Source organism: Urocitellus parryii, unplaced genomic scaffold, assembly GCF_045843805.1.
Source record: "Urocitellus parryii isolate mUroPar1 unplaced genomic scaffold, mUroPar1.hap1 Scaffold_92, whole genome shotgun sequence".
NCBI classification, from domain to species: Eukaryota; Metazoa; Chordata; class Mammalia; order Rodentia; family Sciuridae; genus Urocitellus; species Urocitellus parryii.
In genome coordinates this window covers 478,986-752,500 of record NW_027554230.1, presented here as the reverse complement: position 1 = coordinate 752,500, position 273,515 = coordinate 478,986, and the positions used below count along the sequence as shown (strand labels likewise).

At 35.1% G+C, this 273,515-nt stretch overlaps 1 protein-coding gene across 1 annotated transcript; it reads right to left on the bottom strand.

Annotated features, from left to right (window-relative positions):
* Positions 1 to 35,008: 35,008 nt before the first annotated feature.
* On the bottom strand, positions 35,009 to 196,372 carry LOC144253098 (roundabout homolog 1-like). The gene is given in 31 exon segments (XM_077795008.1): positions 35,009 to 35,023; positions 36,348 to 36,544; positions 42,196 to 42,504; positions 51,798 to 51,950; positions 54,886 to 55,292; positions 63,409 to 63,657; positions 67,279 to 67,423; positions 70,080 to 70,187; positions 72,045 to 72,380; positions 74,886 to 75,040; positions 82,005 to 82,047; positions 83,445 to 83,471; positions 87,432 to 87,629; positions 92,275 to 92,309; positions 92,311 to 92,441; positions 95,506 to 95,627; positions 96,701 to 96,932; positions 97,602 to 97,723; positions 102,150 to 102,316; positions 102,409 to 102,577; positions 102,756 to 102,837; positions 104,369 to 104,574; positions 110,387 to 110,558; positions 112,976 to 113,100; positions 117,779 to 117,787; positions 138,010 to 138,137; positions 140,464 to 140,602; positions 140,975 to 141,095; positions 145,020 to 145,071; positions 195,619 to 195,775; positions 195,988 to 196,372. Coding segments are annotated over 31 exon segments (4,896 nt in total).
* Positions 196,373 to 273,515: the final 77,143 nt, after the last annotated feature.

Below are 273,515 nucleotides of genomic sequence, written 5' to 3'. Positions count from 1 at the left end.
AGTGAAATACAATTATCACATTAACTCATGTAAAAACAAACTTAAAAGCTTTTGTAGAAGTAGCAATTTCTGATTTTTCACTTGCACCAATTACAGCTTAGAATTTTACATCTATGCATTTATGAAATAAATTAAAACAAACATAGGCTTTTGTTTTTAGCATATGTTATAATGTACCATTCTCAAATTCATTCCCATTGACTTTGTAAGCCCAAAACTTTCTCCTATTAAACGAACAAAGCAATCACTTCTCTAATTTCTTTGATGACCTAGGACAGGGTACTTTTGACATTAGCTTTTCTCCAGAGTGTCTACACGGAAGTTTGATATGATAATTCAACTCAAGGTTCTGTCCATCTAAAATAACAACTAGAGTTACATTAGCTATATACAAATACAAACTAGACTTTTCTTAGATCAACCCCAAAATGTGTAAATTGTATGAACGTTGGCTAACACAAATGATCTGTTTATAGTTATAGGTGGCTGAATGCACTGTGACAAGCCCTTGCTCCACTCTGCCCCCTTCAGGTGCTGCAAAGCTCCTGGAGGTCAAGCAGGAGAAATATCCTTCCTCTTTATTTTTTAGTCTCCAGGCTGAGAATGCTACCTCAAGTGCCAATTTGCGATTACTGTGATGGTGGTATTCTGAGATAAGACTAATGCCTTGGGAATTGGACAGACATCAAACAATTCACTTCTCCCTGGGTAGCAAGGTGACATTGGATGATGATAACTTTTAGCCACCACCAACAGGTTCTAAGTTATTCACCAATGCAATATTTCATGCCTGAAGTTTTATTTTGATAGTACTTCCTGGGATAGAATGGGACAGATTATCAATTTTGATTTACCACTCTAAATAGGTAAAATGTTTTAGAGAATTAATGCCTTTTTCATTCAGTATTAAGAGATTCTACAAATGTGCAAATATCGTTATATAAAGTTATCCACATTTAACCAGGATTAAGGGTACCTTAATTTGATAAGACAGAAATACGTCAGACTTTGTTGTAAATATAATATATGCATATTATAACAAATATAACATGTTATTATATATAACATGTATAAAAAGGGTAGAAGGCAAGAGCAGGAGGAAAAAAATGCTAAGTGTGAAAATATACAGTTTTATATAGCACTAAATGTATGTGATTTATTTTCTGATTCTGCTACTAACATTTTTATAACATTTATAACAACAAAAATTTGACTTGATATCATTTTTTAATCAAAGTTTCCATGTCAAAAATAATATTAAGTATAATGACACAGAATAAAATTGATTAGTAAGCAATAACTAATTTTCAAAAAAATCTCAAGTGATATATTATCCTTATTTAATTTGTTTGGAAATCAGCTCAGAAAGGTTAATTAATACATGAGAAGTCACACAGTTGCAAAGCAGAGAATGGGAGGATTTGAATTTAGTCATCTATCATCAATGTTCTTTCTTTATTTTCCACCAGTGGCCCTTAGTCTTTACTGTACATCAGAATTACCAAGAAGGACATGTAGAAACACATACTGCAGGATCCAAGCCCTGAGTGTCTGATTCAGGGGGTCATAGCCAGGGCTAAACAATGTGCAATACAGAGGATTTCCCAAGTTATACTAATGATGCTTAAATAAAAAGTTTAGATAAAACAGAGAGTGATTATATCTCAGAAATGCTTGTAAAATTGCTCATCGGCAGCACAAAGCCTTCAGACAAACAAAATAAGAAAAGATGAAGCAGGCTCACTTCATTCACTACCTCAGAGGCAGCAATTCTCGGAACCACACTCCCTTTAGTCCTGGCTTCACTGTTTACAAGATGTATGTCTGTCTTTTGGGCCCACTAGCCTCCTCTGCAAAATGGGTATAACCAGAGTTTCAGCCTTCTAAGATTATTTTGAAGATTTCAAGGGTCAATACGCCTAAGCTACTTAGATTTGGGCCTGGTATAGGGTAAACACTCAATAAGTATTAATCATGATTCTGTTAACAATTTGTTTCAGATAACTGAATGCTAAAATTAGAAGAGAGACATATTGTCTTATATAGTATTTTTTTCTGAGAAAATGAATAAACAAATAGAGATAAAAGTTTCTTAAATTAAGAAAAATCCATTGTGTAATTTTTTGTATCAAAGTGGCTAGAATTTTAAAGCTAAGTTTTGGAAAGACACACCATATTTCAATGAGGTGATATTTGTATTGATCTTTCATAAATCCTAATAGCAAAACATAGCAGTAAATCATAAATCAGTGAAGGGATTTCTGAAGTGAGTTGGCATAATAGGTCCTTGGCACTTTGCTTTAAGATGATTTATCTTCCATAAGGCTCAAACTTGAAAAGTTTAGATGACTAGAGCATGACTATGACTATTAGACTCTTTGTTTGAAACATTAGAAGTTGTCTGTCATACACACTTGGCGCTAAGAACAAAATCATGGTTGATTGATTTGTTACTGAATTTTCTTACAATAATGGTGTTGGCTACATTAGAAGTAGTATGAGAAATCAAGTATACTACTGTATTTAGCAAATTCAGGAACAAGACTCTTTCACAGAGAAAAAATAAGGTTAATTCACTGCAGTACAGGGTAGCTATAATCATATGTGTAGGTAGCATGGACCATTCAGTGTTCAAGGTAGAAAAATAAGAGAAAGAAAACAAGAGAGTTGAGGAAGGATTTTCCCTATAGAAAAGTAATATGGGACTTCCCATCTTAGGGGAAAGTCTAGACATAAGGAGGAAGAAAATATATCTGCAAGAGAAAATAACAATAAATTAATTTGGCAAAAATAGAGATTTAAGATGTTCTTCCTATGCTAATATTAAAACATCAATAAGATTTATTTTTATTTTTGTCAGTATTGACAAATGTAGCTTTCTCTTACTTTTACTTTGGCAGACTTCAGACAGGACCTTTCTCTCTAGTGACTAATCAAATTATCTGTTCCACTACTGATCAAAGCTAACTTATAATCACTATGTTGCTGAAATATATAATAGCTATTAAAATTATGAACTCTTTAATTTTTATAGCAATTCAAAACCATAATGCATTTTATCACTTGAATTAAAATTTTATGTTAACCTAATAAACCTTCCAAAACCTATAAATAAGAATTCAAAAGCCCAGGGATCTGTGTACATTCATGAGACACAATATAACTCCTATTATGGAATGTAACTCTCCAATTACTCTTCTGCCTTTGGTTTAGAGCACCACTAGCCCATTTTCAGGAAGGTAATGAATTATAAATTACTAACTTGGTCCTGGGGGGAAAACTTCGGTCACTTTTAAATTATAATACTTTAATATTTGTGCTGCCTCTTATAGACATCATATTCACAAGTATTTACAGTATCTGAAACTCCGAAATGTCCCAGGAGTAGGAGTGGAAGTTCTAAGGGCTTTTATATGCTTCCTGTTGCTAAGGTAACCACATCCTTGATATCCATGTGTTCAACATGTCACTCTCATTTTGTGTCTCGCTCTCAGAGAGCCAGCACGGGTGCATGGCATCAAAGAAACACAAGAAATAAAAAAAAATAAAAAAGACAAAAGACCAAGGGAACTGTTCCTTCTCAAAGATATTTGTCTGCAGTAAATTCTCTCAAGATAATGTTGAATGAAATCCTTCAATTTCTAAATTGAAGTCACAAAGATATTTAATGAGAAATGAAGAAGTACTATTTAGGGTTATTAAGATCATTAAGTACTACAGTAAATTGAAAGAAACAAGTTTTTTTATGAGTCAACTATAGAATAACATTCACACATGAAGCAAAAGCAAAGGGATACTGAATTAGAATACAGATTGCTAAATAAACTCAACAAACTTTTACAAAGGTTAACTATAAATATACCAAACATAATTGCCTAAATATAAAAGTCAGCTCAATCATGAAAACTTTGATCAACATTAAAAGCCCATTTAAGAGAAAGGAACTTAAATTTATATGATAAATATGAACAAATCCATTAATATTTTTATTACTATTTGAAACAAATCTTTCCTATATTCTGATTTCTTTGTAAAAATATATATTTAAGTTTAGGTCAATAGAAGCAGTAATTTAAAATTTAAATTTTAAGCTAATTTAAAATCATTATATATATAATATTCAGAGGAATTTAGAGATATTTTCATCAGTCCCAAATTAAAAACAAACAAATTATCTTTCTGTGTCTAATTCTAAATAAATCTGGTGGCATGAACACTGTAGGAGATGACTAAAGGCAGTCCACCCAAGAAATACCTGTTCTTCCCCCTTGAATTTTTGTCTATGTCTGTCTTTAACATTACTGACTACAGTTTCAGGTTTCAATATAACAGAATTCTAAGTTTTATCTCTATATCTATGTAGACATCAGAAATCCAGCAACTTCTTTTGATTTAGCATAATCTTCAGTTTACAGCAAGAGGAGCCCAGTTTCTTTTTCTCCCTTTTTAGTGCCTGTCTCTCCAACAATCCCTATAACTCTGAGACACTGCCTACCAAGATTGAGCCAAAGCTTAAACTGCTGAATACAAAGTATAGAAAGGGCTTCAGTGTCACCCAGCAATGTTAATATATGGACAAATGGTCGAAAAGTGAATTGCATTATAGAGGACACTTCTTAATACAATATAAATATTGTATCACCATTTTAGCATTTTGGACAGCTACTGCTATTCCTTTAAAAAAAAGTATTGACAACCCATGACATAGAAATTCTAATATAAACATTTTACTACTAGAGCAAACTTAGAGAAAATACATACCTAATTCTGATCTGGGTCTCTTAAACAGTACAGATAAAAGTGTACATTTTCTTACAGTACTCAAGTAAAAAATACTTACATGGTTTGGTTTTAAAGTGCACAGATTTTTTTTTTGTCACAGAGCATTAACAATTAATGTTAAGGACATAAGAAAAAATGGTGATCAGTTGGCGAGTCTCAATAAAAATTAAAGGTATATAGCACTGATATTAGTCATGGCTTTTCTTTTTTTCTTTTCTTTCTTTCTTTTTTTTTTTTTTTTTTTTTTTTTTTAACTAGGGATTGAACTCAGGGGCACTGGACTACTGATCTACATCCCCAGCACTATTTTGTATTTTATTTTGAGACATGGAGTTGCGTAGCACCTCACCATTGCTGAGGCTGGCTTTCAACTCACAATCCTTCTGTCTCTGTTTCTGAGCGGCTGAGATTAGAGGTGTGCACCACTACTCCCAGCTAGTCACAGCTTTTCAAACTGACCAATTGACCAGCCTGTTGACTCCAACTGATTCAGGACTTAAGACTTTTTAAAACCAAAAATAATACTTTTTAAATAAACTTTTTGAAACATAATTTTAATACTGATACAGGTAAATTGTAAAAAAAAAAAAACATGAAAATGATATGTTCATTAATTGTTTTCATGCAGGTGTTTTAACAGTAAAAGTCTGATACACACCCCCCTACATCCTGAGATAAGAAACAAGACAAGGATATCTTATGTGTAATTTTAGATTTCTACAAATTTGAAGTATATAATTCTCCGTGCCTTATATTAACATTTTTAATATGAAATATTCATCAAAGCAAAATTCTACCAGTAACATAGTATTCTATCAAATTGATATACATATATTTAAACATTTCCCATTATTGGAAAATGTGATTACTTTTAAGTTTTTTTTTTTTAATAAACAACATTTGGAAAGCATACTGAGTCAAATAATAGGGGAACTTACAAAGACTTTGATCTACTTGACAAAATCCTTATCCTGTAAGTTTTCACTAATTTGTACCCCTACCAGAACTGCCTATCTTACCCAATATTAAATAGCTTGAAGTAATATTTTGAAATTTCAAAATTTTTATATATCAAAGACAGAAAATGTTAATTTACATTAAGAAGCCTTAATTTTCTTAATTTATATTTTTATTTATATAAAAATATTTTTCATGTTTATTGGCATTCCTATTATTTTATGTTATCTGTTCATATTTTGAAATATTTTATTGGAATGTAAAATAATTTTATTTGCAATTGATATATAAAAGTATGAACTTGCACATAATCATGTGTCAAAAGTGTTTTATCATTCTTTAAGTCTAGTTTAATGAATCAAATTTTAATTTTTTAGAAAGAAAAAAATTATTAGTTCCTTTTTAATTTCCTTTTGAGATTTGTCAAATTGTTAGCAATATATTCAATATAGTTTCATTTATAACTCTATAATTCATGCAGTTTTGATAAGTTTATCCACTGTTAAAAAATATACATACATTGAAAACAAAGCAAAAGAAGGATGATATCAATATCATGCTGATACATTAAATAAAAGGCCCACACAAGGTGTATTTAATTCACAAAGAAAATATTATTTCCTTTGATATATTATTTACTCTTAATCAGGGTCCAAGTTCTCAAATTATATATTAATTTATTATTTTTTTTCTAGTGGCTACCCAATTTATTTTTGCCCAAAAGTAATCTCAAAGGTTCAGAGTTATTTTTCTATCTTCTAAAAAGTTTTTATATAATATTAGCAATTTTATTCCAACATTTCTTTTTCATGGACTGCACTGAATACTTAGTTCTTCAGATATTCTTGAAACCTGATGGATCATATAAATTGATTTCTTTATTAATTTTTTAAATTGGTTTATATATTTTTTGACACATGTTCCTTTAGACTTGTATAATGCTCATGTTTACATGACATTTATAACTTTATGAGAATTAACAGTACATATGGATCTACATACAAATTTAAGTTCCATATATTTTAATCAAAAACTTTATCTTCATTATATGCTATTTATTTAGCATCTTTTATATTTGTACTCTTGTTACTAAAAAAATATTCTTTGATACTTTTACTTGTTTCATTTATTTTGGTTTTTAATATGATTTGAATGATCATATATTATTTGGGTTTAATTCATGTTACTTTTATTTTATCAACATTTTAAACTTTAATCTTAAATATCAAAAAAGAAAGGTAAGCTTTGCATTTTATCATAGTTTTAAACCTTTTCTGCTACTCACTTTACTGGCAACCCAACTCTAGTGGCTTTCTTATAATGCAGTCTTGGGTTTCAGGTTGAGACTATTGAAAATACATTATTATTGATGTTGTTGTTAACCCTCTTTCTCCTCCTCCTTCTCCTGTTGAAACTCTTGACCCTTTGTATCCATAGGTTTTACAACTACAGATTAAACAATTTCAGATAAAAAATATTTGGAAAAAATTGCAGCTGTAATTAATATAACCAGACATTTTTTTCTTTATCATTATCCCCTAAACAGTATGACAACTATCTACAAACCATTTACATTGCTTTCGATGTTATAAATAATCTTTTAAAAATAATCTAAAGATAATACATACAGGAGGATGTGCTTAGGTTATATGCAAATGCTATATCTTTTATTGAAGGGACTTATGCTTTTGTGGATTTCAGTATCCTCAGAGTACTTGGAACTAATTTCCCATGTATAACAAGAAATAGTTATCTGTGCTTTCATTCAAAAATATCTCCACTAAATTTTATCACCACAACTAAAACAAGGTTAATTAATAATAATATGCCAGAACTGTGGAGAATATTTAAGATACCTTATTTGGCCACTAATGATCTTTTTAGTTTGCTTTTTATTATTACTCCCACCTAAGAAAACAATCTGAAGCTTTGCCCAAGGTCACAGATTTCTTCTGCTGCTGTTGTTGTTTTTAGATATACATGACAGTAGAGTGAATTTTGACATATTATACATACATGGAATACAACTCCTTTCAATTAGAATCCCATTTTTGTGGTTATACATAATGTGGATACAGTAGTTGTGTATTCATTTATAAGCAAAGGAAAGTTATGTCTAATTCATTATACTGTCCTTCATATTCCCATCCCCCTTCCTTTCCTTCATTCCCATTTTGTTTAATACAATGAACTTCCATTCTTCCCCTTCCTACCCTTCCTTGTGGTGGATTAGCATCCATATACTAGAGAGAATATTCAGCCTTTAGTTTTTGGAACTGGCTTATTTCACTTACCATGATATTTTACAGTTTCATCCATTTACCTGCAAAATCCATAATTCTACTCTTCTTCATGGCTGAGAAATATTCCATTGTGTATATGATAAGGCTGCATCACAGTAGTGTGCTGATTTTAAGTCCTTTGGGTATGGACCTAGGAGTGGAGTGAGATAATTGAGTTAAATGGTGGTTCCAGTCCAAGTTTTCTAAAGAATCTCTATACTGCTTTCCAGAGTGATTGCACCAATTTGCAGACCCACAGGAATGTCTGAGTGAACTTTTTCCCCCACATCTGAACCAACATTTATTATTTGTATTCTTGATGATTGCCATTTTGACTGGAGTGAGATGGAATTTCAGAGTAGTTTTAATTTGCATATCTCTAATTGCTATAGATGTTGAACTTTTTTTCACATACTTGTTGATCTTCTGTGAATTGCCTCTTCAGTTCCTCTGCCTATTTATTGATTAAGTTATTTGGGTCTTATGATGGCAAGTTTTTTGAGTTCTTTGTATATCCTGGAGATTATGGTCCATTTGAGTTGTAGGTGGGAAAGATTTTCTCCCATATTGTAGGCTTTCTGTTCACATTCTTAATTGCTTCCTTTGCTGTGAATAAGCTTTTTAGTTTAATACCATCCCATTTATTGATTCTTGATTTTACTTCTTGTGGTTTAAGAGTCTTATTGAGGATGTCTGTTCCGAGCTGGCATGATGGAGAGTTGGGCCTATTTTTTCTTCTAGCAGGTGCAGGGCCTCTGGTCTAATGCCTAGGTCCTTGATCCACTTTGAGTTGAGTTTTGTTTAGGGTGAAAGATAGGGGTTCAATTTCATTCTATCACATGAATTTTTAAGTGGCCCACTCAGGAATGAAATATACTTTGTCTTCCTAGAACCTGTGTTTTAAACCACTGTCGGATGTTACTTTTTAATTTATATTCAACTTCATGTTTGTCTGACATCAATGCTCATTATCAAACATTTTCTGTCATGTTCCTGTATTTAAAAATAATTGGGTTGCATCTTTTAGTTACCCATATTACACTGTCAAGATTATTTTCCTTAAAGATGAAACACTGAGAAATATTTTCTAAGACCTTAAATATGAAAGTCTATATTTTTATTGCTTTCACAATTTTATGACAACTCAATGGCAAATAAAGATTGCATATCATAATCTTTTGCATTTTAATTCAGTAGATTTTGCTCCAGTAGCACATTTAATGTCACATTGCAAACAGAAAAGAAGTTTCCATCCCAAGTTTTCAGTTTTATCTCTTAGTTTTCTATCCAAATGCTAATTCCTCAACTAAAAAAATAATAAGTGGTAATTACAACATTTTCAGGATATATCCAGATATTTATCTCTTTCCATCAGTTTTGTATGTAATATAGTGAACATTTTTGCTGTAAGTAATCAATTCTTTAGTTGTGAAAAGTTTTCAAGTATAATAATTGTTACACTTGTTTTTTCATGTCCCCTATAATTATTCTTTCTACTTTCAATTCATTCAAGAATATCTCACAATCTTTTCCTTATTGACTATTTTCATAGTGAGTACCAAAGAATTCTCTAATATATTTCACCTTTCACAGATAAATTACTTTTCTATTGGCTCTATGTTATTTGTTTCCTTTTTTTTTTTTTGTATCAACACTGGTAAATCTCAATTATTTCCGGAGTACATATTAACCTGGACTTCAGTTTCTAAAATGAGGGTTTTGTGAATTGCTTGTTGTCCTATTTGGGGAATAATGGGCAGCAAATCAATAATTTAGCAGAAATATACTTGTCTAAAAATGAATGAGCAAATAAAAGCAAATAAGAAATATGGTTTAATAGGCAAAAGGATATAAGTAATAAGATAGACATGTCATGATGTGGGCTTAATACAACTACACAATAGGACATAATGCAATATTTTAAAAATCAGAATAATAATGGGGAAAAGTACACAGATTGCATTTCAAGAGTGATAGAATCAACAAATTTTACTTTGTATTTCACCTACCATGCTTATTTTCAGATATGTGTGCCCAGTTATTTTTGATGATGATGAAAATGATAACAATAAAAGGAGGCAAAGAATATATGTACCATATACAATATTATTATGTTCAAAACCCTGAGATAGGTGTGTGATTTCTTTGCTTGTTTATTTTTGATATGAAGTACAATAACTGAAAAGTTGGAAATAGAAATGTGTATCATTTAATGGGTTTTATTGTTTTTTTTTAATACTTGAGTACTGAATACATTTTTATCCCATGGATAACCAATACTTTTCATTGTTTTAAGTTAGATATCTAGATAGCTAGTCCAATTTCTAGTAATGAAAGAGTTTTGCCAGAACTCTAAAATTTATATAAACCTTTAACATGCATACAAAGTTAAATATCTAATACTTAAACACAATATATGTTTTCATTCTATAAGTTACAACCTGGTTCATTGTGAAGACATTTAAATTAGAATAAATGCTTAAGCCAATAGGAAGACTTCCTAAACAAACCATTTTACTTTCTTTTATTTCTAACCAAAATCATACTGAAAAATAATTAAGAATTCTTACACTTCACTGCCAAGAAAGAGGACCTTTCCCACAGAACAAAAGAGCTTCTCAGTTAAAAAAAAATGTTCAGAAATGAAGACCTCAAGGTCTAAGTACTGTCATTTAATTTGAATTTTCAGCACAATATTAAGGGATTGTTTTTCATCAGTTGCCACCCACATGCCATTGATCAGCAACCTCCTTTATTTTTGAGCTCCAAATGTTCTAAAGTGTCGCTTTGACAGCTAAAAATTCTCTAAACAGCCCAAGGGACATTTAAATATCTAACTTCCATAAAAAGAGATTTTAATATAAATGATGCAGAATGTAATGAGACAATACTAATTATATATTGTACTTAAGGAAAATGTCTAAAAATAATGCATTTTTTAAAAGGACTAAGAACTATGGTAATGCAGTCAATAAAATGAGTTAAGTACAGGGTAGTGTAATTTGAATCACTTTACAATTGAAAAAAAATTTTTTTAGTTATACATAGAAACAACATCTTTATTCTTTATTTATTTTTTAATGTGGTGCTGAGGATTGAACCCAGTGCCTCACGTGTTCGAGGCATGTGCTTTGCCACTGAGCTGCAACCCCATCTTGGAAAAAGGTTTTAATAGTCCATTCACATTCTATGTTTTGTATAGATAAAGGAACAATTAAAAATAATTTCTGATATCTTTTTAGTCTTTCATATATTCTAGTTCCTGTTTTTCTCTTATATTTATCTTTCACTAGAAACCTGAAGTACTTACATTAAAAATATTGCTTACAGTCATGCAGATGACTTCAAATATTTCTTCATGGTGAATTGCTCATTTACCTGAGTGTTTAACAGTGTCAGTGTGCTCAACATTATCATATTTAATTGAATAGTTCAACAAGATAATATGCCAGGGCACATGTCATCCTGTGAAATCATCCAATGCATTAGACTCACAACAAATAAAATAACACTTAAATGCAATACAGGGGACTTAGAGGAAATTACAAAAACAGTAGAGACAAAAGAGAGATGAGCAAGAAAGAGGAAATTTGATGGAGAAAATAAACTTAACTGGATATAAGATATTTCTGAAGTTTGATGACATCAATTCTTACATTTTATTTTCTCAAATGGCACTAAGAGTAGACATAACTCAGATATTCCTCATCACCAACACATATTTGACTTGTCCTCAAGAATACCTTCTTATCAAGTGAAGCAGAGAAGTATTCAAATCCAAATGCAAGTTTCAAATAATATGGAGTAACAATGTGTCAGTCATTTAGAAAATTTTTGAAAGCTTTTGAAGTTGTGAAAATGATTAAAATTACTAAGGCAATTAAAATAGTATGGAATGACATCAGGATTATCTCTCAGGATTATTTATTCATCCTAGAGCTATTTATCAAATATTTTAAAGATCATCACATTTGGCTTACTTTTACTGAACTCCAAATTATAATAACAGTTACTATGTTTCTTACTTCTGAAACAAAGACAAATGCTTTGCCTGATTTTTCCCAAAACTTCTCAAGATTAACAAATGCTTAGGAAACTGATGGACTAGGACTCACATTCCAGCTTTATCACTGGCCAAAAATTTGACCTCTGATAAATTATTAAATATCTTTGTACTTCATTTTCCAGATATGTAAAATGATAATAGAAATCCTTTTATTTTTTCTCCTCCCCCCTATATTTTTGGTGCATTATAATTGTACATAAAGTTGTGATTCATTGGTACATATTCATACATATATTCATACATTCATTCATAAAACAATATAATATGGTCAATATCATTTCCCCAGAATTTCCCCTTGCCCTCCCTTGCTCCACCACTCTGGTCTGTTTCCTCTCAACTGTTCCTTCTTTAATTTTCATGAGAACCCCTCTCCACCTTTCTTTTATTTTTTTTCTCTAGCTTCTACAGATGACAGAAAACATAGAACCCTTGACTTTCTGAGTTTGGCTTATTTTGCTTACCATAATGTTCTCAAATTCCACTCATTTTCCAATAAGTGACAAAATTTCATTCTTCTATTAGGCTGAATAAAACTCCATTGTGTACACATACAGAAATACTTCTTATTAGAAGATAATTGGTGTAGAAGAAAACCAATAGCAATTAAACATTTTTCAATAAGTGCCAAATTTTTGTTGTGATTAATCAGGGTTGAAATGGCCTAATTGGGAATTTTTTTAAAAAATGTAATTAAAATTATGGATATGAATTTACCTTAAATAAGATAAATATAATCTTGTAAATACAAGTATGTATTTATTCTTAGAACATAATAAAGGATTGTATTAATGGAGAGGGAGGTATAACTGTTTTGGATAAAATACATGATAGCATGATGTGACTTACAGGAGGAATTTTCTTCAAATTTCAAATTTTAGGTCCCAAGTCAACATTTTTGCAAAAAAAAATCATATTATTTAAAACAAAACTCTTCAAAATAGATAAACTAAAAATAAAGTTAATCAAGAAAAGAACCACTTGCTACTTAAGTAATTATAGCATGTACCTCTATTTTAGATATTCCATATACTTCATTTTGATCTAAAACCAAATTGTCTTCATTGCATCAGTAAAATATTAGATAAGGTATGTGAATATTTTAAATTATTTTTAAAAATCTTTGTAAATGTTAGGAAGAAGTAGTTTGGAGTTTTATTGTTGTTTTTACAACCAAATTAGGTACAGATATTTTAAATGATTTTATTTCTGAATTGACTCACTCTGAAGATCATTACAAAGTATTGACAAAATATGTGAAATGATGTTCCTCTAATTATACTTAGAAACTCACATTTAGATATAATGATATGAACCATACTAACCTTGTGAATATAGTTCACAAGGAACTTAAATCTACAGCTTTCTTATAATAACGAATTTACTTTGAGTATTAAAAGCCATGGGCCTTTTCATTTTTAAGACCAAATAACAAGCATATAATATTCCTTAATGTATTTTTAAAAATGGCACAATTGTTGTAAAACTGTAAAATGATAGGATATTCATAGCAGTTGAAATTATGAAGCTAAAATGTGTGACATGAAACAACATAGTTACAGTTTTTCTTTAATACTTGGACTCATAAAGCATTTGGTTTGAAAACTTTAAGATCACATCATATGACAGTGGGATGAATCAGACAGAATTCCCCTATGTGCATATATGATTACATGACCATGTACAACCAGAAGAATGAAAAGCTACACTCCATTTATGTATGATATGTCAAATGCATTCTACTGTCATGTAAACCTAATTCGAACAAATTAAAAGAAGATCACAGCATATAACATACATCCGTTTTCTTTAGATATGGTTTTCTATTTTGTTTTTAGTTCATATCATCCAACATAAATTTTTACACATTTTAAGCAGACTAAGAGAGTACATGCTGTCACAATGAGTAGTTTGCTACAGAAACTTAAGAGTATTTATTTAGACATTAAATCAGTTCATCCATAAGAAATTGGAAATTGAATTATAATACAAGGAACAAGTTTGGCAGTTCTTTCTGTGATTATATCAAGCATATAAATGTATCTAAGTCATAATGGACAACCATTTTACTAAGCAAGTTGCTATATTAGGCAACTTAATGCCCACTTATTTAAGTTTAACTAGTATCATGTAAGCATTTCCATAAAATACATAAACAGAAAGAAACATCTAATTTAAAATTTAAATTAAATCATAAGAATTCAATGTTTTTAATATGTATGAACCACAAGATCATGAATCAAGTTGAACAGAATGTTACAAATATAAACATATAACTTAAAGGAAGTTTCCAAGATTACACAAAGATTCTTGCAGAGGATTCTTAAATAAAACCTGGTGTGGTGGCATATACCTGTAATCTCAGTGGCTTGGGCAGTGAAGGCAGAAGGATTGCAAGTTCAAAGCCAGCCTCAGTAACTTGGAGATACCCAAAGCAACTCAGTGAGACCCTAAATAAAACTTTAAAGGGCCTGGGGATGTGGCTTGGTGGTTGAGTGCCCCTTGGATAAATCTCTGGTACCAAAAATTTAAAAACCTATCCTATATTATGCTAATTGAGGTATTGTTGAATTTCAATAAAAACTGGTCTTTAAAGAGAAGGATTTCTCAGCTAATCATTATCATATTTGGAGTTGATAAAAACTCATATATACATACCATCAGGATCAGAATAAAGAAATGCCATTATCTTGATTATGTGGTATATTTCAAAATAATCTTTTTTGGGGGGAGGGGATACCAGGTATTAAACTCAGGGGCACTTCCCCACTGAGCCACATCCCCAGTCCTATTTTGTATTTTAATTTAGAGACAGGGTCTTACTGAGTTGCTTAGCACCTCACTTTTGCTAAGGCTTGCTTTGATAATGGCAAAAAAAAGAATGATGGAAAATGTTACACTATTTTTCATTTAGTTTTCTTTCTTTTTCAAGTCTATCATACTCTAGCAAAAAAAGCATATATGAGTGAACTTTTTCCCAAAAAAATGTGAAGTCAGGATGCCACAGTCTGGCTGGGCACAAATCACCGAGCCGCCACAGCCACAAAGCACTTGTATATCAAACAGGAAGCTTTATTGCCCAAACTCCACCAGCACTCCAGGCACACTCCCCCGCTTTCTCTTCCAGCTCTCCACCGGGCTCTGCCCCAACTCTCTGGGAACCCCACGACAACTCAACTCCAAAGTAATGGGTGCCTGAGGCAGCAAGAGCTGCCCTATTGCCGGACAGCAAAGGTCTAATATACAACTGAATACACAGCTTAACTAACCATTATCATCTCAATGGCTCACTGGCAGCACCTTTCAACCATTCCCTCTGGCAAAACGCCAGGTGTCATTCCGACTAGGCTGTGGCCCTCAACATCAGGATATTAAATGATGATATTGATTGTCCAAGATTTATTTTGATTTTAAAAATTAGAAATTATTTGCCATTGCAATAGACTAGAAATATGGAAACAAGTTTTGCATTGGGAACAGCTATCCAGATATGTATTGTGTGTGTGTTTGTGTGTGTGTGTGTGTGTGTGTGTGTGTGTGTGAGAGAGAGAGAGAGAGAGAGAGAGAGAGAGAGAGAGAGAGAGAGAGAGAGGTCCACCTGTCTGTTATCATGTTTCTTTCTTTTTCTTTTTAACCTTTAAATTGTGTTCTAAAAAATCAAAATGTTCTACAAGAAGATTTTTATTTCTGTCGTTTGTACTGTATGATTCTGAAGAAACGAAAGTCCACACTTAAGCAAATCAACAAAGAAAAATAAAAAACACAACAAAAAGTCTTACTACATTTCAATACCACATGCAAATAAACTGCATTTTTTCAGTTTTACATTGGGCTGTATTACTCACAACTTCATCAATGCACCAAAATATGGAAGGAAGTACTTACATTTAGATTGGATAAATAAAGTAGTGAATAAAAGCCTCCATAGTAACATTCAAATTGACCATGACTGTCAACTGTGACTTATTCAAAGGCTATAAATTACCCCTATTCACATGCATCCTCAGAAAGATCCAAAAGAAACTGGACAGTTAGGAATGCTCCAAAGGTGGTACAATATCTTTCCTGCTTAGCCTTCAATGTCAAGGTCATAATTTTTGACCAAATGTTGTACTGATCAAATATTCACTATGTATTGAATGCCTAGCTCCTATTTAAGTTAAGTAAATATTGGTGACACATCTGATATAATGAGTTAATATATATACGAGTTTTCTCTCTTTGGTTGAAATACACACAAGATTGTGATATGCACACATACATATATAGACACAAACAGGTCATTTGTATGCATACCTAACATACATAGATTGTGCTGTAATCACTCCTTGTAAATAAACCTTGGGATGGTCCAAGACTAGCAAGGAACATTGCAATTTTTATTGTCAGGGTTTTCTTTTAATTGGGAGAAATATTTTAATAGCAAATATGCTGGAAAAGAATATTTTAATACAGAAACATCATCACATATTTCACCTAAAGTCAAAGGGAAAATATGATTTAATTTTGAAATTTGCATTTTAAAGCAATATTTTTGGAACAAGTATCCATCATTTATTGGCAGTTAGTCTATGTTGTTATTACAGATAAATAATAGTTTTCCAGTACTATTCCTGGTTTAGTAACTGTTTTTTTGTGCATTTCTCATTAGAAGTGTTTGGGTTTTTTACATTTTTTTTTAGTTGTAGTTGGACACAATACCTTTATTTATTTATTTTTATGTGGTGCTGAGGATTGGACGCAGTGCCTCACACGTGCTGGGTGAGAACTCTACCACTGAGCCACAACCCCAGCCCCTAGAAGTATTTTAATATTGCTATTTTAGGTGAGATTATTTTTCTATTATTTTTAGCTGGCTATTGTTGGTATGAAGTAAAAGTATTCATGGGTATATTGAGCTTGAATCTATGTACTTTGATGAATTCTTCTATTAATTTGAATCCTTTGTTTATTGACTGTCTTTGAATTTTGAGGTTATCATATCACTTACAAATAATTAATATTTTCCCTCTCTTTCTTAATAGTTAACTCTCATGTTTTCTGCTGTATTATACATTATCTAAATTCACTCCAAATAGTTGAATGATAGCAGCAATGCATGCTTATATTGTTTGGGATACAATGGAATTTCCATTACATCTCACATGTATTTAAATTTGTTATATTCTCAATAACAGAGTTTATCATGATAAATATTTGTCTACATAAGAGATATTTTAGTAGATATTTACCAAATATGTACAATAAAGTAGTCCTTTGATTAGCCTACAATTTTTTAAAACAATTTTTTAGATGTTGATGAACCTTTATTTATTTATTTATATGTGGTACAATGCCCTACTACTGAGCCACAAATCCAGTCCCTGATTAGCCTATAATTTTAAAATTAATACTTGTAAAAATATTTTTATATCATAAAACAAGATTTCCAATAGGAAGTAAAAATGAGCGTTTTTGACTATCATGAAAATTGAAAAAAAATGGAACTTATATCTGTGGCTTGAAGTTTCAGGAAACTAGGAACTACAGAAATGATAATTTTTAATTAATGATTTGAATGAAAACAAATGAGTTTTAAATTAATATTTTTAAATACACACTTGCATTTGTTAAAATAACTCCAAAGTAAATGTATACTTAATTTTTATGAGTAGGACATATTTCAGGATGTTTTAAGCAGGAACAAAACCAATATTTATTTTTGGCACCAAAAAAGCCTAAAGAGTACAAACATGTATTATGAATATTGAATTGGGATCTTTGGGATTATGACATAAGAGATTCAAAAGACTGAAGTACAGAATTATTAAAATTGAAGTAGTACATGAGATATGAAGGCAAAGAACTGACTTTAACCCTGGTTCTGTTTTTAACTATCTATATGATTGTGGATTCATAATTTATTTTTCATGAACTATAATTAGTCTATGTGAAATAAGAAGTAAATGATATGTTTCTATTTTTTCATCAAGAATGTTTCTGTTTTATTTACTTTGTACATACCCCAGTGGCTATTATCAATATTCTATCATGAATTAAAGTATTAATAGAGGAAAAACAATAATTGTTCTCTGATATCCTTGACTACCTAATCTTTAATTTGTTTTCTGGAGTGTCTACATAAGCCTTTATAGAAATGATCAGTTGGTTTATTTAAATCAAATTGTGATGATTAACTGGACTATTGATTATGTGAAAATATTGGTTAAAATCTAAGCAAAAATAATGGAATAAATTTATAATACAGATCTACACATAATCAGATCAAAATGATGCTCTTACTTTAAAAATAATTTTTAAAAAATTTTAATATATGTCAAAAATATCTTCAATCTGGTGGAGTATTTGAAGTTATAAGAAGATTCACACAGAAATTTCTATACACAAATTTACATACTAAAATTTCTGTACATACATATGTTAGACCAGGACGCAAGAAAAGACCACTGACTCCAATTAAATTCAAATTAAAGCAAGCTTATTATTTCGACCGGCCGGGCTGCCTTTCCCTCCCAAAACAGCGGGAACAAGACAGCCCCGAGGCTTCTTTGTGGCCCAGTTTTATAGCCCAAAAAGTTACACAAGGGGGGGGGGTTACAGATAACAACACTCTGAGGAGCATAACACAAGTTTACATTTTTGCTGGCTCTGGCATCAGAATTTATGGAGATCTTAGAGACTCAGAGAGGGTCATTGTCCGGCCAGGGAAGGCCAGAATTTATGAGGCGTCACTAAGGTTTAGGAAAGGGTTGGTATCTGGTCAGGGAAAACCGGACCTGGGTGAGTTCAGGGCACGGGCAGGCATTCCAATCAGCTTTACAACATCAACTAATGGTCAGGCCATACAGACATCCTGATATTTTTACAGAAAACAGAAATGAATCCTTCATAACTTGTGACAAGCTGGCTTCTAATCTAATGAGATAACTAGGCTAGGTATATCACATATACCTACATGTATACACAATATTCATTCCCTGTCCATTACTTAAAAATATCTTAGACTAGGAAGATTATTTTTCAAGTTACTAGTTTTTTTTTGTTTGTTTTCTTTATTCGTAATAAATTTTAGTTTGGATACTTAAGCTAATTTTTCCCTTAATAAAATTTACATCCAATTACACACATGGACACTGGTGAAGTCTCCCACTGTACGGCTCAGAAAGAAAAAGAGGGGGCTCCCAAGGGCCGCCTGACCTTTTCGATGTCAGGGCAACTCCAGACTAGAGATGCGGTACCTTGTATTATAAAAGAACAGGTCAATGCCAAGAGGAATCCCAAAACAAACAACCAAACTGGATTTTAGCTCCGCGGCACAGACCTCAGCGCATTGCAGTTCCTATCCTGCTCCAGTATAGACCTCCGTCCTGTCTTCCTGTAATTCCTCTCTGTTCTATCTGAACATTTTAATCAAAATAAGAGTGATTTCAGTCACTTTTCTTATTAAAACTGCCAGGAAGACACACACAGTTACATCTTCTCATATCATGTGTGCACAGATGCACAAAAAACACCGACATGGATTTTACTCAATGATCAAGGTCAGAATGAGGGATATATTTATAATCAAGTTGAAAAATCCGAAGGTGTCCACTTAAACATCTTGGTATGTTATATCCAAATGTTCACTCTTTACCAAGGAAAAAGGAAATTTTATCCAGAAAACGTTAAGGTCTTAAGAAATAAATACTCACATTTTTCTTCCATGTATACAAGGTGGGTTTTTGGGTTTGCTTTGGTTTGTTTTGTTTTTGTGGTACTGGGGATGGGACTCAACAAGTTAATGTTAATCTTATACTTGACCCATTTTATTAACGTATTTAGATGTTGGCAACTCTGTGAAGTTGTGATGTTGAAGCAGGAAGAAGGGATAAGCCTACCAGAAAAGAAAGGAGAAGAGGAAACAAAATAAAGGGGAGGGGCCATTCTTAATGCCTTAAAATTACAGGAGATATTACTTCTTTGATCAGGAAGTTTTGAAAAGTATATTTTCTGCCAAAGAAAGAAAGAAACCCCCCCACACACACACACACATACCACACACACAGAGAGAGAGAGAGAGAGAGAGAGAGAGAGAGAGAGAGAGAGAGAGAGAGAGAGAAAATAAAGCAACTTGAAAGATAAGAGTGGTGAATACAAGAAAGGATTCTGCAAAGTTTCTCTAAATATTCTGGATAATATTATCCATCCAGATTTTCAAACCATATTCTAAAACATAACCTTTAATTGGTTACTGAAAAAAACAAGTGCTTTAAAACATTTATTAGAAGTTGCAGGAGCTGCAAAGGAAAGTCTGAATCTGTTTATTCTGAAGAGGGAGTCAGGTGGGATGCCTTCTGTTTGCAGAGAGGGCCATTTGCACAGTTTTTCCCCCCTTCCAGAAATCAACTAAGAATGATGTGTGCACATAAGTCAGCCATGGTGGACACAGGAACACAACAGAGATATTCAAACCTGGTGATGAACATAGACTAACAACTTCAGGGTGAATGATACTTTGATTCCTAAATTATTTCTGGATTTCAGAGGAAACTACCATCTTGGTCAAACTGCCTATGAGGGGACCCTGCTAACAGCCAAGAGGGACGGGGTAATGTCATTGGCCTGGGAAAGGCTGAGGTCCATGAGAATGGGTTGGATTCAGAGGACAGGTCTCTATGTAACTTCAGGTCTGTAACATGAACTCTTCACAAGCTTTGACACACTTTGGACTAGGTTTCTATAAAATTTCCACCTCTGAGTCCCCTTCTCGGGACCAAGGTGGCAGTGCACCCCCAAATTATGTCACAAATGCCTAGCCCTGAACTCTTGAGGCAGAGTGAGTAAGGGATTCTGGTGAGGTGAATCCTTTTAATCCATAAACAGATTCTCTACTTCCAGACCTGGCTGATCCTCAGGGTTACCTAGGACAGAGGTGGGAAAGGAAGGCAGCTTTTAAATGTGGGCTGTGAGGGGCCTATCTGATTTAGGAATCAGAAATTCCTATTTAACTCCCAAATTGGCATTCTGTAATATGAGAGGCAAGGCGAATCTGATCACCAGGCAGCCACGAACATGGGTGGGAGCAGGAGTAAGGGTCCACTGATCCAGAGGCATGGGTGCAACTCCTGCAGCTCAGTAAGGGGGCAGGGATCTGCAGCAGTTTAGCCAGACTACCACGCTGCAGGACTGAGGTCTTTGAATCTCCTGGCCCAGAGCCAAAAGTAGCTGTTGCCTGCAATTGCTCTTGTGCTGTTGCCCCAGGACACTGGGCCAGAGATCAAGTACCTTGATTCTAGGTAGCACATCCCTAGGTCCATCTTTATCTCTGGGCCAAGGATACCTGTTATCTGCCCTTGAAATGCTGTGTGCTTAGCATGGCGTATTTGAAACTTGAGCATGCACAGAAATCTCCTGTAGTGTTGGTTAAAATACAGATTTCTGGGTCCCATTACAGAGTTCAAGATCAGTAGAACTAGAGTGGGACCCAGTGATCAACTTTTCAGGTGCTGCTGCTGCACACTTAGAGAACCATTGCTTTAGTCTGCTTTTTCTCATCTACTTATCTTATTTTATTTGTTATTTGTTCTTTTTCGATATACATGCCAGTTGAGCGTATTTTGACATATTATATATACATGGAGTATAACTTATTCTAATTAGGATCCCATTCTTGTACATGATCTCAGTCTTTCTTTGATTAGGAGGGAAAAGATATTGTAGTATCTAGGGCATATGACATGGGATGATATGGCTGACAGGTTGAGGCCCAGGAGTGCTGTAAGAGAAACAAAAAGGCTATGGAAAGGTGAGGTTTAATGTGTTAGTCAGCTTTCTGTTGCTGTAACAAAAGAGCTGAAGAAAACAACCTAAAAAAAGAAAGATATTTTGGCTCATGATTTCAGAGCTTTCAGTCTGCTTAGTTACCTCCCTTGTTTGGGGGCCTGAGGCAGGGCAGTACATCATGGCAGAAAGGTGTGGTAGAGTAAAGCTGCTCACCTCATGGCAGCCAGGAAGCAGCAAGAGAACTGAAAAAAAGGGAGTGTAGGACAAATGTAATCCCCACAGGCATGCCCCAAAAGACTTACTCCCTTCAAGTACGTCCCGCTTCCAACAGTTTCCACCACCTTCTAATAGTCCATTTAGCTACAAATTCATAAAAGTATTAATTGATAAGGCCAAGGCTCTCATTACCACATCACTTTGTGAAAGCTTCTCCTCTGAACGTAGTTGCCTTGGGAATCAAGCTTTCAACACATGAGCCTTCGGACACATTCCAGCTACACACTGTAACAGTCGGCTTGAGTAGTTACTGCTAACTCCTTATTTGAAGAAGCAGAGGCTAGAGGATCTTTGTTCTTTCTTGCCCAAAGGGTACGTGGGCTATTTAAAAATTGTCCTTTCCTTTCCCAAATCTCACCAGAAGAATGACAGTTTTTCTTAAGTCCCTCAGAAACAAAAGACCTAATTATTCACTAATCCACACTGGCACCATTAAGACACTCCAGAGACCAGCCCAAGAATAAAGGTTTTTCTTCAGACAATTATTTGTTATTGCTGAATCAAAGTGCCATCTCTACTCAATCTATACTACACACACACACACACACACACACACACACACACACATTGAGCACCTGTTTTATACTTCATTTGGTTCCAGGAACTGTGCATAAAACATAATCATTCCTGCTGAAGAGCAGATGATTAAGAAAAAATTTAAAGGGAGGTAATTACTATGTAGAAAAACAAAATAGAAGGTGAAAGAAGGTATGGCAGTTGAGCTACAATTTTAAACAAAGTCGTTACACAAGATGTCATTAGAAAACAAAGACTTGAAACAAAAAATTTAAGCTTGGTATAGCTAGAGGAAGAGTGTATTAATTTCAGGGAAATCAAATGCAAATACTTAAAGGTAGGGTGTTTACCAGATGTATTCACTGAACAGAAGGAGGTCATGAGACTGGAAATTAGTGGTAGGTTGTTATAGTTTCAATTTGCAATGTCTTCCAAAACTTCTGTGGCGAAAGCTTGGTCCTCAATGTAGCAGTGTCCAGAGGTGGGGCTTTTGGCAAGTGACTGAATCATGAGGGCTCTCTCCTGGTCAATGTATTAATCTACTAATAGATGAATAAACTAGTAGGTGGAGGTGGAACTATAGGCAGTAGGGCATGGTGGGAGGAAGTAGCTCACTGGGGGTATGGCCTCGGGGATTGTTAGGTTCAGATATGAGATATCCCCCCAAAGCTTCTGTTAATGACGGACTATTTTGAGGTGAGATGATTGTAAGTCCTAAAAAGTCCTAACCTAATCTGTTCCATTCTAGTTTGAATAGGCTGACGGGGTGGTAATTTTTGGCAGGTGTTGTGTGATAACTGCAGGAAGTGGATGTCCTAGAAGAGTTGTTCTTCTTGTGATCCCTTCTTCTGTTTCTCTCTTATTCTCCCTCTGCCCCCATTTCCTTGCTGCAATGAAAGGAACAGCTTTCCTTTGCTAGACCCTTCCTCCATGCTGGGCAGCCTCACCCTGGGTCCGGAGCAGCGGAGTTAGCTCTCCATGGACTGAGACTGCTGAAACTGTAAGCCCCAAATAAACTTTTCTTCTCTAAGTTGTTCTTATTGGGTATTTTGGTCACTATTACAGAAATGCTAACTAAAACAGGGACTCTGTCTTGTGCTGGGATGCTTTTTCTCTCTCTTCCTGGCTACCATGAGCTGAGTAGCTTTCTTCCCACCATCTCCTTTTGCCCTGATGTTTTGCCTCGCCTTGAGCCCAAAGCAATGAAGTCAGTCAGTCATGAGCTGAAAAGTTGTGAGCCAACATAAATCTTTTCTCCTATAAGTTGTTTATGTTGGATATCTTGGTCACAATGACAAAAATCTGGCTAAAACACGGGTAAGGTCATAGAGATAAATGGAAAGAGAGTTCATAGCTCATTGTTTTTATTTATTTATTTATTTATTTATTTATTTATTTATTTATTTATTTATTTATTTATTTATTTATACTGTGAATGAGAACAAAGCTAGGGGAGCTTTGAAAGAGATTCAGAATGATGATCAAAAATACATTTTAGAAGTTTCACTCTGATTGCTATATGAAAAACATACTTGCTTTATGTTAAACCACTTTGTGGAATATTTTTGTAAACCAATATAGTTACACACACAAGTTCAATGACCAAAGGAAAAAAAAATCTCCTTGAAACTATAGATAATTTGTGCTGGAGATACTAGTTCAATCATCAATTACTCTTCAGAGTGAATTGTCTTTAAGTCAACAGGTTACCAGTTCTACAAGTCCCAGGGAATTGAGTTAAAGAAAAGAAATTTCCTTGATTCCAAATATGAGAATGTACCCTGTTTGGGTTCTCAGAGTGGTAGTAAATCACAACTAGTAGTTTATAAACAACCGTGCCAGTGCATTTATAATTCTGGTACCATAATGCCAAACAGGGATAGCCACTCGTTAGTCCTCTTTTCTGTGTATTGTGGAACATCATGCTTCTGTAAATCCCCAAATTCTTTCCAATGTTTCCAAATTCTTGAAAAATATTAGGTGGATAAAGACTAAAATTCAACACCTGCACGGACAAGGTCCTTGAGATATTAATGGGAGAAGATATTGAAATACAGGTGTTGTTTGAATTGATAGTACAGTAAATTCAGGTTATTATAGTCAATCTAGAACTTATAAACTAGATTTATGTCTATTTTTTAGTAACTTAGGTGTGTGAACTGGGGCAAATCACCTTCTGAAGCCTTATTGTCTCATCTGCAAATTAAAGTTATGATGATGATTCCATTTGAAATGCATTTAAAAATTCATTATTATCTGATAAATACCATAAACATTATAAAGAAGTAGGGAAATAGTCTATCAAATTTTAATTTTTTTTATTAAACCTTTGTTTCTAGGGGCTGGGGATGTGGCTCAAGCAGTAGCGCGCTCGCCTGGCATGCGTGTGGCCCGGGTTCGATCCTCAGCACCACATACCAACAAAGATGTTGTGTCCGCCGAGAACTAAAAAATAAATATTAAAACAATTCTCTCTCTCTCTCTCTCTCTCTCTCCTCTCTCACTCTCTCTTTAAAAAAAAAAAAAAAAAAAACTTTGTTTCTAGTAAAGGGAATAATATTAACTAATCTTTCTCTGTATTGATGTTTATTGCCTTGGTAAAATTAGAAATAAGAAATAATGAAAAAGAATAGAGGCAGGAGGAAAGATAAGAAAAATTGTGTGATTGCCATATCTGTGTGAATGATTTAGGTCCTGGTTACTAGCAGAAGAGCTGTTTCCTAAACTTCAAAATTTCTTTTAAGAACTCCTGCTGCATCTCTGGCACATAAAATCAGGGGAAGAAATATATATATCTGGTTTATAAAGTAAAACCTGAGAACTAGTGACTTGATGTGTGTGTTCTGGGCAGCAGATTTCTTTATAGCTGGACAATATACTACTTGGATCACTAAGAGTGATGCTAGACATACAGTACAAGGGTTTTGTTTATCATCATACTATTTCAACCCTTCATCCTCCACTCTCGAAACATATGATATTGCTTAAATGCCTGGCAACTTCCCTTTTTTTTCATATCTTTCTTCCTGTTTCTACGTTTATGGATTTTCTATTCACTAGAGACATTCAAACATTTCTGGTTATTGCTGTGTAAAAACCACCCCACACTTGGTGATTTAAAGTGTCATTAATTTATGCTCATGGATTCTGTGGGTCAGAATTCCAGGCACAGCTGGGACATCTTGTCTTGTGAAGTCTTCATGGCTGCTTCATGAAGTCCAGGGTACTAGTTGGGGCGATGTGAATGACTGGGGTGTCTCAAATGGCTGAAGGTTGGAATCCTCAGATTCCCGTGACAGGCAGTAAAGCTGGCCTCTTGAGATTGTTGACCTATACAAAAACCTTTTAGATGGCTTCATGTTTTTGGTAGCATAGCAACTATATTGAAAGAGTGAGATAGTGTAGCATAAATTTCCAAAGGACTAGAAGGAAGTTTCATTGATTTTTAATGACTTAATCACAGAAATCATGATCTTTCTCTGGTGGTTGAAGCAGTCAAACATGCATCTAGAGAATTCATGGTGATAAACCTTGCCTCCTAATGAGAAAAGTGTCAAAAACTTTATAATCATTTAAAATAGTTCCACATACACTAAGTATAAGTGTTCACGTAGCACACAGACTAACTGCTAAATATATTAGTGAGAATGTTTATTTTGTTCCTTGTCGGGTACTTTCCTATTATCCATTCTCTTCAACAAACAGTCCAAATGCTTCAGGCATTGTAGGTCAATATATTTCAGCAGAGGGAAATCTAGGTTTAAGTCAAATAGTGTATGGTATTATTCTGGACACAGGATTGGTCCTGGAAAGAGTATGTATAACAATTGATATCACTGGATGCACTGTCAGAGTCTTTTGAGAAGTTAAATTGTAATTCTTTTGAGATAGGCTCTCACTAAATTGTGATATTCCTGCCTTGCCTCTAAATTGTGATATTCCTGATTTGCCTCGAATGTCTGGGATTATAGGCCTGTGCCACTGCACCTGGACTATCTGCTATGATAACACTGTGAGAAAGCAGTATGGGGAACTAAGCAGAGCAAAGAAGTTCACAGACAGGTGGAGTTGGAGCCTTGGTTGAACCATGTCTCCTCTGAGTCCTCTTGTATGTCTCACTTCCATTGTACCATTACACCATAAATTTAATTCATTGCATTGACCTGGATTTCATGTGTTTTTTTTTGTTGTTGTTGTTTATAACTTCAGTTCAGAAGCATCAGTAATGATTTTCTGTCTATATAAAAGGGAGAAATTAAATATTTAAAAAAATTAATCCCAAATCCTCTTAATAAGTTTCATCAGTTAATCCTTTTATACATTATTGGTAAATTCTTTAAATTTGTGTGGTTCTAAAACTGTTTTAGCTGGAGAATGATGGAAACTGACCAATAAAAACAAACAATCTAAATCATTACTCAAACATGATTAATAATTGATCCTTTGGTTCATTTAAATCATTTTTAATTTTCAAATGTCTTCTATGTGCTTCTGTTGAGAATATAATTGAGATACACAAGATTCATATGCTATAAATGAGTTTATGACTTCCTTTTCAGCCTTCATGATCCAGATAAAACATGCCTTCAATTCCTTTTTAAAGCTCCCTGACACTGTGTGGATACTTCTACCACACAATCCACACTGCTGTGTGTATGTCTAGAGTTTTCTTTTCTTCCTATATATTGGAGATGCTCAGAAGATCACAGAATCAAGGAATGACTACCTAGATAGAAATCAGAGTAAAGAACATGAAAAATAGTTGATGAGTAACTTTATCAGACTCTTGAATACCTTATAGAGGGTGACTTTTTTAAGTTAATCTGGTAGTCATAATTTTGGTACCCTATTATATAGCAGAATTAAGAATTTTATCCATAATGATTGCTTAATTATGTACACTTGAAATATGTGAGGCTTAATTAATGATTGTTGATATTAAATCATCCAGATAAAATACATGAGCTTCCAAATATATGCTAATGCTATGCATAGGTACATTATTAGTATAAGCAATTTATTATTTTTCTTGACTTATTTTTCCAAAGCACCTCAAAATTCAAATGGCAAAAATATTATTATAAATGTATTAGCAAATTTAAGAAAAACAATGCAAAAAATGCTAAAACTTCTCCAAAACATTTCACTTTTCATGGAAATAGGGATGAGCTGGACCAATGGGATTGCTGGGTCAGGTAAAGCAATGAAAAATTCTGATCTGAGAAGCAATTTCTATGACCTTGAATAACTTCTTGAGTTCTTCTATTATAAATGATGCTGAGTAGCACTTGAAAAGTTAAGTTTTGTTAAATTAAATTGTTAAGTTCTTTTAATATTGAAAATGTTAATGTGGGATGATTGTATATATTATATGCAATTCTTAGAAATTTACATTCACAATTTCTTATTTTTAAAAGTGGTCTTTGCATGCCTAAATAATATTTTAAGATTTACATATATTTTACAGTCAATGGCACTTTTAAATATTTAGCAAGACCACTTTTAGCACCCCTACACCCACATACAGATACCATTCTTGTATTCTACTTAAGAATGGAATTTGGGTATTGTTTTAATGTTTATTCATGTTTATTAACTTGGTCTCGAGGATTGTTTTAAATTCTGAAAGGGCACTAGAGTTGAGTAAGATTCATATACAATACTCTATTTTTATCTCCCTATTGTGAATTTCAGCAAGTTTCCTAGTCTTGGTTTCCTTGTCAAAGGAAGTGAACTACACATTTCATACCAATTTTGGCCAAAATTCAGTTTGACTATATGTTGAAATCCTAGCAGGTACATAATAATGACTTAATTTTTGGGGTATCCACTTATTCACAATTTACTTCTTACGATATTCCCCACAGTAGCTATTCTAAATGGTTTCCACTTCCCAAGCCCTTACTGACATGTTGCATAATTTTTTCTTGTAAGTTCAAAAGCAAAATGTATGTAAAGAACCATTAACTTTATCATTGCCACCCAAATCACAGAGACACACATAAACATTCATTTCCATACACACAAGGAAGATTCATTTTAGAAATGATGTATGAGTGTCCTCTACAGAGGACAGGTAGATAATGTGCTGAATATATACTATCTAATCTTATTGTGGAAAACACTAAGTAGAGTATTAAATAGGCATTTAACATAAAACTCAGGTTTATATTAGATTTGGTTTAAAACCATGCTGCTTCCCTGTGTTCAGAGTTGTTCTAGCGGGCAGCCAGGGCAAATATTTCTACAGGGCTCCTATCTATAGTAACAATTTAAGTCATCCCAAATCAGATGACAGTGCTATTCTGGCAGCATAACCCCACTCAATTTTATGAAAAATAAGTAAGTCAGCCAGTGTGAGCAATCTGCCAACAAAGCTACTTTCCTGGAACCAGGGAGCCAGCTCCAGGGCCCCAGGAGGACTCCCTAGGCTCTAATTCTGAAACTACCAGATGTCAACTCCAAGGTACACATTGGTCCCTATGTAGGCTCTAAAACTCAGTTCTGATGACACTGCCTGCCCTGGCCAGTTGCATGCAACAGAGAAGGACTTAAGTTCCAAACAAGGCTCTCCAAAGTGTAGAAGACCCCTAAAGTGCAGGTCAGAGAAAATGTCCCACTTGTCCAGGTTACTTTTGTTAATTTCTGAACTAAGAAAGTTATAGAAATCACTTGACCTAGAAGCACTGAAAGTTCTGTTTTACTCAGAATCAAAACCCTCAGTTTCTCCCAAAAGAATTTTTAATAACTCAAAGATTAACTTGCACAGAGACCTGGTGATTACGCCAAAGACCTGTCTTACTATTTTCAACCTGTTGTTACAAATTACTATAGATAATGTGGCTTGATAAATAACAAATCTAACAGTTCTAGAGGCTAGAAGTTCAAGATCAAGGTGGAAGTCTACTAGGTCTTAGTGCACTGACTTCTCCTGTATCATGGCAGAAAAAAGAAAGAGCGTTCCAGGGTCCCCTTTTATAAGGACACCAGTCCCATTCATGAAGGCTCCACCCTCATGACCTCTTTAGTTCCCAAAGGCCCCAATTCATAATGCCATTACATTGGAGATTAGTAGTTAAACATTTGGGAAGACAAATATTAAGTTTGCTCGAGTACCCAATTCATGTAAATTTTATGAGCGCAATTTAAGGGAATAAGCTCATATAAATGTTACATTTCATTAAATTTAATACTCCATTAAATTAACAGGTTTGTTTTATGAGATTCTGTGAAAACGTTACCAACTTTTGTTACAATATAATGCCTCAATGATAGTCTTAGACAACAAATGAATTGGTTACGCCATCCTCAACATTGCTTGGTATTTCTTTCATTTTATTCCAAGGGATTTGGTAATTTAGCCTGCCTTCATCCACTCTGTGTGTGTGTGTGTGTGTCTGTGTGTGTGTTTCTGTGTGTGTGTGTGTGTGTGTGTGTGTGTGTGTGAGAGAGAGAGAGAGAGAGAGAGAGAGAGAGGGAGGGAGGGAGGAAGAGAGAGAGCACATGTGTTAGAAGTTACTTTATTGATTGTGAACACTTATTTTTCTTATGTATAGTAAAGCTTTTCTCTTTATCAGAAAATGGAAAATTGCAGCTATTTTTCTAAGGATCCTCTTTGTGTCTGTTTTCATATCCTTTATTTTGTTGTATTTTAATGCTGATACTGTAAAAAATTTTTAGAAGGTTAAATGGCAGTTAAAATTCAACACATATACTACCAATAATTGATAATTTGTCATAACTCCACCAATGTGAAAGTAATTTGAGTAATTGTGACTAATTTCATTTAGGGTATTAGGAAAGAATATTTACCTTAAATTTGGAAAATGGTAAGCTGGGGATTATTTGATTTTTGATACCAATTTGAAGCATTTTTCTGACAATCCTATTCATAGGAGCTGCCACTGAGGACTCACAGTGGCTGTCATTTCTCTTTGAGCTCAGACTCACCTCCTCTTGGCAACTTCCCAGCTCAATTGCCTGCCAGATGCTGCCTTCTTTCTGCTTCATCTTTTCTGCTCCCACTTGGTCGACTCACTATAGTGTTTGGAAGTTAGGTCCCTTACTCAATGAGCAACCTGCAACTAATAAAGAACAGGAACCAAATGATAATGACCCAGGTGCCTGTCCTTCTGTGCAAGGTTCTGGGAGGCATTTTGAATTCTTCTCAGAAGAACCAGTGAAGCCCTCCAGTGGAGGTATTTTCACATCCTTTCAAGGACTTACATAAACTTTTTCTTCTTTTATTCACCTCTCACTTCCACTTCCGGGATTGTATCCCAAATATATTCTTCACATCCAAGTCTTTGTCTCAGACTCTGTTTCTGGAGAAACATGGACTAGAGTAAGTCACCGACCTCTTCATCTTCATGGATGAGTGTAAATTCTCCAAGGATTTTTTTGATTAATATTTTGCAAATAATAAATGTGAGGAATTCATGTAGCCCTGAGGGTAGTGGTTATTTAGCCTAAAGAAAAAGAATGGTATTAGGGTTCTCTAGCCCAGTAGAGATAATAATATCATGTTTGCATTGTCCTAAAGAAAGTTAACTAAGCAATCATATGTAAGTTCCTTCTGCAGTTGCTTGCTCTTCAACTGCTCTTGTCTTCTTGCAGTTTTCCTTATTAATGAGGCAAATAAAAGTTTGACACATGTTCACTATCTGTTTTTATGAGACATAATTTTTTTAATGGCAAGCAGTGAAAACTACATCATGAATGTCACCTGGCTGAAGTGATTAAGATACTGCAGCTGTAGGATGCATTCCAGTTTCAGACATACAACAATGATTTGTTAGGATAATGGCTTCCAAACTATTTTTAATGTAAAGGGGTTTATCTTCAAAATGCAAATGATTTTACTTTAGTGTTTTCCAAACTGCAGTGGTAGCTCTCATCCTCTTCTCCAATCCACACACTGCCCAAACGTGGCGTGCAGTTGAGGAGGCATAGCAGTACCTTGAAAGGCTCTGAGGAAGTCCCAAGTCTCTAGAGCCCCAGATCTCTAAATCCTGGGTCTCTGGAGTCCCGACATGGCATGGAAGAGTGTAGAAACTTTCCTCCCAGCTTGCTACTCAACCTACCTCAAAGGACTCAGAAGTGTCTAGGGAGGGTCAATGGATAAGAAAATCAAGGCTGGAAACCAGAGGCTACACATCAAGGGTTCAACAAATGGAGATCACCAGAAATTTTGGCAATAGCAATACCCCAAGCCCCCTGTCTCCCACGTCCCTGTGCTTTCTACACATGGAGTCAGCCTCTGGAATGTAGATGCCACCTTGCAAAGGTGGAAATTAGACTATATCTGAAATGAAAGCAAGCCAGATATGACCTAAATCTCCTGGAATTAGGATTACATTTTCTGCCTCTAGGCAGAACAGCAGCCCAATATACCAAATCTATACATGGAGAGTTCAAGTGACATGTTTGCATCCCTGAGTTGTGCAAAGAGTGCTGGAAACATCATTATCACCACCCCTTGTATGGCCCTTGAATTCAGAAGCAAGCAGACAAACAATAACACCAAGAATTTATTCCACAATTAGGTATTTCACAGTGAATTTTACTTACCGGAAACTGACCACCCTCATCCTTATACCACACTTATTCTTTTACGTTCATGCAAATATTTAAGAACAAACTATGTATGAAAATGGGGTTGCATGTGTAATGAATTTCAGTCCATGAATATAAGATCTTGTATTGTTTGTGGAGTTTACAAAGTCCATACCATATACATTAACTCACTAAATCATGACAATAGCTCCATGAGGTAGGTATTACTGAATTTACAGGTGAGGTACCTGAGACTTAGAGGTTAAGTAACATGTCCAAGGAAACACAGTCAAGAAAAAACTGGGACTCAAATTCAGGGCCTTGATACACATAATTTGCATGTGTATTGCATACTATAAAAAAAGAAAGGCTTAACTAGTCTGCCCATCAAGGAAAAGAAAAAAATTAGGCCATTAAACATGACTCTTCATTGTTTTCCTTCAGAAAGCTTGGAAACTGACTTGACCTGTGGACCTATTCATCTATAAATGGATGCTGGCAATTTGAAATTTCACTGCTTTTTCAGTTTTTTACTGATTTTCAAATTCTGATACACATAAAATTTAGGTAGGAGAACAATATATATGTCATAGCAAAAGAACCTTCAACAGTTTCTTTTGCTTTTATCATTTCCAAGACATGATACCCATCTCATCCATCTAAAGTTGAATGCTTAAAAATGCTGACTTTATCGAATCATAATGTGCAACCTGGTATATGGTTTCTTAAAATGTCACATGAATTTGTAACAAGAAAAAAGATAGTTACTAATGAGCAATTTGGATTCTTTTGGTCAACAGAATGTAGGCAGTTTAAACTTTACAAATCAGGTTTATCATAGTTGAATTCTGATTATTTTAGAAATAGGGTTACTGAAATTCAGATGCACATACATAAACAAATACAGCAAACCCTTAAGAGTTACTCTTTTACCAAATAGTTAACTTCAAGCTCAGATTCATCTCACATTTTTCATATCAGAGGAATTAAATGGGAATTTTTCCTTATAAGTAAAACCTGGATGTCCATAAAACTAATTGAGAATTTTTACTCGTTTGATAATATAGTGGTGAAATGTTCAGACAAAACGACTTTGTGATTAAATGAAGTAAATTTGATCAGCACACAATGGAAAAAAATCAACACAAGAAAGAATGATGTATTTGAGAACATTTTTAATAAATAATGTGACAAAATTACTTTTCTGATTATTGGATTTTCAGTATGCAAAATTATGGCTAAAATAAGAGGCTTCTTACATGAACATAATGAAAACATTAATCACATGGGTTGTTCCCTTAGTACTGCACACGCTTTCTATGAAACTTTCTCAAATAATCTAAGTGAGCACTTTTCATTTTTGGTGAATACCAGCCATTGTTTGTGGTTCAGTTTTGTTTGGCTTTGTTTTTCCAGTGGGGTCAGGCCTGATACCTGTATATGAATAAATGTACATTTTTTTCTTCAAATAGCACCAATTATAAAGTCAATGAAATTCATATAATGACAAAAATATCATAAAAATCTACAGTCAGAGGGCATCGTTTGGCAATTCAAAGCAGTAATGCCCTATTTGAGCTTATAAGGAAAGCTTGTAGGATTCTACATTGGCCACAACAAACTTAAACCATTTTTTTTCTTTAAATCTAGGAAAAGTAAGAACCCTCTAGTTCATGGCCCACGATAAAGTATGCACGTGACTCCACCATCTCTTATCATTCAAATATTCCAAATACAAACATAGAGCATTAACAAAACAGGTTAAAAACGCTTCTCAACATTTTTTTTTCAATAAGACAAAAAAGGTTAATAGTTACAATGGTTTACAAATAAAGTTTAGTGATTGTGCTTTTAAAACCAAAAAAAAAAAAGATTAAAAACAGTGCATTACAAAAACAAAAATCAAATAAAATTCCTTAAGTGGCACTTCTGAAAGCTTAACTGACACTACCAGAAGAAATTTAGGCCAGTTAAGATAGGATGTCTTTACTCGATTGGTCATTAAAGGCATCCATTTGTTTCTAATGTGCATTTATAATTGCTTCTTGATTGAAAAATAGAACAAGGTTTTTGCTAGGCGTCCTTATGACAATGACTAGACAACCAGAGATCCAACTGGCTTAGCCCTCCTTATCAAAAAGTACATTTCCAATAAGAATATACTTCCATGGTTGAAATGAAGACAAAATAAAGTACCACCAGGGGTTGCAAAGAGTATATATTTACAATGTTTCTACCCCGTTCGAATTGTTTGTTGTTCTGCATTTGCTACATTTTTAGTTTCTCCCCACAAAGGGTGGTATGAAAGACTGATTTCAAAATCATGTTAAAATGAAATATGCTTTGATTTGCATTAGCAGTCGGTTATAGAAAGATTATACTTTGAGAGCCCTTGGCATGAGGTTGATAAATCAAGTTTGTATCTTCAATCAATATTTTGCTATAAGTTAGCTTGGTATATAAGCAGTGCAATGCCATATTTCAGGGGCAAAATGCAAAAGAACTGTTTGGATCTTTCTTGAGGCTGATGACTGAAGCAAGAAGTTGATACACTTCTCTTGCTGGAAGTCAAGAGAAATGGTTCCAACATCGAGGGGAAGAGAAAGGTTCTTCCTAGGGTTAGGGATCAAAGAGCAACAATAAAAACCCAATAACTTTTTTTTTTAAATGGTACCCCAATACGAGGAATAGAAACGACAATTTGTACATTCTGATTGCACTGAACATTTTATCTGGCGTCATGTGTCATCAGACAGGAGGCATCTTGACTGATAATTTTCACATTAGATCGCATAAGCCTCTCTGGTTGTCTTCAGCTTTCAGTTTCCTGTAAAAGAGGCAGTATTGTTAAACTTGAAGATAAATCACAAGAGTATTGACTCGTCTTGTTTTTTAGGCATTTATTCTTACAGTCTAATGTTTTTTTTTTTCACTCATTCACTGGCATAAGTTGAAAAGTACTCATGACAACTAATTCATCTATCAACTTTAGTTGTCTTGATAGCAAATCCAACAGTTCTCTAACAAGCACCAAACTGTTTTGCACTGTGCCTCAGTGTTGTGGGGGCAGAACACAGGGCTCTGCAGGAGAAGGAATATGCTGAGTTCTCCATCCCTCTCCATCTCAACTCAATCCTATAACTCTGCCTTTGTTGACTTTAAATATTAGAATTAACTATAATGATTTTTTATCCTCCAAGAGGGTTTTCCTATATAAAACAGGCAAATTTGACAAAAAAAAATCTCCCCAAAGCATTTGCAGCAGGAAAGACTTTTTCCAAACTTCAAAATCAAAATACATTTGGCTTTAGACGGCATTCAATCAGACATGATTGGTTCTAATATTTTCTTCATTTATTATGAAGTTATAGTTTAATCCTCACCATCTATTTGAGGCTAAATATATTTGTAATAGGAAAAATTTATTCTGTGCTGATTTTTTATTAAATGTAGAAAACAATAATTTTTAAAAGGGAGGGGATTATGACTTGCAATTCTATCGTGCATCATAATTTATAGATTCCAATAAGGGAGGAAATATTTGAATATTTAAAAGAATGAAGGTGGAAGATATTATCCAGGGCTGGGGCTGTGGCTCAGTGGTAGAGGACTTGCCTCAAATGGGTAAGGCACTGGGTTCGGTCCTCAGCACCACATAAAAATAAATAAATAAATAAATGAGGATATTGTTTCCCATCTACAACTAAAATATATACATAATATATATATAAAGTTGTGTGTCCAAATCAGCTAAATTGATCCTGGTGATTGCTAGACTGACAGGTAACATGTGCTACGCACTCTCACATTATAAAACTCCATCACCTCACTGAGTTTTCATATAACAATAGGAATTACAGTATATCTAGATCTATAATTCTTATTTCCCATCATTATCTTTGCCATGTATATTTCTTATCTGAAAATATCTTCAAAGAAACTACTACTGACATTTAAAATTATAAAATACATTTCAAGAAAATCCTTATATGCTCAGAAGTTTAGTTTTTGACATCACAAACATTAGGGTATAGAGAAGTGTGTAATAAAAATAGTAATGTTTCTGCACACTGATGGATATTCCTAATTTTGAGGTTGACATATTAACTACAGTCTAATGAGGAAAAAAATTGGGAACAAAATAGAGATACCTCTAATTCTTCATTATTATCTTCTCCTCTTTCATATCCTCCAAGTACTTGCGTTTCTGCAATATTTCTTCGACCTACATTTGCTTGTTCTCTTTGTCTGCTTCCTGATCCTCTTGATGACATTGAGCTTGAGGAACTGGGATCTCTGGGATTATTCGATGTTGGAAAAGTAGGTCTACAGTAAGGTAGAATATCCTCTGTGTAACAGAATATAATAAATGCATGTGAACACCACTGTGCACTTTCATTGTATAAAGCATCCCTCCTGTCTTGGTAATTCTGAATGGGGAATCATCAGTGACTCCAAAGAATAAATAAGGGTACTATAAAAGCATAATGCATAATGCACACTGGCTTTTGAAAATAAAAGTAGCAAGCCTTGTTTTCCTAGTAGTGGCTGGAGATTTGGATTGACTCCACTCCTAAGCTTATATCCACATCAGAATTCTCTTGGGACTGATAACACTTAAGGAAGTAAACCAAACCTGGAGTTGACTTGGTTTCCAATTGCATGTCATTCACCATGTGATCTCTGATCATTATTTAGGCTTTAGTTTCCATTTTTTTTCCAAAAAAAGTGATAATAGAATCTACTTAGAGAAGCTCCTGGTGTTGATATAAATACAGATAAGATAGTTAAATATACATGTAAGCTACAGAGTGTTCTTAAAAGGAATCAGCAGAAATGAAACCCAGTCTTCTAGAACTACTAAATCAGAGCCAAGCCTGGGTTTACTCCCCAGCCACAGAGGTAGTCAATGTGTATGCCTTATGGAACTCTGGACTTCAGAAGCCTGCCATTATTGCTGACTTTAAAACACAAGGCATGCTCGTCAATGTCTAGCTAGTATCTGAATTTCTATCTCCAGACTATTTTCAATTTACTGCCACTTTTATTGAAGATGCACCATTCAATTGGTCACATTTCTTTGTATCCTGTCCACTCTACCCTCTGAGCATGAAAGACATCAAAACCAATCTCTTCTACATGCTTCCCCCCACCCTGAAATGCTTCCTCTGCCATCCACATTGTCTGAAGAAACCCCACTTCTTCTGACATGCCCACTGGTACTCTTCCTAGAGGAAGGGTCAGGTTAGAAGACTTGCCGCTCACTCACAGCACCACTTCTAAATGATCACTCCTCCAATCTCGCACAAAATAACGTTGTCCTCCTCCAAGTCTGAGCCATCTATCATTCTACTTCATCCGCAGATGGGACTCATGGGGGTGTCCCAGACCATAAGGATGAACTCTCAGGCAACTTCTCTTCGGAGACTTGGTCACCTGAGGCCTTAGCCCTCTGTCCCTGTTTCAGAAACCTTTTTCTTTCTATTGATTCCAGTTTTACCTGATATATCTGTACCTATAATACATTAAAAATATTTTCTGCTAAAACTTTGCTTTACCCTCTTTTCTGTAGGAATCAATACCTTCTTTCTTCACTGCTCAGCTGAGCTTCTTGAAAAGCAATTTTGACTCAGTATTGGTAGTTAGAACTCCCAATCACTCCGTCTCCCCTGAAATCTATTCATGCCCACATTACTACTGTAAAACTCAAAAAAAATGGATAATGCTAACCAAGTTTCATTCCTTAATCTCTGGACTTCTCATTGCCCTTATCATTTAAATGTTTCTATTCTCTTAGTTCCAGTACTCCTTCCTTCCTGACCAATTTTCCGGAGAATGCTTTTGATTTTAAGAAGTGCCTCTTGCATGCCAGCACCCTATAGTTCTCTTCTGTCAGCCCAGTGCCTCTTATTCAGATAGTATGCTATCTCTCCCATTCATCCTGGGTGATTACTGTCACTCTTATAGATTGAACCTTTTCCAGAATATAATTGCCATGAGGACAGGTGTTTTTGTCAGCTTCACATATTGATATATTCCCCATTTGACATATAATAGGTCATTAATAAGTAGTTTCAAATGCATGAATGAGTGAGCACCTTTAACTGCTATTTTCATCATTAGGTAACATTCATTTATATTTTTGACTCCCAAATTATGTCCGAATCTTTGGGCCCCACAGCCAGCCTAACTGAACACCTCCTCAGATTCAGCATACAGACAATGATCTCATCCTGCCCATCTCCCTGAGATTTCATCCCCCTTTCTATTCTCTAGTACAACTACTGGTATCACTAATCACTAGGATATTCAAGGTAGAAAATTTGTATTGCCTGAGATTCTTTCAAAAACCTTCCTGTATGTCTTAAATGTACTTCCTCCATATATTTAAACATACAACAAGTAAGGATGATTTTGACTCTAAGAGTTTCTTGAATTTTCCTAATAACTCATCAATTCTCCGATATCCTGGTTTAAATTCTCTGTATCTCTTGTGTGGGAATTGTACACATCTTCTAACACATCTCTGCCTCTACAGCTGTTACCATATCAACCAGCTTCTCTCAACATCCTTCCTCTTTCTATGATCTATGGGCGCCTATGATTTAAGCCTTCTTCACCTCAAGAGCTTCATCTTTGCACTTTTATTGATTGAATTTCCTACAATCTCCCCAATGGACCATATAGCTTTAAACGCTGACTTTTCCACGTGAACAATCCACTTTCCTTGCCTGGCTAAATCCCACCCATGCTCAAACACTCAGTTTACATGTCAGTTGAATAGTTCTTTACTAACCTTCCATCTCCCACAACAGTGAGTTAATTGTCCCTGTTTCAGACTTTCAAGTAGCATAATACCATGAAAAGTATACTGAATATAAAATAAAAATATTCATTTGACTGAGACTTTAGGGCTGCCTAGAGGCTCAATGGTCAGCAATGATGGCCCTAGGGAGGCTGCAGAAATTTAAAAATTAAATAAAAATATCCGTGAATTTATAGATTATCTGTCTCTCTCTTTCTGACTTCAGTTCCTTAGGGTCAAGGTTCATGCTTACACAAATCTCAGGACTTAGTACAATAATTAATAGCATAGTGGGCATTTGATAGATGCAGAAATAAATTGAACTCACAGAGGTAAATGCCAGCAAAAAGATCAGATGTTCAAGTCTCAAAAACCACTCTTCTTAATTAAAAAGTACCATACATTACACATGTAAATCAGCATGCCTCTTTCATTATAAATAATGTAAGTTGAATTATGAAGGTGAAAATTACAGCAAGCATAGAAATGATAATCTAATGACACATACAGAGGGCCATGGTTCAAAAAAAAATCTGAAAAGCAGTATACTCAATACTTTTCATGAAACAGAAAGAATTTCTTGTTTCAAGATTAATGGTTCCAGAGCTGGGGTTATGGCTCATCGGTAGAAGGCTCTCCTAACACTTGTGAGGTGCTGGGTTTGATCCTCAGCACCACATAAAAATAAATCAATAAAATAAAGGTATTGTGTCCAACTACAACTAAAAATATACATATATATCTTAAAAAAAAAGGTTAATGGTTCCAGTCTTAGTTCACTCATTAAATTTCTGAAGATCAATGTTTAAATTTTCTTTCTTTGTCCCAATTTTGTGACACCAAGATCCTTACCAGGCTTGTAAAGTTTCCTCCTGAGGAATCCCACCTACTTTGGAGAGAAAGATTGCTCTGAGCAGGAAATCGGTCTACACTTTCTGGCAAGATATAAAATTCATAACTTACATCGTGACTTTTTATTGATGAATCAGTACTTGGAACACTGTCACCATGAGCCAAAAGCTCAGGTCCAGATCCACTCCAACTTAATTGATTTAAAAATAAGCAAGCACATTACTGAAATTTTGGGTTGTGGTGACGTCTCCAGGGGTTTGTGGTCCCAGAGTGGAGGTGACTGAAGAGCAAAACAGAACTCTCTACCTCACTGCTGAGTGCACACCTGCAGTAGGAGTCCAGGCTTCAGTCCCTGAAAAAAGCCAAACTGCCCTCCATGTTGAAGGGAAGTTCATGACTGCCCAGATGCCCACAGTGGACAGAGCAACAGACGGATGTCAGAGCTTACCACGACATAATCTCCATAGGGAAGTACCCTCAGCTTTCCTGTCTACTACCCTCTCTCTTTCCTGACTCCTCCTTCAAGCGAATTTTGTTCTTGAATCTCTTCCTCTTAAATGGTTTCTTCTCCTTATTTATAAAGTACATGTTCAAATCCCTCATCCTCAAAGATTTCCACCAATTTGACTTTCCTGCCAACCCTACTGCAGCCCTTCCTTCTCTTCAACTCAATTTTCTGGAAAGAGGTTTTGCTCAACACCTCCCTTTCCAAATTTCCATTCACTTTTCAATCCTCTGAATTCTGGCTCCTATTTTGCATACTGCGCTGAAGAGTTTTGTTTGTTTTAATACTACTAGTACTCATGGGTGATGTATTAAAAAATCCTTTCCTCCTCCATTATTTCCAGTTTATTTTTTTGGGGGGATGGGCAATGCTGAAGGTCAACTCAAAGCCGCTCATATGTGTTAGCAAGCTCTCTACCCCTGAGCCACACCCCAACATTAGCACACTATGTTCACAACCCTGGATAATTTTGATTATTATCTGTAGACAGGACAATCTCAGTTTCCTTTACAGAGCATGGATTCTCTGCCTACTTTCTAATTATAATCTTCTGTGGTTGGCGGTGACACTTTGGGACATCTCACTAGAAACTATTGTACTTGTCTCTTCCTATTACCACATTCACCAATCTCCTCTAAGTAGATTAAAAACAAAGTTAACAGAATGCTACAAATTAGTCTTGAGGTTTTTTCTCCCTGAGAACTGATGGCTAACCATTTACCAGCATATCACTGCTGATATTTAGCTTTTGTAAATCACAATTATCACCTCTGGGTCCTTGGTTCCAAAATCTACTCTACCCACAACCTTCCTCCTGATCTTTAAAAACAATCTTCTACATTCTTATTGATTTTCTTTATATCTATGCTCTTGTCAGCATCTTCATTTAAGACTAAATTTATTTTCCCCATGAAAATTATTATTTTTTTCTTTTTTCTATATTGGTTTATATAATTGTGCTCAATTATATTACAACTCAGACAGGGCCACCTAATCAACATTTGGATAATTGTCTTTAACTGGATTACTTCAATTTACATTCTGACATCTGATGAGTCATCAAGTCCTATTGGGCCCATCTCTGAAATGCAGATGTAGGCTGTTCTCTCCTTTTCATTCAATCCATTTTAATTCAGTGCTTTCACATTTTATGCCTGGATGATCACTGCACTATTCCACCTGGTTCCAGTCTCTTTCTGTGCCATACAGCCCAGGCAGTTATTTTGCTAAAGTCAAATCTGATTGCTATTTCTCACTCAGAATTCTTTATTGGCTCACTATATCCTATAACATAAATCCCAAACTCTTTTGAAGAGTACCTCTGGCCTTTCCAATCTAATTACCTTTTCTATTTTTACCATTTTTTCCATTTATCCCCTGGCCTTAAGCATCCTATTCTTCAACCAAACTGGAAACCACTGTTCATCAAACATTCATTTTCACAATTTCATGTTTTTGTTTGGCCTACATTCTCTATCTGATATCTTGTTTCACCTGTGGAACCTGTTGAAATTATTCTTTAGCTTTAGATTTCATGGAGGAAAATAATTTCCACCTTGAATTAGGATGCTGACAAGAACACAGATATGAAGAAAATCAATAAGAATGTAGACGATTGGTTTTAAAGATCAGGAGAAAAGTTGTGGGTGGAGTGAATTTCAGAACCAAGGACACAGAGGTGATAACTGTGTGATTTACAAAAGCCAGGGTACATGCCTGGCTCCATGATAAGGAGCGAACTTCTTGATCTTACCTCTCTTCATATAGCCCTAGGTAGCCTGTGTGCCTTGCACTGTGTTTTCTCATCTGTGTTTTCTATGCATAAGTAAATAAGTACCTTGGATGAGATGAGTCTTTGCTGGTGGAAGGTCTCGCTTTGCTGCCTTGTTTCCTCGTCCTTTCCCATCATTTTGCTGTTCCTGTGCTTCTCTGGGATCACCCGGGTTTGTTCGCAGGTCAGCAACCTGCCTTCCGTCCAATACTTCTCTCCCCTTGTAACTGCCTCCTTTTCGATCTGACGATCTGTCTGTTCTGGTTTCAGCAGAAGGGAGTTTTGGCACCATTACAGGTCGTACCTCCAGCTGTGCCTTGGATTGGACAGTAGGTGATTTTATAGCAGGTGGTGGCACTGGGGGAGGTGGAAGATATAAAAAGAAATATTTAAAATATTTTAAGAAGTTTGCCACTTAGAAAATAATCAAATATTACTGGAGTCACATTCAACCATGAAATATTGTATCTTAAAGGAACCAGATGAAGACAGCCAATGGATAAGACAACTGCCAAATTCAATGTTCTCTCATTGTCTAGCAAGGGACTACTGAATGACAGGGTGGGGACGTAGAGATTATCTTCTGGGACAGACAGTACTGAGCACAGGTACTGTAATTTCTCCTACTCCATTTAGGGCAAGACTTCCTAATTGATTTCAGCATAATATTGTTGAACCCAGATACAAGTGCTCTTACACCCTCAGATAACCACACCAGATTGAGTGAACATGGCACTTCAGTTGAGACTTACTGGCCATTGTCCAATCCAGCCTAAATCCCTTCTTGTTTTGTAGACAAGAAAGCTCCAGATAGTCTTAAAGCTAATTCCAATCTCAAAAGCAGGATACAACAGAATCAGGACTAATGTCTTTGTATTCTAAATTTCTGGTTTAATGTTCTTTATGCTTCTTCATTTAATCACATTTATAATCTCACATCCATTGATGGACTCTCTCCCTTCTGTATAGATCTGCGAGTTTTAAGCCACATAATTACTAATATAAATACAGATTGATTACTTCATACATATATGTTGTATATATGTATACTCATAGCTATATTTAAATAATATAAATAATAAACTAATTTAATTTCTTACATTGTAGACATATACAAGAATGAAAGCATAACATTTGATAACTAGAAAATATTTGTTTTATTTAAACAGTATACACTCTTTTATTTATTTTTTATTTTTTGGCACTGGGGATTGAACTCAGGGGCACTAAACCACTGAGCCACAACCCCAGCCCTATTTTATGTTTTATTTAGAGACAGGGTCTCACTGAGTTGATTAGCACCTTGCTTTTGCTGAGGTTGGCTTTGAATTCGTGATCCTCCTGCCTCAGCCTCCTGAGACACTGAGATTATGGGCATGTGCCACCATGACCGGCCAGTACACCCTTTAAAAATGAATCATAAACATTCCAGGGAGGAAAGGTAGATATGTCTTAATAATATTTGATAAATTAGTAGAAGATTATGAACAGGTTTTTACAGGTTAGATTGTTTGAGCTATGGTATGAAGGATGGATTAAAATTTTAAAAGTTTCACTTTGGGAGGCCATAATGTTATTACGATTGCTCATATAATGACAGAAAATGGAACAATGTTGGTGGTTGTTCAAAGGAAGAGTATCTTGAGACACTGAGGAAGGAAAAGCAATATCACCTAATGATCAATGGAATATAGCTTGGAGGGGGTGGTGAAGGGAATGTAAGATGACTTTTAGGACTTTAGCCATAGATGGCTAAGTTGATGAGAAAAACATCACCGAAAGTATGGAATGTAGGAATAGGAAGAGATGTTTATGAAGAAAGAGTGTGAGCTCAGTTTTAGAAAAGTGAATGGGAGGAGCTTTAGAGATAGCCAGATAGAGATGTAGGATAGGTAAATCCATATAAAATCTGAATTTCAAGAGTGTCAAAACCAGAGAAACAGAGATTTGGGAATTAACAACATAATTATGTTTTCAGTCATGTCATTAGAGATGTCTATAATAAACAGCCTAAAAAGTATTCATAAAACATTTATTAAATATTTAGTACTTTAAGATTTTAAACAAAAAATACATTTACATAGTAAAAAATTTTAAACATTTTTAAGGATTTAAATTTAAAATTACAACATTTAGTAGCTCCCATCTGCATTTCAAATCTTCAATGTTGATTTTACAGAGTAATCAATCTGAACTATTTTCTATAGACCATTCCCCAAAATATAGCACTTTTACATGTTCAAAACACTAGAAAAACTAGGGATAACAGGAACATATCTCAACATTGTAAAGGCTATCTATGCTAAGCCTCAGTCTAGCATCATTCTAAATGGAGAAAAATTAAAGGCATTCTCTCTAAAAACTGGAACAAGACAGGGATGCCCTCTTTCACCACTTCTATTTAACATAGTTCTTGAAACACTGGCAATTAGACAGACAAAAGAAATTAAAGGGATATCTATAGGAAAAGAAGAATTTAAATTAGCACTATTTGCTGATGATATGATTCTATACCTGGAAGGCCAAAAAAGCTCCACCAGAAAACTTCTAGATCTAGTAAATAAATTCAGCAAAGTAGCAGGATATAAAATCAAGTCCCATAAATCAAAGGCATTTCTGTATATCAGTGACAAATCCTCTGAGAAGGAAATGAGGAAAACTACCCCATTTAAAATAACCTCAAATAAAAATAAGATACTGGGGAGACAACTTAATGAAAGAGGTGAAAGATCTATACAATGAAAACCACAGAACCCTAAAGAAAGAAATAAAAGAAGACCTTAGAAGATGGAAAGATCTACCTTACTCTTGGATAGGCAGAATTAGTATTATCAAAATGACCATACTACCAAAAGCACTATACAGATTTGATGCAATTTTGATCAAAATCCCAATGGCATTCCTCATAGAAATAGAAAAAACAATCACAAAATTCATCTGAAAAAATAAGAGACCCACCAGAATAGCTAAAGCATCCTTAGCAGGAAGAGTGAAGCAGGTGGCATGACTATACCAGACCTTAAACTATACTATAGAGCAATAGTAACAAAAGCAGCATGGTACTGGCACCAAAACAGACTGGTAGACCAGTGGTACAGAATAGAGGACACAGAGACTAACCCACAAAATTACAATTATATTAGACAAAGGTGCCAAGAACATACATTGGAGAAAAGATATCATCTTCAACAAATGGTGCTGGGAAAACTGGAAATCCATATGCAACAAAATGAAATTAAACCCCTATCTCTCACCTTGCACAAAACTCAACTCAAAGTGGATCAAGGATCTAGGAATTAAACCAGAGACTCTGCATCTAATAGAAGAAAAAGTAGGCCCTAATCTTCATCATGTGGGATTAGGCCCCAACTTCCTTAATAAGACTCCTATAGCACAAGAATTAAAACCAATAATCAATAAATAGGATGGAATCAAACTAAAAAGTTTCATCTCAGTAAAATAAACAATCTGTGAGGTGAACAGAGAACCTACATCTTGGGAGCAAATTTTTACCCCTCACACATCAGATAGAGCACTAATCTCTAGGGTATATAAAGAACTCAAAAAGGTAAGCACCGAAAAACAAATAACCCAATCAAGAAATGGGCCAAGGACCTGAACAGACACTTCTAAGAAGAGGATACATAATCAGTCAACAAATATATGGAAAAATGTTCATCATATCTAGCAATTAAAGAAATGTAAATCAAAACTACTCTAAGATATCATCTTACTCCTGTCAGAATGGCAGCTATTATGAATACAAACAATAATAAGTGTTGGTGAGGATGTGGGGAAAAAGGTACACTCATACATTGCTGGTGGGACTGCATATTGGTGCAGCCAATATGCAAAGCAGGATGGAAATTCTTTAGAAAACTTAGAATGGATCCACCATTTGACCCAGCTATCCCTCTCCTCAATCTATACACAAAAGACTTAAAAACATCATACCACAGGGATACAGCCACATCGATGTTTCTAGCAGCACAGTTCACAATAGCTAAACTGTGGAATCAACATAGATGTCCTTCAGTAAATGAATGGATAAAATATGTGGCATATATACACAATGAAATATTACTCAGCAATAAAAGAGAATAAAATCATGGTATTTGCAGGTAAATAGATGGCATTGGAGAAGATAATGCTAAGTGAAGTTAGCCAATCCCAAAAAACAAATGTCAAATGTTTTCTCTGATATGAGGAGGCTGACTCATAGTGGGGTAGGGAGAGGGAGCATGGGAGGAATAGAGGAACTCTAGATAGGGCAGAGGGGTGGGAGGGAAAGGGAGGCGGCAGGGGATTAGCAAGGATGGTGGAATGTGATGGACATAATTATCCAAAGTACATGTATGAAGACAGGAATTGGTGTGAATATACTTTGTATACAACCAGATATATGAAAAATTGTGCTGTATATGTATAATAAGAATTGTAATGCATTCCACTGTGATTTATTTAAACAAACAACAACAAAAACAGGGTGGCCAAGTCATAAACTCAAAGAAGCAGCATTCATAGTCAAGGACCACCAAAAATGGTCACGCTTGGGATTAAATATAGTGCTTACCTGATAATCCACAGATGGCAAGCCTGAGAGATTGTGCCAGACACAAGTATATAGCCTTCTGTGTTTAATACATGAATTGGATTGTACTTTTTTTTCTTTTTACCATGTAATCATATATTTTTTATAAATACATACTTTTTTGAGAAGTTTTCATAACAATTTGTTCTATTAATATATAATTAATTTAGCCAATGTCTTCAGAGGAATATGTAGGCTATTTCCAATTATTTTATTATTACTAACAATGGTCTACCAACTATCATTTACATGTACCAATATGAGAAACTTAAACGTTAAAATTGTGACTTGAAGATTTTTACAATAGTATATTGAAGGACCTAGAAAGCATCAGCTTTAATCTAGGAGTCTATTCTTATATTTAAAAGATAATAAATGAACCCTTTATTTTTTCCTAAAAAAATTGTAAGATTTTCTTAACTAATTTTCTCTTGACATTATAGGCTAAAGCTTAAGGCATTAGGATTCATGGCATTGGTCTTTGAAAGAAGCAGCTTGAACTCACATTTTTTTTTTAGTACCAGCTGCTGTACTTGAGAACCCATTATAAAAAGTGATCAAAGTTTTAATTTCAATTTCTTGTTGTTGGCTTTCAGGGACTTAACATGTTCAAGTGTCATATCAATAGCCTCAACATAGTAGTTAATATGGTGGCCAAAGTAGAGCCAACAGTACTAATTTCTCTCTGATGTTAAAATTCTAAGTATTCTGTCTTGCAACATGGATTGCAACTGTTACTAGTACATGAATTACTTCCTTTGTCCATTATTTCAGTGGATTTTTCAAAAATATTACTTAAAAATAAGTACAAGATGTGTCTAGATAAGTCCTCCCTCTGCTACTTGTTGATCAAGTTAACAGAAAGAGTTAAAAACCAGACCATAATGAAGGGCCTAAAGGCAGGAAACCCAAGGCAGAGTGCTTTAAATTCAGATTGAACCTGGGACTAAAAACAAGAGGAAGGGAAAAATCCTCATTCAGAGCATACTCTGGCTGTAGATGCATTTCCCTACTCTCTATTTACTGTAAACATAAACCAGATTGTGAACTCAGGTTATCAGGAAACAGATGAGTAAAAGCCACTACCATCAAATCACAAATTATCTGTGTTTATCAACTATCAAATCTAACAATTACCACTAACACAAGATCATACAAAGTCTTGGGAACATATAACTCTTAAGACAAAACCTATTACCACATGTTCCATTAGGTGCTGTCTGTAACACAGGTCAAAAGTAGAACTCAGTGATGATTTAAAGATTCCAACTTCCTGTATATAATCTTCACTGTGTTTAATTGACAATTATAGAGGAATGCTAGCAGGTTTAATTTCTCATATAAACATGTTTGCCCAAGAAATTATTTAGGATTATAAAATGATTATGAACTCAAACCAGGCATAATCACGTGTAAACAATACACCTATGTGAAGTAGTTTTTTCACGTAATTCATGTCATAAAGTACTTCAAATTGGGTTTAAGAACTGGGATTATGGACCTGATTTACGTGTGTGTGTGTGTGTGTGTGTGTGTGTGTGTGTGTATTCTTTCTTTATATAAGAATACTAACTCACTTCTTACACAAGACTCTAAATAACAAATTATATAGCATGTACAGAAATATGTAAGAACATGTGTATGCAGACAATTCTGCCAGCACAGCATTAACTCACTATAGAGATTCTGCAGCCTATTTACTTAACTGCTTAAAGTCCCAAGACCTTGTAATTAATGATAAATCAAATCAAAATAACATCATTCCAAAGAGTGTGGCAAATTTATAATTTATGAAAAGTACAGCTAGAGAAATAACGTAGATTTGGTTTTTAAATCAAGTATGTAAATATATTGGAAAGGTTGAAAAGAGGGGGTGGGAAGAATCTATTAGAAGGTCCTAGAAATGCACTTGTGCTTGGCTATAACTCCATAAGATTTCAGCTGATAAATATTCATATATTTTAATCCTATCCTCCATCTGGGTTAAACTTGAACGTGGCAAATATGAAATAAATAAATAATCAGATGCTGCCTGTCAGTCTGATTGTGGTGTGAAGCACGATGCCTAGCATTCAGCAGTCCCACAATGCAAGCATTCTGGAGGGGCTGGTAGAATCTTAGGGACCAGAATATGTCCCCCTAAAATTCATATCAAAAAGTCCTAACTCCCCATACCTCAGAATGTGACTGTATTTGGAGTCTCTAGAGAAGTTATTAAGATGAATTCTCTGGTGTGAGTTTTCATCTAACCAAAGACATTCTAAGAAGTGGAGATAAGGACACAGATACAGGCAGTTGGAAGATTATGTAAGACACAGGGACAATACCATCATCTTGAAGCCAGAGAGGCTTCCCAAGACACCAACCCTGCTGTCACCTTCTTAGTGATCTTCTAACCTCTAGAGCTCAGGAAAGAAACCTCTGTTGTTTAAGTCACCCAATCTTTGGTAGATTATTTTGGCAGCCTTAGCAACTACTATGGGGACTGAGAAGACTCATTCCAGATCGCTCTCTCAGTTCAAAGTTACTCTTTATTCTTCTTCATGGAGTTTACAAAAATTCTACCAAGGGAATACAGAATTTGAACTAAATTTACAAAGTAAAAGAGCTACAAATGCAAAACTGATACATCATGTTCTAGACAGTGGACATAAATCTATAAACTATAATCAAGCTCATCCATCAGTCTATGCATTACATTCAGAAAAAAAGAAAAGCCAACAAACCTTCCATATCTTACTGATATGTGGAATTCACATTCTAACAATTGTAAGCTTTTAAAATTCTATCTCCTTCCCACTTCTCCTTTTAAATTATTATACAAATTTTGTCTGCTTTGAGCTTCATTGTAGAATGGTTTGTGAGTATATGTTTAAAAAATATAATGTAGTAAGTTGATAAAAGAGTTTGTGAGAAAATGACTTTTCTTCCTGTCATACCCATAGCCATTAAGACTATGTACATTTCAGAGGGGGTAGGTAGCTCAGTGGTAGACTCTTGCCCCACCTATCTGAGGCCCTGGGTTCAATCTCTAGCGCTATGGAGTATGGGGATACATGAATTTCTTTTATTTGAGGCATTAAGAAATATCTGCATTTTTGTGGTTTTAATTAATTGATGTGCATGCTGGGATATGTATAAAATATAGCTTTATTACTTTTTCTCCTACCCACCAGTAAACACACTGAATTAAATTCAAGAAATATTAGTATAATAAGCATAACTTAGCAAAATGTTGAAGGGAAGTTAAATATATAATTTAAAAACAGTTTTAGTTATTTCTCCATTTGATCTAATTTTGTTACCTAAAGAAAATAATTATTAGCTTCTATATTAAAGTATGTACTATGATAATTTTGCATAATCACTTTTGTGAAATAAGCAATTAGAAATCCAAATAATGTTTCAGATTAACTTTTTGGCTTTACACATGTTTCAATATAGTTCTTTGGTATTCCTGAAATTAAATTAAAAAAAAAAAAAACTTGTGTGCTTCATCATTCAATTTAAGTTATTATTCAGGGATTAGTTAGAATTTACATTTAATTATTAAACACACTGAAATAAGTACTGTGGAATGAGGACAATAAATACAGATAACAATTTTCCAGCACAGTGTAATTCAGAACTACAATGCTGTATTTTTCAACTTTGCATTACTTAAAACATTTTCAGGGGGCATTATTCAATGCCATGTTTCCCAAAGAAACACACATAAAGAAGAAGTGGAAAGATCTGCTTTAGGCAGATTTTCCCTTATGCATTCAATTTAGATGTGTTTACATCCAGACTCCATGTTGGCCAGTTTTCCAGTTAGGAGCACGCTCTTCTAGATAATAAAAATTGATAAAACAGCCATAAAACTTGTAAAATGGCATTACAGGGATCCCATAAACACGCACAAAGCCACTGTAATAACCCTTCAAAATCAGATAATATTCTGACAGCTCAGTTTCACTGACAAAAGAGTCCTGGGCAGAAGCCAGGAGGCCCAGGTGCGCTGTGTCACACCAGTATTTAATGTAGTCTAATATCAGATAGATTCTAGTGAGAGAAAGTACTCAGAATAAAGTACAGATAATAGCCCGGACAGCCACTCATTGCAAAATTACTTGTGCTCATCGTGCTGTGAGCTTTGTATTAAATTTTTCTGTCAAGTGGCAGGAATCACAGGGAGAAGTACCTCAGAAAACCCTCCTCGTAACCTTGGATAAGGATCTATAATATTAGGCTTTCATATGATAATGGCAAATGATGCCCTCTTTGAAAAATTGCTGACTTGTAATGAAAGTCCTAATCAGATTGTGGTTGCAGAGGACCAGGAGGTGGAGGAACTGTGCCTGTGACACCCTTCGTCCCCCACCCCTTTAGCAAATTTAGAAAACTTGACAAGGTGGGTGAGTCGGAGAGAATTTATCTTACATGCATTTCCGACGAAGCCCGTGGCGTTGTGTTATAAAATGAGAAGGTGGCGGTTTAATAAATGCTGGGCCACCTGAGGCACTTTCATTAAAGTCTTTCTCTAGACAACATCACAGTGGTTTGCATTCTCCTCCCATGCTTCCTTGAGAATACAAGCAGCCCCTCTTCAGTGAGAGTCAATATCATATGTGAAGGCACGAAGAAGATGATTTGATTTGCCTTTTGGTGCACAAAATAACTGGGTGGTGATACCACTGTGGGTAGAATTAATATTCACACAAATGTATTGTCTTCTGTTTGAATGTTATGTTGTAAAAAAAGCAAAATGAAAAAAAAAATTAGAGATACTTTGGAGGAATCTGACAAAAGTCAATCCTCTGCCATTATTTCAAATATAGTCACATCCAATTGTTTGAAAAATGAAAACTTCAAAATATTAAACGTGTACACTTGTTCTTAAATAATCAACTTATTAGAAAACAATAAGGGCTAGAGGTGCTTGACAAGCTATGGAAGTAGATCACTCCTGTACATAATGTGACAATTACTATCAATGAATTTTTAATGTAATTTCTAATGTTAGTGAACCCATTCACTGATCCCAGAGAGGCAGGGTAAACAGGCGGGATTCATAGGTGCTTTTCAGTGGACTTACCATCTCTGTAGGCTTCTCTGCGCAGATGTCCTGGCTGGTGTTTTTGTTTCTTGGCTGGTCTGGCTTTCTGCATGACCGCAGCACTCATGTTGCTGTCTGTAGACACAGGACTTGTGGGCCTCGGGCACTGAGATGCATGAAAATGTCGGCGACCTGGGAAAGAAGCAACAGAGCCAGACACATCAGTGAATATTAATTATCAACAGGAACAACAACAGCAAAACACTGAAGCTAGGAATCTAATTTTAAAAATCACTTGAATAAAATCTAAAAAATAGTAGGCTGTTTACCACTCTGTGCTAGTCACTAGAGAAAAAAGCCTAAAAGAATTTCCAGTCTTTATTTTTCTTTTATTATTTTAATCACTTCTTATATTCTGTAAGAGTTCATGATACTTATTTGGTAAAGAAAAACATTCTTTTTTTTTTTAATTTGTGGTGCTGGGTATTGAACCCAGGGCCTTGTGTATGTGAAGCAAGTACTCTACCAACTAAGCTATATCCCTAGCTCCACATTCCCATATTTTTGCAACTAGTATTAGTAAATGTTCTTGGACAAAAATGTTAATTAAAAATTTTCATAATATATTCAATGTTTGTTGTTTTCTCCAAAGAGTCAGAGTCCATAAAAAATTCATGTTCTAAGAATGAACTGTTCTAATCACATCCTTATTTTAGCTAAATATATATTTTTGACATTCTATGATGGCAGAATCCAATGTATTTCTTTTGAGGTGATCTAAAATTATCTATCTCACATATTTAGATGAACCAAAAATGACTTACATCCCTTTTCTGTCTCAAGATATTTGCTGATTCTAGATAATGTGACTCTTCTAAACACTGTGTTTTGATGGAGGTAGAGGTAGTTTTTGGTTATTTATTTTTGGAGAAACAATACTCCAGATACCAATGGGAACTGAATTTACCAATCAGACATGGTGCATTTCAGTGCTATCAAACTCTCTGGCTCTCCCACGTAGATGATCTATTACAACAGGTACAACATACTTAACCCAGAAGGGCAATGAAGAGCCATTGGCCTTCTGGTGACCTTCCCTATTTTGGTTTCTACAAAATCCAGTCACAAACCCAGAACTCCTTAGTACCATAAGAAATTTCAAACAGACCTGACAACATATATTTTGACTATAAACAGAAGAAGCCACATACAGAGAAATGAACACATTTAAAAATGCTAACCCAAGCATATTAAATAATAGACATTAATGCAGCCAAGTGAGAAGCAAGGTGATTGGATTATTCATTCATATTAACTTCAAGTCACATGGTGAGCACCACCATTTCCTGAAAAGAACACTGCAATAGGCAGACATGTATTTAGTTCATTATAATCATGAGCCAAGAGAAAACCAGAAATGCTACTCAATTACAATATAATAAAATATTAAACCAAAACCTCTCCTTAGCTGTGATAGAGACTATTACAATTAAAGTTACATATCCATGAAAACAGAGAATTAGGGCTGAGAGGAAGCCCATTACTCATTCTATTGTGTAAGGCCATCCACTGCTCATAGACCCTGAGGCATAAGGTCCTTTACAGATTAATTTTCAACATCATTTCTATGTTTTCCTGATTTAATGAACTGAAAAACACCCTTAATGCAATCTAAAAGTAGTGGTCTGAGATGCTTAATTTCCTGTATTTTTTTTTTTAGCAGAGAATTAAAAAGGAAAGGGAAACAAAAGCTATATATAAGGTTATTTATTCATTAAGAAACAGAATTAGGTTTGCATATTTTACTGAATTCAGCAGCTACTGGAAGAAAAGATATTTGTCTAAATTTCATAAAATATAGACCTGACTAAAATACATACATATATATTCCATAATAATAAGATGAAGAAAATTAGAAATCTTTTTTTCTGCAACATATTCAGGATAAAAAAAATTATAGAGATGACTTAACGATGCAAGTTAAATTTTCTCTGAAAATATTCTATACTGATAAAAAATAATGACCAATGAAGTATCTAGAAAACACAGAAAATTACCAATGTGGTAGTTGTTAGTAAAACAACTAAGTAACAAGTATCAATTGTTGTGATAGTCTTTTCTTTTTCCTAAATATTATCTCTTTTTTTGATGACCACATTCTTTTATTCTACTACTTGCATTTTTAGACTCCAGAAATACACATGCATGCGTGTGCACACACACACACAGACGCAAATGCACCACACAATAATATGAATATATGTATTAATATAAACATATATTCATCCTACACAAATTAAATCATATAAAAATCTATTTTATATTCAAATTATTTTCTTTATCATACTTGGGAGGAGAAGGCAATAAGCAAAAATGGGTTAAAACATAATAAGAGATACATTCTCATTAAAAATAGGTTACTGGCAATGAGAAAGGGAAACAGAAAATTTATTATGTGCATCTGGATTAACCTGCTCTCTCAATTATTAGATCAAAGAGGGAAAATATTTATGCTTGCAAATGTGTGTGTGTTATCCAAATCTTTAATTTTTCCCAATTAAATTAATATTCTAGTTTGAAAAGCCACAAGGAAATGAGTTTCAAAAAGAAATAGCCTATTTTCCAATGGCTGACTGTCCCACCTGGATATGTAAATATTTTTTTGACAGAACATCTGATTAAATGAAATAAAAGAATTATCACAATAAATTTTATCTGGTTTACTTTATACATACTATGCATTGAGCAACACAAAGCTCATTTAACTGAGTAAATACATACCTTAAAGAAACTAGACCAATCAGTGTGAAACAGACACAAAGATATACAGTCATATATATTTATACAATTACACTTAAAATGAGGACATTTGAATTAGCTTCTTTTTACTCTCATTATATAGCATTTATTCAATAAATGCAGAGTTTAAAAGTCTGATGAAAAAAAAGGAAGGAAAGAAAGAAAATAATACAAATAAATTATATTCTTGGACTTTGGTTTCCTTACTCAATTAAAAAAAAGAAAAGAAAAAGTAGTTATAAATTAGACACCAGACCATAGGTGCTAACCAGCACTAATGCATACACATTGAGCTTTCTTTGTGGCTTGGGGAAAGTGCCCGACTTACCACCAGCATCCTGCATCTGCCTTCGCGCCACTTTCAGACCAGCATACTCTGCGGCTGCTGCCACTGCCTGGGCAAAATCAGCATCAGTGAAAAAGTAGCCATCGGAAGAACTAACACTGGAACGCCCACTGGAGATGTTGTCCTCCTCTGAGGCTGAACCCCAGCCGTTGATCATGGACCCAGTGACAGAGCTCTCCAGGTCCCCAACGCTTGAGGCAGGGGTCTGTTCAAGCCCACGCAATAAAAGCCTTCTAGTTTGCATTTTGGCAACTTCCATGTAGGCTTCATCTTCTTCCTCTTCTGGCGCATCCGTATCCATATCTGAGACCAGGGGTCCTGAAATGTAGCCATAGGTGTGCGGGGGAGAAATCGGCCGCTGAGGCGGAGGAGGACTCGCTGGCTGCCTTCTGCATGGAGAGAAATCAAGAGCAAGAGCTCAGCTCATTATCTAAGTCAGGACCCAATGAAGCAACCAGAAATTCACAAGGAAACTGATTTGATCTTTGCTTCTGTTGAGCTGATTTGCTCAGAGGGAGAAAAAAAAAGGCTATAAATCTTTTATATCAGAGTTTGATTTTACTTTGGTTTGTATCTCACTTAGGGGCTTCCCTGCAGTACATTTTATTCAAGTTTTATAGAAATATACTCAGCTAAGTCTCATGTTTATCGGTTGAATTGAAAAGTTTTTAAAAGTTAAAATAGGAAGTGATACATATTTTAATGTTTTTATTAGTGCATTATAATTATACACAATAGTGTGGTTCATTGTGAAATATTCATGTATGCACCTATAACATAGTTTGTTCCACTTCATTGATTAATACTCTTTTGGGGAGCATCCAACTATATATTTGTCCTAAAAACTTTCCAAATTATCGATAGCTTATTATTGCCAAAGACAACATTCATTCATCCCCAATTAACTCCAAAAACATTCATTTCTTTCCCTTTTCTTTATTGCCACTCTACAATTCCAAGTGAAGGAAGTCAATTCAACTAGACTATAAATAGTAAAATTTCATAGAATTAACAAAAACATATTCAGCACATAACACAATTCCTTTCCTATTTTAATATGTATGTAACATATATGTATTAAATAATACTATACATTCATTTTAAAAGCTATGGGACCCAAGAGCAATTTTTCTCTAATTTACTCATTTATGAGTTTAAATGAAGGTATTTGGATGTTTTAAACTTCCTTGGTTTTCTGTTATTCTATCTATCTCTTTAATAATATGCTTAAAGATATTTTTTTCTAATGACCTGAAATTAGTTAAGGATCAAAAAGGAGGGTAAAATTAAGTAGTATCCCACAGTCTTAGTTCACAGAGTAACTGATGTTTCAGCCACCTCTCCACAGGCTTGAAGAACATCAGTTAAAAGCAGTCTTTCTACTAACGCTACCCAATATACTCCAGTGAATATAAGATGTCTGAGAAGATAGAGAGCATTTGGACTTAAGTGAAAGAAAAGTCATGAAAAGGTGTTATTCTCAAGGTAGAAGAATAACAAGAGAACAGCACCTAATTAAGAGCATGCCTGCAAAAAAGGGAAACGGACACACAGTGATGCTCAGAAGATGCAAGGTCAAAGATGGGACACAATGGGGGACTACCAAGCAGAAGGTTCATGACAGCACCTCATCAAATCCTGCACTCCTGATTTCATAGAATTAAAAAACACAGATTCAGCACATGACAGTTAAAATAAATGATAATTATTTTAAACACAACAACTAACTCACTGAGCACATATTTTGTATCTAAGCATATTTTACAATGTTATCTCAATTCTCAGAGCAATTTTCTGAGTTACTTTTTAAATTATCATTTTATATCTGAGGATATTGAAATTCAGAGGAATTAAGGATTTTGTCAAAGTTCTTAAAGGTAGGGTATCTAAAATTCAGAATTTAAACTCAAATTTTGCTTCCAAGATCATGACCTTCCTTCCTTCTAGGAATGGTATTAACACACACACACACACAAAAAAAAAAAAAAACGTATGCCAAGAGAGGTGTGTGTGTGTGAGTGTGTGTGCATGCACGCGCATGCCAGGAGAGGTATGTTTCAGTTATAGTTGAATTAAAAACACAAGAAACAAAAATAACATGTTTTAGTAAAGGAGTATGTGTATATAAGTATACATTATTACACATTTTTTATATGTTCACACATGCAGGGTTCTTTAATATAATTCATCATTTTTCATTTCTGGGTGGTTTGTAATGTGTCTGTGTGTGGCACTAGAATAAATATGAAAAATGTGCCAAAGCTGGAGTTATTTAAGAGATTAAAATGGATAATTGTTTCAATGTGGATTCTGTCATACACATAGGAGGAAAACCTTTGTTTAATTTGGAATGCAATAAAATAGCATACTTAAAAGTTAATTTGCAGCCTTTGTAAGCATGCACATCCAAAATACCACAAGAAACTTCTTTTTTTTTTTTTTACAGTCATGTAAGAGTTTTTAGTACAAAGGGTACTGTTTTGACCATCAATAAAGGGGTGTAGAATGGCCAGCTTCCCTGTGAAAGGATGCCAGCATTGCTGTTTGGATAATTCACATTCTGTAGAGCAAAAATGTTAAACAAGGGCTGTCTTTTAACTACTACCAACACGTGCAAATTCTGAAGAAAGACAGGAAAAAAAATGTATTCAAACCATCTGTAAATAAGGCCATCCCGGGGAATGTGTGATAAACACGTACAGTTTGAAATATGTAATATATTCTACTTGAAAACAAAAAGCTATTTCGAGATGCTGCATTCAAGTGGGGCTTGTTGCAAACGAACCTCAACCTTTTAGATTCCTCCCCCTGAGGGGTTTCAGCATCTTCTGAAATAATGTACAAGTATATGACTGTGACTCACAACACTCTAGGCTCCTACAAAAATGATGCCTTCATAAATATGTTCAAGAAAAAAAGGGGTGATTCCATTAATTTATGAAAGCAGGTGTCTCTAGAGTTCACCATATAGCATGTACCAGGAAAAAGACAAAAGGGGAAAAAAAATCCATACCTTTCAAATCCTTTTTTCTAACACTAGTGTAGTTTCAATTTTTTTGTATAATCAACTATTACCTAGTTTGTAAAAAGACAAGATATTTAATTTTCCTTTACCTTATTTCTTTCTTTTCCTTCTAACAATATCATATTCAACTTCTCTGTATGAAAAGACATTCGACAATTTTTTACTTCATACATGAAAACTATTTTTGCTGTTCAAGGTATTTTTATTATTAACTGCAGTGAATGCAATAGTGTCATTTTTTGAAACAATATGTATCAGTTTAATTATATTATTTTCATTGTTCTTATATGAGAAAAAGAGAAGGGTTGCTACTATGTTAGTCACTTCGTTTATCTAATTTTAGACAATATGGAATATCCTAGAAGCTCATAAGAACGAAAAATCGCAATATTAATAATAGTTCAAGCCTTTAAGGCTTATAAAATTAATATTGTGGTATTATAATACTTTTTTCATTAACTTTTTGTTACATATATTGTAATATTTACATACGCCCCTAATCAACAAGCATAAAATAATGTATTTATTCTTTTTTTAAAAAGTTTTTTAGTTACACATGGACACAATTTCTTTGTTTACTTTTATGTGGTACTGAGGATCAAACCCACTGCTGTACATGTGCGAGGCAAGCGCTCTGCCACTGAGCCACAACCCCAGCCCCAGTGTATTTATTCTTTAAACATCTATTGTGCATCTATTATTGTGTGGTCCCTACTAGATTTTGAGACTAAGGATTATAAGGATTCAGTTTTAAGGCATACATACTGAATACAAACTAACTATACATATCTGGGCCAGAGAGATCTCATTTTTCAAAATACCCATAATAATATCTCTAAATTCAAATTATCTTCTGAAACAAGAGAGGGAATTTGGTTCTACATTGTTAAATCAGAATGAGCTTTGTGACTGCTTTGACCAATAGGCTATAGAAGGAGTAAGATTATGCCCCTAATCGGAATATAGTACTAAACTGATTTGAAAACTTTCTCTTTCTGCCTTCTTTGAAACCAGCTGACATGTTAAAAGTGTCTCTATCCTGAAACCTTATATTATGAGAAGCCCAGGCTTATGTGATGAAACTTTGGAGATGGAGGCTGAGGAATATTGGGACATCAGATATGAGGGATAAAACTAACTTGGCAGGAGATCTTACCCCCCAAACCAGGCGAAAGTCAAGTAGATTAGAGATGAATTGTCCAACTGAATTTTTTTTCAGAATCCCAAATTCATGGGATTGTGAATAAAATAAAATGGTTGTTATAGGCCACCAAGTTTTAGAGTAGTTTGTTAGACAGCAATAGAGACAGGAATTCAGACACTATGTTAGAAATTCAGCTGAATAAAACATACTTCTTATTTGAACTTGTAGTCCAGTGGAAGAGATCAACAATTCATTATGTGTGCAATCATAATACATTAAGTCAGCACCCTAATGGGGCTATATACGGTGTTGTGGGAATACATATAACAGGCTCCCATCCCTTCATTGTGGTATTAGGGAAGGAGGATCTGCCACTTAATTTTGAGTTTAAAGAATACATAGGTGTTAGCTCTGAAAAAGGAGCAGATAATAGTGTTCCAGGAAGTTGGGCAGAATGTGCAGAGACCTTGAAGTGAACAAGAACTGTTCTTCTTCCAGGAACTGGAAGAAACTTAAGAGTAAAACAATACAGACATTGATGGGGGTGTGGCAGTGGGCAAGGATGAAGTCACAGAGGGGTCAGATCACAAAGGGTCTTGATTGCTACATTAAGGAATCTTGTCTTTATTTTAAGGGGAATGGGAAACCATTGTGAGATTTCAAGCATTGATGAAACTTGATCAGCATTGCATTTTAGGAAAATGTCTCTGTACAGCCTTCAGCAGGGGCACAGTTTGAAGAAGGGGCAGGGTCAAAGGCACTGAGACCACTTAGCAGAACATTACTGTAATGCAGGCATGAGAAAATGGCTGCTGGAACAAGAAAAGTGCATTTATGTCTGAATATATGTGCTTCTCTCAGAGTGATATTTAGGCAGTAAAAATCTGCAGGAATAAGTACTGGGATATATGGGTCTGAAGCTCTAGAATGAGACCTGTAGAGAAATAGCTATCTATCTCTAATGATTGCATCATTAGGGAAGTGGCAGGATGATAAGAAACAGAAGTCATTGACTGATGGGACTGATGTTTGAATAGGTAAAAGGATTGAGAAGAGGCTTCACTCAAGGACTTAACTACAGATGAGAGTCCAACACTCTATCTAGTCTCAACAGGGTAGGCACAATTTAAATGCCAACATTAGGGAATGAGCTACATAAATTACAGTATCTATTTAACCCAAGTGTCTACACTAAAAGTTACCAACAGAGAAAAATACACTGTTCAGCTAAAAGAGTAACTTGCAAAATAATATTGGCAAGCTACCAATTCAACACAATGTGAAAACAGGTAGAGATGAAAGTTTGAAAGGATTTTTACTGAGCTCTGAACAGTGACTGCTTCTGACTATACAGATCATTGGTACTTTATATTTTCATTTTGCTTATCTGTATTTTTAAAATGTCATACAGAGTCTATAGTCACCATTTCAAAAGCATTAACAGGATTTTCTTTTTTTTTAATGGGCTCACACCACCTTTTTATTAGTGTCCAGAATTATTTCCAGCAATGATCCTGGAAATAAAATTCATAATTTCTTTATAGACTGAAAATAAAAAAAAAAAAACTTAAAAGCTAAAACTAGTTAAATTCACTATAAGTGCTGCAGGTATGGTGTTTTTCTCAATCACATCTGTATACTTCAAGATCATACATGTATTTGTCACCCTAAAACAGGAGAAAGTAGGTCATTTTCAGTATCAGATTCCAGCCATCATATACTGGGTCGGGGGGGTGGGGGAAATTCTGTGAAGGCAAAGACGTGAGAAAGACATGAATTCTGACATCAGAGAGCTTTTAATTTAAATAGAGCATCAGATAAACAAATAGGAAATACTAAAGCAACAAGAAAACTGATTAACTGAGATGGGAACAGAGCCTGATGAAGATGAAAAAGAAGACTGGTGGATTTTTGCCAGTCAATCAGAGGAAAGCTCCATGGAGTATTTCTGAGCAGGACTTGGAAAGATGAACAATGCTTGCCAAGCAATCAAAAAAACAGCACGTCCTAGACCAGGATGTTGGGTGAGTTTAAGATAAACTCAGAGAATTTCAAACAGACTAATTAGAAATGTTGTGGGAAGGGAAAGAGAGGACAGTCAGGGGCTTTGAGTGCGGGGCTCCAGAGGAGGACTGGAAATGGGGGAAACAGATCCAGACTTCCATGCAATGAATGAACATTGGAAGGTAAAGAGAGAAAGGAAAGAAAAATGGATATCATTTCAAGAGTATTTGAAAATTCCAAGGGACAGGGATCGGGCCCCTGGTCCAGTAGCAAGAGAAATGGAAACAAAGGAACAAAATCGTAGGCTATTTTGGAATTAGCATTAAAGGGAAAAGGTAAATATTTTAATTCATAGACGGTTTGAAAACCACAGATGAGGCAGAAGGATAATTAAGCTCATCTCCAAATGGCAAAAGTATTTTTTATGCTTTTGCCTATCCCTTTGGTATATAAATAAGTAGTCATTAAAGTAGGACAAGGAGCAAGTGTTCACTGCAAAGATGATCAATTTGGGTTAAGACATGTGGAGATGTCCAAGTGAAAATATCATTGTGACACACAGGGAAAAGGTCTGGGCTGGCTAAATAAATTTGACAGCCATCAGAATATAATTGTCAAATCAAGTGATGGGGTGATACACAAGGAGGAGGACAAAAGGGAACTAGTATTTGCTGAAAACTTACCCCTCTGCAGGTACTTAACATACATTATCTCATTCAATTCTCCAAACAATTTATAAAACTGCCATCATTGCAGAGAGCTCAAGAAAAATAAGGGCAAAGAAGTCTTCAGATTTTAGCATTAGGAAGTTACTTTCAGCAGACAGATGGAAGCAAAAAGTGTAGAAGCTAGGACACAATGGGCAGAGTTGTAGCCAGGAACTGGGAAGGTGGAGGTGGCTGAACCACAGTCAGCAGTAGGAGAGTCTGTACCCTGTAACCGGGAGAGAAGGCTACGGAAAGTTTAAAAGCCACATAGTTAATAGGGAAAGAAGGGAGGATTGAAGGGAGAGCCTATGGCTGTAATGTCCACGCAGATGACAGGAAACTCATGTTTGTTTTTTGTTTACAAGGAAGGTAAAAGGATTACAGAAGGAATAATTAAACAAACAAACAAAAGGCTATTTAGGAGGAAGATCTGGGGTCCCAGTGGCCACACAGAGGAGAGTGGAAGGAAATAGGTTACTATTGAGAGAAGGAAAGAAGCTTAATGGTCTCTGTCCGTCTCTCATTTGCTTCTAATAAAAGTAACTGAGATGGCTTGTGATGCTAATAGGAAAAAAAGACAATTTATTTGCTCTCAATCTTCATGAAGTTCAAAGGTTAATACTATTTAAATATATGGCAATCTAAGTTTCCCCTTGTCACACAGGGAAAGGTTTAACTACTTCTTTCTGTTTAAGAAGTATAGGATTTGAATTTGGTAATAACTTCTTAATGACAGAATTGTTAGCAAACACTGCAACAAACAACTTCTGTCTTAATCTGCAGAATAAAATTCAAACAGCACAAACCAGGATTTGTTATTCATTCAAGAATATTGAGGAAAAATCTTCTGAGGCAAATGATATACCCGATTTCAAATGATATTAGGAATATGGAAAGCAATAGACACATATTATAATGTGTCAAGGGCAATAAAATAGTACAAACAATATCATCAACAATGAGAGAAGAGCTAACATGATACAGTAATAGCTTTTATGTGGTAGAAATGACAACTGAAGTCCCAGATAACAAAAATATGTATTGGATGATGATGTTCACTAGGGTAAAAAGTCTAAACACACACACTCACACCCACACCCACTCACACATTTTGTGTAGTAACCTGGATAAAATAATCCCAACCTATATCAAAGTAAAGGTATCTGAGGTCAACATAAAATGAACACACTAAACTCATTCATTCTACTATGACATTACAGCTATGAAAGAACAAATCATTATGTGGAACTCAATTTTAGAAGATAAGAGAAAAATCTCTTTTTCTAAAGAAAGAAGTGGTTTGCTCATGCACAACGAAAGTTAAAGTACAAAAAACACCCACCAGCAATAACATGTCATGAGACTAGCAGGCCATGTGTACTTGAATGTAATTATCATAAGTGGGTGAGTATCAATGCCCATTATTTTATGGTTGCAAGTGCCCTGGGATCAATTAATCTAATGTCATGGTCAACAGTATTACTGATATGTCCTTTATCAGGCTTTACTGTGGGAAAATACTCCAAGAAAATGCTCATGTGATTTGAAAACTGCTTAATGGGACAGCATTCAGTGAGTAGTGGAAATGATCTGATTCTGCTAAAATTTATTTCTAAACCACATACCGCCTGTCGGGTGGGTGTTGCATATGGCCAATCTCCTCTGGGCAATCCTGCAACATGGGCTGGAGTTCTTCCTGTGGGGACGGGGTCAGAGTGGCAGTGGACTGAAGGCTATAGGACACAGCAGCTGGAGAAGAAGCTGCTCCCCGCACAGGAGGTGTGGGACCTCTTTCATCTTCCTCCTCTTCTAATTCATCCTGCTGCAAATACATCCATGCTGGTGGTACAGGACATGGCATTTCTTGATCATAGCTGAAACAACATGTTATGTGTTACTATAAGAACATGCTGACTTACTTCAGTTTCTCCCAATGAACTACTGCTATAGTAAGTGGAATATCAGCTTTGACTTGTTTTCAAATATGAAGAGAGAAATGAATTGTGGAAGAGCTTATTGAAGAAGAGGAAAAGGAAAAATTTTGTACAAGACTTCTAGTTTGGATGAATGAGGAAACTGCTAGGCTACTTGATCACAAAGAAAACAGAGGAAAAGAGTTACACAGAGTGAGACAGTGGGATTAGGAAAGCAAAAAAGATACAAAGCACCCACACAATTTGAGCATGAACTTTCCTGAGCTAATGTCATCAATTTAGGTGGTAGAGAATAAACAAGAGAGATGTAATGAAATTACAACTTATATAATGCAATACATCACTGCCCTTCTAATTCTTCTAAATCATAGTAAGGAGTCATTGTTTTAAAAAGTCTGCTATCATAAAGATTTTTGAAGTATTACATATACTATTTTTCTCTGCAAGATTGTAAATTATTATTAGCATATTATACAGGCTGAGAAATCATAAAGAAACAGTAAAGAAATCCACTTAACATAGTTTAACTTAGTATATATCAAATGTACTATGTTCTATTCCTCCAGTGCAACATATTCTCAAGAAGATGCAAAGATGGCATTGCAGATAGTCTGATGATGAAGTTCTAGACCCTGAGCAAAGGACTTTCTAAATTCTTTCAAAGGGAGAGATACTGGAAACAACTTACATAGTTCAATAGAACTCTCTTTTGAAAATGCAAATAGATCATTATTTCTTCAGTTGGGCACAAAATGAACTGGTTGGTTTGAATTTAGGATGGTGAGTGAAAAATACAATACCCCTAAACAGTAAAATGCTCTTCTGCTCCTGGGCTAGATCTGAGTAGGAAACAAGATAAATCTGGAGAGTACTTACACTTTTCTATCTTATCTTATCCCAGGAATATGTTTAATGATTAGAATGACAAAGATGTACTGCATTATATAAACTGTTTGATTACTGCTCTCTCTCATTTGTTCTCTACCACCCCGCCTTGTTTACTTTACCTTAGGAAAACTGATGCTTAAATAATGTGGTTGCTTTTTATCTTTTTTAATTCCCTAATCCTCCTACCTCAATTTTTGTAACTCCTTCTTATGTTTCCTTTGTTATCAAGTAGCCAAGCAATTTGCTCACCTATCCAAATTAGTAATCTTGAAGGGAATTATTCCTTTCTCCTCTTCATTAACCTGTCTCACAATTCATCTCTATTCTACCTATAAAGACTCTCTACAATCTGTTCCCTTGTTTTCATCTGTTGCATGTCCTACTGCAATAATCTTTTAATTGATCTCTTTGCTGCCAGTCACTCCTTGCTTCGCCATGGTCACATTGTTCCAAAATTGCTTTACTATAATACAAGTCACTGTCAGGTCGTTCATTTGCTCCAAGTAATAAATGGCTCTCTAATTGCTTAGAGAATAAAATAAAAATGCTGCAGCAAGGCATTTGAGTATCGGCATAATCTGGCTTACGTTTGCCTTCCCAGTTTTCCCACCCCTGCCATGTTAGTTCTGCAAAAGTCCATATCTCTGCATGGTCCCAGGATCCATAAAAATCCCTGCTCTTAATTGATAACTTTATCATTTTCAAGGTGAAAAACACTTATCAGCAGATTAGATTCATTCTTACCAGGCAAAACAAATCTTTCTCTTTGGGGAGAAGTTGTATATCTTGTAGTATTTTTTTAAAATCTACAATAGCATATTTTATTTTAACCCTTTTTAGTCAACTAAAATAGAAGAAAATATTCTATTAAAATAGCCTGGAAAACAAACTATTATGACCAAACTTATCTTCACGATTTGCAGATTCTATATTCGCAAATTCACTGATTCAGTGAATTTGAAACCCCCATATCAATACTAGTGATGTTTTTGTGGCCATCTTCGTACATACAAAAAGACACCAAAAATTTGAACCACCTGACATGCATGTACCCAGCAGAAGCAAAACAAGACAACAAATACTTTCTTTCATCAGCTCTCACATCATTTGAACAGTTGATTTAGGGCCCACATTGCTTGAAATTTTCTTGCTTAATATCAGTGATTTCCCTGTTAAAAATGGCACCCAGAGGAAATGTTAACATGCAGCTTGGCACTCCTAACTTAAGAGGGTTGTGATGTGCCTAACAGAGAAAATGTGTCTATAACAGATGTGTTTTCTCAGAAATGACACTATATTAATGAAAAATATATATTAAATAATGGTGCTTTAAACAAAACACATATAAAAAAGGCCTCAGATCAACCAAAATGTTGTGACCTGACACTCAAAGAATCTAACCCTGTATTTCCCCTAGAGACTAATGGTTCCATATTCACCAATTCAGTGTTCACAGCAACTTTATAAAACATAACTACTATGGATAATGGGAATCGTCTGTTAACATTTTTGTAAAAGAATTTTACTTGAAAATATATGTTATTTAAAAATGATTAAAAAACAGAAGCACAGAGGTTTTGTCTTCTGTGCACAGCTGGGACTGTAAAACTCTTTTTTATAAGAATTAAAAAACAAAGCCTTTATTTCTATAAAGTCATTGAAAAGACTATTTCCAAGTAGATTTCATTTTTTTTGTAGTTAATTCTCTAAGTCAAGAGAATTCTCTGCTTTTAATCTCACTACTAAAGCAGCTGTTTTGTTTTGTTTGAGGTATCATGTCCAATTATAAAGATTCTGGAATGAGAGGAAGCACTCTAACTTTTCATTTTTTCATGTGGACTATTTGTTCTTGTTAAATCCTTCTGAGAAATAGTTCAGGGAAGTTTAAACCTCTACAAGTAATTTTCAGCATAATGTGATAATATCTAAGAAAAATGTAGTCTCCAGAAATTGTGGTATGTAAATCCACATAATTATTTTATGAAAACTTAACAATGTGTCAAAGAAATTCTAACACAGTCATGTATCACTTAACTACAGGAACATGCTCTAAGAAACACCTTGTTTAGAGATTTCATGACTGTCTGAACTTCAGAGTAGATTTAGACAAACTCCCATGGCATTAACACAAACCGGGCTAAATAATATAGCCTATTGCTCCTAGGCTCTGGACCTGTATATTATCATACTTAATACTGAACGCCTCTGTAACACCAGGGGAAGTAGTCAGGTATCTAGGCACATCTAAGTATGGAAAAGGTACAGTACAAATAATAGACAATGGGAATTTTTCTGCTCCATTTTAATATTATGGGAAGAGCATCATATATGTGGTCTGCCATTGACTGAAATGACCTTAGGCAGTGCATGACTATTTTGAAAATCACAAAATCATATGTGAAATTCTATATATACAAACTCAAGATTTCCTGTGTGTGTGTGTGTGTGTGTGTGTGTGTGTAATTCCCAGTTCCTAAAGAAGTTTCTAGAGCACTCATTCTTTGATGGGCAACCCTGAGGAGGGTTTTAAAGCGCCACTGATCAACATTGTCTTATTTAGAGATAACACTGTGAACTTCAGGAGTCAGTCTCCTCTTGGCAGTACAGGGTAACAACTACTTGGGTGGGTATAAGCAAATGTATTATACCATTCACAGGTTATGTTCCACCTACCTTTCATCTACAGAAATACTGTACTCTTCACTGTTGCCATGGGGAGGAGGATGTGCCGGGGGAGGAGGAAGCAGGTCTGCCCAGTTCATGCCACCCTGTTTGGGAACCTTGGGTGTCCGTGCTCCTTTCTTGTGCCCTTGACTTCCTAGAGAAGAAATGAAGTACAAGTCTTTTATTCCTGGCCTTTAATTTTTTTTCCTATTATCCATGATTAATTATTTTCTGTGAATATGATCTTATAATTTATTCAGGTATATAGAGATAAACACACTTTTCTTCATTAATTTTAATTCAAAATTTTATAGAAGAGAAGAAGCAAAGAATTGCCAAGTTTAACTGTAGAACGCATAGCAAAAAAGCAATAAAACCATAAATGAATTTTACAAGTCATATCATTAATAGTGATCTTCCTACAGTAATTAATTGCATTATGGATTATCATCTAAAACAAATGAGCTGTAGACATATTTTCTGGAGTGCCTTTCTATTATTTAATTGCTGAAACCTAAAATACAATATGATACAGATACGATCTATTAGAGTTCCATTGTTGCATTAAATCACTGAATATATATAATTTGTACTTGTCCATTGAAATGTTTTGGGCACAATGAAATTATTAGTTTTCTTCAGAAGGGCAGATACAGATGAGAATAAATGCTGGAAGAACTAATATAACTAACGACAAAAGAAGCCAAAAAATGCTCTTAGAAAGGGACAGACATCTTCTCAGCCTCTGTTTCTATAAAATTGTGGCTTATAGTAAAATAATGTTGCTGAACGTTCCTAATAGTTTGAAATAACCCAATTCTTCAAGTGCTACAGTTTTCCAATTTTAGATTTGGTGTATTCTTTGAACACCATAGATGCATATGTTCCCCTTTTAAAACCTTCAGGTCAAAAGGTATCTGGGGATAAAGTTCTCCCCCTGAATATATTTTAGAATCATATTTATATTATAGACAATAATTGTTAATTGCAATTGAATTGTAATTGATTTTTCTCATATGATCCTGTAATATCAGTGAATTGTCTTGATCTTTTTTTTTTAATCCTAACTTAAACAGCTACATGTCACCCTGCATATGACACAGGTCTTAGCTTACTCAGTGGCAGAGGGACTTACTTTTTTTTAAGTCACTTGGGAATTTTCTAACGGCAGTGTTTGTTATACCAGATGTTCTTGCCTTGGTATGTTACAACACCAAGTGTGGGCTGAGGAACAGGCTGTTACTAATAAACTGTGACTCCATCCCTGAGCCTGGGTGTCTCTGTTTCTGTCTGTCACTCGGTTGTTATGTACTGGGGTGACTGGGCATGCATGACAGAGTCAACATTGGCCAGTGTCTTCCTCTGGATTTCCTGAGACACATGCATGGTAGTAACTCCACCTGACCCAGTGACTTGACCCATACAAACCTTTCCTGTACTTCATGTACTAGCTTTACTTGCTCCCTACCTTCACCAGACCTCACTCCTTTATAATTGTTTTACCAAATATCCACAGAATAACAGGTGATGAATAGCAGCATGGCATCATGGTCTCAGTGTCTAAGCTAAGAGATGGAGAAGGTCAATCGAAAATTAATAACCTAGAATCATGGGGTTTTTCCCCTATTAAAATATGATTTTCTCTATAAGTAAGAATATAAAGATGAAATGACATCAACATTCAAATATCTAAATATTTTATGTTTTTATGTTTTTCCCAAAAGTAGATCTTTGACATTTTTAAGTCAGTTTACTTGATTTAAAAAAGAAAAAAAAAATATTTGATAATATTTTCATTGTTAATACAAATTAATGTACAGTAGATTCTGAGAAAATCTACAAAGAAAAAGGGCCATTTCTAAGCTCCTTTAAATAAGAAAAATTTCAACACAGGTTAGAAAATGTTAAACCAGCATACTTTAGCTAAAAGAAGGCAGCAAACTGTGAATGTGATGTTCTTTACAGAAGGAGGTAGAGACACTTGGCTAAAAGAACCTAGCAATGACTTTGATCCAGTTGCTGGGAGGTGCCATTTCTACCCTCTCCTGCAGATACATGCTCCATTCAAGACCAATTAGTTTGTTCTCATTGTGGTGTGACTTGCCACATGTTAGTTCTAATAATGAACCACCTTTAATTAGAAAAACAGGACTTAAGTACCATCAAGCTCCCATCTGCAACTGCTATCAGGAAAACAGCTGGCAAACAGCTGTCCCAGCATGAAGACCACAGGGAGGAGTCTCTGTGGTTTTTGAGGCATGGACAAATTGAGGCTGAGAGGTTGCTTTATGAGGCTCTTGAACAAGAACGGAGGGATCACAGAGAAAGTACAAACTGAGACAGTAGCTGGATCTCAGGTTATTGTCTCTCAGGTTTTTACAGTGCTGAAGTGTACTTAAACGTTACTTGCTTTAATAGCATTATTTCAAATGGTAACAGATTTATCTGATTACCTATATGTACAACATTTCTTATGTTATATTTTGGAAAAGGGAGAAAAAAGTTTCAGCTGCCTTTAAAGTTTAGTGGTAGCTGCTTTTAAATTTTAGTTCATACTTTTGATTTACTGATAAAGGAAGAAAACAGGGAGCTTAGTATTTGATACCTAATGGAAAATAAAATGGTTTACTGAGAATATAGTCCCTTAAACTGAAAAAATAAGACCCATGTCTGATATAAAAAACAAAAACCCAAGCCTGATATAAAGAAAGATTAGATTCAAATGATATAAAGTGATTCAATACTTCAGTCCATCTGGGGCTGTACCATCTTTTAAACAGAGAGGTAGATGTTTCCTGGGATCCCCTTACCAGATGTACTACTGCCCTGATCCGAACTGTTGTAGGATCCTCCCGTATTCTGGTCATATGATTGATTGTATGGAATCGTTGGAGGAACTGTGTCATTTGCTCGATAATCTAGATATTTCAGATAGAAAAAAATATATACATTTATGTTTTCTTTGTGAGTTATTTCTAATCTCTTTATTTTGTATATATTTCTGAGTACATTAAGAAACCAATTGTCTGTTTTTCTCTTTTATTTTTAGATTCAAATTGTCAGGCTATGAAAAGACTTACACTCAAAATGGATGTCTATATATCCATTTAAAAATATAGGAATAGAAACTGGGGGTATAGCTAAGTGGTAAAGCACATACTTAGTATGCATGAGACCCAGTACCCTCAATCAGTAGTACTCTCCCCCCAAAATATGTACATACATGTATATATAGTAACAAAATAATTCTAACAAGAATAAATCAGAAAATGCCACATCTGCAACTCATAAAACATAAATTGCAATAAAATAAAAATAAAACGGAAACTTGTCAGCTAGATGATATCTCATAAAAATGTATCCCTGATAAGAAAATAAAATATCTAATCTGCCCCAGAAATGCTTCTCCTTATTTAGGCAAAGGTGAAAATCCAGATGATAAGCTTGCTACTGGAATGTAGTCAGTAATAATCTGTCAGCCTAGCTGCATTCCGGGGTCTTTATTACACTCTGACATACCAAATCTGCTTACAAGCAGTACAAACAATAAATCAGAGTTCTGAAATGTTTGTACAGAGGACTGTCAGAGCTTTCTGAGGTCCAGAGTAAAACCACACACTATGGAAAAATAATGTAATGGTTTGAATCCCCACAGTAAACTCCATAGCTGCGGAATCTGCTCTCAATTTTGTCAGTCTTTGTCATCAATGTATGTAGGAATCTTAATAAATATTTATTAAATTGGATTATTATACCAGTTAAGTACCTTCTCAAACTTGGGAAAAAGCTAGATAACTTTATTATCAAATTAAAACATGACATGAACTTAATGAAATGTTTAAATTATCTTGTTATACTCTCCAGCTTCACAAAGTTTTATTTTTGAAGAAAATGCTCTCAACTCAAGCCTAAGAAAATAAATCCGTACCTCTAATTATGTACCATAAAATGCATTCTTGACCAGGATACGTGCACAACATTGCCCCATCTATTCAAATTAGAGCAATCTAGTTATAGCTAGAGGTATATAACTTTGCAAATCATGTTATTAAAGCAGTAGCCTGAAGAACTACAAAGAAATCAAACACCTATCTCTTTCAACCCACATGCATTACAACATTACAATACACAGATATTCCCCTCAGGCCATAAAATACTATTCTGCTGCTTCAAGTTAATACTAAACTCCATTTATTTTAGGTTCTATACTGGCAGACTTCAATCAGGTCAACCCAATAAATTGAGGTTCTAAAATTATATACATCGTAGCAATCTCAGGAACCACACAAGGTCTGAGAAATACAACAAATTGAACCACTTCTCCAGTTCAAGTTTAATTTAATTATTTTTCTTCAGTTTGATATAAAAAGGCCCTTCATTCATAGGACCATGTAGAAGCAATTATCTTCCATCCTCAAGTGGAAAGAGTGGAATAGTCTATTTATTGAAAATTCGAGGTATTGTGACAGTTGTACATCAGCCTTATGAATAAAAGATTGTATGTCCTCAGCAATCCCTCACCTACTATTAAATTTAAATTAATCTCAAAACCATTTGAAAATACATATATATTATTATAAAATCAATTTTCCAAGCTTATTGTGGTGCTAATTAACTCTTTGACACTGGAAATTCCGAAACCAAAGAAAGAAGAAAATCACAATAACCAAAGGAAAGAGGTGACTTTTGAGTCACAGACAGTTGTTGACATCTAGTGCCGAGGGGCTAAGAATGTCAACACGGGAAAGAGAAGGAATAAGGGCAGAGCTGTTCACCTTTGTTCAGTTTGTTTTGCTCCATGATGTTATACTGAATTGGTGCCACTTCTTGTTTCTGCTGACCGGGTGGTTTCCAGTGCTTCTCGCTGGAGTCCCCTCTGCCATTGTTCATGTTATTGGTGAGGTTGGACTGGATGAGCTGGGTGGTGGAATAAGGAGTGGGCTGCCCTGATGGATTGACAAAACGCCCGTACTTCAGATTTGGGCTATTGAAGGTTTTCATCTCATTGATTTTGTTACTAAGATCCACATCACCATAAACAGTTGACTCAGGGAGCATCAGATTTATTTGTTTGTTATCCAGTTGGTTGTTATAATTTGCTATACAATCAGCTATGTGCAATGGAGAGGAAAAGGAAAAAGTCATTCTGCATGGTTATTCGTTTTCAATTTCTTTCTAAGAAGCTTTGTGAGTCACAGTAAAATTGGGATGTAAAGTACAAATGGGCTTAAATTAGATCAATAGAAAGGGCCCCATATTCATATGGACTTTCTAAGGGAAATCAAACTTGAGGGAATAAGAGCATCCAGAGCATTTGTGTAGAGAGGACATAATTATAAACTTATGCCACTGCTGTATGCTAAATAATTCATCTAATTTAAAATAGGAATTTCCTTTAACAACCATTTTAACAGGAATTCCACTAAAATAATACATACGTGAATCTTTGTTAACTTTAAATTTTCTAGTCTTGGGTTAATGAACTATTTGAAGCTACAGAACAAAGCACATAAGAATCCAAAGAGGAAAATGTATCCACAGGTCAATTCTAATATTTTTATCCTCAAAAGATAAGATGAGCAGGGATAAGGTGATAGTTAATAGTGCTTAGGAGAATTTTATTAGTTCCTATCTTGGTCATATAGGGTAATCATTATTGAAGAGAAATGCTACATAATCATTTTTTCATGGTTTCGTAATGACATCCCAAGTATAAAATGACAATAATGATGACAAAATGAACCACACTAACCAGGTCACTTAATCAAATAATGCCTGAAATAATATCTAGTATGTCTAATACCTCATTCCACTCTGATCTTCCCTTCATTGAAATATTTAGAAATTAAATAACTGATCACACACACACACACACACACACACGAACGCACACACAAACACACACACACACACACACAGAGAGAGAGAGAGAGAGAGAGAGAGAGAGAGAGAGAGAGAGAGAGAGATTTAAGGCCTATGATTGAAAATATTAAAACAGCAGGAATAATTAAAGTCATATTGTAAAGATAAACATTTTTAAATTAAAAAAGGTGCCATGGAAAAACATCATTATTCTATTCAGATTGATTAAAAGTGGCACTATCACTAACAGGTCTCTTTAAGAATTGGTTTTAACTGGATATCTTAATAAATGAAAATTAACATGCTTTCTACTAAAGATGTAAATATGAATATAATCTTAAGAAAAATTTTCAGCTTCTCTATGTTACTAAATTTAGCTACTTAATTTAATCATACATGATCAAGCAGCAGAGATATTTGGTACATCTGGATTACAGTAATTCTCATATCAAATTTCTAGGAATTGTTTTGTTTAATGACGATTAAAAAATAATCTAAAGGCACTATACTCATTTTGCTTTGCCAATATTTCTATATGAGTGTTATCCAAAAGGTCTTCTAAAAGTGTTGGACTTGTCCTAGACTCCAGTGTCCAATATAGTTGCCACTGGCCACATAACAGCTATGGAGAACTTGAAATGTGGGTAGTGAGAATGAGGAGCTGAATTTCAAACTGTATTTTATTTAGTTGATTTGAATTTAAGTAGCCATCTGTTGCCAGTAACTATCATACTGAACAATGCAACATATTAATTCCAGTAGGTGTCCCTTTTGTTTATGATACATGACTATCTATATAGACAGCAGAACCTGGGCCTCTGGAGGACACACACTAGTTGTGTGGATGGTCATATCCACATCTAATAATGGAGACATGGGATTGTTTTTAGGGTAGACATATTCATAGTTCTATGATTTGTTCTTTATAATTTATTACATCTTTACTTACATGCCATCTTCTCGTTCTCATTTCCTTAGCTCCAGGCATTATTTTACTTTCATAGGCATCTTATTTGTTTCTTTACAACTATTTAAATGTTTCCTCTCTTATTAATAATGGGACTTTTTGTTTCATAAGAAATTATCTGTATTTTTTTTTCTGCCTTTAGATCTTGCAGTGCTCCATATCTACTTGTCTTACTGTGATGTTTTAGCATGAAATTTTAGTGAAGTAATTTACTCACACATATTTCAGAACCAAAGTATAGAACAGACTATAAATGTACACTTACACACCTGAAATATATATGGATGTGTGTATTTCTTATGTCTTCAGGATTTACATCTATACTATAATATCTGATTTAAACTTTCATTTAAATTTTTTTGTTATCATTCTTGTTCAAATATTATAACTCTTACTGTTAGAATTAGGTCCACTCAAACTATGGATTTATTGACCTTTTGATCTTTGTTATTTATTCCTAAAATCATGAATATAATAAATTATTGCAACTAAACTTATCATTGTACTCATTCTTATAAATGATTGTGCACGACTTTGTTTTCTTGCAATCTATGCTAGAGCTTGTCTTCTTCATTCTCTGAGGAAATCTTGGTGGAGGGTGAAATATAAAAGTTTAGAAATGGAGAAAATATTTGAATCATGCTAGCTTGCTACACAGTGTTGGACATTTCATGAAAATGTGGATCAAAGTTCCCTTCCCCAGGTGGGCAGAGGGAAAGGAAAGTCAGCTGCTTCTGGCTAACTAGCCCAAGGCCAGTGCATATCTCCCTCTCTCCGTGTCCCTAACCTGGGCGGCTGTAGGTGGTCAGGTTGCTGTCGCTGTTTCCATTGCCCGCGGTGCAGCAGTTGATGGAGCAGTCATTGTGGCTGTTGCCAGTATTAGGCCACGTGTCTGCCAGCCACAGCTGTGCAGCAGGTTCACTGATGTTGAGAAGTCCTGGCCTAGAGAGAAAAAAAAAGAGTAAATGTTATATGGACAGAAAATAATATTTTCTATTCAGAATTGCAGCAAATATTTCATTTAATTGTTCTTACAATAATTTGGTGCATTATACTGAATGATATTATTCTTTTTATTTACAGAGAGGCAATTATAATATATCGTTCCAGATGTATCTCAGTGCACACAGCCATACATCTGTGAACTGGTACTGCTGTACTTCAGACTTAAAATCTTTTACTGTTTACAATGTTCTATTCTGCCTTTAGTCATGGTGATTGAAAAATCAAACGTGGAATCTGAAAACACAGATGCATAAAGACTTTTAGTAACTAAAAATTATTCTAGCTAAATCTATTTGCATTTCTTCATTTTTGACCTATTAAAAAATTGCAACTCTTCTCACAACTTCATTAAAAAAATGCAATAATTTCCTTTATGGAGACAATGAACCCTTCACATTAGGCAGATTTACAGATTTTGCTTCCAACCCATGTTTAAGAAACAGTGAGCGCAGACTGGAGTGACATTTTGCACAGAGCTACAATGATGTTTCAGTGAACAGTTCTGTGAGCTTGTCAACATTTTCTGATGGTGACAATGTAAAATGCCGTGATTTCCTAAATAAACAAAGGAAAGCTACTGAATGAAATCTGGTAAAACAAAGATGTCGACTAAAAGAAATATTAGCACTCATGTTTTTTTTGGCACAACAGATGTTAATCCTCTTTCACCAAGTGCTGGAGAGGCCAAGTGCATCGGGAGTTATTAATGGGAGCCCTGGACCACCAGTGCCAGGGACTCAAACTGGAGTCCAAGAGCAGCATTCTTCACGTCCTTTTTCAACATTGACTCCGTGTGATAACTCAGCAAAAGAGGCGATGATGTATGATGTGCTGTCCAATCCTCAATAAACAGTCTGGCGCTACAGACTATGCAAAGATTTTTTTGGTGGTTTCATTTTCTTTGTTAAAATGCAATAACCAGCCTTCTCATTTACTTGAGAAGCAAGAAACTGACATTGCCCTCTAAATGGTTCCTATTTTGCCACAGAGAAACATATTTTGCAAGTGATGGTTATTTGTAAGTCACTTAAAATGAAGAATATGGATTTGCAGTCCATATATCTGTATCCATATATGCGCATATTTATACAATTAAGGATGCATGTGTTTCCTCTTTGTTTACAGTGGGAGAGGCACTTTGAATTCTTTACATATATTCATTTATTGAACCATCACAGCCATTTTACAGGCAGGGATTGCTAATACCCAAGTTTTACAGATGAGGAAATGGGACACTTGGGGGAAGTCAAGGCACATGGGCACAGCTATATGGAGTGAGTGAGTGACTACCTGGGATTCCAGCACAAGCTGTGGCCCTGGAGTTCACACCATGAACTAGGATGCTATAAACACACACTGGAGCCTGAGGAAGTTCCCTGAAGCTCTTAAACATTCTTGATGGAGAGTGAAAAAATATCCGAAGGCCCCAAATTCAGGACAAAGCTGCTAAAATTGAATTACCTATTATAATTGTTGATAAAAATATGCTTTGAAGCCTGGTGCAGTAGTACATGCCTGTAATCCCAGTCACTCAGGAGGCTGAGGAAGGAGGATGGCAATTCTGAGGCCAGCCTCAGCAAAATAAAATAAAAAAGATCTGGGGTTGTAGTTCAGTGGTAAAACATCCATGGATTCAATCCCCAGTAACAGATAAATAAATAATTTGCTTTGAAGAGAAATGTCGCTGGACTTAAAATTTCATGCATTTAAATGATATCTAGTGTCTGTGAAATACATGTTGGATATAGAACTTCTGCATCTAGTAACCTTTAGCTTTCCTACTTTATTTCTCCTTGAACTTAAACCATAAATGCTATCACTGTCGAAGTTATTCAAAATAAAACTCCCATTTTTGACACTGCAGAGATGATACTATGTCTGCAGTAGAGGTCAAGTAGAAATTCTCCACAGCTCAACTTATATGTTTTAATAGAAAGAGACAATATTTTCATGCTACTATGATTCCTTCTGTATGTCTGTGGTTGTGGGGAGTGTTAATATTTTTCCAGTGAATGCTTTGCTAGCATCACTGGCTTAGAGAACTTTTCATATAGATGGGTGATTTCCAACAGGAAGTAGGATTAACAACTCACATCCTGCTTTCTGTTTAGACTTGAGTTTGGAATGCTAATTATTTAAGGAAAAAGGTAAGCCATGTTCACTGTCCCATGATGGATCTTAAAATGCTGTGTGTGTGTGTCCAAGGTCTTGGAGGAAGGTGAGGTCACTGGCAGCTACTCTGACAACAGAGCGTGAGAAGTCTTTCAAAGTAACAGCTTCACAGGCTCCCTGTATCCCTTAAAACTCATCAGCATGCATCAGACAATCAAACTACAGCCAAATATGAAGCAAAAGCAAAACATGTGTTCGTTACCGAGGTTAACGTGTGCCTAACACATCATTACATCATGTTACATATTAAGGGGACAGACCTGCGCCATGAAGGAGAAGAGGGCAAACGTGCACTAATAATTAGGAGGCAACTGCCTTCAATTCCTGCTCTGCTACTTGACACATTCCAATCACTCACTCTGAGAGAACCTGTTTAAACTGTTAAACCACAAAATACAAGACTATGGGGTTCCAGAGCTGGGGATCTGGCAGAGGGGCCTTACAGAAAGTAAGTATTGTCAGCTGTGGGTCATGTCTGACCCCCTGCCAGGCTGAATGAGTGGCCAAGGTTTAAAGAGCACCTTCACCTGATGCTCCATTTCTCTCCTCCCTCTTACTGACAGGGAATGAGGTACTGGCTTTTCACCAGGTTATCTTCACTTGTTCACTGCTTTTTTTTTTTTTTTGGAGTTTTCTCTAATTTTTCCTGGTTGAATCTGTGGTTTGAATTTTAAGCAGAGGTTTTGGAAGACGCAACTGGAATTTTCCAGGGAAAGAAAAGAAATTAATAAAGACGGCTCCTTAGTATTTCTATGTTTCTCTCCTGCGTTACCTCAAAGGTCATTTGCCATTTTCAAGTTGAGCCCAGAGTTCTCTTGGCTTACCGTTATGTTATTCTCTCTTTTCTGAGAATAACTAAATGACAGTTTGGAGAACTAGGAGAGAGTTCCAGACCACCTCCTCATTTATTAGAGGACACAATCCAGCACCGAATAATTTCCTTAAAGTCATCAAGAACTGAATTGAGGTCTTCTGACATTCACTTATTAAATAACTCATTTTTTCTTTTCTTAGGTAACTTGTAAATGACTGAAAGTTCATACAGTTTTTGAATTTACTGATGTCCTTCACTGAACTACATTTATTACATTACAAAAAAAATTAACTTATCGATAAATAAACCTCATATTTTCTATAATCCAGGATCTCATATTCTCTTGTCAGAGGCAATTCTATCTACCAAGGTTGGCAAACTCTGTCAAAGGACCAAATAGAAACCACTGAAATCTCTGCAGGTCATTCAATTTCTGTTGTAACCACTTGACTTTTCTTTTATAGCTCAAATAAATGAGAGCCTGTCTGTATTCTTATAAAACTTCATTTACAAAAACAGATGGCAGGGTGGACTCAGGGCAAAAGCTATAATTTGGTGACTCTTGATACAAAGAAAAGCAAATGCATTGTCTCCTCCTGGGTAGGAGACAATGTGATAGTTGCACAGTACAGATTTTGTAGAGGGTACAGCAGGTAAAATCTGATACACTAACTAGGGATAATGGGTGGGAAGACATTGTTAGCCTGTGTATAAGCAATGTGCCATGTAGCAAGGATACAGGACACTGACATACTGGAGATAAGCTGACACAAGGGATCATAGGGCACAGCACATAATAGTGAAAAATGGGGCTGCAAAGTCCAAGACTTTATGGACTTCACATGCTATGGCACGTTTGGACTTGATATTTTAAACACAGCAAGTTCTGCTGCAGGTGGGATTTTTCAACAGCTCAGGAACTTACACAATTAGCATGAATTTCAAAGATTATTCTGCCTCTACTGGAAAGAGAATTAGTAGACAACAGTGCTAATAAAACTGGATGAACTTAGGACAGCTGGGAGCTCATAGTTTTGGCAAGGGAGAATAAGTGCTTAAAAAGAAAGAATATCAGTCATAGTGGAGGGGTAAAAAAAAAAAAAGTATCCATAGAACACAGTAATGGTTGCAGGAAGCAAAAGAGGATGATCAACAGATCTTAGCTTAGGTGCCATCAGCCAAGAGAGGTAGTAGGTCCAGGGAGGACCCAGGAAGTTTGTGATGAATGAAGAAAACCAAGACAGGGGTTGGAGGTGAGGAAAGCCAAGTGGATATTGAATTTGCTATTCATTCTCTTTTCCAGTGACCACAAAACTCAGTGTTATGGTTTGGATCTGGAATGTCCTCCAAAAGCTCTTGTGTTGAAGATTGGTCCCCACGTAGCAAAGTTCGGAGGTTGGGCTTTTAGGCAATGATTGGATGGTGAGGGCTCCGACCTTATCAGTGGCTGAGTTCATTTGATCAGTGGATTAATCCACTTGATGGATTAATACATTGAGAGCTCAGCAGACTACTGGGAAGTGAGACCTCGTCAGAGGAAGTAATCACTAGGGGCATGCTCTGGAAGAGTTTATTTTGTCCTTGGCCCTTCCTCAACTCTCACCTCTCTGCTTCCCAGCTGCTGAGAGTTGAGCAGCTTTCCTCTGCCATACACCATGATGCTTGAGCCTAAAGAAATGAGGTCAATGGGGGCTGGGGTTGTAGTTCCTTGGTAGAGCGCCCGCCTAGCACGTGCAAGGTGCTGGGTTCAATCCATAGCACTACATACTATGTATTAAAAAAAAAAAAAGCTGCAGAAATGAAGTCAATGGACCAGAGCTTGAGACCTGTGAGACTGAGCCAAAACACTTTCCTCCCTAAGTTGTTCTTTTAGGTATTTTGGTCCTAGCAACCCCTCCCTACCCCCGCACAGATTCATCATGGCTAGGAAAGAGGCCTCTTCTTAATGAACCTTCTCTTTCTCGTCCTACTTGATTTTTACCCCAGTACTTATCAACTGTTGACACTGTACAGTTGACCTTTTAAAAAATGTTTATTATCCATCTTCCATCTCTCCCACCATAATCAAATGCCCACAAGATCAGGAATTTTATCCACTTTGCTCACTGATGCATTCCAAGCAGCTAACACAGTATCTGCCCTGTAGTCGGTGTCCATTATAGTTAATGAATAAATACATTTAAAATTGTGTGTATAACTGTCATGTTGAGCACTGACTCTAAAATTTTTATTTAACTATTATTGCCTCTGTGACATTCCAGCATCTTTTATCAATTCATTTAGGAAAATGATGATTTCTAGTTAGTATTTGAGATATATCCATTTCACTGCCTGGATTCTGTTTTTCAGTTGAAAACGCTATGATTCTTTGTTAGTGAGCTTTCCAAATAGACAGTTCAGGAACTTGACAATTCTTTATTCCTGTCCTAGAAACCACCATTTCCCACCTATGCATTCCTGCCACTGTCTTCCATGAGACCATTTGGTCTGTCTGGGTTGTAAATTGTTTAGAGAAGGAGCTAGGTTAATATTTTATGGGTGTGCACGTGTGTATAAGCATGTGAACACATGCCCATGCACAGGAGCTAGTGCCAATAAAACTGAAGTCAACAGTCATGAATAGACACAGAGAGAGGTAGTTAAACAATCAGGCATTCCAGATTCACCCACAGGAAAATGTTCTCATGGCAGAAGCTCTTTCATGAATGTCTGGACTGTGACTTATATGGAATTCCCCTGGATGCAAAAATGTGTTCTGCTTTCATCCCTCAATCAAGTGGATTTACTCCTCATGAAAACCACCCCAGTATTTGGGTCTTTTGGTGGCTGGCTTTGTTTCACAGTTGTGAAAACAGGAAGTTAGTAGTACCCAGGAAAGAAAAGATTAATGCTTACTGCCACATTTGTACAGCACCAGCTAAAGGCAGTCTATATATATATATATATATATATATATATATATATATATATATATATATTTTAAATAACTCTTTGTCATAAACTAAGTTTGGTAATTTTCTTATTAGGAGGTATATTCCTTGGATTCAGGAATAATATCTTACTCATTTTTTGACTATTCGATACCTAACCATATTATCCGACCATATGAAGAAGGGCACTCTAATAAGCTAATTTAATTTGAATTATAAATTGGTTTTGGTTAGAAATTTTTTTTTCTCCCGTTGTGCCTAGGTGCTACTGTTTTTGAAAAAAAGAAAAATCACCTTATTGTGGAAAATCCTGGAACTTGCCTAATGTAATTTACATCCTGTTTCAGCCCCTTTAAGCCGCCTGTCACATTAATTTGTGATTTCTCTGTGAATATATTAAAGTTCACTGAATAATAATTACCTCAAAAATCATAAGTATAGGACTGAGGATATTTTTAGTTAAAGGGTGAAAAATTTCTTTGTTAACAAACTACCTAGATTTCTTTTTTTATCCGAATGTATTTCCCTGCAAACGGAGGTATCTACTAAGCTGAATTCATAACAAGAACAAACAAACATAACCTATAACTTCTGAGCAACTGCTTCGTTCAGCAGGTTTTCAAATGAGCAGTTTTTCTTTGATAGTATCTGTTAACTAGCTATATTTCTTAATCTTCATAAATGCCACAGCTTAATCACTTTAACTCCTTTTAATCATCTGCTAAATCAGCAGTCTGTTTTTCTTGGTTAACGTACTCCCTCTGGTGGCCATTGTCTAAAGTGCAACAGCTCCATCAGGAACTGTATTTCTGTGTAAATGACTTGGTTCAACACCCCAGATGAATGGATTCTTTCCAAAAGATTGGGACACTTTTTATCTTTAAGTTGTTAAACCTCTGAAGCAATGAAACTTGCATCGGTGAGGAAGACAAGAAGAAATATTTTTAATTCCCCCAAGGATCTACAAAACAAGGAATATAATTACCTCCCTCCACTGCTCACAGCTTCGCCTCCTCTCTGATAAGTTACTAGAATGTTAAAAAAAGGAACAATTAATAGACACGTTTATATATCAAAAGCTATTACATTCACAAGCATCTTTGTACAATGGAATTCTTTATCCCTTCCTACCCAGTAACATTGTAAAAATCCTTACAGGACATAGCAGTTTTCTAATTCAGCTAATAATTTAAAATTCTTATTAAATTAAATATGCATCATTCTTAGCCTTAACAATATTGAGAAAAGCAACAGTAAAATTGCAGCAGATTCTTGGTAAATGTAACTATTATATATTTATTTGTACATTAGCATTCCCATAGATTTTTATTTTGAGTGTACTAGATCATACCACTTTATAATTCTGTAGGTATAATCTTAAAGTCTTGCCCTTGTAGGTAAATATTACAAAACCATACTAGATTTTCCCATAAGATTGAGAACCAGTGAGACAAAAAATAGATGTTAAGCCCTTCCAAAGACAAAGACGTAAAGTTGTGACTATCGATGTGACCATTTTTTAACCTATTTTTTCTTATTGTGGCTTTTTGAAACTCATACTCATTATATTTTCATAACTATATTTTCATAAAATATGGTTTAATGCTTTTGAAAGCTTTCTCAGCTAAATAAATTTGGGGCATAAAAATAGAACTGTACCACAAAAAGATTTGCACATAGTTAGGCAAAGGGTTAAGAAGATTAGCTTTTCTGTAAATACAGACACATTTTCTAAGAAGAAATGTATTTTTAAAAGCTGCCAAGTTCTGCTACTTAGAAAAACTCCAAACTGGGAGTCTGCTTGGGAGAGATAACTGCTCCCAGTGATTCCAATAACTGGATTAAAACTGAGGCGGCATAACTACAGGTACATCTTTTACTAGAGGTGATGTGAAAGAAGAGGATCCACTTTGAAAGAAACTGAATAGAACAGAATATGAGGATTCAGACTTAGGGAAAATGAAAAGTTTTATCTTTCACATGTGCTGGGTATTTTGGTTACCTTTCAGAATACTGATTCTATGGACAGAGAATTACAAGGCAGAGAAATTTTTGTTGGAAAACCTAAAAGCTTAAGTTAAGGGAGGGGGGAATGCATTGCCAAGTATGAAAATAATCAATAAGATGATTAGCTTGTTAAATCATGCTGAGGCTAGAAACACTGTGTCTTTTTAATGGAAATACATGCAAACAGGGCTAAGATGCAACGTGGAGTGGTGAATAAATAAATGCATTGGATGGATGAAAAGCAACACCAACCATTTCTACTTCAAATGCATGCCTGCCGTGAGTAAATGAAGTATTGTATTCCATTTAAGTCCTTTCCCCCCAGTTACTGCTGAAAATGAGATAAAACCAGAAACACAATAGTACAACACATGCCAAACTAACAAAGGATAGGAGGAGGGTAAGTGCAAATATATACCTGTTGGCGTGAAGGTAAAGGACGGGACTGAAAATCAAAACAAAATATAAACCAGTTATTAAGCTGAAGAGAAAGGGAACATATCACATTAGTATGAATCAAGCAGACAGCTGAACATAAAACAAATGTAAATAACCAAGCCAGTAGGTCTGAAACTCTGATATATGAATAAAACCCAATATGAGGTTAGAAAAAGAAGCTTGTCTCTACAGGTACCATTTTGAAGTGTCTGAAATTCTAGTACCTTGGGAGGGGAGCTGTGCGTTACCCTGTGAATGACCCTGCATTTAGCAACAGAGATTTAGCTCATGGGCTCCAGTACAAACAGGAATCCTCTGCTATTAATCATTTCCAAACACTGGATGATGGATTCTTAAACAAGTATTATCAGGTGTATGCTGGAACCTTATCTAGGAATCTGAAAGTAAATGCTTATTAAATGGACTAATAGGTGCACTTAAGTATTTATTATTGGAGGAAAGAAAGGAGAAGAAAGAGGAAAAAGGGAGGGAAGGAAGGAAGGAGGGAGGGAGAAAGGAAGGAAGGAAAAGCAAAGAGAATCATAAAAATCAAATCGTCCTATAAGTCTGATGCCTTACACAAACAGTACAACACTACATTTTTATCATTATAAACATTTCTGAACGGATAGAAAAATGTGTGGAGTTTTAAACTTTGATTTCTGTGTCATAATTTACATTTAGAAGCGTGGTTGAGTAGGCTGAACATTTTTCTAATGCCACGCTAGAAGCTAAACAATAGAACAATAACACCCCTCTGAGAACCTTCACTCTCTCTGCAGTTATAAATCTTAATCTAATCAATAATGCCTGAAATTGAACTGCAGACCTCAAAAGTAGCAGCATGGCCTCCCCCACTTTTCCTATCTTCTATTCCTGGTGTGGGATCACACCAGAGCAATTTGCATGTCACTTCATAAAGGGAGGAGACTGACATATTTTCCAATCTTTTCCCCTTAATTTAAATTAAATGCTGCTCTGGATGAAAAAAAAAAAAAAAAAAACGCAAGGAAATCCACATTACACCCTTTAAGGTTAAAGCTTGCCTGGAAAAAAAAATCTTTACAACAAACAAACTAGAATATTGATCACTGATCATGTATCAAAAAAGCTGCCAAAATGCATTTTCCATTGTACATTTGAACAATGATAAGAAATTTACTTTAGGATTAGAGCTCTGGGTTTGCAAAGTGGAACACATAGCATCCTCTACAACTGTCACTTCTTACCAAACCACTTCATCTCTGAGCAGACTGGAAAGAACAACAACAAAAACCTTAATGCTGTGTACCCAATTGATACACTGGCCTTCATCTGCAGCACAGCAGCCCCTGTCTTAAGAATTCCATTGTGTTGTCTTTCAGTCAGATCTTTTCAGAGAGTCAATGTAATTTAGCTACATTCAAAAATTCAGAGCCATAGTAACAAGTCTTCATAAAAAGAAAAAAAAAGGTACATTTGAAACTAAAGCTATTCAAGCAAGAGTGGAGTGCTTGAACATTAATTTGCAATCACAAGGACACGGGAAATATGAAAGGTCCTTGTCATTACTTCTCATAGCTAACTGCTAACCCCAGTTTGAGGAATTGAAGAAGAAATGAAAAAAAAGTCAGCCCTAAATGAAATTTTCGCTGCTAGCACACCAAAGAACAACTTAATTTTCAGAGCTTCCAATAATAAATATAATGAACTCTGTGTACTGAGTGGTGCTGATGTAATATGTGGATGTATGTGGATGGAGCCCCCAGTGTCCCAGCAGATGTCACACCTATAGCTATACGTAAGGGGAAACGCTAAAACAATGCTCATGAGTACCCAAAGTCACACTCTGGCTTGATATTTTATGTCAAGAGTTTCTTTTCATTTATTTAAAATATTTTACTTCCTGTTTCCCTGAAACCACTGGCATTGTGTTTGGCATAGTAAAATTTAAGATACCCAAAATGCACTTTAAAAAAAATGCATAGACATAGAATTTTGAAAAAGTGCCAACAGGATGAAGTGAGGAAAGCAGAATCAGTGCTCATCCAATTACATTTGTAATTATGTTCTATGATTTCTGCTTAAACAGAAGCTATTTGAAAAGGCCAGGATATTAGTTTAAAGGTCCCATAGAAAGATCACATAGGCATTTGTCAGCATGCTCAAAGGACATTAGTAAAGAACAAGGAGCATTTCAGAAAGGAGAGTTTTCATGTCACATTCTTAGACTTCAAGACAATACAGAGCATTAAACTGTTATAATCACACAGTTATGACACTTGATCATGACAAGAAACACTGGATTTCACTGACTGGCTGTTTATGAAATGGAGTTAATGGGGCAAGTCTGATGAACAGAAAATTCACATCTAAATGTTAGTTGCTTTTCCTTATTGAAATCAGATTTCTAAACCTAGTCTCCTCCCAGAATCCTGCCCCTTCCCCACTCCACCAAACACATTCATAAACCCCGTCTCTGCATGGATTTGCAGTCAAAGGTTCTATTTAGTAACACATGTGCCTGACATTGTTCTCTTTCTATACATAATGAGCACCACTCTCTTCTCAGTAACCTCTAAGCCCTTGTTTTCCATTTCACAGGCAGGGGTACTGACATTTTGCTTCATGTCTAGGTAGGACACATATCTGAAAAAAAAAAAACATATTTCAGGGTGATAACGCTAAGGCAAATCTATGCATATGAGGAGACTGCTGCCGAGCCACAGGCAGGAGGCACATGGATTTATTTCACAGTATTGATGATGAATCTCTGTTGACTCTTTTTTCCCAAGACCTCCAGGAACAGCACAAATATCCCACACTGTTGACACAGAATGTTTTATAAATGTGTAACGACATTCAAGTTTTACCTCGTCTTGAAAATTCCATGTGATTAGAGAAATACTCTGTCCAAGATACACAGAAAATGTTCTCTTAGGAGATATGTAGACCATTAGGAAAAGAAAGGATAAGTGACAGTCAAGGAAGGGATGACTTAATTTCTTGGTAATTATCTTTAAATTTGCTTTGCAGCAAAGCAAAACTTTTTTGTTATGTTGGCTCTATAACGAAGGTGAATGTGTAATTTTCAATCCAAACCATGACATTTTTTGAGAGTAAAATGCAACACTATGAATCATTTTATTGAACTAAAGACATAAAAATGGACTAAAATCGGAAAACTAGGAGGCCACACAATCTACAGCCGAGGTATGACGACCAGAGTTGGAGGATATATTTGGGGGAGAGGAAGGAGCAGGATTATGTGCCTCAATGTTTAGATTGTCAACAATTTATAGGACTTGAAGATATGTAGCCAAGGTATTTATGAAATATATTGGCAGAGTCTATCTTTGAAAATGTAAATAATAGCAAATATTTTTTTTCCTAAAATTATAAAGACATACGTAACAAAATCATCATCATTAATGGACAGTATATAAGACATTGGATTGCAGGATCTTAAGTCTATGAATGGAAAAGTACTAACACTCTTCCCTCCCTAGGCAGGACATCCCTCATAATGTGATCATATTCACTAAGAAAGGACTGCTTCTAAAAATAATCAAAAAAATCTCTCTTTTTGTTGCTTTTCAAAGGACAACAATCCCCTTAAAACTCTGTGAGTTTAAAGACCCAATTTATAATTCCTGTGACAGGGAGATTACAAATTTCCCCCAAGAAATAAAGTAATAAAATAATTGCCTAAGAGAAGAAGGCCACAGTATCACAGACAAGCCTAGATGTACCTTAGTGAAACATATTTGAAAGGATCTGGGTCCTAAGAAACTGATTAACTCTGTTGTACTGCCACAGGAGAGTTGTTCATATGCATATATCATGATAAAAGTACTTTAGAGAATTGCTGTATATTGAAATAATTTAACAGGTAGGATATGTGTCCCTGTGAATCAGGTGGAGTCAGGTGTAAAACTAAGAGTTTCATAAACATATTAAAATATAAAAAACCTGAGAAAGCGAATACCTTTCCTGATACCCGCGTAAGTACTAGTAAGTCCGTTCCTCTTCTTCCTGTGTCGGTAGAGCCAGATGCTGAAGACCATGAAGATGATCCAGCAGGCTGCTCTGATTCCTGTGATGAACGCTGGCTGCTTCACCACGTCTGAAATCTGCTGAGCAAGGCTGACCTGGTCCTCAGGTGACACAGGGTTCCCATGAGAATCTGAAAGGCCATCTTCTGATGAGTTGGGAGTAAGACTCAGTGTGATGATGTAAGAATACATATATGATGTAAAATACCTGTCATTATATTTTGTTAATTTTGGACCATGATTTCTCTTTTTCATTCTGCATTACTGCAGGGAAGTGAATGAGTTCATGAGATCACTAGTAAAATTCATTCATTTTAATTTAAAAGAAGTATGGATGTAATTTTGTGTGATCTTAGCTGAAACAAGGACAGTGGCACTCTGTTTTCTTTTTATTTTACAAGTTTGTGGGATCCTGTTTAGATTGAGTTTCAGAGAAACAGTGCTCACTAATTGAGATAAATATAAAAGTGTTAATACCATAAAATGCAAACCCCCCGCCAAAACCAAGAATACTTTAATGCAATTGTACAAATAAATAACAGGTACTGAATATTATATGTATAGAAAAGGTTGAAAAATTCTCAAAATTCTATAGAAACATCAAATATGTGCTGTAAAAAGGCTTAAAATAAAATTTTACTTTTTCTACAGGCTAGATATTGAAAAATGGTGTGTGTGTGTGCGTGCATGTGTGTGTATTTGCATACTCCTCCCCAAGATTATATTGCAACATCCTTCACTGTCTTAGAAACATATTATTTGAACCCATGATCAGAACGTCCTATAAAATTAAAGATCATTAAAACACAATGACAGATTAAGATAATGTTACCATTGTAAGAACTATGAATAATCTTTCTTTTAAAATAATAACCATCACCAGCAATAGATATAAGAAAAGAACATTAAATATGTAAAAGAATTATCAAGTGTTATGAATAGTCAAAAAGACATTCTCGGTTGGATATTTTGATTCAAGAATTAAAAATTGATGAAATATATGGCTAATAAAATACGCTTATTTTACATTTATGTCTTAAGCCTACAGTGATATTTTTCAAGCCCGCCATTACTCCAGGTCACACAGAGCAGCCTGCAAAGTCTTTGTAGAAAACGCAAGACTGTCGCTCTTCCGTCAAAGCTGTATGTCACTTTGTAGACACCTTGTGATGCTGGTCCTGAGGTTGCCCAGTGGGGAGAATTCCCAGTGGTATCTGTAGTCTTAATGTTCTTCCCCTGCAACATCTGATGACATAAGAAGGGGCTTGTGCATTTCATTAAGATTGGGGCTTCCTCACAATTATTAAATCATTTAACTTGGAAAAGATTCATGTACCACACTTTTAAAATTTTATGTTGCTTCTGCATTCATTTTGAATCTAAGATTAAATACTAAAAGAAGGGTTTAGTTACCCAGACAGAGTTGCCAGCTCTCTGCTAACTCCCAATTCCTCAGTATGGTCAGGGCAGATATCCCCCTTATATAACTGCCTCCTGGTGACCACCTCCCCATGGGCCACAGAGATACCACCTCCTGGACTCATCATCCGCAGAACTGACAACTCTTAGTCACAGCACGACCCCATGGAATCCTTCCAGCTTTCTCTAAGAACAATTAGAACTCCCTGTAGGAAACCTCCTTGAACAACAAACACCCTGAGCACCAATAAAACCCTCAGCCCACAGGTCCTCTCTCTCTGTCTCCCCACCTGCAGCCATCCCCCCCCCGGCCGCTCAGTGGCCCCTGGGCCTTCTGACTGGCTCTTTTCAGCACCTCTGCTCTTGTGGATCTGTGAGTAACCCACTCCTGCTATTTCATGTGTTCTGTTGCTTCACCCCTCTGAGTTGAATCTGATTAACACACCTGGCAGGAGCTCTCCTCCCAGCTGGGGCTCTCCCAGAGAGGAGCTATCTTAGCAGGTCAAAAAAGCCAGAAGGGCATCTGCTGGTTGAACAGTCTGCTGTGAGAAGGACACCCAGTCACAGGGTTGGATACTTAGGCATTATGCTCTCTGTCAGGACAAAAGAGTATCCCACGGGCTCCATGTAAACATCTACAACCAAATCCCTTGGAGCCCTGTCAGGTGGGTTTATAGCTGCTTCACAGATCTCCAGACCAAATTCAAGAGAAATACAATCTGCTAATATAATACAGTCTGCTTTGAAATAGAAATCTTTCCAGTCCAAAAATATATTTTCCATAAAAATAATTAGTATAACTCATTCAATAGGGATAACAGTTCTTGAAGAAAAAAAATCCTACAGGTTTTCTTATTAAATGATATTGCATCTTAATATGATAATTGGCATAAAAAAATCAGCAGCATTCAATAGCTACGGAAACAGCCTTTCTCTGTGAAATGCTGAATTCCTTCTGTTGTGTGTATATATGTTGTGGGGGGAGGATATTTCCTTTTTTTGTTTTTCTTGATTCCAGATTTCATGCTATGGAGGATCAAGACTGAAAACCTTATTTTCACAAGCAGTCACCTGCCTTCAACTGTTTGTTGACTGAAAGTTTTATTTCATGTTCCAGACCCTTTTATCTCTGGTTATCCTAAAAGCACTTCATCCTCTAAAAGTTCACCAACCAGACCTATTCTTTTTATTCCTAATACATCCTTTGTATCTGCTAGGTTTATAGACTTTATGCCTATTTGCGCAAGTTTATCTTGGGTAGCTTCAGATTTTATGGAAACAGCCCAGAGAGGTTCCGTGCGAGCAAGCAGATGGACCTAACAGAATAAAGTGCAGTGTGACTAATGAATTAAAGCAGCCCCTCTCTACCTCAGGCTTTGTCTCCCTGCAGCTGAGGCTATATTAAGATCTGAAAAACTGGAACCCACTTATAATTTCAAGGAAATCAACTTGACCCTTAAATCCCATGATTTAAATCTTCAATAAATAAAATTTACATATGGTTCTTTTTCCAATTCATCTTTCCAAAACTAGGACTAAACATCGTATGTTCTAAAAACAGGTAAACAGTATCCACAATGGTTAGGGTCATTCAAGACATACCTTTTAATTTCAGTTTTAATAACCTAATGCTGACATTTGAAAAAAGTGGACAAATATTCAAATATCAGCTATAATTTTTCAATATAAACTCCCCTCCCCCATGTTATATAACATTGCAACAGATGCATCAAACGATTTTTCCTAGTTTCCTGTATTGCTTGGAATAAACCAGGAAGCTATTTTTGTCTAGAAGTTTATAAATAATCATTTAAAAATGTGTAACATGGAAAAAAAGAGTCCAAAAAATTAATATAAAATTCTGGCCCAGATTGTGACAGTCAGCAAGCCCCCACTGAAGGCTTGAATGGGCCTCTCATAATTGACTGCTGGGAGGCAGCTCCTGGCCGCTGCTTTCATTTAGTCCTCGTTCACCTTCTTACAATCACATCAAGCATGAGTCATGTGCACCTTTCTAGCCTGCACCATTTCAAGCTTCCCATAGAATATATATTTCCTTTCTTGCATTCTGTTGGTGCAGGGACAACCTTGGAAGCCCACATTAAGAAATTAGGGCTCTTCAGCTTACAACCCACAAACACTAGGTGAAACAGAGACCTACTAGACAACTGGAATTGTAGTAGACTTTACTGTGTTATGTCATATAAACTTTGCAAGTTTATGCATTGCAGCAGCTAGCATTGTCTTAACAGTGGAACATTAACAATATTTTCAAAATAAATATGAAGTTCTTTAGGTATTGCAACAGAGTTAATCAAAGTCAAATGTTTCTTTTACTTTTATTATGAAATAATTCCAGGATGTCATTCATACTTCTTTAATATGCCAAAATAGTATGTACTCATTTGTGAAGCATAAAGATTGCTACAAATGATCCTTTTTCATAATTTGCATCTGACATAAAATATTACTGATGCTTAACTTCTGATTTGCAATATACAGACACAAACCAGACTGTATACTTCTTGGCCTCTTTCCTAATTTAAATGTTAACTCTTAAAATCTGACCTTTTTCTCCCCACTTCTTAGTTGCAATATTGTTTTATTGCCATTTCAGTTGTTGCTTGTTTACATGTAAATAGCAATCACTTACTAATTCATGTAGTATGTTCATAATAGTTTGCCTATAGTGATCTCTAGTAATGAAACCCAGGTCAGGTTTGCTGGTTTTTTTTTTAAATTTATGTATAATTTTTGAAACACAAATTGTATTTAAATTTGAGTGATTAGCATAGAAACATTCCAGTGCTCTGACATCTCAACTTATCTTTTTCTTTATTCACTGCAGTGTCCTTGGACTTGATTAGTAGTATTAGTTAAATAGATGAAAAAAATTTCCACAGGGCCCCAGTTAGGATGATACTGAATATTACCTAACTTTTATTTGAACTATCATCTAAAATGTATATTTGGATAATGTTAGTTTAGTTATAAGATATCTACAGTCATGCCTCACATAACGTTTATATCAACGAGGAATGATTTCTATTGACTGTTGTATAAGATGATACTGGCTAATGACATCACATATATTTTAGTTTGTGTAACTACACTCCGTGATGTTCACACAAGGACAAAATTGCTTACCAATGTCTTTGTTGGAAAGTGGCCTTGTTGGTAACCAAGGCATAACACTGTATGTGAGTGTATTTTAAGTGAAGCTAACACCACTGTAGTTATAAGCCTCACTTCTGAATTCTATTAACTTCCAACAGTGGCTCAGACACATGTAAAAACAGCAAAGCAGGACAAGTAGTACAGTGACAGACTGTGAAACTGGACTGCTTGGACACTCACCTAACTGGATGACTTGAGGCTCACTTTTCACCCCAGGTCCCAGTGCTGGCTGCCACTTCCACACTGTACCGGATCCCGGGAACCAGGGAGGGAATAACCACAGAAAAGGTAGAACCATCTACTGTCTTGTTTATATGGTATCGGGTTTCATTGCCCAGACACCAAACCTGGAAGAAGAACATAATGAAAATCAAGCTGGTAAAATTTCCAAGATAATGCAAAGATCCACAGAGGGTGAAGACGGACTTTAGACCTTGACCCAGTTGAGATGCCGCATGAACCACCAACACAAGGTTTCAAAAAAGTCATTCTTCTCCAAGATGGAGCTCTGAGAAGACTCTTCCAGTCAAGCCCAGTATTGGTAATAGCTGCACTATTGGAGAATTGTAATAGTTACACTTTCTTAAATATCTTAAAGGATTGTATAAGGTGAGTCTACAAACTTTTGCTTGAAGATAAACATTCCTCTCAATCCACATCATATCGCATATCATTAGGTTTTTATTCTTTTTATTTTAAAAAAATTTTAATAGCATGAGGTTATTTGTCAGGAAATACAGGACTCTGCAAAAAGTTATACATATCCAGGTAAAGAATAACAATGTGTGTAAAATTATTCGACATTTGTGTGATAGATGTGGTGCCCAATGACCAGGCATCAAAGGTGAGGAGGGAACTCTGTCTGACACTTCAACAGTTCTCTGGGATAGAATCACCTGGTACTGTCACTTCACATTTCGTATCAAACTCATGAAGTGGTTGATTTAAAAGGAGAGTAGTTTCTGCATAATACAAAGAAGTATGTATAAATAAGATTATTAAAAATAAAACTGCACTCCAGGAGGAAAAAAACCATCCTAGGCTTTTATTCAGCTTTTGGTACGCTGAACTAATATCAATGAGATGAATTAGCAATCTGGTATTATAGTTAAAGGAGAATATTAACTAGTCTTTCACAATATCCATAAGATCATAAAGAATAAGAGTACATACTCGAAGTGCAAGAAAGACATTCTATAATGAGAAAGTTATCGTATGCCTCATTGACTTTGATAGTGATATTTGTGATAGGAAATTGTATTTGGATTCAGTTTCCATAAGAGAATAATCCGTGCAGGAGTGAAGAACACTCTATATTCCTTATGATATCCTCGAGCTAAATACAGGATTAGCTTCAAGTGGACTACTGTCCACACTGGAATAGGAAATGGGATTTTAAATTAATCTAAAAACACCAGCATCCTCTACTACTTGGTCAATAACCTTTAATTTTGTTCTTTGAAATTTAATATTATTTTCATATAGTTTCAACGTGTAATGCCACCGAATGGTCAGACACTATATCAGGATCTGACCATTTGGAAATAAAGACTCCTTTGTGAATCTTTTTCCCCCCAATTACATTACACAGCTGAACTGAAGCCACAAACTGATTTTGTACCAGTCAATCAGATTCTGAAAGGCATTTTATTATTTTAAATTGACCATGAAGTTAAGTGAAATCCACCCTTTCACATTTCTTGAGGAAAGAAATGAGTTTTGACTCTTAGGGGAAAATGCCTACATTATACAATTTTGTGTGACAGCTGAGACATCACCTCATTTTAAATCCTTAAAAATCTTCTGTAACAGTCTATTTTTCCAGACTGAAACATAGCATCCTGTCACTCACCAGTATTGAAATAACCTTGAAACTTGTGAGAAAGCACTTAAAAGTATGGATATTTTTACCTTCTAGTAACTCAGTTACTCTAGAAAAAGCCTTATTCAAAATATCTCAAAACATCCACAGTGCATTTGTAGTCATATTTTAAATATATTTTAAAGCAGCCCTATTGATATACTTAAATTTCACAAAATGTTGTTTTTTAAATTTGATTTAAAAATAATTTTAAAATAAAATATCATACCCAAAATTAAGCTTAGATTGGTTTTTAGTTATCAAACAAATAAATTTGCTACTCAAAAGAACGTATGAGAGATTTATCAGGATACACATGTAAGGGACCTGTCAGATCAACTGCATTGGAATCTCCAAGAGTGGTGGCAAGTCACCTGTACTGGGAAAATGGTTCTACCAGTGATTCTGCTGTTGGCCTATACTTGAAAATCCCTGACCTATACTAGTGAAGGTAGATATCCTATGTCCTGTCAATGGACACATATCAAGGTGTGTCTACTCTAACCTCAGTTATGAATCAATAACTTCATATCACCTTCATAAAATCAGTTTCACATCCTAAACAATGATCTGGAATATTTACATATAGAAATTAATATTCTAAGTATCATTATTTAGCTAGTCAACTAAAAAATGACTCAGACATCAGAGAAATACAGATCACTCGGCAGAGAAGTACATCTTTTATAGTTAAAATTCTTCTAGTATGTAACTGTCAAAAAAGTACACATAAAAATGTACACATATATTTTCTATTTATATTTATCCATTCTGACAGCACATTAGGATCATCCTATAATACAGATTCATTAATAAGTTCAAACACAATCTTTCAGCTAAATCTCATGTCTCCATCTCAGTTTTTGATGCATCTTGGCATGCTTGAAAATATTTGCCTAAAATGAATCCATGTTAAGATTGTCCATATTTATTGAATAGAGCTGCTTTATTTCATAGGGAAAAATAATTATTCAGAACCACTGGATTAAATCAACCGATAATACACACATGTTTTAAAAGTTTATATAAACATACGGAAATTTATAAAGGACTATTTCCTGAGACATGATATTTTGTTTTGAAACAAAAACAAGAGATATATAAACATATGATTTCCACACACACCAAAATTATTTTTCCAACTTTGTTCGAAGTTTCTAAAATCTCAAAGATGTAAATGAGTTAAATTAAATTAAAAAGTTAGAAAAAATCTGGTAGAAAGTGACTCTCTATATAGCCAATTCCATAGTGCAATCCAATTCTGAAAAATATGTTAAAGCATTTTTCAGAGAGGAAAATATTATTACCATTTAAATTTATTGATTTTGTAGAATTAGATGGATGTGTAAGTTTTGTAACAATTTGGACTCTCTCTAGCATTTTTTTTTAAGTAACTTTTCTAGCAAAGAAATTATTCCAAGACTAGGTCTATGAATAATTGTACATGTTGGTAGTTTTACCAGCAGATGGCGCCAAATATCTATAAACAATTTATTTAGCTTTGTGAGTAGAAGAGGGTGTCCATCAGTAAATTAGCATATGTGTATTACCTTATATTCTTGAACCATTCCATTTTGAGTGTCTTCTGGAGGTGGCTGCCAGCTGACAAGAATTGCTGTTCCATTTCCATCATTCTTTGATACAGTTACACTTTGGGGTGGGGCACTTGGTGCTATTAAATTGTTTCAAAAAGCAGATATATTAAAGTGTGCTACAGAACACTGAAAAGCAGATAATTAATACTTATTAATTAATATAAGTAAATATCAATAGTGAACTGATTAAAATTAATATTTAAAATTAAAAAGGAGTATATGGATTTTAAATTCAATATCTGCATGATTCAAAGATGTAACCCACTTAAATGTTAATAGTCCAAAATTACTTTTTTTCCTCAACCTTACCAACCTGATGTTATTGTGAATTTCCATAATCAAAGTTATATATATTATCTCCATGAAACATGAAAGGACTTCTATTTGTACTTCTTTGTAACCCTAATTTCCTGTTTCCCCAAATCATGGAAAATATAAAAAGTGAATGCTAATCAGGATATTAACCACATCCTATCACTAATCCAAGAAGTGGCAAGGACATATTAGGAGACATTATTAATGTTTTTATGGAGTGTAGTTGTGACACAAAACTATTTACATAAACAATACTTTTTAATTTCTAGTTTTATGGTAACCAGTCATACTGGTTTGCCTAGAACTGAGGGATTTCCAGATAGGGGATGAAAAAGGACAGAATGATTATTCTGGAAAGTCCTGGAAAACCCAGGTGTTACTCACCTTCTTTATAAATCATTAATCAAAGTAACATTCAATAAATGGGTGGTGGAAAGGCAAGCAAATTGAGAGTGAGTCCATCTTTGAATGTGGACTGGAGTTCTGAGTAATTCAACAGACCCTGTCTATGTCATTAAGTAACACAAGGTTCACATTTTCACTTTTTTTATGTATAGGCCACTAATAAAGCAAGTCAACGCTTACAGCATTTTGGTTTTTCTATTTAACCAAAAATAGTTGTTCTATTTAAACAAAATTTCTTAACAAAGTATGTTTAATATCAAGACAGTTAAACAATGGATTCTACTATCATGTATAGCTAAAAAGAATCCATTTTAAAAAAAGACAGTTAAACATTAAAGAAAGACACTCTTAACATTTTAACAACTCCAAGTTAATAAAAGCCCAACAAATCTACTGCAGTGCACAGATATCACACACTCCATATACTTGCCTTCTTCTAAGGTTTTGGCAAACTTGATTTCGCTATCTGCTCCTTGAAATTCATTAAAAAAAGGGCGAGCCTTAATTTCATAGTTGACTCCCTTTCTGAGATCAGGGATAACCACACTATTTTTGGTTGGAGTTCTCACTTCAAAAACTAACCACTCCGATTCACCATGGTTGGCTCCAGATGGCCGATAGAGAATTTTATATCCTTAAGTATACTGAGATTGTTGGTCCACCTATTAAAATGACAAAAATAAAAATGCAATCACTCATAGCTTTTTATTGCTTATTGCAAAATAATAAAAAATGAAGTGCAACAAAACACATTTTTTTTTCCTATCAGGTTTCACCCTGAGTATTTCTAGTTCACCTAAGTTAATACTTAAAAAATCTTTTATCTTTTGTAGGATGATATTAATTTCTGTGCCTTATGAATAAATATGAAGTGTCATAGCAGTTCTGAGATATATCATCTAGAGACACGTGAAGGTCAAGGGTATGTGTTTTACTACTTCCTGATCTTAAAAGCCTACTTAATACTACTTGGAAATATTTCTAAGATTAAAAAAAAATCCTTTGATAATGGGCCTTCCATAAGTTGCAAATTCATAGTTAATATTTTGGAGTTTTGTCCTCTGAGAGGGGTAGAGTTCATTATTTCATTATATAAACAAAAAGAAATATACACAAATAAGAAGCTTTTATTGATAAAAGTCCGTCCATGGCTACCATAGTAAATGACAGTCATGTGTTACATGAGAAAGCTGTCATGGCATAGAAGTGATCAACAGGTAATTAAATTATATCTTATATATATATTTATATATATTTTATATATATATAATGATCTCAGACAAGCCACCTGCTTATTAAGACTGAGATAAAATATTACAAGAACAACTCACTGTCCAGTGCACTTCAATTGATGAGGAAGAAAGGATGGTGGGATTGTGGAGGTGCAGGACGACGTTTCCCAGTTCTCTCTGGACCTGCTTGTGGTCCACCCCCTGACTTGTCGGTGGAACATCTGTAAGGATTCAAGAAGACCCTGTCAGGCTCCGCATCATGCTAACGAACTGAAGCAAAGCAGCTTGAACCAGTCCTTTCAATCAGAGCCACTCTTAGAAAAGAAGACTCACTGGGCCTAGGAAGCCAACCTGTGCTACAGAACAAAATAAGAACAACTTAGCCTTTTCATTAGGTTCAGAAGACTAGGGACCTACAGAGAAAGAGGAGGGGAAGGGAACAAGTAGAGGGCCTGCAGAGAGCCCAAGGGCAAGAAACAAAAAGACAATGGCAAATAGTAAAGTGTAAGGGCTGCTCCCACCATGTCATGATCATGTTCACGCTGAGAGTGAGGCTAGGCAGTCCTCTCCGAGTCTGGTATAACCTTCCAGAAGGATCCCAACTTTAAAAAAAAAAAAAAAAAAAAAAAAAAAAAAAAAAAAACAGAAGGATCCCAACTAAGCAAGGAAGACAACAACCAGACCTGTTAGCAGAGAGTTGGGCAAGGAAGAGCAGAGAAACATGGGCAGCAAAAGCAAGCCCAGAAAGAAGCCCAACAGCTACATTTCATAAGAGAGCCCTGGTCTCTTCCCAGGCAGGCAGGGTGGATAAGGAAGTGGCAGCAATATGGGATGCAGAAGGCACTACTGAGGCCAATAAAATAAATTAGATCCATGAGCAAAGAGCACTTATTAACATCATCTTAATTGATGATGGTTTACGTTAGTTATTGTATCACAGTGAAGAATGCTTAATAAAGAGCATTAGCCATTTTGCAATGGCAGTCTTTTATGTGTTATTTTAGAAAATTTCATATTAGAAAGAAAAATAGAAAGTGATGCCTAGAAATGTAATTTGGAAATGCTTATGAATTGATCCTTTTATTTTTCTTGTTCTCCTCCTGAAAGAAATGTTTTATAATTCAGAAAGGCTTTTCCCCACACTCAGAATTGGACTGGCAGGAAATCTTAATATTGCTCTATCCTACAGCTTCACAGGTACTGGAATCCCTCTATGCATTGTTCAGAATTCACCCACTATTTATAGTAACTGTCATCTTCTTATCAATACTCTATACACCATCTTTCATTCTGTGTAAGTGTACATTTCCTTTAAATAATAGGGCTCAAGAATGTTTCAAGGACACGACATGTGGAGGTAGAATAATAGCAATAGAGGTGACGGCCACCCCATCCCAACAATGACCACTATCCACCCAATTCCATCCCTGGCTGCCAGTTTCTTAGCTCCTCCTCCTTGCAGAGTCCAATCTTGCGCTTGGTGACAAGGAGCTAACTTCAATGTGACACAGGTCCGTCTACCTGACTCCTATACTACAAACCTGTTCTCTGTATGTATGCATGTTTAACTTTTGGTTACAGCTCATTCATTGGTGTCTCCACTTGGGGAAGACTCTGGTGCAACCATATTTCTCAAGTGGTTATAGACACCATGCCTGTTCCCTTGGAAATCAATTGCCAACAAATCTTCCCTGAACTTTCTGCATGATTTCCTTTCCCTTACAGCATATGCATTCTGTCACCTCCAATAGAATTTTTTTTTCTTTTTTAGGTCCTTTCCAAGATTTCTACTATGATCATAATCCTCAGTTGGGTTGTACAGTGTCTCAAAAGCAGATTAAGAACTAAGTAATAAAATACGCCTCTATTATTTTCACTCATTGGTTGCTTCTTGTGTCCTGGAGTCAGAAAAAAGCATGTTATCGTCCAGTCTCCTAAAATATTAAGGAAAGGATGTCATGTTTCCTCTAACACTTCTTTCTTTTGGGGCTAATCATGCCAAGAGCATTGCATTTCCTCTGTGAAGTGATCTTCGGCTTTCCATGCACTGTGTTCTCTTAAAAGTCCATCTGAAAATGCAGTGCTCACAGCAAACCCATCACTCCATTTGTGATTTGACCAGTTCGCAGTGAAAGAGACGACGCCTTGATCCAGAAACAATTGTGCTATTCCAGCAAAGACAACATTGGCTCTTTTGGCAGCTATATCACTCAGGGGTTACAGATAGGTGTTTGAGTTGACTCCAAACACCAAGTCTGTCCACCTCCCAGAGCACCAACATGCACACACTTCTATTCCTGTAAGCCTAGAGTTCTCAGACTATCCTTTTAAAGCTAATTTTTTCAACCTCAGTTCAAGTACCTGACTCTTTAATTTGCTCTGTTAATTTCAATCATGTTAGTGCTGGCTCTTCATTCCAGTCTGTCAAGATATATTTGATTCTGATTCTCTCACTTGGCTGACTAGCTCTCTTTCTTGGTTTTATGATAGCTGCAAATTTTATGAACTTTATTTTTAATCTGGACACTGAAAGAAACAAAAGTAATTATGGCATTTTTTTAAAAAAATTGAATCTATGCTCATATATTGATTTAATTTATCCTGCATGCTTATTTGTTGATTAATTTGTTCTGATAGAGATTAATTCAGTCTGGGTCCAGTCCCGAAGAATGCACTTATTTAGTTCCATTCCAAAGGCAAAAAGACCAAAATGCAGAAGGATTGCCTATCTTCCTCAATGTCACAGAGCTACAAGACTGAAGAGCTGAGATGAAAATGTCTTTGACTTCCAAATGTGTGCCTGTTTCCCCATATATCAGTTTCTGGTTGACATAGATTCATTTCCCTTAGATTGTTCCTCCCGCTATGCATAAACAAAGGGAAGTTGATTAAAACTTTCTTTTTTAAAAAAAATTAATATTCAGATAAGATATTAACTACCCTTACAAATGACAATATAGATTATAAAACCGTTCACATGAATGCAAGATAGAATCAGATGAAGTAGTAGTATGACTTTTGGTTAGAGTCCACTAGATAGAGACACCTGTACTGGGGACAAAAGTTTAAATTCATTTTACAGCTGCCATAGTTTCTGCATTCTTTACAAATGCGTATCCAACATTGAAAACCTCAAACTGCCTCAGGGCGGGCTCCAAGTGTATTAAAGCTCCTGATGAGGTGACTCATAACAGCAAATATAGGCATCTGGGTGTGTTGAATTCACACAGCCAGAGACAGACAGACGTGGGCATGTTCTTTAGCTCAGCTTGCTTTCTCTTGAATTCTGAGGCAGAATCCCTTCCATAAAGATTGTTAATACACACATTAGAAAAGACAAAATGTGCAGACCCCTTCTGAACCAGGAGAAAAGTTGTTCTGGTCTTTTAGTCACCTTGCACATAATTTGTTTCTTTCATCAGAACTAATTTGTGATTTTTCCTTTGGAAATGTTAACTTACAAGAGAAATGTTGATTCCCCTCTATGTTGGAAAAAGAATTTTGTATTTCCAATTAGCACCTCTAAGAATTATCTTTCCATGCTAATATAAGAACAAGTACATTTAATTGCAATGATATAGGTTATAAGAAAGGTAAAGGTTAATTCAAATGATTCTTTTTTTTTAATTTCAATGTAATATAAGAGTCTCTATCAGAGCACTAAAATAATAAAAATGAGCAAGAGAGTAAAAGGTAATAATAATTTGTCGGGCTGGGGATGTGGCTCAAGCGGTAGCGCACTCGCCTGGCATGCGTGCGGCCCGGGTTCGATCCTCAGCACTGCATACAAAACAAAGATGTTGTGACCGCCAATAACTAAAAAATAAATATAAAAAATTCTCTCTCTCTCTCTCTCCCTCTCTCTTTAAAAAAAATAATTTGTCTACTGAGAGATAAAATAATTTCTCTTCAGAGAATTTAAAAGCCATATCCAAAACAGTCCAAGTGAACCAAATTTTGAGTTTTAAATGGCTTAGAAACAGCTTTAAACATGTCCTTTTTAAAATTTTTATCTATTTCTTCAACCTACCTTTGATCAATCTATAGGTATTTTACATTGAAGAGTCTCAAATATTTTGGCTGATATAATCAACAATGAAAGACCAGTCAAACAAATATAAAGACCTAAATATTTTCCATGCTTTGTAGGAGGGTGATTGGACATAGGAATTAAGAACAAGTTCCCAAATATCTCCTACATTTGTGTGATTTTGAAAAAGTATGACTTGATTAAGATAGAAATCCTGAAAACTCACCCAGAAGGTGATGAGTACTGAATTTAAACATAAATAGTATATTCAATGTTAAATACAATTGCCTTATGATTAGGATATTATATCCACATATATCTATATTTAAAAATCAACAAATTGAATATAATACACAAACATTCATGTAATATTTTTGCCTTAAGAATTTGTATTTTTATGAGAAACAGTTCTCTCTGTTATCAACCTTACCTTCCTATTCCTAAAACAGAAAATAATAAAGTTTGTGGACACTGTGTCTGTGTATTTAAAAAATTAGTTAAGCAATTTGAACAGACTGTAAATGTACAATCCTAGCATTTAGTACAAATGATGTGCCTGTACAATTATAACTCTAAGGATAAGTAGGTGTCACCAGGTTAAGTAAATCAATATTTACCTTGTGTTTTCACCGGGTCTGATATTTGGCTTGGATCACTAATTCCATAAGCGTTAGCTGCCCTCACAAGGAAAAGGTAAATTGCACTAGGTTTGAGTCCTTTAATGGCAAATGTTTCTGTTTTCACATTCTCTGCTACGGTCTGCCAGCTGCTACCAGATGCATGGCTAAAGACAGATACAGAAGTTAGAACACGCATATTAAATGCATAATTTTTTTTAAACAAAAGAACAACCAAAAAACGTCCTTTTCACTCTACCTGAAGGCTTCTATAATATAAGATGTTGGAGTTGCTCCTGAATTCAAATTTGGTTGCCATGATAAAGTGACTGTGTTTCTGCTGACATCTGTGACTTCAGGTTTTGAAGGGGCACTAGGGATTAAATTTGGGTCAGTAGGTCTCCGAGGTTGAACTGGAACTCCAAATTCTAACAAGTGGGAAAGAGATAAAAGGAAGCTGTTTATCCATGTTCAGATAAGCATATAAATGTAGATGACTTATCCACACATCTACTCAGGAACAGGATGTTTACTTCACCAACTTACCATAAAGTAAACAACTAACTTTATTTTCAGCCTCTTTTTAAGGCAAAAACAATAATTTACCTTGGACTTCAATGTAAGCACTCCAAGTGGCCTCACCACTGGGGGTCGATGCGATTCAGGTGTACCGACCAGTGTCACCCAGCTGCAGAGGCAGACAGAAGATAAATATTTGCAACAATCAAGAGCTTACTGGGCTGGAAAAGCAATTACAGGTTTGTATATGGTCCATGAATATGGATAACTGCATTAAAATTCACTAAGTAGGAACATTCCCTTAATCGAACATATTTTTATTGAATCTAAAACATTACAGGAGGACAGGAAAAAAAATTATATGATTATTCTCATTGTATAATAGAATATAGTATTAATTACATTAACTAAAAATTTACAATTGACATTATTATCAATACCAGGGACAATAAATAATTGCTAAGGTATATAATTCTTCAAAATCAAAGGGCTAATCTTTATGGCTAAATTATATCTCTATGATTAATAAGTCACAAAATAAGGCTTATTGCATATTTTATCACTGTAACACTTATATGGATATTTGAGACAAACAGATGTTGTAGAAAAAGAATAAGCATGAAATATTTTCTTATAATTTTTTAAAAAGTAATCATTCTTATTTTCCCTAATTTTTTAAATGAAAACTTAAGGCAGTCTATGAAGTATGAAGCCAAATTCCTGCCTGAATAAACACTCTCTCGCCCTTCTGAAGATGGAATGCCAAAAAACAAACACAGACCACACATTCAATTTCAAAATCATTAGCAACTCAATAAACCTCTATACTTCTGCTTATTGTAATAATTCTATTTTCAAGTAACATTTGATAAAACAAAACCCTTGTCATCTTGCTCTGGCAATTGCAATAACAAAGTCACAACAGTTGTAACACAAAAGCACAACATATTAACTTCTGAGGCATACAGAAATTAACTGTGATGCTGATTCAAAATTCCAAAGAAGCCACCCACAATAGGTAATAAAGCTATTTCAATTTATGTTTACTGCTGTCAAAACTAACTCTTTCATATGCTTTTTTAAGGAGCTTGTCTTGACCTAAAAAAGAAAAAGAAAATCAAAACAAATAATACAGTCCTGAAAAATCTGATATGAGATATGACACCCAGGAAGGTAAATTCCTAAATGTTTCCCCCAAACCTGTGGGCTTTCAATCATTTAACATTCTGATTTGAAATGCTTAGTCAGTGTGTACATTGCTTTATAGGTTTCTTTGCATGTACAGTGCTTTGGAACTGCAAAATTTTGAACCAAATACTCAAAATAGAAGAACGGTAAGTACACTGCACATAAAATATTACTGGAATATAACTTAGAAAATGCATTATGAAATGACTGCATCATACCACTATTTAGAAGGTATTTTTCCCCCACAAATTCCCATCTACTTTCCTCAACAGGTTAAGTTATTTTTTATCCTCCTCCATAAAACAAAAAATTGCTTTTCATGGGCTAAATTATGAGTCAAATCATCTCAAGTGCATATAGTAAAATGCCTGCAAAAAATCAAGCATCAAATAAAAAATACATTCATACTTTCACTCAATATTTCAATCATGCTAAGAGGTCTCAACACAAGTTTCTGGAGACAAGAACAAAGTGGAACAAAACAGGAAGTCCAGTGTGTCATTGGAAGTTACCTTTGCATATCAGATCTGCAACACTCCTGTCTCCAGCTGTTTGATTCGGGAATCTTGAGTTGAAACAAGGATTCCATCCTTTCTCCACAGAATTGTGGGCACTGGACTGCCTGTGGCCACACAGCTGAGGACTAAAGTACCATCCACAGCTACGGTCTGATTCACAGGACCTTGTCGAATGACTGGGGGAGGCCGGTCTGCAGTCACTGCCAGAAGAAACAACAGGAAATAGATTTCTGCAACTGGAAGCAATTTTCTAATCATCCAAGCAATAGCAGTTGCTGCAGGCTTTGAAACAAACTGAAGATAATTAAACAAATAATTAAAGTAGGAGACATGCATTATTCAGAATGCATTTATATGATGCACTGATTCAGAATATTAAGAAGAGATACAATGTCCTTTCAAAGGGCCAACCACTGACTGAGCTTGCTGCATTGTCAAGGAACCTATTTAGGAGTTCAAGAACTCAAGGAGGATTGTGGATGATGAAGTAGATAAGTAGTGGTGCACATGGAATACTGTAAACATGAAAAAAACAGAACACAAAACCAAATAAAAACATTTTTCCCAAGGAAACACACGAGACAAATTTTAATGAATGATCGAAACCCGATGTGACATTTCAAAACTGTTTGGTGCTCAACAACAACAAAATGATGGTACTAGAGCAGCATATGATTTTGGATTTAAAAAGGTGCTTTGGACTTTCAAACCTCAATAGGATCAAACACCCTGTGTCTATTTATCTAGGATTTTTTTCTATTAAAATAGATATGGGTTGAAAATTACCCAAGTATAACAAATTCAAAGAAACTGAAAAATTGCCCAAATTCATTGTTGGCAGCCTGATCCAAAGATAGCTCATGAAGATGTTCAAACTTGGCAAATATCATACTCCTCTATTAGAATTATCAGGAATGACAAAAGCACTTAAACCATTCTGTTACTTCATAATAGATTTAATTGCACTATGAAAAGTAACAACGAGAAGCACTTTTATTATGTGTAGATAAAATTATTCTTGTTAAAAAAAATTATTCTTGTTATATAAAAATTCTACAACCTGAAAACTTTACTGAGATCAAGTCATTACTTTAAGGAAAATCTAAAACAAGTATTGGGGAATGAAAACAAATAAAATAAAATTGCAGAAAAAAATTAAAACTATAAAGCCTTAAATATCTGGATACTAGTTAGAGTAAAAAAAAAAACAAAAACACAAATACTCAAAAGAAAATTGTAAGAAATTGCCTGATTAAAGGAAGCCAGTTGCCAGAATAACTAAATTTGGGGTGCAAAAATTTACAAATCTGGATATGTCATGTTCAAAGTTGTATGCACCAAAGATTTCACAAGCTAGAGTCACACTTCAAGTTGTTCCTCATTTATCATGCAATAATTACTAATTTTCTGCATTCAATTTTTTTTTAAAGAAAAGCAATGGCATGAAATCAGCAAGTGTGCATTTCCACTCTACTCTTCAAATTATCTCTATGTCATCACTGGTGTGAAATTTGCTGATACCAAAAGATGTATTCTAGAAAGCTAAATTTTGAAACTTGGCAGGAATGTTTAAGATACTACATGGTTGAAAAATGTAAACCAGTAGTTCCACTGGTTAGAAATTTTAATCTGTTCCACACTATCAGTAGAGGTTGCTAATAACAAATTAGAAGCCCCTTTTGATATGTATTATAAAAATAGGAAAATATTTGACTGCATTGAGGTATTCCTTTCATTATAGGGAATGAATGAACATGTAGTTTCAGACATTAATTAAATTAGTAGCAGAGTGCTTCTCTATAATTGATTTTAATTAAGTCCAGTAAAGGTGTGGTTATATTTGGCAGTCTCATAATATATAGAAGCAATCCGACACCTGGAATTTACTCAACTTTCTTTATGTCTACAGTCCTTCGTTATTTGCATCATATTTAGCATCAGGCATACCTCCTTATTCCATTCCAACCCAGTTTACTGGTGCAGTTTCTCTGTCATCTATTTCTGCATGATTTCCACTGGGCAGTTAAGAAAAATAAAGCAAGAAAAGGATCAGCTCTATCATCTGTCATGAGACTTTGGACAAGTTCTTTAACTTCTATAAGCCTCAGATTTTTTTCAACATGTAAAATGAGGATAATAATATCTGTTCTTAATAGCTCAGGGGATTGCTATGGACATTTAAATGTAATAAGAAGTATGAAAGTGCTTGGCTAATTGTAAAAGACTAGACATCTATATACATATTACTACTTGTCCTTTTTACAAAAAAACTAATATGTAAACCAGTGCTGAAAGATTTAATAGTTCATTAAGGCAATCCATGTCTTTAGGTATAAAAAATAAAATCATAAATTTCAAAAAAATACCAATGAAACGTTTAAACTTTTAACACCTATGTAGTACATTTATAAATCAAACCTAGAATTTAATAGACAAATTTCAAATTAGGGTTTACTATCTTTCATGGTAATTATTAGAATGAAATATCAGGCAACAAAAACAGTAAGGTGGAACACCCCATTTAGTGTTGGAAATGAACAATCTACTAGGAATAAATCCCTAATTCACAGGGTTAGTTAGGTTTTTAAAAAAAAATTTGGGGGGCTGGTGATATGGCTCAAGCGGTAGCGCGCTTGCCTGGCATGCATATGGCACTGGGTTCAATCCTCAACACCACATAAAAGTAAAATAAAGATGTTGTGTCCACCAAAAACTAAAAAATAAATATTAAAAAATTCAAAAAAAAAATTTTAAGTAAATGTTCTATGCATGTCTAATCTCAAAAATACAAACCATTTGTGATAGTATCATGGTGCTATTTAAAGACTATAAACTTTATTCTGTGAGCACTAGTCCATCAAATAATGAAAATTTGTGTTCTAAAAATGTCCTCCGTAGTTTTTAAAAATATGAAATAATTTCAAAAATTCTAGTAAACATTATGTGTGGTTGTGAATTATTAAATGCTTTCCCTTGGAAGTTAAGATCACGATGATTACATTGACCATCACCAATTCTACTCACTATACTGAAGCTTATAAACAATATAGGACAACACAAAGAAGTCACAAGTGGTACCACATTAAGAAAGAAGTAAAAGTATCTACCTAAAGTTGACAGATGTTGTACAAGAAAATTTCAGAATAACCTATGTAAAAATTTTTGAGAAATAATATGTGGATTTAGAAAAGTTGCTGGACATAAGGTTAATATACAAAAGTCAATTGTACAACTAGAAAATTTCCTTAAACAATTCAATGATGAAACTTTGAAAATGTTGAAACTTAAAATATACACATATAATCTCATCAAAAAACATAAAATATCTTAAGTATAACACTACTAAATCATATTCATGACCTGTATCCAGGAAACTATAAAATATTACTAAGAGAAACTTTATAACATATAAACAAATTAAAAGGCATATGTGGGATATATACCATTTCTTTGAATTGAAAGCTTCAGGTTGCTAAGAAGCTAATTCTCACTAAATAATCCAGTACTAAAATTGAATCTAAATTTTTTATTGGTTATTGGTTCATATGTACAGAATTTTATAAGTTTATTTTAAAATTTATAAGGAATGCAGAGGATCTTCAACAGTAAGCCTAAAACAATGAAAAATAAAGTTCGAGACTAATACTACCAGTCTTTAAGACTTACTATAAAGCTGCAATAAGTAAGACCCTATGTAATGGCATAAATAGGTCACTGGACCAGAAAAGAGATATTACAAATCAACTACTAATTTATGTTCATCTGAATCATGATAGAATACCACCAGAGTTAGGGAAAGAATAGTCTTGACAATAAGTGATGAAGAAACAATTAGATTTCTTATAAGGAAAATAAAGAGTTTTGATTCATGACTCACACCATTAATTTGGATGGATCAAAAACTTGAATCTCAAAGGAATAAATAATAAACTTTTTAGAAAAAGAAAGAACATATTTGTAGCCTGAGGAAAGAACAGGACACTAAAAGTGCTAATAATAAAAGAAAAATAATTATTACCCATTGATCATTATTAAAATTAACTTCCTAATACTTAAAATAACCACGAAGAGAATTGGAAGAGGACTGGGGTTGTAGCTCAGTGGCAGAGCTCTTGGATAGCATGTGTGAGGCACTGGATTTGATCTTCGGCACCACATTAAAAAAATAAATAAAAATAAAGGCATGCTGTCCCTCTACAACTATGATTTAAAAAAGAGAGAGAATAGGAAGAAATAATTACAATGCATACATCTGAGAAAGAAATGTATTTTAACTAGATGATAAAATGAAAAGAAGAAAAATTAGTACACATGTCCACCAAAAAGCAAACCCAGATAAGTAAGTGCACGTGCCCATCAACAGACTGTATAAGAATATTTAGCTTTACTAATTAAAACCCTAAACTGAAAACAATCTATCAGTAAAAGAGCACAGAAATAAATTATGGCCTATTTATGCTATGAAGTACTACACAGCACTAAAAAGTGAATGAACTGCTGTTATATACATGGATGAATTTCACTGACATTATTTTGAACCAAAGATGCTATAACACAGGAGATTAGATACTATGTGATTTCACTTAGTTGAGTTTCCGGAATAAGCAAAACTGATCGATGGTGATGAAAGTCCTAAAAGTCATTTTATCTCTGCAGAGAGAGGCTTATTAACTAATAATTGTAAGCCTTCTACAGTCCTGGAAATGCCCCATATCTTGATCTGAGTGGTCATTATGTGAATAAATTAATCATACTGCATTTGCTTACTTGACTTACTTTACAGTATGCATATTATATTTCCATTTATATAACTGGGAAGAAAAAGAGCGGTCTAGAGAAAAAAAAAACGCTCCAGCAACAATATGAAAATGTAATTTGGGAGTGCAGTGAACAAGAAAGGATGGAATTAGTAGGTTATTGCAGTTTCAGGTGATTAGGACTGGGAGTGATAAAGATAACCGGATGGATTTGAAAGATTATTGAGTGGATTCAGTGATAAGGAAGGATGAGTGTCAAAGATGACTCCACAGTTTCTAATTAAAGAAATGCTACTGTGTATGATATTTAAATCATTATCTGAAGTTTAAAAACAAGCAAATTGAATGAACAGAACAAATATATTTTATTACTGATTCTCTTCCCTGACTCATGTTCCATCACCATCTTTGAAAGACATTTGTTTCATCTTTAACATGTTCCTTTACCTACTGTTTAGAATTGGGGGTAAAAAATCATTTCAATTGCTCTAATATATTTAGTTTTAGAAGCAACAAACTTCTTAACTGTATTATGCTTTCAGTTCTATTTTTAATTTGGAAATATTTCCTGATTACACATAGACTAATATATTGTGTGTACTATCTATGCTTTCAATGGTTCTGCAAAACCACTTGTGTTCATCCAATGTATTTATAGTTATCTTCCTTATGTAGGAATAGATGTGTATACATATATACATTGCATACCCTTATAGGTATTTTTTCTCTTTGAGCTTCAAACTATCACTACTCTCTTATAATCTGGAGATTATTCTCTATTAACCATATCTTTATAGTTGGTGTTAATCTATCACATTCAAAGATGTTGATAAACAGAATAACATCAGATCATTTAAAAAAAAAACTTGTTCACTATCATTGATTGTGAGTTGTTAGACTTTGGATTTATGACCAATTCATTTTGTTACCTTAATTTAGAGAAAACACAATAGTCAATAATTTACAATAAGAGATTGCAAAATAATCTTTTCATCTCCAAAACATGAAATATTCCTGTGTACAACTATAAACTTCTCCTTGGATAACTGTTATGCTTTTACAAATCTAACTTGATACTAGACATTAGTTCATTTATATTAAAGTAAAAGTTTGAACTTATTATTGTATAAATATACTCTTAAGTTTTACATTAAAATATCTGTAAAAATATTTAAAGTGGAAAAAATACATCTATTGACATTCTCTCTAGATCCTAGGACAAATTGAACGTTCTGAAATAAATGTTTGACATTACCATCAGTAACTTCCAAATATGCTTTCGTGATGGTACTTCCAGCAACATTCTAAGTCTGGCAGATATAATAACCAACATCAGATCTCTGAACATTAGTAATAGTGAGGTCACCAGTCTGAGAGACAGAAAACCGGCTGGATGATTGTGGTGGCTGGTATGAGAAAAGCAGATTCTAAAGCCAGAATTTGGGAGGAAAGAATTAAAATAGGTTAAATGCTAGGTTCCAACATTTTGGCAAAGCTACATATACATTTATAAATATATGTGAATATGTATAAATACACACATATATATATACAAAAATAAACTCAATATTCTTTCGTCATATACCCACATATAAAGATGTGTACATGTATAAACATCATTAAACACACATGGATTTAACAAGGCAGGCTTAAATAGGATCATGTAAAATTTTAAATCAATCTCAATATTGACATATGGTCTTATAACTATCAATTTTGAAACAACATAAGGATATTAGGTATCATTAGTATAGAAGATTTTATACATGTAAGCCCACTATGACAAAATCCTTGGTTTACATTTTGCTACCAGAAAAACCTTAAGACCTTTACTACATAAGCAGAATAGAATTCTGATTCATTCTTATAAATTATAATGGAGTATAATACCATTTTGGCATCATGACCAGTATCTCATTAGCTGCCCATTATAAATGTCCAGGAACCTTAACAGTTGCTATCCAGATTTTCATATTAAAAGGTAAGAATTTGTCAGGTGCAATGGTGCACACCTGTTACCCCAGTGGCTTGGGAGGCTGAGGCAGGAGGATTGCAAATTGAAAGACAGCCTCAGCAATTTATTGAGGTTCTGAGCAACTTAGTTGGGACCCTGTCTTGATAAAAAGAAAAAAGCCTGGGAACTGAGGAGTAGCTCAGTGATTGAGTGCCCCTGGTTCAATCCCTGGTACAAAATTAAAAAAAAATAAATTTTAAAAAAGGTAAAACTTTCTAGAATGGATTTCTTTGAAATTTCTATATTGTTCTGAATCAAAAGATCATGCTTCTTCGAGTGTACATTTCATGCATAATAATGATCCATACTAATTGAAGTTCATAAAATAAAGAATATCAACTTTTCTTCTAATCAAATAAAGTTGCTTGTTTTAAAGAGTTTTGGTGCTTTTTAGCATACATCATTTTTATTAAGGATTAATTAGTGATCCACAGATACATATGTAATGACAAAAATTTTAACGAAAAATGACTTGTATCATTAAACCAAACCACATGAAACCAAACTTTTTTGGAAATTTAATCTGGAGTTTAAATAACTTAAGTGAATCATCTATATATTATACTATTAAGAAAAACTTCTAGTGGGTTCACTCTTTTTACTATCCAGATTTTCTTCTATAATCTACTTCCAATTTTTCCTACTGCATTAAAATATTTTGTTCTGTTTTGTCTTTAACTTGCTATCAGCAAATTTAATCCTGGGAGGCCAACTGGAGTATCCTAGAATCCAGCATTATAGTAGTATAAAAATGATAGTTTACATACCATAAATCAATATTTGTCTACCAAAGTAAAAACAGAAGTGAACTTGAACATATTGTCTATAAAAGATTATTGAGTTCCATCAGTAAACTACCTGTTTGTTATTTGTAAGGGTACATTAGAAGCAAGACAATGAAACAAAACACCGAAGATTGATTCAAGCAAAAACAAAAATGGTCAGGAATAACTATTAAAAATGAATAAGAATCAGTTTTTTACAAGCATCAAAAATAAGTGAAGAGAAATGTTTTGCTTTCCTGTGAGAGGGAAGTCATTAAGAAATGAGATAAAAAAGATAATTTAAATTATTTTAATATTTCTTCTTATTAAATGGAAGCCCAAGAGTCAATTTAAAAGAGTGTAGATCTCTATATTCTAGTGTGGATAGAAAACTCTGGATTATAAAATGTTTAGAAAATAGGATTACTGGCAAATAATGATCAGATTTGACAGTTTAAAAGAATATAATGAACTTATAATTTAGGTGACATCAATATTAACTCATCATCTCAGATGTGGAACATCTACAAAAACTTGAATATGGTATGTAATATGTAATTACATAACATATAATTGCAAATAATATGATTAACAATATCAATTAATATCAATATATATAAGTTATCAATTATGATTTTTAACCTATTTTCACCTGTGATAATTTTGTTAAAATATTCATAGAATTGAAAATTTGGAACTTAATTTTTTAATTCTAGATATTTGAATAACAGAAATGCTAATTCAATTATGTGGAAAAAGAGTAGTTTTTTTAATATTTCTGAAGTAGAAATAAAAATAACACTTACATGATACAACAGTGACTTCTACATACCACCCTCTGTACCAAATGGAAGCAGGAAAATACTGCTTTGAGAATTAAGGCAAGGAAAATAGCTTGCCTCCTCTCATTCTGAGAGGAACCAGTTTCTGGATTCTCTTAATGGAACAGCTAGATAGCTACATCACACATTGGTTTTTCTTCTCATAGAACAGGCCCCCATTTCTACTGATTAAAAACAAACAAACAAACAAAACAAACAAAAACAAAACTAGTAAAAGGTTGTACCTGACTCCCTTCTCTCCTCCAAACAATAGCTGGTTGAGGGTTTCCTGTTGCTTCACACTGAAAAGTCACAGTTCGTCCTAAGGCAACAACCTGGTCACGAGGTTTCACAACAAAATGTGGAGGTTCTAAAGGAGATGAAAAAATTACATTGACTCAGAAGCATGCAGTTAAGATCCCAACTTTGAGGCAGCTTCCTGATAACCCAAGTGCTGCCTTTATTTTTATACAACACATTATGTATACTACTAATAATTGACCAATTTTCACCCTTAATTTTAAGTTAAACTGTTAAGTGCATATTTATAGAATGAAATAGAGATGTATTATGAAAAGGTTTTTTTTTTTTAATGACTTGACCTCCTAAGATTAACCTTCAAATTTAAGATAATTCTTGAGCTACATTTTGACCCTTCACATTCAAAGAGTACCTGAAATATGTATGAATAAATATTATCTTTTCTCATTCAGAGTGCTTAAAGGTGAATGAACTTTAATCATATACACAAGGACCTTCTGATGCAGGCAGGTCCTGAAATTACTTCAATTTAACTCAAAAGCTCCTGAAATGCTACCAGGCAAATTATAATATTTCAAATCTTCAGTCCAGTTGCTTGAATAGAAATGAATTTAAAGCAATAGTGCAGTCAAATGCTTCCTTCATTTACATAGGCAAGGGCATGCTCAAACAGAATATATATGGAAATGAGGGCAAATTTGAAACATCTGCTCATCCTGACATTATAAATACTGCCAGCTTTGTCCAAACTGTTTGATTTATACAGGCTTAAATGGCCACTTCATCCAGCAGTAAGTAGAGTGTCACAAAATTGTGTCAATTACATTGGGCGCAATGGCACTTGGAAACATTAGGTGTGCTGACTAAGCAATCCTGGCCCCAAAAAAGAAAAAAAAATCTTGTTTTGAGGATGAGTTTTGAGGATGGAAAAATATGTACTGAATTTAAATCCTTTTACCTACTGTTTACACTTTCCTATCCATTTCTTATCGGCTGGCTGTCTGAAACACCTAATTATTCTTCTCTCTTGTCTCAGTTCAAATTCAAGTGAACAAATGTTTCAAGCCAGACATTTAGCAGGACAGGATTATTCTGATACACTTTTTAAGGATTTTTCATTATTTCTAAAGTTTTCTTTAAAAGTATTTTCAGTTACTTATGTCAGTCATCACTTAAGGTAACTCCCCAAAGTAAATATGAATCAAAAATTGTATTCAGATTAGACTGCAAATGTTACCATTCTGCTTACTTCTTTGTTACTAAAAGTCAGTATTCATTAAGATTCTTTCTCTTGTTTAATATTTTCTAGTCAACTGCAGCAAATGTATAATATATGTATAGTATGTATTATATAATACACTTATAAACTTATGCATTTACAAAAAATAGTTGACATGCCCTTTACTCTGGGTACTTAAATACATAAGTCATTAAAAAACACTAAAGTCTATTTAATATGTACATTATTTATAAATATATTTAAAATATAAAATCCCTTAAAAATGAAATGTAAAATGACTTTTCTGAGATTGTATTATGGCAAAACTGAAGAAAGTAATTAGATCTCCTAACTTCTAGATTAGTGTGCTTTCTTCTATGCTTTCTTTCTTTTTTTTTTAAGAAAATTGAGGTTTAGTAGAAATTATACCATTTGACTAGAAAATTATAGGAGACCTGAAAAATCAGGTCAAATGCTTTCAAATGTCCTCTAACTTATAGGGAAGAAAATACAAAGTTAGAAGATACAGTTTAAGTTCAGTTTGGTAATGGTGAAGTTCTAGCTTATAATTTTTTTAAACTATGATTGTAATTGAGTGGTTTACTCATGAATTTAACAAACACTATCATTACCCAGGTATAATAATAGGCATGTACATCATCCTTTCGGGATTTTCCTCCAGTACAAATCCATACAGGAGCATTTTATTCCTTACTTAAGGGTTGGAATAATTGACACAGAAATCAGACCAAGAAATTGAAAGGACTGAATGGATAATAACAAAACCTAGTCTAGAGTTTGGTGTCTTACAATGAAAGAAAACCAAGTGATTAATCAGATGAGTGGGAGAATATGACTTTCCAATATGAAGGGAATTTGAGTAGGAAAATATAAATGTTCAAACCATTTAGTCAAGCAAAATCTTCGGGTGGTCTCTTTCCGAAATCTCAGGAGCATGTCTAAGAATGTGTGCCAGAATCTGTGTTTCTTTTATAAAATGCCAGCTCTCTTCAAAACCTCAATGACTTGGTGGGGAACAAGGCACACAAACCCTCATGCTAACTACATTTATCCTGAAGCAATCCTTCTACACAGGATATTTGCCTGGAAATGAATTTACTGTATTTTGTAGGCATATTCTCAAGCCAACATCAACAGTGACATCAGCCACAAGACATGTCTCAGAAATAAAGCTTTTAAAAATCCTCTTCATCCAGCCTCAGTGACGCATAGGGTGTTCCAGCTACTTCGCAGGCTGAGGAAGGAGAAATACCTTGAGACCAGGAGTTCAAGGCCAGCCTGGGCAATGTAGCAAAACCCTGTCTCCAAAAAACAACAACAAAAAAATACAAAAATCCTCTACTTTCACATTAGATGTCAGATGTAGCCATATCTCTAAGAAAAAAAAAATCATGGACTAAATTTGCTTCTATTTATCAATCTATTGTGTTTACCAATCTAGACTGAGGCCATTAATCAAATGCATCTACTTGAATTTTATGAGGATATATTGGAGTTTTCTGAAGGATAAAATATTTTTTTTAAAGAGAGAGTGAGAGAGAGAGGGACAGAGAGAGAGAGAGAGAGAGAGAGAGAGAGAGAGAGAATTTTAACATTTATTTATTTTTTCTTAGTTCTCGGCGGACACAACATCTTTGTTTGTATGTGGTGCTGAGGATTGAACCCGGGCCGCACACACGCTAGGCGAGTGCGCTACCGCTTGAGCCACATCCCCAGCCCCTGAAGGATAAAATATTGAAACTTTCTATAATCAAATATGCATAATCATACTGACAATGTCATATATATTCAGTGTTGAAAATTTGAAAAGTTGGACAAAGAGGAAAAACAGAAAAGCCACTTAGAATTCTACCATGCAAACTGGCTTTAAAATATTCTCCTATAATATCATTTTAATGACTCTACAATAACCAATTTACAAATTATCTTAAATTATTTAACCACTCTTAGACTCTTCTCGTTTTCACTTTTAAAGATGGTGTAAGATTAACACCCTTCTCCTAAAGATATTCAAGATTATTTCCTAGAGGCAAAATTACAAAGTCTGAAAATATGCAAAGGTCTAGAGCACATTAAAAAATAGCTCAGTTGTGCTCAGGAATACTTTTAATCAACTGAGATTTTCACTAATAGCACACAAATTGCCTTTTCTCCCAAATTTTATCAACACTGAACATTAACATCATTGCCAACCTCAGAATAGACTTTCCTCTTAATTAATATTTTTACCTTTGTGAGTTTAAGTATGTGTCTTCACATTACCTTTCTGCCTCTGAGAACAGGACACAGGTACCTCCTCAAGCACTTCCCGATTCAGAGGTGCCTCATATACTTATTGCTACTGATTCTCTGGCCCCAGTTCAGAGGGTTCTGCTCTATTTGTTTTGGATATTATGTTCATATGTTTATTTATATTTTATTTCTGATTTCTAAGAACTGTTGGTAAGATAAAACTTTTCATATCAGTTATAAATGTCTTTTTTCATTTTGTTAATACTCCTTCTAATCTGTTTAGGCAATATTTTTGTTATTGTATCAATAAAATGATATGATAATGTGTAATATACCATTACATATGTATAGAATATAATACATTACATAAATATTCAACTCCAATTGCACCCATACTTTAATGCCCTTATTATTTTTAATTTTTAATCCAACTATAATTTTGTATATATGGTATCATAAAGAAAGCAATTTTTTTCCCAAATAGCCATTGACAGCATCACAATTATTGAGCAGTCCATCCTATCTGCATTAATACGGAATGTCATTTCAGTAATATTTGTGTCAATTTTTAGCTTATAGAATAGTGAGAGAGAACCTTTTAGGGTGACATACCCTTTAGCATACCATATTCATGTAAAATTCTCTAAAAATGGTGTTCTAGAAGCTTACAGAATAAAAAAGCCTTCTCCTAAGGTAAGTGCTTAGAAACATGAGGATGCTTTCTTTATAGAGGGACAAATGTTTATTAAAATAAATTTGATAAACTGTGGATAAACCATGTAGTTATTTCATATAAAATGAAATGAATCTGACACAGAAATGAAAATGAATGCAAGAAAGCTTGTAGTGCAAAGGCTATTCACCAACAGAACTTTAATACTATTACTGACTTATAGCTATGAAAACCTAGACATGCATGAATTAATAAATATTCTGAAGGGGGAAAAACCAAATTATTCTCTAGACATATATTTTGTTTGTTTGTTTAATCTTGTAAGATGTAAATTGAAATAGTACTTAACCAATCAATCCTAGCACTTATCACTTATTTAAGGACAGAAGAAATTAAAGGATGCAGACCATACATGATTTAATAAAGACATAAAGTTAGCAACCCCATTACCTTTACTCTTTGCCAGTTACCCATACTTCCTGCAGACTTTATTCTGTGCAGTCTGTCTTTGTGGCCAATGACAAGTGAAACATGGAGGCTGATTGGTTGAAGGACATGGAAGGGTATGGATGGAAAGGGGAAGAGAAGTTCCAGTCACAGTGACACGGTGATTAGAAGATGGTGAATAAAATGTCAACTTACCAGACCCAACTAAAACAAAACAAAAAAAAAAAAAAAAGAAAACATGGAATAAATAAAATTAAGGAAACATAAAATGAAACAGAAAAAGTATAAGATTTGACTTAACAATGATCCTTCTATTAATGTAAAATAAAAAAAAAACATGTTAATATTTGGATATAATAAGCACACTATGGATGGAAATTTGTTAGCATTTCAAGTGTAATTATGAATAATTTTAGAAAAATAGAAACAAATCTTCAAATCTTTACTATGATTAAATGGCAGAGCTACGATTGATGGTAACCATGAAATTATAAAACATTTTTCAATGACTCTACATTTTGCTACCAGAAGAAAGGTTAGATAACTATATGTGTAATGGATTTAAAAACACTATAAATCTTAGCCACTAAGGCTATACAGAGATCAAAATTGATCATCTTTTAAAGATAAGGAATGTTAAAACCCATAACTCCATCAACAGACTAGTTTTTAAAAGATTCATGCTACCAATAATATTCCACTCAGATCATGCTTTCACATGTGAATAAACATACAAATCATCAGACAATCTGGTTAAAATACAGATTATGGTTACATGGGTCAGGGCAGTGGCCTGAGATTCTGCATTTCTAACATGGACAAGATGCTATTGGTCCATGATTATAAGTCAATCAGGAAATATATTTTAAAATGTTTCACTTAAATTTTTGCATATTATAGATGAGAAGATCTATAGAAAAATGTGAGTAAATTACAAGATCAGAAAAAACTTTTATAACCTTAGATATAAGTCAAAATCACCTTACTTAATTTTAGTGCTGAAACGTTGGGCATTTTAATATAGAAAGCTCAAATTATATATGTTCAAACTAATGCAAAACAATTCTTTTATTTTAAAAATACATAGAATTACTGTTAAATGCAGTACTTTTCCATATTAGTAGAGTCAAAACCCACACTACATTTACTTCAAATAAATAGATCCTATATCTGCTAGTAACTCAAAATTAATTAGACTTACTAAATATTCCTGTAGTTTAAATTAAAAAATGAAGGGCTGATGCTATAAAATAGTAGACTTATAAAACAGAGGCAAGGTTCTCTGTTATATATTTGCTATATATGCACTATGCCATAAAATGGCAGATATGGAAAATACATGCAAAATGTTAAGGTAAATCAAAAACACATTTTAAATCACACATTCCAATAATAAAAATGAGTGAAATAATTTCTCTTTATTTTTTTATTCTAAAGTAAAAATTTAGCATAATTTTCAGTCATTCAATTAGAAAAAATGTTTTAAAAATGTTTTAAAAAATGTTTTAAAAAAATGTTTTAAAATGTTACTCAGGCTTAACATTTATTGTATCACTAGCTTTCATAACTAGACTCAAAACCATAGAGGAGGTAGGCATTCTTACATTTCATAATACTTTAACAATAGTATCTGTTAAATGACAGGAAGAAACATTTAATACAAGAGTACCTAATGAACTGTCAAAATAAAATTTTTCTTTGAATCAACAAAAATTGTGAAATTATTTTTGGCTTAATTGGTGAAAATAAGTTTGATCCCATTAAACTAATGTAGTTAAGTCAGAAGACTAGAAAAATAATTCTAATTTTTTTTACCTATTTTTGTAATTTAAAATTCATTAAATATTTAAAAAATATATGATATAGGAAAAAACAAGATAATAACTGGAAAGCAGCAACTTTAAAACTTAAAATATCCCTTTCCTTGTGTAGAGTTTTTAACTACAATTGGGTCACAGCATTAGAATAATTTTATTAATTAAAATCCAATATAAGAAATTCAGACTATTACATTTGCATATCATATCAATGACAACTTTCAGTCTGTTAAGGATCTTAAAAGTTAGGTAAGCACATCCTCTAACACAGAAGCTTCTTAAACATCAGAGATTGTTGAGAAAACTCTATTTTGAATGATCATTTAAGCTTTTAACAACCAAGATTATCAGGAAATGATGTTTCCTGTCCCAATGAAAACCTGTCTGCTCACAGATTAACATCCCTTTGCATCTGTGCCAGTTTCTGTAAACAAATAAAAGCCAATAAATCCTCCACATAAAATCCCTTTACTCACCGGAAGGAAATTTTCATCCCTCACTTCTGTTCTAAAGGCCACATTATATAAACTTACTTAAATTTTTTTTTTACACCTATTTCCCCTTTATCTACATTTCTCCTAGGGTCAGGTAAAAGGATTCTCTTTTCATACAGAGAACAGGAACACTTCTATAAAACGGTCAGTGCCCATTATTGTCCAGTTGATTACATCAGAAAGACACAGGAAAAGGGAGAGTGGCTAGGAATCTGCTTATCTGTAATCCTAACTCTGAAGTTCTGGGTTCATGGGGGACCTCAACTCCCACCCTTAGGCTAGCTCCCCTCCACTTTCCTTTCCACTTTTAAGGTTCAGAGCACATCTAACCTGTCCCCTTCACTCTAGCAAAGAGGAAAAGCTTGTCTGTCTCTACCTCTAATAAAACAATAAAACTATAAAATGCTGGCACTGGAAGAGACCTTAGAACTTAAAGAGTCTAACCCTCATTCTTTCTGCATGAGAAGACAGAGAACCTAAATTGTTAAATAACTTTCTCAAGTTCACAGATGGTTAAGCCAAGAATGGCTTCCAGGTCTCTGGACTAAATCATGTCTCTGTACAAATTCTCCTACTGACTTATCAGTTAGTAGAGACACATGCAATAGGACACCGAATAGATTTGATTTCACACTTAAACTTTTAAGAGCTGTTTAACCTAATATTTACTACATACACATATGAAATATGTTTTTAAATAATTCCTTATGATATAAAAACACCTTTGAGAATAGTTAGCTGAAGTCTTTAAAAGCGTGGGAAGCTAAGAAGTGATAAAGCAGACTTAAAGCTGCTTGAAAAGTTTGCCCTTTTGCAATGAAAAGTAATGTAATCTTTTAAGGGTAAACCAATTTTCACCCTTCCTTCACTTGTAATCATTATAAATTGAATAAAATAGTTATCACTTTTAGAATATGAGAAAAAATTATGTTTTGGCAAAAGTACTTTGTAAAGTGAATACATAAATAGGCAGATAAAATACCTTTAAAAAGCGAATATATATTTTTAAATTTTTTTTAGTTGTAGATGAACAGAAACCTTTATTTTATTGATTTATTTTTATGTGGTGCTGAGGATCAAACCATAAACCCAGTGCCTCACATGTGTCAGGCAAGCACTCTACCACGGAGCTACAACCCCAGCCATGAATATACATTCTTAAAAAGAGTAAAATTTACTGTTTTTTTTTCTTAATCTAGCAACATTGTGCAGTATCTACAGTGATAGCTCTAAATTTTCTTAGTTTAGAAGAGAATTTAGAAGGGGTGAAGGATTAGAAAATTTGCCATGAGGCTGAATTTAAATAAAAATATACTGTTTTCACCTACATTCCTCTTTTTTGGTGAGGAAGGAAGAGGGAGTAAAGCAAAGCCTGAAATATGTGTTATGCATAAATTCACATCATGCATATAAGGTATGACATTGTAAAATTCTATGGTACCTTTTGAGTCTAAAAAGGAAAAACAATAACTGTGTAAAGTATTGGAAGATATATAAATATTATTATATAATTAAATAATAGTTTTTTTAAAACTGTTTAAAAAATTGGGGAGAATTTAGCATCCTTCTCCCACTGGTCGGTCTCTCTCTCTCTCTCTCTCTCTCTCTCTCTCTCACACACACACACACACACACACACACACACACACACACACAGAGAGAGAATAAAAAGATGCTCTAAGATTCTCTTCCTTTTTTTGAATGTAGCATCAAAAGCCTCCTTATTTTGAGATATTCTATAATCTAAGAGTATATACTTTCAGACAATAATCTTTGGATAGACCAGCTAGGAAAAAAATACAAGGAAGGGTGGGGAGTGGGAAAGAGAAGCAAGGAGGTTAGGGAGGCAGAGAATATGCCTCATATTTCTTCCATCTTCTTGTCATATTCAGGAGGCATGAGTCCGAAAGATGATAAATGTTTGAAAATAAATTATATAGGAGTTGGAGGAAAGACTTTTCTGTTCTGAAGAAAAGAAGTTAGCTCCATAGATCCTTCAGAAGTCTCCAGATTGGGTTTAATAAACAGAGAAAGCAGCCAATTTTGACAAACACTTAGGCCAGAAGAAAAGATAATGGGCCTAAATAATAGCAAGAACATCCTAGGCAAAGTGTAGAAAAGAAGCAGTTAACAGTAAAGGTCAGTGAACCACGAAGTGGTTGCCAACTGTGATGTCTCTAGAGGTCTTTAAAATGGGATTTGTTTCCATTTGGCCACCTCAGTTTAAATATAACCCTGTCTGGCAAAGGCAAGTTGAATCTTAAAGTGCTTTCAGTGCTAGTGTCTTAAGAATGTGGTCATTCAGAGGGAAAGCAGGACAACTGATACCTCCTTCTGCCCTGGTAGCTTCCTTTCCCATTACAAATATTAAACTGCATATTCTACAAGGAAAAAGTCCTCAAGAACATTCTTTTCAGATCATATCATCTTAAAGGAAGAAGTACTTTACACATGTGGATCCTATGATAATTTCAGGACACATCAGAAAATTCCAAGTAAATGAAATATTTGCATAAATGATGACACTATTATGATTAAGATTTTGGTATTTTCACAATGAGATTTTAATATTGAGGCATATTGGCAAACGTATTTGTATCTATCCTTATGAATTAAATATAGAAATTCTTCACTGTTAGCAATAAGTGAGAAGTGTATCAGAGATCTTGGCTCTAAAATAATAAAAGTACGCTACATTCCTAGGATGATTCAATGGAAGATTCAGTTAACCAAATTTATCTGTGATAAGAGCAATCCTACTAATCAACAGAGAAAAGCATTTTTGTTGAATTGGCTATTAATGAAATAAACTTGACTCAGAAATTCTTCTGCTAGTTAATAGATACTAGTTTTTCATTATCAGTAGCTAATTTCTAACAAGTCTTAAACATAATGTGATTTTTTTCCCATTTAATCTATAGTGTTTTTTTTTCAATAGCAGGGCTCAATTAACAAATCTGACAGACTAGTACTGTAAATACCACATTCCACGAGAATATGAATGGATATAAGGTAGTGAGTTACAAGACTTTTTTGGAAGAAACACTTAGTTAAACAGAGGAACACTCAAATTTTCAAGTGGTGAAACGATCTACATTTGTACTGAGAAAACCCAGTCACTGGGATAATGGAAAAATGATATGCACAGGAACTCATGAATGATAACATCTCTAACAGTTAAAACTCTTAGGATACTTTAATACAAGGTATGATTTCTTTGGGAGTGAAAAGATTGAGTTTAACATAAAAGCCTGTCATTATGTCTTTCAATTTTTCAGACATAAAAATAGAGAGAATAAAAGGGCATTTTTAGAATATATTTAATAGATACATAAAATGCTATGAACTTTTTGCCTCCACTCAAATATCTAATGCTATTCTGTAGCTCATAGTTCTAGAGACAATTTTGGCTGTCACAACTGAAGTGGAGAGGAAGTGGGAGAGGCTGGCCAGTAGCTCTACCTCATAGGACAGAAGTCAGGGATTCTAATAAATATCCCACAATACACAAAATAACCCACCACCACCACCACAAATAATACCCTAGCTCAAAATTCCAGTGTCATAGCTGAGAAACCTTGCTGGAGGTTATTGAAAGAGTTTAAAAAAGAATTGTCCAGAATATGTACTAACAAACACTTCCAATTTATGTAAAAGTACCCTGTACAATGCCTGATATGTCACAGGAACTCAGAAAAGATGAATAACACTCTTCTTCCTTTCCTTCCTCTTCTAAAAATACCCATACTCTCCCACAAAGCACAGTTGTTAAATGGTTCTACTTATTTATTTGTCCATTAAAGAATCCAAACATCAAAAAAAAAAAACCAAAAAACTATCCAGCCATCTATGACAATGTGCATATTACCTGACATGGATCTCAGGGTCATCATTTTAATGATAACATTCCCTAAGTCAGCCTTTAGAAAGCATCACATCAGAATGCTTTCTTTTCCATCCTCCCTGAAAGATGTACTTAATTACCAATGGTCATTGCATTTATTTTGTAACTACTTGTGATTTTAACCATCTGTTTCTGGATACCACAACCCTGGCAAAGCTATCAAATGACACTCATCTTAACTAATGACTTGTATTTTTCTAATCTAATCTCACATTGCAACCAGAGGGATTAAAACAAAACAAGGCAAAACAAAACTAAACTGATCATAGAACTTATGTGATTAAAATCCTTCAATATCATCCAGTGCTCTTAAAACAGAGAGCTAAATCCTTTACATGGTCTTGTGCATTATGCTCTCTGTCTTCTCAAACCATCCCCCACCCCTCCCTCATTTCCTCAACCTGGCCTCATAAACATTCTTTTGGATCTTAAGTACACCATGCTCCATCTTACCTCCAGTTCTATGCACGCCATCCCTCAAAATCTCTCCCTTCCCCTATTTAATTCTTACTCACCCTTCAGATCTTAGCTCAAAATCCAATGCTTTTTTCAAGAAATAATCAGGTCTTCTATCCTTCATAAATTTCATACATGTTCTAACTCTCAGTTTAACAAGAAGAAGCTATCAATGTTAGCTGTATGTCAGACCAAAATATTAGAAATTCTCTTAGCAAAGAAATAATTCAATATCCCAAATGTGCAAAGGTTGGAAAGTGAAGATTCAGGGGCTTTCTTAAAGCTGCTCATCAGGTAAGAAAAGAATTGGAAATTCAAGTATGTCCAGCTTTTAAAAATCTCGCTTTTCTTATTACACTGCATTTTTTTTCAAGATTTAAACCTTACTTTAATGTAATTTTTGTTCTATTTTTTTTTCTCCAAATCAGTAATAAGTAATATGAATGTATGATGTGCATAGTAATACATTAAATAAACACATACATAATGATTCCACTTACATAGACATATTTCATATGTACAAAAAATTGGGAGAAGAAACAACTCATGTTATATTTTATTTTCTCTTAGCAACAATGTCAAAAAAGCCAATTCCATCTCCAACATGTGATGTGATATAATCATTTAGGACAATCACTATAAACTTTCAGAATATATAGTCAAGAAATTAAGAATTAGAATTCAAGTGTCTCCAGCTTTTAGAATCCTTGTTTTTCACTGCACATTTAAAATATGCAGTCAAGAAATTAAGTATGCATGATTTAAGTTGACTATTTAATATAAAGACACATAGGAACTCATTTTTCTCATTTGTAAGATAATTCCAAAGTAAATGATTTGTAGACTACCATTCATGAAAGTTTCAAAAATCCAGCATAGGATTCATAATTTCACATTTATTCCCAAGATATGTAAATAAAGCCAAAATTTTCATTTCTATCTAGCGATTGTGTACATGTTTTAGAGTAAAAAGCCTAAAAATGCGCCTCCTCTCTTTAACTAATAAACTAAAAAGTACAGTTGGAAATGACTACCATACACTAAGTTAACTTTTTAAAAGCAGCTTTGTAAAATGGCCCATCTATCAGCTTTAATTGTGCAGTGCTCTAAATTCTCTCCTAAGAACATCGACCACACAAAATAAATGTCCTAAAGCTAACATTAACAACCATTTATGGATTTTCCTATCCTCATAAATCTGTTATAAAGCAATTATTCAGCTATATTTTATCTTATACCTATTTTAGTATTTTCTGCAGGTGTGTTTATTTTGGCACATTATTTATCAAGTCATGAGAATTATAGTTTAAAAGCAAATTAAAGTGCTCATGGTATTTTAATCAGTTTTTGCAAACTTTGGGTATGATATTTCAAAATGTTCATTTTTCAATCTATGCAGAATCCTCTTAAAATAAAAATAATTACTTCATACTTTAAATTATTGAAATAAAGCTCAAAGGACACCAGATGCTAACATAATTCTAAAGTTTATTTATTTTAATGATTACCTGATGTTTGGAATATGCTGAAAAGATTTACTAAATCTACAAAAAATGAATGCAGTTAAAAATTATTTTTAATACTGCATAAATCTGTTGGAAAATAAAATCATGTCAAATAAATAATAAAATAGTTAATACATATGGATGAATAAAAATCCAATTTTCAATCATTTTATGTATAGAATTATCCAGAGTTTTCCATAACAAAAAGGCATCCTTAATATACTCTATATTATTCTCTTTATGATTATTGTCATTTAAATAATAAATAATTTCTATTACTTGATGTCTGAACAATTTCAGATAAAATACAGCAAGATGAAATTAATTTAGGTTTATTTCTTTTACATTCAGTGATAAACAATTTCACATAATAATTCCATGTTTTAAAATTATGTGAGCTTGTTAGCAGAGAATCTAACATTTTAAAACAGTTATCTGTAAATGACTAGGGCAAAAATGTAATTTATTTCTCTGAATATCATTCTCAGGCCGAGTGATTCAGATTTTATAGATCCACACAACTCAATTACATATTTCCATGTTGACACCTTTATTTGATAATGTTGGCTGCTAAAGATAGTTGCTCAGTTATACATGCATATAACTGCCTCACAAGAAATCCCAATCCACTGTTACACAGAAGAATAAATCACAGTGAAGCTGAGACCATAATGGAAGGCCCATGATGTACTATTTACTAGTGTGGTGCTGTGTAATTACTTGTCACCAAATTATCTCATGAATCAATTATTTCTTCTACCTGACTGCTCTTCTTATTTCTTCAAATATTTGCCCGGCACATACATTAAGAGAATGTTTCGAATTTTCTGTAGTAAGATCACCTGGTGAAGGCTTTTTCTTTTGATTAATTTTTACAATTTATATCAGTGCATTTGAAATAACTGAAAGTAATCCAAAACCTGTATATGAGTGAAAGAAATCTAAAAGGATATCACATCTTTAGTGATCATTTTGGTGGAAATTTTAAGTTACAAGAGCACAAGAATTTCTTTACTACTGGAAAAAAAAATATGTCAAGTTATCACATGTCAAAATGATACTGGGACTCAATCAAACCAAATATTAAAAAAAAAACCCAGCAGGAGTGAAGCTCTGCATCCTATTTACACTACTGGATCAGAACAGTTAGGGAGGGAGCTGTTCTCACAAATCATTCTCTTGTTAAATTCTGTGGTAGGACTTCATTAAACCTCTTAGCTGATGGCATTTTACTTTCTTTCAGTCTGCTCACAAAGAACTCAGCTGGCAATACTGAAACTTGAAACTTGAAAAGTTTCCATCACATATTGAGTTTTTAAAATTTTTTTGGGGGGGTGTTTCTTTTTACAATCACAAACCTTTTTTCCTCATTCCCCCCTCTAAATTTCAGTTGAATTTTTCCAGTCATCAACTGAACTATGAAACAACCATGAGAAGAAAATGAAGCACACAATAAAAGCATAAAAATTCTAGGAGGGTGGCATTTTGAATTTGACTCTAGAATTCAGCATTAAGAGGAGCAATATATACAGGAGGAAGTAAGTATAGATATGTAATTACATGCATAATGTATGTATTCATGTAACTATCTTATATTCTCCACCCCATGAAGCACCTTGCCTTTCCTGATTATTGTCATCTGTCACGAAGAACCATCTCCTAAAAGATTCAGTTTGCTTATCTTGTCAGAGTCTGACAAAAGTATCACACACATAATCAAGGTTCTTAAAAACATGAAGTGAAGTTTTGGAGGTCTCCTAATATGTATTTCTTCAAAATGGTGATGAACTCATGGTTTTGTAACCAGAATCATGGATTAGAGTAAATCTCATTGAACCTGCAAAAGGCCCCTTGACACTACTAGTTTTGGCTTTGACTCAAATAACCAGGTTAATGGTCAGAAACTATGCACCATTACACTTTTCTCAAATGAGCAAGTTAAGGAAATGGTTCCAGCAAATGATTTAAATGAAGTATCCATAATTTTATTCCTTTTTATACCTAGATATCATATGAACTCCAAAATGTCATGTGACTTTTGTATAAAGATCTCATGTGCTGATAGAAAGTGAAACATGGTGAACTCTATTTATGGAAAGCACAAATTCACAAAATAAACCTTCTTTTCCTGAGTTTGTTTGTTTGTTTGTTCTAGGTGTGTGTGATGCTGGGGATTGAACCCAGGGCCTTGTGTATGTGAGGTAAGCACTCTACCAACGGAGCTATATCCCAGCCCCCAGAGTTTATTTTTTAATGAAAGTTTTTAAAAAGTTCATTCTGTACTACTGAGAGTAAAGTCTACATGAAAGCTATAATGTTTTACATTTATTTAAATACTTAAAATTTTTACTTTTATTTTACTTAAATTTTTACTTAAAATTTTAAATTTTACATTCTAAAATAATTATCTAATAGGTCCATAAAAAGTCACATGTGCATATAATATTTTCTATTATGTAACATTAATATGTATATTGATCATTTTCAAAGTTATTATTTTATATGTTAGAAAATGATCAAATTCATAGATGCAAATTTATTTTAAGGAATTACGCCTGTTGATTCATTTCAAGACCAAATTATAAAGTAGTTATAGCTGGGCACCATCTACCCAAATTCAGTTGTTCCTCTGTAAATGTAGGGAATTGGTTCTAGGAACCTTGTGGATACCAAAATCCACATATTCTTAATTCTTTTATACAAATGGTGTACTACTTGCATGTGATAAATGAATGTCTTCCCCTGTACTTTAAATCAGTTCTAGATTATTTATAATACCTAATATTTTGTAAATGCTATGGGAATAATTGTCATACTATATTGTTGAGAATAAAGATAAGAAAAATAGTTGGTATGCATTTAGTACAGTTGAATTTCTCTTTTTGAACTTGCTTATATGGAAGGATGACTGTATTTTTAACTTCAGTGCACTCAATTGTTCTAATATTTGTATTATTTTTATGGAGTGAGGTGTGAAACATTTCAATATTATTCGTTTTGTCAGGAAATTCAGCATCATCAAACATATCCAGAGGGATAATAATTATGTTAACTGTCTGAAAGAATCATGTAAATTGTGGATCTGTTTAATTTAAAAAAGTAAATATATGATTTGGTTCTCAAATATATATTAGATTCATAGAATTAATACAAAAAAGAAATTTTAACTAAATGCAGATTTCTAATTTTATATATCACTTGTCCAGTTTTGCTAAAGTGAACTAGAAAAGACAACTGACATTTTTGAACCACAGTCACAGATATTCTGCTATAATTCGTTGAAAAATATTTATTGTGTTTCTGTAAAAACTTAGGTGGATGTATAAAAAACTCAAACCTTAATTCTTTTACACAGCTAGTTGTAGGAAGCAAGGACAAAGGCAGATATAGTAAGATTCTGACACACACAACACACATCACTGAAATGACAATTTAAGTGCCTCAGATGATGTACTAAGCATTGGATGTTTGTCAGTTCTTCAATGTCTGCTATCTATGAGAAACATTTTCACTCCCACTTGTTTTCTTTTCTTTTTGTTACTGGGGATGGAACACTGGGGCACTCAACCACTGAGTCATATCCCCAGCCTTTTTTTTTTTTTTTTAGAGACAGGGTCTCCCTGAGCTGCTTAGGATCTCAATGCAGAGTTGCTGAGGCTAGCTTTGAACTCACAATCCTCCTGTCTCAGCCTCCTGAAACACCATTTTACAGGTAGCCTGTTTCCAGAAGAGATTATTGTTTGAAACAGTACATTAGACAAAGAAGTTCTTCCCTCACCAACGTGGGAAGGCATCATCTAATCCAATGAAAGTCTGAATGGGAAAAGAAAAAGTGGAGGAAGGACAAATTTTCTCTCTGACCTAGAGGTGGGACATCCATCCTCCCCTGCTCTCAATCATCAGAACTCTAGGTTCTCAGATCTGTGGACTTGGACTGAATTGCACCTCCTGCTTTCCTGGTTCTCCAGCTTGCTGTGGGACTTTTCAGCACTGCTGATCATGTGAGCCCATTCTCTTAATTAACCCTTTTATATATCCTACTGGTTCTATTTCTCTAAAAGAGATGCCTCTGAGACAGTAGAATGCAAAGGGACTAAGAAGACAAAGGAAACCAAAGTGCACCCCTAAGAAGCTCATATTCAAGCAAGGTAAACAGAAATGCAATAAGGGCAGTTATAGCATCCAGAGGGTCTATGAATGAGGGACACCTCATGTGTGCTGGGATGGACAATGTCTGAAAAGTTTTCTGGAGAATGCTAATCTTCTCTGAGTCCAAGGAAAGTGTAATTAGCAAGTACAAGTGGTTCAGGCAGGGTTTGGGGCATTTTAGAGGCAACATAACAAAAAGAACTAAGTTACAGGGTAGTACATGCGTGAAACAAAATTGAAAATATAGTGTATTAGATTGAAGGGAGAAGTGAGAGAGGAGGCTAGCACCAGTACATATTGTGGATCTTATGTATAGAGAGGGAACCATGACCAAGTTTTATGGAAGGAACTACTATAACTAGATTGTGTTTTAGACAGATGTGTCTGTTATGGACAATAGATACAGCAAGATAAAAGCTAATTGGTTAGAGGTTAGCACTTTACAGACAGATGACAAAGATGTGAATAGGTGGAATGGTAAGAAGGGGAGAGAGCTAGTAAGAGCTCACAATAGTGAAAAGCCAAAAGAAGTGGGACTCTGTGGCAATTAGGAGTAGGACATGGGAAAAGCAGGAGAGTAAAGGATGACTCCCCTCCTCACACTGTCTGCTGGATATGTCTCTGCAGGCTGCACTACTGACAACCAAAATGGAGGTTTTGCAAAATTTAGCTTTGAATGTCTAGTCTGATCTTATCTTCACTGCATCACTACTATACTCTGTGAATTATACTTACAGCCTGGTTTAGAAGGGACTTAGCATACACACCTTTGACAGTTGCTTCTTGTTTTACTGAAAGCTATAATTACTCTTCAATTCCTAGTTCATTGGGATACTTAACAGGGGTCAATCATAAACTGTGGCACCCCAAATATTTCAGCAAAGCTCCCTGTTTGAAGCATGTAGTTCACTACTAGCAAGGAAAGAAGCTCGAGGAAACATTCCATTAGTAGCAATTAAGTCAGCCAAAAGACAGCCCAGGTCTTTTTTCTGCCTTTGTGTCTCCCTCATTTCATGTCAATCTCATACTTTAAGGCTCAGCCTTCCAGCAGCTGTCACTGGCTAATCAATCCTAATGAGCAAGTGCTTTGCTCATTCATTATATGCTTGGCATAAATACTTATGGGAAGCATAAGACAAAATAGCAATTCTACAGAGTAGAACAGAATGCACGTCCTTTTGATGACTCATTTTAACATTCTTACCATAGGTCAACAATAAATTTAAAGAGTTAACAATATAATTCAAACCATATTTAATAGTTTAAAAACAGGTGATGAAACTGAGAGAATGGAGTAATTTCACATCAAGGGAATAAAAATTGGCAAGCACTATTTAGAGAAGGGCTGAGATTTCACAGAAATCCCATCCATCTGATCACAGAGCATGAACCGGCTTGGCAATGTTTGGCACTTGACTTTTCTTTCTTTTTTTTTTTAAACACAGCTTGCAGAAAGGGCAGAAAAACAACCATTCCTTGACCTTCAAAGAATAACTGGTCCCTGTGAGAAGTCTAGTGAGGAGTGTAGTGGGGGGTGAACGGAGATCTAAATGTATGGCTTCCTTTGTCTAGTGGCCCAGTATTCAGGCCTCCAGGGAAACAGGAGGACTAAATGTCTTTTAGTTCCTTTTGTAAGAGAGATGAACAAAAATGAGATTAGATTTTCCTAATGGTCCAACTCAGGGAGATAAAAGGTGATTGCCTAGGAAATGGCTGGTGGGTGGAAGTCGGGTTCAGTTCAGTTTCCTGTGACGGATGGGACATGGCGATGAGAACATGATCATTCTGGTGATAGAGTCACAAATTCACTTTGGGAATAAAATTGTGACAGTAATAAGAGCTGCTTTATCTGTGAAGCTGCAAAGAGAGTGGAAAGATTAATAACGCCATCTAGTTTGCCCTTTTTAAGAAATGAGTTGCTGAAGCAAAGACTCATAAGGAATGTTTGAAGCTGAGGATAAAATTGGAAATGGAAGAAACTCAAAGTTGAAACTGTGTGGCTTTCTCTGCTATATTTCTTTGGGGATAGCACTCCCCAGAAAAGAAGTGATTTAAAAAGCCATCCATAGGATTGCTATTATGAGTAAATAATTTGTAAATTTTATGGGGTTTGTTATTAGTAATAATAAACAGAATAATGTTTCTTCCTTTATTTTTTGAAGTATTTTGAGATTGTATTCTCTATCCTTTTCCTCAAATCTATCTTTAAGAAAAGAAAAAAAGCACTCACTTTTTAAATTAACCATGAATGGATCCTGAAATAGCAAACTAATTTGACTATCCTGATTCCAAGAAGAAACTTGAGGCCCACATGACAAGCATCTAATAAAGAACTAATGGGTTTAGATTAAGACAGTAAAATAATATAAAACAAACCTGCAACCGGACTCAAACACCAATGGGAAGCATAAATTTTAGCAGGTTCAATTACACAATGTTTAAAACCTTGGCAGGGTGCCTCTATGCATCTATTTTGTTCTGGTTAGATTTTTATGTTTTATAGGTATGTCACAACCTATAAAATTGTTATAAATACTACAATAAATATCTTTTTCCTTAAAACATGGGAGTTATTAGGCAATACGAAACACTAGTTCAAAAAATAAGTCATTCCTACCAAGCCAGTAATCCTAACACTTGTCCATTTGTGACACCAGAATTCAAATATAACAATAGAACAAATCAAAATTGTGGTGTGATATGTCTGTAAAAAGTTACCTCATTTTGTTTGTAAATTTTAGGTTCATAAAAAGAATGCTTGAGGGTGTGCAAGATGTTATACATCTGAAAGGAAAACAGTTGCAGACAAACATTAAGTATAAATAAAATAACTGATGGTTAAATTATGGCTTACATTTATAGGCAGTCAATATTTGATAAGTCTAACAAATGAGTAAGCATAAACATTTCTGGTGTAATTAGTCCAAAATGGCATTTTATTTTTCTTTTATTTTCTTTTCTCTTTTTGTTTTGTTTGGTACTGAACCCAAGGGTGCTGTACCACTGACCTACATATCCAGCCCTTTATTTTTGAAATTTGGAAACAGTCTCTTGCTAAGTGGTTGCCCATGTTGGTCTCAAACTTTGGATCCTCATTGCCTCAGCTCCCCAGTAGCTGGGATTACAGGCATGCAACACTGTGCCCAACTATTCCACTGTGCTTATTTGTTGTGTAATGAAGGTTATTCTTCTTCAATAGGTCAAATTACTCTAGACCTTTGAGTTTCATTCTAATAATGAGATTCAGAGACATACCAAAATTGATATGCAGGTTAAAGGCACTGGGATATTTTTATTGGCTAAATATTTTCAGAGGCCAGTGGAAATATATCTTTACTCTGAAACTACCTAGTATCACCAAATTTTATTACAATTTGCCTATTTTCAAAGTAAAATAAAAATCTTTTATATTAAATAGTCAATATTTTGATTTGTTTCAGATATTTGAGTTTGGTACTTTGCTCTGTGCGAAGAAGTAACCCAGACATTGATGTGCTACTAAGAGAGTATGATCTCATATTGCTCCCATGTTTTGGAGTGGTTAATTGAAGTTTCCAAATGGCTATGAAGATGAGTAATCAGTTTTTGAAGATAGTTACTCATGGATAATCTTCTTACTAGTCTCTGAATCATAAGAAAATGCACCTGTTTTATAGGAAGATAGATTGAGGGTTTGAGAACCTTAGAAATTGGAAAACAAGAAATAATGAAATAAAATTGAGGTCAAATGATTTCTGCTGAATGTTTTCCCACAACAATAATATACCACTGCATATAAAATGCAATTTTTAAATGATCTCTATTCCCAAATAGCCATAATTTTCATTATTGAGTTATTTTGTAAAACTTTAATGAGTCTACCACTATTTTAACAAAACTAGCAAAATCCAGCATATTTACTACAAAAGTCAATATTGACTTTTAACATGGAAATGCAATGATTTTTATTTGAGAAGAGTTTTTAATAATTGTTTGCACAATAAATTGTCATGTATATGTTAGTATTTCAGATTTCTCATTTGCAATAGCGGAAGAACTATTAGAATGAGCTACTAGAACTATCTAGAATTAACTCAGAATTAGTATTTTTGTTACTCAATAATTATTAAAATCAAGCAATAGAACTATCAAAAATAAAAACACTCATATGAGTACTGTGCTCCTTATTTATAAATCATTTACTCATAATAGACAATATGTTAAATATTAATATATAAATAATTTAACTCCTATAAAAATGCTGTGATATTGTATTACTATACCCATTTTACATAGGGGGAAACCAAGTCCTCAGTCACATACTTCTGAGTCACATAGTAGTAAACAGTACAAGAAGGATCCAACTAAATCCAGTCTGATGCTAATGTCAATGCTCTTAGCAACCATTCTTTATAGCAATTCTACTACATCTGGAAAGTCCCAAACTACAAAGAAATGTTTTAAAGTCCTTCATTCTTTCTGTCAGTTTATCTTATAACTCCTCATGCATGGGATTTGTGAACTTGCTTGCTTAAAAACAAAAATCAAAACAAATTTCTGTGTCCTAACCCAGATCTTTGGAAAGAGATTCTCCAGAGGCCATGTCTGATAATCCGCATACTTAACAAGAAACTTCAGATAATTTAGGAAATTCTGTCTGGTCCTAGATTTTACTGTGCTCTCTTTCTCCTCCCCCCATCTCTGCCCCTTTGGTATTAGGGATTGAACCTAGGGGTACTCTTCCACTGAGGTACATCCCTATTCCTTTTTATTTTTTATTTTGAGACAGGATCTCCCTAAGTTGCCCAGGCTGTGCTCAAACTTAAATCCGTCTGCATCAGCCTCCAAAGTCATTGGGATTACAGGTGTCATGAACCTTGTTCCCTTTATTTTCTTAATAAATTTTATTTCATATATTTAAAATATAAAACATGATATGCTGAGATACATATAGATAATAAATTGGGTCCCCTTCTTTGTTCTTTTGAACACAGATTTCCAGGCAGCATTGATCATAAATGGTGAGCGCCTCAATTTTGAGCCACAGGTACTTATTGCAGGCACCCAGGATCAGAGCTTTCAGCAGCTGCTAGAGTTTCCCGATTCCCTGTGCTGTTTCCACCACTCAAGCAGTATTTTTTAGACAAAGTGCCTACTAGATGTGTAGTACAAATCCAAGCACTGTGAAGAGTACCCACGTTTAAAGACCAAGGAAAAGCTAGGCCTAAGAAAAGAATACTTAAGTGTATCTTTACAGACAAGCATCTACAGAAGAGAAATTAGAACAAGATATAGTCCATGCTTGTGCAATTATGTCAAAATGGATTCTACTGTCATGTATAACTAAAAAGAACCAATAAGAAAGAGAAATGATTCTCAAATCAAGGATCTTTTAAAGATGTTGAAATTAATTACTTCTGTAATAGGGGGGGTGAAAATCAAATAACCACCCTTATTTAAGATAATTTTCCCCATAAGTTCTATCTTCAGCATATAGTTTTATTGCCTTAACTCAATTCTCTGAATTAAGTACTCACTGGATAAGGGGTAAGGGGGTAGAAATTTATTTTTAAACATATACTTACTCCAATAGTGTCTCTTTAAAAATGAACCACATATAAAACAAAGAAATAAAAACCAAATTCTCTACTGAATTTCTTATTGTAATTGTTTCCTGCTACCAGAGGGTTTCACTTGTGATGTAGTTTCCTTTGTAGTCACTAATATTTTCTACATTCTTCTCAAAGGAAGAAACAAGACCTAACTTCTCAGGTTTCCTTTGAATGCTTTTTCTTAGTTATCTTTTGCAGTTGGGAGTCATGTTACTTTCTCTAACATACTGTGTACATTATTCTAACATGTTAAAGACATTTTAGCAGTGATGCTGATGTGCATATTCTATTTTAATATTGAATCAAATAATATATTCTAAACTATATACAGATCCTTCATATGTTTATAGCTAAATTCAGTTGAAATGAGAGCATCTGCATTCATCAAGTAGTTTCTGGATTTGATCATTTGTACCCAATTTCAACTGAAATCCAGGCTTAGGGAGCAAGCATTCCATATGGATATCTTAAGGCTGAATTAGCTTTGGAGCTGAGTTTAAAATTGCAGGAGGAAACTCTATTTTGATTTCAATGTCTGCTGCATGCATAGCAGAATGGCTATTATTTATAAAACATCAGGATACCAAGGTATGAAAACTTTAAAACATAAAGTGAAACATATTTCACTGACTGATGTGATAGACAATCAAGCTCCCTGTCACAATTGCCTAGAGACAGACACACCTTTTAATGTCCTATATTCATCCTGGCTACTTTTACTCCCTCTGAAGGGCTTTTGAACTTGGATTTGACATCTCTTAAATTTATGCTTTCTCTAAATGGAAAGGGGTTTTCTTTTCTTACAGTCTTAGCCTCACGTAGAGTTCAAGTCTAACTTAGATTAAAGAGAAGTAGTCTAGGCCTTAGAAATTCAATGTTTGTTCTTGATCTTTTTTTTTCTTTTGTTTTTATGAGGTTGAGCTAAAAACCCCAAAGTGGGACATAATGGCTTTAGAGACAGGAAGGAAATATTCTTTATTCTTTCTTCTAGTGTAAAAAGCCCACAAGGCTCTTTTGTAGAAAGCCCGCAGTAGAAGCACTCCCTCAAAAGCCACCTTTTTCTTCTTAATAGCCTCTGAAGAGACAGTGTTGAGAAAGATGACAGCACCAGGCATTGCTAATGTTAGGCCCAGAAACAAGCTAAGTGGTTTATGGCCAAAACCCTTGTTTACTACAGTCGCTTGTCAAAATAGGGAATTTTTTCCACCAATAAAATGTTTTAAAGGTCATTGCCTCTCAAATTGCACAATAAACAAGTCATCACCAGAAAGGGGAAAAAAATGTGGGAAATAATAATTTTGACGTCAGAGACAAAGGAGGAAAGTAATGATGAGGAAATGCCTGTATTGTGGATACCACAGAGGTGACAGAAACGTCTCTGATTTTAAAACTTGAAGTCTGCTGGGTGCAGTGGCACATGTCTGTAAAACATCTCAGTGGCTCAGGAGGCTGAAGTGAGAGGGTTGCAAATTCAAAGCCACCCTCAGCAATTTAGCAAGGCCCTACGCAACTTAGGGAAAACCTGTCTCAAATTTTTTTTTAATATTTATTTAATATTTATTTTTTAGTTTTCGGTGGACACAACATCTTTGTTTGTATGTGGTGCTGAGGATCAAACCCCGGGCTGCACACATGCCAGGCGAGTGCACTACCGCTTGAGCCACATCCCCAGCCCCTCAAAATTCTTTTTAAAAAAATCTGGGGATGTAGCTCAGTGGTGAAGCGCTCCTGGGATCAATCTCTGGTACCAAAACATCTAAATAAACCAAGTAACCAAAATAACCATTAAAAAACAAACAAACAAACAACAACAACAAAAAAAAACTTGAAGCCTTTAAAGCCCTATCCACCAAATAATAAGGAATGAAATTGACCAAATTATATTGTTATGTTGTGTGCACATAGGAGTATAGAAATATGTAACAATGAATTCCACTGTTATGTATAATTATAATGCACAATAAATACGTATGTACAAAAAACAGCAAAAATAATAAATCTTTATAAAAATTAGCAAAGTACAAATGCAAATCATTCATCCAACAAATATTGAATGTCTGTTAGATCACAGGAACTATGTGCTCAGAATAAAGATGCCGAAGTCCCTATTGTACAGATGGATCTTACATTCTAAAGGGCAATAGATCCATCCATGTTTATGCTATAAATTGCATAGACCCTTGAAAGCACATCATCTGAAGTAATGAAGATGTGTTTTCCTCCAAAGACAATGTTTTCACAGCAATAGCTGTCATGTAATTAACGATTAGAAATATACTATGTTTAAGGACCCAGAGAATAAAACACCATCTTCTCTGACCCAAGATAGAACTCTTCATAATTTCAAAAATGTAATTCATTCTTCTTTAATAAACACTTACATAATATATAATAGTGCCCATAGGTAAAGCAATGCTTTCTTAAATATGTTTGACATAAAATTCTCTTCAAAATCAACATCCTATTTCACATGATAAAACAACCACAATGACGAGCTCCCCGGTGCCTACCTTGAACAGTCAGAGTGGCTGATGCTTCAGCTTTTCCAACCATATTTTCTGCAACACAAGTATATGATCCCATGTCACCAGCCATCACCTTCCGAATTTTCAAGGTATGATCATCTCGGATTTCATATCTAATATTGCAGCAAAAACAGCATGGTTAAGGATTTTGTTCTTGAATGATCCCATTTTTACACTATGATGTATCCAGACATCAAATCACATGCAATAATCCCTTCAGGAATTCAAAACAAAATTGAGGATGTGATGTTCCTCTAAGTTAGCAGGCAGAAGAAATGAGCTTGTTTCCACATGTATATGAACTAACATTAAAATATTTTCTTAAAAATAACATTTTTGAGTAAAGTTAACATTTATACATCTATTTCCTCAAGCTGTGGTACTCACACTAAAATTAAATGACATTGAAAATTAATTAAATTTTTATCATGTGCTGGACTTTAAATGATCTATAGATTTTACCTTCTTAAATTCTTATAACAATTTTATAAGATAAGTATTAACCTTATCTTCATTTTGTAGGTGAGGAAACTGAGAAACAGGAAAGTAAGGTTACTTGGCCTTGGTCCTCAGGGAATTTCAGGGCAGAGCTAAAATTTTGAACCCAGATAGTCTTCTAGAGTTCACTTGATTTGTCTAGACTTCCCTGCCCTTATAGGGTTTCTTAATGTAAAATTTTCTCATATAAAATTTTCCTGAGTTATATTGTCTGATACGGTTTATATATTGATAGACCAGATACTTCCCACACTCCAAGTAAATCCCCTATTCATATTCCCAACTTACTAACAATTAGACATCACATTTCAAGGGACCCTAATATTTAATATGTTCAATAATTCTTTTCTTCTCTTAACATAATCCTCCTCCTCCTTCTACCCCAATCTGCCTATCTTCCTTCATCAACTCTCTATTTCTAACTAGTCATCCAGTTTGCCACTGTAGTCTCAGAAATTTCTCTCCACTCTGTACATTATCTCCATCTCTCCAGGCTAAACAATATACAACTCTGATTTGTTCAATCAAATAATGGTGTCCCTATAACCGGCTTCTCCTCATAGTAATGGAACATACATCATGCTAACAAAATTATGTTATTCTAAAAACTAATCCTGCTCATAATAATATTTCTCAACTCATCAATGTCATAGAATATGATGTGAGATTTATTATTACACAAAGCCCCTGATGATATGTCCCCAGTATTTCCAATATGATATCCATTACTTCTCACCACATATATTATGTGCTAGTGATGCTCAACTTTCTACCATTCAAAATATGTGGTGTTCTTTCTCACATTCGTGTCTATGTTGTAAGGATCTTCTGTCTGGAACACAGGACTCTTTTTTTTTTTCTTGCTTATCATATTGGTACCTATTTTTGAAGACTGTGCTTATCTGTCCTATTCCATGGGTATTCTTCTTATTCTTTCTCCCTACAGTTGCATAGGTCTGCCTTTAAGTCAAGAAAGGGAATAATGAGGTTATTCCATATCTACCCATATATGTGTCTTTTTGCAAGCTCCTCGAGAGCAGATGCCCTCTCTATGCCAATGTTGTAACCCCAACACCTAGCAGGCATTCAATGCATGCATGCTGACAGCTAACTGGCAAACTCAAATGCTTTATTCCACCGTCTCATTCCCCAAAGCTTGGTATTTCCTGAATCACTGCTCCTAGCCAATTTAAGTCCTTATCAGACACTAAGAAACTTCGAACTCTTCTACCATTCATTAGTGACACATAGCTGAGGAAAGCAAAGTCTGATTTTTAATTGGTTCATAATTCTATCATTATTGCTATATGTTTCTTCCTTTTCCTACCTGGCCATATACAAGAAGTTAGTATTAAATGTGATTTGGCTGAGCAGGAAAGAAACTGTCTATAGAATACCATGTTTTACTAGGGAAAACCAGGGTCACAAAAATATAATCCAACCCCAGAGGAAATCTGGAAACCTCCTGGTTCAAAGTATCTCTAGTATTCTATTCTGGCTCCTGATCAAGGAGTCTACAGATGCTCCTCAACCTTTGACAGGGATGTGTCTTTGTAAACCTATCATAAATTGAAATACCAAGAGTACAAAACTGCATTTTGTTCACCTAGCCCACTGAAGACCCCACATGGCAACACAGTACACTGTAGAGTATTGGTTCTTTCTCCTCCTGGTTACAAAGCCAACTGAAAGCTACGGCTCACCACTGCAGCTAGCATAGAGTATCACACCACATATCACCAGCCTGGGAAAGATCCAGATTTGAAGTATGGTGTCTACAGAGTGAATATAGCTTTCATACTGTCTTAAAGTAGAACATTTTAAATCAAACCTTAGCAGTCAAAGACCATCTATAGAGTTAACCATCTATCGGCACCTAGAGTCTGATGAGAAACAGAAATTCTAAGTCGATGAATCACATCATTAAATTCTGATCTGTACCTGGATTTGGGCAACTCTCCATCATCTTTCCTCCATGGGACTGTAGGCACAGGGTCTCCTCGGGCCTCAGACTTAAATTCTGCACTGTCATCCACGGTCACTGCCAAGTTACTAGGTCTCTTCACAAAGGATGGTCTATCTAAAATTAGAAAGAGCCATCTCAAGATAAAACACTTCAGATGTTCAGTGAGAAAAGATTTATAATTCAAAATATTGTTTAGAAAATTACTTCGCATAGTTTCCAACTTGTAGAGACTTCTCCCCATCTTTAATATTTCCTTCTACTTCTTTTTCCACATCTTTGGCTATTTTATATCAGGTCACTTCACTTCTCTTTCTACCCCCAAAACAATGATATAAGAATATTTCTTTGTTATATAAAGATCATTTGTATTTTGATTAAATATTATTTTATTCTCCCTTGTACAAAAATATAATAATGATAAAAATAATGATGATAATAAGAAGAAGGCTGTACAGTAGTAAGAAGATTTGATACAATGGCACTTACCTAAAACAGTGAGCTCTGCTACTTCACTCTCACGTTCCCCGACCATATTGGCCCCAACACAAACATATTTGCCAGCATCACTTTTACGGGTGTAAGTAATCATTAGCTTTCCTCCTCGTATCTTAAAAAAAGAAAAAGTTTGACATATATACCATTAAAAGAATTTTAGCTATGGTTTTGTGGCAGGTCTTCATAAATGAATTCCACTCAAAGCTATATACCAAAGCCTAGTTATATCAAACAGCTGGTGTGTACTGTTTGCTATATTTATAGGTAGTAACTTTAAACAGAGTAAATTCCAAAAATATAATATAAAAGGAAAACATGTTGCATTACCTACATTTCTTGTAAAATTTTTATATTCTAACTATGCTTGTGTTTCAAATCAACCAAGTTCTTTCCTATAAATTAATTGAGTGAAAACCACAAAGACAGTGCTTGAATAACTTGATTAGCAAGTTCAAGAAAGAAAAAGGAGTCTTACTATCATATTATACATGTAATATGTAAATGTATTTATGTAATAATTGATTTAAGGAAAGAATATTCTAATATTGTTGTATGTGTAAAAAAAAATTCTCTAGTAAGTTTTCCAGAGTTTTCTTAAAGAAATATATCTTATTTTCCAAAATGTAGTAAAATCTGCCATTTTCTAAATATATATGTGTGTGTGTGTGTGTGTGCGCGCGCACATATTTATTTTTTTTCAAATATATTTATATATATGTAGATGTACATGTAGCTCTCTCCCAAGCAGCTTCTTGGTAACTTTAGAGGCACAGATTGAACAGATCCCAATCAATCACTTGGAAAGTCATGTTCAGGTATAGTCTTGAACATTAATTGAATAATTACAAATATAAATAAATATCCAGTTCAAAAAGTAGACTGAAGTCAAATATGAATTAAGACTGGGATGCAGAAATTGGACTGGATTTACTTAATGTAATTTATTTAATGCAACGCACTTTCAATTAGGGAGTTGAGTTCAGTTAACCATGAATATCTATAATGTCCCAAATTTTACAAGGATAACTTCTAAAATGTTTATTCATGAAGGTTTTAATCTCACATTTGCTTATTTATGGTGAGCAGATTAAACAAAGGAAAAAAGAAACAGAGAAACAATGAAGGATGAAAGAAGAGAGGGAGAGAGGGTAGAAGAAAGGAAACGTTCAAGCACTTTTTTCATTATGCCTAATAGAGTTTATTGAAATCTCTATAAAAGTTTTACTATTTTGGAATGTCTGAGTTATTTCAATGTAGAAAATCAAACTAAATATTCTGGTTGTATAAGAACAAACCAAATATTAACAGAGAGGTTTTCATTTCTGTTGTTTTAAAATTTAGTATTTTTTCAATAGTTGTATAAACAAATGATGAGATGCTCTAAGGTTCCACTGTAAATATCATCCTGGTATTTTTTTCTTTGCATTGTTCATTCTCTAACTTTCATATCTGAAATAATACCTGCATACAATAATCATGAGATGTGTGTTGACTAGAAACTACTATTATAGGTAAAATCTAGTTATTCATCCAATTTGATATAGTTTATAAAGGTTTATATATGTTAAAATATACCAAAGTTTCCTTATGCATTCATCTACTGAAGGGCATTTAGGTTGGTTCCACAATTTCACTATTGTAAATTGTTCTGCTATAAACATTGATATGGCTATGTCCCTGTAGTATGCTCTTTTTAAGTCCTTTGTGTAAAGACCGAGGAGTGGGAAAGCTGGGTGGAATGATGGTTCCATTCCAAGTTTTCCAAGGAATCTCCATACTGCTTTCCAGATTGGCTGCTGCAATTTGCAGTCCCACCAGCAATGTATAAATGTGCCTTTTCCCCCACATCCTCACCAACACTTATTGTTGTTTGTATTCTTAATAGCTGCCATTCTGACTGGAGTGAGATGAAATCTTAGTTTGATTTGCATTTCTATAATTGCTAGAGATGTTGAACATTTTCTCATACATTTGTTGATTGATTGTATATACTCTTCTGAGAAGTGTCTGTTCAGTTTCTTGGCCCCTTTATTGATTGGGTTTGATTTTTTGTTGTTAAGGTTTTTGAGTTTTCTTTATATACCCTAGAGACTAGTGCTCTGTCTGATGTGTGGAACATTACTCAGCATTAAAAGAGAATAAAATCATGGCATTTGCAGGTAAATGGACAAAGTTGGAGAATTCCAAGTGAATCAGGCCAATCCTAAAAAACCAAAAGCCAAATGTTTTCTTTGATGTGAGGATGCGTGTTAGAGTCTGTAAACAAGTCAGGATGGCACCTGGCATTTTGCCAGAGGGAGTGTTTGTGAAGTAACGCCATCGAGCCTTTAAGTGTGGAGATTCCTTATTGGTTGACTGCTGTATCTAGTTTATGTTAATTAAGATAAGCTGTGTGGAATGTATAAATACCTCTGTTGTCCTACAATAAACGGCTCCCACTCCTGCTGTATCAATGTACACAAGTTGTTCGTCACCCCCCCCCACCCTGGTTATTTTGCTGCAGCTGGACTGCAGCAGATGCTGATTCATAATGGTGATGGGGTAGGAGGAGCATGGAGGAATGGAAGAACTTTAGATAGGGCAAAGGAGAGGAAGGGGAAAGAAAGCCTTAAAGGGGTAGGAATGATGGTGGAATGAATTAGACATCATTACCTTAAGTACATGTATGAAGACACCAACGGTGTGAAAATACTTTGTGTTCAATCAGTGACTTGAGAAATCGTGCTCTATATGTGCATTATGAAAGGAATTGCATTCTGCCATCATGTATAACAAATTACAATAAACAATTAAAAAATAAATGTTAAAATATACAATTATAATTTCATTGCTTCCATATGTATTTAAATTTTTGAATAAATCAGGGAAGAAAATATATGTCACACTAAAAAGAAAAATAATCTTCCAGAGCTAATTATTATCCATGTTTTGTGATCTTTCTTTTTAGCTTTCTCTCTGCATGTATGTGTGTGCATGTATATGTGTGTGTGTGTGTGTATATATATATATATATATATATACTCATACATATATAAGTATTCACAAATGTAGTATATGCACACAGGCAATAAGATATGCATAAACATATATACATATGAACATATGTACATATTAAAATTCTACTTTACTAAAATAGAATCATGTGGTCTTCTGTGACCTGAATTTTCAATGAAAATGAGGAGACTTTTACATTTTAATTGCTAAAATATAGAACAGTTATTCAGCATTAATTTAAATGGCTACATAGTATTCATTGTATGGTTTTACATATTTTGTCAAATTTTTCCCCTACTGATAGATATTTAAAATGTTCCCATGTTTCCTCTCATAAATAGCACTGAAATCAGCATCAGCATTACATGTCTGTGTGTTTCTTATGCATCTGCAATCATCTCAGAAAACCTTGAAGTAGGATTCTTAAATAAAATGAAAACCCAGCTTGAGACTCTTGGTTCTTGGTGCCACCTATTTTGTTTCAGGAGATGCTTTTGGTGTAAACATATCATTTTAAATATTGGTCTTTAGTGAAATCCCACAGTTAGAATGGCAGCAAATGTGTTATAATACCCTCATTTCTCACTAAAGGGATCAGCAGCTCAGCAAACTGCAACCGTACCTCCCACTCACCTCCACTGTGTTCATCATTACAACATGTTCTAATTGTGCTTTTAAATGTCAGATTTTCCTTCCTGACTGTGAATTACAAGGCAGAGGAGCATATCTAATTCCTCTTCATAGCCTCAGAACCTGTCACCATGCCTAGTAAACAGTCAGAATTTTCTGGGAGGAAAGTGACTTGTCTGATGTCACATAACAAGTTGGAACAGGGCTAAGATTCTAGGCAAGATATGGGTCTCTGGTTATGTGAGTTGGACAGATGAAAATACATGCACAGCCCACAATCCTGTTATCATCATTACTCTTTAATAAATTTGAGTTTAATAAACTTGAATGCTTGAGAGTCAGAACAATTTGAGTATCATAAAATCAAGACCTTCCAACGAAGACCCACTATCACCTTTCATCATATACTTACTTTGTAACACATGAACATTTCTAAATATTCTGAAGAAACAAACTTATTATAGCTAAAAGAAGAGTGAAAAACCCCAGTACTGAAAGAGAACGTAATTGATCTGAGATGTGGTCCTAGATGTACTTTTTTAAATATTTTTTTTAGTTATACTTGGACACAATACTTTTATTTTATTTATTTATATTTATGTGGTGCTGAGAATCAATCCAGCACCTCTCATGTTCTAGGCAAGCACTCCCCTGCTGAGCTACAACCCCAGGCCCTAGATGTACTTTTTTGGTTCTGTATTTTGGACAACACATTCAGCTTCCTTCTCAGCCTCAGAATCTAACCTTGAATGTCCTGGTATGTTTATTTAGGAAACTGATTAATTTCAGAAGGAATTACACAATAATAGATAAAAGAGATAGGAAAAACAGAGGAAACAAATGGTTTAAACATTATTTTTGTTCTTAAAATCAATAAGTCAAGGTATTTTATTTAAAATCAAATGCAAGGCTTTGGGAATAATTTTAAAACATATTTAAGTGTATGTTTTAAACATATGTAGAAAATGAGAGCCAAAACATAATAACATATAAATAATTTTCAACAGTAGAGATTTATTTCTAAGCTTTTGTATAATATAGTACTAATTTACTTTTATAATTTTTAAATACTTGGCAATGTCTAGTCTTGCTTATGCACACATGGGAATAACATTATTATTATAATACAGCCCAATGCTATTATATTTTAAAGGAATTCTTATAAATGGAGGAGGAGAATTTTGTTAGTAGGAGTTAAGAGAGGATTGCCTGGAGATTCTCAAGACATGGAACAATTCCAATTGTGAGATGAATGGTAGGAAACAATAATGAGATGAACCAAAACTCAAAGAGAGCTAAGAAATCCAAAAGACTTTGTAGTACACACCCTGTTATTACATTCCTGACTGTAATAACTCAGCTCAATTATGGAAAAACTTGATAATTCATTTGACAAGGAGGCATGCTTTGGGAACACATATTGGTGTTTTCAGTATTTAATATAAATAGAAAAAACTGTTTCTATTTTTTTATATAAATTTACTTTACAGTTATCATTTACAATTGAATTGTATCTAGTATATAAATGAAAAATAACCCACTAGAGCCAGGTGTTTTGCTGTATGCCTGTAATCGCAGCAGGTAAGGAGGCTGAGGCAGGAGGATCTGGAGTTCAAAGCCAGCCTCAGCAAAAGTGAGGTGCTAAACAACTCCGTGAGACCCTGTCTCTAAATAAAATACAAAATAGGACTGAGGATGTGGCTCGATGATCAAGTGCCCCTGAGTTCAACCCTCAGTAACCCCCCCCCCAAAAAAAAACTAATCCACTAGGCTTTCTACAAATATTTTCTCTATCTTTTGTAAGTATACAAATACTAATAATATGTACCATTTGAACAATTTTTTTAAGAAATGTTCTTTGATGAGTCAAGTATCTTGAGAAGTTTTTTTATTCTTAGTAGCATAGAACTAAATGGATAAACATCATGACTGCAATGCATATATAATTTACATACTGATGCAAAAAAATCTTCCAAACTTATAAAAGCTTTAAAAATTAAATTTATAAAACATTTTAAATTTAAAAAATGTATTTTCTTACATCAATAACAACGATTTTAGCTGTCAATGACTGAAAAACATCAACCAAATTGCACCTTTGATTTTCCACTTACGGTAATCTTCATTAATATTTTCTAAGATAGTACTATATATACAAAAATTATATAAGATATTTATAAACATTTTTAAATCCCAGACAATCTTTCAATACACACAGAGATACGTACATATAGACAAAACAAAAAATATCTACCAGTTATAATAATTGTATATTATACTATGCACTTGATTGATTCAAGAGATTAGTGCTCTATCTGATGTGTGAAGGATAAAAATTGCTCCTAGGATTTGGGCTCTCTGTTCACCTCACAGATTGTTTCTTTTGCTGAGAAGAAACTTTTTAGTTTGATTCCATCCCATTTATTGATTTTTGGTTTTAAGTCTTGCGCTATAGGAGTTTTATTAAGGAAGTTGGGTCCTAATCCCCCATGATGAAGATTAGGGCCTACTTTTTCTTCTATTAGATGCAGAGTCTCTCTGGTCTAATTCCTAGATCCTTGATCCATTTTGAGTTGAGTTTTGTGCATGGTGAGAGATAGGGGTTTAATTTCATTTTGTTGCATATGGATTTCCAGTTTATCCAGCACCATTTGTTGAGGATGCTATCTTTTCTTCAGTGCATGTCTTTGGCACCTTTGTCTAATATAAGATAATTGTAATTTTGTGGGTTAGTCTCTGTGTCCTCTATTCTGTACCACTGGTCTACCAGTCTGTTTTGGTGCCAATACCATGCTGTTTTTGTTACTACTGCTCTGTAATATAGTTTAAGGTCTGGTATAGCCACCTGCTTCACTCTTCCAGTTAAGGATTGCTTTAGCTATTCTGGATCTCTTATTTTTCCAGATGAATTTCATGATTGCTTTTTCTATTTCTATGAGGAATGACACTGGGATTTTGATCAAAATCTCATTAAATCTCTATAGTGCTTTTGGTAGTATGGTCATTTTGATAATATTAATTTTGCCTATCCAAGAGCATTTCCATTTTCTAAGGTCTTCTCTGATTTCTCTCTTTAGGGTTCTGTAGTTTTCATTGTATAGATCTTTCACCTCCCTCACACATTAGATAGAGCAATAATCTCTAAGATATATAAAGAACTCAAAAAGCTAAGCATGAAAAAAAAAACCCGAATAACCCAATCAACAAATGGGCCAAGGACCTGAACAGACACATCTCAGAAGAGGACATACAATCAATCAACAAATATATGAAAAAATGCTCATCATCTCTAGCAATCAGAGAAATGCAAATCAAAATTACTCTAAGATATCATCTCACTCCAGTCAGAATGGCAGCTACTATGAAGACAAACAACAATAAGTGTTGGAAAGGATGTGGGGAAAAAGGCACACTCATTCATTGCTGGTGGGACTGCAAATTGGTGCAGCCAATATGGAAAGCAATATGGAGTTTTCTTGGAAATCTGGGAATGGAACCACCATTTGACCCAGCTATCCCTCTCCTCGGACTATACCTAAAGGACTTAAAAACAGCGTACTACAAGGATACAGCTACATCAATTTTTATAGCAGCACAATTCACAATAGGTAAACTTGGAGTTAACCTAGATGCCCTTCAGTGGATGAACAGATAAAAAAAAATGTTGCATATATACACATGAAATTTTACTCAGCGCTAAAAGAGAATAAAATCATGGCATTTGCAGGTAAATGGATGGCATTTGAGAAGATAATGCTAAGTGAAGTTAGCCAATCCCCAAAAACCAAATGCTGAATGTTTTCTCTGATATAAGGAGGCTGACTCATAGTAGGGTAGGGAGGGGCAGCATTGGAGGATTAGATGAATTCTAGATAGGGAAGAGGGGTGGGAAAGATAGGGAGGGGCAGGGGATTAGCAAGGGCAGTGGAATGTGATAGACATCATTATCCAAAGTATATGTATGAAGATTCTTATTGGGTGTAAACATACTTTATGTATAAACAGATATGAAAAAATTGTGGTATATATGTGTAATAAGAATTGTAATGCAAAAAAAAGTACATGTATAAAGGCATGAATTGGCCTAAACATACTCTATATACAAAGATATGAAAAATTGTACTCTATATGTATAATAAGAACTATAATGCATTCCGCTATCGTGTATTTAAAAAACAATAAAATAAATAAAACTAAAAAAAAACCTAAAAATTGATTCAAGAGATTCCTGTCTAATCAAAAGTAATCTCCTTTGTTAGGCCAAATCTAGCATTATTCTATTAAAATTAATAACTAACATATCTTTCATTTGTTTTATCTGGAAAAATATGCATGTGTATTAACACTGTAAAGCCTAACAAATAAGTTATACTTAGGCTTTATATGTTATAAATGTTTCCTCCAAAACAATGATTCTCAGTGAGGGCAATCACCCTAATCTTTCCTCATGTATATTTGGCAATATCTGGATATATATGTACATATTTGATTGTCAGAAGTAGGAGAAAGGGGGACTAAGGATGTATCTCAGTGTAGGACACTTTTATAGCATGTTCAAGGGCCTGGGCTCAAGTCCCACCATCAAAAAAATGAAAACAAAAAAGAAAGAAAGAGCAACTGGAGGGCTGGGGCTGTAGCTCAGCGGCAGAGCACTTGCCTAGCATGCATGAGGTTCGATCCTCAGCACCACATAAAAATAAAAATAAATAAAATAAAGGCATTCTGTCTGCAACTACAAAAAAGATTAAAAAGAAAAAAAGCAGTTGGAGTCATAGTTGTAGAGTAGTTGCCTAGCATGTGTGAGGCACTGGGTTTGATTCTCAGCACGGCATATCAATAAAATAAAATAAAGGTTCATTGAATATATATATATATATATATATATATATATATATATATATATATATATATATAGACCCAGTTTGTATAAAAAAGAAAAAGAAAGAAAGAATGAATGAATTAGGAGCAGAGACAGTGTTACTGGTATCTAGTGGGTACCTGGCAGAGATGCTATTAAACATCCTACAAAGTACAGGGTAATCCTTCACATTAAAGAACTATCTGACTCAAAACATCAATAGTGCTTATTCTGAGACACTTTGTTCTAAAGGTCGAGCTCTGGACTACGGAGAAAGGATGAATTAAAATGATAAATGGAAGGAGAAGATAAAATTAGATGATGTAAGACACATTTATTCTATTTGGAAAAAAATTGATTGGACTTCCCCAATTGGTATAAACACTTCTCAAGCCCACAACCCCTGCCCACTCCATCAATAAGACAATTTCACTATAAAATACAACATCCCATTTAGTATCCTGGCAATAACATTTAAGAATCCCAAAGATGTTAATTCCAATGGAATTTTAAACAAGCTTCATTAAGCCTGAGAGAAACTGATTTCCTCAAAGATTATAAACACAGAAATTCATAAAACTATAAGGAACAAGCAACACAGTTGGACAAAAGGAGAAAAAAATATAATAATAGTCTATCATTTCTATAAAATCAAATTGATTTAGGAATTATGGCAATGCCATTTGGCAATGGCTGAACTGAAGCCTTAGTTCTCTTTGCCACAACAACCAATATGGAATACAAAGTGTCCTATTCTTTTCAAAACACAGAACAGAAACAGCACATAGTATGGTGCCCTCCATCAAATTAGCATACCAGCTTTCAGTTGGTACATAATGTACTTTTAATCATCACCAATTTATGTTGAGTCATATGTAATACCTATTGTAAATTTAGGATGCCCATTTTTAAAGAAAATTTGACATTTCCTCTCTCTGTGAAAGGAGGAAAAATATGTATAACACACACAAAATACTAGAAATGTGAAAACGGCACTATTTGAAACAATCTAAGAAATGTTTCTTGGCAGGTTTCTTCCTACAGCTGGATTTGACAGCCAAATTGTAAACCTATCAAAAACTAGTTTGTATAATGAACAGACACAATGTTAAACACTGAGCTGCTGCAGCACTATTTCAATTAACATAATCCTGGGGGTGCAGAAGCAGAACGTGTTCAGCTTGCAGACAATATGCTGGCATCTAGCCTATGTCAAAAATCCAAGGCAGAGGTCTTGCTTCCTCATTACCATCCACCTTACCAGCCCCAGTGGTAACCACATTAGAAGCCCACATTTCCATAAGCTCTAGACAGTGCTTAAAGGGGGGCCTCAGCCATATACATACTTGATGAAAGCAAAACAAAAAGAAGGTCCCAGTAGTCTTGCTCCTTGTGGGGAAGGAGACAGGAAGGAAGAGAAGAAGGGTGGTAAAATTTTTTTTTCAAAGTCTCAAATATCTTTAAACTTTATATTCTTCATTGGAAGAGTCAGAATTTTTTTAAAAAGAAAATGTTTTGAAGACGCTGAGGTATAAAAGTCTTCAGTGTAGTCAATCCATTTGATTTTATACAGCAGAAATAGTCTCTATGAGTAAGTAGACTTGATTATCTTCCTGAGAAGTGAAAGTCCTCTAGAAACACTTAAAGACTGCTCTGGAGCAAGAGGAAATCCCTTTGTCTAAGGCTTTATCTCCTTTTCTGACCTGTTTACTGAATAACAATAATGAAAACTCAGGTATAAAGTACATTTTTTTCTGCCCAAAGTGAAGAAAATCATTTATATCTCCTGATTCGCATGAAAAAAAAATCTACCATCATTATTTTTATTTTCGGAATACAGGAGAAAATTCGTATTATCTTTGCAAACATAAAAGCATGCTTCTTTATAAAAAAGTAAATTAAGTAAGCTTTTTGGTTTAGTTATTCTATGGAGTACACAGCTTACCCTGCAATCAGAGCTCACAATCAGAAATAAAGATGAACACACTAAACCGACTGGGCCTAATTAACTAGTTTGGCTACACAAAATCTTTTCTGCTTTTAATTACATTAACCTAATGTGACTTGAATTTAACAGACCAAAAACGAAACTGCTAATTATATTAAGGGCTTCAAAGATGATTTCAAATTGCTAACCACCAAACTGTCATATAATTTATCTCATTTCCTTTTATAGACTTTGCATTCAAAAATCTGTGCTTTTTACTAGAAATACTAAGACATTTAAGAAATACCATCCAAATAATGGATTAATAGAATACTGATTTAGAATGCTAAAAGAGAAACAGTTCAGGTAATACATACAAGACACACATAGGCATTATCTTACTAATGAAAAATATGTGTGATACTTAATTTTTATAATTTTCTAAAAGATTGGAAATATTCACTTATAGTAGTAACAGTTTGATTAGCAGGATTAATATGAAATGTAAATTTTTCTAAAGCACCTAGGATTAGAAGTGATTTTTTTCTGAAAAATCTCAGTTCTTTACCATGGAATCATTTTCATGCTATTTTCCAAAGAAACTGAGATGAGACTTTAGAATTGTAGTTTAGTCTATTGTTCTTAAACAATTTTCCACTGATTCTGCATGGGCAGGATATCTCTTCATAGCAATGTTGTCAGTTCTGCCTGGATCCTTGACCTACAGACTGGACAACAAGCTGTTGTGAACTACAGAAATGCCTTGTATGGCTCCTTAGTGACAATGAGATGCAGGTATCCCAGATGGCCAGCCATAACCCCTAGACATTCTCCTTGGTGAAGTAAGCTGCAGGACAGATTTGGATGGTCTCCAAGGACTTCTTTCAACAGAAACACATGAAGAAGAGTCACAGCAATAACAGCTCTTCTTTCTTAAAATGTGGCATTAATTCAACAATGGTAACAACAATAACCAAAAAAAAAAAAATGTAACCTTGTGTGAGCTTGGAACATAGAGAAGGAAAAAGCAAAATAACTCCCATTACTTTTTATTGGGTGATAAGGTTGGTGTCAACCTCTAGTGTTAGGCAGTGCAGAATAAAGCATCCGAATCTTTTAACACATATCACCTTTATTTCAAAAATAATCATCTTTTGCTGCACTCTAAATCAAGCAAAAACACTGGTAGCATAATTACATTGTATAAATAATAGACAAAGGATTGGATAAACAATCCATAAAGACTCGTTAGCAATCTAAAACAATATAATTAAGTAAAAAATACTTCAGATAATTCTGATCTTATATAATATCAGAGAAAATACAGTATTTCTCATTTGGCCACATTTCTTACGCATATCCCCAGGTAAGTAGTACAATAAAAACAGCTTTGCTTCTCCCTTTCTCTTTTAATTGATCCGTTCCAGGAGTTTTCAACAGAGATCTGAATCCCGTTTTATCTTTAATTTTCTAAATCTGGGCTTTTCAGTTGATTCTAGAATTACTATCCACAAAATCCACTAGTCTCTAAAAAAAAAAAAAAAAAAAAAAAAAAAAAAGTGGAGTTAAACTGCCAATATTGAAGATGCTTCTCTAAAGCAACTAACTCAACTGTTTCTGAATACTCAAATTTCTCAGCCAACTGTTTCAAGATGTGTTTATCAGATCATGAAACTTGATAATTTACTCATAAAATAATATACTGAGGAGATGCTATCAAAGAATAATTTGAATAAAAACATAATTTTCCAACCCTTTTACCATAATTTCAATATCCTTGACTACCTAAAGGATGTGTATTGTCTTCTAGAACACTAAATTGAATTGTTAAGTAATATTGTTGGTGCAACAGAATGGTCTATAATAAGAGAAATGGGAAGGAAAAATGTGAACACTTAAATAAAATATTAAGACAATCAGTTGTCATATAATTTACACATTAAAGAGCTTTTAGCACAATTATTTGATAAATAAAGTCATAAGAATTATGTAGGACAACTTCCTACTGAAAACTATTGAGGAAATGTCAGAGTGAATGTAATGCCAAATTGAGAGGCACATGAACTACAAGACAGCTCATCTTTATTGGCATGTTTCTGTACTGCAGAGGAGTCAGGAGGAGGAATGGTTCATAAATGAAACATTTACAAATGTGACCCATGCCAGGAGCAGTATTACTTTAGTATACAGAAAAGAATGACAGATGGAAGGTTTATTGTTGGAATAAAAAATAAAATTAAAAAACCCACATTATTATCATCATTACCCTGTAGGGAAGGCAAGTCAGTAAGTACTATTGTCAAATTGTTTATTACCAGGATCTTGTGCAATAAAATAAATGCAATATAAATGATAATGGCATTTTAACATTTAGAAAATGGAGAGTATTTTATTCAACATGGGTTTCTCAAGTATAATTAAGCATAAGAAAGCAGATGCCTGCATTCAGAAGACATTGATTAGTTTTCTTAATTTACTGATTACATAGGACAATGGATTATGGGAAGAATATATAATGTTGAGAAATACTTTTGGTGAAGTCACCAGGATCCAAATCTGTCCTAGACTCTCATGGTAAAAGATTTCAATTTTCATCTCCCCATAAAGGAGTGATCATACCTTTGGAGACTGATCCTTGCTAATTAAGCATGCAGGAGACTAACATAAATGAGAAAGACAATTTATTCACTGATGATTTATCTTCCCAGGGAATCTTCTTCCCTGCAGGTAAGTCCATTCAGGAGACCAAATTATAAATCAGAGATCTCTTGGAGAGTACTAAATTACTGTAAAGGAATGACCCTGTTTTATTTTGAAAACTCCTCTTGATCTCTTTTAAGGAATGAAGAATTTTATCTACCCATGTTAAAGCTCTCAACTTCAAATAGTAATAAAACAACATCAAGAAGATTGTTTTATTTTCACTTAAATTGTTTTTCAAATATATCTTGCTACCAACTGCTGTAACTCTAGCATTTCAAACACCATTTATAAGACATGTTAGAGTGTCATAACCTGTCTTTTATTGCCTAATTTTTGGCTTAACTATTTTTAACTCAGTATTCCCCTCACCTTTTTGACACTAAAATCTCTTTAGCACTAATATATATATTAACATTTCATACTAAAATATTCAAGAGAACATGCATAAGAAACTTTTGCCTTAAGATATGCAACCTTTAGAATCTAGGGAGACTGATTTCAGGACCCCCATGGATACTAAAATCTGAAGATATTCAAGTCCCTTACAAAAATGGTGTATAATGTGCATATACCCTATACACATGCTTCCTATATTTTAAATCACTTGTAGATTACTTGTAATACCTAATGAAATGCTTGTAATACCTAATGTAAATGCTCTGAAAGTAGTTGTTATATTACTGTATTGTTTGGGGGAAAATGATTAAAAGTCTGCATGTGTCCATTAAAGACAATAGCTTTTTCCCAAAATATTTTCAATTTGTTAGTATATGAATCCATGGATATGGATTCTTATTGATATAGAGGGTTGACTGTATTCGGAATTTCTTGGCATGGCATGCAAGAATATTCTTGTCTTGGTCCCATCTACCTGTTTCAATTCTTCTTTTTATAGTACATCATTCCCATTATACATTACTTTTATATGCTGTTAATCCTCAAACTCACCTTGCCTTCTCACATTCCACCATTCCATTCATTCTGTTCCTTTCTGTTTGGTATACTCTTGCTTTACTGATCCCACAAATAGAATCCTAGTCACTATTTATGGCTTAGCTTAAATGTGAATTCATATAGAACCTTCTCTAATTTACCCCGAAAAGATGGAGATGTCCTCCTTTCTATGATCCACTGAAAACTGTATATAGTACTTGACTAAGAGTAATGTTCTTACTTTACCATGATATATGCATTTCTTAGTGTAAATATTCTCCTATAGACTGAATTCCTTGAAGGCCAGAACTCAATTTTAACTCCTATATATTTCCCCATTGTTGAGGGTTTAAAAATGAAATAACAGCCTCTCAATTTTCTGTGAACCTAAAACTGCTCTTAAAAATGAAAAGCTTTGTAAAAAATTGTGCTGTTAATGGATAATTATGATTGTAATGCATTCCACTATTGTCATGTAAGAAATAAAAAAATCTTAAAAATAAATACATACATACATATATACATAAATATAAGGGAAACAATTATACAAATTACTTCTGATTTCTCATCAGAAACAATGAAGGGGAGGAAATAATGGAACATCTTTTAAGTGCTAGGGAAAGCAGAAAGTTGAAATTCAAATCAAACTTGGATTCCATATGTAGGAAAAAATTATCTTAAAAGTGAAATAAATATTTTCAGAAAAAAAATAAAGGCTTTTTAAAAAAATACAAATATTTGAATGAAATTATAAAAGAAAATAAATGTTTGAGGAATTATGAATAACTACATATAAAAAATCTGCAGTTAATAGCTCAAATGTGATTAAAAATGGCTAACTTGGAGTAAGTGAAAAATGATATACTTTCAGTAGTTAAAAAAAAGTACTGAAAAGCGTACATTGGAGAAGGAGTAGCTAAGACTCTAATTATAAATTTATTGGTTCACAAGCAATAAATAAAAATACTTTGTACTTTTATGTCAGATTGCGCCAAAAAAAATTAATAGAGCACTGAAAAAATCACAATAGTAATCTTGAAGTCCTGATCATATGGGAAAAGGGGAAAAATATTGAAAACATGATTCAGGCATGTAAATAATTTGATCAAAATAAATCTGTGGGAACACAGGAATATTTATATTAGTTTATATGTAAATGCAAAAATGAAAATATACACTCAAGAGTACTTCAGGGAAAAAAAAAAGCTAAGAACAGTGGGAACCATCTATCCATAATAAACTAAGTCTTGTGATGCACCCGACATAAAAAAAAAAATAGCTTTTTCCCCAACTTCAGTGGCCATAACACATTGGCTAAGAAAAGAAACATGAAATGACATCTAAAGTCATTTAAAAAGAGCTATAGAAGTGACTACAACTTCTTAGAAGTTAAATATAGGGATCCTACCAATTTGACACTTTCATCTGGAAGTAGAAAGAATGATATCTTTAACAGAGCTCCAATATAGTTTTCATATAAATTCAAACTTTTGGTAAGGTACTTTTATTAGACACTAGGTATACTGAAACATCAGGAAATAATTTTATTTTTTTTTATTTTTATTGATCGTTCAAAACATTACAGAGCTCATGATATATCATCTTTCATACATTTGACTCAATTGGGTTTTGAACTCCCTTTTTTACCCCAAATACAGATTGCATAATCACATCTGTTACATACTCACATTTTCACATAATGGCATATTAGTGACTGTTGTATTCTGCTACCTTTCCTATCCCCTGCTATCCCCCCTCCCCTCCCCTCCCCTCCTATCTTCCCTCTCTACCTCCTCTGCTGTTGTTAAATTCTCTCCCCTTTTTTTCCCTCACCCTTGCCCCTCATAACCTCTTATAATTTTGTGTATCATTGAAGGTCTCCTACCATTTCCATATGCTTTCCCTTATCTCTCCGGCATCTATACACAATGGAGTATTATGCAGCACTAAGAAATGACAAAATCATAGAATTTGCAGGGAAATGGATGGCATTAGAGCAGATTATGCTAAGTGAATCTAGCCAAGCCCTAAAAAACAAATTCCAAATGTCTTCTTTGATATAAAGAGAGCAACTAAGAACAGAACAGGAAGGAAGAGCATGAGGAAAAGACTAACAGTAAACAAAGACGAATGGGAGGAAATAAATTTTAATAAATCTCCACACTTCTTATTGCTGTAAGATGCAGTTACCAACTTTGATGACATAACCTCTGTTGCCTGGAAGAAACTGTGAACATGGAGAAGCACAGGAGGCTCTAGGGAGCCAAGATTTTACATTATTTCTTGGGAATCCTTTCTGTGAAAGAGAGTACAAATCACAATAATCAGCAAGATGTAGCATACTTTGATTGTAGGGTTATCAGCTATTATCCACTATATTCTCTATCCAGTCACCTTATTTACAAAGAACTGAGTACTATTACCTTTAAAAGTTTATACTAACTTGAAGGAACTCATAAAATAACCAAGAAAAACCAACTAAATAAATAATTTTAATTCCCCAATCCTAGGCAAGAAGCTACCAATGTGAGAAACAACAACAATGATATCTGCCTTATCATTAACACCATTGTCAATTATCTGTTCAGCAAATACTCTGTAAACCCAAGATTTACTGCCCAGGGAACTCAAAATACATTTTGAATAAAGGGCAACAAATTGATAGAAAGCAAAACACTTTGCATTAGCAAGTTATTTTGGGGGAGTGAGCAAGATATTTCAAAAATTAAGTAATCAAGTGAGCTATCAAAATCATGGAAATGCAACCGAGAACATTTAGTAAATTGACTTAAACTTGTGAAACAGTGATTTAAGGAGACAATTTCAAATTCTTCTTGTCCAGAAAATTAAACTTCATTATACCCCTCTTATATAGTACTGAACTCATTTTAAGAAAAACTGTTAAGAAAAATTTTTGGTTTATCTAGAAATTTAATACATCAGGTGCTCCAGACCATTTCCAAAATGTCATACAGTATATGCAGGGTCGACCATGAATTAAAACATCTGATCAATTAAAGATACACCTTACAAATACACATTTATTCTTTGAGGCTTTCTTATAACATACTTGAATATGGTATTTTTCTTCAGTATTGTTTAAATTTCAACATATATTCTGAACAAGTCTCAAGTGACCAATATTATGCTTTGTTCCTACAAGATTTTGACATTAAACTCTCAAGTCTTTTATTTTCCCTTACCATTAATAAATTCCTTGAAGCACTCCAGGACTTATTGAAAATATTTTTCAAAACTTCTATTTCTCAAAAATATTAAACTCTTTGGGCCTTTCTGCAAGCCAACATGCTCTTCTCTTTGTGACTAACTTACTCATCCTCAATCTCAGTTTACATGACTCTCCCTGATATCCTATGTCTAATGGTGCAGAAGTATCACATTTAAAGGGTCTCCTTAGGCCAAGACCCATTTCCTGACAAAAATGCGTGAACAAGGTTAACTACTTGATCATTTACCTCCACGGTGAGACTAAGTTTAAGAATTTTAGGAACTTTAGTCATCTTGCTTATCAACATTTTTCTAGGTTCTTGTGCAAAGCTCTATGAAAAGGCTATTATAAAAATCCAAATAAGAAATGATGACAACCTTGGCATAAAAATTCCCCCAACTGATGAAAGTCACAGTAAACTCTCCTTCCTATCAACATTTAACATATCTGTCAATTTCTGTTTCTTGTTCATCATGAGAATTCATATGCTATGTTTATTCGTCATTATAACATATACCAATTCTGATTCATACTATCACTTTTTGAGAAAACAGAAGATAACATCATACTAATAAGGAATAAGAAACCCTGATATATCAAGAGTCTTACTATAGATCACTCAGGTAATTTTTGTAGCAGATTAAAATTCCTAAGTATAGTGCTTTTTCCACTGTGCTGTAAAAATTCTATATTCCTAGCTTCCAGAACATTTCATGTTTTTCAACATATTTGAGCTTATATAGGGCAGGAAAGCAAGATATTTATCTCCTACTACTGTGTCATAGTTTTTAAAGAATATTTGATTATATTAAGTGTTGATTCTTTTTATTGAAAGAGCTATACTTCAATATTATTTTACTTATATTTCATATGTTCATCTTTTTAGGTATATTTTATTTGATTTTATTTATCTGCTACTATTCCTTCAAGAAATATCTGTAAGTCAGTTTTACCATGCAACCCAATGAAATCTTAAGGCAGTAGCATTAATTTGCCATGCCTTTTTGCTCATAATATCATAAATTTTTGAAATAGAACATTTTAAGTTCAAGAAAATAACCAAAATTCAAAACTCATACAATTTTGCCATTAGTTTTCTCCTCAATCAATCTGATTTTTGCCAAAGGTATGGAAACCTGCAGTGTTGAAGGAGTATGTGTTTAGATTCTCCTCATAGTCTCTCACTAGCTGGCTATGATTTTCAACTCACCAAAATTAAGCCAATGGAGTAAGTAGGCAAGGGGTGTGGTTTTGCAAGACTGGTTGTGTCTTGGTCTGGGTTTTCTGCTAAGACTGGAAGATAGTCAGTCAAAGGGGAGTCTCTCCTCAGTGACCATTTTAAGGAAATTTTCCTGCTGTAAAAAATTTGATCCTGAAAGAAATACTGCTTCTTACAGTTCAAGTTCCTCCTCAGCTCCTAGATCACATCACAAGACTAGGAAGCCAAATGAGCTATTAAGGCAGTATTCCTTCTAAAGAGATCCAGGACAGTTCCATTCTTACTGTTCCATATCTATGGCATGCAATGTGTATCTGACTCCCAGGCACAACAAGCCTGCTTCTGCCTCTGCTATTCCATCCCATGATACTTATAACATAGACTCCATCATAATCCTTATGCTACCCAAAATGCAGTGAACTATGATTACCCTTTAAGTCTCCTCCTTTGTGTTCCCTACTCTAAAACCACACCCTGCCCCAACAAAACTGAAATTCTGACACTGGACATCTCTAATGCTGGACAAATAGGTTTCTAAGAAAACTTTAACTACAAGCCACACAGGAAACAGTCTAGTAAGTATCACTAGTATGTTGAGATTTGCAGGTATCATCATCTCTACATTCCTGGCCTAGGAATTTTAGCTAAACTCAAGTCTCATTTTTAAAACTAGTAATAAAACAATTTTAGCTGACAATTTGAATGATCTCTGCATGTCCATCACATTGCTAAACATATTTTGTGCATATTAACTCATTTGCTATTTATTCAACCTTATTAAAAAACTAAGAAGTCCTATTACTACCTTCATTTTACTAGTTAAGAAAACAAAATCTTGCCAGACTTGGCAGCAGACTCCTGTAAAGCTGCCCAGGTAGATGTGGCAAGAGAATCACAAATTCCAGGCCAGCCTGATCCACTTAGCAAGACCCTGTCTCAAAACAAAAAAGATTAAAAAGTTGGAGGAGATAACAAAGTGCCAAAACGTCCCTGGGTATGATACACTCCATGAGTGAATACAAAACATATACACATACATACACACACACACACACACACACACACACACACACAAACTGAAATTCCGAGGAGGTTAAGAAACTCTGGAAACACAGCTAATAAAAGGCAGAAACCTCTGAATCTAAGAGCAGCTTTAAAGCTCAAATACCTAAAAACTATGCTTGATGCCTCTCTGAGCTTATGAATAACAAGAGAATAGAAAAGTGTAATAGTAAAGGAAATAGAACAGTCTACAGTGCAAGAAGAATGAAAGGAGAAAGTGATTTCTGAGACAGGAGACTTCCGAGGGATTCCTGTACTCTCTTGGTTTCCTGCCTGAAGGATTCTAATAAGAAGCTATAAAAAAATTAACACAGCAAGACTTGAAAGTTTACATGATTTTATATGGATCTTCTCCTGACATAAAACCAACATAATAATTACCTTAATATTATTTATAATTTTAGAAATAAAATATCATAAAACTTGATTTTAAATTGAATTGATTTTATAAGGAGTTCCATTATACTGCCTAATCTCCCACAGTGTGGAATGAATAAATATCGAGCCAGAGTCATTCACATTTCCTATGAACAATAAAATATTTAAGCTGGCACTTTTTTAAACTATTACCTTTGAATTTTATAATATTTCACACCTAATCTTCTCAACTGGACCAAGGTAATGAACAAATCTTACAACAGAGGGCTATGGACATTTGTATTCGGTCAGCAACTTCTGAATTAAAGCCTGCTGGGAAGCTAAACTTCATGTCTTATTTACTTCTTCTTTGAAGGCTGCTGAAAAAGACAGCTCTAACTTTTGATAAGCCTATATTTTCCCCTAGGAAATTTCCATTTTTTTCCCCAAATTGTTCTGGGAAAAGCAGTTACTGTGTGTTGTATAGACCAAACGGCAAAATTAAAGTTATTTCACTTAAAATATCTGAATCTCTGTATTTTCATGTGTTTAAGCTAGATTACTATCATTAAAAATTTTTATAAGAAATGAAAACAAAGTAATTCAGGAAATTTAAGAATAAGGAAAATGAATGTAATCCAAATTGGCATGAAATACATATTTTTTTTAAGATTTCATGGCCAATTTGCCCTACATCAGGGAACTCTTGAACATTTTTTTTAAAAAGATCATTTAGTATTACATTGCATGGCAAATTGTATCAATCGAATTTCCAAATTATTAAAATATGAAGGCTTAAGTGTTTTTATAACAACTGATGTAGTCACTATTGTTTTCAGAAATTTTTATCAGATCTTTAATTTTCTTGAGTTTGCTCAGAAAATTTGGACTTGAACAAATTTGTAAAAAATAATAAAAATAACTTACTCTATGATTATAATCACTTGTTTAGAATTTTAGTACACATCAGTATAATTTCATTATGGGGATGAAGCATATTAAAAACTAAATAAAGCCTGACCTGTAATACAAATTTAATTAAATACATACATATTTAACATGTACCCATGTATATGCAAGTGTAACATGAAAATATGGCATGAAAGGTATTCATTTTCATTTTAAGCCCATCTGGGATGAATAAATACATTTCTTACAGCTAATAGTACCCCTAATAAATATTATTTACTATGTCAACTGATATGGGTTAGATTGAGGTGTCCCTCAAAAGCTCATGCGTGAAACACTATTAGAAAGTTCAGAGGTGAAATGATTGTGTCATGAGAGCCTTAACTTAATAAGTGCATTAATCCCCTGATAGGGATTAATTTGGTGGTAATTGTAGGCAAATAGGATGTGGCTAGAGGAGATGGGTCCCTGAGGACTGCCTTTGGGGTATATATTTTGTCCTTCTTGATCAGAGCTCCCTCTTTGCTTCCTGGTCAAGTCCTGAACCACTTTACTTTACCCCACACTGTTGCCATGAAGTTCTGCATCACCTCTAGCCCCAGGAAATGGAGCAAGCTATATGTGGACTGAGACCTCTGAAACCATAAGGCTCCAGAATAATTTTTTTCTCCTAAAATTTATCTTTAGAGGTCTTTTGGTCACAGCAGCAAAAAATCTGACTAAAACATCCACTGTCAGCACATAAAACCACTCTCCCAAACTTTCCATCTTGTTAATATTAGCTTTTAGTAAATGACTATCTAAATAAGCAATCAATAAATCCATAATATGTACCAAATGAATGAACAGTACCTATTTTATCTACTTAGCCCTTAACTAATCAAATCAATTTTTAAATGACTTGCAATAACTATTACATATCTTTTAGAAAAAAATTAAAGTTTGGCTTCAGTAAGCTTATACTATTCCCTAATATCCAAAAACACAGAAATATTTTTTTTCATATAATTTATCCCCTAATATATTTAGCAAAAATAGTTTACTAATAATGCTTTTCTTAAAGATTGTAATCCTAGAATTCCAAAAATCTTTTATTGAAATTATTTTCTAACCTCACTGATTATAAATTCATACTGATATTTAAGTACAGAATGTTCAATCAGACCTACAAGTGTTTCTTCTTCTGAGTATCATTACTCTGTTTTGTATTAACAATAATGAAAAAAAATTAAAATGCGCCATGTTTGTGGGGATTTGTTAGAGTTCCCTTTATATCATTTCATTTTCCTGGAGGGAAAATATGAATGTGGCACTCAGTATTTTGATAAATATCTAAAATTATTTTATAATTTCCTCCCTTCTGCTGCAAGGGCAAGAATATCAGTAAATATGACAAACTACTGACTATTTGGGGTTTGATTTCTGAGCATTTTTGCAAAACATTTTACCACCAACAAGATATGTTTTTTTATTCATTAATAGACCTGTTTGGGACATTTTTTTTAACTTATAAAACATTAAATACCATTTTCTTATACAAAATTAATAGCTGAGGCAAAAATAATTAGGCCTTCCTTCTACTGGTTGAGATTTGAAACAAAAATGGAGGAGAAACCAGGCTTTTGAGAAATCCCTGTTACTATGCTCTAATGAGCAGGCACCAGAAATGTTGTCCACTCTATGAGAACTGCACCAGATCAAGGAAGAAAGACTCTTACAGTACAGATGAGACATAAAACCCAATATACTTCCCCATCACCCCATAACCACAAGCCAACCAACCAAACAGGAGATCCAGGAGCAATCTAGACATAGTGTAAGAATGGTCATTAAGATTTTTTTTTCCATTTTCAGTTACAGGTATGGTAAGGTAAAAATAACCGTCTTGCAATCAAAGATGTTGGGTGGGCTTTTGGGTGACCAGCTACTAATACAGTCTTTCTTGGCATTACATCCATAAACTTCTAATAAATCACCACTACTTATGATGAGTTAGCTAACCATCCCTGGATTCCATGATACATCTTAGAATCAGAGCAACAGAGAGCCTCCTGAATCAGGGCAACAGATACTACAGAATGCAGTGTTTGCAGGATAACTTTCTTAGTCTCTGAGCTTTCAAAGACAGAGAAATCTGCTAGCTTCTTCTCTTCTAGGAACTCAAATCAAAGAAAACCTGACCAAGTGTTGACATAAATAATATGTTAGCTCTCACTTCAAGTAAAGATTAGAAATTCATCATCAGAATTCACTGATGGCTGTCAGGAATTAAGGAAAGCAGAGCAAACATAACAAAAATACTTTTTAAAAAATCTTTTATTGATTTTATTTTTTTTAAAATACATGACAGCAGTATAATGCATTACAATTCTTTTTTTTTCATATTTTATTGGTGCATTGCAACTGTGTAATGCACATAATTACATAATGGTGAGATTTGTGGTTACATATTCATACATGCACACAATACAACAATATAATTTAGCCAATATCATTTCAAAGTTCTTCCCCTTTCCTTCTTGTCCTCCCTCCCTTTGGTCCCTTTCCTCTATTCTACTGATTTCTCATTGATTTTATTGAGATTCTCCCACTTTTCCTTTTTCCTCTCTAGCTTCCAAAATTTTCACTAATTTATATGATAGTATTTCTTGGATAGAGGTGAAATAATTTTGATGATGTGAAAACAAACATATATTAGGTGTTTAAAAAAACAAAATAAAGCAAAAAAACTTTTAATAAACTATTGAGAACAATCAACAAGACATTTGGACCAACATTAGTGGAGAGTCACTAACAAAGCTACAGATGTAAGGACTTTATTGTATTCTAGCTGGAGACTCTTTGCATTATAGCACATAAGCCACACTGCATGGAAGTTAATTGGGCACAGCATGAGACCTACCCTAAGACAACTGCTCACCAAATTAAAAAGTCTCCCTTAAGCCCCCACCTTGAATCCTTAAAGACTGATTATATTTGGAGAAATGCAACTTAAATTTTTCATATGCTGCCACTTAATTACATTATCTAAAGAGAGGTTATTCATTAAAATCTGAAAATTAATTTTCCTGTTTCATCCTAAAAGCTACTTTCTTAAAGTCATTTTTTCCTCATAAAAAAATCACTCATTAATTTAAAAAATATTTGTCTTGTCTTTGTACTAATTTTTATGCTGGAAAGACAGTAGTGAAGTGATAGATAGGTAGATACTTATCTATCACAGAATGTACACTATATTTTCTTTTATCTACACATTTTCAAACTTGGTCTTCATGAATCTATTATTTATATTTAACTTAATCATTTAGTCTCATACGGCTAGATTGGGGATCAGTTTTTCTTGGACTATAATTGCCTGTTGGGATCAACTTGGGTGACTTATTTCAGCTGGCATTTTCTCTCTTGTTATTTATCTTGATCTCTTGGGCTTTCTTTCTCTTCTTTGCAAGTACCATTCTATATTATTTGTCTATTGCTCCTTCATGTATCAAGTTCTGTTGGAGCTATCATTATGTGTATGCCACAACTGATTACAGAAACTGTTTTTATTTAGTCCTCACCAAATGATCTGGCACTCTTTTACAGTTTATCAGAATTTTACCACTTTCTGATAAAAATCATGCCATGACTCTGAACTCACTAATCATAAGTCGAATAGTCCAAGCACTTACATCTTAAAAAAGTAAATAAGCCAGTAATAGAAAATTAATTTTTAGCATAGAAATAATACAGGATTTACATGAAGATCCTTTATGATTATCCAGAATCAGTAGATAATGAAAAAATATTTTAATTCTTTAAGTGAAAATTATTTTTCAAATATTCCAGTTATCTTCTAGATGCATTTAGATTATACCTAGGTAAACTCTATTTATATAAATTCATAAATGCTCCATTATATTTGATATCTCTATAAAATAAAACAGATAAAATAAGACCTTTGTCTTTGAGAGGTAAACACAATGAATGTCAGAGAATGATTAGCATATATCCAGAGGCTAGTCTCATTTGCCCTACAAATAACTTGGAAGGGCAAAAGAATACTGCCTAACACACATTTTTGCATCTAGTTATGGTGTCAGACAAAGTAAGTTTATGTAAAAGTGTATCAAGCACTCTACAACACCTGGGAATTGAAGTGGACAATAACTTGAATGGGGTCAGTGACTGAAGATCAAGTTTATGGATAAAAGTTAAGCACTGAGGCACACAGTTTAAGGAAATCACCAGGACTGGGTATTAGGGGGGGAAAAATCAGAGAGCCTAGAGATTAGAATGACTATACCAGATGAAACTAATAGCAGAACTACTGGTGAGTTGCTGCCTTTTGTGGTAATTTTAAAGTTGACCCCTGAGACTTTTCTATCAAGTTAGGACTACTCCTGCTCTCCAGACAGCAGGAGAACCATCTCTGCACATGGGCCAGTAAAAAAGAATGGTATGCCTTCAAAACACTTTGCATATTTTGCATGTGTGAGGCACTGGGTTCAATCTTCAGCACCACATAAAAATGAAATAATATTGTGTCCACCTACAACTAAAAAATATATTTTTTAAGAAAGAATATTCCATCCAATTAATTTCTCTATATTAAAATTCCATTAGCAAGTATAAAAGAAGTAATAAAACCCGAATTTGAGAAAAACTCCATTCTCAGCTTTTGCTTGTGGGTGGGGCCTGGGCAAGCTTCAGGCCTCTGCAGCCCAGAAAGCCCTTTAGTGTTATCACAGCAGGGTCAGCTCCTAAGGCTGAAGCCAACAAAGCCTAACTTCTCCAGGACTATTGAGTTTAGTCTTGGAGCTCTGAGGTGGGCTGTACCCTCCTGTGTTGCAAAGTCCTCCATCTGCTCACACCCACATTCTTTCCAGGTTCCTGTCTCACAAATCAGAGGAAACAAATTAACCACACAATGGAGGGCAACAGTGAGAGGAGGAGGATTTATTTGAGTATGAAGAATAGAAACAGAACTCTTGCAGAGGCAAGAGGGGAACCAATAGGAGTTGCCCCAGTGTGTGCTAGGCAAGCAGGTTATACAGCACTTGGGTCAACACTATTGATCCAAATTTATGCTAATCAGGTTTTGAAAAAAATACTAATGCTATTGGTTAGCTCTTGAGTCTGAACTTCCATTCAGGTCTGTTCCCTTCCATTTTCTTGCAATTGGTAGGGAAACAAGAAGTTGAAGTCCTTTGTTGCGAGCCATCCATGGGCTTTGTGTGAGCTGTGCGCATCTGAGCATATGAGGGGACTGATCTGGTTTTGTGCGCTGATTGGGCTATAGGATGCAGAAGTGCCTTTCCTCTCCTTCTGCCCTTGATCCCACACAGCACCTGAGATGGTGAGATGGGTGTGTCTTGCCAAGATATCCACGAAACATCATCAAGCAAGACTCCACCCTTTGAAATCCTACCCCTTGCCTTATTTGGGTGGAATATTCTATCTAATGTCTTCTCCCCAATAAATAAGGGGGTTTGGGGTGTGCTCACTGTTGCTCTTTCCAGTGCTGCCCAGCTTGGAGCTGACCCCTGAGGTCTCAGTGCCATCCGTGACCCTGGAAAAAGGTATTTTGTGTTTGTGTGGTCTTTTCGTTGCCAGCCCAATTCACACAGACTGACCCTGATTCTGTCACCCATGCAGGACATGGGCGACAGTGTATGGAGGGTGCATACTGCAGAGAGAAGGGGTAGAGCAGGCATATACACCTGACCAGGACTGGTCATCACAGTGTGACAGATTGGTGCCCTGATTTGCCTCTGCAATGGGCTTACCATGCCTCATGCCCTCCAAGCCTCAGGCATAGCCCACCAGGGCTCCCTCTCCTGATCAGGGCTTGGTTTCACTAATACCCCAGGTGATCTCAGAGATTTGCTGTGAGAAGCTAAAAACAATGGATGACATGTGTCAATTTGCACAAAGGAAATTCTCAACTAGATGCTCAAGAGAAGCTTAAAATGAATTCCACTCTGATCCTAGTGCTTTTGTTTTTACATTGGTGATATAATGGAATATTTCTTTAAATTTTCTGATGGCAATAAATTGTAAAGACAGTGGGTTGAAAACTGCAGCTCAAAGGAAAACTGATACAGATATTTTAAAATATGCACCAAGAATAAACACCCAACTTATACAAAACGAAACACCTTCAAAACCAAGATATTAAATAAAGATGTCTGAACTGTAATATTCCAAACCTGAACAGAGCAATGTTTCTGATATTATTTTCTTTGGAATTCTTCCTCTCTATATTGAAAGTGGAAGGTAGGTCTTAAATAATAAAGACTTTCAAGAGGGAAAAGTTAAAACCAGTTCAGGTACAATAAATTCTGAAAGATCATAATACCTATCACTGTATGTAATTAAGTATTTGGAGAATGTTAGCAAAAAGTTTAAATTTAGGGTGCATTTTAATCTAAATATAATCTTAGCCTATTTATAAGAGCAGAATTTAAAATGTAGTGCTAAAGAAACAATTAGTGGTTAGGGAGGGAAGCCACACTTTGTGGGAATCTAAATTCTCAGACATAATCATCTGGAAAGCAGCATCACTTTTTATTTCTATTTTTTGTCATTACATAAAAGACAGCTCCAACCCTTGTCCTCCCACACTGATTACAAAAGGGCAGCTAGCACCTATTTTTGTTTTAGCAGACACAATCTTAGTTCTCGAAAGTGTAGTCCTATTAATTTATCCTGAGGTCTGGGGTAAAGTTCCCCATTTTTCTGCATGAGACTGATAGTACTCCTGGTTCTGTCATGCTTTGATTAAGATCTTTTGATTCATATTTCCTATGATACCACTACTGGGTATACACACACACAGGAAATTAAATCGGTTTGTTGGAGAGATGTCTGCCTCCCATGTCATTTACAGCATTATTCAAAACAGCCAAAACAGGGAAAGTACCTAAGTGTTCATCAATGAATGAATGGATTTTGAAAATGTGATGTAAGTACACAATGTGATATTATTCAGCCTTACAGAAACAGGAAGTTCTGTCTTTTGCAGCAATATGGATGAACTAGAGGATATTATGTGAAATATGCCAGGCGGAGAATGACAGATCCTGCCTGATCTCCCATATATGTGGGATCTAAAAAGTCAAACTTGTAGAATTAAGAGTAGAAATGTGATACAGAAGCTGGGATTAGGGGTGAGGCTGATGGCAAAAGGAGAGACATTGATCAACAGGTTCAAATTTATACTTAGATAAGAAGAATAATTCTGGTGTTCTATTAGACAGAATGATGACTATTGTAAAACATAATGCACTATATATTTTAAAATAGCTCAGAGGATTTAAAATGCTCTCCAGACAAGGAAATGGTAAGTATCTGAGGTGATAAATATGCTAATAATCCTAGATTGATCATTTCACAATGTATAAATGTATTGAAACATCATATTATACCTCATAATATGCAATTTTTCAACTAAAAATATTTTGAGAGATAACATTTTCATGCCCAAGACCTCAGGCTTGCAGTAGTGGCCCTGCCAGAATCTTATCTTCCTTTGAGGAAGAAATTGCAGGATAGATGGGAGGGTGACCCTTACCAGAGAATCTTAAGGAGGCCAGATACTTCCTCTGCTCCCTTCTTTGCAGTTGTTAATATAGGCACATGATATAAGAGTATTCACTAGAATGTTCCAGTCCAGGACTTTTAATCTGGACTGAGTGATGATAAGAAGCACAGACAGAATTAATTTCAGCAGTGGTGGTAAGAACAGAAGCAGTGCTGACAGCATCTGGTACTAAACTGCTCTCATAAAGAAATGCAGATTAGTACACCATGATACTAGCTGTTACTTAACATTATTAGAAAGACCAAAATGGTTTGAAAATATGTACTTTGTGTATAATAAACAGGAAAGGTATGTTGTAGAAAAAAAAAAAACAGTTCAATGAGTTTAAAACTATATATGTTGATTTCTCCCTCAAATGACTTCTTCTGTGGCTGAGAGGTGCTTACTCAGAAACCATAGCTGAATAAGAACCCACGAACTTGATCACTGCTGGTTACCAAGGAAGACAGAAACTGAGGCTCTAGAGAGTGTTACACTGGCACTCAATGCAACATACACATTGCTTCTGATCTACACGCCTTGGACAGACAAGTCACATGGCCTTATCCAACCACCAAGACAGCTAGGAAATTCAATCCTTCCATGTGTTTGGAAATCAAGATGCTAGAAACACTGAATAAACGTTATTAATCACTGCCACAATTTTTGTTTTTACTTTTAAAACTCTCAGTTTCCTTGAAACTTTGAAACAGATGAATTCTGATTGCCGAAGTGAGGCCAAGAGAAGTTCTTCTCCATCTATCTCCCCTAAATACTCACTCTAATGACTCCAGTTTATCACATTCAAATTTCTGTTCTACCTTATAAACTCTTTCCCCCTAACCAAGGTTCAGTTTCATCTTTACTTTAAATTTATACTTTTCCTGCCTCCTTCAATATTTTACCTTCACCCAAAAGTCACATGTGAGTTGGAGAATTCACACTGCTGTCCTATATACAGGCAGCCAACAATTCATGCTCCTACTCTTCTCTCTACCAACAGTTCTACTCTCATTTTCACTTAGATCTTGAAAACTTTGTTGCTGTCCCTCTTGCTTACCAAGATGTGTCCAAGGTTCAGAATAACAAAGGTGCTTTAAACACCCTATGAGAGTGAGTGGTCTGGATCATTGATACACTTGCTGAGCTAATAAAGATGAAAGCAATAGCAACTCTATGGAGGCTCCTCTGACCTCACAGAAATTAAGAGTTAAGGGCTAAGAAACAATTCTAAACAAACTAATCAGAGATAGAAAAGATATCCCCATTCACCTCCAACAGATGAGTGTGTATTATGCTCACAAAGGCAAATAATCTGATTTTCTGGAAGGGCAAATAAAGGAAATTATTCTTGCTCCTCACAAAATACACACAGATAGTACAACTTTAGTTTTAGCCAGGTGGTTGGACCCAGACATGAGATTAACCCTAGCCCATAAGCTCTGAGCTATGTCCCAATTATTACTCTGAATTGAACACTTTTTAAGAGTTGGTGAAAAAAACCTCTTGAGTTTATTCTTTCAATATTCACTTGTCACTTTTATAATCACTGCAATTTCTTCCATGAAAAATGGCAACAGTGTCCTAAATGGTCTTCCATTATCAATTCCTGTCATCACCTGCAATCACTGTTCATTCTGGGGCCAGAATAATCACTTGGAAAAAGAACCTAGAATATTTTATTCATATCCTCCCCTCCTGAAATCTGTCAATAGATTTTCTGCTTTTCTAACAAATGCATAGTAAGTGCTTCCAACAAGCCGCCCAACAATTAGAGCCAAGAGTTGAACAACCAATTTTTAATTATGCTGACAAGATTTATTAGAAATCTTTGTAATTTTTTTTCTTTTTCTTTTTCTTTTTTTTCTTTTTCTTTCTTTTTTCTTTTTTTTTTTTTTTTTTTGGACAGGAGGTGCTGGGTCAAATCCTGGGGCTCAAGCAATCCTCCCACCACCTCAGCCTCCTGAGCAGCCAGGACTCAGGACTACAGGTGTGTACTACTGGTATTTCAGAAATCTTTCTTTCCTCATTCTTTGTCTATCACAATTATATTTTAACTGATATCTTTAACCTCCGAATCTATTCTCCAAAGCACGTTTCTATCTTTCAGAGAAAGCATTCTAAGATACTCATTTCATTTTATACTTATTTATTTCTTAAAATCTAATATTAGTGGTTTAGAAGACTATCAGGGACAGAACTCAGGGTCACTTTACCACTGGGCTACATCACCAGCACTTTTGCTGAGGGTCTTAAGAAGTTACTAAGACTGGCTTTGAACATGCAATCTTTAGGCCTTAGCCTCCAGAAATGCTGGAATTACAAGTGTATGCCACTGTACCGGGCAAAAATCTAACGGTTTAACAATAGTTCTCAGCTAAAATTCTTCTAAAACCCCTGAGTCTTTGGAGGATATTAAATATTAACTGCACAAATCAAATTTTTTAAATTTCCAATTTATAGTCTTTAAATCAACACACACACACACACACACACACAAATTTACTCAAAACCTTTACCCTTTAAATGGGAAGCCATAGGGATGCAAACCAATTTCAGTGGAGACAAAGTGAGCACTCCATCAGTCTGTTCCAATTGGGCACTACCAGCCCCGTGACACTGTACATTCTCAGTAACATAGTATTAAAATATCTACCCACAGATGCCCACTAATTAATGTAGGAAGCAATGTAACTAATGGGGAGTTATATTTAAAAGCTTAAATGTAGTCAAGATAGTATGTAATTAACCACTTATTTGGGGGAGAGCGCTTTCAACACCACAATGAGTTATCTGGAGATAAGTACTTAAAACCTAATTTATTTCATCATTGATAAGCAGAATATGAACACCATAAAGATGAAACATAAATTTAATATAAATTTCACAAATTACAAATATCAAAATATTAAAAATTTGTTAAACCTCATAAAGTAGAAACATTTTAACTGATAAACTATACATTTGAAATACTGAAAAATCAGTTATTCCTTAATTTAAAAGCATATAAATTCTTAAGAAAAATAAAACATTTCCTTATATTTTAACTTTAAATTTGTTAAACTTTAAAAATATACAATAATCAAAATGCCTTTATTGAAATCTATCACATTCCAACAAAAATTAGCTGTTATTTAAATGTATTAGAGATATTTGTCATAGTAAGAAGGGTCAAAAGTACAACATGGTTGAAACATGTTGACCTGAAAGCTCAGAATGGCCTCATTTTTCCTCATTTTTCTCTGGTGACGCCCATCCAATGACACCACCAAACTGATTTCACTTTCCCTGACATGCCAAGCTCCTTCTCTCTCTTTTCTTTGAGCAGTTCTTCCATCCTTTGGGAAAGCCTTTCCCTGCTGACTCTCCCTCATCAGAAACAATGTTATTCAATACCCTGTGCAGCATCAGCTCCTGTGAAAAGCCTCCATGGACTCCTCCAGGCAGAATAAGTCACACCACACTTCCTCATCCTCCAGGAAATCCTGTGCTTATTCTTACTACAGAGTCATTACCATACTGAATTATAATAACTAGTGTATATATTTCTCTACTCTGTGCTCTTGGAATTTAAGCCTTTCAGTTAGAGAAGCCGTTTCCATCTGTTAGGACATAACTTGAGTATGCAGGGCACACTTCTATCTGCTATATGACAGCTGCTATGAAAAGTCACCTCTATCTCCTAACCTTAGAATCAATCAATTCTTGGACTCCCCCATCTTATTGTCCAGTTTAGAGGCCCTCACACAGAGCCTTCTTTTTATGCTTTTGTCCTAGGTTGTCTGGCATAAGTTTCTTAATCGCTCTGTGCCTCTGCCTTTTCCAAATTTATACAAAGGAACATCATAATGGTACCTACCCCTTAGGTAAAAAGGAGGGCAGGGATCTATGCAAAACTGCAGGCTACCATTTCCCCTTGTGCCAAGTTTAAACGTGGTTGTAAGGTCCAGACTATGGGCAGCACAGAATGAGACACATTGTTAGAGACAGAACTAAAGTGTGCCTGGTCAAGCACAACCTCAGTGACCACTGCACTCAGCTAGCCTGCCTGCCCTTCTGCCTCCCAATTGTATTTTCTCCTTTTTGACTCAAGAGGGAGGCAGGATAGCTCTTGTTTAATGCTAACATGAGTCACAGTTTCTGGAATTCAATTAATGTTTGTTCAGTAAATGTGGAGTGAATGATTAAATGACTTGATCGACAATGTGTGAAGATGTTCTAGCACTGCTGTGAAACTAAATGAAATACAACAATTGTGTAGTACTTCATAATTTTCAAAACATTTTGACAAACAACATTCCATTGCTGCTACTCTGTAAAACATAACCTCCAAGGATTATCAGCCCTTCATAAAGGTGGTAACTACAGTTGGAAGAGATTAAAATATTTGCCCAAGGCCACAAAAAGACCAGCCTAATTAGCCTGTCCAGTGCCTGCCTGGGATAAAGGTTATTGCTTCTTAAAGCCTCTTCATATGTTTTCCTTGATTTCAATGAATTAGCAAAAGTTAGGTTGAATATTAATGAGCTATATGATTTTGCTGGATAGTTATTTATGTACCAGTACCATGTCTGAGAAAACAAATTTTTGGTCAATTGAGGGAATAAGAGAAGGGAATACTTGATAATCCTGTTTATGAAAAAAAAAATCAGAGATGAAAGTTGTTTGTCAAGTCCTGCGTAACTCAAATACTGACAAAAGTTTGATGTTAATATAGTCCTTAGGTTACATTTTAGAGTTTGTTTCTACATAATTAACCTTTATCATAAAAAACATGAGATGATTTTATACAAATACTATGAGATACAATCACTAGAACTTATTTCTCCTTTGTGGAAATTAATAGAATTTCTGGCAATACTTTGTATAATTTTCCTTCTCAAAATCATTTGGTATCTTCAATCAGAAATGACATCACAAGCTTTATCCCATCACACTTCTTAGGGAACTCAAATTAAAAGCCAATAAGTAAGCTATCCAAAGACACTTGGTAGTTTTTGGCAAAAAGAAAATAAAATTTCAGTGAAATTAATTCACTAAAATTTTATTTTCTATCTTATGTGATAACTGATAATTCATGTACATGAATTCATGTAATTCAGTATTCTTGTAGACATTCTAGTATTCATTATCCCAAGAAAAGCTAAGTGACTGTGTACAAGTCACTTAATATTTTTTGGTATTATTTGATTCAATGGTATGTCAAAGTGTTCTGCTAATGACCTCTGGCTACTCATCTACATTTAAATTCCGTTTTATAGACCAAATTGCCCAAAGCAATCTATCAGTCAATAACAATCCAAGAAAAGCAATTCTTTACTTAAAAAAAATGTCAAAATCAGTCATTTTCATCTTTCCATGACAGCAGAATTCAAAAAAGTCAACTTTTAAAAATCCACATAAATATAGATTTATCTAATGTAATTAAATATTAACATTTTAAAATTGAACACAACATTTTGATTACTTTTCTAGTACAAATATAAACATTTCTCATTTGACATAATTTTTTACTATAGGAAATAGAACACATCTTAGAAATAATATATAAGTATATTTCTGGTAAGATAGATGCAAAGAGATAATGCTGCAATAATTGAAAGAGTAGTTTGCCATTAGGTCTTCATAAGGGCAACACAGGGTTATGCCATGTATCAATAAACTCTGATTTCCAGTTTCTATTTCTTCGTGAACTATTTTTTTTCTTTAATTAACCTCAAAACAACATACTTTGAAGTCTGATTACTTAGTTTCAGATGATACTTTTAGATTAATTTCATTCTTTTCTGCCTGTGATGCACTAATAAAAGACTTAAGACTACATGAAGCATCATCAAAAAACAAAAACAGGTAATGTGGTCATCTTATTTTAGAAGTTGAGAAATGAAAATTAGCTATATTTTCAGCTTCAAGTTCACCAAAAAGAAAAATGCAATCAGAGCACCTTACATTAAGGCCAATATGGTGGGGTGGGAGAGGAGTACATAAAAATGCTGCTCAACAAACATTGCATATGGTAACTATTTATCATTAAATCATCAATAAATAAATCAGTATACCACTTTGACATTTTTGGAATTCTTCTGTATCCTAGTAAAACTAATATTTCAAAACTTTCCCTTCACATCACTGACTGAAATATCTAGGAATAGTTCTGAAGTGACTAACAACAAAAGTTAATTACTAAGATCAACCAAGGGGCTACTACATGCTTATGGCTAGATATTAATAATAAGAATAATGATGTTCAAAATCCATTACAAATCATATTTAGAAAGGTTGACCTGGAACCCAATATAGGTAATTTTTCAAACATGCCTAAATTATCTTGAAGCACAGTCAGTATTGAAAACCCCTGGCTTCTCAGGATAGAACAGTTAGCATAGCACACAAGGTTCTTTGTGTCTTGACCTGTCTAGGGTTCTTCCAGCATCTTCTGCTTCACCCTTGAGCCTCTCAGTATTCTCAATTACTTATCAGTCACCCTCCACAATTACTATCATGTGTGTTCTCCTCACGCCCACCTGTTGATACTCCCTCTAGATTAGTACCCTCCTAGTCACCTAATATATAGCTACTCAAGTTTCAAGTCTCATCTCAAGCATCACTTCCCATAGACTCTCATGATGCCTATAAGTAAATATGACCACCCCTTCCTTTGAACCTTCTGGTAACTTGTGCATACTTTCTCACCATGCCTACAACACTTGTCTCTACCAAATCAATTGTCTCCTGTTAGATAGTAATAGGAATTCATGGAAGGCTACAATTAAATTTACTCACATATGCATTCCTAATATAGACCCAAGATAATATACTTAAAGTGTTGGTGGGGTCTGTAAATTTCAAAGGTAGGATCTAGCATTTATTCCAAATATATGAGTAACTTTCCAGCTTGTGAACTTGAGCAAATTACTCAAACTGTCTATGTCTTAGATTTTTCAGCTGTAGAATTGAAATAAATATGACCTATTTCTGAGTTCAGATGTGAAGACTGAATGAAATAATGCACTAATTGCTTAAAACTAATAATTTGATTAAGGTTGGATATTATATGACTTTGCTTGGTATTGTGTAGTCAGACACCTGTACACATATTCCATCTATAAACCCCCAATACAAAAGTAAATAGTGTTTATTTTTCTTTTCTTTATTTTTCCTTTTGCTATCCTATAGATAATAATGGCAAGGCCAAAATATAAAGCCAATTTCCAAGAACTGCATTCTTCATGAGACACAGAACTGGGATTCAGTCCTAGGCTTATTTGATTATGCAGCTCTGAACAAAGGTTTAAAGAAAAAAAAAAGAAGGGAAATACAAATTAAGTATTTTTGGACCAAACTTTTAACAGTAAGCTATTTTATAAATCCCTACTACTTTTATGGAACCTGAAGAGAAATATCATTAACTCATTTTTAGTCACTTATAGAGCTAGAAAGAAAAAAAATCATTTTAAATCTAGAAATCAAGATTTTTAGCCATCCTTGGCATTTCAGAGATCTCCAGCTCTTCATTAGCATTTCCAATATGCATAGTTGAGGTTTCACTACAATTGTTAAGTAATTCTTTCTTCTAATTCCCCTTTCTCACTTTGGCTTTCATTTATTCTTGAACAAAAATACTTAGGTTATCCATGACTTTCTCTTTATTCCAAAACAGTCTGTTTTATCTAAAAAAGAGCTATTGGCAGAAGGCCTCGCAAAAATGCTTCTCCAGTATGGTCTCTGTGTAAGGAAAACACTGCTTCACTTCCACATTTTTTCCTGTTTAATGCTTTAGTATTCAAAGTCTAGAATTATGCAAAATTTATGTCCTCTGAAAACTTAAGGATATGCAAATGGCCATCTACCAAAAATGAACAGAGACCTTCCTCAGGATATTCTCTCTTCCTCCAGAGATGTAAGGGAAATAGCTATTTTCTGATGTTCAAATAAATTCATATTAAGTTATACAAATTTATAACTGATAAATTCTCAGATAATTATTTTTTCTAACCATATTTAGTCATAGTTTGTTTTTGTTGTAAGTCAATTCATGAATCTTTCTGAACATTGACTTGATGTCACAAGTGGAAAATGCCACACATGACCTTAAGCAATGGGTCAGAGTAAAAAATAAAAGCAGGCATTCTAAAAGTACTTTACAAATTACCTTTGGGCTATGTGCATAAGATAAATATGAAACAAATGGAGTTTTTTAGCTTTATACTTGAATCCTATTCCCAAAATATCTCATTATGCATAAGCAAATATTCCAAAATCCATTAAAAAAACACAGAATTTAGAATACTTTGGTCCCAAGCATTTCAGATAAGGATACTCAACCTATAGTCGAGGCCCATTACTCATATAATACCTTTATAAAAAGCCATTTCACAAACGCTGGGGGCGGGGGTAGGATCTCAGTCTGGTTTAGCTTTTTTTTTTCTTTTTTTTTTATTGGTTGCTCAAAACATTACAATGATCTTGATATATCATATATCATACATTTGATTCAAATGGGGTATGAATTCTTATTTTTCCCACGTGTACAGATTGCAGGATCACGTTGGTTATACAGCCATGTTTATACATATTGCCATACTAGTGTCTGTTGTATTCTGCTGCCTATCCTATCCCCTCTCCCCCCTCCCCTCCCATTATCTCTCTCTACACAATCAACTGTAACTAATTTCTCTTTTTTCCCCCCCTTTCCCCTCACATCCTCTTTCTTAAACTAAATCTCTTACTCATCCTAGGAGATCATGTTTTTACCCAATTCTCTTACATTTAGACAGAAAAGTGTATTCAAAAAGAATGCAAGCTTTGGAGTCATAATATCTTATCCAATCCTTCCTCTGTGTTTTACATTCCTGTAGTTGCCTTGAGACATACCACAAACTGAGTGGTCTAGAATGACAAAAATCTATCATTTCAAAGTACTATAGGCTTGAAGGTTGAGATCATGTATTTGGTTCGTTCTGAAGACACTGAACCTGCTTTGTGCCTCTTTCCTTCTTCAGGTAGGTAACTGGCCATCTGTGGTGTCCTTGGCTTGGAGCTGCTTAATCCCAATACATACCTTCATCTTTACATGACATACTCTTGGAGTGTATATCTGTATCCAAATTTCTCTTTTTAATTAGGTGTCTACTATACTTCTGTATGACTATTTTTCCTAATTACACTGCAATAATCCTATTCTAAATATGATCATATTTTGAACTCTTAAGGGTTATGACTTCCAACATACTGATTTTGGAGGTACACATTCAACCCATAAGACTATGACTAGTAAACGTTAACCTTGGTTCAGGTTATTTATTTTGCATCCTGATATCCTCACCTATAACATGCATATGATAATAATAAAATCTACTTTAAATGTTTTTGTAAGGGTTACATAAGGACTTAGACTGAAATACTTAGAATGGTGCCCAGCAATGAGTAAGCACTCAGAAACATACTGTTTACACTTCTTAATGTAGGCAGCTATTTCTGGGAAAGTGGCCCATAGAGAAGTAATCTTCTCTTTACATTGTTTTTTTAGATAAAACATTGGCAATATTAAAACCCAAGCTCCTTAAAATGTCAGTTACTGGATATTTTAAAAATATAAGATTTAGAAGCATATTGATTCTGCTATATAGTTAGGAATCAATTTATTTTTAAAAGCATAATAATTGTGTATAGAACCTGAATCAATACTGGGCAGAATATTCTGTGGCACAAATTTCCTCTTAGTAACCAGGCAAATACCAGTAACCAGATTATTGAACCATATTTTCAATGTACTGAAATTTTTAACATGGCTTAAGTCTTTTGCTAAAAGTAATATTTCATATAAATGATGATTAGAAGTCCAGATAACCTATATGGCCCTTTATCTTCTATACTACAAAGGAAGAGTTCTGACATGATAAAAGTTCCTCACATTGTACAAGGGGAAATGCAAATTCATTTTTCATTTTGGGAAATTGGCTTCATGATTCTATTATTATATACAACCTATGTTGCTAATATTCTATTGAGTATAGAAGCAAAAATTATGCCTAACTCTCATGGGCTGAACCAAGAAATTCTATAGGTTCTTAGGTAGACAAAGTCATATGGTCTACTTCTTGAATTCTTAAGAGAAGTTTTAAAATTCTAAAAGAAATTATTTTAATGATCATATTACATGATAATTGATTAGATGCTGGGTTTTGACCATTCATTATTCATTCCATTTGTCATATTCTACTGGTGACAGCATTTTTAAAGGAATTCCTCATTCAACATAGTGACCAATCATGATAAGCTTGCTAATCAAGGATCCCTACTCTTTCCATGATGCTCGGGGCATGACCCTATCAAGGAAAATTAGGTTTTCTCTTGCAGGACTAAGATTTTGAGATGAGAAATACAAGAACAAGAAGAAATTGGCTGAATATAATTCAGCCCACGATATGGGTGACTAATTCCTGATGCCTCAATCCCAGGTGTTGACTTCCCTATCCAGAGCTGGTTCTCTAGGATTCACTTCAGTTCTGAGGATTACTTTTTTCTAATGTTAGCTAGCTTCATGGCACATTGCTTGTTAAAAAACAAAAAACAAACAAACAAAAACCATAAAAACAAAAACACTGAATGGTCAGAAATGGGATATTCAGGCCAGACTTTCTCAAACCATCTGCATCTAAATCATGTAGGATGCTTGTTAAAAATGAAGAATCCTAAATACTATCTCAGACACATTTATATCCAATCCTTTGGAATGGGCCTCAAGACTATCTAACTGAAGCCAGTTTTACAGCAATCCCTATAGAAACTAAGTTGTTTTAGTCAGCTTTTTTTGCTGCTGTGACTGAAAGAACCCAACCAGAACAATTTTAGAGGAGAAAAAGTTTATCCAGGGGCTCACAGTTTCAGAAGTCTCCATCCAGAGAAGGCAGGCTCCATTCCTCAGGGCTCAAGGTGAGGCAGAACATCATGCGGTAAGAGGGTGGCAGAGAGAAGCAAGACGAGCAGGAAGCACAGAGAAAGACGCCAGGCACCAGATACAAATATATACCCCAGAGCCACACCCCGCAATGCCCTACCTTCTCCAGCCACAACCCACTTGCCTCCAGGTAACACTCAGTTAATCCCATCTGGGATCAATTCACTAATTAGTTTAAGGTGCTCACAAGCTAACAATTTTCCCTCTGAACCTTCTTGCATTTTCTCACACAGGAGCTTTTGGGGGACACCTCACATGGAAACCATAACATAAGACCTGTTGGTTGTTAAGTTATATCCAAATTGGGGGAAAATCAAAAGGAAATCAAAATCAAAAGAAAATCAAAAGGAAAATCAAAAATGGTCATATAGAGTGGAGCCAGGGACTAATTCAAATTGTGTGGCTTCTCATTAAGTATGTATGCTTTTATTATTGCTCATTAATCAAGACAGCATATAAAATACCTACTAGATTTAATATTATGGGACAAATTTTAACAAGCAAACAATAAGCAGAGAAGAAAAGACATGTAATATATGGCCTATAACCACAAAAGAATATATAAATATAAAAATGAGATTTAAAGGGTAAATAATACTTAAAGCCATAACTATTAATTTCTGATTTTAAAAAAATGTCCAATGAATACATAATCCAAGAAATGAAATTCTTTATAAATATTTTTGAAATAAGTTTTTATTTCTTTTAAACAGATTACCATTATTTAAATGGAATGTAAGTTCTATGTTTTTAATATTTTAAATACATAATAAGAATAATAGTACTTAAATTTAGTATCATTGCATTTTAAAATCCTAGAAGTTGTTTGAAATTCTTTGCCCTATTTAGAAAGTGCACAGATCTAACTTTCTTAAAAATACCTTTCTTTTTTTATTTTGTGATCACTAATTTGTCCAATTAGCTTTACCAAGTAACTTAACATCCATATAAATTCCATTAGTAAAGTAAGTACAGTCACTTATTGTACTTAGCTAACTTGGGTGAATTAAAAAAAAGTTCTAGAATTAAATTTAAATGTACAATTCAAAAGATTTTGTCTTTTATTTTTCCTAGTATGTCAAATCCTCCATTGTCAGGAGATACATTTTTAAATGTCCATTTATTGGGAGGGGCTAATGACTATAAAACATGTTCATGTTTTTCAGAGATACACCTTCCATAAACCCATAGACCATGCCATCCATTTATTTTGTACTTAAATCAGAACTGGTTATTGCCTAATATTTATAGCATCAAGCATGTTATATTTGCCAAACTTTAATGTAATATGACCCCAATTACATTATAAAAAGCAAAATTGTGCACATTCTTTATAGTTCTTTTCATGGTAGCAATAAAATGAGATACTTAGGATTATGTGAAGCACTGCATTCCACTGAGAAAAGAATTTAAGTTTACACAGTGTTTGGGATTGTGTGTGTGTGTGTGTGTGTGTGTGTGTGTGTATGTCCATGTCCATATATGCAGACATAAAGTACTAGTGGAGTCTAACAATATGTTATCTATTTTAAAATATTGTTTACATTTTTTAAAACATTCCATGACTCAAAACACAAAATTTACTTCAAATATGTTCCCTTTTCCTATGTATGGTACTGTTTAGCATTTAAACAGGATTTCAGTCTTTAAATCAGAATGTTGCAAAGAACAAGATGACATGGAGCAGATATTACTTCTGTGTGTACTTGAGATGGGAAGATACCTCTTTGTTCTGAATTTTTTTCTCAAATTCTCAACCCTGTTTCAACTATGTTCTAGATTTTTCCACTCAAGGATGGAGAACATTAGAAGAGTGTAAAAGGCAGGACTGCAGGTGTTGAAAATCAGTGCTCTCCTGTAGTAAAGGCACATGCACCTGGTTCTGTGCTAGCCTCATTTGGTGTAGCAAATACTCCTTGGCCTGCCATTCCCTCTGCTCTCTCTCGCCTATGACTAGGCAGTGCCACTGGCCTGTTCATTTATCAGCCATGGCAGTTAATTAAGGAGATACTGGATGAAGGGTGATGAGGGTGAAAGACAAACAGACATACATAGAGTTTGGCCAGGTGGGTAGCCAAACTGATGGAGTTTGACTGACCACAAGGTACCTCAGAATGTTTATTTTATAGATTTTGTTATCAAAAGGTTATTTGTGGGAAAGTTTTAGCAAAGCGGACAATCTGAAGGATGCAGGACTGGTAAGACATTAGGGTCATCTTGTTATGCTCAGAATCCTCTATCCCTGGGAGTTGGTGCCTGAACTCAAGGAACCAACTAATAACTCTGACCCTTTACACAGAATTTCCACAGGCCAGCATCACCATAGCACGTGGGCCAGCTTGATCTGCATTTTTTTGCACAGGTAATTCCCTGTGCAAACACAGCCATGAGAGTCAGAAAGACCATGATTCAAATCACCACTCTCCACAAGGGAGGAGTCAGCCATTGTTTTTCATCTGGATATTAGGTAAGTGGATTTGTGTTGCTTTAGACTTAAATTGGAAGGTAAGAAATCCCACTTAAGAATAACTTCCAAGCCCAGAGTCATGACACACACGTTTAATTCCAGCAACCTGGGAAGCTGAGGCAAGAGGATTCACAAGTTTGAGGCCAGGTTCAGGAATTTAGCAAGGCCTTCAAAAGCTTAATGAGACTCTGTTTCAAAATAAAAATAAATAAATAAATAGTGTTGTAGCTCAGAGGTGAGGCCACCCTAGATTCAATCACCAGTACCAAAATAAATAAATAATTAAGCTTCTCTTGCCAAGGAGCTTATTATTAGTACACAAAATACTTTTACAGTGATTGTAAATGGGAGTTTTGCCTGCCAGTTACCTATTGATCAATGTGTGCATGAGACTTCAGGGGCAAGTATCACATGAGAAAAAAACGCTGAGTAAAGAAACTTGAGATCCAAGCAATAATAAAGTAATTGAAAGACTGTTTGGAATGAATGTGAAATATGTAACTAGCATGAGGAAAATATTATCATTAAACAGAGACGAGTGGTGGGAGGGAAAGGGAGAGAGAAGGGAAATTGTATGGAAATGGAAGAAGACCCTCAATGTTACACAAAATTACATATAAGAGGTTGTGAGGGGAAAGGGGGGGGAAACAAGGGAGAGAATTGAACAACAACAGATGAGGTAGAGAGGGAAGATGGGAGGGGAGGTGAGGGGGGATAGTAGGGGATAGGAAAGGTAGCAGAATACAACAGTCACTAATATGGCATTATGTAAAAATGTGAATGTGTAACTGATATGATCCTGCAATTTGTATTTGGGGTAAAAATGGGAGTTCATAACCCACTTGAATCAAATATATGAAAGAGGATATGTCATGAGCTTTGCAATGTTTTGAACAACCAATAAAAAAAAGAAAAAAAAAGAATTTAACATAATAAAAGGAAAAATAATCATTACAATTTATGAACTAACAAATATAAAAAGAGCAAATTCATATCAAATATTTTCTACATTTGCACTGGACTCAAACACATTCATGTTTTCCATCAGAAGCTGAGAGCAACTGTAAAAGTAGGGTAATCTCAGACTAGGACAATAAATACAACACTGAAAAAAGTATTAAGGGGAAAATGGGGGTTTGTTTCCCTTAGTTTTATAGGTACCATTTAGGTCCCCTGGATTCCAGTATCACATCAAGAGACCTTCTAACTAAGCTGGCAGTGCTTTTAGAGAATGGGATAGGGTATTATAATAAGGATTTAAAGTATCAAAACTCTAAAAATAGGGGCTGGGGCTGTAGTTCAGTATCAGAGTTATTGCCTATCATATGTGAGGCACTGGGTTCAATCCTTAGCACCACATAAAATAAATAAAGGCATGCTGTCCATCTTCAACTACGAAAAATTTAAAAATTAAAAAACTGAAAATATCTTCAATTCAATAAAATCTAGTTATAAGTCAGATTCTGACAGGCTAAGTAAATAATGTACTATGATAAAAATACTTTAAACATTTGTGATTTATGCTACAGTGGAGAATTGAAATAATAATTTTATGACAGAGCAATAAATAACAATATTCCAGGAATTAGGTAACGATTAAAGGGAAAAAATATCAATCCAATTTTATAATACAACTATTTAGTTCCATAATTTAGAAATAATGCCTATACTAAGGTGTTGTAATAAGAATGAACCTATCTATACCCAGGTGGACTAGAATAAGCCCAATCAGCCTGCCTGCAAACACATTCAGGCAGAGTGATCAGTAATCCATTAGTTGTATCAGCAGATCCATAAATTTTTTCAGGTAACTATTTAAGTTATATTAGGTTTATCAAAAAATGTATGATTATTTCAGTTGTTTCAGAAAAACCATATCCTTGTTTTTAGGAGAAATGGGGAAGGCCATAAAAGGTTGAGTTTGAAAAGAGGAATAATATTATAATTTTGAAACAAGATTGATAGTTCTCAGTACTTTTTGACATTCTAAATGTACAAATCTAAATATCAACAGCTAATCATGGGTAATCTGGTATTAGTTTTTCTGTTTAAAAATACCAAGTTTTGGCAGCAATTTCTACTTCCATGTGCTATTAAAGGCACATTTCTGAAATATAACATAGCCAACCTATCAAAGAGTAATTTAAATAATTTCTAAAGACAAATATTAAATAAAGCCAGTAATTTCAAAGTTCTGAAACACTGATAAAAACAAAATTTCATACAGTTAAGAAATATAAACTTAGGATAAAATAAAAATATAATATGATAGGGGATAGCAAGTAACAATTTGCAGGAACATTTCAAATCCTATTTAATGTAAAGCTCATAGACAGTGTTCATCTAAATATAAAATAACCAATAGACTGGACCACATACAATATATTAAAATTTAATTTTGTGATTTTCTACTTTTAAAGGTGGCCCCATCACATATATTTTTAAAGAGTAAGATAAAGCAATAATCAATAATAAAAACCTCACAATTAAATGTTCTATGTTCAAAGACATTAATTTTTTGTATATTTATCTTTCATCTTTAAATGCAGAATAAGTATTAAGCTTTAAATACAGAAAAATTATTTCAAGGTTATTTAAGACTGAGGTCTCCAGAGGAGTTAGTCATCTTAATTCTCTTATTATTTTCAGATATCCACAACAATAAATCCTCATAAACATAAGACTCATTCTCATTTCCTATGTTTAATGTAAGAGTCTTACTTGTTTCTGAAATTTACATTACTTTACTTCATTTTATCTTTCCTATTTTGTTAGTATTTTGAGTTCAGGCATTTCTCTTCAATTTTATAACACTAGCCTTGCAGTGGGTCCAGATCTTATTTTCAGTAATTACACAAAGCCATGTCCAATTTATGGACATGACCAATACATTAAGTGGATATTTATTATCAATGTCTCCATGTACTAATTCCTAGCTCATTGAGAACAGTGCTTTTCATCTGTTTAAAATATCAGTTCAAATCCACAGAGCAGCAAAATACATACATGTTGATACAGAAACTAAAGTTGTAACTATTCACTGAAATATAAATAGCTGCATTAGCTCAACCTTTAAAGCTCAGAACTTAAGGGCTGTAGTCTCCTTGTGTCCAGCACAGTAGAGAAATGTAGTGCCAACATGTTTTATTTTAAAATTGAATGAATATATAATTATTGTTGAATCAGTCTGGAAATTCTAAAAAAGTATAGAAATTATAGAGATTAAGCTGATGTATTTATAGCTGAGCAACAAAAGGTAAAATGAACAAATAAAAACTCAAAGGTTGTTTATATGCTGCAATGAAGAATTATTTGAGAACCTTATAACTGAAGTATGTTAAAAATTTTATTTGATTTAAGACTTTGTAGCATTTCATAAAAATAATTTAGTCTTAATAATGCTACTAAAACTTTGGAATTCTAATATTTTAAAATAAATCCTTAAAATTTAATTCCATATTTCCAGTTAATGGGATTCTTGAAAAATCTAAAAGGCAATGCATCCATAAGTAGATTCCTTGTAATAAACTCATGAAGATTATAAAGGTTATTATATGTGTAATTTTTACTAAAAAATACTAACAAAGTGTTATTTTAATAAACTGTGTGAACCACATTTTCTCCAATTTTTAAATTAAAGTATTATACTACATGTACTGTTTCATATAGTATTATAAAAATAGTCATAAAATTGAGCATGTTAGATTTTACTTGTTTTGAAGCCAAGTCATGTTAAGCAATATGCTACACCATCATATATAATTCCCAAGGTTTTCTGGGTTTTAGATAAAAATGAGAAAATCTTACCCACTGTTCCTTCATTAAAGTAAGCACATAAAAGGGTCAACATAACAGTGAATTTCTCTCAATAAAGTATTCTATATTCTTAAATCTTTGTTTTTGTTAAGGCATTATACCAATGACTAATAAGTGGATTAATACAAAGATTTTCATTTTATTTTAGAAATTAATACAATTCTCTTATGATACTGTGCAATGGAATATAACAGTTGGCTCAGTTATTTGTCATCACACTTTATAGAAACTACTGAATGTTTTCACATGCATTCACAATATTTTTTAAAATATTTTTTAGCTGTTGATAGACTCTTACTTTATTTATTTATATGCAGTGTTGAGAATTGAACCCAGTGCCTCACACATGCCAGGCAAGCACTCTACCACTGAGCCACAGCCTCAGCCCCAAGACAAATATTATTTAAGTATACTTTAACCCAAGAAAGAGAGAGTGAAACAAAAAATTTTCAATATTGGATAAAATGGTGTTTTAATAAAGTTTGTTATCAACATACACTTCTATACTTGCAGAGATCAAAGGACCTAGAGCAGACTATTTTATTCAGTATGTATCTCCAGGGAAAATTCTTAACCAACAGTCTCATTTTAAAAAATAGTGTCCTCATTTAGCTTTTTTCTTATCTTTAGTTTTCTTTGATTTTTGGTATGTTTATTGCTACTTAGCTACGGTGTTATATTTAAAAAATCTACTTCAATTATGTGAGATATTAATTCTTAAAATAATGTATTTATTGAACTCTATAGTTAAATTTGCCAAACATTTAATTTCAATTACCTTTACCAATATTAAATTATCATATCACTATTAAAAAAAGTCTCACTTTAAAAGTAAAAATTAAAGTACCATTAAGACATAGTTCAACTCAAATGTAGACAAAATCATTTTAGTTATTCTAAGATCATTCTTACTCGGAATGCATATTAACACAATACCTCTTTATTTCCTAGTTCAAAATATTTCTCTTTATGATCTTGCTTAAAGTATAATTAACTAAGTAGGTAAATTTCTATATGCTATTTTTTAAAAAATCATGGGAATTTTTAATATTAAAAGCAAATGATTTTTCTTACTCTAGATGCTATGCCCTACTTAATAAGAATTTGTGTCTCTTTGCAATATTCATGTACCACAAAATACAATTATCACTTTATATTATAGTCACCTATCGAACACATAATTACCCCATTGCTATATCATTAGTAAATTAACATAATAAATAAATTATAAGTATTTACATTTAATGCTTACTTTTATCAGATCCAGATATCCACAAAATTACCAAAACTGCAAGAGTAAAATAACAATTCTACCTCCTAACATCCATTTTCTAAGGCCATATTATCTCATCTCTCCTATGATCAAAAAATATGAATTCTACACATGAAATTTTTAAGTGAAATAGGAAGAAGAATAAAGATTTTCAATTATATCCACTAAGTACAGTTCACCAAACAGGCCAATAGCCAGAGGCCTCTGCAGTACCTGGGGATGCAGATTAATATATTTTTGAGTATATGGGTTGACAGTACATACTTTCATCCCAATTCTTGCTCCAAAGTTCAGTTACAACATATGCTCACTGGTATCTGAAATTGGAAACTTGCATCTTCAACATGAATTCAAGTTTTTAATAATTAACCCCCTTTAAGTAAACACACCAGAATAGGCCAGTCTAATTTGCCTTCAACAAAACTTCATTTTACTTGTCAGCCTATGAAAAGTCATTACTGCATGAAATATTTATTTTTGGTACATATATTTGTAAAATGCATACTTGTATATTTTATATTCATATAATTAAACAAAAATCTACCTATCCATACATACAGTTAACAAGTTTCTTATAAAGCAATTTTAAAATAAAGCAAATACTGCATATTTTTTTGCTCCCTTTTCTTCCAATCTCATTTACTGTAAAACTCTTCACCTTACAAAAAAATAAGTATTGATAAAAGATTCATAACAATAACAGAACAGACTAAGACACTAGTGAAGACTGTGTGAGATAATCATCATTGTAGCCTTTGGTAGCTAGCATGTTGCCTAATATTTATTTTCTTTCTTTTTAAATTTTATAGTTCCTATGGACACAATATCTTTATTTTGTTTGTTTATTTTTATGTGGTGCTGAGGATGAACTCAGTGCCTCACATGTGCAAGGAAAGTGCTCTGCCCCTGAACCACAGCCCAACCCTTAATATTTATTTTTTTAACTTTGAGAAAAATGCAATAAAATTATAGATTCTTTCAAATAAATTGTACACAAACATTCTACACCATGAGGCTCGGTTTTAGTCCATATCAGTCTGTATTATCACATAGCAAATATGTTTTTAAAGATTTTCTACCTAATTAAAAATTTGATTTTCAGGGGGACAAAAAAAAAAAAAACATACTGGAAATGCTACACTGGGTCTTATGTTCTAAGAGGGAAAGTTCTCCTTGAGCCTCTACCAAGTACACCAGCCACTATATAGCAGAACTTCAATCAATGTTTTTAAAAATGAATATTTTCACTTACTTTTAACATATTTGTCAGTGAAAACTGAAATCGTATATTCTATAAATAGACATATGATTGAAAAAGATTATTAAATTTTTCCAGATCATCTAAAACATTAAAGTAAAATGTGAAGTTTACTAAATTTTAATAAATCTTTTAAAATATTAAGAAATGTTTAAATGAAGTATCTCCAAATAATGAATTTTGTAATATATACTAACTATATGTGAGTGTTAAGTGAGGAAATTTATGCTTCTATATATTTAATAGTTATATTCATACGATATTATAAAAGTCAACTTAAAGTAATGAGTAAATAACTTCTCAGGAAAAATTTTAATTGCATGAAATTTCTATTGTTTAGTTTGAAGTCTAAAAGCTTTTCCCCTCATTCCTACCACAAGAAATATCGTGTATCCTTCAATTTCATTCTTTCGGTTTCATAAGCTTTCTGAACATCTATTTGTTTCTTTTCATTTAAAAAAATGCAGAGAGAAGATAAATGGAAAATATCTGAAAACACATCTGTTTTATATCTGATATTTGAATTTTTGTTTACAATAATAGCAAATTGATCAAAACAGAGATGAATAAATCTGGTACATTTGTAAATCCTCAACTATCACTCTTATTAGAAAAAACTAGATGGATCATTACATTGCCTTGTGAAAGTGTCCCTAATTATACCAACATCCACTCTGACAAAAATAACTATATATGGAAAGCTGCAAAGTCCGAAAGCATCAACAAATTGTACTTGTTGATCCAAGATGAATGTACATTATGCATAATGGTTGGACATAGCAAATTTGTACTATTAAGGTTATGTTTTAAATGACAATCAGCTTGGGCTGAATAAAGTAGGAAATAGACATTACATCCTTGCTATGTAGTTTGTTCTACCCCATTCCTCTTATCTGGTCAAATATCAACAATTATATAGTAAACTTCATTTTAAAGGCAGGTAATGGAGCATTTATTTGAGCTCCTTGAAAAGAAAATGGTAAGAATGCTGAATATCCAGATTTATTTCTCTCTAGGGACAAGATCATCTCATACATGCTAGCTCCAAAATATATCTCAGGCTTACCTGCCTGCTCTTCAGTTTTACTACCACAGCTCTAGGACAGGCCACCATTAACAACTCTCTGAACAACTCTGATGGGCTCCTAATTCTGCTCTTGCCAGCTTTCAGTCATGTCTTTGCTTACTTGCTACAATACTCTTAATATTAGTGAAATGGCTTATTTTACTCATTTGGTTAAAAATCTCTCAATCACTTCACCTTTCACCTGGTATAATTTATTTATTTTTTATTTTTTTTTAAAGAGAGAGTAATAGAGGGAGAGAGAGAGAGAGAATTTTTAACATTTAGTTTTTTTTAGTTATCGGCGGACACAACATCTTTGTTTGTATGTGGTGCTGAGAATCGAACCCGGGCCACACGCATGCCAGACAAGCACAAGCGCGCTACCACTTGAGCCACATCCCCAGCCCTCACCTGGTATAATTTAAAAAGGTTTACTCCTTAACCAGTGCTCTTTTTCTACTCTATGGAATCTGAGTTATTAACCATCTTTCAAATCTCACTTCTTGCTTGACCAGTAAATTCCAGTTACACTGGACTTGATTTTTCAAATACATTAAGCTTATTTCTCTTCAAGGCCATTGCTGTGGCAGTGCCATTCACTTTTAATGCACTTTTTCCTGCTCTGCTTAATTAATTCTTTCTCTTCCCTGAGAATGAGGCTTAAATGTCACCCCCATGGACACACAGACCTAACTGTCCTGTTCTACACAGTATGTCTTTCCTGTTATTTTCTATCTCAGCACTTTCGTTGATTCTGCCATAGAATTTCTACAACCTTTATTGTTTTATTTACTTACCAAGCTTCATGAGGATATAAAACACACCTGCCTGTCCCATAACGTTTCTCCGTGATCTAAATTTTAGATTCTAGGGAATGATATTCAATAAAATAAAAATTAATGTTTTCAATTTTTTAGTGATGAGGTATATAAATATCACGAGTTTAAAAGAACACAAAATGCAAAAGCAATTTAACCCCTATGTAAGTATGGTTTGATAACATGGTTGACAATGTACATTGGATAGTCAACCTATTTTGATTATTTAGCTATATATATTGATCTCCACCATGTTTATACTACCAAGAAGTGTTGAGCCAGGGTATAATAACAAGACTTCTAGCTCTGTTGTGTGAAGCAGAATCTAATCTTTCATGGTGACAACTGAAACATAGTTTTAGGAGAATCATAGGTGTATATAAGGCAGGAGGAGGATGGAGAAAAGAAAGTGATATTGAGATTGTGTGACAGAGAAATAGTTTGGTATATAAAAAACTATAATGTCTTTTATATTTAAAAAGTTTATACTAGCAGTGATTAGTAAAAACAAAATACTTTCTACTCCATTATTTTTCTAATATTTATTTTGTAATGACAGTAACCCCCCCAAAAAAATAGTTAACCGTTTACTTCTCTTGTTCAATTAAAAACATTTTCTCTTCCTTAAAAATTTAAAAGTGCTTGATGTATGTGCCGTTTCTATTATATTCTTTTAAGTTATTTCTGGTTTGAAACACAGATCTTTAATGAACACTGTATAATTTTTTGTGCAAGCAAACTATTTTAGATATAATCTCATTTCAAACCCAGAACAACCAACATTTAGATGGTCATTGCTGAATCTGCATAAAAATGAGGTTTAATCTTTCAGGTATTAATCATAACGACCATACAACTACATTTTAACTTTAAATGTATAATAAAATGACATTCTTGGTTGCATTGGTATTTATATATCAATAAAAAATTTTAAATATTCAAGAGTTTAAAAAGTATTATTAGTATTTAAAGTTCAAATGTTCTTAAAATTTTTCCTTAATTCTACATTTATAGAAATATAAGAATATTCAATCTTACAGTTTTCAACACTGTTTATAGTTAGTCAACTAATTTTAAGCCATGAACTTTGTTAAGCAGATTTTTTTTTGCTTAGATATGTTAACTTTTATTTACACATAATTTAGTTGCTTTTGCAGTCACAATTCATGTAAGTCAATAAATTCAATAAAACTAATTGGTCACATTACTATTGTAGTTATTTTGTTTGTCACTGAATTATCTGGGGGGGAAATGAATTCAAACAATAGCAGTAATAAAATAAGTACTAGATTCATGTACCCAAATCCTACTTTGACTTAATGAATTATTTGTGTATGTAACTGACTATTTGTATAAACAGTAGCCACACCCTGAGAGGCATATCAACTCATTTAGGCAATAAAATACTCTTTGCAAAGTGAAATAATATTTGAATAAATGGACCTCTAGTGGCTACTAACCATTGTAATTGACATAGATGGTTAACTTATACATGAAGCAAGACTTTATTTGATATTCACCATTACAGAAACAAAAGGTTATCATCTAGAGAAGATAAAGTCAGATTTTTAGATAAAAATTTAAAACACTGAATTAATGTTGTGGCTTTAAATATAGGAGAAATCAATGGAATAAGAGAGATTTGAATAGAAAGCATGTTTTCATTTATTCAGATACTTTCTCATTGAATCAAGGAGGTCTGGGTAATACAGTCAAACTTAGTAGAAAACTTTACAGTTAGTTAAAAGACAAGATCAGTCCTTTCTAGAGCCAAGTCACTAATTTATTTACTTATCAAGTAAATAATGTAGTAGTTTACATTTGTTAGGCCTTGTCATTATTTGACCCTGCCTATGTATGGAAAACCAGGAATGGGAATGAATCCATTCTTTCCTGTCAGGTAGGATTTTTATATAATTTGCTAGAAAAAATACACAGTTAAAATTTTTACTTTGTGAAAGTCCTTTATCAAGAAGGAAAGTTATATAAAAGTGGAATTTTACCCTCTATAAAATAACAAGTTTCAAAAGTGTTAATAAAAATTTCTAGGGATATGAACAGCATCTTCTCAAAATAAACAATATTAATTATTTTATTGATATTTTTATGTGTATAAGAAAATAAACATATTTTACATTAGTCTTTCCATACTGCATATTTACAATAATTATGTATTGTTCTATGGTTTTGATGTACAAAGGCTGATGCTTTGATTTATCTAATGACACTACAAATTAAGAAAATATGCCTAAAAAGTTCACAAGTTTAACATTTACAAGGTTGGTATCTATGAACCATTTGTGTTATTTGTGGTCCTTTCAGTATCTAAACATTATCTAAAATTATTATCAGGCAAATTTCTAACCACTATAAGTTTAGGTTCTACAGAGCATAAACAACCATATGTGATGATGAAAAAATCTGAATCATAACTTCTCTATATATTTTTTTTGAAGAATTATCCTAAATTTTCCCTAACTTAACCAGTAGATACTATTTTACCCACGTATATTCTTATGCATAACCCGTATTTTTAACATATGAATATAAATTCAAATTAAGAGCTTTAGTAGACACTCTTTAATGATCCTATTTATCTGATAAAAAAGACTGGGAAATACTAATTTTCCAATATTAAGTTCAGCTAAAAAATAAATTACATGTTTGGTATTTATTTTAGGTGAAACATTGTTAAATGGTATGGAGAAGTCATTAAAATAGCTAAGCAAATTAAAACTACTGCAAAAGGTTACCATTACTAGGCTTTTAAATTTAATGTAACTATCTGAAAGGTTATACTTTAATATGATACATTTTTGTAAAAAGGGTGTGAAAATTCATACACACCTGTTTTATTTATGTTAGTAAACCCAAGGACTAGGGTGGTTGCTGATGTATCATAGGTACTAAATAAAATTTTTAAAAAAATCTATTTAGGAAAATTCTTACACAGGAATAACTGTTAAAAACTCGTGGTAAACTTAATTCTCAAAGTGTACATCTCTTTAGCCTCCAGAGATACTAACATAAAGTATAATGTTTTACTTTCCACTTATTATTATGAATTGTAATGCAAACAACAACAATAACAACAACAACAAAAAAACCAAAGTACATGTATAAAGGCAAAAAAAAAGAAAGAAAAAGAAAAAGAAAGAATAACATTACCTAAGGTTAGGTAAAAAGAAGTGAAAGGAGGGGAAGGCAGGGGATGTGGGGATTAGAAAGATAGTAGAATGAAACAGACATTATTACTTTATGTATATATGTAACTGTATGACCAATGATTCTACAATATGTATACTCAGAAAAATGAGAAATTATATATCATCTAGGTATGATATATCAAAGTATATAAGTGCATACTACTATCATGTATGATTAATTAAAATAAAAATTAATTTAAAAATTGTTCTCTCTCCTAATAAAAATGGTCAAGTAAATATGTTATGGTCAACTAAAATATGTTAGTTTTAACAATCTTCTAATTTCACAGAGGTAAAATAAATGCTACTTTGGTATTTAATACCAATAGTCCTTGAAAACAAATGAGTGATGTGGCGTGAAATTATACCCCATCATAGGAGAGTATGGCACTATGGTGTCACTTATTATGTGACATATCTTCAAAGTCATGAAAGTTATTAGGGTTCCAAGTTCACATATGAATTTGTGTACATTCTGTCAGATAAAAAATAATAAATAGGAAAATAATAAAAATAATAAATAGGAAAACATGGCAAAGCACCAACTATGTAAATGAGAACTGAGTATTGATTCCAAGTGATTATTTTATTTCTAAATAAAGTATATTGTTCATATATGTTTATGACAAAAGTAAGGCTTCATTGTTTTACTTGCCTTCTGTCTTAATCTTCTTCCCTTTACACAAAAGTACACACTCTTGATTCCTCTGACCTCCATTTTTATATCTGCAAATTATTTCCAGACCCTTACACACACACATATGTCTCATCTGTTAAATTGCAGTTACAATTGTCCACAGTTGTTTTACAGTTGAAGTCTTTAGGAGAGATGACATATTGGTGGTCATCAGTGCCAGTGAGAGCATCCAGCCAGGTACATGATGGAAAACTTTTATGGTTTTTGGATACCTAGTCTAAAGGAATTTACAATATGCATAGGATATTATTATAGACCTTTAAATATTCAGAAATCCAAGGAAATGTATTTTATAAAGATTGTTTAAATAGAAGGAAAGAAAATTCTCATTGATTTACACCGTGTTGCACATACTATTCACCTTTACTTTGTCTCTGTACCCACCAAAACAAATCCCTATGAAATATCTGACAGAAACTTGACGTTATGAATAGGATATTCAAAACTTGGAAATTCACACTTCACGCTTATCTACTCCCTGCTCGCAAAAAATAGAGACCCCACCACAGATCTGTTTCTATCTGTTCCAGGAGGAAATTTGAACAGGGTTCTGGGGCTAAGGCTAGGTGAGGGCAACACTGAGTGACTGGGGTGGGGGTGGGGGTAAAAGGCTGACAATTAGTCACTAGGTACAGCGGGAGCAAGCAAGCTGCCTTTCAAGTACGCATGTAGGAGAATCCACACATTACCCTGTTTTGAGCGACAACCAAGAGTCAGAAGTCCCCATTAAGTCTGTGCCGCGGGGAGACTGACCTCCGGTGGAGGCTGCGCAGCCAGGAGCAGTCCCACAGACGCCAGCAAAGGGACCCACGTGCTGCTGATGCTCACGCATCTGTTTAAGGAAATCTGGAAGCAGAAAGGCTCACAGCTCCTGGGGCCACCAGCCCTAGGCGGCGTAGAAAGGACGCTCTGGTGAAGGAAAATCCTTCACCCCCCTCGTGTGGCAAACCAAGAGAAACTGACCCCAGGACGAAGTTACCTGCAGAAGGCCACCTGCATTAGTCCTCAAAGCACCTTCCTCCTCGCGTCCCCTCTTGCTCCTCCACCCCGTCCCTTACCTTGGTTGTTGGAGACGTGACTGCAGTCGCCTGGCCAAGCTGTCAGCAGTGGCAAGAAGAAACCAAATTGCAAAAGAAATTCCTGGACTTGGCAGCCCCCCATGGTTCTCCCGGGCTCTCTTTTTTTTTCCCTTAAAAAGAAGTGGTAGCAGCTCAACCAGGTGTTCAGGATAGGGTGGGGGTCCTGGTCCACGTCTTCTTCCTCCTCCTCCTCCTCCACCTCCACCCGGCCCGCAGGGGGTGTCCTGGGGCGCCCCCCGCGTGAGACCCCGGGAGCAGGGCACGAGGGTCCAGGCTGCCCAGGTGCGAGTGCAGCTGCTTCGGAGGAGGACACTGTCTGCGGCGCCGGGGAGCTCCTGGCGGCTGGAGGCGAGGGGAATTGCATCCACCACTGTGTTCTGCTTGCGCGAGGACTATTCACTTGGGCCCCGGAGAGCGAGCTGGAGCGAGCTAGGGCTGTGGTTTGGGGGAGGGGAGCGAGGGGCGGGGGAGGGCGCCTCACCGCGGGGATGAAGGGAGGGACCACCAGGTGCTAGGGGCAGTTCGGGCGGCCAGAGCGCCTCTCGAGACTAAAGTGGGGACTTGCAGAGACCAAAGTAAGGGAGGCTCCGCAGCTGTGAAGAGGTGCGGGGGCAGCAAGAACTTTCCTCCCGCCGGTGCGGGAGAACCTGGCGAAAGAGGGGGCTCCAAGCAGCCGTGAGTGGTCCGGGCGAGCTGCGGACTGAGCCCTCAGCCCCTTGTTTGAGTGGCGTCGACAGAGGTTCGCAGCACAGACGCTTCCACCTCGGCAGCATCTGCACCGCCCCCGGGTCGTGGCAGCAGTTTTCTGAGCATCTCAGAGGCCGCGCGCTTAGTCCCCCAAGCACTTAACCACCCATTTCGCAACAGCAGCGCAGACCGTTTTATGACTACTCGGTTCACGATATTGCCTTCCCCTTACTTCTCCACATTATTGCCGCTGGAGGGGGTGCCTGTAGTGGGTTAGCGCTACCGGTCCGGGGCAGTGCTTGGCGACACCAGTAGCGGCCCAAACTTGTCCACTAGGGCGATCCACTAAGCTTTGTGGCAGGCTTTTGGCTTGTAGTCCTTGGAAAGCCAAAGGAGGGAGGAAGCAGCAGAGGGAGTCACATCTGGCTGGAAACGGGAGAGAGCTTGGCACCAGGGCTCGCGGAGGTCGGCGAGTCGCTGTGTGGCGGTGACTTCGCGTTAATGGTCACCAGCATTGTCTCATCCTTTGCGCTGGGATTCCGGGGTCCTTGAGCTCCCGCGACTTGGCAGCGTCGGACTGTGAGCTCTGAGCCTTTCAAAGGCCACGTAGACCGCGGTGCCCAAAGAGAGGCTGGCTTATGGCTTTCCCCACGCAAAACGCCCCCTCTGCCCCTGCTCTCTGCTAGGGTTCGAGTAGCTCCTAGCCAAGGCGCAGGCTACTTGGTGGGACCTCCGGGGGCCGGAGCTATGCGGCTATTTGAGGGGAGAGATCTTGGCGTCTTGGGTCCCCAAGCTCTCGCCCCGAGGCCGAGGTGGCACGGAGGGCAGAGCTGGAACTAGAGCGCTGCTGAGCTTGGCCAAGCCCGGCGCTCCCTAGCCTGGCAGCAGCGACTCGGATACTGCCAGTTCGGCGCTAGAGGGAGTCAGTCGACAACAAAAATTCCTCCACTGCTAGATTGTGGAAGTGGCTCAACAGGCAAAGAAGAAAGGAGGAATGCTTTCAAGCTAAACTTAATGAGTTTGTTAAGGACGCGCCATAGAAACCGTAACTCTGGTGTGGGAATCTTTGTAATACTCTTATTTTGTTATTATTATTATCTTCAGTTTATTTTTTTAAAGGGGATATGGGCTATCACAGTGGAGTAAGGTGGAAAAACTTGCCTCAAATTTCATCAGAATTGTTTTGAACCAACGTTGATGGCAATGGGGAAAAAAAAGTGAACTGAAAAGAGAAAGCAGCAATTATTATAAAGGGTAGATGATATTTTTCAACTGGGCAGAGCGTACTGGAGGGAATTGGCACGGTGGCAGAATTCTGGAAAGCAGATGATTAAGTAGCAAAGGTCAGCATTTGACGCTTAGAGAATTTTGGAGATAAAAGCACCCTCCCTTTTTATGCATTTCAGCTCTATGATGTTTATCACATATCATAGTTAAAAGAGTTCCCGTTAATACCTTACAGTCGATTGGAGGGAAAAAGAGTAAAGATGCCTCACGTCTAAAATTTTGCTGCGTGGAGAGAAATGTGAAATGCAAGTGATTTCCAGAATGTGAGGGAGGTTTCCGATTGGTGACTGTACTTCCACGCTCATTATGAATTCATACCCAGCTGCTCTTTTAAGGTGTCCATGCCAATTTAAATGTATGCAAATCATTTATAAATGGATAACCCTGTGTGTAGTTTATATATTAGTACTTGAAAGAGTAAAATCTGATTTTGCTATTCATTTTACTGCTGTTGCTGATACTGACTGCCCACATGGTTGTTTGCAAACTCAATTTGCAATTTACAAATTCAGTTGTAAAATAAAAATCCACAATATGACCAATGTGCTTTAAATCATTACGTCTACAACTAGAAAAGATTCACAATTCATTATACCAACGTTTTCATTCAAAATAACGTTTCTTTTCATTTACTGTCAACTATTTCCATGACCTTTTAAATTTTCACTTTTAAAAGTTGAATTACAGTGAATAATTTTATATGCTTCATTGCTAACTAAAAACATCTTATTAAAGGCACTCCTTAAAAATGACTTACATATACTACATTAAACTGAAGGAAAGCATAATAGCATTATCTTAGGAATGTAAAGCCTGTATATCTATTTCTGACCTTTTATTTTTCAAATCAAAGGCTTAGGAGGAAATATTTAGAGTGGAAAAGAACCAAAATAATCTCTAACAAAACTAGTTTAAAATGAAAACTTAATAAAAATCAAGTGTTGATCTTGGCTTGATTTTGAAGAATACATTTTAATATAGAACATCAAAAAGCTATACTTAAAATTAGTCTAGAAGGAAATGGTTCTCATAGAAGGAAGGAAAGTGGGGGATAAAGAAAAGCTCAAGTTTATTTCTAGGACTCAGGCTTATTTACAAATCATGGCATGATGTCTGAAACATAAACTGTTACATCAAAGTAACAACAGCTTGATTAATTTGAATTTATTCCCCTCCCCCATTGTGGCTACAATTCACATACTCTACACAATTTGTTTAAATAAGCCATAGTTAAGCTTGACATAATCTGTATTACCTGGTCAGATAATTAATAGTCATGTTTTCATATGGGTTTTTTTAAATAATTACAAGATTTTTATCAATATTAAAGCTGTAGATAATGTTTAGATAATATTTATTGCACACCTAGAAGATAAGGACCTCTAGGTAAAAACATATAAAAAATGAATTGAGATGTAATTATCATTACCTTTGACAATAACAAAAGTCCATGAGTTTAAGATGACAATAAATTTCAAAATATTATTGTAAAAATGATTACTATAACAATTTGACCATGTGTGTTGCAAACACACACACAAATATGTATATGCATATTCTTTCTAAAATATTATGCTCTTTTTATGTGCAAGAGGAAGAGTTGATAGTTAGCTACTTTGTATGAGTAAAAAATAATTTATTTTATAAAGCAATCATTTTCTTTAAAATATAGACACAGTTGTTTCTTTTGTGAGTTAGAAGCAATTGCACTTAACAAAAAAGTACTTCCTTTTTGATTCTCTAGCAGTGTTGATATATTTGCTGACATGTGACAGTTTCAAAATTATAAGCCAATCAATGAACCAGATGCAATATGCATGTAGATTTGTCTGTACTTGTCTGTTTGAATCATATCCATATTCAGAAAAGCATTCATGTCTCATTTTTTCAGAGCTATATTATTCAGAATTCCCTTATATTCTCTCAGACCATTGTTCTTCATGATATATGTGGTCTGAATTTGGGTAACTAATGATTATTTATTTTAATTCAATAAAAGATATATGATACTAAAAACTAGCCTAAGTTTTCACCTACAGGAGAAACAGTATTCACAATATTTGCTTTATAAACTGATGAAAAGAACAGAGACTTAACATGAAATTAATTCCTTTGAGGAAAAAAAAAGGATTCTAATGTTAATATTCAGCATGTTTAAAAGATTGAGAAAGTCTCAAATATATTATTCTGGTAGAAGAATATATTAATTCATTTACAGTAGTAATTTACACTCTAAGGTCAAGATAGAAGAGACAAATAAAAAGAGTGTTGATCCTCAAATATTTCAAAATATCAATTCTTAAAAGATTAAGTTTGTACTTTAAACACACAATTGTGTCTTTGTGTTAATAGAACATTTAGAGACATGCTACAGACATGTTACCTTCATGCCTTCAACTTTAAAATGCAAATTGAGTAAAAGATCAACATATCTATTTTAGCATTCAACATCTAAAGTTAAAAAAAAATCTCACTCATTCATGTATATTTAAGTTGAGGCTCTTTGCTTTTAGAAACCATTATTTGGGGAAAACACACACATTGTTTCCTTCAGAAATTAGGCATTGATGTTTAGAAATGGTTAATGTTTCTCCTTCCCCTCCTCCTGCTCTGCTTTTATTTTTGAAAAAAAAACATCCCAAATAGCACTGGGTGTTTTGTTTTATTATTATCACATTAAATTTAAAAAACTTACAGAAAAAAAATGTAGCATAAAGTAACCCAAAACAGACTACAGTTGCTATTGCAATAACTGTATTCAAATCTTGTGTGGCATATTATAGTCAAAGAAAAATAAGTGTGTGTATATATACAAAATCATATACATATCACATTTATATATTACACATGTGTATGTCCATAATTCATTGAAAACATTGTCTCTACTACTTTTGTACTTCACCATTTACCAAATACGAGTTTCATTTGCATTTATTTGTGCCCAGTACTTTGGGGAATGTACAAAGATTATTTGTATTTGGTTCCTATCTCTCAGAAGTTTATATTACATTGCTGAATACAGACATATGGATTATGCCTATATAAATCACTTTGTGTGGTCTCAAATAACTACTTAAATCAAGAGAATCATACCCTTAACTTCTAAGACATGGATTCCTACTGTTACTCCTTTTATTTGTTTTAAACATACTCTTGTTATAGATTAGTTCATCCTTGACAACTTGTCAATGAACATTTATCAACATTAAATACAATATTAAGTCTTATGTACAATGGTCAGATAATTCAACTATACTCAACTAGTGTTTTTAATGAAATTGATTTAATAGTCAGGACTATCAGAATATTCACCAAAGTAATTTATCTAAATTATGCAGAGAAGTTTTAAAATAATATATTTACATTAATTTCAATTTTATAAGTAACATGACATTCAGCTTATCTTTCATGCCCCAGAATAATCAGCTATGTCAAAACAACTTTGTTTTAATTGAATATTAATAGATATCATTAAAGAGCATATTCTAAATATCAAATAGATAAGAGCTAGTGCAAGAAGAAAAACTACTTTAAAAAAAATCTGTGTAATGAAATGTCTCATTGTTTCCTTCATAATAAATATCACAGGAATAATACTATTAATTTATATTCAGCTATTGAAAATAGAAATGTAATAAAAATATACCAATATGTTGTCCTGTATTATTCATACTTTAAGATACTTTACAACCTACTTCAAGAAAAGGAAAAGCAAATTTTACACAAATAACACTGGCATATGCCAAATGCTAAAATGTTAAATATGAATAACAATTATCAACTAGGAATTTCAGCTACTTTGATACCAATAATGCAAAACATGTTCTTTTGCTATAATTAAACTGAGATAGATGAAAAGTGAACCTTAATATCTGTCATACACTGGACTTGGTGGGTAATAAAGTTCTTTAATAAAAATGTTTCTTATTATATTTATTTACTTGGCAGTAAGGTTCCATGCTTAAATTTTTGAGCTTCTGAAATTTTTGATGTGTAAACATAAAAAAAATTTAAAAGACTTTATTTCAACTCAGTTATAATAACACAATAAAAATTTAATATGCCCAACATATGGATATAATTTTAATCATAGTATTTATTTTCCTATTGCTATTAAAGGGTTTTCATTCAAATACAAATATTTGTCAATATTATCTTATAGTCATTAGATAACTATAAATTTTATAGGACTCACTTATATCAATCATCTGACAATAAGCATACAATTCTTCATTTTCTTGCCTAACTTTAATACACATATTCAATTTTCCCAAGGACCTTGAAGTGTCTTCAAAGAACAGTGAAGGTTTCTTCTACATCCACAAAAATTATTTCAAAAATAATAAAATATTTCATATTTATGTTTAACTTTTGGTCAAATTTACCATCACTATTATTTTTCCCATAATAGAAATTTAATACTTTCATATTTCAACAGCAAGAGTACCTAATTGCCCTAGTTTTGTTTGTCAAAGATCATTAAATACTTTTATTTCTATCATTTGAGTCAATATAACTTTATAAATTGCTACATATGAATAATTTATATTATATACATGTTAGGACTAAGCTGAGTTTTTATGAAAATGGTTCTGGCTATTCAGGGAACTGAAGTCCACTGTGAGTCCCTGTGAGACTTCTGTAGTATTTCACTGTTACATTTTATTCATGATCCATAGTATTAGCAGTATACTAAAGTCCATAGTATTTGGAATTAAGTTGTATGGTTTTAGTTGAAAATATAATTTCCAAATCAATGGAAAAAACACTAGACTGACTTCCACTGGTATTAATTTATATCTAATGATGTCTATATTCATTTTATTATGAATTATTTTATATCATGGCTTGAACTATATAAGTAATAGGACGTATAGTCATGATTATTTTTGAATGTTTTGTCCAATGGGGAAAGTTCCTTGCTCTTTGAGAATATGTACAATTTTCAAAGAAAATATTGAAGTTCTGTATTATGTATCTTAAACAAATGCAATATGTTAACACTGCCAAATAGCACTCTTTGCAATGTTAGAGATAATATGTATCTCTGATGTGGAATAGAATACCCACTAGCTTCATGAATTTTTGAGTATTTGACTGGATCTAATGTGTCTGAAAACTAAACTTTTGGGACTTAACATCTATAGTAATGCAGCCACCTCAATGTTCTTAGCAGCTCAATTCACAATAGCTAAACTGTGGAAGCAACCTAGATGCCCTTCAATAGATGAATGGATAAAGAAACTGTGGTATATACACAATGGAATATTAGTCATCATTAAAAGAGAACAAAATTATGGGATTTGCAGGTAAATGAATGGAGTTGGAGAATATCATGCTAAGCCAAGTAAGCCAAACCCCAAAATCCAAAGGCCAAATGTTCTAATAAGTGGATGCTGATCCAAAACCCGGAGGGTGGAGGCATGGGAAAAATGGAGGAACTTTGATTGGGCAAAGAGAAAGGAAGATAGGAAGGGTGTAGGGGGTCAGGAAAGATGGTGGAATGAGGTGGACATCATTACCCTAAGTACAGGTATGACTGCACATATGGTGTGATGTTATATTGTGTATAACCATAGAAATGTAAAATTGTGCTGCAATTGTATACAATGAATCAAAAGGCATTCTCCTGTCATATATACCTCATTAAAATAAATAAATATATTTTTTAAAAAAATAAGTACTCACTACATATCAGAAAGGAAAAAAAACCCAAAACTTTTGGTTTTAGATATTTTTAATAAATTTAAAATTACACGGCTACTTTTTGCCACTGCATTGGATTTTACATCACTGCTTTTCAATATCTCCATGTTGATAATGAGGAAAAATAATAGAGGGATTTGAAAATCATTCAAGATTAAGATTGGATATGGTATGACTTTCTCTAAAAATAGCTAATTCTCAATGTAAAAATTCTGTCATGCATAGTCAAGTTTCACACAGTTATATTTATCATAAAACAAAATAAAGCTTTTGTTCACTTCCAATAATAATTGTTACTATGTGTGTTTACATGGTCTTCAAAGCTTGCTTGAAATGATGTGTTTTTTGCATATTGCTGTGAGTTGGTCAGAACATTTGAAAAGATGTCACTCCAATAGAAGCTCAATATCTTTAAGAATTATGTCAATTATGAATACATTAGTTACTAATGTGCCTACTTTTGAAGGCTACTTTAGAATTTTTAAATGGTTCATTAGCCACCATTCCCCTGCACTTCAAATTATGTCTAGTATGTTGCTCCAAGTCCCAACAAATTACAGAGATGGGAGGAACAAAATAATGGTATTATATTTTCCAAAATTAATGACCTCCCTTGAGATTTGTCAAAGAGGCAGCAAGATTTTCCATTCAGAAGCTAGACCTTGCCTTTGTTAATTGTTTCACTTTGTTTTTGGTTTTGGTTTACTTTTTCCCCTTTTGACTTTTAGGTTTACATCATAATTATTGTCAGAGCCAGGGGTAGTGGTATATGCCTGTAATCCCAGAGGCTCTGAAGGCTGAGACAGAAGGATTGAGAGTTCAAAGCCAGCCTCAGCAATTTAGGTGCTAAGCAACTCAGTGAAACAATGTCTCTAAATAAAATCAAAATAGGATTTGGGATGTGGCTCAGTGGTTGAATAGTTCAGTCCCCAGTACAAAAAAAAAGGGGAAAAATTGTCAGGAACACTTTAAAATATCCACAGATATTTTAAAATATGAAAGTGATGTGAAAACCAGAGAAACCGTTTACCACTATTTGACTTATGTTGTCCTGAAGTTTGTCATTTGATGGTATCCTTCATTTGTCATAAACATCAAATTAAAAAAGAAAACTAAATCTAATTTGGCTTCATCTCCTAAAGAAATCTTGCAACATGATTAAAAAGTATTAATTTCTATATTACTTAGGAAACAATTACATAGATTTACTATGTGACAGTGTTCCAAGTATAAATATTAATTTCAGATACTAATTATAAATACTAATTACCAATATGAATTCAATTGATGCTCCAAGAAAAAAAAACCCTCATAAATAGTTACTATTATTATTCTCATTTTCTAGACTATAAAAATGAAACCCAGAACTGGCCTAAAGTTATCCAGGCATTAGGTGGTAAGACAGGGATGTTAACCCACCCAGTTACATCCCAGAGGTTCTGCTTGTCATTGCTGTGTGCCTGAATGTTCACCCAAATTTATGTAAGTGTGTGCTTATATAGTTTGCATGTATCTGTAAACTTATCTATATAATTTATCTAGTTAAATAAAATTAAACTCATATCATCAAGTACTTTCAATTAATCCCTTTCCCATTTATGAGCAAGTTCCCAAATGAACTCATTTTTCTTTCTCAGTGTCTACACTTAGGTGACTTTTGCAGGATATTCTGTTTTTTTTTTATAAAACAATTCTCTTAGGGAGAAATTTTCTCCCAAATTTGTAGCTCAACCCTACTCAGCTATTATGTTTTATGTTCCATCTGGAGCCCTTTATTAAAGCATTGAGTACTTGATGAATGAAGCAATCAAAGGCTTGCTCACATATAACTTACATCTTAGAGTTAACATGTATGAAGTACTTAATCACAACACATACTGCTCTAAGTTCATTACACAGGTGAGCTCACTTAATACTCAAAGGCCTGTGAGGTAGGTACTCTTATTATACCCATTTTACAAATGATGAAGACAGAGATACAGGTTACATGCCAATAAAAGGCGGAGCAATGATTCTTAAATTTTAGAGAGTTCTGTCTTCTTGTTGTAATGTAAGCAAGGGAATAATCAGAAGATAAGGAGGTTTGGGCCCTCATTCTGGAGTAAAATAATAATAATTCTGGGATGGTGTTGTGGCTCAGTGGTAAAGTGCTCACCTAGCACATGTGAGGCACTGGGTTCAATTCTCAGTACCACATAAAAATAAATAAAATAAAGGTATTGTGTCCATCTATAACTAAATAATAATAATAATAATAATAATTTAAAAATGATTCTATGTAGAATGGGGACAGAAATGAAGAAGTAGATGAATTTACAATGCATTTTGAAGGTAGTTAAGATAAGACTTTCTAATGATTTGAATTATGGTTCATGCTAACTTGTTAGTGGCTAATAATGGCTCACCTATCTAATTATACATGTAACAATTTACATTTTTGAGAAGCCTACTGAAACCATTAGTTAAGTATGCTGATGAAGATTTTGAAGCAATATCACTATGGAAGTCATTTTGTCTATTTTCAAATCAGAACTCTAGAAATCAGCCTTAATTTTTTTTCCATAAGATCAACTCAGACCATTCAGCACCTTAAATTTAAAAAGCATCAATTTATTCTTACTTATTCTGAAATAAAAGCATAATAAATTTGGCAAGTCACGATATAGTTTAGAATGTAGCTTTTACTTTTATAAAGTTAGATAAAATAATGCTGAATCTTATGCAAATTAGTCATGTTATGAGATTCATAAGAACATATTTACCATTTATTATTGTATTTATTTAGATCCAGCTTCAACTCCCTTACTGAGAGAATGATTATTTCCAAAGTCATATATGAGTTTGCCGTGTGTTAAACAACTAGGCAAGAACTAAGTCATCCATGTTTAGTATACTTAAGGCAGTACCAAAAACGAGATACTGAAATCCTCATTGAAAATTTGCCCCAGCCACTCAGCCAGAAAGAACAATTGGATTACATTGAAATGCTGACCTTCTATGCAGGAATGTGAAGATTTTATCACAAATGTCCTACGTGTGGCTGAGAGGCTTTTAAAAAGTAAAAATGCTAGAATGAAGTACTTACAAGTGTTGTTCTCTCCTGTCATTATGAGAATAATGTGTTTATACCAAAAATCTGAAGGATGTTTGAGTAGGTTCACATTTTTTTTAATATTTTTGTATTTGTAGATGGACACAATATCTTTATTTTATTTATTTATTTTTATGTGGTGCTGAGGATCGAATCCAGTGACTCATGCATCATCCCAGGCAAGTAAGTACTCTACCACTGAGCCATAACCCCAGCCCCCTAGGTTCACATTTTTTGTTAAAAATTTGGAACATATTTCTGTCTTTCAGTTATTTCTTTAAATTTTAAAAGATCATAACAATACCAAAGATTATATAATAAATTGAAAAGAAAAATAACTATTGTACTAGTCTAACATGATTATTGTTTTTGTTTTAGTGGAGTACACTTCAGACATCTGAACTACCCCCATCCCCAAAAATATGCACTCTGATGTGGTTGAAACTATATTATGCATTTAAACTTACATGGCATTTCAACTTCTCCACAAAGTCCTTAACTTTTTGGTTTATTTGTATATAGATTTTCTATGATGTGAATTAAGTAAAAGTATATAAAATTCATAAAGAAAGGTATTGCTACCTGAGCACATGATGGAAAATAATATAAGTCAAATATGCTTTTGATAGATCTCAAAATTTCAGAAAACTTCTCAATATTATCAACATGTATAAATTAGCATCAATATAGAATTTTGAAATGTTACTTTTTTTAAATTTTATATTATCTGATGGGGATAAAAGAGAATACTTTTTTCTTAAAGAGTTTCATTGTATAGCTCTGAGGAATTGGAGGATGATTCCCTGAATTGTAAATGCTAGGCAAAAATGCAAAGTAATTTAGGCTAATTTATTTCTTTTACCCCATTTAAAAATATTTCCTTTGTACAGCATACCTCTTTTCAGATATAATTAATGGAATAATTAAATTGTGTTTGTTTTTGCCTTTTAAAAAAGTAAGGTTTATTTTATGATGAAATGAAAGCAATAGGAGCCATACCATTTTAGACAACAGAATTTCATCAATGGCATACAACAGTATGATAGCAATGGCAATGATATACACTTGAAAATATGAGACTTGGAGAATAAACTTCCACAAATCACAAAGGTATTAAATACCTCAGCATTTCCTCATACTATTTATATTGAATTTCAGTTTTGGCTAACAACAGATGTTTTCTGAATAATTGTACTTATAATTACTTATTCTTGTGGGTTTTAAAATTGTTTATAATGTAGCAGAATAAAACAATCATTTTATTATACTCTTGGACTCAGAAGGGTAGGAATTCATACCAAGTGCAACAAGGAACAGGTATTGTCTCATTTTCAATGACCAAAGCCTCAGCTCACAAAACTCAAAGGCTGTGGATGACTCTAAGGATTTTTCAGCACATGTCTGGTAGCTGAGGTTGGCTGGGCCTTCCATGGGACTCTCAATCAAATTTCAACCCTTGGCCAGGTTTCCTGAGGGAACATAGGCCCCATAACTCGATGAGAAGACGAATATTATATACTAAGAAGACCAAGTGTGGTGGAAGTTCCTTTTGTGTCCATCTGAAAAATATAACCTATCATGCCTGAATAAGATATATAGTCTATGAATATAAGATGGGGATATGTGCGGTAGGAGAAGCCTGAACCTCAATTTGTTGGGCGAGGAATGAGTAAGACATATTAAAGAGAATATTTCATCAGGTCATCTTGAGTTCAGTCTCACAGAGCAGAGGAACCACAGCAATGAAAAATGGGGAAGTGCACACCAGTTTGTAGGGTATGTAAACTTAATTACAATGGTCCATTTGGAATAAAGAGGCATCTTCACAGTTCAAAGGAACTAACTATATGAGAAACATGGCCAGAGATGAAAATCTCAAAAATTTATAATAGCAGCTTATGTTAAAGAAAAATGTTGTTATTAATTCACTGCCAGAACCAGAATTAGAGAAACTACCAGTGCAATTAAAAGTATTCCTCTCCTGGGCTGGGGTTGTAGCTCAGTGGTAGTGTGATTGCCTAGATTGCCTAGCATGTGTGAGACACTGGGTTTAATCCTCAGTACTACATATAAATATATAAATAAATAAATTAAATGAATGTCCATTGAAAACTAAAAACAACAACAAAAAAAAAAAAAAAAAAAAACCCTCTCCTTTGAATTTCTTCCCTCTTTAGGAAGCCCAAACCACTGCTAAAGTTCAAAGTCTTGAATATGAAGATGGTAGAAATCAACTACATAGCTAACTTATTAAAGCAGGTAGCCTCCCTCAAGGTTAAACAAGAAAGTAAAATTGAAAGAGGAAAGGATTTTTTTTTTAGGAAATCATTACTTTGAATGAATTAGTGTTTAATTACTATTTTGATGGATCTTTCTTAAAAATTGAGTCTGTGATGATTAGTTTAAATGACTATCACTTGTCTGAAACAGAATGTTTGTGGGGTGTGCCCAAATTTATACCCAATGTTGAGGGAGATTCCCTATATCACTTAAATAAAAAAGGACACGAGGAAATACAAATAGACTTCTTGTTTGGATAACATCCCCGGGATCATGAGTTTTCCAATCTAATCATATGTGGCTTACTTTGCTCTGCTCTATATATCAGTCTTCCAGAAAACCATCCACATTTCTGTGGAGCTAGTGGCCTGACTCTTGTATTACTGTTAAATTACACACTTTTGTTCCTTTTTTTTTTTAATAGGAGGGAGATAAATCTTTCATCCTTGGTTGAACCTAAATTCCAGACAAAGGAATACCCAGAGTAAGACTGGTATTAACTATTGAACACCATATTTGTCAAAACATTTTTGTTCCAAGTTGTTAAATTTTCTTCTTCAAAAATGGAATTTCTATTATCATTCCTTCTGGTTTGCTGTTGAAATCCTTACCTCTCTATTATAGTTTAGATATGAGGTGTCCCTCAAAAGCTCATGTGTGAGACAATGCAAGAAAGTTTAGAGTTAAATGTTAGAGTTATAAGGGTCTTAACCTAACTAGTGTGTTAATCCTCTGATAGTGGTAACCAAAGGCAGGTTAGGTGTGGCTGATGGAGGTAGATCCCTAGGGTCATGCCTTTGGGGTATATGTTATGTTCTTGTTGAACAGAGTGCTGGGCAGGTGTGTGTTCCCCCACCCACCTTTGCTTCCTAGTGCAGGTTCTGAGCTGCCTTCCTCTTCCACATCCTTCCACCATGTTCTTCCTCACCTCCAGCCCACAGCAATGGAATTGGCCATCTACAACTGAGACCTCTAAAGCCAAGAGTACCAAATAAACTTTTCCTCCTCTAAAATTGTTCTTGTCAAGTTTTATGTTCACAGCAGTGAAAAAACTGACAACAAAACACTCTCTGTATCTTTCTAAGTTAAATAATTCCTTGTAGGACAACAGTAACTTATTCAAGATGGTAACTGGTTTATATGCATTCAAGATTCATTTAGGAAATAGTGAATGGGCTTTGATAAGTCTATGAAACCACAATTGAGGCTATTTGACTTAGGTACTGCTGTTCAGAATTATAGGTTTGACAGAATCAGAATTTCCCGCTGCCCTGTTGAAGAACTAGGCCAATATTCCTCAGGTGGTAACCTGACAGTAACAGAAGCATTAGAAGCCTATCCAAACCAATCTAAAAGTTATCACCTTCTGGGGATTCACTCAAGTGGTTTACAAAATGAAATTTCCTGACTGCTGAAGTGAGTCATTTGACATTTCTGATAATGCTTTAAATTCAACAGTAAACAACAAAATGTGTATTAATATTATTCTAATAAAATAAAATGTTATCTGAATATTTCCATAAAAAATGTAATTGCAGTACTAATTTGCATTTTAAAGGTAGATAAATTGTTGATAATTGGCAGGAGGGGAAGATATTAGCATTCACAAATAAGAATATCTGTAGAAGTGTGACACAGTATACACACTGAAAATATTCCTGCAGGATAGCTTTAAAAGATTGCTTATGAAAAAAATTTTCCTATAGAGAAACTTTTGCTTTTCTTTATAACTGATAAGACCCTTGGACCAAAATAATTTCTACCACAAGATATTGTCATTTTATTCACCAATGTTTGAAGATAAAATCATTAATATGGACATCAGATCTTCAAGATAACTAGGCAAAGAAAACATAGATAAAATGTAGAAACAACTGAGGGTATTACTGCTTGCTGGGAATGGAGTAATAATATGCCTTATAATGGAGTTGTTCTTAAAAGACTAATGGAAGAAAAACTCTCTGGGCTTCAATAACCCAATTTTTCATCATGTTTTTTTCTAGCTCTATAGTAGAGAAGGAATTCAAATAAAGCTAATATGGTAAAATAAATAGTCGTATATGCAAAAGAGTTGTTAATCTGATTTATATATCTCCAATAAAGATTTTATGTCCACTAATAATTACCTTGACAATCTTGTTTTATTGGGAAATAACTTATCAAGAATGAAAATGACTAGGTAGTTAAGAAAAATGTACTAACAAAGAAAACTGTTTAATTCCCACTGTACAAAAAAAAAAGCAAAATTGAAATTCTTCAAAGTAAAAAATACATAACAATTTAATATTCTCAGTATTAAGTGTAAACTCATATTTTCTGGGTTCTATAGAGAGACACTTTTGAGTAGGGATGCACCATAATTGTAATTTTATTTACACACTTGAATAGATCTAAAATTACTTATTGAAGAATATTTTGGTTTGATGTGTTCCTTGGAGCCCATATCCATGTAATTGTGGAATGAATTTTCATCTATGTATATGACATCTTCTGGTACATAATATGCAAAGATTGCTAAATATCAGCTGACCTTGGTATTTATTTGAACCAATAGAAGATAGTGAAAGTGATAATCTGGGTATATCAATCAAAGTAGCTTTTCAGATTCTACCAGAATGTTAGGATTCTGCCTCTTCAAACATGGTCATCAAGAAAGCCAAGCTAGGGCTGGAGTTGTGCCTCAGTGGTGTAGCAGTTGCCTCACAAGTGTGAGGCACCGGATTTGATCCTAGCACCACATGAAAACAAATAAAGGCATTGAGTCCATGTACAATTAAAAGGAAGGAAGGAAGGAAGGAAGGAAGGAAGGAAGGAAGGAAGGAAGGAAGGAAGGAAGGAAGGAAGGAGGTCAAGCCATATAGAAAGGCTATTGTAGTTGCATTGGTCAACAGCTCCAGCTGAGCTCAAAACTACATGAGTGAGCCATGGTATTTGTTCAGTCAGATGATGTGAGGCGATTCAGTTCCTAGCCACATGAGAGACCCTGAGAGCAAATTGCCTCCTAGAGCCCAGTGAACTCAATAGAAACAAGTAATAATAAACTCTTGTTTTAACAAAGTGAAACACATTTGTTTTTTCCTTTTTTTGGTGATTTGTTATATAGAAATAGAAAAACTGGAACAATTCTTTCTGTCTGTCTGTCTTTCTTTCTTTCTTTCTTTTTCTTTTTTTTTTTTTTTTTGATACCAGGGATTGAACCCAGGGGGACTTTACCACTGAGCTATGCCCTCAGCCCTTTTTATTTATTTATTTATTTTTATTTCAAGACAGGGTATCCTTTTTTTTTTATTGTTGGTCTTTCAAAACATTACATAGTTCTTAATACATCATATTACACGGTTTGGTTCAAGTGGGTTATGAACTCCCAATTTTACCCCATATACAGATTTCTGAATCACATCAGTTACCCTTCCATTGATTGACATATTGCCTTTCTAGTGTCTGATGTATTCTGCTGTCTGTCCTATTTTCTATTATCCCCCCTCCCCTCCCCTCCCCTCCCCTTTTCTCTCTCTACCCCTTCCACTGTAAATCATTTCTTCCATTTGTATTATCTTGTCTTACCCCTCCTTTCCTCTTATATGTCATTTTGTATAACCCTGGGGATCGCCTTCCATTTCCATGCGATTCCCCTTCTCACTCCCTTTCCCTCCCACCTCTCATCCCTGTTTAATGTAAATCTTCTTCTCAAGCTCTTCGTCCCTACCCTGTCCTTGTTGACTACCCTTATATCAAAGGAGTCATTTGGTATTTGCTTTTTAAAGATTGACTAGCTTCACTTAGCATAATCTGCTCTAATGCCATCCATTTCCCTCCAAATTCTATGATTTTGTCATTTTTTAATGCAGAGTAATACTCCATAGTGTATAAATGCCACATTTTTTTATCCATTCATCTATTGAAGGGCATCTAGGCTGATTCCACAGTCTTGCTATCGTGAATTGAGCTGCTATGAACATTGATGTAGCAGTGTCCCTGTAGCATGCTCTTATTAGGTCTTTAGGGAATAGACCGAGAAGGGGAATAGCTGGGTCAAATGGTGGTTCCATTCCCAGCTTTCCAAGAAATCTCCATACTGCTTTCCAAATTGGCTGCACCAGTTTGCAGTCCCACCAGCAATGAACAAGAGTGCCCTTTTCCCCGCATCCTCTCCAGCACTTATTGTTGTTTGACTTCCTAATGGCTGCCAATCTTACCAGAGTGAGATGGTATCTTAGGGTGGTATTGATTTGCATTTCTCTGACTGCTAGAGATGGTGAGCATTTTTTCATGTATTTATTGTTTGTATGTCCTCCTCTGAGAAGTGTCTGTTCAGGTCCTTGGCCCATTTATTGATTGGGTTATTTGTTATCTTATTGTCTAATTTTTTGAGTTCTTTGTATATTCTGGTTATTAGGGCTCTATCTGAAGTGTGTGGAGTAAAGATTTGTTCCCAGGATGTAGGCTCCCTGTTTATCTCTCTTATTGTATCTTTTGCTGAGAAAAAACTTTTTAGTTTGAGTAAGTCCCATTTGTTGATTCTAGTTGTTAACTCTTGCCCTATGGGTGTCCTATTGAGGAATTTGGAGCCCAATCCCACAGCATGTAGATAATAACCAACTTTTTCTTCTATCAGATACTGTGTCTCTGATTTAATATCAAGCTCCTTGATCCATTTTGAGTTAACTTTTGTGCATGGCGAGAGATAGGGATTCAGATTCATTTTGATGCAAATGGATTTCCAGTTTTCCCAGCACCATTTGTTGAAGATGCTGTCCTTCCTCCATTGCATGCTTTTAGCCCCTTTTTCAAATATAAGATAGTTGTAGTTTTGTGGATTGGTTACTGTGTCCTCTATTCTATACCATTGGTCCACCTGCCTGTTTTGGTACCAGTACCATGCTGTTTTTGTTACTATTGCTCTGTAGTATAGTTCAAAGTCTGGTATCGCTATACCGCCTGATTCACACTTTCTGCTTAGCATAGTTTTTGCTATTGTGGGTCTTTTATTATTGCATATGAATTTCATGATTCTTTTATCAATTTCTACAAGATATGCTGTTGGGATTTTGATTGGCATTGCATTGAACTTATAGAGAATTTTTTGTAATATCGCCATTTTGATGATGTTAGTTCTGCCTATCCATGAGCAGGGTATATTTTTCCATCTTCTCAGGTCTTCTTCTATATCTTTCTTTAGGATTCTGTAATTTTCATTGTATAAATCTTTCACCACTTTTGTTAGGTTGATTCCCAAGTATTTTATTTTTTGGGGGGATATTGTGAATGGAGTAGTTGTCCTCATTTCCGTTTCAGAGGGTTTGTCGCTGATATACAGGAATGCCTTTGATTTATGCGTGCATAAATCTTATATCCTGCCACTTTGCTGAATTCATTTATTAGCTCTAATAGCTTCTTTGTAGACCCTTTTGGGTCTGCTAGGTATAGAATCATATCATCTGCAAATAGTGATAATTTAAGTTCTTCTTTTCCTATTTTTATGCCTTTAGTTTCTTTCGTCTGCCTAATTGCTCTGGCCAGTGTTTCGAGGACTATGTTGAACAGAAGTGGTGAGAGAGGGCATCCCTGTCTTGTACCAGATCTTAGAGGGAATGCCTTCAATTTTTCTCCATTCAGAATGATGCTGGCCTGTGGCTTATCATAGATTGTTTTACAATGTTGAGGTATGATCCAGTTATCCCTAATTTTTCAAGAGTTTTGAACATAAAGGGATGCTGTACTTTGTCGAAAGCTTTTTCTGCATCTATCGAGATGATCATATGGTTCTTATTTTTAAGTCTATTGATGTGGTGGATAACATTTATTGATTTCCGTATATTGAACCAACCTTGCATACCAGGGATGAATCCTACTTGATCATGGTGTATAATTTTTTTGGTATGTATTTGAATCCGATTCGCCAGAATTTTATTGAGGATTTTTGCATCAAGATTCATTAGAGATATTGGTCTGTAGTTTTCTTTCTTTGAAGTGTCTTTGTCTGGTTTCGGAATCAGGGTGATGTTGGCCTCGTAGAACGAATTTGGAAGTTCTCCCTCTTTTTCTATTTCCTGAAATAGCTTGAAAAGTATTGGTGTTAGTTCCTCTTTAAAGGTTTTGTAAAACTCTGCTGTATACCCATCCGGTCCTGGGCTTTTCTTAGTTGGTAGTCTTTTGATGGTTTCTTCTATTTCCTCTATTGTTATTGGTCTGTTTAGGTTGTCTATATCCTCCTGGCTCAATCTGGGCAGATCATAAGACTCAAGGAATTTATCTATGCCTTCAATATCTTCTATTTTATTGGAGTATAAGGATTCAAAGTAATTTCTGATTATCTTCTGTATTTCTGAAGTGTCTGTTGTGATATTGCCTTTTTCATCCCGTATGCTAGTAATTTGGGTTCTCTCTCTTCTTCTCTTCGTTAGCATGGCTAAGGGTCTGTCAATTTTATTTAATTTTTCAAAGAACCAGCTTTTAGTTTTGTCAATTTTTTCAATTGTTTCTTTTGTTTCAATTTCATTAATTTCAGCTCTGATTTTAATTATTTCTTGCCTTCTACTTCTTTTGCTGTTGTTTTGCTCTTCTTTTTCTAGGATTTTGAGATGAAGTATGAGATCATTTATTTGTTGGTTTTTTCTTTTTTTGAGGAATGAACTCCAAGCAATGAATTTTCCTCTTAGAACTGCTTTCAATGTGTCCCATAGATTCCGATATGTTGTGTCTGTGTTTTCATTTAACTCTAGGAATTTTTTAATTTCCTCCTTGATATCTTCTAAAACCCATTGATCACTCAGCAACCTATTGTTCATTCTCCAGGTGATGTTTGATTTTTCCTTTCTTCTTTTATCATTGATTTTCAGTTTCATTCCATTATGATCAGACAAGATGCATGGTATTATCTCTACCTCTTTGTATTGTCTAAGAGTTGCCCTGTGACATAGTATATGGTCTATTTTTGAGAAGGTTCCATGTGCTGCTGAGAAAAAAGTGTAGCTACTTGATGTTGGGTGGTATAGTCTATATATGTCAATTAAGTCTAGGTTGTTAATTGTGTTATTGAGTTCTATAGTTTCCTTATTTAACTTTTGTTTGGAAGATCTGTCCAGTGGTGAGAGAGGTGTGTTGAAGTCTCCCATGATTACTGTATGGTGGTCTATTAGACTCTTGAACTTGAGAAGAGTTTGCTTGATGAACACGGCTGCACCATTATTTGGGGCATATATATTTATGATTGTTATGTCTTGTTGGTGTATGGTTCCCTTGAGCAGTATGAAGTGTCCTTCTTTATCCCTTTTGATTAGCTTTGGCTTGAAATCTATTTTATTAAATATGAGTATGGACACTCCTGCTTGTTTCCGTGGTCCATATGAGTGATATGATTTTTCCCAACCTTTCACCTTCAGTCTATGTACATCTTTTCCTATCAAATGCGTCTCCTGTAGACAGCATATTGTTGGGTCTTGTTTTGTGATCCATTCTACTAGCCTGTGTCTCTTAATTGGTGAGTTTAAGCCATTAACATTAAGGGTTATTATTGAGATATGGTTTGTTCTTCTATCCATATCTGTTTATTGATGTTACTAAACCTGATTTGTTATCCTCTTTGACTACTTTCCCCCCTTTACTGTCCTACCTCCCATTGTTGGTTATCCATGTTATTTTCCATTTCCTCTTCCTGTAATGTTTTGCCAAGGATTTTTTGAAGAGATGGTTTTCTAGCTGCGAATTCTTTTAACTTTTGTTTATCGTGGAAGGTTTTAATTTCATCTTATAACCTGAAGCTTAATTTCGCCGGATACAAGATTCTTGGTTGGAATCCATTTTCTTTAAACGTTTGAAATATGTTATTCCAGGATCTTCTAGCTTTTAGAGTCTGTGTTGAGAGATCAGCTGTTATTCTGATTGGTTTACCCCTAAATGTAATCTGCTTCCTTTCCCTTGTAGCTTTTAAAATTCTCTCCTTATTCTGTATGTTGGACATCTTCATTATAATGTGTCTAGGTGTGGATCTCTTATGATTTTGCACATTCGGCGTCCTGTAGGCTTCTAGGATTTGGGATTCTGTCTCATTCTTCAAGTCTGGGAAGTTTTCTTGTATTATTTCACTGAATAGATTACTTAATCCTTTGGTTTGGAGCTCTGTGCCTTCCTGTATCCCCATGACTCTTAAGTTTGGTCTTTTGATATTATCCCATAGCTCTTGGATGTTCTGCTCATGGTTTCTTAGTAGACTTGCTGAGCTATCTATGTTCTTTTCAAGTTGAAATACTCTGTCTTCATTGTCTGATGTTCTATCTTCTAAGTGATCCACTCTGCTGGTAGTATTCTCAATTGAGTTTTTAAGTTGGTTTATTGTTTCCTGCATTTCTAGTATTTCTATTTGTTTGTTTTTTATTACCTCTATCTCCCTGTGAAATTGATCTTTTACTTCCTGGATTTGTTTGTCAATGTGATCTTTCATTGTCTGATTTTGCTGTCTCATGTCTTCCTTGAGACTCCAGATCATCTGAAGCATGTATGTCCTGAGCTCTCTATCTGACATTCCATCTGTTGCAGCTATTACCTCTTCTAAAGTTGAGTTGACCAGCATTGCCTGTGGTCCTTTCTTTCCTTGTCGTTTCATACTGCTGGCGTTTCTTTGTGCTTGGTGAAATTGTTGTGTCTGTGATATTTTCCCCCTAGGGCCAAGTCTCTCCTCTCAGTAGGTGGGAGTCAATCACTGTGCAGCAGTTCTTCCTCCCGGACTGGGCGAGTCTCCACTCCTGCTGTGGGCGGGGCCTTTCCCAGAGCTGGTCAGGGGTCATTTGCAGCACTGGGCTGGCAGGTGGGGGGTGGTCGTCTGTAGCTCCAAACCACCAGAGGAGGTTCACAGAGTCGGGCCGGCCGGTGCCGAGCAGGCAGCGCCCGCTCCCCCACTCACTGCAAGGTTGCAGGCAGCGGCTGTTTGGCGCCAGCCGGCGGCGGTTCACAAAGCCGCGGCGGGCGTGGGCCCTGGCAGGCAGCGCCCGTTCCTAGGTTTGCTGTAGCGTGTGGGCGGCGGCAGTTCACAGAGCCGGGTGGCGGGGGCCCAGGCGGTCAATGTCTGCTCCTACGTTCGCTGTGACGTATGGACTGCAACCACCCGGCAGCGGCCGGTGGTGGATCTCGGAGCCTGGCCGGTGTGGGCCCAGGCAGGCCACTCCCGCTCCTAAGCTCGGTGCACCGTGTGGGCCGCTCGTCTGGCAGCCGCCAGCAGCGGTTCACAGAGCCAGGCCGGTGTGGGCCCAGGCAGGCCACGCCCGCTCCTTAGATTGCTGGTACGTGTGAGCAGCAGCTGTCTGCGGTTCACAGAACCGGGCGGCGGGGGCCCAGGTGGTCAATGTCTGCTCCTACGTTCGCTGCAGCCACCCGGCAGTGGCCCGGTGGTGGATCACGGAGCCGGGCCGGTGTGGGCCCAGGCAGGCCACGCCCACTCCTTAGATTGCTGCTACGTGTGAGCAGCGGCTGGCTGCGGTTCACAGAACCGGGCGGCGGGGGCCCAGGTGGTCAATGTCTGCTCCTACGTTCGCTGCAGCCACCCGGCAGCGGCCGGTGGTGGATCACGGAGCCTGGCAGGTGTGGGCCCAGGCAGGCCACTCCCGCTCCTAAGCTCGGTGCACCGTGTGGGCCGCTCGTCTGGCAGCCGCCAGCAGCGGTTCACAGAGCCGGGCCGGTGTGGGCCCAGGCAGGCCACGCCCGCTCCTTAGATTGCTGCTACGTGTGAGCAGCGGCTGGCTGCGGTTCACAGAACCGGGCGGCGGGGGCCCAGGTGGTCAATGTCTGCTCCTACGTTCGCTGCAGCCACCCGGCAGCAGCCCGGTGGTGGATCACGGAGCCGGGCTGGTGTGGGCCCAGGCAGGCCACGCCCGCTCCTAAGATTGCTGCTACTAGTGAGCAGCAGCCATTTGGCGGCTGCTGGAGGGGCTGTGCCCCTGATCTGCGTTGCCGAGATTCAGTAGTCTGTGACAAGCAGACACCTCCAATTAAACTTACTAGTTCCCGGTAGGTCTCCTTTCAGTGGAATTTTGCTTGAAGTTTCTCAGCCTGACACCTGTGAGTGTATTAATGAGTCTCTCTGATCCCCTTACCACAGACGCATTGAATGTGCTGCCTCTTCGCCGGCGGCCATGTTCTTCTCCGTCTTCATATCTTTGTAAAATTGCCAAAGTCTAAACTGGTTCTCTGTCATCTAGCCCCCGTCTCAGGCAGACCTTGCAGTCTCCCACCTAGAATCAACTACCTGCATATGTGCAGAATATCTGGGTTCCTCTCACAGTGATTCCCTTCTTTTTGGAATATTGGTTCCCCAAGTCCTGGTCTCTGTATTTGCAGTTCTCTGATGTATTTAAATCAGTTTTTCCTTCATAAACTCTAGTTATTCTGAGCTGGAGTTGTCTCATGCCTGTCATATTCCTGCATGTTAGGCAGAAGGTGGGTTCCCCAGTTCCAGCCTGGACCTTTGTTTTATGGATGTGCTGAACCTCACTGTCATCTTATGTTTTCCTCTTGCTTTGAATCCCTTCTTTCCTATATTGCATATGCTCCTTTTGTTTTGACTTATTTCTTTGATTTAATGAAATACATCCCATAAAGGATGTTTATGATTTGGGTGTGGTGTGTGTGTGCGTGCATGCATGCATGACTGTGCTTGAAAGCTTGTATTTGGGAAGGGTGGCCTTCCAGGTGACGAGAAATGCCTTTATTTTACCATCATAGCTCTTTTGGAATATAGAATTATATGCGTGAAATCTGGTTTTTCTTTTCTTTTAAATATTATTTTTTTATGGTTTTCCAGCTTCCAGATTTGCTTTTAAGAGGACCGTGTTACTCTAATTCCTGATCTTATTATGCCATCCATTATTCTTTCTGGAAACATTTAGGATTTTTCTATTTACCTTTATGGATCAATAACATCATTGAACATAGACCCTTGTGTGATGGTGTTCTTATTACTAAAATTTTGCATACTATGTGATGCATCGCTATCCTCAGTCTGGAAATATTTTCTCTTCAACATTTCTTTTCTCTTTGAGAGTACTATCACGTGGGTACTGAGCTTCCAGATTTTTCTACCTTTTCCCCCCATGTCTTAACCTTCTTCCTGCATTCAATTTCTCTTAAGCAGTTTATTTTTTTCTCCACTTTTTCTGATTTTTTAATAAATTTCAGCTAACATATTTCAGTCTCCAACAGTACTTTCTTCTTCGGATGTTTGTTCTTCTAGCAGTTTATTATTTCATAGATTCAGTATCTTCTCCTATGTCTCAGAGGATGTTAATTATAGCTGTTTTTGTATTTTCCTCTAATATCTATATTATCTTTGTTTTTCTTATGTTTTTCTGTATTTTGTGTTATTTCTTTGAGTCTCTTTCATGTGCTTAAGCTGGTTTTTGAACCCCTATGACTGATCTTAGAGCATCCATAAGTTTTGAAAGAAAAATGCTAAAATGTTGACAGGAAACCTGTTTTCTTTCTCTTTTCACAAATCCAGTAACACACTGTTTTCATTATTATAATTTTAGAATATCTTTTAATATGCTTCCTTTAATTTTTTAATTGGTGCATTTTAATTATACATGATGGTGGGGTATATTGTTACATGTTTGTACAGGCATACAAGAACAGTATAATTTGATCTTTGTTCACCAGTATTATTATTCTTTTTCAAAATAATTTTGCCTCTTATCTGTACTTAGTCCAGAAGAACTTTTTTAAAATTTACTAATTTAAACTTGATTTAAACTATATACACACACATACATATATACATATATAAAAGCAAACTAGAGTACTGAGTTGATTATATAACACAATTCTATTTATATATTGTATGTTCCCATGCTCTTATTGCTAGCTTTTTTTTTATTTTGGTGTATTAAATAATTTATTGAAGACAGAGAATTGTTTGGCTTATTGAATTCTTAACTTATTAACGTCATAAAACAAGTTGACATCATGGGAAGTGGAGAAGAGGCCAAATATCAAGCTCAGTGGGAAAGACTAATTTTTCACAATGATTAGATACAATCACTTGGATCAACCTGAGAGATTCACCTTGTAGGTTCACGCCTCTTCAGATGGCAATGCCATTCCAAGCCTGCATTGGCTCATCTCTCTTCCTATCATCATTACAACCAACAACTCAGAATAAGCAGCATATCCAGAGATGGAGTTGGCACCATGGGACCTCTCTGTGCAGGTGCTATTCCTCAGGACAGTAACCTTTTGACTTGGCTTACATATAAGGGATCCTGGTGTACTGCAATATTCAGCAGATCCAGTTGGTCCGAACTTGTAGTTCCATTTGGAGCATGGGTTGATTTGAACTTGTACATCAAGTATGTTTGCTCAGACTTTCAGGTGTACACCCTAATTGGTTATAAATAAATGGATAAGGACACATAGCCCTTTCTTTCTTTCTTTCTTTCTTTCTTTCTTTCTTTCTTTCTTTCTTTCTTTCTTTTTTCTTTTTTTTCTTCCTTCCTTCTTTCCTTCCTTCCTTCCTTCCTTCCTTCCTTCCTTCCTTCCTTCCTTCCTTCCTTCCTTCCTTCCTTTTTTCTTTCTTTCTTAAATATAGACTTTATTTGTAGAGCAGTCTTAAGTTAACAGAAAAATCAAGTAGAAGGTGCAGCTATTTCCTATAAATCCTTTGTCCTCACACAGCCTCCCCTAGGTCAGCCTCCCCTAGGTCAGCCTCCCCCAGCAGAGGGGCACATTTGTTACACTCAGTGAACCTACATCCACATGTAGCTATCACTTAGAGAATATGCAACTCTTGATGTTGCATATTCTATGGATTTGGTTAAATTTAGAATGACATGTATCCTTCATTGCAGTATTTTATAGAATACTTGTACTTCCTTGAAAATCCTCTGTGCTCTGCACAGACTGTTTTCTGATAAATATTGAGCAGATTTTAAGTTACAAATCTGACATGCTCTAATCATACAGCAAGAAAATCAAATACTTTGAGAGGGAATATAAGTCTTCAATCAGGAGAATGTTTACTAAAACAAATGGGGCGACTATCCACAGAGAAAAGGATACTGTCCAAGGAGCAAAGGTGCACGTGGGGGGGCTGGGGGGGTGGGGTGGGAATTCAAAGCAGTTGGAAAGAGAAAGGAGACAAATGCTGTAAGGATGGCTCTCAGAGTTGGGTGTGGGTTGCAGTCACCTCAGTTTCTTCAAGAAAACCTCTAGATAACACCGTCCCAACTATATACCTCTATCTACTCCATGGAGTGCCACTCAGTATTCCTCGGAATGAATATAAGCCTCATCAGACCCTTCCTTTCTGGCTACATAGAAACTTTAAGTGTATCTCTAGCTATGTATACATAGCTCAGAATTCTGGCTGGCAAAGGTCATTTTATTTCAGAGCTTTAATTTAAATTCCCTTTTCACCCAGTTCTTCTAAAAGAAATTATTTAGGCAGAGTTTTTGTTGTGGTTGCTGCTGTTGTTTGGGCTTTATTTTTCAGCAGAGCTGTTGCCTAACACAATTGGTTTTGCATGCTTCGTGGGAAAGCAGGCCACCTTCCCTCATAAAGGGTGAGGGCACTGACGTGCCTCCCAATCACTTGGTTCTATTGTTCTAAGCAGTCCTTTCAGTGTTTTTCGCAGGCTCAGGCTTCTGTGCTTCATGGCCTTATTTTATTATTGTGTAGAGGGGAGTGCAGTGTGATTATCCATTCCTCCTTCAGGCAGAGCAAGCCATCTGGAATGTTTATGAAACCCGCCGGCTGATCAAGAGGCTAGAACTCTGGCGATATACATGGACGTGGGTTGTTCTACATCATCACGGCTTTGTTCCTCTGATGTGTAGCATGCAGAGAGGGCCACGCTAATGGATTTAGAGCACTTCGCAGTGGAGGTGCCATGAGCTGAATGGAGGAAGAGATATTTTTGGCCTCCGGGTAATTGACTGAAGGATGGTAGAAAAATGTTTCATGTAAAGCAAGAAGGCTTCAAAACTTTTAACTGTTTATTTTGGGGTGGTAGAAGGGCAGGTGATCAGCAAGAGGTTTGAGGAGCAGCCTTTGAAGCCCAAATCTTTGCGATGAGGTCATGCCCCCTAAGCCTGTCTGACGCTCTGTGTAAAAAGATCAGTCAAACTTGTCCAGAAATAAAATGCTACTATTCTAATTTTAAAATTTAGGCATTTCCCAGCCTACAATAATTAGGAATATATATATATATATATATATATATATATATATATATATATATATACTGATTATATATATACTGATTAGGAATATTGTGTACATAAAAATATATAACCAAACTTAAAGTGAGCTATGAACTATTGCAATCTGGCTAAATCTGCAACTCTATATTTGAACTGACAGCAGTGTAGCAATTATCCAATTAACATGTAAGCCCATATATCTGTTTCATACTCAGCGGTGAAGTTCAGCCAACATTCAGTTTATTTTGACTCAATTAAATTCTTTAATTTCAGCTTGACTTTTCTGGAGATGTGCTCATATAGCTTCCCTTTTCAAAGCTCTACCTAACCTGTTGCTCTTTCTTGAGTTTCTTTTCTTATGTGTGGTAACTGTCAAATATTTATTGAGTGCTTTGACATTCATGTACAAGGCCAGAAGATTAAGAGTTCTATAGTTCAAGAATAGAATAAGGGTCGGGTGTGGTTGTACACACCTGTAATCCCAGCAACTTGGGAAGCCAAGACAGGAGGATCATAAGTTCCAAATAAAAATAAGAAGGGCTGAGGATGTGGCTCTAGGTACAATCCCTCATACAAAATAAAAAAGAAAAATAGTAGAGTTAGGAATAATCCATATGACTTGTGTTCACTGACCTTACAGGAGTAGATACGTGGAATGAAGGAGAAGAAAGAGAGAGGAAGACACACATGCATACTGTTGGAGACTAGATCTCTGTAATACTGTATTATAAGTGAAGATAAAGTCTAGCCCCAAGCAGGCCCAGCAATAGAGCTTGGCCAGAAGCTACAGTTCTTGACACAACATGGTGGTGGTTGCTAGGATTACTCTGTTGCAGCTACTCTGGTGACCTAAGACTCTAACAGTGAAAGATATCAGACTTGAGACTTCAATCTTGTCATGGCAACCCACCCCTGCTCCTCCAACTCAGACACTCCTACAAAGAGGGGCCAGTGTGCTCCTGACTTTAAATAAAAAGATGCAGTTCACAGACCCCTCAAGTTCCAATGACTTTAGTGGCAAGAATGTTCCATGATGGGGAAACTGGCCCCTCCCTTTGGCCCTGGCTCTTCCTCCATTGGTGAGACAGTGGGGTGAGTGCCTTAGTCAATACCTCCTCTCTCATGTGAATGGAGAGAGCAGGGTTTTCTCTTGCAATATGACCTCTTGGGGCATCTTCTGAGTATAAGTCTTTGGCCTCTCAGCTGAGCTAATTGTGGCAGAGTTGAAAATAAGGACAGATCAGCAGAAAGAGGAAAACCATCCGGACTTGGAACGATTTGAGAGAAAGAACTCTGTCAGTGTAATATGTCTAAAGAAATCAGGTCAGTATTGGGGAACAAGATTTGAGTATTTGCGTTAATGAGTCTGCATTTGTTTGATAGCTCTTCAACTTTGAGGGTCTTGTGTCACTAGAGTTTCAATATCATCCAACAAATTCCATCACTACCTTCACTTCTCTGGTGAAGAAACGGAGGCTCATAGAGGCAAGACAACGTTCCCAAGCCACATGGTGGAGATCTGAGGCCATTGCCCTGTGACTGTGAAGCTGAACACTCTTAACTGTCCTGTGGGGCCAGAGTCCTCCTCCTTCTCCTTTGGATCGTTTTTTTTTTTTGTTTGTTTTGTTTTTTTTTTTTTTTGTAGAGTTCTGAGTCACTTGTCTTGCATCTCTGGTATTCTCTTCACCAATGTGTGTGTGTGTGTGTGTGTGTGTGTGTGTGTGTGCCTGTGGTGTCAGTCTTCCTGCACTTATTAAACTTGACAAAATGTGTCACCAGCTGAATTTGGAACAATGTCTCACCTTTGTTTCCTATTTTGTAATACATGGATATTGGTCTCCAAAATCTGTAGGTCATTTCTCACATTGTAAACTTTTCTCGATTGATTTTCTTTTGTTAATGAAACCAGCCACTTACCCAAATAACAGTAATATTTAATTTTCACTTCCATAAAGTCTGAAGAATCCATCCAGAATCCCTGCTGGAGGAATTTATCTATGATTTCAGCCTCACAGATGTGTCTCTCCTCTGCCTATCCTAAAAACCTACTACTAGGTTTCCCCTGCTGATCACTATAGGCAGGAAAGATGTAGAGGAGGAGCTCATGTTCTATATCAAGGACAGCCAGATAAATACTATTGATCCGAACTTGTTGTGGCAATGGGGCATCCACTTGCTGGTTAGATTAACCCCAGGTGTGTATTCCTTCTGTCTATAGGATTTAACCTGACTCATGTTTTCTATGTAAAGGTGGTTATTAAGCCAAGAATTAGTGACTTCTAATGGCTCATAACCTCTTCACTAGGAATTATAAAAAGTTTCCTCTGGCTTGAGAGTGTTTTTGTCAGGATTGAAAAAAATCAGTGTTGAAGGGCTTCTAAACAATCTCATTGGAAATTTCCCTTGGAACAGACCAAGCTTTCTCTTTTAAGCTATGTTAATAAGCCAAAAGCACGAAAGTTGAGTAGAAGCCAAGAGCACGGAAGTTTCACCCAGGAAAAAAAGTTTGGAAATACGACACATGGATTAGTCGGACATCATAGTAATTGCTTATGTACATTCCTGTGGTTGACGACTATGTTTCTTCTAAAAAATATAAAGAAATAAACATTGGAAAAGGACAGGATCTATACGGAATTTTACCTATGGAAGCATAAAGGGCTGTGCAGTGGCAATTCTATGGTGGCAGATCTAGACAAACAATCTTGCTGCATACCTGTCTAAGCCCATCTTGTGTTGCTATTCCAAAATACAAGGGGCTGGTTGCTTTATTAGGAAAGAGCTTTACTGAGCTCACAGTTCTAGAGGTTTCAGAGCATGGCACCAGTACCTGCTTGGCTCCAGTGAGGGCCTCATGGATGATGGCATCACGGAGGTGGCACCATGAATGGAGCAGTCAGCAGCACCTGTGGAAGAGTAACATAGGGAGTCTCTAGGTTTGCTGCTAACAGCCCATTCTCACAAGAAAGAATCCAGTCCCCTGAGACATGACCCACCAATCCATTCATGAAGATAGAGCCCTTACGACCTAATTACCTCCCACTAGGCTCCACCTAGGACTCACCACTTGCAAACCACCACACTGGGGACCCAGCTCCAGTACGTGAAACTTTGGCCAATGAGTCACACATATCCAAACCAAGTATGCTGGTATGGATATTTTCAAGGTGTCCCTAAACCATCAGTCCTAAAACAAATTGAAGATGTACCTGTCGTTCTGGATCATTCTAAGCTTCTCAACGAGCCAACCCAAAGTGATGAGGAAGCCAGAGAAGCAAATCTCAGGGAGAAAAAATTTCTTTAAAGAGGTAGAGCTGTGATCACGATGGAAGTCTTGAGGCTGGATGTGACCTACCTTAGCTTGGATACCTAAAGGATGGACCATTCTGCCTCCTCTTCAGACCAACCATGAAACTGCAGAGATTAAAAAAAAACATATATATTATCTTTACAGGTAAATAAAATTCAAAAGATATGGATCTCTGAACAGATTCTATAGTCATTAATAGACTTCAGGGTGAGCTGCCTATATTTCCTCTCACCACTAAATTCAATCTGCTGTGAAAAATTTTCAATGTCTCCAAGTCATCATGAAAATATCCTCAGCTAATTGAGACATTCCTAAACAATTAAGATAACCAGATGCGTCTGTTATTTGTAATTACCTGAACATGCATTCCTTTCTTTGAGAAGAGTTCCATTTTTTGAGCTTTTTGAACTACTCCAGATAATGAAAATGAAGATTACTGTGTGTGCATTTTTCACTTGGCCTAATTTTGACATGGAATTACCTCTTTCCAAAATTAAGCACCAAAACTGGAAACATGTGTGCAAGAAAGAGCTTTTTTCACTTTGCTTTGTCCTGAAATAATAGTTTCTCTTTTTATACCAATCACATCTCAGACAGTTTCTGAGATTTAAATTAAGCCAGATTCGAATGTAAAAGATGGAAACCCATAGTTATGGAAAAAAAATAAAGTTTACAATTGCCACTCATGACCTGCCACATTTAATCTTTAATATTCATTCTGAGTCTGGAATACTGTATGAAGTTTTTGGCATGTAAGTACAGTAGGTTTTCCATGTAAGTGGTAACTACAACCATAACTATTTCTTTAACTATTACTAGCCTTCACTATTTTCCTTACTACTCTTGATAAAGATATCTGATTTCTCCAGATAGAAATCTTCATTAGTGCTTTGGAGTTTTATTAGGACATTTTGTTTTTGACTTGAATAACATGCAATTGATCAGAATGATTTAAAACTTAACCCAACAATAATTCTGCATTTTCAGTTCTCCAATGATAAAATTCCTTATAAATTTTTCAGAATAGACCTGCAATTCCATCTATGTCTTGTTACAACTCTGCATTTGTCTTCACTATATTTACAGATTAGTCTTATATTACCTTTTATTATAATCACCTCAAACAATTATTTAGCTTGCATTACAATTTGAAGTTTTGTGTGTCCAATCTAAAGACAATGCCTGCCCTATTCTCATTTTTATTCCCTACCTATAAATCTAGCCTTTGCATGTGGTAGGTGCTCAGTAAATATTTTATTTGCTTTCATTGAAAAAGGTCTTATCTCTTCCTGATGTACTCTTGCCTTCCAGAAAATACTGTAAATTCAGTATTAAACAACTTTGGATTCTCGGGGGTTGGAGTGTTATATTCACCATGAATGATTGGAATATTCTTCTCCTACCCTAGTGGTGGAACTGATATCACTCTATGTCATACTATGAAGACAAAACTTTTTGTTTGGAAGATCAAAATAGGAAAAATGTCTCTAGATATGGACAAAGACATCAGGAGACATGTGACATGGGAGAAAGAAACAGAACCTAAAAATGAAGGAGAAGGTAGAAGAGACAGAGAAGTTAAGAAAGAAGAGCACACAGAAGAAAAACAAACATTTTTATTATAAATTACATCTCTTGATAATGAACATTAATATTTCATTAAAAGTAAAGGATGATTTATATTTATGCATCAATTGCTAAAACATTTTCCATTTTGATGAGTCCTTCTGAGCTAGTATAGAATGCTTTCTATTCTTATTCAAGTGACCTTTTATCATTATGATTAGCTGTAACTTAATTAGATTCCTCCTTCTTATGGTACAATTACTGTCAAAGAATAGGGACTCCAGGTCAACTTTACACAACTGAAACTCATTATTTTTGTTAACTGCCCCTCTGTATTTTGTTGTTTGAAAAAACAGAAATTGCAACCATGTATATTCTACTTCCCATAGTTATTCTGTTATTCTATAATTTTATGACTATGGGCAAGTCATTTATTCTGTCAGAAGCTGTACTTTTATTTATTTTTATTTTTTATTTGATAGTATTTTATTTTGGTGTATCAGAGATTGAATACACGGGCACTTAACTGCTGAGTCACATCCTCATCCATTTTACTTTTTATTTTGATACAGGGTCTCACTAACTTGCTTTGGGCCTCACTAAATTGCTGAGGCTGGCTTTGAATTTTTAATTCTCCTGACTCAGCCTCCTGAGCTGCTAGGATTACAAGCATGTAGCACCATGCCCTGCAAGAAGATATATTTTTGTTTTTACAGTGAGAATAATAGTACCTAATGATGTATGTGTAGCAAGTATTCTATGTTAAATTTCACTTCTAAAACTTTTATTCATGGAAAAGAAAATCTTATATAGTACTGGAGCAAAATGAAGAAAACTTGCATTGGAAAATAAACATTACCATAAGATTTCATTGTGGTCTCAAATTTTTTTTGTATTACATTTTACCTAAGTATGTGAAAATGTGATTATAATTCTTATATTGTGAGGTATCTAAACAAAGCTTCACATTATACACAAATAAAAATATGTAGCCAAAACTCTTCAAAAAATGTAATGTGACAGATGATGTTTTGTTATTTTTCTAAAACTAAATGATCTATGTGAATTTAATTGTATAAAAAAGAACATACAGTCATTTATTTCACTTCCTGTCAACTTGTGTATTTGTAACGTCAAGCCCGATGGATCATTCCTTGAATCATAGTCGTCACTGTAATAATTTTCCTTTTTAAAAAATAATTAGTTTAAGCCACAACTCATGTTTTTCATGGACTCATTTGTGTAGCAGTCCAGCCTCCCCCCAAAATGAACTAAAAGTGACTTTGAAGCATGATTTAATGAAAAAATGTTCATTGTCTATTTATGTGTAATCCTCACAAACCTCTGTAAATTGTGTGTACAAAGATAGATTTTTCACAGACACCCACGAACAACATGAATGGGATTTGCTGCTTTCCTTGGATTTCCTGGTGTTAGGTATGATTATACCACTGTGTGATGTGCCCTGTGATCATTTAATTATTCAATCATAATTCTTTACTTGAACTATAAAACCTGGGTAATTTTTTTACCATGTTCTGTGATGTCACTTACTGTTTATTTGATACAAAAACCCCATTTACATATTAAGTCTGCTCTGTTCTTTTCTGATTAGCCTGTGACAATTAATGTGGAACATTATTCCACCACACTGTCATTTTCATGATGTCAAAACATTCTGCATTTATTAAATAAATTATGAAGCTAAAATTCTAGTCTGTGAAAATATCTTTCAATTATAGCTGATCACTGCAAAAGAGAAGTTTTGTCTTCATAATTAGTAAAAGAATCCAACAAGAGTACAATAGCAGACACATGATGATCGCTGTCTCATTAACAGTAGGACATGATCACCTAACGCATTTCTGGCTGGATGTGATCATTTGGTACCAATGTGTAAACTCACATATAATCCTCAGCAGTGAAATCATGTGGCCGTTCCCAGGCATAGGATGGCTTTCTTGATGGTTCAGAATGTGTTCACTCCTTTTGTATTTTAAACATTGCAATCTATCTGAAAATTTTCATTGAAAACCTAAGATGTTCAAACTAAAAACCTGTCATAGGGATCTCACTCACTTTTCACAGACTCCCATGGGTGAACAGACATAGCAAACAAATACATCCAACACGGATATTCATTGGATGTCCATTGGAGAGTACACAATAAGTTTGTAATGTTGTATTCTATGGGTGCTTTCCTTTTTGTGATTCTTATTGATTTATTGTATTATTACTGAGGTGAGCATTTGATTATATCTGCTTTAAGAATTTTCTTTTTTTTTTCCTTTTTTTTAAGATGGAATGCATTTGCTTATAAACAATTCTAGATTGTGTGCTTCCCACAAATTTATGTTTCAGACATATTTTGCTGATTTAAGGATTGTGTTGCTTTTAAGATCTGTCATGAGTATATATTTGGTTGTGTGCATCTATTTGTGTGAAAAGCAGAATCAACAGCTTTTGTGCTTTAAGAATTTTCTAAACTAATATTATCATGGCCCAACATCAAGGACATCAAGGTCTTATTGGGCTATTTTTTTTTCTGTGAGTCAGAAGTGAGGCCAAACTACTTCATGAGGAGTTTGTCCTTGTTGGTGGTTCCTGAAACCTTCTTCCAAAGGAAGGAAAGATGGTCTTCAATTCAGTCAAGCATCCTTGCCAGACTCTTTTAATGCTTATAGAATATGTGTCAGCTTGAGAAGCTGCTGGGTCTTATGTTTCTTCATGAATATGAAGCAAGGAAGAGTGACACACTGCACCCTGTTGGGGTGTCCAAATGTGAGCTCTTTGCCTCTCTAGATATATCAGAAGAAAAACATCAATGGAGAAATTCCCAAAGGACTGGAATTCATCCATTCTTTAAGAACAAGTTCTCTGAAACTTTTCTTTTTTACCACTTATGAAAGATGTCCTTCATGCACACAATATACTACCATGAATAAGTGCAGATTTTGATGACATCAAGAGAGAAAACACAAATAAGATGGTAAATTGAAACACTGGATTAATTAATAATTCATAATCTCACTAACTCTGTTCAAAATGGTAGATGGTATTATGTCCATTTCCAGGGGAAGAAACTGAAGCTCCAAGAGGCTAAGTCACAATTTACTGAGGAGTAAATACCTCCATAATTGTTAGTGCCACATGCTCCTTTTCTCTGTCCACTGTCTCTCATCATTTCAAACCATTTTAGCTTTACAAGGAGATTGATCAAAGAAGAGTGCAGCACTTGAGAGCAGGAATTGTACAGGAGAAAATGGCTGGGTCACACCTCTTGCAGAGAAAGATATGGATTTGATTCATTTTCACTTCTCAATCTAGATCTAAAAAGGGAAGCTCTGGATATAGTCTAGATTCATGCAAGGGAGGGTTGAAATTCGTTCAACTGGTTTTGCCTTTCTAAAGATGATAAAAACATTAAGTTGACATTGAGAAACCATGGTAGGAAAAAAAAGTGCAAACATGTGCAAAAAAAGAGAGACAAATCAGAGTGTGACTTTAGAAAAAACATCTGATAGTACATATCTTGGGTACAAACAGAATTCAAGCAAAACCAATGGAAGGGCTGCTTGTCATTTAATATATCTGAAATATCCACCCCCACCCCGCCCCATCACTTTCAATCCCTTCTAAAGTACTGATGATATGTTGGTACTCTTCTACATCATTTATACATGTTTTCTCATTTAATCCTCGTAACAACCATATGAGTAGACAGTATCGTTGTCATCTTTTCACACATAGGGAGACTGGGACCTTGAGAGTCTGTGTAAGTGGCCCCAGATTGTTCATTGTACCATGGGGCACACTTGGTGCTCAGTCCCAGATGGTTGTCCCCCAGAGTACATCTTGGAACCAGAACAATCTGCTTTCTTCTTCCTTCCCACTTCTCATGGCCATCTCCACTTGGCCTTTATTCTGAAGTTGGTTGTTGGTTGTGGGCTAACCAACCACTGTGATAATGGGAGACAAGAAGGACCACCACTCTTTCCCACTCTCTGATCTTCCACTGGGAAGGGTTATGTATTCTCACTTGTTAGAGATTGATATTTATCATAGATCCATACATGCCAGCCATCTCTTCACACTGTCCAATCTCCATTGCCTTTGATAAAATTCCATAGGAAAGCCATTATGTAGCTCTGAAGTATAACAAGAGGAAAGCAGCAATGGTGACACAGGGGACACACGGTGCTTACTCTGTGGCCATTACTAGAATAAATCCATTACCAGGACCAAGCCATTCATTTCTCTCAACAATGCTTTAAGATAGGTGTTATTGTTACTATCATTGGACAAATAATCAAAGACAGGCCAGAGAGCTTGCAAAACAGGGTCTTATTCTAGGGCCTATCATTGCTGCAATTATATGGGGAAAATCTTGATGATTTGCACTGGAAATATCTCCAGGATACATAAAGAACTCAAAAAAAACTTAACAATAAAAAAGAAACAAATAACCCAATCAATAAATGGGCTAAGGAACTGAACAGACCCTTAACAAAAGAATAAATATGATCAGTCAACAAGTATTTGAAAAAACACTCAACATCTCTAGCAGTTAAAGAAATTAAATTAAAACTATACTGAGATTTTATTTCACTCTACTCAGAATGGTGATCATCAAGAATTCAAGCAACAGTAAATGTTGCCGAGGATGTGGGGGGAAAGGCACACACATACATCTCTAGTGGGACAACAAATTGGTACAGTATGGAGATTCCTCAGAAAACTTGGAATAGAACCATCATTTGACTTAGTTATTCCACTCTTCAGTTTATACATAAAGGATACCATAATGACTTTCCACATCAATGTTTATGGCAGCTCAATACCAATAGCTAAACTATGGAACCAACCTATGTGCCCTTCAATAGATGAATGGATAAAGAAAATGTGGTATTTATACACAATAGAATATTACTCAGCTATAAAGAAGAATGAAATTATGGCATTTGCTGGTAAATGGATGGAACTGGAGAATATCATCCTAAGTGAAATACACTACCCCCCCCCCAAATAAAGGGCAAATATTTTCTCTGATATGCTGATGCTAATTCACAATAAGGCAGGAGGGGTTAGGGAAGAATAGAAGTATTTTGGATGAGACAAAGGGGTGTGAAGGAAAAGAAGGGGGAATGTGAATAGGAAAGACAGTAGAATGAATTGGGCATTACTATCCTATATGCATATATGATTACACCACTAATGTAATTCTACATTATGTACAATAAAAAGAAGTCTCTCTCTCTCTCTCTCTCTCTCTCTCTCTATATATATATATATATATATATATATATATATATATATATATATCAACATACATTCTATATCAAGTACAACTAATTAGAAAACATAAAAATATTTTTTTAAAAATAGATAAATTTTAAAAATAAGGATATTAGCCAGGTATAGTAGTATATGCCAGGTACTTGGGAGGCTGAGGCAGGAGGATCACAAGGTGGATGTCAGTTTCAGAAACTTAGCAAGACCCCATCTCAAAGCAAACAATAAATACATAAGGGCTGAGACTGTAGCTTAGTGGTAGAACGCCCCTAAGTTCGAGTCCCATGACCACATAAATAATATCATGTAGGTGCACTTAAACTCTAATCTCTTTGACGAGGCTTTCTTTCCCCTGTGAGAACATGGATTCATTATTCTGAGCAACTTCCTTCTAGAGAACATTTGGAAGACAACCTGTTCATAATTTGGGGGTCCTCATTCCAGAACATCGTCATTGAAGCCTTGTATTGTGTGTTCTGTTTTATTATCACCAGAGCACCGTGATGTTTAGTCTCTCTCACTGCAACAGGGAAACCTTAGAACCATGGGCTTGTCCTTGGCCAGTTTTGAGCAGGGGTCTCTGCAAAGAAAAGCATGTGCTCTACTCCATCATCCCTGTTTCTTTTTTTCCATTTTCTTTTTTTTACCCTTTGACAGTTGCAAAACAATAAGATAAAACAAAGTATACAGTAAGTGTTGGAGGCTGGGGATAAAGTTTACCATAATTCTTTACTGTATATGCAGTATCTGAAACTGAAATTGGCTTCTCTAAACAACAGCTGTGATGGAAGAGGCAGCTGTTTTGAAGCAAAAAAATTACTCTGGACTAGGAATCAGGGGGTCCAAGGCTGAGTCCTGGATCTGCCCTAGCTTTGTGATGCAGCCATTAGACTCCTTGGTGGTCAGTTATATCATCTGCAGAATGGGAATAATTCTGTTCCACAGGATGAGATATTACATATCTATATGTAGAAACCATTAGTCTGTTAATAAAGAAATACTTTATAAACTACTGAATGAATAAGAGCTCTTAAAATTGTTGTAAAGTTGTAAGAATTGCAAACTCTAATGGGTTGGGTTAGAAGAAAGTATTTCTCTAAATAAAAGATTCAAATGCATTTGGCCCCTCCTCGGCCTTTTCCTCTTCTTCTTCTTCAAAAAACTCATATAAAAATGAAGCCCGATAAGTGCATGTAAAGCTTTTCAAAGCTTTAGGCACAGATTGGGAGAAAAGACAAATTGTTGGTAATGCCATAAAAAGCTACAGAGCAATAAAATTGCATCATGACGATACCAAGAAAACATCTGTTTCTTAAAGATGCTCACCAGCATGAGGGCACAGTTTAAGGCATCTCCTTTCAGAACAAATGCAGAGAACAGCAGTGAGAGGAACTCTAGGCAAGAGCAGCAAGATGATAAAGCCCACAGAACAATCCAGGTATCTGGAGAGATTAGAGAAAATGGATAATTCATTGAAACCATTGCCAAGATGGAGAGTAATTATAATCCACAAAAATTTCAAAGTTAAAAAAGCAAAGGAAGGAGAAGAGTTATTTAATTTGATTCGGAAGATGATGTAAAAATGAGAGAAAAGAAAATTTGAGGAAATGATTTTTGGTAATTAGATAATTAGCGTGAAGAATTCCTAAAGGACTCCAAAGATTTTGATAGAGGCAGAGTGTCTGCAGAGCATTGACATATGATCCATTAAAAAATCTTCAGCTACAGGTTCCCATACCTATTGCAAGAAAGAACTCTCTGGTCTCAGAAACTTCACTGGATATAAAGGTCAGTGGATTTGGTTTCCTTCCTGGCTTCCTTTTGCATTGCCAGAGATCAACCCCAGGGCCTGGCATACACTAGGCAATTGCCCTACTACAGAACAACATCCACAGCCCTGAACTTGAGCATTCTTATGATCATTTGTAAACCTACATACGAAATAAGACGTCACTTTTCCAGGAAAAAAAATGTTTGAGAATCCTCAAGCCTCATACTCATGAATGGAGACCCAAATATATGACAGCTGAGAGCCATCATCTTCTTGGCTCTAGAAAATATTTATTCAGTCATTTAACCAATGTTTGCTAAGCACCTAGTAGGATCCATGTAGAGTTCTAAGCACTTCACTTATATCATGAAATACAGCAACTCTAATTTCTCTACCATTTCCTATGTTTCCACTAATTAAATCTTTTGTCATATTTATCTACTATCAAAAAGTAACAGCAAGGGGGCTGGGGATGTGGCTCAAGCGGTAGCACGCTCGCCTGACAATGCGTGCAGCCCGGGTTCCAATCCTCAGCACCACATACCAACAAAGATGTTGTGTCCGAGAACTAAAAAATAAATAAATAAATAAATAAATAAATAAATAAATAAATATTAAAAAAAAAGTAACAGCAAGCTTCATGAGGGTAATGATAAAGACAGACAGGGCTTCTCCAGCACAGCAGCCATCCCCTGCTTTATGTATGACTACTAAATATATGTCCAACATGATGCCAAGAAGAGGGACAAGTGGCAAGATGTTTGAGTTCTAGAAAAAATTTATTCTTACTACCTCAAAACGTCATGAACTCCCAATGTCTCTCAGATTCCCAAACATGTCATGTCATAATATTAATTTAAAAATGTAAATGCATTTTTTTTCTTGGATAAATAGTCATCAAATCCTTAAGGAGCAAACAGCGTCAAAGTCAAATATGTACAATGGAGACAATCCCAGGGCTATTCAGGTACAGACATATCTAAATAATGAAAGACAGAGTCATTAGCCAAGCTGACTTCAGGTGTGTTAGTTAAATCCTCATGACATCTAAGTAAGGACAGAAAATATTGATAGATTTCCCTGTTCCTCCTTTCCTTATTTTTATGTGCGCAAGACTTCTTTATTTCTAACAGTAGATCAACTGTAAACATCTGTAATATGGTAAATACCAGAAAAGAGACATCAATAATTCTGTCTTTTAGTCTAGAAAAGACCAGCTAAAGAAAAGTTATTTCATTAGTACTTTCCACTCTATGCCAAATACCTACACATGTTCTCGTCAGTGTGTGCTTTAAATTACTTACTGAAATGGATATTTGTCTTTATAAAGAAATAATGGTTTCCTCGTGTCTCTCAGTAACAGGAAAAATTTCCATCCTTACTCGGGTAAGATTAAAAAGCTAATCAGCACTGTGGTCTCTTCGAGTCTGCAGATGTGTGCTCCTGAAATCCACAATGGATTTGGATTACCTGGTGATATTTGATCTTCCCCTTCAGCTCTGCTTGTTCGTTTGTTTAACACTTTGTTCAGCTTTATTTTTAAGTGACTCTGACAGCTCCTAACTAAGGAACAACATGCTCCGGCTAGCTGTTTGGGCCAAGGGGTTTAATGATTTAAAAATTATCTCATTCACTTTGGTTTTAATGTAGAAATGTCTGCAGATGGGAGGAGGGCCAAATTAAGAGCAAAGGGTGTCTATTCTGGATGCTGGGCCAATGTTTGCAGAGAGTTATGGGCTTCCCTGAGAAGAGTGTAGCACATTCAGCTACCTACCCACCCACCCACCCCCCAATTAAAGAGAGAGGATATTTGGATTATAGTCATCTATTTACATATATTTGAAAAGCTAACTCTTCTGGGGGAAGCATAACCCACGTCAAATTCTTCTTTTCAATCCCTAGTACTCACTATGATGCCTGGCACACAGTAGGCATGTAAAGAAAAAAAAATCGAAGGATGAAATTCTTTTTCTCACTGCCTTGCTAATTGGCTGAGGTCAGATCTCTGACAGTAACTGATGTCCTGAGCATTGTTGTAGGTCCTCAACCAAGCCTTGCTGAGTGATTGAAACACCAACCTGTTTCTCATTCTACTGGATGCCAAGCCATAGAGGAGAAGTAAACAGACTTAACAGGAGATGAAAGAAGGAATGCTGAGCCACAGTGAGAGGTTAGAGAACACACATTTGTGGCAGAGACAATCAGCATGTTTTCAAAAATATCTCTAACAGAACTTGGCAGCCTGGGAGACAGAGAGAAAGTGAGAGAGAGTAAAGCAAGAAAGGAAAAAAATTGAAAGAAAAAAAAAGAGAGACCCAAGACATTAAAACAAACAAACAAAAAGCAGATGGCAGTGGTCAGGGGTTCCTGGGTGGGGCTTTATGCAATAGATAGAGTCACAAACTCCCTGTCCTTTCTCTCATTTATCCTTATGGTATCCTAGCTGGTCAACAGGCTTCTCTTAGAATAACTTTTCTAGAGTTGGACAAACTCAGAGTATCCAAAAGCAGCCCTGCATTTGACCATGACTCCTGGTCTGAAACAGGCCTTCATCTTCAGTTTAGTTTAAGTTTAGCTTTTCTGTCTCCCCACCTCTCCTCACTTCTATTTTCTTTCTCATATTCAGGAATACCATACCATTTTATAATGAAAACCAAAATATTTTTGGAGAAGTGAGGGAAGAGGTAGCTACAATGGTTACATCCAGGGCTGCTGTTTGACTATTGTAGGTTTTCCTCCAGAAAAACACATTCAAAATTATATCTTATGACTTGCATTAATATAACATAATCTGGGCTATCATATAATCCAGGCCAGATTCAATGTAGCAGAACATGCACATTGTTTTTCCTTCTGACTTAAAAGAAATTCAAACAGCTTTGAGGGTCCCTAATATCACACACCCTGGACCTACTGCCTACTGTGCCTGGTGGAGAAGACAGCTCCAATTGCCTCAGGTTTAGATGTACAAGGGGTCTGTTCTGGGGACAGTCACTCCGTAGGTTTAGAGTTCTGTTAATGAAAGTTACACTCATGTGGAATCTTGAATCCCTAAGACTCAGCTTCTGGCCCATTCAAAAAAGTAATGAAGTACCTGAGCTATTATAATCATCAACTTTGAATAAACAAGACAAAGACATGTGGGAGCAGGCCTCGTTGTCATAGACAGAGGATTGGTGTGGGGTAGGCTGTGTGGAAGGCACATGCAGATTCCAAAATGCTTTGCTACAAATTCCTTCAGTGGCAGGCAGTAGGGGAGGGAGGTTTGTTGATGGCCAGGACTGTGCTTCTCTAAGTCTCCCTAAGAGTGAGGTAAGGGTGCTGGCCTACAGTGTCACTAGGGAAGACATCTAGCTAAATAGTGAGCTGGTTAGGGAACCAGCTTGGTGGCAGTGACATTAGGTAATTTGGGTTTTTGTCAAAAAAAAAAAAAAAAAAACATGAGCATGAGCGCTTCTTCATTTCCCTATCATGAAAGGTGGTGACCTTAGCATGGATTATTTTAGTGTGGAGTCCCCATCTATAATGAGATTTGCCTTGCTACTCACATCTGAACAGTCTTCCATCCTTAGGTCACTTCTATTGGTGACTCCTTTTGTACGATATGTTAGCTTACCTCTCCAATTTAGATGTAAACGTCTGTGAAAAATCTATCTTAGATCTAATCGTAAATAAGTCATCACAGACTCTAAATCCCTCATTTATTTTTTTCTTTTTTAAATCTTTAATCAATCAATAATACTAAAGTACTATCCATATATGTACATTGAATAAAATGATCAAATCAAGCTAATTAACAAATGCTACTTCACATACTTATTTTTTGTGATATAAAATATTAAAATTTTCTATCAATTATGAAATACACAATAGATTATGATCAACTCAAGTCACCATGTAGTACAATAGATCTCAAAAGCCAGTCATTCTATGTAACCAAAACTTTGTACCCTTTGGCATCTCCCTGATTGCCCTGAACCACTCTACTCTTTGGTAACCACTGTTCTGCTTTTCACTGTAAGACGGATTTTTCAAGAATCCACGTGAAAGTGAGATCCTGTCTATTTAGGAAACCCTGAAGCTAGTTTGTAGTAAAGCCATCATGCTTCAGACTCACATCCTTTGGGTCCTAGCTTCTTATGTTAAGACTTTGTTAGAAATTTTATATTTTTCATCTTTGAAAGCCTCCTCACAGCTTTGGAACTGTTACCTAACCAATATCCTCTTCTTTCTTCCATGAAATTCTATTGCAATTATTACATTACATTATTATTCCTCACTTCCATCAGCCAATATTCCAAAACTTTTCATTGGTTTCCAAAATCATACCCACCATAAAATGTCTATAATCCCTTCAATTCCTATGGTGTTGATATTGATGCACTTCTGCCATCCTTTTACTTCTACAGTTCTGGGCTCATCTTTTCTTAAGACTGAACTAAATTCAATAATCCATATTGTAGAGTATCTGTGTCTTGCTACAACCACTGTGTCTTTTCTCTGCTCTTTCCCCTGCCTCTGACTTTTGCCTTTATCATGGTAGCTGTGGCCTCAACTTCACCACAGGTTGTCCCTCTTTGTAATGGTTAATTTGAATTGTGAACCTGACTGGAGTAACAGATGCCTATGATTAAGAGGCTTATGGGTGTGTCAATGAGGGTGTGTCTATGAATGATTGGCATGTAGAATAGCCAACTGAAATGGAGACCCTCCCTAAGTCTGGGCAGCACCGCCCAATCAGATGATGGCTTGGATGGAATAAAAATTGGAAGAACAAGGAAGCATCAGTAAATGCAAACCTCCATCATTCTTGAATGAGTTCTTGATTACTACTTAGATAGTCTGAGGATAGAGTCTTGCTTCTTAACTCTTCCAAAGCAGACTCTGCCAGTGATTCTCCAGAAGCCTTTGGTGTTCCACTGGAGTGTTGCACTGTTCAGCTACTGGTTCTTCCAGTCCTCCAGCTTGAGACAGCCATTGGACTATCCAGCTTCTGGTTGTGTAGGTCAACCTAATGAATCTCCTTTGTATAATTATACTTCCTGTTGATTCTGTTCCTTTAAGGAATCCTGACTAGATACACACTTCTTCACTCTGCCTTCAGCTTCAGAAGCCTTCCCTGGGTCCCAAGACTCTACAGCAGGCACTTCCTAACTGCACCTTCTCACACACTAGAATCACTCTTTAGAGATCCTTCAATCTTGCCAAACCTCCACTATTAGTTACCCACCATTTGTTAGCTGGTCATTGACTCCTAAGTGCTAAGCTTTACTGGATAAATTCATGAGAAAGTTCCCATTGAGTCTGCTCTGCTCTTGTTCCCTAACCTCACTTTTAGACATCTTATTGCTCAGGATCTCAGGATCTTATGCCTCTTTTAACTTTATATCCATTTCCTCTCAAGAAAAAAAAAAAGATGTTCTAACATTTTTTCCTACGTTTTTTGATGCCTCATCTCAGCCATGCCGTCCTCACTCTGAGCAGATGACCTTCCTTCCTACTTCACTGAAAAAGCAGAGGCCATCTGGTACAACCTCCCTAATCTTTCCTCCTCTCCATCTGTCACCATGCTTCACTTCTGAAACTTTCTCTGGTATCTTCATCTTTCCTTCTCTTCCCTCCTGTTTGTATCTCCTTTCCAAAAAAAAAAAAAAAAAAACTGATCTTTAAAAAATAATAGAACTAAGCTAGACTTGACATTAGCTTTATGTCTAGCTCTGGTGACATTTAGAAGTAAATATCTCATGTGCTGTATCATGAAACCAGGAACTGCTGAGTTAGCAATGCTTCCTCCCACTCCTGAGGTCACCAGCACCATTGGGCTCTTGGTCCCCTACTGCATGGTTTCTCCTGAAGCTACAGAAGGTACCTCTTCCTTCTTCAGTCATGCCAGGTTTTTCTCTAAATGTTTTTGCTTGCATGAACATACACAAGAGCTGCCAATTTTCCAAACAAAATTATTTTCATCTTTTATAATCCGTAGGCTATCTGGTTATTTTTTCCCTTTATATTAAAAAAAAAAGCTATGTACACTCTCTGTTTCTATTTATTGATGTTTGTAATTCACACAAAATTATCTCATGGCTCCAAACCTTGATGATGAAGTTGAAATGGAATTTTCTGATTCTTCCCTAACTTTGCTGTCTATGTAGTGTTTTGAACTATCTTTAATGACCCCTACCTCCTTTTTGTATTCTCTTTTACTTTTGGTTCTGTAGACTGGCAGTATCCCATTTTTTTCCTCCATTTTTTAAGTTTTTTTTTCTCTCTGTTGTTTTCTAACCCTGAAATATAATCACTCCTTGAAGGTCCACATTTATCCCCTTCCCTTGAACCCTCTTCTCTTGCTATCATTTATACCCTTGCCTTCAAGTATTATTTCTAGACTAGTAGGTTCAAAAATTACACCCCTCACCTTCCCATTAGACACAGTCTGGAATTTACAAAAAATTATCAACCAAATATTTGCAGCTGGTTACAACACTGGCTTCTCAGTATAAACTTAAAATATGGTATAAAATAGAATGTATTGGATTATCTGTCCCCAAATTCTGCTCTTCTTCTTGCCTTTCCTCTTTATTCTCTTACTCCTGACTCAAGAAACTAAGAATCCACTTTTAAATTCCCTTTTTTTCTTTAACCATCATAACTGAACTGTGACCAAATCCCTTCAATCTGTGGCTTCCAAGATATAGGTATCTGGTAGCAATAAAGAGCTAGAATCTTAGGACCCTATCTAACACTCCTCTTAAAAGAGTGTCATTTACCATCTTTTCCTACAATTCTGATGGTTAGAAGTTCATCCCTATGTGAAGCAGTACATTTCACTTGATAGAATGTTCTCATTTTCTCTTTATCAGAGTGAGAATATTTTTTTTAAACTTGCCTAAGAGTTTTCATGAATTAGTTTTAAAAATTGTCAAATGTTCTTCTGCATTAGTTAAGATATATATATTTTGTCTCCTTTACTTATTAATATTGTGAAATACATTAATTGATATTAAAATATTAAACTAATTTTGCAAATGTGTAATAATTTCCGTGTGAAATAATACTAGATTTTAGTTACTGGGATATTTTTTAGGTATTTTTATGCCAATGATCATGAGGCATATTATTCTCTGGTTTCTTTTTATAATAGTATTTTTATCTGTTGCTATTATTAGAGTAATGTTTATCCAATATAATGAACTAGGAAGTGTGACTTCATCCTCTATTTTCTGAAATAGTTTTTAGATAGACTTATTTATTTTCCCTTAAGTATTTCAAAGAATTTACCAGTGCAAGTCATTTGAGTCTGGAAATCATAAATAAATATGATTCTTCTTCAGCTTTGCTTCTTTTTATTTTTTCTTGTGTTAATTCTGATAATATGCTTTATAGAATGTGTTATTTTCATTTTCTTGTTGAATTTATGGTCCAAAGTCTTTTGCAATCTCTCCTTCCAATATCTTAATATTTGTAGGAACTCTAGTTTTGTCTTGCAAATCTATCTTCTCTTTTTTACTTCATAAATCTAAGTATTTATCAAATTCATTGCTCTTTTAATAGGCCAGTTTTTTTATTTTTTAAATTTCTTTTTTGCTTTCATGTTTTCTTTTTCTTGTATTTTTACTCTAAACTGTACTATTTCATTCCTGCTACTTCATTTGGTTCTATTTTGTTCTTTTTCTTAAATTTAATTGTTCTGTTCCTTAACAGATAATTTATATCTTTCTTGTTTTCTAATTTAAACACTCTGAGCAAAAAATTCCCCCCATTTACTACTTTAGATGCATCCAATATGTTTGATATGTTGTACTTTATTTCATTCACAATATTTTCTAGTTTCCCTTGTAATGCTTTCTTAAGTTACTTAAAATATGTTTTTCCCAATTCTTGTGGATTTTTTAATATTTTTCCAAAATTTAAATACTATTTTAAGTCTCCTATAACTGGATAACATATTCAGCATCCTCAGATATTTATGGAATGTTCTTTTGTGGTACAGTTTATGGCATATCTTGAGTAAATAATTAATATGTGTATGAAAAGAATGTCAATTAGTTCATATTAGTTGATACATTTTGCCATCTACTTCTTTTATTAAATGAAGAAGAGGCACTGAAACTTCAATTAGGGCTGTGGATTTGTTTCTTACTGTAGTTTTGTGATTTTATATTTCATATATTTAAAAGATCTGTTGAAATAGTTAATACATATAGGAGTCTTAAGACATTTTAATGAATTAACCACTTAAGAAACATCCTTTTTTATTCCTTGACTACTCTTGAATTATTGTTCATACAGGTACTCCTTTTTTCCTTAAAGTAATAATAGCATAATATGACTTTTTCTGACTTTTAAATTTTATTCTCTCTCCATTCGTATGGTTGATATCTATTTCCTGTACATTGCATAGCATTGTGTTTAGCTTTGGTCATCTAATCTGTCAAACTGTGTATTATAATCATAGTGCCAAGCCGTTTATATTTAGTGTAATTATTGGTGTAACTTTGTGCTATTTTTGCATTTTGTATCATCTGGTTTTTGTTCCCTTTTCCCCTTTTCCTGGTCTCTTTTTTTATACATCCACATAATTTTTAGTATTCTATTCTTTCTTTAACGTTATAGCTATATCTACTTATTTCATTTTTTAATTGGTGGATATTCTAGAGTTTTAAGTTATTAAAGTCTACATTTGACTACTAAGTACATTAAAGTGTTCTCACTTGAATATAAATACATTGCCACAAAAAATTTTATTTCTTTTTTTTCCAAGAATTTTATGTATACACATCTAGAGTTCTTAAGGTACTCTTCTTTTTGCATCAGTTGGTAAATTATGTTTTAAATAAATAAGAGAAAAGGCCTTTTGTATTTACTTATATTTTTCTTTTAAAATCTTTTTCACTGTTTCCCATAGATCTGAATTTCTATCTTGTATTATTTTTTCTTTCATATAAAAATTCCTTTAACACACTTGTATTTTAAGTTTGATGATGATGGATTTTTGATGGAAAAAAATCCTTCTTAAATCTCCATTTTTAAAGACACTTTTGCTGGATGTAGAGTTTTTTTTTAGCAGTTCTATTCTCTCTCCTTTTTCACTTACATATTGCTCTCTATTATTTTCGAATTCCATTTCTTACAAAAATTTACTCTTTTTTTTATCTTTGACCTCTTGTAGTTAATATATTTTTTCAGGTTGTTTTTAAGATTTTTTTCTTTATTGGTTTAAAACTATTTTGTTGCAATGTGTCTTGGTGTTGTTTTATTTGTGTTTATCTTTCTTGGAATCATTGAACTTCTTAGAACTTTGAGTTTAAATTGTTTACACCAATTTTAGATAATCTTGTATTATCTCTTCAAAGTTTTTTTTTTTTCTGATTCTCCTTTTGGATTCTACTACCATTTATATCAAACACTTAAAAATGGTCTGCAGATTACTGATTACAATTTGTAGGTTTTCCTTGGCTGTTTTTCCTTTCACATGTAGTTTTTCTTTTGTTATGTCATCAAATTTACGATCTCTTTTTCTTTAGTGATTAATCCGATATGAAACTCATCTCGTAATTTTTTATACCCAATATTATGTGTTATGACTTTAGAACTTCGATTTTATTCTATTTTATATCTTCTACTTTTCCTCAACATATTTGTATTTTCCTTTAAATACTAAAATATATTCAGAAAGCTGATTTGCAATCTTTGTCTGATGATTTCATCATTTCCATAATCGTAGAGTCTGCTTCTATTTAATGAGTTCTATCCTGATTGTTGGTCAGGTTTTCCTGCTTCTTCATGTCTAGTGATTTCTTCCTGAGTGCTGAAAATTATCAGTGCTATTTCTTTGTAGTGTATGGATTTTGAAGTCTTCTTTTAAAGCATGTTTATTTATTTATTTCTTCTTTTGTATCAGTTTGATTTTTTTTTCAAGATAGTATGTGTTTAAGCTCTTTCATGACCAATCTAAATAAAACTTTTCCTTAGGGGTAGCTTATGGCCTGGATCTTGTGAGGTCTCTGCTGTGTTCATTATTCAAGACCTTTTAATATTGTACCCCAAATTTCCATTCCAATACTATCAGCTGTTGCTCTTCCAATGTGAATCAATCAGGTCCCTTGTTTTGCTTATTCTGGTGATTCCCTTTGTCTACAATTGCATATTTTTTTCTCTACCTATTTAAGTTATATCCTTTATTCTACTCATGGGTTATACATCACCACCTTCATGGAGCATTCATTAATCACCTACATGAGAATTAATTTATTTTTCTTCTGAGCTGCTAATTTTCTTGATTTGGCTCTAATTTGTTAAATTTTGCATAGTAACTACTTGTAGCCAAATCATTTCACCTATTCTCAGCCTTAGATTTCTTTTCTGTAAAATGGGAGAACAGAATGTCTAGATTTCTCAGGTAACTTGTAAGTTGTGTCTGTGAAAATGAAGTGAAACCCTGTCTATGCAAAAGTGACATTTTTTTTGTTATTACTGTTCTGGTGATGGTCATGTCAACCTTATAATCCTGAAATCTGCTTGGGAGCCAACAACAGGTTGTTTTTAGCATTTTGTAACTATTTTGGCCTTCATCTTCAGATATCACTAGTCTTTCATCTGTCCACTCTGAATCTTCCAGGTCATGTCAATTCCGTTATTCTCTATATATGAAAAAATGTAAACAAACATAATTACCTACATAATATCTCCCAACACGGATTCCTCAAGAATTTTGATATGTTAGATGAACTATGTTTTAATTTATTTAGACACTTATCTTAATAAGTTTAAACTTTTCTGGTAGATGATGTGGGTTAATGGTTGAATGACCCAAAGCTATCAGGGTATATTCCTTTGTTAACTGCTTGTTGGGTCTCCAATAGCATGTTAGGTACTCTAGGCCAAATAATAATACTAACACTGGCTGGGAGTACGTACTGGACTAGCCACTGTGCTCAAGGCTTTTATACACATGAACATGAATTTAATCCTCTAAGAAATAGGTGGTTACAATTTATCCCCATTTCTTGCATAATGAAATCAAGGCTAAGGAATGTTAAGTAATCTGCCCAAGATGAGACTCTCAATCCTGGCTGTACATTAGAATCACTTGGGGAGCTTTTAATAAATTATCATATGCCTTTGTACCCTATACCACTTAAATCAGAATCTCTATGGGTGCAATCCAGGCATCCATATTTTAAAATATCTTCCCAGGTGATCCTAATACACATCTGGGATTGAAAACCACTGCTCCAGAGCATCTCTGCTCTCCTTCATAAGCGTGTGTAAATTTCTACCCAATACAACCTTATGTACTAATTAGATAGATACACAGGGATGAAACAATAAAGAACCAGTACAAAGGAACCAGGAGGTTACCAAAGTAAACACTGAATTACATACCCTAGTGTAAGAGCAGCAGAATTGGAGAGAATGTAATTCAATTATAATTCCTAAGTGCGAAAGGGTTTGAATATAAAGGACGACCAAATGCTTTCTCCCTAGCAGAACAGGAGAGGCTTTTAAATTGCAGACGTGATCATGCCTAGTCTAATAAAGGGTTTCTGCATTCAGCTGGACTGAGGGGCATAGGTTTTCTTCAAGACTCTTAACATAGGGTGTTTTAAAAATGATTCTAGTCAAAGGCAGGGCCTCAGACAGAGTGACCCCTCACAGCCTCTCTCAGCCCAGGAATTTTGTGACATGCATTAGAATGCAGACAGCTCATCACTGTGAGGAAAATGAAACAGCCATTGTGTCTTACTAACTCAGGCTGCTTGCCTCCTCCAGCCATCTCCACAAAGTTACCTTAAGCCATCAGAGCACATTGCAGTTCTGGTCCTCAACAGTAAAATCCTGAGAACAATAGTGCAGTATCTGAGAATAGCAGAATAACTTACTCTATCCAGTGCTCATCAAAGCAAAACCATCTGTTTAAACATTTGACATTATTACAAGTTTGCACCCCATCAGAATAAATAAGTTAAGCCAGAGAGGCTGCGTAATCCGTGCCCCATAAACAAGTTGACAGAAAAGGGTTAAAAATGAACGGTAGGGATTCAGGCATGTTGGGGATGCATCCAGCCCACTGGGAGTGATGGAGAAACCAAAGGAGGTGCTCTGTGAATAAAAATTATCAGCACTGTGGACATCCTGCAAAGAGCCGGCAAGAGTGTGAGGCTTCATGATGCTCACCTTTGCCAGCACTGACCCTATCATCACTGAGTCCTTGGCACCCTCCATCTCTCTCTGTCATCCTCTCTCCTATAAAAGCTGGCCACCTAGTGCCAAATGTCCTAAGAACACACAGGAAGGGTGGCAATGACTGCCGAAGGAAAGCGTGGAAGGCAGAAGATGAGGAATATGTACAGGAAATGACTGTAGACACATCTGATCAAAATGTAAAATCTGACATTTATCTGTTTGCAATGCTGCAGAAAGGTGGTCTTGCCAACCATGGATGGGCCAGGAAGCAGTGGTTTTTCTATTAAGGGTAAATAAAATGAGGGTAAAATTTTAAGTTGAGAAATTTTTCTGTTGCTAGAAAGCAAATTACTACATGCAATAGTACAAAAGAACAGGGGTAAACAATACAATATGCTGTGAATTGTGAATGCAGGTGAGGTAATGTCATGCCGGGGTCCGGCTGTGACGAATAACTTGCGTACGTTGATACAGCAGGAATAGGAGCCTTTTATTGTAGGGCAACAGAGCTATTTATACATTTTGCACAGCTTATCTTAATTAGCATAAACTAGATACATCAATCAACCAATAAGGAATCTCCACACTTAATGGCTCGCTTTTGTTACTTCTCAAACCACTCCCTCTGACATTTTGCCAGGCACCATCCAGACTTGTTTACGAACTCTAACATTTCTCTGGCAAAATACCAGGTGTTATTTTTGACTTATTTACAGACCTTAACAATGTCAGGAATATATTAACTTCCTTCATTGTCAAGGCAGGTGACAGAGGCTGCCTGAAATTCAGAGAGGAGCCCGCTGTCACTCTCAGCTCACACAGTTGGAGTCACATCTCTCCTAATAACAAAGTCTATTCTGTTTACATTTGACATGGAGAGCAAGAAGTGGTGGGTTGCTTTTTTTTATAAGGAAATGAATGAAAGCTTGAATGAATGAAGGAGTGAATGAATAGATGGAGCCTCTTCACCCAGTCCTTCTTCAAGCTATCAGTCTTCCCTATTTGGATAAAAACAAATCATCTCTGACAGGAGCACATTTTGATGATTTTTTTAATATTCCTGGCAATGGGTTGTATTTATTTATTTTAACTATGTCAACATACTGCATATTTCTGAATCTAGGTCCCAGTGGTGTTTAATAAAAGAAACCTGAACAGCACTACAGTGTCAGAATCGAGGAGGGAGGAGGCTCCAGATGAACTAATGAACAGAAGGGACTTAAGGCTGATGCCAGCGAGGGTTGGTGACAGGTTAACATTAGTTCTGCTTGGGTTGGGGGTGGGGGTCTGGTTATCTCAATGCTCCCCCATTCTAGGGCATAACTGAGGCAAGGAGGTAAATATCCCATTGTGCTTAATAGCAGGATCCTGAGAAATGTTCTCAGAGTGAGGGAGGAAAAAGAGCCGGAGGCAGATTATTAGGTTTGAATTAAAATGCAGAGGAGATTCATTAAATTGTTGACCCTCCTCCCCACTCCAAAAAAAAAAAAATCAGGTTGCCATTTTAAATTGACAGCATTAGAGATGAATTATGTGCGCTGATTAATAAGTGAATGTATTTACCATTATGATCGCGGCACGTGCTAGTTATGTCGACATTGAAGAGGCTCTCAAAGTACAGTGTTTCCAATAATAGAGGTACCATGAGCTGAAAGTTGTGCACAAGTGTCAGTGCAGGGACACATCATTTTCTTACACAGTTGTGATGTTTAAAAATATTGCCGCTATTTCTCTTGCCAGTCTCTTCTGTGCCCTCCCGCCCTCCCATTCTTACCTGCACATTGTGCGCAAAAGCACATTGTTTACTCCCATCAGTAAAGTGAAAGGGAATTTAGAGTCAAATCAGAAAATGCCAAAGAGAGTGAATTCCAGAGCAAGACAAGCATGCAACTAACCATTTAGAACCACATGATATAAAGTGATTTGAAAACATTGTTATTCTTTCCAGGTTCCACGAAAAATGGCAATTTTATCCAATTTGGGTGTTTGCCAAAGGTGCCATTTCACCAAATGTAGCTACGGTCATAAAAAAGGAAGCTTCAGAGTAGATTAACTGGCTTTGCTGTACTATAATGGTGCTTTAAATGAGCAATTTGAGACAATTAACCTGGAACAGGCACTTCTGAGTGCTTTATCCCTTTAACAGTTTTGGTTTTTCAAACAAGAACAGAGAAAATGAAAATTGGCTGCTTCCCAATTTTGTATAACTTTGTGAATATGCACATGATCCATAAGGAGCGTGTAATGGGAAATCCAAACTATGTAATTTGAAGATGTAATACTCCATCAACCAAATAAAATCATTTAAAAATTTATGGGTATTTATGTGGCTGACTTAAGATAAAACTGTGCTCCGTCTTTTAGTAATACTTACTAGCTCTTCCCTTGGATACAAAACACATATTTTTCATCTATGTATTTATTATTTACTGTAATGTATGGGAGGGGAATCATTTGGAATTACATGGAATTATTAAAGTATTAAAATGCTTTCCCACACTATCTGGAGATACTATTCTCTCGTTATATTAAAAAATAGCTAGTCAGAAGAGAACAAAATAGAATCAATCTTTCTAATCAAAAGGAAGGAAGAGTTCTAAGAATGTATTTAGATGAATACCTAATTTGAAACCAAATCAGAAATATTTGAGTGCCTACTACGTGCATGAAATTATGACAGATAATATGGAGATGATTAATCGTAGCTATTATGATTTTGAACGTACTATTCTGAAAAGGATGATACAGACATGGTGCAGAGGAGGGAGCAGAGTCAGAGAGATAAGAGTCTTTTACATTGATTGAGGTACCCTCATTGTCTTGTGGGGGTAAACCAAGCTAAAGAGAATGGTCCTAGGGAAAACTAGTGTTAAAAAAAATCATTGCTGGGAGATTTGGAATTCTTAATAGAAACTCCCAGAAGCCAGAGGCATCTTTGTAATATGGAAATGGGAGAAAAGAAAACACATATTTCTGCCTGGGAATTGAACTTTCCTTAATGATGTGTGACCCTTGCTTCAGACACTTGAGGTGTAAGCCCCTCCCCCAAGAAGATGGGCAAGTCTCTGTGCTGCACAGTATTGGAGACAGCAAGCCCCGAGCCTGGAAGAATGATCTATCAACTTACACAAATAAAGTCAACAAACATCTTGTGTCCCGGAAAAAGTAAATAAAAGTAATTTTAAATTTCAGAAATGTATTTTTCCCCATTGCTAAATCTAGTATTTCTTTTTCAGACTTAATCTCATTTGATATTTCTGCAACATTTGCCATGGCTGATCACTCTTTTTTGGAACCTTCTACAATCAGCTTTCTGAATATCCCATTCTTCCTGCTTTAGTGGTTGATACTTAGATTTCTCTCTTGGGGTTTTCTCTTCTTCTTAATCTCTAACTTCTGCAAATGCCCCATCTCAGTGCTGCAAATCTCCTTTGTCTTCAAGCATTCCCCAAGCCCCCACGTCTCTAAACTTGACCTCTCCTAGAGCCCTGGATGCATGTCTCTCACTGCCAACACAGTACCTCCCCTTAATTTGGATACAAACCCACATATATTTATTTATTATTTACTGCAAACTATGGGAAGAAAAAAATCATTTGGAATTCTATGTAATTACTACAGTATCAAAATGCTTTCACCAGAGGAGATGCTGTTCTCTCATTAAATATCTAATATGGGGTCTCAAAATGAACAAGATCAAATATAACTGAACCCAACCATGCTTCTCATAAACTTTTCATCTTAGAAAATATTGCTACCTACTCTCAGTTATTTGAGATGAAAATCTCCCAGTTAGATTTTCATCCCTTACAGTCCCGTTTTTGTTCTGAATATGGAAAGATAAGAAGCCAAGATTATTCTTTGAATAAGGGAAATGTGAAATATCACCCATACTGTTGTGGTTTGGTGTCCCTGTGTTAATGCAGGAATTTTTGGAGATTAAGTGACTGGATTATGAAAGATGGAACCTAATCAGTCCATCCTAATTTGGCAGATGGATCATGGTTTGAGGAGGTGGGTCACTGGGTGTGTGACCTGGAAGGATTCATCTTCCCTGTGCCTCTCCTGATTCCCTCCTGCATCCTGGCCACCATGAGGTGAGCTGATTTCTTCTATACTCCCCTTCGGCCATAATTTTGTGACTCACCTTGGAGCCTCAGAGCAATGGACTAGGCTTTCCATGGACTGAGACCTCTGAAAACATAAGCCCAAGTAAACCTTTCCTCTTCTAAGTTGTTCTTGGGTATATTGGTTGCAGTTGTGCAGCTGATTATATACCTGCCTTGCAGGTTATTCTTGTTCCTCCTCCCCTAAAGAGTTGCTTAGCCCACCCACTGATTTGACAAATAATTGTTGGGCATGATGCATATGGTAGGTTCAGATCTTGATGTATTAGACACATCTTGTTCTCAAGTGTTTAGAATTGCAATATCTGAAGAGACAACAGTATGCATTGCAAATTCAAGGGCTAGCAAGAACACTCATGAATCTTCCAATTAACTTAAAAAAAATCTAGCTCCTACCCAAATTACTACCTTAAATATAATGGTTGATCTCTAGTTGTAATACCCTCAGGTTCTAAAGCATGGGAACTGAGTGTTTACCTTCCGGTTTGTAAAATCACTTGGAGGAAAGTGGAGGTGACCAAAAGTTTGTAGTCCAACTGCTTAGTTTAGATAAGCAGGGAAGATGTGGTGGCTCAACTGACTGACATTTTCCAGATTATGTGGTCAGCAAGGTAGGGTGGAGTTTTCTTTCTTCTTCCCCTGGTACTCTTATAAATTCTAATTTATTTCCTTCTCATCTTCTACATTTCTCAACATTCAATGAGTACTTATTTGCATGGACCTGGGTGCAAGAGATAAAGCTTCCTTTAGGACAGATTCTCTAGTCTGTAGAAGTTGAAAAGTCTAAGCAAGGGAGAAAATCAAGGGAAAAACTTGCAAAACCAGGGCTCAGATGCTTGGAGTGGAGTTGAAGACACAAGTTGGCAGTGTGGACTGTGCCACCTGGTGGGCTCAAGGCAGGTCTATGAACAGAAGAAAACAACGTTCGTTCTCCACTCCAGACAGTGTGGAAAATAAGGGCAAAGGCAAGAAGGTGCAAAGCAGCAGATTCTAAGCATTCACCACTTGAAAGGCATGTTCACAGGAAAGAAGACCATGTGGTCACAGTGATCAGTATGGTAGGCCAAAGAACTTGGCCTTTATCATATATAAGTGGGGAAGCTTGTGAGTTTTTCATGAAAAACATAATGCAATTAGATTGGCAGTTATGCAGATTAACATGACAGCTGTGTGCAGGTGAACTGGACATGATTAGTAGGCGCTAGTCTTTCTCACAATTGACAGAGATGAGCCAAACCTGGGACTGGTTAGCATTTTTACATACATAATAGGCCTTCTTCGTATTTGTCTGTTTGCTTTGAGGCCTTTAAATGTTTTCACATTATTAGCTTGCTCATCAGATTTAAAAGTCTGTAGCCTTTTACTTATGGTTTGATTTAGTTGCTTAGCCTGTTTGGATTTACTTATTATAAAATGAAGAACAGAAAATAATACCTGTTAGAAAGTTTTGGAGAGATTTAAATTCTTCTACATGTGAAAGGTTTAGCCATGGTACCCCTATCTTGCACAATTAAACATAAATGATTATTGATATTATTTTTACAAAACAAAGAGGCTAATAAGTAAGCACACTTTTCAACATCCAGGGCTAGGAATATGACTGTCATTATATTTTTCAAGTCACCTGATGTCTTAGTACTACAGTAGTAGTACTTAGGAGAAAAAAATGACACATTATTAACATTGTAAAATCTCCATCTTAAGGCTCAGCCCTGAGCTGGGAGAAAAAGTCCCCACTGAAATTTTTAAATGCTGTTAATAATGATGTGCAATTCTGGATTGGCTTAATCATGACTTTGACCTTGAATTACAGGGAGACAGGTCTTATGTTATGGGCACACTCAAAGTCATCAAATGACTGCTACTGGGAGTTGTTCAAGTCAGATATCTTCTTATAAGGCATCTTGCCATTTCTTCCTATTCCAGAAGTTTATTCTGAAGTACGTTTTCCCATAATAACAACTCTATCTTTTTAAAAAAAAAAATGCTTACTGCAGCAGCCATGATATTGTGCTGTCTATCTATTCATTTAGACCTCATTGTCATCCAGTGGTAAGATTACATAGGCAAAGGACCCTTACTATTCCCATTTTACAGATGAGAAACTGAGACACAATAGAAATTCTGATGCCCGACCATCTGACTCCAAGTGCCTCACTTAAAGAATGTTAGACTCATCTACTGGTTCTTCAAAATTCATACATTATTCCCTTTATGGATTAATTGAATAAAGCATGGTTGACTTTCCTTTGAACATCTAGACAACCATTTGCACTTTATAAAAAACCCACTTAGTTAAAAAGATAGTGTGCTTTAAAAACACCAGAATGTAGCCAAATATCAAAATTAGAGGTATTCATATGCTAAGTTGACCCACCCCTTAACCTATTAATTACTAAAACAGAGGAAAACAGCACCTTTTCAAGTTTTTTCCCCCCTTTCAGAGTAACTGGATTCAAACTCACATCTGTAGCATTAAACCAGTGTTTTCAACCTTTTTTTTTCCTCCTCCCAATTGTTTAACCTCCATCTACATCTCTGGCATAAATTTAAGCCTCTATTTGTGACTATTCGGATAAGCACTTTGCCTCCAACGGTATTGTTCAGGGCCCGGCATCATTGTTACAGCTGTAATTGTAACTATCAAGACACAGTTCTTTGTAATTAGAAAGTCACTATGGTATTCAGCAGTATGGCAGCACAGACTTACATTTGTTAGGCTATTAGAAAAAAATGTTTACAGAGAAAACAGTGTCATTGTTTAGTGCTCTTAATTGACCATCTGCCTGGTAAAGAAATGTCCAAAGAAGGATAAATAAGACTATAGTACACTTATTTATTTATTTTCTTTGTACAGTGAGGAAATTAGGAAAAGCAACAGCGGAGGCAAACTCGATAAGACATTGCTAAATCAGGCTGCAAGTGAAATCATGCCAGGAATACCGTTTCTTTCTTTCTTTCTTTCTTTCTTTCTTTCTTTCTTTCTTTCTTTCTTTCTTTCTTTCTTTCTTTCTTTCTTTCTTCTTCTCCTTATTTTTTTTTACTTGCTTTTAGTGTGGAGACAAAGACCCATGGCCTCCTCAAAGTGTGTTTAAGAGAAACCTCTTGAATGATCCTGGAGCTCCTGGTATAGGGTTCTGGCCTCCCTTTGCCTTATTCTCTTCCTTTGCCAATCCTCCTTGCTTTGGCAAACACTGGTCTCTAACCACCCTGCTTTGTTCTCCAGTGCACAGTTTCTGCAGATTAATGCTCCTTTCCCCGTGTTTTTGCTTAAACAACTCTATATTCCTGTCCCTCCTCCCCTCCAGCTATATAAATCTCATCCATCCTTCCAGTGTTGGCTCATGTATCTCTCTCCTACCTCCATTCCATGTCTTTTTCTGACCATCCAGGAGGACGAAACTGTCTCCCTGCTCTGAACTTCTGTAGCAGTTATTATTTTCCCATCCACTTGGCAGCGGAGGGTAACCTGCCTGGCGATGTTCTTCTGTCACCCTGTAACTGTTATTCAAATTCAGCTTTGCCATTTGCATCCTCATATGCTCTTGTTTTGACTCTCCCCTTAGATTGTAAAGTTCTCTTCCTAAAATCACATCTTATTTTTCTTTGAATTTCTCCCAAAATGCCCATCACTTTTTCCTATGTCTCTTTTCTTCTTTACTTGATCCAAAACAACAGACTAGCACTTGGGGTCCTAGGAAATGTCTATCATTCGTCTTTTGACAAAGACAAACAAACCCAAGCTGATTTGACCCTCAACACATGAATTCTCTTCCATAAACATACCGGGCACCTATTTCATGCCAACTTTATGGGAAGCATTGGGTATGCAGGGAAGGATCAGCTGTGGCCCCTAGTCCAGAGCAACATACCTTTGGGGGATGAATGGATGCTGGTAAAATCACATGTTGGGGAGATGCAGGACATACAGCAAGATCAGACAGTATGCCTCTTGGAATTTGGTTCAAAGTAATGAGTTAATTTGTCACCAAAATCCCAGGATCACATTAACGGGCCTGTTCTGTTGTGTCACACTGGTGCACATCTTGTAGAAAAGGCTACATCAGTGTTCTTGCCAGGAGCAAAAACAATATGTGGCACCCAGGACAGAGATGCTCCCATATTCCGTAATTTGGATCCTATTGCATGTCCAAAAAGCAAAGAGCAGCTGGTCTTGAGAAGATTATCTGTTGTGCTATGTGGATGTCCTTCTGTCCAGAGTCTGAATTGAGTTTCCTCCAAAGACTGTGAGTGACAAGGCTTATGTTCAGAGACCTGTCTCTTCTAGGATCACAGATGGAAACCCCCATTACAGCCATGCACAGAGTCACCACAATATGGAAACCCCTCAAGCAGAATTGGAACCAAAACCCAAAATATAACCTGACCCAATACCAGCCTTAAATTTTTATGAATAATGTTTATTTCCTCATTGTAGTTTCCTTTTTTCTTTTTCTTTTTTTAAATATTTTTTTAGTTGTTTCTGGACCTTTATTTTATTTATTTATTTAAATGTAGTGCTGAGAATCAAACCCAGTGTCTCACATATTCCAGGCAAGTGTTTTACCATTGTGCCACAAAACCAGCCCCTCACTGTAGTTTTCTAGAGACAACATATGCCTGGTTGCCTAGAAGATACACTTCAAGACTCCTACAAACACCTTTGTAACACCTTTTCTGTCTCTTCCTTTCCAACTCAGTTATTCTCAGAGCATTTTATATAGCATGGCTTTATTTATTTATATATTTATTTTTATGCAGTGCTGAGGATGGAACCCAGTGCCTTACACATGCTAGGCAAGCACTCTGCCACTGAACTACAGTCCCAGCCCACCTGATGCATTTTCTAATGTTTCATGGATAGTACTTCTACCAGTACTAGCCTTATAGCTGAACTGAACATACCCTGTGCCTAAGAATTACTCTTGCAAATAGGTTTATATTTTCCTGTTGCTCCATTATCATAAAAAGGGGCAAAGACCAAAGAGCTTTTGCTCTTGCTGTTATGGCTTCTTGAAATGTTTTTCCCAGGATTTTCTCATAGCTCCTTTATTTTATGTATCTCCTTAAATTCTGCCTTATCATTTAGTTCTTTTGAACTTCCCTACATGAAGGGCAGCCCTCACCCCAAACAACCCTAACTCATCAAATGTTACATACCCTGGTTAAATTGTGTCCATATCTGAGGTCATCAAGGTGGTGTTTATTCTTACTCCTTGCCAAACATACACACACACTATAATATTTTCAAGGAATGTCACAGGGACTCAACAAACATACATTTAATAAAGCATCACATTTTTAGAGATTCCTGGAACCCTTACAGTGATTACACAGAGGAGAGAGTTCTACAGAATTCTTGGGTTTTGATATCCATGTCCCATCGTCAGGTTTTAGAGCCCACATTGGTCATTTAGCAACTGTGAGACCATGAGAAAGTTTCACTTCCTAAGCCTGCTTGCTGAACCTCAAAGTAGAGATAATAATACTGACCTCTTTAGAGTCATGGTGAGGAAGGGATAAGTTTTATAAAGGTTTATGTCCACAGGGGAAGATATCCAGCATACATAGATGATTTTTCTACCTTCATTTGCTGTTTTCTTCCTTCCTCCCTCTCCTAATCTCTTTCTCACATTGTTCTTTATTTTCTCCTTCCATTCCTTTCTTAAAAAGAAAAATGTTTTCTTTTTCTTCTTTCCCTCTATTCCTTCCAACCCTCATACTAGGAGTGGAAAACAACCCAAGTACTCTTCTTCAATGTGTTCCTCAGTAGCCTTTCAAAGTAGACACACATACGCACACACCCTGCTTCTGTTACTAACTTTTCAGAAGATTTGAACTGAACCATTAACTCATTCAACATATCTTGAAAAATACAGTTGCCTTTTAATTTTCACTGTTTTTTTTCTGAAAATTTTTTCAGACCCATAATTTTTCTTAGCCATTTAAGAATGCTCTAAGAACCTTAGCCATAGTAGAACCCTCCTTTGGGGCATTCACAACAGGAGCTACTTCTGGGCAGGAGCTATTCTCTTTTTCATTCTTTTGTGCCACATCAGAATAGATAGTTTAAATGTTTGTATGAAATCAGAACCTCCACTTGCATTCAGGTAGAGACTGCCATTGCTTTTGACATTAGAGAAATTTAACACAAGAGTTTTTCAGTATTATATTAATCCTAGCCCAGGTATAAGCTCTTATTTCATTGGGCAATGAAAAGGCATAAACATAATTCCTAATATTTTAGGATTGGAAAACTGAAGCAAATTGAGGCAACAGATTGGCTCATACTGAAATATAGTAGGAAAAACCTTAATGCCTGGAATATAGTAGATACTGGCTTTAATCGGGGTTATAGAGAAAATCAGCTGCACTGCACCATCTTAACCAAATTGGAGAGGCTTTGCTAGTCTCACATAGCAAGAAATAAGTGATGGATTATCCAGAACTAGTACTGTGGCTTAATACCATCTTAGTGATGTCTGCAGCAGTTCCAATAATTCTCTATGATCTGGGTAGAAGGAGGGAGTAGAAGACACAGTGTAAAAAAAACTACTGCTTGTAACATTTAGCCAGAATGGGGTCCTATGGCTACCCTAGCCATGATTGGGGCTGGGAATGAAGCACTTTTACTACACCCTCTGTAATAGGCTGACATAAAAGGCCATTGTTGGAGTAGATATTGAGCTCATCTATTGACAGTACCTACAACAAAAATAATGGAACATAAATAATTGAGAATAAATGAGATAACATTTGGAAAAAATGAGCTCTGCACGTGCTAGAGCTAAAAGATCACATATGCCTACTTTATTATTTTATCAGAAAGAAAAATTCTGATGAGTGGGTAGGAGATTCTTTTTAAGATCATTTAGAAAGTTCAAATCCCAGATATAGAAACCTAGGTCAGCAAACTGTGGGCCGCACCCCTTTTCCAGGACAATAGCAGCCACCTGCTGGTCACATATTTCTCTTTTATCATGGCAAGGTATTTTTGAGGTGGAAGAAGTAGGAGATCAGAGCTGGTTCCATAAAAAGCCAAAAGAACTCCATCTCCCTTGTTACACTTATTACAGAGCTTTCTGATTTGGCCATTAGAAAAAAGAAAGAATGAAATGAAAATAGTAGGACATATTGAAGTTCCGAAAATTAAGTCATTTCCAGTTTACTCAACTAGTAACAAATTAAGTCAAGATTTTTTGTTTGTTTGTTTGTTTGTTTGTTTATTGCAGTGCTGGGGATTGAACCAAAGGGTTTTGCACATACTAGGCAAATGTGTACTGCTGAGTTAGGCTCCCAGCCTCTCCCCTTTTGTTAAATTAAGGATTTAAATTCAAAAGTTTTGCAACACACAAACACTAAACAGCCAAAACATCCTCCCAAAAAACAACATCGTAGTTCAAAGAACATTACCATATATGAAACATAATCAGAGGATTTCTCTTACCTCGTTTTAATGTCACTTAATCAGATTTTATAATTCACTTATTATTTATTGAAACATCTGTTTTACTGTTACAGACCAATGTTATTTATTTAAACCTATTATAATTATCATCACCACCACCATCATCGTCATCATCATCATCATCATCATCATTTAACCAGGACTTATTCTTTTCTAAACAAACTGAAAGAGTGATGTCATACAAATAACCCCACATTGGACAACAACTATGCCTTTCACAGATGAAAGAAACTATTTATCTGTGGACTCTTAGCCTCAGTGTGCTATAGATCTAAGAGACTTGGATAGAAAAAGAAGCTCCATTTATTTCCTCCCACTATTACTCCATTCCCATCTTATCAGCATTAGAGAGAGAGAAGTAGTCAAATTCATGCCTAAAGATGCCAAGTCCAAAATAGACTGACTCTAGAGGTATGCCCTCTTAAACTGCAAAGCTTGTGTGCATTACTCTAGAACATGCCCTGATTAGCAGGGTTTTTGTGGCACCTTATATTTTGTGTTTCTTTTAAGTTCCTAGATGATGCTGATGCTCCTGGTCCTCAGACCACTTAAGGATTCCAGTTTTTCTCTCTCATGATATCTGGAGTAGCAAGCGCCTAATCTACCCTTGCTACAGCTGGTGATCTGGTCCAGGACTGACTCGTGAGAGAAAATGCCTTGATCTCCCAATGGATGTGTTATTATTAAACCTGCTGAATGGGTCCAGTTTGTTATCATTCTTTTAGTAAAATGATAACACTTAAATTAACATGAGGGCCACTGGCAAAGGAAAGGACATGCTTCATTAGATAGTAAGCCAGAAGAAAAATCATCAGCAAGTGTTAGAGAGATCACTGGAAGTGCCCAGAGCTCTGTCAGTGGGCCTGGCCTGAAGATTTCCTGAAGGAAAAACCCACACGTGGTGCCCTCTTCCACTGCCAACCTCCAGGTACACAACAGCAGTATAATACACTCTTCTTTCCAGTGGTCCCTATCTAGTTAAGATGGTTACTTCACTCTTACTTCAGGCAGATGTCTGTCCCCTACCATGTGATTTTGTTCACTTGAATCCTTAATCTTCTAGTCCTGATATTATCTACATCTCTTCCACCCTGAGTGAGATTCTACTATTTGCAAGAAGTCCTAAGTTCCTAAACAGTTTACTATTAGATCCTCAAAACTGAAAACAGATCCTAAAACAGAGCTGCAAAAATCAGTTCCTGCTACATGTTTGTGAAATCAATGAACAGTGAATTAATGACAAGGATGAGCCATGCTCTGACACCCACAACATGTAAACCAATTGACTCTTCATTCTCTCCTCATCCCTGCAAAGTATTTCACTAAATTGAAGAAAAGAGAAATAATTTTAAAAGCAATATGGATTCTGTATAACTTTTCCACAAGTATCACTGGAATGAATACAAGTTAAAGGACCCTGCCAAGAAGCTCTGGCACTAACATTTACAAAGCCTCTAACATTGATAGATTTGTTCCCTTTGTTTGAGGCATTATATCAAACCATGGACATCGTTTCATTCAACTCCTTTAAGAATCCTAGGAGACAGGTACTATTACACCATTAGTATGCTTGAAAGAATCTGTAGGTCATACAGAACTCATTGCAATTAGAACACAGATTCCAAAACAAGGCCATTAACACACATGCTCTGTGTGCTTTATCAGTGAGTCTTATCCACTTCTTTCTCTCCCCCCAGCATTCCACATGCAAACTGCATTACCCTTATAAATAGATAATACTCCAAAGGTAAATGAAGAAAGGAGGGAAGAAATGAATGGATAGCTTTCTAGAAGGCTTGTGTACAAGTGATAATATACAATTTAATATCCCAATAAAAGCATCTGTCCCATTCACTTTGGGGTTTCAACAGAAGTTGAAATTTCTGTCCACTTAATCATCAGGTTCTAATGTATCCCCCAAGAGTTTTCAGACCTGGCAGATGTATGCAAATAACCAAAGTGGTATTTTATCCTGCCAGGGAATTTGATGCCTCTTCTGAGGAGATGAAGATAACCTATAACCATGTCTGAATCAAGACCAAAAGAGATAGTGAAATCAGTAAAGATGAAGCAATTCTGACATTCTCAGAGGTCTTTAATACTTGTCTCTGGAAGCCTGGCTGGAGGCTGAAGGCTGGAGGCTGAATAAAACAGCAGTCCCAGGATGCAGTTCTCACCGTAGCCTTTGCTCTTCTGTTCTCTGTTCAGGCAATGCTCTTCCTCTGCATTCCCACCAGGATATGATTGACTTCTCTCTGCACTGTGGTACACAGTCCAGTCTCACCTCATCCAAAGCCCTTCCAGGATCTAAAAGAAGCCCCTCTGTTGCTTTATTCCATCCTACAATCTTGTTTTATATTTTTTCTTCAAGGCAGTAATTATCCCCTGAAATATTAAGTAAGCATTGATATATAAATCCTATCTCCCCTACCCTAGAATCTCAGATCTTGGAAGCAGATCTGTGTCAGTGTTGATCCCTTCTAAATTCCTGAACCCAGATTAGTGGTTAGTGTGTATGGGATGCTTCCCAAATATCCACTAAATAAATGAATTCATCATCACCAAACATCTTAAGCAAGTTGCCAACCATCCTACCTTTGTGCTGTATCTCAACAAGATCAACGACCACACCACCCACCTACTGAAGGTAACACCATCGTACTTCTGTCCAAGAAGCATCTGGCTTCCTTCCAGACAGACCTTGCTTCTTCCCTCCACTTCATCTCATCTTGAATTTAAGATGGTATCCATCTCTCCAGGACCATCATCATTTTCATGGGGTAGATTAGATTTAGGGAAATGTTCTGATATGCACAAAAGTGTGCATTAGGAGTGGGGAAGAATCTTCATTCCTGCTCTGGGTGATGGCATAAGATCTTTATTAGGTCAGTGCCTCGAATGAACCACAAGCTTCTTAGGGAGCTAATTTGCCCAACTCATCCTGACACCCTTCGACTTAGTGCCACTCAGTAATAATGTGTTCTGGCTGTCATCACTGTCGTCCCTGTGCAGTAAGAGCAGCTGCCTCCTTCCGCCTTCAGTGTGTGGAGTCCACTCAGCATCCTCACTGGAATTGCTTCTGAGAACCCAGGAAGGACTCACCCCTCCTGAGTTCCAGATGGACCTGGCATGAGAGTTAGTAACAAATACTACTTCTGATTTTCATGTGAGGACAAACTCGATATCATAAACACCACCACAATCTGGTTGCATCGTTTGGGAAAGGTTGTGAGATTTATATACTTGTATAGTCGAAACCACTTTCACACAATGAGATGCTGACCTCCCCCAGATCTCTTTTATCCTACAATAGATCTTGTTTTAAAGGTACCTGCCAATATTTATTGTAGATGACAGACTAATAAAATGAAGTCATTTTAATAAACGCCATATCAGAATATCCCATCTTCTAATGTGGCAATGTGAAATTTCACCACTGGAGGAAGCATTTAACATTCTGACTATTTTAATACTTTTAATAAATATTTGCAATTCCTATGATAAAGCATCCCAGTAGAAAATGCATTTCCTCTGAAATTTATGTGGCTGCTGGCAGGTGGCCATTTTCTAATTTTCTGTCTCACTTACATACATTTATTACAGATTTCTAAGTACCCCTTTTTGCTCTTTGGCTACAAGCATACTGTTTCTTCGGAGTAGGAATGTGTGTGGTTAAAACTGAGGGTGGTAAACAAGAGCTTCTGGTTTGCAAATTTGAGGGTTGGTCCTATCCCCTTGGGGGGTCCTTCAACATCTATTTTATTCAACCCTACAATACATTTTGCATCCAATCTTCATGATCTCTATGGAACTTGAGAATCCTCTCTCAGTTCCACAATGCTGTGAAAGGCTGAGGGCAGGCATATTTTGATCTATTAAGCCTTGAGCTTACTAATGGAATGCTGCAGAATTTGTGAAATATTTCTTAGAGTAATAAGATTTAGGGAGAGAGAGAGAGTAATATCCAGGTTAAGTAAACTATATTTCAAGTTCAAAGCAAAGGGTGTTAAGAAATTTCTGTTGTAAATCTTCTTGTAGAATTTTTTAAAAAATAACTTCTTAAAGTGTATCATCAACTGTTATTGTGTATTTCCGACCTTGGTTAGACATGATGTAAAATTAGTAAATGTACCTCAAATACCCTGGTACTTCCTGTTTTCTTCCTTCTGACATGTTCAAAATCTGCATGCTTGATTTCTCTTAAAGTTATGGTCCAACCAGAAGAGAAATCAGAGTCTTTTTCAGGCATTGCCTTTCTATGCTACCCCAAGGCCTTCTGGGCCTGTATGTTCAATGTCTCTTTAGTAATTTTTTTTCCTTCAAGTCCCACTGACACTGTCCTGGAATATTTACTAATTGTCACTAATGAGCAGAGTCATTCATGAATCATTTCATCAATTCATTATCTCATCTAAGCCATCTGACCATCCCATGAGCCAGATAATATCATCCCCAGTTACAGACAAAAGGAGAGACATAAAGTCACAGTGTTTTGTTCCAGGTCACCACTGAGGAAGTCTTAGCACTAGGATATGAAACCTGACAGTCTGACCCCAGAAATGAGACTGAACCATGAGGCTCTTCACCAACAGGGATTATAAAAACTTGGTCACTCTTCTTCCGGCTTCTTCATCTCATCTTGGCTCTTCCTCTTCACATTTCTGTCACAGCCTGCTTACAAAACTATGTGCTCATATTACAACCCAGAAAACCTCTGGTGGCAATTCTATGCCCACCATTTATTCACGTGGCCATTTGTTTATCATTGATTGCTTTATTTCATTCATTCAACAAATATTTGCAGGCCACACATAATATATCAGGTGGAGTCTAGCACTGAGGTTGTGGTAAAGATGAAAATCATCCCCCAAGTCTTGTCCAGTGGATAATAGGTGTGGAGATAATGATATAAATAAACTAGAGTAGTGGTGAGTGGTGTGGAGAAAGATAAAGCAGAGGAAAAGGTAGGGATGGAAGATATATTTAGACAAGATAATTAGGAAAAGGCTCTACAATGAATCACATTTATATGTAGACCCAAGCAATGGGAGGGAGGATGATTCTAGGCCAAGAAAGTGGCTAATTCATCATGGAAGGAGGATAGCCAGTCCAGGGTGTTTAAAGCAGGGCTATGCTGAGCCTGCTTAGGAGCAGCATGGTGGCCAGGATACCTGGAGGAGGAGACAGTCCTGAGACAACACAGACTTGGAAGCCTGATAGACCATATTTGGAGTGATATTGCTCTCCCTTTCACTTATGTCTCTGTATTTCAAACATCTTCTAAAAGTAGGTTTTCCTTGTCAACAATGAACTCCTTGGTAAATCCAAAATGGAGCATTCTTCTAGCCACTTCTCAACATGATGAAGACTAAGGCCCTTATTTGTCTTCTAAAACCTTTACATCCCTAAGGCCTCTCCAATGCCACTGCCTGAATCAATGTTGCTCTTATGGCTGGCCTTGCTACAGCTCCCACCTCCTCCTCCTCCAGTGGAAGGGGCCTCCTATGGGAAACTTGGGGTCAGGCAACCTCAGATCAAACCTCACCACACACCTCAGGGATGGTGTTCCCTAGAGTTAGTGAAGACATTTTTCCAAATTTCAGTTTGGTCTTGCTGATTTTAAATACAGTACTATAGGAACAATCTCTTACAATTTACAGTGGAATAAATTATGAAGATAATGTGAAATTATCTTCACAGATAGTGAAAATACAATAAGTTCAGTTTTAAATTTTTTAAAGGGATGTCATATCGCATTTTCCTTCTGATGACCCTAGTGATATGCCCTAGTATTATGAGTCTACCCCCTTGCTTTCCTGGAGTAGACTTCAAGCATCTTGAAAGCAAGAACCATATACAGTTCATCTTAGTTGTTCCTTCAGTAAATGATAATAAAATGATTTGAAAGAACCTTTGAACCTAAATCACTAGTTTATATACTTCATTTAAAACAATTAGGATACAAATGAGTGAAGAATTTTGAAAAATCTAAACATAAATATTTTTTTTTCCTTATAGCCATATTGAAATAATTTAGGTTTAGAAAATTTAACACATGGAAAGTATCTCTATGACCTGAGGCAGGGGTTGGGGGGCAGGGAAGAATTTTTCAATGCAACATAAAAAGTAATAAATTTAGAGAAAACTTGATAAATTCAATTAAGATTATTCAATTCTTAATAATCAAATTAAGATTTAAAATTTTGGTCTTTCAAGTGTGAGTAAAATGGCAAGATACAAATTAAAAGAAGATATTTGCAATATTTTATCAGGAAAGATTTTGTGTCTAAAATGTGTATAAATTGTCTACTAACAAACTTTAAAAGACACAAGCATACAGAAAAATAAGTGAAATAGGATAAACTAGAAAGTTTATAGAAAATAAGACAAATTCTGAAATTATAGAAATTTTAGCTTTTATGTCTTCATAGATGTGTGCATGGATCTTCACAGAAACATTGATTATCAGAGCAAAAACCTGGGAACAACCCTAATGTTTTCCAACGGGATCATTAAGTATTATGGAGTGAATTTTATCCACCCAAATCCATTCGCTGAAGCCCAAACACTCAATGTGACTACATTTGGATGCCTTTAAGGAGGTAAGACCAATGTTCTTATAAGAAGTAGAATAAGTTGTGCCCAGAATAAAGGGCACGCAAGAGCTGGGGAAGAAGGCAGTTGTCTGAAAGCTAGGAAAAGAGATCTCACCAGGAACCAGGCCTCTCTGTACCTGGATCTTGAACTTCTAGCTGCCAGCTTGTGAGAAAATAAATTTCTGTTTTTGAAGCAACTTAATTTGTGGTATTTTGTTATGGAAGCCCTAGAAGATAATTTCATACATAAATCATTTTTGGTGTATGCCTTTATTATATATATATATATATATATACATATACACACACACACACACACACACACACACACATACATACATAATAGAACAATGAATAAACAGTGAATAAAAAACAGCTATACCCAACAAGGGAATGAATCTTAGAAAATTTACTGATAAAATAAGGTTATAAGAGACTATATTCAATACTACACAATTTGTATAGACCTTAAAAACAGTATTTGGGGATATATTCATATGGACGGAGACTTTTAAAAAAAAACAGAATTATGAACGTAAAATTCAGCATGCTGGGAAGACTGGGAAGCAAGATGATGAAGATTCTCATGCAGAAGCCATGAAATTAGAAATGTTCTATTTTTTAAGTCAGATAATGAGTTTATAAATATTCATTGTGTTATTATGTTCCAAATTTGTTTATAGAGAAAACGATATTGTTCTTAAGAACCAACTGTTATTTAAAAGATACCAGAAACTGTGAGGTTTTGTTTTTGTTTTTTATAGTGGGGGTGACCTTTCCCCCATAGGCAATTGTCTTTGGCCATTGGGTCTGCTATAACAAAACATCAAAAACTAGGCTACTTAAAACAACCAAAATTTATTTCTCATGGTATTAGAGGCCGGGATGTTCAAGATTAAGTTTCAGTGTCTTGTGAGGCTCTGCTTTATGTTTCATAGGTGAAGTCTTGTCATTGTGTCTTTACCTATAAAAGAGGCAAGGGACCTTTCCCAAACCTCTTCTGGAGAGGGAAAATCCCATGAAATTAATGGGTAGAAAATTAATTATGATGAAAGCACCACACCTGTGATGTAATCGACATCCAATGGTCCCCCATTTTCATATTATCACCATGATGATTAGGATTTAACATATATATTTTGAGGAGGACTCAAGACCATAGCAGTAAACATGGCTTCCATTTTTTTTTAATTGCAGTTACTTTCTTCTCCCTTTCTTTGATAGCCTTGACCCTTTTCTTTCCATATAACTGCCTCCTTTATACATTTTAAAATTGGGGAAATAGCCAATTTCATTAAATTGTTGTTATAAAAAATATCCTACTAATATATCAGGTATGTGAGAGTATAATACTCAGAATTGATTCCAATGTAAAATTAATTCTCAGTTACTTATAATATTTAATTTGTGTATGCAAAATACCCCAGGCACTGAGAAGATAATTGGCTTTTCTCTGAAGTCTCTCAGCCTACATATTAATTTCATCTTCTCTCTCAGACCCATACATTCATCAGAACTCATTGGTATTATCTGTGTGTACTTAGAGGAGTTTCAATGCCAATAAGTTTGTCAAACATCATCATATCTGGTCTGTTGGGCAGAATTTGTTTATGTTATCCCAATTCTACAATGTTGAACAATTGCCTTCCAACACTTTGTGGATTCTTTTCTATTTTACAGGTCACGTTGGCTGTTGAAAGTTAAGGACTCCTTTGAAATAGCTACATTAAAATATTAGAGCATAGTCTTCAGCTGCCAAGGGAGCACAGTGTTGTGATCTCTCATATTTTCCTTTAAATTTACATTATAAATTTTTTTAATAAATTAGTATATCACTTATACAGTTGGAAGATCACAGCACATACAGAGTAGGCAAAGTAGAGGTTTCAAAGTAATTTTCAGACTGATGTATATTTTGATAAGAGATGGGGCTGTTGCTGGGATGGGTTGTGATAGCTTCATCCACTAAAAAGTAGCATTTTGGTGATAGTTCATTGCCACTTTTCCCATTCTAAAATCTTCAAAACAAACTGTCAATCTTACCACATGGAAGGTCTCACAACAGTCACTGACACATTTGGCTTTCATCAGAAATTTTTGTGCAAGATATCCCCAAAGCAGGTTGGGCTGTTGGATTATTACTATCATTTTATGCCTTTCTTGAGAAAAATGTGTTAACTGTGAAATATGATTTCAGCATTACACATTCAGAGTAACACCCATCACCAGCTTGGAAAACTTGATGATTGAAAGTTAAGTTTCTTCTCCCAAACACCGATCCATTTCTTTGGCTGTCTGTGTCTGAGGGGGAAATTGAGGAAATGAAGGGATATTCATCTCACCAGAGGGATACTAAGAAGAAGATTTTCTCTTGCAGATGATTCTAAAACTTCAGCTGCATCTATTTCCCTTTTAAAATGGAGTTCCCCCTAGGCCTTCATTGAGTGAAGTTCATTTTCCTTCTGATGCTAAGTCAGTACATCCCCAAATCAGATTTCTGTGTCCTTCCTATCTTTGGTAGAATTAGTATCATCAAAAGAAAACCCAGAGACATCAACTGACACAAGTAGATATGTCACTTAAGAAGCAGTATGTCACTTAAAAAGTCATCTGACATTGAGGCCCACCCACAGGGGTTCCAGGATAGGGGCTGGTACCCTCTCCTAGAGACTGTACCAAGAGATGCTGGGAAAGTAGGTTAAGCGGGTCCTACCCATTCTCCTAATTGTCCTAGTGACAGTGTTGTCACTCTGGCACAGTGGTCTGGGTTGTTCTTGGCATTTTGATATATCTATGCTCAAAGAACCACCACTTTTACTCTCAGATTTACAAATCTTGGCATTTGGCTTGAGGCCTACGTTTCCTATGGAAGCACTTAAGTGCTATTGTGCGATATTGGGTTAGGTGGCGATTGGAGTTTCTCCTTCCTTGAAAATTGACCGCCATCATTTTGGGGGTCCCAGCAGGCCTTTTATGTTCTCTTGTAATGAATTTCCATTTAATTTTTACTTTTGTTGGGTGGACTGGAATCCATAAATATAAATGGGAGGGCTGCTGGCCATTATGGGAGCTGTAATTCAGTCCACCGGAGGCTCTGATAAAATGTACACTGTTAGAACCCGATTCCTACAGCTTACGTTTATCAGAAACCTTCTATCGAATTACAACCTGGTAATGTCTATTTTCTCATGCATTTCCCTATCTGTAATGATAACAAAATCATGCTAATCCATTCCCATGATGATGATGATTATTTTTTTGGTGACACCGAAGCTGAACAGCCCCTCCAGCCAGACTCTTACATCAAAGTGCTTCTTTCTTATTATGCCTCTTAAGAACAAAACTGTATTCCACTCTTTGGCACACTCTAATCTTTCCATGTCTATTACAATACTTCATTAATTTGCCTAACTCGTTGCTTTGTAGCTTTGAAGAAGGGAAGAAGTGGCAAACACTTGAATTCATAGTCACCTCTGGCAGGGTCTGCTCTTCCAAATATTTCAGCTATTTCCTCCCTGCTGGCTCTCTCTCGCATGTCTGAGTTCCTGTGAGGAGCGGATAGGAATCCATGCCCTCCCACCTTAGGCATCATAAATATCTTTCAGATAATAGATAATTCACCTGATTGTACGCATTTCTCTGCACTTAAGAGATTCTCAGTGTGAAGAGAAAAATGTATTTTGATTTGAGGCATTCCTAGGTTTTATAGGGATGCTAAATTATATCCCTATAATGGTGGGGGAACTAAAAACTTTTCCCATTATTGAATGTCAGCTTTATCTCTTTCCTTTTTTCCTTCCCCAACCTCAAAATAAACATCTGCAAAGCTATTCAACCCAATGAAGAGCAATATTCCCCTGACTGTACCCCATGTTTCTGACAAGTGTGTGAGCATGTGCATGTATACAGTAAGGGAACATTATTTACTTTAAATCTTTGAAAGGAAATGTAAACCTCTGAACAAAGCAGTCCAGTCCATTTTGGTATGCTCTAAAGATTAACAAATGTGTCCTTACATTGATCCTACATCTGCCAGGGTCAAATATACTGGGCTTAATTTTGCCCTCTAAGGAGACCTGACACTTGTATCTTTTTCTGCAAGACATTTTTTCTCCAAATTTGATGATTTTTATCAGACTTATCCTATGTCTCCTCTACATGGCCCCCATATATTTTCCTTCTATGACATGAATTCTGGAGCCAGTTCTCATAGCGTCTCATCTATTGGGATCACTTCACATTAGCGAAGATTTAAATATGGTCTTAGGTTGGTTTCCTCTGAAGCAACCTGAGTAAAAATCTTGGTGTACATGATTTATTTGGGAGACAATCTCAGGAAGTTCAAGTGAAGAAGAGTGGAAAGTTGGAGAAGGAAGAAATTTAATAAAAATATATGTGAATGAGCAGATTACTGCTGTGGGCAATGGGACTCCATTGCACTGGGCACCCGTGCATAACCACATGAACACACCTCAAAATCATTCCATGGGTATTGGGGAGGCTAAGGTGTATATTTACCAATATCCTTCCTCTGATTTGGAGAAGGGTGCACCTGGGTATGTAAATACCTAGCACATCTTTGTGTCTTGACATAGAAAAAAATCATAAAGGTGGTGAGAAATCTCCACAAGACAAGAGATTGAGAGTCTTTTTGAGGTGGAGGACTGTGAGCCTGCTGCAAGCCTGTGCACCTGGGCATCAGGGGCCTTCTGGTGAGCTGAAGGGTTATAGGGCAGACTCTCAGGGAGGGCTACTGTAGAGTGTAGCCTGGTAACCTATATAAGCTGGTGAATCTGTCCAGGTAGAAAGCAAATAAGGAAGGCTGAGCCTGTGGGAATCACAGACTTTATGTCCTACCCAGAAGCATTATAATCTAAAATAATAATAATAGTAATAATTCAGAGACTATGCCAGGTAAACCAAATATGTTTGTCAGCTTGCAACCCTTGCAATAATGGAAGGAGGCATAGTCGCAAATTTCAGTGCATGTCCTACCTAAATGAGGCTGTCCTCCTCAGCTCCAGCCAATTGTTTAAATGGTGATATTGCTAGATTATGATTTTTCCCCATGAGATTCTAAAACTCCAGATTTTATAGAAAATATCTTGTTTTTTTTAACACAATGTAAACTGAAGTTGCTTGGGCTTTGTGAAGCCCTTCTTGGGGTGTCCACCTCCCATGCACAGCCTCTGCTGTCACAGAAGCGATAGCACAGGGACCGTGGGAGCTCAGGACCTCAGAAGCATGTAAGTGGCTCCTTTGTGCCTCTCCAGGTAAACTTGTTTCACTAGTGTAAGCTTATTCCACAGAAGTCCCATTTCTGAAAGAGCTAACACAAAACCAGATTAAGGACATGCAATGACAGCAAAAGTCGAGCAGTCTCTTTCATTAAATAAATTTCATTTATTTTGAGCTTAACACTACCTTTGGGGTGGAGTTGGGGGGGGCAGTGTTCCAAAATAGGTGAATAGATTTTTACCCTATTAATGTAACCCAGGTTAAAGCTGCATTGCTTTGCAGCAAGAAAATTTAAGGTACAGCTTTGATCTCTTTCCTATTAAAATAAAGTAATGCATTATCCTGACCTCAAAAAAGTAGTCTTAATTAGGGGCCTTGAATGAGATAATTGACCTTGACATTGCCTTCAGCTCAAGGCACAAAGCTGTTATCAAAATGACTTATCGAGAAGTAATACATGCTGCAATAAGGACCATTTATTTAATAATTCTACATTTCAGAATTTTAAACTCCCAGAATCTTTATGCCACAAGGACAAACACTAGCTTTGTAGTGTCCAATAAGGAGACAGCACTGTGTTGAAGTGAAATCTACGTTAAGATTATGCTTTGGTAAGAAATATAGACTTTGTTTAATATGCATATTTTTATATTTTTGACCTAATTGTTTGCATCTTAACAAAATTATCTGATTATGAAATGTCTCTTCTGTGTATTGCAGGATATCTTTTTAAGCATCAGCATAAAGATTAGAAACAAATAAGCACAGAAAAAACACAGGAGTCAAGAGATGTCCTCCTTGGTTCCTATTTCAGTACCAGACATGTGGCAAAGGGGAAAAATATTTTGTAGAATCATCTTTAAACTCCTTAAAGCTTTATTATCTCATAAGGTTAATATAATTATTGTCCTACTTCATCATTTGACCTTTCTTCGTTTCATCTTTTGCCTAAAAATCAAGCTATGATCAATTCCTCTTACCTAGGCAAACTCTGGGTAAAATTATAAAGATGAAAAACTCCTTTGTAGTTTCTAAGACCTTCTTTCTGGTTCTTATTTCTAGTCCATGAGCTGAGTTTTCCTTAGCATCCCAAGCCCACATTCCACTTTGTTTCATGATTAAACTCTTACTCTCTGACCCAGCTATGTTCTCTCTCAAAATCTCCAATCTACTCTACACCCCCCCTAGTAAAAGTTAACCTGTTACTGTTCCCTGTTACATTTGCATCTATCTCTAGTTGAAGAGTTAAGGTTCCACTCTTTTGTTAGAAAAATTTGAGGAATAAGTATCCAAATGGGATAAATTTTAGAATGCTAGTAAAGAATGATTTTTACTGTCCCTCTAAGCCACTAAATGGGATATATACACAATGTGGAAACCCCAGTCTCAATTTTAGTACAGGTTATAGACACAGACTGTTATAGGGCCAGGTCTTCCGTACATGTCACATGAAAACATTATTAGATGACTGCCTAGTAGACTAGGGGCACAGAAATGGATGTAGTAGTGTTTGCCCTTTAGGAATTCATAGGCTAATGGAAGAGATGAAAGGAGGTATAGATTGGCAGGTGGGTCTGGGAAGATGGTGTCCAATTCAAGATAATAGACCTTATTTTGCTTTTCAACGCCCTTTCAGATAACATCCATCCACAATAATCCAACCTGAACATGTGGTACATTTTTTTTCAAAATCTTTGTCTTCTAATAAATCATCTTTCTTTTCCAACTCTTAATTTTTTATCCTTGGTGCCAAATCACTACCATTGCTTTGGTGGTTCCCTCCTCCTCCAACTCACATACCACAGTACGTATCTCAGATTTGAACTCCTCAAAGTCATTCCTGGATCTTCCTTGTGCCCACCAAAGACCTAAAGACATTTCTCCAGCTGCTTTTTGCCCGCGGGCTTGATTTCAATGTACCTGACCTGTTGCCTCATGCCCCAGTAATAACGATAGACCAAAACTTCCTCCGAAAATCCATAAGATAAAATATTTCATGAAAACAGAAGAATTGGAAACATCTCCCTCCAGGAGGCACAATGTCCTCCGGTCTCCAAGAGTGAGCTGAAACCTGACAGGAAGAGAAGGGAGTTATTTAAGAAGAGAGTTCAACATGCCAAAAGAATCCAGGGAGGCTTGACAAGTTTGGGATGTTTGGAGGAGAACAAGATGTTTCATGAAGTTACATCTGCATCCACCTGAACTGTCTCGTGACTGTTTCATAACTGGATATTGACACCCACATAAAAAGGGCAAGGTTTATTTGTCTCTTTAGGCCTAGAGTGCATACTCCACAATGTACATATGGAAATGATAGAAACGGCCTTGAAGAAAAGAAAGTTTTAGAAAGAGCCTTGCTATTTTTCTATACCATTCAGTATAAGAGTTAATGGTAGAAACAACTATATAGCTATCTAGGCCCTCAAACCTTTATTTTCTTGATCCTGAAAGCTAACACATATTCTCTCTCTCTCTCTCTCTCTCTCTCTCTCTCTCTCTCTCTATCTCTCTCTCTCTCTCTCTCTCTCTCACACACACACACACACACACACACACACACCCTTCCCTGCACTCTCCACTTACCACCCGGCTCCAAGTCAGCCCCTCTTATTTTGCATTTGGCCCTGAGATTTCCCCTTTACAATAGATGGGGCCCATCTTTCTGATTTTAACTTCTCCCCACCAGGAGGTAGAGATTTATCTTGACAAACCCTT